Source organism: Equus quagga, chromosome 20 (assembly GCF_021613505.1).
Source record: "Equus quagga isolate Etosha38 chromosome 20, UCLA_HA_Equagga_1.0, whole genome shotgun sequence".
Classification (NCBI taxonomy): domain Eukaryota; kingdom Metazoa; phylum Chordata; class Mammalia; order Perissodactyla; family Equidae; genus Equus; species Equus quagga.
Window position 1 is genome coordinate 21,487,229 of NC_060286.1, and position 288,358 is coordinate 21,775,586.

Sequence of the window (288,358 nt, forward strand, 5' to 3'; positions counted from 1 at the left end):
GAGGACGGAAGGGATGTGGAGAGATGCTAGAGGCATAGGGACCTGGGGAAAAAGAGATGTTGAGATGGGATATTTAGAAGGTTTTGTGATGTGTAACCTCTCCACTCTTCTTTTCACAAAACCTCCAGGAAAATAGACTTTCAGCCTCGGTGCTTCTGGGTCACATCTGTGCTTTCTTTGTAGTACATCGTGGTGTTGAGACTGGCTCCCAGGAGGCCTGGTGACGTCTGAGCTGCGTTTGAATCTCCACCTGACAGCTGTTTGTTCTGAGTCCAGACCCCAATCTGGTTTCCCTGATGAGAGGAGGGGCAGGATGGGTGGGGTATTCAGAGCTTGGGTCTTGGAGGCAGACCGAACTGGGTTTGAATCCTGAGTCCGCCACTTATTTGCTCTCAACATTTCTGAACCCCATTGCCATGTGGGGATAAAACAGAACCCACCACACAGCCTTGTCAAATGAAGATAAAATGCTCAGCCATTACCTAAGTACATAGTATGCACTCAACAAAGAGTAACTGCAATTGTTATTGTTACTACTTATATATTATTATTTTCATTTGTAATCATAAGCCTACAGGGAGAGAACCTGCAGATCAGCAAATACAAGTAGCCAATCAATCCGTTTAAAGCTTTTATCTATTAGAAAACAATTCGACTGCTCTCCTGGTTTTTATGCACCAGTCTCTCATGAGTTTGGCACGTGAATCATCCACCGGAGCATAGTGACTGCTTTAGACACGTCTGGCATTTTACCTTTGGCAGAGGACCTTACCCCTGGTGTCTCCGCCACTCTGCGGAGGAGAGGGGTTATCCTACAGCCTGTGAGCTCCTCTGGATTGGGCACCATGTATTAGCTCCTCAGTCAATGTTGTGGAATGAATGAATGCCTCCTGCCTGCTGAAGCGACTTCTCTCTCCCTCCCTCCCTCCCCCAGCACCATGACTGTCCTCTGCTTAGATCTAAAGGGAAGGGAGAAAATCACCCAAGAGCAGCGTTTCATTCTTATGGGGGGTTAATATCATGCCAATGGGCTTCCTTGGTTTTGGTAATATGAGTACGAAGGAGCCTCCTTTTGAGGAAACAGCACAAGAAGAGGTTCCTATGGCTTAGGAAAGGCCACCTGATCCACAGACCTTTCATGACCAACTGGTATAAGGACCTCAGGAATCTTTTGGGGCCAAAGGTTGCAATATCCCCTATTCTTAGTCCTCCCAAACTGAAGTTAGAGAATTCTGTTGGGGTGAATCTTGGATGCTACAGGACCTTGCAGCAGCATTGTTATTTGAATCTCGGACTGCTGGGATAAAATTACCCTGAGAGAAGTCTTCATCTATGATTCAGATTAAAATGAAACCACACGCACACACTCACACAAATCTGGAATCCTACAAACCAAATTGAAAACAGAGGTCATCTTGTTGTAATGGGGTGGCTGGCAACTTTCACTTTCTACTTTACACATTTGTGTGTTTGCCTTTTTTACAAGACTGTTGCTTTCATAATCAGGAAGGAAAATGAGATCCCGTATTCCCCTTTTGAAGAAGAAAAAGAAGGAACACATGCAGCCTAGTAGCTTGAGCACTGCAGGTAGACAAAAAAGTGTTTATTTAATACTCGTTGCCTAAATTAGAGAAAAGAGAGCACAGCAGGAAGGCAGGAAGGTGGGGAGAGAGGAAGGAGAGAGGCTGGTCCCGCCAGGGGTGTGAGGACAGCAGGCCTGCAGGAGCAGCTGGGTGTGTCAGCACACGCCCCGAGGGGACTGGCTGGTTTGGGTTGAATAACTTAGAGATGTGGGAGTGAAGGATCAGTTGTTTTGGCGACCAGCCCAAAGTTATACCTATTTCTTACTCTTAGGTAATCTTTACATGGCAAGCTGTGCCCACAGCTTCTGCCCTCACGGGTTGAGAGTGCGTCACTGGCTCTGAGTCTGGAACAAGATTTTTAGCCTTAGGAGATTTAGAAGCGGGATTTAGACCCAAAGGCCCTGAGAAAAAGCCCAGGAGGCAGAGCGAACCCTTCCTGTCCACCACGCAGTTCGGAACACAGACTGGGGGCTTTCCAGGCCCCAGTCACAGGGGTCATCATGTTCCGTGCTGGGGTTCAGAGATAAGAGGACAACTTCTCTCTGCAGGAGCTCTCAGGCAGGAAATGAGGATGGCTGTGTAACAGCCACAGGTGAGGAGGCGGCTTGGAGGCCAAGGGAGAGCGCTTGTGGCCACAATGCTCTATCACTTGCTGTCCTTGTGACTGTGGGCACATGGCTTAACCCGTCTGCCCTCAGTTTCCTCATCTGTAGAATGGGGAGGACGATAGCGCCTGGCTGTTAGGGTTATTGTGAAGATTAACTGAGATAATTCCTCCAGAACCCTGGGCATTAGTGCTCCATCAGTGTCAGCCATCGTTCTGGACAAAGTGTGCGGGGGAACCCTGTGAGGGGCTGTGAATTCTCCCACAGAGGGTCAGAGAAAGCCGCAAAGAAGTGTGAAGTGGGTCTTTCTGGAGGAGTAAGAGTTGTTTGATGGACAAAAGTGGGCAGTTTATTGTCCGCAAAAGAGAAGCATGAATCTATATGGTGTGTTGGTGAAGAGCAAGTTCTTGGGTGCGACGTCAGCACAGGTGTGTGTGCTATGTGGGAAGCTGAGGTGGGCAGGAGAGGTGGTGGCTCTGTGTGTGTGTGTGTGAGAGAGAGAGAGAGAGAGAGAGAGAGAGAGAGAGAGATAGAGGCTGGCCCTGAGAGGCCCTGGAAATGTAGGCTGGCTTAAAATTGAGACAGACCTTATAAACCAGGCTGACGGCTTGAGCTTTATCTTTTCCCTGAAGGCATGGGGGGAGCTTGAGAGATTTTGCTCTGTTTCTGAAGTTTCTAAGAAAAGAAACCAGGATCAGATAAGTGCTTGGAAAGTAGGTTCTGGAAGAGGCGTCCATTCGGGAGAGCGGCCAGGAGCCTTTGGCTGTTGTCCCCGGTCTGGTCACTAGAGGGAGGCCTGGGCTCAGAAGTGGCCCCACACTGCCTGTTGTTGAGAGGCTGCTGGTCCCTGGTGGCTGAGCAGGGGCCCCATGGAGGCAGCCAAATCCCACCCCCTTCAGCCCCTCACGGAGGCCGCGGCAGACGTGCTAGATCATAGACAAGGGCACTGGCAAGTTAGGAAGAAAGGAAACGCCCCTGACATGCTGTGGGAGCCTTAGCCCCCGGGCATCTAATGACTGACCCCTTCATCCCCCTCCCAGCTTGTCCTCCTTCTCATCCTGTCCCTGCTTCTGGAACACACCGTGTGTATGGACAGCCCAGCCTGCATAGCCAAGCTTTGTCCACACTCCCACAAATAGCCGCCGTGGGCCCAGGGGCACACACACTGGGGGAAGATGAACCTGAGGATGAGGCCTGCACAGGCCCAGGGAGCAGGCTTGGGTCATTTAGAAAGAGACTTCTGGGGTCCTGGGTACTCAGAGAGCACATTCTAGAAGGGGGTCAAGGGCTCTGGGTAGGCACTTCCTTGGGACTGTGGACAAGTTGCCTTGAGGGGAGGGATATGGTTGAAGAAAGGACTCAAGGATACGTCCTGAGCAAAAGAATCTTGAGTTATTTCTGCCTTTACACGTAATATCCTACATGGAGCCTGGCAGTTAGTGAGTTTTCAACAAAAGCAGTTTGAACGAATGACTTCTCCAACTCTTGACTGGCTTCTTGTGTGAGAAAGGCAAGCCACTTCTCCTTTGTTGAGGGCTCCGTGGTTTTAAGAAAGATCCACAAGTTCTTTGACACTCTCTGGAAGAGACGGAGCCTAATTCCCCTTCTGGGCTGGACTGTCAGTGACCTGCTTTAAAAGAATAAAGCGATGGTGTGCGACTTTCAAAACTAGACCATAAAGGCACTGCGACTTCCTCCCCTTTATCACTTGGACCGCTACTCAGGTGAAGCCAGCTGCTGTGTCAAGAGGACACTCAGGCAGCCCCGTGGAGAGAGTGGAACAGAGGCCTCCCACCAACAGCCATGTTGGAAGCTGATGCTCCAGTCCCAAACAAGCTTCAGACGAGTGCAGCCCTGACCTACAGCCTCCTAACCATCCAGCTAAGTGCCCCTGAGAAACGGTGTGAGATAATACATAGCTATCATTTGAAGTCATTACGTTTAGGGGTAATTTGTTACACAGCAATAGATGACTACTATAGGCTTCAAGGGGATCCCAGTAAGTAGCACTCTTATTTCCTGCTTAGGTTTTGCATAAATCAAGAAATAAACCAAAAGCAAATATGGAAGGTGAAATATCACCTTTATTAGGGGTAAGAGGCCAGTCTTTAGCCAACTAAATCTGCTAAGATCGAACCCTGGAATTTAGGCAGACTTATCTGTAACCCGGTCCCAAGGAACGCCAGGTGGAGACACACCTCTCCTTACAGAGGGTCCTGCCCACTGAGAGTGAAAGCATAAAGAGGGAGAATTTCTACTCCACAGGTGGGCTCACACCCAAGAGAGACAGGTGTGGGTCTGAGTCAAGGATGCCCAGGTATTCTTCTCAAAATTAACAGTAAGTCCTTGCTCACCCCCAAATCCCCACCAGGGCAGGAGGAGCAGTGGGGCAGAGAGAGTTCCAGAAGTACCACTAATTAAGCTTCCTTCACAGGAAGGAAATGTCAGAAGTGAGGAAGTTTCTGCCCTCATGTCCTTCCCTGACATCTGTCTGTGGTCCTGTCCCATGCCCGTGACCTCTTTCTTCCCTATGAGCTTGGCCCCCCAGGTGACTTCTCCATTGCAGGCATCTTTCTAATGGCCTTCTTCTTCCTCTCTTTACTGTGTCCTGGGAGCTCCTTGGTAACGTGCTTTGCACAGTGCTCTGTAGAGTGCCCAGCACGCACCAGGCCCTCCCTCAGGACATATTGGGAATCATGATGCTTCAGACTTGTCATTTTGAGACTGAGGTTTTATTTTCTCTTGAGCTGGCCCTCTTTTTCCTAGCCTTTGGGGGTATTGTTTCGTTAAATCACCAATGCCAACAGACCAAACCATCTTTGCAGGAATATTGTATAAATGTGAAACCATTACTTTTTTTTCACAGAGACCTTATCAGGGAGAATTATTCCATTTTATGAGTGGAAATGTGGTTCTGGAAATTATTTACTGACCAGTGAGTGGTGGCAGAGAGCCGGAAGAGAATGGAAATCCCGTCACCCATTTTGATAGTTCAGTAATAATACGTACATCTATCTCACATGCACAGCTGTTTCAAAGTCTGACTCCATTTATTTCTTATCATTGGGAATCTAGTGAAATAGCTGTATGTTCTCGCTTTGCTGTTTCTCTAAGATTCATGCTTCTCACCCACTGAGTCACTGGTCAATACTGTCACAGCTCTAGCCTTGGCTATTCTCATCTCCATTTCCTCACAGTTGATTTAAAAAAAAGCTTGCCACAATTTAGTATTACAGACTAGTAACCTTGAGGTCATCCTTGACTTTTCTGTCTGAATTCTGTCAACCAAGTCCTCGTCATTCTTTCATCTGCCTCTTCGATTCACCCTTTCATTTATTTTTTTTAAGTTTACCCAAGTAACACATGAACACAAAGTATAGAATCATATAGAGTAAAAAGTAAAAGGTGTGCATGGGTGTTTTAATGCCGACAAGCTCTTCCCATCCTAATACATATGCCCTTTAAAAATAATTAATTAATTAATTAATTAACTTTTAAAATTGGGGTAGCATTGGTTTATAACATTATATACATTTCAGGTGTACATCATTATATTTCGATTTCTGTATAGACTATATCCCGTTCACCACCCAAAGTCTAATTACCGCCCATCATTGTACCCATGTGGCCTCTTACTCCTTTCGCCCTCCATCCTTCCCTCTTCTCCTCTGGCGACCACCAGTCTAATCTCTATATTTACGTGTTCGTTTATACACGCCCTTTTGCACTGTAACTTTGCCATGCATATCATCAAGAGGTGGAGTCTATCAACAACTACAGCAAAGTTGCAGGGTACAAAGTCAATTTTAAAAAATCAGTTGCATTTCTATACACTAGCAATGAACTAGCAGAAAGAGAAATCAAGAATACAATCCCATTTACAATCGCAACAAAAAGAATAAAACATCTAGGAATACACTTAAACAGGTGAAAGAACTGCACACTGAAAACTATAACGCATTATTGAAAGAAACTGAAGACGGCATAAAGAAATGGAAAGACATTCCATGCTCATGAGTCGGAAGAATAAACATAGTTAAAATGTCCATACTACTTAAAGCAGTCTATAGATTCAGTGCAATCCCAATCAGAATCCCAGTGACACTCTTCACAGAAATAGAACAAAGAATCCAAAAATTTATATGGAACAAAAAAAGACTCTGAATAGCTAAAGCAATACTGAGAAAAAAGAACAAAGCTGGAGGTATCACGATCTCTCACTTCAAAACATACTACAAAGCTATATAGTAATCAAAACAGCATGGTACTGGCACAAAACAGACAAACAGATCAACAGATCAGAATTGAAAGCCCAGAAATAAAACCACGCATCTATGGACGGTTAATCTTTGACAAAGGAGCCAAGAACATACAATGGAGAAAGGAAAATCTCTTCAATAAATGATGTTGGGGAAACTGGACGGCCACAGGCAAAAGAATGAAAGTAGACCATTATCTTGCACCATACACAAAAATTAACTCTAAATGGATTAAAGATTTGAATGTAAGACCTGAAACCACAAAACTCTTGGAAGAAAATATAGGCAGTACACTCTGACATCGATCCTAGCCACATCTTTTCCAATAACATGTCTACTCAGGCAGGGGAAGCGAAAGAAAAAGTTAACAAATGGCACTACATCAGACTGAAAAGCTTCTGCAAAGCAAAGGAAACCATGAACAAAATGAAAAGACAACCCACTAACTGGGAGAAAATATTTGCAAATCATTTATCTGACAAGGGCTTGATCTCCAAAATATATAAAGAATTCATACAACTCAACAACAACAAAAACAACTCGATCAAAAAATGGGGAGGAGCCGGCCCCATGGCCGAGTGGTTAAGCTCGTGCACTCTGCTTCAGCGGCCCAGGGTTTCGCCAGTTCGAATCCTGGGCATGGACATGGCACCGCTCATCAAGCCATGCTGAGGCAGCATCCCACACGCCACAACTAGAAGGACCCACAGCTGAAAATACACAACTATGTACCGGGGGACTTTGGGAGAAAAAAGGAAAAATAAAATCTTAAAAAAAAAATGGACAGAGGATATGAACATTTTTCCAAGGAAGATATACAGGTGGCTAACAGCCATACGAAAAGATGTTCAACATCACTAATTATTAGGGGAATGCACATCAAAACTATAATGAGATATCACCTTACACCGGTCAGAATGGCTATAATCACCAAGACAAAAAACAACAAATGTTGGAGAGGATGTGGACAAATGGGAACCCTCATACACTGCTGGTGGGAATGCAAATTGATGCAGCTGCTATGGAAAACAGTATGAGATTTCTCAAAAAATTAAAAATAGAATTACCATATGATCCAGTCATCCCACTACTAGGTACTTATTGAAAGAACTAGAAATCAATGACCCAAAGAGACTTATGCACCCCTGTGTTCATTACAGCACTATTCACAATAGCCAAGATGTGGAAGCAACCCAAGTGCCCATCGACTGATGGTTGGACAAAGAAGATGTGGTATATGTATATACAATGGAATGCCTCTCAGCATAAAAAAAGACAAAATCGGCCCATTTGCAACAACATGGATGGACCTGGAGGGTATGTTAAGCAATAAGCCAGACAGAGAAAGACAAATACTGCATGATTTCTCTCATGTGCGGAAGATAAAGAAATACATGGATAAAGAGAACAGATTAGTGGTTCCCAGAGTGGAAGGGGGTCAGAGGGTGGGCCAAAGGGGTAAAGGGGCACGTCTGTATGATGACAGATAAAAATTAGACTACGGGAGGTGAGCACAATGAAGTGTATTCAGGAATTGATAAACAATAATGTACACCTGAAATTACACAATGCTATAAACCATTAAGATCCCAATAAAATTACTTGGGGAAAAAAAAATGAGGTGGAGTCTATCCTTGACACTGGGCTGAGCTTTGACTTGCTTTGACCTACAGAACGCGGCAGGCCTGATGTCGCTGAGTTCCAGAGACTCCGCCTTCAGAAGTCTTGCTGCTTCTGCTTTAGCCTTGGAATGCTGCCTGGGACGCCACATAAGGAAGCTGCCCTCGCCCACTGGCCTGAGAGGCCACGTAGATGGAGACAGCCTGGCTGGCAGCCATCACCAATTGAATGCGACTTTGTCAGTGAGCTCAGGGAATCTAGCAGGGGAGTTACCTAGAAAACCTAGAGAATCAGCTGTAGAATCAGGAAAAACACTTTTTGTTTTTTTTTCGTGTCTTTTTTTTAAGTAAGCTTTTTTGGTGAGGAAGATTGGCCCTGAGCTAACATCTGTTACCAATCTTCCTCTTCTTTTTTTTTCTCCCCAAAGCCCCAGCACATAGTTGTAGATCCTAGTTGTAAGTCATTCTAGTTCTTCTATGTGGGATGCCACCACAGCATGGCTTGATGAGCGGTGTGTAGGTCTGTGCCCAGGATCTGAACTGGCAAACGCTGGGCTGCCGAAGCGGAGTGCGCCAACTTAATCACTCGGCCACGGGGCCGGGCCCTTTTTTGTTGTTTTAAGTTGCTAGTTTTAGGGTGGTTTGTTATGCAGCAAAGGATAACTCAAACAGTCCCCACCACCCGCCTCTTGACACCACTCTCCTCAGACCTTTCCCTACACATTATAAATATCCATGTGTAAATAACATAAAGTTAAAACACACCGTGGGATCACCCTTTGCACACCGACACATTTTCTGTGAACACACACAGATTCCACAACTCCTTTCAATCTCTACAGAGCACTTCATTGAGCAGATGTTCCATTTCCCTACCTATTGCTTGTTAACAGACATTTAGGCTATTTCCGATTTTTCACTGCCATCATTGGCATTGCGGTGAGCAGCCTTGTGCCTTCCTGCCTCTCTGCCCTCATCCATCCTGTCCACCCCAGCCTGAGGTAAGGGAGGGGCAGAACAGGACAACAGTAGGTGCTTGGGGCTTCTGGGCAAGCACCTGCGGGGTTGTGGCTTAACTCCTATCCTCTCAAGAAAACAGAGAATCATTGGGCACCAGGGCTGCCACAGCTCCTCTCCCCCTCGCCCATCCTCTTGGGCATTACTAAAGGAGCGGAGATGACATGCAAAGATTTATAAGGGAAGATGGAGACACACTGCGTGTTAGGGACGCTGGAAAAGCATATGGACCCCAGCAGGCTTCCGTGTGGGCCTGTCGGAGGGTCTGCCCTCATCCAGCACTCTGAATTCCCTGCTGTGCTCTGTGCTGTCTGGGGGTACTTGTGGTCTGCGCGGTTGGCCGAGGTGTCACAGGAAAGGGTGTGAATGGGGAGGGATTTCTGCCAGAGGTGTATGTGTGTGCGCCACAGGGGCTGCTGACAGGGTGCTATATGTACCTGAGTGTGGATGTGACCGAACTCAGGGAGATGCTGCTGTTAAATGAAGCAAGGCATTGCCATGGCAACACAGCTCTCTGCTCCCAGCCAGATGCCAAGCCCTTAAATTATATTTTTCTGGCTGAAAGAGCCTCAATTGCGTCTGGTCTCCAAAGCAATGGGACTGTGGGGGCACTAGATGCCTCACCCTCATCTCCAACCTTTCAACAGAGCCCGAGAGGTGACAAGCTGGGGAGACATCGCTGGGGCACTGATGAGTTTTGTCTGCAGAAGGGCCTGAGAGCAGCCGCTGGTGAAGGGGGTTGGGGAGAGCCATGCACAGGCCCCACTTCTGTTATCTCCTGGGCAGTGATCTGAAGTTAACCTTCTCCGGGACTTCTTTCCAGAAGGAAAATTCTACAATGAATGTCAATGGAAACGTTAATCATTTCTTCCACGAGTCATTTCTTTTCCTTCCACCTGTTGTCCTTCCTTTAGTCTTGAAGAGGAAGGTATCTCTGCCTCCTGGGGGTGGACAACTGGCCCGAAGAATACCAAGCTGACTGTCCTCCAGCATTTGGATTTGGGTAAATTATCTATATACAACCGACTTAGAAGGTCAGGGACGGAAGGTGTCACCTGGGGGCAGCCCTGTGTGAGTAAAACCAGCAAAGATGGCCAGCAGTCAAAAGGCAGCAGACAGGCAGAGGGAAGCCAAGACTGCAGAGGGAAGATGGCAGTTGCTGTGGTCCGATGTCTTTCCCATGTCTAGGTCACAGGGAGGGTGGGTGCACTTCCTGCCCTCGGTTGCTTTTTGTAATTTGATAGGTTTGTGTCTTGTAGTGGAATGATCCCTGATTAAGGCATGAGGAGGACTCGAAGAGGGGTTGGCTCATGATGCTGGAAGTGCCTTTTCTAGCCACATTCCCACTCAGGATACACAGTGAATCCCTCAGAAAAGGCTGCTTGGGCATATGTATATGCAAAATGATGCTGCTACCTTTCTGCAGCCAATTATTTGCAAAGACTCCCGTGACATACAATGTTGCAATAAGAGCATGAGGAAGAAAATTTTCTTCAATCAGCCAACAATATTTTATTGAGCAGCTACTATGTCCCAAGAAGTATTCTAGGCATCAGAGAAATATCAGTGAACAAGACAGAAAAAAGCCTGCCCTTAGGGAGCTTATTCCTTGAAGGACATAGATAATAGAGTGAACAAAAGACGTAATAGCAGACACTGCTAAGGGCTACAACAAAATAAATGAACCAATGCGAGTCATACAGAATCATAAGCTATTAAGGTTTGAAAAAATCCTCAAAAGTTTCCAGATGCTTTTATTCCCACAAGACCAATGAAACAATATAGATAATAAATGGCCTTTAGCCAACAGGAGGGTAGTGAAGCTAACTCTAGCTCATTCTAGCTTTTATGTCACTGCCTACAGGAACCTTTTCTCTACCAGCTCCGGGTTAAGCGCCCCTCCCACTGCACCTTGTACTTGGCCCTAACAGCAGACTTTATTACCTGCTCATGGAGGTGTTTTCCCCACTCACTGTAGGACCCGAGGGCAGAAACAATGCCGCTACATTCACATAAAATTATGACTCACACTTCATCAATGCTCAATAGTTGCTGGCTGAGTAAATAACAAGGGCTGTTGCCTGCCCAGCAGCATAACACTGATGTTTCTTTCAGCCCTGTAGGCAATGTTTCCACCATGTGAGCCCCCAAAAGCAGGGAGTTGGCTAATGACACAGACATGGCATGACCGTGTTCAGAGATAAGAGGAAAATCTTCCACAGCCAGAAACCCAGGAGAGGTGGCGTGTTCACTCTTTTCCAGCTGTTGAGACTGGAGCCTTTGTGTTGAACACCTATTGAAAATGAAGAAGCAGGGCGGGGCCCTGTGGCATAGTGGTTCAGTTCAGTGTGCTATGCTTCAGTGGCCTGGGTTTGCGGGTTTGGACCAACACCACTCCTCAGCCATGCTGTGGCAGCGACCCACATACAAACTACAAAAAGATTGGCACAGATGTTAGTTAGCTCAGGGCAAATCTTCCTCACCAAAAGAAAAAACAATCCAGTTGGAAGATGATAATGGATTGGGCCAGGGCAATAACAGTGAGGTGAATAGAAGTGGTTAGATCCTGGATACTCTGTAGAGTCAACATTTACTGTAGGATTAGATGTAGGATATGAGTGACAGGAGTGGAGAGTATAATCTCCTTAATTTTGCCAAATGGATGAGTACAAATTTACATCTTATTGCTTTAATTTGCATTTCCCTAACTACTAGTGAGGTTAGCATCTTTTCATGTTTTGGCTATTTGTATAGTTTTCTTGAGAAGTTCCAGTTTTGTTTTCTGTTCCTTTCCTTTGGTTAATGCTTGATTTCCTTACCAAAAATTTTGCCCCTGGGGTAGCTCTGCTAACTATTTATCCAAACTCTGAGATTAATTTCTCATTTTAGAAATATAGCATTGCAGAGCTGGTAGGTTACACAGGATTACTTCCTCATAAATGAGAAAATTGGGGCTCAAAAATGTTAACTGGAGCACAAAAAGGTTAGCTGAAGCTCAGTAGAGTGACTTATTCAAGGTCACCCAGCTAAGTGTTGGAGCTGTTATTAAAATTTAGCTTTCCTGATAACCACTCTATTTCATTTTCCATCTGCTATACCACCTTATTAAGAAAGCTGTTTTATCAATAAAACTAACTGAGAGCCAACACATGCATCCCCACGAGGGCTCAAATTTGGACAGGAGAGTTAATCAAAAGGAATGTCAATACAAATTTACTACCGAGGCTAAGGAGCTAGACTTTCATTGCTTTCTTCCACTGTAACCTTTGAAACAGGAGACAACAGGCAAGGTATCTTCCCCACCCGGCTCCTCCAGCCCCTCAGTCCTGCCAAGATCAATAATACCCCCCCGGGGGGGGGGGGGGTGCTCCTTTCTGGGTCATTACTGTTCTAACTTGCTTTAGTCAATCCACATGGGGTATTAGGGTTTTATATTTTTCTTACTCTAATAAACCAACCTTTTAGCTTAAGGGGCAAGAGAAAAGGGCTAAGACCAGCTTATCTTAGTGAAGAAGCAACTGGGAGAATTAGATCATGGCAAGCCAAGTCTTGCCAAGTGTGTCCTGCACAGCAATACGTCTGTCTCACCCAGGGCCTGGGATCCTTCTCGGAAAAACCCAATGTGGGTCCAGCAAACAGGCAAGAGGTTCTACTGAAATAACAAGCAAAGAGTAGTGAGAGGATCCACCTTGGCCAGTCTATTTTAAAGCAAGAGGAAGATCAGAGAGACGGGAAGGGAAGTGATGAGGGCACATATTTAGAGAGGCTGACTGCTGCTCCTGCTGGGCTCAGTATGCGCCTACCTTCCCCCTTTCAAAAGCATCACAAAGGCCTTCTTCAAAAGAGCAATTTAGGCCGGCTGTGGAAAATTTGGAAGATATAAGAATATTATAACCCTCCAGCCTTTTCTGTGCATGTACATACTGTGCATACAAAAAATATTGGTAAAACGCTATGCATACTGTTTCTAAGCTGTTTTTCTTAGTTAACGTGTTGAGCATTTCTTCCAATTCTTAAATATATCTCTAAAACATGATTGATAGTGCTATACAGTATTTTATTACATGAAATATTTTTGTCAAACAAGCCCCTTTTGTTAACAATGTTGATGTTCCTAGATTTACATTCTAATAAATTTCAGGTAGAGGTAGAATTACCAGATCAAAGACTATTTCTTTAAAAAGAAAAAAAAATTCAAGCATTCGTTCTTTTTTATAATATGACTTAAAAGGATTTTCAATGCAAAAAAATCAGAAATACAGAAAAGCACAAGTAAAATAAACATCAACTATAATCCTATTATTCACATGTTGTACATTTATCTTTCTAGTTTTTAAAAAATATATGTAAACATTTATACAATATTAGTTACCATGCATGGTTTCATGAGATTTTCTCATTAAATACTGTATAAATACAGTATAAGTATCTGCTCATCTGTTTTTCCAAAACATGACTTTCAATGGTAACAGTTTTCCACTGTATGGTTATGTCATACCCACTAGGATGTAAGCACCACAAAGGTGGGCATTGTGCAAAGAACAGTGCCTCTTACATACACCAGTGCTCAATAACCATTTATTGCACAAACATATAATTTGTTTTTTCAGGAAGATTAGCCCTGAGCTATCATCTGGTGCCAATCCTCCTCTTTTTGCTGAGGAAGACTGGCCCTGAGCTAACATCCGTGCCCGTCTTCCTCTACTTTATATGTGGGATGCCTGCCACAGCACGGCTTGATAAGTGATGTGTCGATCTGTGCCCGGGATCCAAACTGGAAAACTCTGGGTCGCTGAAGTGGAGCGTGCGAACTTAACCGCTGCGCCACCAGGCCAGCCCCCGAATACATGAATTTAATCAACCAATTCCTTGTTGCTAACTATTGATATTTCAAACTTTTGCTATTCCAAACATTGTTACAAAAAATCTTGAGGACAGCTCTAATTACTTCTTTAGACTCAACTCCTAGAAGTGAAATTTATTGGGTCAAATGGTATACATTTTAAAACAAAATTAGGATGACCATATAATTTATCACTAACGAGATCACTTCTGAGAGGATAAGGGGACCTAATGCAGGACTGCCCTGGTCAAGCTGGGATGTCATATGATGCCAAACTGTGTTGAAGAGGTTACAGCAATTTACCTTCCCACGAGCAGAGTATTAGAGCGCCAAATTTCCCCAGGCCTAACTTCTGTGACTCTACTCTTGATCCACATACATCCTAGATCACACTGAACATCCACTCTGGCATTTCTGGTATAAAATAATAAAGAAAATCTTCCCCTTGGTCCCTTCTCTTGCTTCCAGGTTTCCTCCTAGGCGTCGGCTAAGTGTGTGTAAAAGGCCAGATCGTATCTTTTAGGCTTTGTAGCCTATATGGTCTCTGTTGCAATTATTCAACTCCGTCATTCTGGCATGACAGCAACCACAGATAATCTGTAAATGAATTAGTGTGGCTGTGTTCCAATAAAACTTCATTTGACACAAATTTGGACTTCATATAATTTTCATGACACAAAATATCCTTCTTTATATATTTTTGCAACCATCTAGAAATGTAAAAACTATTATCAGTCAGTGGGCAGTATAAAAACAGGAGGCAAGTCATAGTTTGCTGACCCCTGACTTAGAAAATGGCTGGTAGACAACTAAAATAAACCCAGGGGGATGATCCTCATGTAAATGTAGAAAAATTGCCCATTTTTCCTTTTTCCTGAATTGCATGATTTTCTGCTTACTGTCAAAGTAGAGCTGCACTATATACATCTTCAAATACATGTGCCTCACACACACAACTATAAATAAAAATGAGAGAGAGAGAATTTAACTGTAAACACTGCTCACCAACCCACTCAATGAGCACATCCCTAAGGAAGCCTGGGCTGGGAGAGGAATCCGCTGTTCTCCTGGCTGGCCTCAGTTTCCACATGCTTCTCACAGGATACAGATCTTGCTTCGTGGTGTGTGAGTTTACAGTTTGAATCTGCATTTTTTCGTACAACACTGCCCCTAAACACAAGCCAACACTTTTATTCGATACTCAACTAAACAAAGAGCAATCTGTTCTAATGCTGAAGGATAAGCTGACTGTTTGATTTCCTAAATAACAGGATGTCGGTTTCCAATGGGTCAAATATAAGGTACATTATGGAATTTTTCCAGTGGTAATTTTAATTATATAAAACTTTCCTATCATGCACTAATTTTACAGCCTAGTTACACATAAGGGATGAATCCATTAATTTGTATTCCTTAAAAAAAAAGCACTTACCAAGGATTATAATATGAACTCAATTTTCAATCCTCATAACAAAAAAAAGGCAGGACAGAAGAGAAATTCAAATTCAGCAAGTTACGTCCCAAGGAGCAGGTATCAAAGTGGCTTCCAGCCAATCATCCACACATAAGCTGGGACGCCTCTAAGAGTACACGTAAGAAAATATTGGCACGTGTTTCTAGAAAGGAGCACTCAATTCTCTTTTATCATTTGAAATATCACTATTCCTCTAGGAAGATGGTAGTAAATATTATCTTCATTTTATGAATGAGGAAACCGAGGTCCAGAGAAATGTAATGTAACTTAGCCCCGGGGATAGTGGGTTGTCAGTGCTTCATGCAATTTCCAAGCTGTCTACCATCAAAGAAGACAGCAGTGACTGGAATATCAAGGAATATTCTCTCCTGGGAGATAGCCACAAATACTTAGGGCAGAGCAGGAGTCTGCAGGGCAGAGACAGCTTAGAGGGCTCCAATAGCATGAACAATACAGCAAGCAAAAATAGGAAAAAAACTAATCTCAGATACACTGACCCTCAGACAGATACAGATCTTTAATTTAAAATCAAGTAAGTTTATTCAGGGAGAAAACAGTTACAAAACACCCTTGGGGCTTTTTTACTCCAACAATTAAAACTGCATTAAAAAGTCAAAGGAAGAGTTTAGAGATCTAAAAAACATCTGGAGAAACTCCTCTTTCCCTTTCCTTGGGTTTTTATATACATTTACCTTTTAGGCAAGAGAGAGAGCTGGATTAATTTCTTTTCTAGGGGATGAGATTTCCAGTTCCATTGTTGTAATACGTATAGGATTCTTCTGTGAAGGCCAGAAAAGATGGAAGAGAAGATCAAGGAATTTGACGTTGACTGGAAGAATTAAGAAGGTGAGGTAAATGGTTGGCTCCTGGAACCACAATTTTACCACAAATCACCAGATGGGGTGGAGGGAAGGGTATTCTGTTTCCCATTAATAAGATCTGAGGTATTTAAAGACTCCATGGACATGAAAACACTTCTGCCTGCCTCAGAGAAAATGGCAGAGGCTGAGAAGGCTGTTGTGGACGGTCACAGCTCCTTGGACTTCTCACATACATTAGTGCCAGGACTGGACCATGTCAAACACTTCTCTGAGCAAGCTGGCTAATCAGTTTATTCTCCAGAATGGGTTCCAAGGCAACAGTGTGATCAATGATGAGTTTTTCCCCGTCTCTGTTTTTGGCTTGTATTGGTGCTAAAGTCTATGGCAATACAAAACAGCAAGGTCATTTACTTACAAGACCCGCTTGAGTCAAAGAATGGGTTCTCCGAGTCTCAGCTGTCAGGGTTTAACCTAGCTCGTTTTACTTGGCTATTCTCGTCATCCAAACGGCAGACACCTTCTGAGGTGATGTCTCTTTTATTCTCCTCCATGGGTTCCAAAGGGAAGTCCTGGTCTGTGGCCAGCACCTGTCGGACAGTCATGTTAACACGAGCGGTTTTCAAGTAGCTGGCGCACACCTGCCAGTCTTCCACAGAACAGGGCTCTACCACTGAATCTCCGGGGAGGTCAGCCGGGAGAGGAGTCTCTAGGCAGCAAGGCAGGCTTTCCCCCGTTGGACTTGGAAGGACCCTCGGGACTGCATGGTTCAACAGGCGGCTGAACCCTGACATTACCATGATGTCACCACTGTGCATAAACAGGGCTGTGGGGGCTTCAGCTCTTTCGAGGCCACCCAGGAGAAAGATGGCAGACTGTCCAAAGCTACAAAAAATAAGTAAAACAATATACAATTGTAAGTTTCTGTTACTAACCATGGTTGGGAAAGTATTGCCAACTGCATTATTTTCTAATTTCAGCTTAACACTCATTGCTCCCAAATCCTCCTTTTAAATTTTATTATTATTTAAAAATTACTATTATTTTCTGAGGAAGACTGTCCCTGAGCTAACATCTATGCCAATCTTCCTCTATTTTGTATGTGGGACACCACCACAGTGTGGCTTGATGAGTGGTGCTAGGTCTGTGCCTGGGATCCGAAGTTGTGAAACCTCGGCTGCTGAAGTGGAATGTGCAAACTCAACCACTATTCCACCGGGCCGGCCCCTCAAATCCTCCTTTTTAAACTATGCTAAGATCTTTCTCTTGTGGCTTGTGTCTATGAGTGACCAACCCACAATCAGCTACTTAAACTTATCAGAGCCCACGGGATTGCTGAAAAATAAAATCTGAAGCAGTTAAAATAAACCAATTAAAAACTCATTTCAACATTACCTATTTAAGTTTTACTGATGCATCTTTAAGACAAAGTCTTCCAATAAAATTATTTGAGTCCTTTACTATATTTATCATTCTTGTTCACTTTAAAGATAAAGCAATTAATAAAAGATTCTGCCACGCGCTTTCTTTGTGAGATACAGGTGCAGTACTTTGCACAAATTTAAAGTTATGGTTAGGGAGGCGAAGACAGTAAACTATTCAGGCTTCTGTGCTGTGTTCTTCTCTATCCCAAAAAGCCTGCTCACTTTGCCTGTGGCCTCCCACTTGTCTCTTCCACAGACACTGACAAGACCTCTCATCACAAAAGGCAGACTCCATGCAATTTAAACAGAAATATTAACTATAATTTGGCCATTACTCTTAAAAGACTTGGATACTTTTACTTACAATACATTGTTAAGATGCCTAGAAGTCCAACATTTTTGAAAGTTTAATGTTTTTACTTTCTCATTTTAGCTTGAAAATGATTTAGAAACAGGAATGAAGCAATAAATAGTAATCCCAAACCCCTAGAACTTACCTGAACGACAGCAGCGGTCTGGAGTGATCCAGTTCAGATCTGTCGACGTGGATCCCCAGCGTGGAGTCTAATCGGTAGTAATTCAGGATCCCTGCTTCGGCTCGGAAACCCTGAAACCCACAGGCAGCAGCCACTTGCTCTGAGAGGAAAGCCAGGTCAGAAGGGAAAGGTGTATAGTGATCTGCTGAGTATTTCTTTGATAAAAGTAGGGAAAATAAGAAAAATAAACAATGATCTCAGGAAAACAGGAAACTGTGGCATAAGATTAATTACCACTTTAAATCATCTAATTTACATGTCATATTAACATAACATGATTTATCCACCCGTTTTCGAGGCATCCAGTAATCTAATCATGAGCCATTCAAAATCCCGGCACCTGTTATACGGCAGCACTGGGCTATGCAGCGATGAATTAGACAGACTCACCCTGCAAAGAGCCTACACCCGAAGCAATTACTACACCTCTCTCCAGTGTACTTTAATCCCAAACAGCATAGTTCTCCTAGGTAAAAAGGCAACTCAAAACTGTCTAAGGAGGACCAGCCCCGTGGCTGAGTGGTTAAGTTCGTGCGCTCTGCTTTGGCGGCCCAGGGTTTCACTGTTTCGGATCCTGGGCGTGGACATGGTACTGCTCATCAGGCCATGCTGAGGCAGCGCCCCACATGCCACAACTAGAAGGACCCACAACTAAAATATACAACTATGTACTGGGGGAATTTGGGGAGAAAAAGCAGAAAAAAAACTGCCTAAGGAAACACGACACCTAAATGTAACGTGGTGCCCTGGAAAAGGACAGTAGTTAAAACCTAAGGAGATCTGAATCAAGTATGGACTACACTCCTACGATAATGTATTACTACCAGTTCACTAATTGAGACAAAGGTACCATACCAATGCAAGATGGTAACAACAGGGAGAACTGGGTGTGGGGTATATGGGAACTCTCTGCACTGTTTTTTAAACTTTTCTGTAAACCTAAAACTATTCTAAAATACAAAGTTTATTTTTTAAAAGAAAGGCAACTCAAATACTATAGCCACTTTGGTTTTCAACCCCTCAGCCTGCAACATGGCCTCGTGCCTATTTCACTGGTCAATCTGATGGGATGACGCTCAAAATATCTGAATTGAAACTTATACCATGGTCAAGGTAGGACCTTAAAATGGAAGTAATTTTCAGCACTTACCTCCCTGAACTGCCTCTATTTTTAGCACCTGAGAATCACAAATCTCCTTTTTCTCTAAACAAACAAACAAAAATGCCCAAAGGCCAGAACACCTACTCTTCAAAATCTATACAATTCCTGAGAAGGACAAGGCGCAGCCTTCTCTGCAGAGGAGTCCGAGGGCTCGCTGGCTGTGGAGGCCTGCAGCACCGGACATCCTCCCCTGTCTGGAGGCTCCTCTCTCACTGCTCCCTTTGCTCAGTCAGCCTCCAATGTGACTGGAAAATCCACTTTTGTCTCCTGTCTCTACTCCTGTCCTGACGTACTCCAGCTGGAGCAACAGCCACAGCTGTGGAGAGAACGTGTTTACTTTGGCTGAAGTGAACTTTCACTTCAGGTGTCTGTGAAAGGAAAAGTGAGAAGTCTTGAAGGCATGGTCAAGCCTTTTCAGTTGGAATCTTTGTTTTATTTTTTTCTTCTCCTTTTCTTGAACTGCAAATAACAAGAGCTTATTTGATTTCTCAAAACTAAGGGTGCAGTTGGAGAACTTTGCAGTTTTCTCTACCATTTTACACTTAGTCTTTCAGAAGATCGACCACTCGGGGCCGCTGTTCCAGCACTAGATGGCCTCGCTGGGATGAATTAATTCCCTTTGCCAGCTTTCGATCCTATTTAAACTGTCCACGCACTACTCTTCTTTCTTAATTCTCTTTCACTTTTCTCTGATTACTCATTCAGAGTTTTTGATAACTCCCACTCCAGGTTTTTCTTAGTAAAAGAGGCTCTAACTTTGAGGTCCTTGAGGAACAATATCAACATTGAAAATAGTATCATAAAAAACGGTAAGCTAACATTTACTGTGTTAGTGTACTTAACTACTTAGGACAGCCAGGTACTGTTGTAATCACTTTGTAGGCATTAATCATTAAAGTGTCACAATCACTTTATGAGGTAGGCACGATCCTTAGTGAAGGAGGATTCAAACCCAGGCTGCCTAACCCAAAGAAAATCACACGGCCATTTCCCCAAATACAGGTATCCAGATTTCCATTAAGTCTGTACTGCTGAAAAGAAGAATCACATCATGACTACTTTTGAGCACTATTTATCATTACTTTGAGCAGTTAATATGTTTGTTAATAGCTGAGTTGACTGAAACGATAGAGCTTTTAAAGATTTTATTGTTTCTCCTTTTTCTCCCCAAGCCCCCGGTACACAGTTGTGTAGTTTTTAGTTGTGGGTCCTTCTAGTTGTGGCATGTGGGACAACGCCTCAGCATGGCTTGATGAGCAATGCCATGTCTGCGCCCAGGATTTGAACCGGTGAAACCCTGGGCCACTGAAGCAGAGCGCACGAACTTAACCGCTCGGCCAAGCGACTGGCCCCGATAGAGCTTTTAGAAAGTAAACTGCTTAGGAGGAGGATGGTCTCTACCAATCTGTTAAATTCCATTTTCTCTTAGGATTAGTCCTTCCGCTTGGCAGCACACACCTCACTGAGACAAGAGGCACTGTGCTGCCAGTGACAAAGGAGGCATTTCCTGAAGCTTAGAGCTCAGGAAAGAAGAAACTGTAGGAAAACATGGAACTTTGTTAACTGTTGGACATTCTTTCCCAGCTCTCTCCTGCTCAGATCTTAGAGAGCAGGCAAAGGGATCTAGATCTTGAAAGTTCTTTTTTGAGTTGATGAAACAGAACATCAGAAGTATACGGAGGTTCTTTTACTCCAGGCAGACGTTAAGTAGAAAACAAATGCTCAACAAACACCAAACAATAATGGAAATAAAGATTATAATTGAGAACTGCTCTCAAATGCAGTTAAGAAAAATCCATATCCCTGAAAGCTACTTGGAGAAAGCACTGATGACTTCCGATGACATACGACCTGGGGGCACACGAAGAACTACTTTTCTCTTGCTAAATTATTCACTCCTCTTGAGAGACTGTATCACGAGGATTTTAGGAGGGAGTAAATGAACGAGAGCCTTCCACAAATGCATAATCTGATACTTTAAGTTTGGCCAGGAAGAAATCCAACTATGTGGGGCCCAAGAAGCATAAAAATGGAAAATAATGGAATTAGCAAGAAAATTTGAATACCTTACTGTCCCAGTTATAGTGGTAGCCTAGGGTCACCCAGCGCAGTTTCTCTAGTAAACTTCGGGGTCTCCGTTTATTCACTTCTTTACACCTGCAAAGATTGGAGACAAAGAGGACTTATTCATCTCAAATAGAAGCCATGGCCTTTTGAAGGACCTTGGCATCTAAATTTGGTATTCCATCGTATAAACTGTTAGCCAAGATCTTGATAAGGGAAATTAGAACAGATAAATGAGTTGACCAAGAATATAATAATACTAAAAAATATTTTAGCATTTCTAATTTCTAGTCCTTGGTTCTAAATCCTTTGCTAAATGTGATCAATTTTATTTATTTATTTATTTTTTTGAGGAAGATTAGCCCTGAGCTAACTGCTGCCAGTCCTCCTTTTTTTTGCTGAGGAAGACTGGCCCTCAGCTAACATCCACGCTCATCTTCCTCTACTTTATACATGGGATGCCTACTGCAGCATGGCGTGCCAAGCGGTGCCATGTCCGCACCCGGGATCCAAACCAGTGAACCCTGGGCTGCTGAAGGGGAATGTGCGCACTCAACCACTGTGCCACCGGGCTGGCCCCTAAATGTGATCAATTTTAAATGGCAAGTTTTCAGTATCTCAATAATGATAAAACAAGAATGACAACAGAAATATCTTAACCCATTCATGGAAAATGGGACCAAGAGCACTATGGGTAATGGAAAATTTGGCTAACAGAACATGTTCGATTTGGTTTCCTAAAAGTAGGGTATCAATCACAGTTATCACTATGTCTATAACGATGGTGGCCTCCCAGAATTACAGGTTGGGGAAAAGTTTGGAAAAATACAGTATACAATCAAAAATAAATGGTTGAACACAACTTTTTTAATCCTGTATAACATAGTTTAGATAAGTGAGGTTTAGCTAACAATTAAGGACCTCTGTAATTGATGTGGTTACTGACATCCCCTTGTTCAAACCATAGGCAGTTTCTGTAAAATAGAGAGGTGCCCTTTCTGCAATTATGTGTTGTCTGAATAAATCTATGGGATTAACTACTCTGTTTCTAAACAGAATGCTTTTTTGATTTACCTCTAAATACCTAGAAATACAAGAATGCTAGGCCTAATCATTTTTTTCCATGTAATTTACATCACTAATCAAATTTTTTTTGGTCCAAGAACCACTGCTGTTTCAAAAAGAAAAGACTAGACTGCTTTAAGGAGTTTACATTCTGAGGGGGGATAAGTATAAGAAGAAATGAGGGGGAAATTCAAGGCAGTAAAATCTAGTACTGAAATGAACAGCACAACACTTTGAGGGCCACCAGAAATAAAAAGGAGAACTCAAAGTCAGCTGTCTAATCAGCGCAGCCTTCATGGTGGAGTTGAGAGTTGAGCATGGCACTGAAGAATGGCCAGCATTTAAACAGAGTGACGCAGTAGGCAGTACAGGAAAACGGCATGAGCAGAAGCAAAGGATTTATTAAAGGCTCACACTGTAAGTGGCACTCATCTTGATGTCTGACTGAGTTTACAGAATAGATGCTTATCTGTCCTCACAGAGTTTACATTCTAAGGATTTCAGGACACAGACATACATCAAGACCTGTAGCTAAAAGGAATGGAACAAACCCTGATTTATTCAGGGCGGCTCTGCAGAAAAGAGGCACAGCAGATCTGACTGCTATCCTTTGAAAGGCCCGCCTACAAGGCTGGCCCTTGGCAGGCAGCTGAAACTTGGATTTGGGGGAGGTTCACCCCACTCCCACACTGTAGCTCACTGTGCCTAAACTGTGCAAACAACATGGTTATGCTGAACACCTGCCTTCCTTCTGGGAGTCTGGGATTTTGGTACATGTCAGGCAGAGACTGCTTATGTGACTAGCCGCTAGTAAAAACCTGGGCATTGAGCTTCCCTGGCAGATAACATTTCTCACATGCTGTCACAACTTGTTGCTGGGAAAATTAAGCACATCTTGTGTGACTTCACTGGGAGAGCACTCTGGAAGCTTGAGCCTGCTTTTCCCTAGGCTTTGTTCCATGCCCTTTCCCTTCGCTGATTTTGCTTTGTATTCTTTCACTGTAGTAACTCTGACCCGTGAGTACAACTCTGTGCTGCACCCTGGGAGTCGTCCTGGTGAATCACTGAACTTGGGTGTGGTCTTAGGCACAAAAGGCCACAGACAACTATCAACAATTTAGGAGAAAAGATATGTAGGAATGGCCAGTGACTGCAAATAGCTGATGTGAACAGTTACTATGTATAATTATCACTCACTATTTAAATTTTCTGTGCGTAAAAACTAAAAAAAAAATGCAATCTAGTTATTAAGATAATCTGAGTTCTACCAACTGTTTCTTCAGCTAAAGGTACAAATAAAAGAACTCCCTGATATTCCTCTGGAGAACATATTCTATTTCAGTAGCCTTCAGACAGAAAAGTAAGTATGACCTCTTATTTCTGGACTCAGATGAATCTTGTGGTTAACAGTAACATAAATGTAGTTCCAGAGTTACAAAACTACCCTACAGAGTGATCCATTCTATTTATTTCTCTTTCTAAGAGAGTATTTGGGACCCAAGTCCTTATTTAAAGACAATCTCAAAGACAGGAGAAAATGTTGCTGAAAAGGATGATAATTTCATGTATAATGGAGCTATGTATTTTCAAGGAGGGAGAAAAGGAAGATGCTGAAGTCAGTAGTGTATAAATGGAATCAAGAACTCAAAACAGATGGTGTCCTGAGTATTTAAGAGAAGGCAAAGAGCCGAGCAGAAAGCTTTTACAGAACCAGTGTACCCCACATAGTTTTTGCCAAGTGGTTTTCAAACATTAATGCTCATCAGAATCACGTAGAGGGCTTGTTAAAACTCACATGGCTGGGCCTAGGCCTATAAATTCTGATCCAGTAAGTCTAGGGTGGGGCCTAAGAACCTGCATTTTGAATAAGTTCCCAAGTGATGCTGATGCTGCTTGTCTGGGGACTACAGTTTGAGAAACACCACTGTAGGCAAAATTTAAAAACAAAACAAAACACCTCCATCTCTTTCTAGTGCAATAAGAGATCAATTTATTGTTGATGAAGAACTCATACTATTATATCAAACCCAGACCAATCTGAACAAATGCAGATAATAACAATGCAGCTCTGAAAATAATTCAGAAGGTGATGGTATTTCAGACACTTGATATGGCATCAACACGGTGCTTTTCAGGGGCTGGCCCTGTGGCTGAGTGGTTAAGTTTGTGCGCTCCGCTTCAGCGGCCCAGGATTTCGCTGGTTTGGATCCTGGGCGTGGACATGGCACTGCTCACTGGGCCATGCTGAGGCGGCATCTCAGATGCCACAACTGGAAGGACCCACAACTAAAAATAGACAACTATGTACCGGGGGCCTTTGGGGAGAACAAGGAAAAATAAAATCTTCAAACAAACAAACAAAACACAAAAAAACCAAGGCGCTTTTCCATCAAAAGATTCAGTCTAATGTTCTTTAAGAACAGGGCATACAGTATTACAAGTAACAGAGGTTTATGGTATTATTAAATAAAATCATCAAAATGACAGTAACAATCAAGCATGAACAGAACCACCCTATAATACACCTTTATTTATTTAAAAAGATTTTTATTTTTCCATCTTCTCTCCAAAGCCCCCCAGTACATAGTTGTATATTTTAGTTGTGGGTTCTTCTAGTTGTGGCATGTGGGATGCTGCCTCAGCATGACCTGATGAGCGGTGCTAGGTCCGCGCCCAGGATCTGAACCTGTAAAACCCTGGGGTGCCAAAGTGGAGTGGGCAAACTTAACCACTCGGCCATGGGGCCGGCCCCCATAATACACCTTTTAAAATTTAGTTCCTTCTTTCGGAATCCGAAAGAACATCTCTTTTCTAGCTTAACTATATCACTGCAAGATAGGCTTTGGGCTTTGCCTTATATTACGGAGGGGGATTGGTCCAAGGATGTAAAAAGCCAGCAGAGTCTTACTTTCAAAAGCAGTAAGCCCAGTCTTAATAACAAAAAGAAAAGAAAAAGGCTTAAGATTTGCTTAGTGAAAGAGTTGTGATCACTGAGTGTTTGTGCCAATTTGAGGAGAATTTTTATATATACATTTGTGTAATGTGTTAGACTCACATAGGTATAAGATCACACCCCTCATTTCATATCCTCTTCTGAGAACTCGATTTCAATTCCTGCCTTTGTATAGAATTTCTGGAAGGAGAGCAGCAACAATTTTTATAACACTTGCCTCAAAATGTGAGAACAGGACTGGCCGACACTAAGACATTTCTTGTCTCAGTACTACTCAGGGACCCTTTTGGTCCCCAAATACCCACAGGCCTCTCGGGTAATAAAAACTCCAAAATATTCACTCTTGAACATTGTGAATACTGCAAGGCCAAAACCAAGTTTAACACTTTCCCAGAACACTTTCAAGCAGAAAATACTGAGGGATTAATGCAGGGGGTAGGCTGTCCTCTTTTTAAACCTGACTTGTGCAAAAAGAAGGCACTGACTAGTGCCAACGGAGCTGCGATATCCACCCTAAGGAATGCAGGGAGTATGCTGGCACCTTACCTAACTTGAAATTTTATCCAATTATCCAAAAGAATGTTTTCAAGCAAGTACGACCCTGATTATTGGTTCTCACTGCACACAGAAACACGCTCTGCTCCCTGCCCCTGCTGCTCCTCCAGGCACTGGCAGGAGGATGACAGATGGGTGTGCTGGCACCTTCTCCCCTGGTAAATGTGCCCACACAGCAGTTTGCTCACTTTCTGTCACAGTAAGTGCTTTATGTGAGTGCCGGCAGTTCTCTCAGCAATCACGTTCTGTAGCACTTTTCAACTGAACCCTAACCAGGTGCAAATGAACTCCTGTCCTGCTTGTCCGCACTCTGTGCAGTGGGTAGTTACAGTGACATAACTAAGCAGGAGTATTTCCTTTTCTTTTTTGCCTTAAGGGACATTGGCAAATTATCGTGAAAGCAAAAATACTCAGGACAGAAAAATTCTGAAGATTGTTTATGATAAAAAAACCTTAAAAATCCTATTGCAGGTATTTGTTTTTTAATCATTTTTAAAGGCTTGGGAATTCTATCTTTCACAACTCTGAATCCTTCCCTCCATGACCACAGCAAGTCCTTCTTCTTTCCCCATCTCTCATTTCCTTTAATGCTAAAGTTCCATCTCCTGACCTCAGAACTCCAATTTTTCAGAGTTTGAGTGATTCCAGGTTTGTCTTCCTTCTCAACCTGAACCCCCAAGTCAATCACTGCAAATGGGCATCCAATTCCACCTTAATCGCTAACATCCTTTTGCTGTCTGCAAGTATTTAAAGCCTTCTCTAATCCTCTACCGCCTGTTCTACACCTTAACCGTTCATCTCAAGTTCTCAGTCCTGCTCTTATTCCCTTCGAGGACAATGAGAATACAGAGGCCTCATCAAATGACCCACAACCATTTCAACTTCCCTCCCCTCCACCTCCTAAACCTTTCAAAATCTTCACCTGATCCTTCCCTCTGGGTTTCAGCAGTGGTCCTACTTCTTTCTACGAGGGCCAATTCTCCACCGATACCGTCTCCCACTTCCCCGACACAGCCTGTGAGGCCTTTCTCCATTGACTATCATTCTTCTCATATTTTCAAGTCTTCCTCTGCACTTGTTTCTTCCTCTTGATCTGCAAAAATGTGTAACACTTCCACATACTTAAGAAAAAACATCTCCCTAAGCTGACCTCTCTCTGAAGTACCCTGTCTATGTCCCGCCTAGATGTGCCCCATGTCTCCCGTCCCTTCACAATTAAACTTTCCTAAAAGGACTCAATATTTGTTGCCTTTACTCTCTCCCCTCACTGCAATCTGACTTTTGCTTACACCACTCTACCAAAACTAGTTTCTTAGTTTCAATTATATCACTTACTTGTCAAATCTTAGGTCTATCGACATGGCTGGCCCTTCTCTTATTCTGCAAACATGTTCCTGTCTTGGTTTCTAACAACGTATTTTTTTTAACCCAGAGCTGATGCTCCCCAGGGCCAATGGCCTTCTTTTCTCTGTATGTATTCTATTAAAAAAAAAAAATCACATCCCTTCCCACTACTTCACTATGGCCTTTATGCGTAACTCCTATATCTCTCTCACTCTGATTTTGCTCCTAAGCTCAGTTCCATATTTCAAAAGGCATACTAAACATTTCCACCTGGATACTCCACAAGCATTTCAAAAACAGTAAGCCCCAAATTACACTTAGGATTGTCTCTGCTCATTCTGATCTTCCTCCAATACTCATTTCCATTAAAAATATCAGTATATAATGTTGCAACGAACATGAAGATGCAGATAACCTTCTGAGATAGTGATTTTGTTTCACTTGGATATGTACCCAAAAGTGGAACTCCTGGATCACATGGTAGTTCTAGTTTTAATTTTTTGAGGAAACATATACTGTTTTGCATAAATAAATATTGTAGCATTATTTACAACAGCCAAGACATGGAAACAACCTAAGTGTCCACTAATGAACGGATAAACAAATGTGGCGTGTATATACACACACATAGTAGAATATTATTGAGCTATAAAAAGGAAATCCTGCCATTTGTGACAACATGGATGAACCTTGAGGGCATTACGCTAGGTGAAATAAGTCAGACAGAGAAAGACAAATACTGTATTGCTCTCACTTATATTTAGAATCCAAAAAATCTGAACTTGTAGAAACAGAATAGACTGGTGGTTGCCAGAGGCAGGTGGGGGTGGGTGAAATAGGTAAATGTGGTCAAATGGTAAAATCTTCCAGTTATAAGATAAATAAGTTTTGGGGATGTAATGTACAGCATGGTGACATGGTTAACAATACTGTACTGTATATTTGAAAGCTGCTAAGAGAGCAGATCTTAAAAGTTCTCATCAAAAGGAGAAAATTTGTAACTATGTGAGGTGCTTGATGCAAACTAAACCTACTGTGATAATCCTTTCGTAATATATGCATGTATCAAATCGCTATGTTGTACACCTTGGACTAATACAATGTTATATGTCAATTACATCTCAATAAAACTGGAAAAAACAACAACAAGACCTCAGTATTACCCTAACTGCCACGTAGAAATCTGGGGATAATTCTAACTTCTTTCTCTCACTTCTCATAATCTCTTCGGGCCGCCAAAGAGAAGCACGCGAACTCAACTCCCGCATCACCGGCTGGCCCTCTCAAACTCACTGCTGGTGGGGAATCTTTTTCCTAGCCTCAGTCTTGAAACCAGGGGCTAACTATACTCAGTCGTCTGTTTGCAAAAGTAGTTAGATAACGCATTACTAAACCCACCCTATAGATAGTATCTCTGACCCCTGGGTTACCATGGTAACAGGTACTTGAGTTTTTCAGGAGCTGAGAGTTGACTCCTTGTCCAGTTCAGGCTGGTTAAGACCACTGACTCATCAGCTGCGCCTGGGTCCAATAGGTGACCTTTTGACATCAAGGACACTCCACCCTCAGATCACAGTAATGCTGCCATTTTGTGAACGTGTCCATGAAGCTTTACTATGCTTGCTGATCATCAATTACTTCACTTATCTTTACCTCCAATCATCTATTCCCACTTCAGACCACCCTGCCTCTTTATCCCATAAATATCTCTAATCTCAGTTTTTGGGGAGGTGGCTTTGAGATTGATTCTCCTGTCTCCTTACTTGGCTGCCTTCTGATTAAACCCTTTCTCTCTGCAAACTCGTCATCTTGGTGATTGGCACATCGTGTGGTGGGCAAAACGGACTTAGTTTGGTAACAACCTCTCCCTCTATTGTGTCCCCATAGCACTTTTCAACTTCCTCTATCCAAAAATAAGGCTTTGGTCTTGTACATGCTTTACGTAACCTGAATTCCTCCTCCAACAGTCCCTTCCTCAAAGGCAGGGACTGAGTTTTAATCTCCATATTTGTCCTAGCATCAAACGTTTCCTAAAATACCAATGTGCATTATTTAATAAACTAATGAAAATAAGACAGAAAGGTACTATATAGTCTTTAATTGATCCTTCTCAAATTTAGCATTATGCTTTAATTGGGCTAATAGAGGGATATCAATTTAATGAAAATAATACTTACTAAGCACCTTTCTCATATATACAAAGAATTGCGCTTGGCATCAAGGCTGTAAAAATTTCAAGATCTGGGGGTGGGGGCAGGGGCATGTCAGGCAGTGGGAGGGAGAAGGGCCAGATGACTGGATTCACTATTATAAGTGCTAAAATAGCATCATAAACAAAGCCTTAAAGTAGAAAGTTGAGGGGATTAATTCTGCTTCCCCACTAAGGATATCAATGGAAAAAACTTTCCACATATACAAAAATGGATACAAAGCATTTCATAAGCTAATTTATGGAATAAATAAAGCTAAGCTCCTTTATTTAAATTTATATTGCCCCTTGTCTTATTCTTTACAAAGTTATTTTTGAATAGATAATACATTCACAAAATTCAAAAGGCAAAAACGAAAGTATCCATTAACTAATTAATTACACAAATATATATTTGGTGACTACCACGCATTGAAGAATAAAAACACAGGGCAAGAAGATAAAGAGTGAGGGGAAACAGGGGACTATTTTTAATTGAAAGATAAGGGAATCATCTTTTATAAGATGATACTAGAATAAAGACCTAAAGGAAGCAAGCCATCATTATCTGAGGGAAGAGATTTCCAGGTAGAAAGAACAGCTCATACAAAGAATCTGAGCATGACTGATGTGTATAAGGAATAGCATGGAGACCAGGACGGCTGGAGAAGAATGAATGAAAAGGAATGGTAGATGAGGCTGGAAAGGCAGCTGGGGGCCAGATCATCTGGGCCATAGTAAAGACTTCTGATTTTATTCTAAGTCTGATGAGGTTGTATAACAAAGAATTTCACTGGCCTTTGTCCCTGGTTCTTGGAAGAGAGCTAAACTCTTGGAATTTCTGGGAGGGATAGGAGTGTCTTTGTTATTCACAGTGGACCTTAGGACCACACCTGAGTTTATGCTAAGCAGATGACTCTGGATGTAGGTTTGTCAAGCTAGAAAGACCAAACATGTGATTAGAGTCTTGAGGCTTTCCGGCAACTGATATTAGCTGGACTTCAGGGGACAGGTGGGGGGGGGCTAGAGATTGAATTCAATTATGTGGCTAATGATTCAATCAATTATGGCTAAGGAGTGAACGCCAATAAAAACTCTAAACACTAAGGCTTGGGAGAGCTTCTCGGGAGGATGACACGTCCTGATTCCATAAGAAGAGGACACGGAAGTTCTGCACTTTGGACCCTCTAAGACACGGCCCTATATGTCTCTTCATTGAATGGTCATGATATGTATCCTTTATAATAAAATTGTAATCATAAGTATAATGCTATCTTGCATTCTGTGAGACATTCTAGTGATTTACTAAGGGGGGTCATGGGAACTCACCTGAATTTGTAACCAGTGGGTCAGAAGTATAGGTAGCCTGGGGATATCCCAAACTTGTGGCTGATGTCTGAAGTGAGGGCAGTTTGTTTGGGGACCATGCCCTTAACTTGTGATGTCTGTGCTAACTCTGGATGGTTTGCATTAGAATTGAATTGCAGTATGCAGATGAAAAACTCTAAGAGAAGTGACATGATTTCTATACTGTATGCAGAAAACAGACTGAATAGGCACAAGAACAGACACAGGAAGACTGGTCAGGAGGCTACTGCAGTAAATGATGGTGGCTTAGACTAAGATGGTTGTGATGGAGTTGCTGAGAAATGATTTTATTTATTTATTTATTACCATATTTGCTAGAGGGGTAGATTTAAGATTTAAGATTGGCCCTGAGCTAATATCTGTTGCCAATCCTCCTCTTTTTGCTTGAGGAAGATTGTCACTGAACTAACACCTGTGCCAGTCCTCCTCCATTTTACGTGGGATGCCGCCTCAGCATGGGTTGACAAATGCCTGGGATCTGAACCTGCAAACCTGAGAGCTGCCGAAGTGGAATGTACAAACTTAAGCACTATACCACAAGGCCGGCCCCAGATTTCAGATTTTATAATGGCAGCATAGTGTCTATATTCTATTGTGGGGTATGTCATGCTTGATTTATCTGAACTCCGGCTGACAGACACTTAGGTTGTTTCTCATTTTTTCCCGTTACAAACAATGCTGCAATGAAGATGCTTGTACCTAACTATCGTACTCTTGTGCAAGAATCTCTAGCTATGCTTTTCACTGACAATAAACTTTGAACACAGCAGAGAATTGAGCTGCCCTAGTTTTGTGAACAGACCTATTTTTGCTTATAAGTATTTTTTCTTCATTTCCTACTTAGAGTTTCTTCTTCCCTGATAATAGAAACCTAGAAAGTTAAAATTGAAAAGATCTCAGAAGCCCTCTAGTTCAGCAGTTCTCAATGTGGAGGTTATGGTAGATAATCAGAATCTCCAGGGAATCTTTTTGAACCACAGACCCTCTCCCTTTCTCTTACACTCTGGGAAAGTGGCAAGAGCTGCGTGTACTGTCCAGGTGGCTCTAACTGACCATGATTCAACCACCTTGAATATCTTATTCAGTCCAATCCCTCTGTTTCCCAGATGAGGGAACTGAAACACTTATTACATAGTGACAGAAGGAGAACTAGGGCCCTAAGACATGTTCAATGTCACCAGCAATGTCTGAGCACATCAGTTTCTTCCAATCCTTGACCATCACATTTTTTATTTTTGCTAATTTATTAGACCAAAAAAAAAATGTATCTCACCATTGTTTACAGGATGATTTATCAAAGAGATCCATCTGAGCTATCTTAGAAGATGACAACTGGGATTTCTGCAGTTATTTGTCAGAAGGAAAAAATTCAATTACTTGAAAATGCAGGCTGCTTTAATAACAAACCCTAAGCTCTCTTTGACTAATTTCACTCAACTATGATCTTCTTTTACTCTGCCCTCAATTCTAAGAAGACACTACAGTCATGTACTGTATAATGAAGTTTCAGTCAACAACGGACTGCATATCCGATGGTGGTCTCATAAGATTAGTAGCATACAGCCTGGGAGGGTGGTAGGCTATACCATCTAGGTTTGTGTGAGTGCACTCTATGATGTTAGCACGGCGACAAAATCGCCTCAGGACACGTTCTCAGAATGTATCCCCATCATTAAGTGGTGCATGACTGCCCCCGCCTATACCATAACCCAAAGACCAAGAAGGCTTTAAAAGAAAAACAAGGAATTTTAGCTTTCCTTTCCCTTTTCAACTTAAGAAAATCTTCTATTTCTCCTGTTAGAATTAGCATGACAGTTTCTGAAAACTGCACCACTGGATCCACTTAAGTCCAAATAGAACACACAAAGCTGGTACAATGCTTTCAACAGGCTGTTCTAAGGATTTCTCACAGAATATCTTGTTTAATCCTCACACTACTAAATGAGGAAAGGACTATTATGAGGCATAGAAAGGTTAAGCAACTTGCTCAAGTTGACAGAGCTGGTAAGAGGCAGGGCTGGGATCCGAATCTAGGCAATCTGACTCTAAACTAGTGCTCTGCATCACCAAACCCTTCACAATCTGGCCCCAAACTACCTTTCCTGCTTCATCTCTGCCAATTCTATCCATGACTTTCAGGAAGCATTTTCCACAATCTACCTCCAATCCAGCCACCTAAGAAATCATTCCCACAGTATCTTATAAACTGTATCCCTCCACTTGCCAAATTGTATTTAATTCTATGTTTATATGTCTCTGTCCTCGACTAATCCACAAATTCCTTGAAGGCAGAAACTGTCTCTTCTCTGCCTTTGACTCTCTAATAGCCAAGCACAGTGGCTGACACATAGCAGAAACTCGAGAGCACACCCTGTGCTCCCATCTCATGCAACAACTTACTGTCTTAAATATCACCTCTCTGCTTTCTCTACTCAAAACAGCCTTCTTACTTTTCTGACCAGCAAATTGCTCATCATTTTTGAAGACCCAGTTCAAATGGACAGAGAAAATAACAGGAAAATGAACCCAATTAAAAAATCATTTTTTCTTCTTTGACACCTCCTTCCTGCCTGGAAGACTTATTTCTTCCTCCGGCCCCTATGGCACTTTTCTAAACACCTATTGTAATACTTTCTGAACTCTACTACAATTATTCCTGTTGATACTGAGTTCCCAACAGACTTTGCACTCCTGAGTACAGGGACAGTGTCCTATTTATCTTTTTTTCTCCAATGCTTAGCATCATGCCTGGTACACAACTGACCCTCAATAAATACTTATGGAATGAATGAATGTTGAAACATTAAGGTACAAACATTAGTTCTTATGATGAAGAACAAGTGACCTACCATAAAACAGCTGGTAGCACTAACTTCATCTAGTAGAGCAGAAGTAAAGAGCTTTCAGTGTTACTTTTTTCCAGAATATCACAAGTCTTTAAAGGAACTCACTTGAAGTAGAAAAAAGGGCTGAAACTGAATGAAAACGGATCATCTGATGATTAATGAGGATGAACTCAACATCTAAGCTACAATAAGCAAATCTTTAAAATGGATCTCAATTTAATGTAACTGTCAAAGCATCTGTCCAAATGTTCCTGGGGGAAAGAACGTAACTGTGCCATATTGATGTGGAAAGGAGGGAAAAATAAACAGGTCAGTCACTCTCACCGCACTGTTACAGAGTGATCTGGGATGGCCTGCACTGAAAACTACCACTTTATTGTGACTGAGAAGACTTACCTCAGAAACTCTTTGCTCTGTTCCCACAGATCTTGGGTCTGTTCTTCAGTCATGTGTTTGTCCAGGTTACAAACGTTGGGTTTCTGGGAATATAACTTAAGGCACTGCTTTACCCAGTGCCACTGGTAACCTGGGAGGAAGGGGTTCGGGATAAAAATAAATCCTATACAAAAGATGGGTGGGGAAAAAAGGAGAGGAGGAAATTCTCCATCAGTTATTCAGATAATTTATTTTTGTTGACACTCTTATGCCCACTACTTTATTATTTACTCCCCATCTCCCTTTGCTCATGCTTCCAGCAGCTTCTTAAAGCAATGTTCACTTAAAAGCAAATGTTCTCATTCCTATCCTCGAATTTTAGAGGAAGAGGAGTATCTTTAAGTCAATGAAAAGCTAAGTTCTGATGATGAATATTAGACATCTATCACTAGGCAAATATCTGGCTTTGTGGGTTATTCCGAAGAGAAATATTCCACAATTATCAATTGTGTTACCCCAAAGCAAACTTTAGGATTGAGAGTACCAAAGTCATCCCTCAAATTTTCACCAGATATCATCCCTTCACGAGGTGGCAGCTGCTTCCTGCAGTAACTACCTTTGTGACATCTCAGTGCTCCCTTTTTGCCTTTTCTGTTTTCTACAATCTGGCTAACAATTCTTTATATTAAGTTATCCCATTAAAATAATTGGTGTGATTTCTGCCTCGTGACTAACAGGGAAGAAAGACGGTCTGTACATCTGTTGAGTATGGCACGAAGTAAATAGCTGCAGCATGTGTGTTGAAAAGATCTTTCTGGTTTGAAAAGTAATCTAACCTGATTTTTCTCCTCTGTAAAAAAAGAATAAGAATATTTAACTGGAACCCTATGCACGGTAAGGATTCATTCATCAAACACTCAAGAAACACACACTATGTCATGTTCTTTTTTTTTTTTTGGTAAGATGGGCCCTGAGCTAACATCTGTGCCAATCTTCCTCTATTTTATGTGGGATGCCACCACAATGTGGCTTGACCAGCAGTGCTAGGAACGTGCCCAGGCCCCAAACCCACAAACCCCAGGCCACCAAAGCAGAGCGTGCAAACTTAATAACTACACCATTGGGCCAGCCCCACTATGTACTTTCTTAAGAATTAGAGAGATGAAAACCTTTGTCCTTGTGAAGTACCTGGAGACAGGACAGTAGAGACAGCTATACAGATAACGCCTTTTAGAAGCCCTGGCTATGGAAGGAAACAAAGGCTGAGGAGTAGTTGCAGAAGAACAAAGAATTACAGAGAGTTTATGGTTTTTAGGGTTTGGAAAGACCTAACCACGCTTATAGATTATGAGAAAAGAGCCAGCAGAAAGGAACTGGCTGAAAACAGGTGAGAGGAAAAAAAGAGAGCATTGCCTGAAAGCTGGAGGAGGTGAAAGACGGTGGGATCAAAAAAGTGAAGGGACTGGCTTTGAACTAAAGGAACTCTTCTCCTCTAAAATTGGAGGACAGGAATGAGAACATTTGCTTATAAGTGTGGAGGCCACTTATGCATTTCATGTATCAGTAAAAGTCTCCAAATAATTTAGGAGAGTGACAGGACTGCCAGTATTATGAAAGAAAAAAAAAGATACAAAGAAACCCCCAACAACTTACCATCTGCTATCATCATTATTTTACAAAATCTTATCAAGATTATAATACCCACCAAATATCAGATTAAAGGAAGAATACCTCTGATCTAGTCCAAGATTGAACAGTAACAGGAAATTTAATACCCTTTTAGGCAGTCCATTCCAGACAACTGTTGTCTTCCTTTTGTTGAGTTAAAAGTTTCCTCCTTTTAATTTTCATGCATTGGTCTTAGGTTCCAACACACAGAGCAACCCCAAATCAGTTCTTAATTCTTCCTGATAAATACCTCCAGCTTTACAGTTAACATTTACTGAGCATTTTCTATGTGCCAGGCTCTGACCTAAGCACTTTACATGTACACTCAGATTTAATCCTCATAACAACCTTATGAAGTCAATACTATTTTTATACGCATCTTACATATGGGGAAACTGAGGCCAAGGGAGATTAAAAAACCTGTCCAAGGTCATATAGTAGTAGATGGTAGAGCCAGGATGTGAACCCAGGTATCCTGGCGTCAGAACCTAGGTCTTAACTAGTATGCACTGTTTCCCATCCCTTCTAGTGTATGACAACATTTCAGATGTTTCATGCTATCACGTTCCCCCTCAACTATACTCTTCCCTAAACTGAATTTCTGGTCTTCAGACCCATCATCTTCCCACTCACTCTCATAAGGACGGGTTGTGGTATACTCAGTTCCTTTAGAATAAACAGGATCCAGAAGTAAACACAATTCGTCTGATCCAGCCAGAGTAAGGTGAGACTGTCATCTCCCATGTTTAGGACATGATGATTCTATTAAATGCAGCTTACAATGGCAGAGAAGACAGAATAAAGTCTCTAAGGACATAATGAGGTACCAACTCAAATGACGTGGCTTAAGTGTGAAATACTAGAAAACCTCAAAATGTACATCAACTTGGACAATAGAAAACCAAAGTGGGGCTGACAACTGTAGTCTGAACAATCTGTTAAGGGAAGAAGGCCTGGCAACAGAGAAACACAGCCTTGAAAACAGGAGCTAGGTCTGAAAGGTAAAGAGCAGCCTTCAAAAACAAAAAGTGCATGAAAGACTGCTGGTGATGCATGCTCCTCATTTACCCAAACTCATGGAGAGCAATGCTTTCATACACAAATTCCACCATTCAACTGTCTCCTTTGTGACTTCAGCCCCAAGATTGAAGTCTCTAGTTCTTCAAAACAGAACTAAAGTTCAAGAGGCCTTTTATAGGAAGTATTAAAGCTGTTACACCTTCCCATGTTATTAACAAATACATCAGTGGTCAAGATGTATTAAAAGCTATAACATAGATCTGGCCCTTTGCACAATGAAAATGAATATTTCTTTTTAGGGAATCCTATGTTTTTTTAATCTATATTTGAAATCACAGTGCAGTGCTAACTTTACATCCTCTAGAAAGAAACAGGATGGCAGATATAAGATTATTTGGCCAAATAAAGCATTTCCGTATTTTCTAAATGGTTGATAATAATTAATCTACAATGACCCCATTATCCTAGAAAAAAGGTTAATAACATTACCCACTTCGCAGTATTATCTAAATTTCTTTATCTGTAAAGTGAGTTATCCAACATCACCAAAGTTCAAAGTTCTAGATTATATAGTTTATTAGGACTTTTGATCATATTAACTGTTCTCTTTTCAAATGTTCAGCCTTGCTGATAGCAACAATTTTTAAGCTATTGTCATGCCATTTGAGAATGCAGGGATTTTGTGAATGGAGTGACCGTTATGAATTATTCTGTCATTCAAAGCGGCTCTCCTGCCAGAATAGGGGTTCAGAGCTGTGGCAGGGAGCCCAGAGTCAATGTCCTAGTTTATTTTTTTCTTAAAGATTGGCACCTGTGCTAACATCTGTTGTAATCTTTCTTTGTTTTGTTTTCCTCCTTCTCCCCAAAGCCCCCAGTACATAGTTGTATCTTCTAGTTGTAGGTCCTTCTGTTGTGCTATGCAGGATGCCACCTCAGTATGGCTTGAAGAGCGGTGCCATGTCCATGCTGGGGATCCAAACCGGCAAAACCCTGGGCCGCCGAAGTGGAGCGTGCAAACTTAACCACTTGGCCATGGGGCCGGCCTCTCAATGTCCTAGTTTTTGATTTGTACTTGGTGTGTCACTTTCTGCAATATAAGGCAGGCACTCCTGACTCCTGCTCTATCCTTTGGGAATGTTAAATAAACGGAAATCTTAGACCCCTTAGGAGGGGTATGGGAGTGGAACATTTCTGTTTAGTTTTCTCCTTTGTCTATTCACTTGCTTACTGCTCCTCCTCTGAAATTAGACAAATGATTTGGTGATTTCACCTTCTGAGGTCAGCTGCACTCACCAGGATAGCCTTCGAGTCCATAGGCTCGCCACTTGCTGACCGGCTGAAGTCCTGCTCTGTGTGCATCATGGTCACTCACTGAGGACAAACTTAGCTGAGATCTGACCACCTGGTAGGAAAGAAACAGAAGTCAGAGGGCTAAAGCTATTTTATAGGTCAACTCTGAGAACCTCAAACCTCTAAAGACATTTCTGGTATGGGGCAAAGTTAGGAGTCCTAAGTGTAGAGTCCTAAACTCAGTTCTATTACTCAGGTGATGTAACACTTACATCTAAGTCACTTAACTTCTTAGAGCCTCAGCCTCCTCATCTACATCCTAACAAACACTAGAGAGCGACAGAAAGTTGAGATAAGAAATAATGAGAAGCAGGCTGATTTTGGCCTTCAAGACTACCTTTTCCTGTGATTCCACATCTTTGTGACTTATCATAGGACTCTGAATCATGAAAGGCGTTTGGTGTACTGAAATACCCTGAGTCACAATGCCGCTTGCTTTGGTTAGGGCTAACAATAACGCTTCTGAGGCACTTGTGTACAGTTAAGTGTTTTAACAGAGGTATGAAGAACACCAGGGTGCGGAGGGTGAGAGTATGGAAAAAGAGTGCTCTGACCAGACAGAAAAAACGTTTCAATAAAACACTGGGAATCCTGTCTGCCAAAAGTACAATATTTGCTTTCTTTTAGATGAAACTTCAAACTAAAACTCAGAACTTTTTGTCTTTGTTGATTACTTAATTTGAAATTAAGTTTTTCAGGGGCTCATTAAGTTTTCTTGGCATCTAAGAGCATCTTATGGATGGTTCATTAAATTGGTTAAGAAACCAATATGCAGTCACTAAAGTAGGGACATTTAGGGGAAAAAAACCTTATTCTTCCATGAATAATAAACTTAGAGTCTGGCTTGCCTGAGAATAAATCAAAAGTTTTCTTCCAAAGGGATATGACCCCTTATTCTGTTAACTTCCCCAATGTGAAGACTTCCAGAAAATACCAAGTGGCTGGTGTATAAATAGTCTCTATCATAAAATGGCTATTTGGAACTCTCTAGAGTCCTGACCAGCTAAGTTTTCTGGGTACGTGGGGGCTGAGAAAATGTTTTTATTTTAAACATTTTGTAATGATTTCTTAAATAGACCATACTTAATACCACACTGTAATTCAGCAACATCCTCAGACCTGAAGTTTATGGACCTATTCTACCATATACTAAGCTGAACAAAACCTGTTTACTTTTGTTTTTTGTGAGGAAGATTGGCTGTGAGCTAACATCTGTTGCCAATCCTCCTCTTTTTTTCCTCCCCAAAGCCCCAGTACCTAGTTGTATATCCTAGTTGTAAGTCCTTCTAGTTCTATGTGGGATGCCACCACAGCATGGCTCGATGAGTGGTCTGTGCCCAGGATCCAAAGTGGCGAACCCCAGACCTCTGAAGCGGAGCGCATGAACTTAACCACTATGCCACTGGCCAGCCCCAATCTCTTGAGTTTTTTTAAAAAAGTTTTTCTGCTTCCTCCTTCACCAGACCATTAGCCATCACTGTCTCCACTGCTTGCATCAGGTGTCTTGTAATAGCAACTTTCTTTCTAATTTGCTACTTTCAATCTGTTTTGAGCAGGGGAACTAAATACTCCAGTTTTTATGTACTCATATTTATTAAGTGCTTACTGTTTTAGGTACTGTGCTAGACACAATATCTCCTCCTCAGGTGGTTTACATTCTAACAGTGTTTAAGTATTAGGATAAAATACAGGCGAAAAGGGCTGAATGAGGGTCTGAGGGGCTGTCCCATGAGTCAAGTATATTATTCTTGGGGTGCAGACTTTCTCTGTTATTTTGACAATTCTAAGACCATTTCTGCTAACGAATGAAGTTTCTAAGAAGCTGAATTCTGGACAAATACAGCATTCCACTTTTATTGAGAGCTGTTACTAAGCTTGGAAAGAATGCCTCAAACAGCCACCTGTGAACAGCACCAAAGGCAAATTAAGGGATCAGGCATCCCGAGTTAAAGCGATTGTAAAAAAAAATATACATTACGCTATACTTGTGATTCTTCCTGTTTTCCCGGTCCCCTCTTATGTTACTTTTCTTAATTTCCATGGGGAAAGCAAGAAATAACGATGCTGGATGGATTCGTTTGCCCTTTACTTTCCACTTGAAGAGATTATCTCAAAACCTTTCAACGCCCTCTGTCGAAAAGGCCGAGAGAAGACAAGCACCGGTTTTTCGGACAAAGGCTTAACAACATCCATCCCCCTCAATTCTGGGATTACTCGGGTGGTTGGTTTTCTCCAGCTGCAGAGCCGCTACCCTGACGTCTACGAATACGGTTTAGGGGTTTTTACACGGTTTGAAGTAGAAATGCAAACAGTTAATTGAAGGAATGAACCCCAATTCCCAGGCATTTTTTGACTGAGGCCGCAGCTGGGAATGGCCGCGTGGAGAAACGGGCAGCGGAATCTTCACCGCCATCGTTGCAGTTCAACGCCAGCCCATGGAGGGGGGGGGATCGCTCAATAACAGTCAGTCTGGAAGCGAAAGAGGTGAAGTTGAATTGAAGCCCCTCCAACAAGCCAGGCGAGGCGACGGGGAGGCGCGCGCCGCTCTTGTCTCCGTACCTTGTGGGCCTCGGGCCCCGGGCCGCGGGCTGCGTGGGCCGCCGAGAAGTCGATAACCCCTCCCAGGTCTGCGGTCCCGGGGCGGCTCTGTCGGTAGAAGCGGAAAAGCTTCCGAAAGGCATCCTCCCCCGGCTCCGCCGCCAGCGTCGCCACTGAACCCACGGCCGCCGACATCCTCCCCATCTCGCCGCCCGGCCTCCTCTGACCCGGAAGCAGATTCCCGTGCTCCGGATCCGATTGGTTCTTCCGGGGTCACGAAACAGGTCACGGACATCCCTCAATCTAAAGATGGCGGCTTCGGCGGTGAGGGGCGCTGTGGCTCTGCGTACGAGTGTTGGCCGGCCCGTTGCTTTTGTGAGGAAAATTCCCTGGACCGCGGCCTCGAGTGAGTGATGGAGATGTAGTAGGGGCGAAATTTTTATGTCCGGGCCGTCCTCACAAGCTCTGCTCTCTGCGGAGCGCTTAAATCAACGTGGCGGCTGTCTTTAGACTGAGTTTGCTCCTGAGCAAGCCGGGCAGCAGAAATTTTGTTCACAGTTGACAATTTAGGGATGCCCTTCGAGCTTTTGGGGCACGTCTTCACGGTCTCCTGCCTTGTGGAATGATTTGGTGGAAAAGTCTATGACTTGGGAACTTTAAGATTTACGATGTAGAAGGAATTATTTTGACTGCCGTGTTGGAGAATGGATTCAAAGGGACCAGATGGGAGACGAGGAGACGAACTAAAAGGCAGTTTCCGTAATTTAGGTCAAAGAGGAGGACCTGAACTAGGGTCATGGTATGAAGAGGGGTCAGGTCGACTTAATGTTAACGACAAAATGGGCCGCATTTCGTGATGGCTTGAATGGGGAAAGAATAAAGAATGAAGGAAGGGGAGGAATGACTTCCAGGTTTTTAGCGTTGGTGAATTTCGTGGTTAGAGAAGCAGGCCGAGAGAATATGAAGAGTAAAGTTTAGATGTGTTGAGTTTGAGAAACCTGTGAGGTCTCCCCAGGCACTTGGACAGAGGAGCTTGTGTGTCGTTGATTGAGAAGTGCGCTCTGAAGCCATACTGCTTGGGTTAGAATTCTGACTCGACCATTCAATCCTTGTGTAACCTGACTAACAGAAGATAATTTTGGAAAAATTCTCACCACTGTGCGTCAGTTTCATCATCTATAAAATGGAGTCAATGATACCTTCGCCGTAGGCTTGTTGATTGGATTGAATGAGTTTATATGTAAATTGCTCAGACTTGTGCTAGATACAGACTAAGTACTCAATAAATGAGATTGTTTTCATGATTACTGAAGTTGAAGCTCGTGGGAGAGGCCTGTGCTGGACATAGAGGGCAGAGAGTAATCAGTACCGAACATTGATTTTTGTCAGCTGCAGGTTTGAGAGAAGGTTTTTACATTTGCTCACCAAAACTTAAAAATCCCCAGTCACCTTTGTAGATATGCATGTATCAGGTCAGCTCCCTTAAACAAAAGCATGGAACAGGGATGACTGTCCTCTTTTTTGTGGCTTCTATGTGAGTAGTAGAATGGGAAATAGATCGGTTTGTGCCCCACCTTCTCGGTACGTGGTGGCTGAAGACCAAGCCCTGTAAAATGTCTTTCTTGGGCTCTGTGAACTTTGTGGAAAAAAAACAAGGTTTTGCCAGCATCTCGCAGATGCAAGTTTCCAGACTATAATGGGCTAGTGTATAACCCTTGAAAAGAGTCTTTATAAGATACAATTTTGAAACAGTCTCTCAGTTCATTCATTCATTCAGCAAATATTTAAGGAGTTATCTATTACGTGGTAGGCAGTTGTTCTTGGTGCTTGCAGCTGTTTTTCCCCAACAATTGTAGGTAATTTGGGAAAAGGGTTACCTTCCAGAGCTAGAATATTTAACACTATGTTATTTATCCTCGAGTAACATGTTCTGTGAGATCCTGATCTTGCTGACTCTTCTGACCAACTATTAGAGCTCTTCAGAAATTTAGTCCCTATGGTTGTTGAAGGATTACCAGACATTTATTCAGTCAGCAACTATTGCCCTACTCTGTATCAATCACTGTGGACTCAACATTCAAGGAGCTTAGAGTGTATTGGTTGGGGTGAGGAGACTTACAACAAACATAGGCAGTTGTTGAACCAATGCGGTTTAGATGAACTAAGATAAATAAGAATATTTATTTGAAATGTAAATCAGCAAAAGTACAAGCACTGTAGTTCAGAAGAAAAAAAGATCATGTAGTTTTTGACCTTTAAGGTTATCCACTATTCATCTTTGAGGCCTCACAGGGCTAGTATGTTGTTTTGTGTTGCAGTAGGAGCCCAGTAAAATAATTTTCAGTGGATGTCTTTGGCCTGGGTCTTGAAGGATAGTTACAACTTAGGCAGGAGGAGACAAGATTACTGACATATCACAGGGAAAGAACGACATGCAAAGATGGGAATCCACAGGACAGACACAAAGCATTTTATTTGCTGTACTAGAGAGAAACCATGAGCCAGCAATGGGAAATACAGCAGGAAGGGTAGGTAGGATCAATTGAACAAATTTTAAGAGTCCCATTTAATCTAGTAATCTTTAAATTATAAAAGCCCAGTAAATTGAGAATTTATTTGGATATCTCTAATATTGCTAGCAACACACTGTACTGTAATTGTTTGTCTTCTATGATCTTCTCACTGGGATTATAATCCATGCACCTAGCACAGTATCTGGTATGATAAAGACACTCAATATTTGCTGGGGGTGAAGATTACAGTCAACTCAGCAATGTATCTCTCCATTCTCCACCCCATCACCTCCCCACATCTGGTACATTACAGCTTTGTAGTCAGTACTGTAGTGCTTCCTAAATCTTAAGGATTTGAGGAAATGCAAAGTAGCTCCTGTTCACCAAAAGTTTGGGGACTCTAGGACCCCTTTTGGTTTCTATCTACAGTCTAGGATGGAGGATATAAAATACATTAATTACTTTTAATATATTTTCTTCTATACAGGTGAGCTGAGAGAACACTTTGCACAATTTGGCCATGTTCGAAAGTGCATCATACCTTTTGTGAGTATTATCTTTTAAAAAAAAAAGTATTAATGTTATCCTCTAGTTCTTGATTTTTTTGTCCAAACATATCGACTCATGAATTTCTAATGGAGTGAAGCTGTTCAGCGTCTTTATTGATAAAATTATGGGTGATACTGATTAAACAGTAAAAAATTTTATCCTAGGTATTTGTGTTAGTTTTTTATTGTTGCATAACAAATTACTGCAAACTTAATAGCTCAGACAATGCACTTATACTATCAGTTTCTGCAAATCAGAAGTCTGGGCACAGCCTTGCTGGGTCCTCTGCTCAGGGTCTCCTGATAGTTGCAATCTAGGTGTCAGCTGAGGCTGTGGTCTCATGAGAGGCTCAGCTGGGAAAGACTCATTTCCCAGCTGCCTCAGGTTGGTGGAGAATTTGTTTTTCAACTGCAGGACTGAGGCATCTGCTTTCTTGGTGGCTTTTAGCTGGAGGCTGCTCCCAGCTCCTAGGAACTGCCTGCAGTTTGTTGTTACCTGGCTTCTCTGTAGGCTCTTTCCCAACGTGGCAGCTTAGTTCTTCAGAATCAGCAAGGAGTTTCGTTCTCCAGCCTGCTAAGACAGTCTTATAACTTGGTCTTGGGAGTGACACCCCATTACCCTTGCCATGTAACGTGATCACAGGAGCAGCATCCCATCACTTTTGTCCCGTTCTTTTGGTTAAAAGCATGTCATAGGTCCCATTCACTCAAGGGGAGGGGATTATACAAGGGGTAACAGGGTGGGACACAAGATCATGGGCCATCTCGTAATTCTAGTGCCTACTACAGTATTATAAGGACTTGACATAGTAGAGGATAATTTTCTCATAAAACTGAGGGGCAGAGAATACTTTAACTTTTATCCTCATTAAATTGAATGCCATTTTTTTTTGTTTTTGTATTTAATACATTCCCTTTGCTTTCTCGTGAAGGTTTAGGCTCAATCTATAAATTTGTTTTGCTTTTTCATGGGGTGTATTTTTCTGTGGGCTTTCTAGAATTACTGGTTTTTTGGGGGTATGAATGTGAGCACATGTAGAGTTTACACATGCTGCACTAAAACCAGCCCTTTGTTCCTCATGGCACTGAAAGGCTGTGGTAAAATAGCAGCTTAAAGCAACTTAAACTCTTAACTCTTGATTTAACATTACTTGCCTTCTAGAAATCAAAGATTACTTCTATCTAGTGCTAGTGAAGGTATAGGGAAACTGGCACTGAAATTGTTGAGTTTAACTGCTGTCTTCATTTGTGAAGGGTAGTTTGGCAAAATCTATCAAAATTAAGAATTTGCATTTGCTTTCATCTAGCAATTCCATTTCTAGGAGTTTATTATACAGAAATGTGTGATCAAGAATGTTCAAAGCAGCATTGCTTAATATAGCTGAGAAGAACCTAAGTATTCATCAGTGGGATTGATTACATATTAACTCATGGTTACAGTGGAATTTGTACAGTTAGTTAAAAGAATGAGGCACATGTGTTACAGACGTGAAAATCTTTCTATAAGCTTAAAAACTACGATTTTACAAGGAGTATGAAATTTGTATTTATTGAAGAGCATTTAAAAATAAAGTTTTCCAAAAGAATGTAAGATATTTCTTGGTTGCTGTTTCCCTCTTAAAAAATATAAACAAAATAATTTAGGACCTGGAGTTAACAGATCTTAGATTCAAACAAAAGGCAGCTTTGATTCTTGGTAAAACTAAATAAAATGTAGCAGGAAAAAATTAGTTTCTTATTAACAAATTGTACTCAAGTTAGAAATGCAGGTTTCTTAGATACATATTATGTAAGTTTAATAAACATAAAATTTTTAAGGCCTTTACTCATGGAAATAGTAGTATTGAGGTAGAGCAGAGTGCTTTAGAAATTGCCCTATTTGAGGTAGGGAGTGAATTTCTGGGACATGACCAGAAACTTCCTGTCTTCTAGGTTAATATTTACAAAGTTACCTGTGAAGTATGGGGGCAATTTCTAGGAATTTGGTTTTTGGGCAGAGCACAACATAACTTTCTAACGAGATTGATGATGTATATTGAGTGACTAGATGTCTTGGTATCTGTCCTTTACATAGGGCTGGTGGGGGAGGGGGCAGAGTGTGTCCAAGCACACTAGAATCATTTTGCTTGTGCACTGATGTAGAGGCTGAGTGATAAGCACTCTGCCTTTTGCACAGGGGAAGTAGCAAAATGGTTTACATTAACCAGAAGTCTGGAACTAGGTAGATAAGGGTAATTTTTCCCTCCTATTTTTCATTAGAAGCTTGATGATAATGGTAGTGGTGGTACTGAGGGTGACTGGGTTCAGAAATCACCAGAAATGCAATTACGTTTTGAGGCTTAATTTTCTAGATTCTAGAAGTGAGGAAGTTAGAAACAGGAAGACACTTCTTTATGTGATCAAAATCTCCTCGACTATTGCTGTTAGTGTGCTTTGTATCATTACCCATGTTTTGCTTGTCCAATGGCAGCAGAAAAGCAGAGAATGTTAACACAGGGATTAAGACTTGGGTAACTAGGAGCGTGAATACGTATTAAAGCAAGGTTTTTGACATTAAGATGCTTGTTATACCATTTTGGCAGATGAAAAAGTTGGTAGTTTGATTTGGAGCTCATGGAAACTTTCTCAAGTTCATGATTAATCTTTTCCTAAATTTTGAATTTTTAGGACAAAGACACCGGCTTTCACAGAGGTATGGGTTGGATTCAGTTTTCTTCAGAAGAAGAACTTCAGAATGCACTACAACAGGAAAATCACGTTATTGATGGAGTAAAGGTAAATTTTTTTCTATATCATATGAGCTTTCTGAATATCAATTAAATAAGTCAGAACTGTGGAATGATAGGGACTTTATGAGATTTGTAACTTAAGCAGCCTTACTGTTTGTTAAAGAACGGTGGGTGGTGGTGGTGGTGGTAGAGTGCCCAGTTCTAAAAGGTCTGGGGAGGGAAGTATAGGAAGACCCTTTGATGGTTAGCAAGGTATGTGCAACATGGAGCAGTGGAAACAGCAGTTCAGTTACAAGTCACGCAGACTGGGGTTGAAATCCTGGCTTTTCTACTTACTATGTGACCTTGGGTCAAACTGATCTACAATTTTTCATTGAAGTTCAGGGAGTCTTAAGAACCGGGAACAAATAACATCCTCTTTACTTACTGACTTATCCTTAATAAAAAGGTAGTCTTAAAGTGGCAATTTTCAGTTTTAATGTTTTTAGAGATATTGTCTTTCCTTATAGTGCTTAATCTTATTTTTTTCAGCTCCATGTTCAAGCTCAAAGACCAAAAGTTTTGCAAGGGGATCAGACATCTGATGAAGAGAAAGATTTTTGAGACTATTACTGCCTATTTAAATAAAGTAAACAAAACTGAAAATTTTGTCTAAATGTTTTTATTTGAAACAAATAGTTGCACCAAGCAAGAGCTTACTTTCCCCACTCCAGATTAAAACAGAGCACAACAGGGGCAAACATCATTTGGCTGAACAGTTCCAGTATGCGACCATCCTTCTACTCACTGTGGCTGGGGTAAGTGTGTTGGGGTAAGTTGTTCTTACACAAAATATTCACCCCAAAGTACTAATGTCACACAAAAGGAAGTGGTCTTAGTTTCATGTGTGGGGCAGTTGTTCTATAAATGCCAAAAGGTGGGAGAAGCACAAACACAGCCCACTCTTTAAAAAAACTAAATAGTTTAAAGTAGAATTTTCCATCCCCCCTTTCTCCCGTAATAAAAAGTAATGCTGGGGTCTGACACCCAGATTTGGTTTTTATCCTGGCCATTTACAAAATGTTCCCCCAAATGACTTGCATCATTAGGGTCACGGATAACAGTCCATTCCCTTGGAAGAGAGGTGTGTCTATTCCTTCCTCCTCTTCTTGCCTTCATGCTCATGTTCCTTGGGGCGGCTGCTATCTGAGGGTCTTTTAGAGCCACCATGCTGTTTGGCTTCTTCCAAAAACTTGTCCAAACCAAAAGGATCTTCCTCAAACTGAACTGGTCCTTCTCGGCCTCTCTGCCTACGGTCTGAACCAGAAAACTCCTTATCGGGAACAAATCTAGAGAAAAAGAGAAAGGACTATGAACTACTTTGTTTTCACTGATGCAAACACTGAAACTGAGCTGTTTGTCTTGGTACCTGTTGGTCTTTATTCTGGCTTCTAGGTCATCACCATACATGTCTTTGTCCAGATTTTTACTGGGCCTGTAAATATTCTGGGCCATATCTTTACCACCTCTCCAGGCTTGATCATAAACATTGTAAATTTCATCTTCTCCACCTGCAAAACCACTGTCCATACCCTATGAAAAAATAGATGACATTAAATAAAAATGTATATTATCATTAAAAATTGAACCTGATTATATTCATGTGAAGAATAAACCACTCATTTATAGCTCACATTTTCAACAATCTGAACTGCAAATTAAAAATCATTAAGAAAAACTCACAAAGCCCATCAACTTGTTCATACCATCTTTTTAGATTAAATAAGGTATTCATTAATAAGTTTTACTACTGTGAAGTATTCATTAAAATTGGTTACTAGTATAAGCAGGCACTCGACAATTTCAATTTGTATAGTGGCAAAAAGATGAAAGAATTGTAAAGGATTTACCTGATGCCATTTAGAGTAATAATGTTATACCTGCTGCCTGAGAACACTTACAGCATGAGATAATAAGGCTCTCAATGAAAACCTAAAGTCAGTAACAAACAAACTTGTTTCATTTATTTGGATGGTTCACTAATACAGGGATGTGCCTTTTTAGAAAAATTTTCACCACAACTTTTAGATGATTTAAACTTAAGCTTGAAAGAGGTGATTGTGTTATAAATATTTACTTAGGTGTAAATTTCATCCCTAACCCCCTTTGCTCAGTGTTTAAGAACACAAGCTTTGGAATCAAGACAGCTTACATCTGAATCTTAGTTCCACCAGTTATTAGCTAAACCTCTGTGTGTCTCAATTTCCCCATTTGTAAACAGAGGTAATAACAGTATGACTTCACAGGGTTTTCATAAGGATTAAGTGAGATAGTACAAGTAAAAGATTTAGAACAATGCCAGGAATATAAAAAGCACCCAATAACTTATTAACTAGAACTTACTCACATGCTACCTTCAAATCTTCCTAAAAAACCTCTAAGTCATAATTAACTTTCCCCCTATATCCCAGTAGGACTTTATACTTCTATATTCTTACCACAGTTTGCCTTGTCTTTATTTATGTACATAATCGTCTTTTCCAGTGAACTTGAGGGCAAAGGGTTGTCTACCTTTGATCCACGGACTTACGCACAGTAAATAATCAATGCTGGGTGAATTAAAACACAAAGGTACTTTCCTCAAGCTTAACATGCTGTAAATAGTTAATGAGAACTGGTACTAGAAATCGGATTTCCTGACAACTAGTCTAGTACTTTAATCAAGTTTTACAGCTTTGTTTTTTAAAAGATCCCAAGTTTATGTGTCCTATGGCATTAAAATTTTTTCAAAGATCAACAAAAAACAGCCCAAGAAATACATTTGTAGGTCAGTAGCTCTATTTTTTTTTTTTTTTTAAAGATTTTATTTTTCCTTTTTCTCTCCAAAGCCCCCCGGTACATAGTTGTATATTCTTCGTTGTGGGTCCTTCTAGTTGTGGCATGTGGGACGCTGCCTCAGCGTGGTTTGATGAGCAGTGCCATGTCCGCGCCCAGGATTCGAACCAACGAAACACTGGGCCGCCTGCAGTGGAGCGTGCGAACTTAACCACTCGGCCACGGGGCCAGCCCCCCAGTAGCTCTATTTTAGAAATAAAAGATTGACATACCAGAACCAAGTTTTAGCACCTAATTTCTTTCATTTTCTACTAGTGTCGCAAATCTTAGCCAACCGTAAGAGGTCAACATCAGAACTGTTTCATCTTGTCTCTAAAGCTACAACACAACTTCCAATTTTTTTCTGTCACTGTGCCAGCATACCTTAGGCTGATCCAAATCTATGATATGTTAATTTTCTTTTCCCTCAGGACTGGTATTCGTATTAACACTTAAGACACACTATTTCCTTGAAACTCTCGCTGTTTGCAGATGACATGATCTTATATATAGAAAACCCCAAAGAATCCATTGGAAAACTGTTAGAAGTAATCAACAACTACAGCAAAGTTGCAGGGTATAAAATCAATTTGCATAAATCAGTAGCATTTCTATACGCCAGTAATGAACCAACAGAAAAAGAACTCAAGAATACAATAGCATTCACAATCGCAACAAAAAGAATAAAATACCTTGGGGTAAATTTAACTAAGGAAGTGAAGGACCTATATAATGAAAATTACAAGGCCTTTCTGAGACAATTGGATGACAACATAAGGAGATGGAAAGACATTCCATGTACATGGATTGGAAGAATAAACATAGTTAAAATGTCCGTTCTACCTAAAGCAATCTACAGATTCAACGCCATCCCAATCAGAATCCCAATGACATTCTTTACAGAATTAGAACAAAGAATCCTAAAATTCATATGGGGCAACGAAAGACCCCGAATTTCTAAAGCAATCCTGAGAAAAAAAGAACAAAACGGGAGGCATCACAATCCCTGACTTCAAAACATACTACAAAGCTACAGTAATCAAAACAGCATGGTACTGGTACAAAAGCAGGTGCACAGATCAATGGAACCGAATTGAAAGCCCAGAAATAAAACCACACATCTATGGATAGCTAATCTTCAACAAAGGAGCTGAGGGCATACAATGGAGAAAAGAAAGTCTCTTCAACAAATGGTGCTGGGAAAACTGGAAAGCCACATGTAAAAGAATGAAAATTGACCATTCTTTTTCACCATTCACCAAAATAAACTCAAAATGGATCAAAGACCTAAAGCTGAGACCTGAAACCATAAGGCTTCTGGAAGAAAACGTAGGCAGTACACTCTTTGACATCAGTATTAAAAGGATCTTTTCGGACACCATGCCTTCTCAGAGAAGGGAAACAATACAAAGAATAAACAAATGGGACTTCATCAGATTAAAGAGCTTCTTCAAGGCAAGGGAAAACAGGATTGAAACAAAAAAACAACTCACTAACTGGGAAAAAATATTTGCAAGTCATATATCTGACAAAGGCTTAATATCCATAATATATAAAGAACTCTCGCAACTCAACAACAAAACATCAAACAACCCAATCAAAAAATGGGCTGGAGACATGAACAGACATTTCTCTAAAGAAGATATACTGATGGCCAATAGGCACATGAAAAGATGCTCATCATCGCTGATCATCAGGGAAATGCAAATCAAAACTACACTAAGATATCACCTTACACCCGTTAGAATGACAAAAATATCTAAAACTAATAGCAACAAATGTTGGAGAGGTTGCGGAGAAAAAGGAACCCTCATACACTGCTGGTGGGAATGCAAACTGGTGCAGCCACTATGGAAAACAGTATGGAGATTCCTCAAAAAGTTAAAAATAGAACTACCATACGATCCAGCCATCCCACTACTGGGTATTTATCCAAAGAGCTTGAAGTCAGCAATCCCAAAAGTCCTATGCACCCCAATGTTTATTGCAGCACTGTTTACAATAGCCAAGACATGGAAGCAACCTAAGTGTCCAGCAACAGACGAATGGATAAAGAAGATGTGGTACATATATACAATGGAATACTACTCAGCTGCAAAACAGAACAAAATAATTCCATTTGCAATAACATGGATGGACCTTGAGAGAATTATGTTAAGTGAAATAAGCCAGCGAGAGAAGGATAATCTGTGTATGACTTCACTCATATGAGGAATTTAAAATTATGGACTAAGAACAGTTTAGTGGATACCAGGGGAAAGGTGGGGTGGGGGGTGGGCACAAAGGGTGAAGTGGTGCACCTACAACATGACTGACAAACATTAATGTACAACTGAAATTTCAGAAGATTGTAACCTATCAATAACTCAACAACAACAACAAAAAAGACACTATTTCTTTACTCCTTGTACCTTGGATTGGTTGAAGAGCCTTTGGTCATACTGAACTTCGTTGGAAGTCCGAGGATTGGGCACACCAAGAGCAATGACTTCACTGATATCCCGATTTTCATTTCTCTGCAGTTTCGACCTGTTTTGAAATACAGCGTTACTAAACTGAACACTCTTTACAGACAACTTGAATTTCAATTTAAATAGAACCAATCTCATGAAGGAAAGGAAATGAATATGTCCTGGTCACATCTTGTGAACATATATTCCCTGATGACGCATAATCGGGTTGGCAGTCCTTACAGCATTTCAGATACATGATTATTAGAAGAGGCAGGGTTTTACAATTAGGCCTTCCTGTTAGCTGAAAAGAACTGCCAAGAGACTTTCGTGTCATTCTTGACACCAAAGTCTTTAATATGAGCAAGCACCTTACAACGCATCCTGAGATATGAAATTGCTATGGTCTATGTTTGCTATTATATGAGGGTTGGAGGGGACTGGATGTAAATTAGATGTGCCACATTAATTATTTTCACTAAGCTAGAATCAGTTCCTTTACTTAACCACATTTAGTAATTTTTTTTTTTTGAGGAAGATTAGCCCTGAGCTAACATCTGCTGCCAATCCTCCTCTTTTTACTGAGGAAGACTGGTCCTGAGCTAACATCCGTGCCCATCTACCCCTACTTTATATGTAGGACGCCTACCACTGCATGGCTTGCTGAGCGGTGCTATGTCCACACCTGGGATCTGAACTGGCGAGCCCCGGGCCACCAAAGTGGAACGTGCGCACTTAACCGCTGCGCCACTGGGCCGGCCCTCACATTTAGTAATTTTATCTTATTAGAATTTTGAGGAAAACATGTCAATGACTGGATTACTCAGAATGATTTTCAATATTCAGATAAACTTAATTCCCCCACTGTTTCTGTACGTATGCAATCTATATTGCAATGAAACCACAGTAACTGTCATCGTTTATTTTGCCAGAAGCTCAGGTATTAAAATGATTTTTATAGACAATCTGATTTTTATCCAATCACAAGTTTACAGCTTTTCTGTTATCAATTCCCAGAGCCACTTTACTGGTTTTAAGGGCCCAATTTACCTACAGAGCCATTTTGATTTTTACAGCTTAGGAATTTCAGACCAAGAGTGTCATTAACTGCACATTTCACACCTCATTCCTCTCTCTTCTACCCTGCATTTACCCACAACTCTAAATTCAGATTTTCTGCTTCTCCATGACTTCACTTACCTAGGGAGATGAAATATGCCATTAAACCACAAAGACCACCACCAGCAGGAAGCTTCTTTTTCATGTTTAAGATATGATTTGAAAAAAAATGGATTGCATCAGCTCATCGGATGATGAGGGCATGGAAAACTGCTCATTTGAAAGAAAATGTTTTATATTTGCATGTAACCCTCACTCAGAATGCCACTTCCATATTATAGCACGTTCTCAACTTTTCAGTAATTTCAGGCCTCAGCCTTTGGTGAACCACAAATTTCACCAATCTCCACTTTATCCCAAGTCCCCACACATGTATCTGGTTTGTCCTATACAAGTCTGTGTGTATTAAGAGTGCTCTGTCAAGTTTCCCAAGTTATTTTATATGATAGCCTTGTCTTTCTGAATTTTAAGTGAAGCTGCGTATGGGAAGAGGCCAATTTTCACTTCTTACAAAACCTGCTCTTCTCCCCCACTGTACTCAGTACAGTACTCGGCATATAAAAGGATCCCTATAAAGGTACAGCAGCTTATTTCCTGTCTAGAGGAATAGGCACATAATAAATTTGTCTCACCGTTTGAAATAGAAAAAGAACAGACCAGAACATTCCTATCCATTGCTTTCTTTTCGCAAACATAATCTTAATTCCCTTTTCTATCTCCCCATCATTCTCAATTCTGGCTGACTCTACTAGATGATGGAAGAAAAGATTACTTCCAGGGATAGTCAATTCTTCTACTAAGACACAGCACATAACTAAGTGTAAGAAAGTAAGTGCTGATTTAAGTTATCAAGCTAAAAAGGAAAGGCAGAGAAGCAAGACTGGTCATAGTGAACTAACCCTCCTCTCTAACAGGTTCACAAAGGCCACTCCTCACGATTCGCATCTCTCTCAAACAGCACCTACCTCTTATCAGGAGCTGCCCTGGAAAGATTCCGGTCATGCTGTCTCTCTTTTCGTCTGTCATGCCGGATTTCATCCCTCTCACGTGCCTCCCCATCCTCTGTGTGGACAGAGTTGAAAATTACTTCATCACTATATTACTCATTACTACTTTGAACAAGAGAATATTCTTTAGCCTTAGACAGAAAATTCCATGAACTTCTTTGTAGTCACATTCAGCGCTTTTAACCTCACTTGCAATGACTTTAGATCCAACGTACTGTGTTAATTTTTGAATGTGAATCCAGAACCATGCATGCAGCTGAAGTGTTTAGGGGTAAAGTGTACTGATGTCTTTAACTTACTTTGAAATGCATCAAAATAGTAAGGTGGATTGACAGATGGATAGAGAGATGGGTAGATATGTGATAAAGCAAATTTAGCAATGTTACTTGTTAAAAAAAAATGTTAGCTGTAGAATCTAGGTGGTGGAGATATAGGTGTTCATTGTACAATTCTTTCAACTTTTCTGTTTTAAAATCATCATAATAAAATGTCAGGAAAAAAGAACTATGCATATGTGTACTCTTAACGTTTTCAAAGACTGACTCTGAATAAAGAACCTTTTGCTTGTGGTCCACAGGGGCTGGCGGCATCTTGATCTCTACCCATTATGCTTATGTCCACCTTCATTTTGTCTACCTTCTCCAGTCTGAAGGGATATACTGTAGTTAAGAGCATGCGCTCTGGACCCAGCCTGTCTAGACTCGAATCCCGTTTCTATGACAGATTAGCAATGTGACCTTGTGAGGGTTACTTCACCACTCTAAGCCTTGGTCTCCTGCTCTGTAAAACAGCGACAATACAAGAACCACTGCAGGGGGCTGCTGTAGGGATTATATGAGGTAGCACATGTAAAGTGCTCAGAGTGGTGCCTGCCATAAGAAACACTCAATAAATCTTAGTTTTTATTAATATCTGGCAACAGATTTTTCAAAATTTTAATTAATTTCTCAAGAACCTTCTGTTGTTTTTTTCCTATCAGTTTAGAGGGTTTACATACAGGGAAGTTTTACTTTTAATTACCTTCAGAGTGTACAACAGGCAGGTTTTTATCTTTTCTCATTAAGTCACTGATATATGATTCGAGGAAGTGGACCATTACTTATGGCCCTGCTTACTTCCCTACAGCTGAACTCCAGACTCCTACAACCAATTGCCTGCTCGACACCTCCATCTTACACTTAACACGTCCACTGATAAATGCCAATCTTTACCTTCTAAACTTGTTCCTCCTGCAGTCTTCCCAATACTGGTAAATGGCAACTAGTCCTTCCCAATTGCTCAGGGCAAAAGTTCTGGAGTCATCCTTGACTCCTGTTCTTTCATACCTCTACCTAACCCATAAGCAAATTCTGACTCCTCATCTACTCCCCAGCTTTTGCACTCTAACTCAGCCATACTGGCCTTCCTGCTTTTTCTTGAACACAACAGGTATACACCCACCTCAGGGCCTTTGTACTTCCTGTTCCCGCTATCTGGGATGCTCTTCTAGACAGCCACACAGCTCTCTTCCTTACTTCCTTCAAGGCTTTGTGCTAATATTACCATCTCAGAAGTGAGGCCTATTCTGACCACCCTGTCCTTCTGGCACTTTTATCTCCCTTTCCTGTTTTATTTTTCTCCATAGTGATTATTACCTTCTAATAGACTACATGATTAACTTTTTTGGGGTCTGTCTATATTCATTAGAATGTTCACTACTATACCCCCCACCTGTCTAGGAGAAAACCTTGTATCTAGAAGAGAACCTGGCATAGTAGGTGCTCAGTGCGAACTGAATGAACAAAGAACTGTGCTAGTCTAGGATTTACAATTGAAACAAAAACCACCCTCACAATTTTCGTGAATGAGAATTAGTCTTCTCACTCTAATTGAATTAATACACCAATGTAAACCACTAAATAAAGCCAGAGGAGAAACACTGGCAGCTCTAATGATGGGAGGCGTAACAGCTTAGAGGAACTCTGGGTTATTTTACCATGTGGGGAGCTGAATTTTTCAGCTGGAGATCTCATTTCTCTTTCTAAGTTTCAAGAAAATTAAAGTAAGAGAAAAGTCTGTCACTTGAGTGATACATAATTTTTAAAAGTACATTGCTCAGAACTTTAAAAATTGCCAGTGTAGTCCCAAACTGAAGACCCACATTTAATATACTCTTTATTTTCTACTATTTCAGCTTAATAAGGCAGAAGTTACTCTTTCATTTCTACATTATTTTTGATATATCTACATTTTCTTTATATGTGTGTACTACTTTTGCATGCAGAAAAAACAACAGAATTTTATTTTCTAAAATAAAATTTATAGTGTCCACAAAGTAAATTCAATTCAGTAATGAGAAAGTCATACCTTTTTCCACATGGGTTTTGATCCCAGCCCTTCTCTCTCGGGCTTTCTGGGCCATTTCTCTAAGTTTCTCTTCATGTTTCTCCTTTTCTTTTTGAGCCATCTTTCTCTCTACTTGAGCACGCATTTCCACAGCTTCACGAGCCTGTTAGTAAAGTCAGATGTTAAATAAGACACTATCAGGAGATAAATAATGACAGCTATCATCTAACTCCTTGACTAAAGTCTGACTTGAAAGAGCAGTTGAATAGCATTCAGATTTGCCACTGCTGAGTAAAACAAAGATTCTTGTCCACTAAAAGACAGCTTGCCTGGAAGACATTACAAACTTAGCCTTTTCACCTGGGAAATGTTTTAGTGGTTGAAACTACAGTGACTCCAATCAATCTTGTAAGTCAGGGTTTCACTAATGCTTTCTCAGAAACAATCTAAAAAATAAAATTAAACAAGATTCCAATAAAACAATTTTCTATATCAATAACGTAACAGGAACTTGTTATATTTTCAAAATCAATCAAGCTGACACAAGATAAAGCCTTAGACTACATCTCCAAGAGATAATTTTTGTGAGGATGCTCACTGTGATACAGGAGATATACTTTTCTATGTTCCAAACACCCATCACGATGTATGTGAACTTCAAAATCACATATTAATATCATAATAGACAGCCAATACTCCAAACGCCACTTTTCTGTAGCATTCAATTCATCAGAATATTTAGTTGTCCTTCCCTGCTACTGACCTTTTGGGAGACATCTACATTTAAAATAGAGGAAAATTATGAAACCTAAAAACAGCAGCTGGCAATCTTCACAAAATGGGATCAGCCTAGTGAACCATTATCCTGGAATGTTGTGAGGAAGGTGGGTCACCAGTGGTGGGGTGTGTGTACGAATCTACAAAGGCTGAGATCAGCTACGGAGCTGCAACTAGCACCTGCCATCGCTGGCACAGACAGCACAGGCAAGAGTCTCCCTAGGTCCTTAGCGCTGTACTAAAATAACAGTATCTGAGGTGACGAGGAATGGATTTACAAACTACCAACAGCATCAGACAATTTGATTATAACAGACCAACCCTCCGATCAGCAATGTAGAGGGCTTCAGCCAATTTGGCAAAATTTTCGTTGATGTGAACTGTCTGCAGGCCTCTTCCATCAGCAGCCAGACGCTTGTCCAATGGAATTGTGTAACCCTAGTGTGAAAGCACACAGACAATACGAGTCATAGAAGAGTGATAACAGATCCTTTAACATTAGATTTAAATATGTCCATTTTGACGACCAGTTAGTTGAAGTTCTTTTTCTTACATCTTTCTTCACAATTATGCAACAGCAGCAGCAGCTAACACTGAGTGTTTTGTGTGGGGCATTGTTTTAAGCACTTTATATCTATGGTCTCATTTAACCTTCACAATAACTCTGTAAGGCTGGTGCATTATTGTTTCCATTTCATGGATGGGGATACTGAGGCAGAGAGCTTAGGTAGTGTCCTCAAGGTCATACAGTTAATAAGTGGACAAGCCAGGATTTAAACTTGGGTAGTACAACTTCAGAGCCGAAGCTCTGGGAAAACAGATTCTCATGTTAATAATTGTGGATTATAATAAAAGGACATCACTAACATGGCTAAATAAATGTTTCTCAAGTAAATATAACAGTCATACAAAGGTGGAACCGATCACCAAAATCCTAATATCTATAGGTAGTTTGATCTGCTGTACTGTTTTCATGACTTGTCAGATTCTTGGAACCCTCTAAGTTTTAGTAAATGGTAAAAAGATAAAGTTGGCTAGACGATTGAGATTCTACGTTCTGAAATTATGCATCCCATTTCAACAACTCAAGGAATATACTTAAACATCCATGTAACTTTCAGGCTTAGCTTTATTTTTCCAGATTTCTGACTAGACTCCCAAATGCTGACCTCTAGTCTACAGTCTTTATTCCTGATACAAGGGAATGTTACAAAATCAGCTCAAGATACCGCAAAGTTACACACACATTAATTAACCCAAATCAGACCACCCAACAATCTTGTTTTAGAATGAATACATGACTCCCTTTAAGGAATAACTTCTATTTACTCCATGGGTGAAAGTGGCCTTCCTCACCCATCAAAAATTGAATCACGAGAAATGATTAAGCAGAAAAGAGGAAACAGTGACTGGGAAATTTAGTCCACGTTATTTTAGATTCTTTAGGACTCTTGGAAGCTTTGGTGATCAGTACAGATAAACAGGATTTAGATAGCTTGTGTATGCATTGTTTCAAACAGAACAAAATAGTTTAAAAATTAAAGCACTGACTATATCCAAACATTGACTCTGTTTTGTCAGAGAAACATTTAAGTTAGTCTAATTTCTTTCAGAAATAATTTTAGATATAAATTTGAGTGAGACGTGAGGTTTCAACCACAGTTACCCAGGTGAAGCTCCTTCCTGTGTGTTTTCCAGTAGGTTCTAACACTAGGAGACTGACTTTATGGTGGCTTAGTTACCTTTGCATTTTTCCAGTTTGAAATACAAGGAGGAATCTTCCACTCTTGCTGTTCCTTCACGGTCATCTGAGTGGAGAAAGAGTGGCAGACGAGACATTTTTAGATTTATAGTCTAGCTAAAAACCCAAGTGCAATCTTTCTCTTCAAAGACAGCACAATATACTCTGACATAAGGACGGATTTAGTCAAAGGCTAAAATTCCACTTGTTTGGCAGCACTATATACTATGTTTCCATATCATGGTTTCTAGCCATAACTTTAATATAAAAAATGGAAAATAATCTATAAATTATTTTTGACAGTTATGAATGCTGGTTAACACTTTTCCATTTTTAAAGTGATGTGACTTCTTTCAGATGTTAACTTACTCTTTTAACTGGGTAATAAAACATACCTAAAAAAAAAAAACCACTCCAATTATCCGACTATCAGTCAAAGACCTAATGATCTCAGGTACTCAGTTCCTTTAACTATGATAACATCCTTCTTATCAAACAGCAGACCCTGTTCATTCCATTAAAAGTAGGGGTTAGGTTAATAATAATAAAATGAACAGCTAACATTTTACATACATTCTCATAAGCACTCTGGAAGCACACATTATAATCTTGGGTAGGTCCCTATTTGATCTTCAAAAATAATTAAAAAAAACAGTAACTGTGGTGAAATGTAGCTGTATAGGCATCTAGACTTTATTCTATGGGAGGTTATTTATAAAATGAGAAATCATGAGCACAAAAAAGGATTTTAGACTATAGCAAAGATTACCTTTCGGCTAGGAGAATGCATAACAGGCGCAGGAGGAGAAGGTGGTCCCCGGGGAATTTTCTTATTAATCCTGAAGGATAAATCAAAGCATGACCAGAGAGTGATAGACATTTTTCTCTTTTAGTTAATATGTCTCAAGTCTCCCCTCCTCATTTTTTATTATGTAAAGCTTCAAACATACACAAAAACAGAGAGTGTATAATGAATGCCCATCTATCATACACCAATCATTCAGCTTCAACCATTATGAAAACACGACCAACCTTGTCATCATCACTACCCATCTCTCCTCCACAGTATCATTATCATTTCATACAGTAATATACTCTTTTCCTTTTTAAAAAAGTTTTATTGAGGTACAACTGACAAAATTAACTATATATTTATAAAGTATACAATTTGATTAAGTTTTGACACAAGCATATACCCAAGAAACCATCGTCACAATCAAGATAGTGAACACAGCCATCACCTCCAAAAGCTTCTGCATGCCCCTTGCCCATCCCTCTTGTTCCTCTCATCTCCTCTCTGTCCTCCCCTCTTTCTCCACAGGCAATTGCTGATTTACTTCCTGTCACCACGGATTAGTTTGCATTTTCTAGTTTTATACAAATGGACTCATACAGTATGTATTTTTTTTTGTTTGGCTTCTTTCACTCAGCATAATCATTTTGAGATTCATCCATGTTATTGTGTATAATAAAAGTTCATTCTTTTTTGTTGCTCAATAGTATTCCATGTATAAATGCCCCACAATCTGTTTATCCATTTACCTACTGATGGACACTTGGGACAGTTTTCTCCTTAGATATTTTTTAAAGAACCATGGTTCATTCTCATGAAGCCACCTACTTACTTGAACCTTGGAGGCTCCATTGGATCTTTCTGCATTTCCACCATCCGAATAACTCTCTGTTTAGCTCCAGAGTTGAAAGCCACTCCTTGTTGAGACGGTGTGTATCTGAAGAAAGCAGATGAAACTAAAGGTGTAACTAGTTCAAGCTTTCAATAGGTATTTTTCTTCTATTATAACTCTAAGTGAGACAATGTTGTCAATTCCTTTCACAAAGTGTTAATAGAAAACTGCAAAATATTTAGGCAGAGCAGATAGCCACGGAGATAAAAGAACTAACAGCAATTATGAGTTACAAGCAAAATGTAAATTTGAGTTGTATTAGTTTGCAAATAATTCATCCCTGTACATTTCCGTCATGGAAGGCATAGTGTTCAATTTCACAGATAAGAGATCTAGAAAATAGTAGTACCTATTCTTTTTTTTTGGAGGAAGACTGACGCTGAGCTAACATCTGTTGCCAATCTTCCTCTTTTTTTTTCCTCCCCAAAGCCCCAGTACATAGTTGTATATCCTAGTTGCAAGTCCTTCTGGTTCTTCTACGTGGGATGCCACCACAGTATGGCTTGATGAGTGGTACGTAGGTCCACACCTGGGATCTGAACCAGTGAACCTTGGGCTGCCAAAGTACAGCGTGTGAACTTAACCACTACACCTCTGGGCCAGCCTCTGTACCTATTTTGTAACTCTGCGTTTGAGGAAAAAAACCACCCCAAAATATTCTCAGCAGGTAACTTATAGTCAGTAGTTTCTGACTAATCATAGGTTGTAAAATAGAGAAAGAATAATGGTAGCAGCCCTACCAGCTCTAATTTTATATCTGAATGTGAGTCATCTGTCCGCACAAAGATGTGGCTGAGTGAAAACCCTCAAAATTTAGTATTATAAGGATGACTATTATTATATAAATAATATCAATATATTATTAATCATTAACATTCTATATTATTATATAATTATTATAGTAGTATACAACATTGCTAATATATTAACTTTATATTATATAAATATATATTACATAATGTCTACTATATATAAATGAAAAACTATAAATAAATAATAAATAATTTAAATAAATAACTGTGGTTTGGATTATATACTATAAGTAATTGCTAATTTCTAAAAAAATACGTATTTTGAAAATAGCATAACAGCTTATACCTTAAAAGTGGATACCTTAAGAAATTCTTCTGCTTTCAATTGTCTGCACAACTGTCAATAGGTTTCAAGTTATTATTCAAAAACTGCATTTACAATTGTGACTAAGTAGGATAGTGAAAGAATACCAGGACCCCCAACCCTAACCAAGTTCGACATGAAGCTAAGACTTCCAGCTATAACTCGTACCGGATATACTGAGCAGGAGCCAGTTTATCAGCTGCTCGAACTGGCATGGCTGCAGCAACCTTCTGCGATACAGATTTCTCTAAGGCTACCCTTGTCTTTTCTGTTATCTGAAATAAGAAACACCACATTGAGTGGTTTGGAAGTTAATAAAGATATATAAAGTCATGTAAAACAATTATTTATATTTCAACGCCCAGTTACCTCTTTAATGGCTTCTTCATCAGGTCTTTGCAGGTCTGGGTCATCTGCATTCATGACTTCCTTGGGAACCAGGTCAGTGTACTTGCTATAAATGACCTAAAATGTTCAAACACAAGCAGGCTTAAGAAAAACAGAGAAGGAAAAGAAGCAACCTCATTAAGTCATTTCAGAAGTCAACATGTCCTCTCAGCACACTTATAAATTTAGGACACAGATTTTGTCTTTTAGATCTTAAAACCAAGGAAGCTTAAAATATATACACAAATCACTGCCCTGGCTATATAAGTTAATAATTTTCCTTTGACCTCATGCATTTAAATTATTTGAGATCTTTTAATCAAGTCGGTATCCAAATAAATTGTGCCAACAAAATCTTATGCATCAGTGACCCCTATTTTTGAGGCTCACTAGGACTTGAAATTAATGATGATATAAATTGCCTATAGCACCATTATCTTGGATTACAAGCTCATCAGAATTTAAGTCAGGTCACCAAACAATTTCCAAATTCACTGGGTCTGGAAAACTTCACTGACCTTACCCTACTTATAATGTTTGTCTTTTCTGGCATCAACTCTACTCATAGACTAAGAAAATGAACATGTGCCATGGTCAAAAACCCAGAACAGTTTCTTCCGTGAAAAAAAAAGAAGAAAAAACAAAATATATTCTACATACACAACTTAATTTTTCCATTCATTATCCAAACTTAGGACTGCTATTTGATGTCTGCTAGGCTCAACACAATTTCTATTAGGCTCACACCAATGTGGTAGGCCCCTGACAAACAGAATATTACTTACTTTAATGTCCATCTATATTTCTCGAATACTTTCATAAAAATTTACATAGCAGATTTTACAGAAAAAAAGAGGTACTAGAGATTTAACAAATAACATTCTAGATTTTGCTGCCTGAGTCAGGAACTCTTTGACACAAATACAAAGAAAGGACAATTTATGAATATGAAAGAAAACCAAATTCTTAGATATTTGAGATTTTCAAGTTTTCTGAGAAGGAAACTATTTGCTACTATAAGCCAAAGTCTTATATCAAGAATTGCATTCTACCACAACATTCCTCAAAATAGCTTAAAGGAAACGCATGCTATTCTTAATTTCTTACTCCGAACAACAGAGCAAAAAACACTTTAAGGCCTGTAAAACTTGACCTGGCTTTGCCTACAGCTTCAGTCTCCCCCTGTACCTCTCGCTCCCTCATTCATTATACTTCAGTCACATGGGCTCTTCTGTTATTTGAACACAATAAGTGTCACGACACTCTGTTTACTGAGTCAAAGGACTCCTCACATTATGAAATTATTTATCTGTTTTACTTACCTGTGTCCTCTAGTAAAGTTACAATAATTATAACAGCTAACATTTATTAAGCACTTATTTTGTGCCACTGTTCTTTTGCTTTATACATATTAACTAGTTTAGCTTCCGATCAACCTTGTGAGGCATGCACAGTGACTGTACCCACATTACTGATGAGGAATCTCTCATTCATTAAAGCGTCTCCAGTGCCTGTAACAATGCCTGGTCCACAGGAGGCATTCAGTCAGAATTTTTTGCACACGTGAGTGAATGTATGAATTTTAGAAATGCTCTGTTCCATGCTAAATATGATTATATTTTAGGCCTGCAGAAGGTGCTACATAAGCTGTTGATTTTCCAGAAAAAACCATCTCATGTCTATAGACTGGAATCTCTAGCATGTTTTTCTTAGAAATGAGAAAAAGGATCAGGTAAGAAAGTGTAGATGATTTACCACAAAACATGTCTTACTGCTACCTGAGCTACCAGTGTCCCTAAGCTCTCAGAGGATTCGTTTTGGAAGGTCCCTAAAACTGACTCTAGTGAAAAGTGAGGCTCTGTGAGTTAAGATCACACAGCTTGTAACAGACCTCTGAAGCCCTTTCAGGATGGAAAAATCCACACCACGAGAATTTAAATTTCTAGAACATTACTCTAGAAAATAATACCAAGACTATGAAGAGTTAATTACTTTCACACAGCAATCATTACAGGAAGGGATTCTAAGTAAATGGCTCCTGGTAGTCATACATGCTCAACATAAAGTCTCAATACTAATTTAGCATACAAGAGCCATTTGCTGTTTCGTATTTGGGTATTCCAAAGTTAATAATCCTTTAAATGAGCATCAATAAGATTCTAGCATCTCACAAAGCTGAGTGAAGGACATCTGAAGAGCAAGATTCCTCCATGGTAATTAACTATAAAACTCCAATTTTTTATTGCCTGAGAACCAAATGTGCTGAAGAAACTCAGTATATCCCAGGAGGCAAAAAGGCTGGGGAGGGTTATCTGAAAAATATAATATACTCTCGAAGGTATCAGGAGCACAAATGAGCTCTGTGAACAAGATAAAGCAATAACTCATCTGTGAAACAGATTTTTTTATTACTAAAAACTGGCAAAGAACTGGACTGACTAAAAGGATAACCTGTCAACATGTTCACCATTTCAGAGGTAGAAAGAAAACACGATCTTCAGGCTTAGCTAGTTTTGGAATCATATGAAAAAGGTGGTAACATTTATACAACTTATCTTGTGGTCAGTTTAAAGCTGTAGGAGTTTTTTGGGTGGGGTGTGTTTGAAGGCATTCTTTTAGGTAATAGTATGTATGTTACATTTCCTATGTAAAGATGTCAGACGGAAAAATGTAAACACCAAGGCTTTTTATTTCAAGATTTATCACTCAAGCGACAATTGAAAAAAAAAAAACCATTTAGTTCTGTTAAGGTTTACTTCAAGAAATTCTTTTCCTCCCAATTTTGTATTACCGCTAAGTCTTGTACACAGTATTTACATGTAGAGAGATCAGTGGCCTTAGATTTATCCTAGAATATTATCCCTTGGAATCTTGCTTTGTCTTCACCTCTTATATCTAGGGCTAGCGCTTTCTATTCCTGCTCTTTTATTACTGATATTTCAGCGAGATCTCCCCACTTTCTGAATACCAGATCCCTCTGATTTAAATCAGAAATCTTTGCACTATAGTGCAAATTCAATAATCCAGTAAACTATTTTCATTCTATGTCAAGGACTCTGCATATCAGCCTCCTGAATGATAATGAATTTTTTAAATCCCATTTTGTACATTTAGTAGCCGATTCCTACTTTTAAAACAGGAAAATCAGTGGTTTTAAAAGAGGGCATGGCTGCCACTTCCAACTCCCCTCCTGGGGCCTTTGTAATATGTGAGGTGTTTTGGGCTAAGACATTGGAGGGGGCACTACTGACACTTAACAGCTAACGCCACTTATGTTAAACACTATACAATGCTCAAAACAGTCCCAAACAATCAAGCAGTGTCCCCCCTTCCAAATGCCAATGCATAGCAGGCACTCAGTTAATGCTGAATTATCCAATGCATTCAAAAACTTCATGCATTAATCCAACCACTTAAAAAAAATTAAAGTGCACATTTATTACATTTGTGTAAGGAATTCAAATGGATATTCCAGGGTATAAAGTCCAGTAAGAAAATATATCCACTAGAAAAAGAAGATGTGGTGTATATATATATAAAATGGAATACTACTCAATCACAAAAAAAGACAAAATTGTCTCATTTGCAACAATGTGGATGGACCCTGAGGAAATTATGTTAAGTGAAATAAGCCAGACAGAGAAAGATCAACACAGCATGATTTCACTCATGTGTGGAAGATAAACTAATAATACATGGATAAAGAGAACAGATTAGTCGTTACCAGAGGGGAAGGGGGTTGAGGGGTGGGCATAAGTGGTAAAGGGGCACATTTATACGGTGACTGACAAATAATATTCTACAACTGAAATTTCATAATGTTATAAACTATTATGACCTCAATAAAATAAAGAAAATAAAGAAAAGAAAATATATCTACTAGGAACAATGTTAGAACAGTTCAAGTAGTCACTCTACCACTATCCTCCTTTTCAATTCAGAGAGTACCCTGTACACTTTTTAAAAATCTTCATTGTGTTTACTTTTGTTTTAAGACTGTGTTTTTAGATGAAGAGGAAGGTAGAGAGATTTCTCACACACCTCCTGTCCCTACACATACATAGCTTCCCCCACTGGGGTTAGGGTTAGTATGAACCTGAGAGCGGTACCTCTGTAAACAACTAGTTGGGTTTATTTCTAGAGGTTACATTATAGATAAACATGTAAGGCTTTTACTGTACAAAAGAACAATACTTTAGAATCTTTATTTGGCCAGAATACTGAAATCTACTTTCAATACAAAATAATCACTAATACACATGGTTATTAGACATACACACACACAAAAATTCAGACATTCACTAGAAATCAGATAAAATTCATTGTTTCTGGGGCTGGCCCCGTGGCCGAGTGGTTAAGTTCGTGCGCTACGCTGCAGGCGGCCCAGTGTTTCGTTGGTTCGAATCCTGGGCACGGACATGGCACTGCTCATCAAACCACGCTGAGGCAGCGTCCCACATACCACAACTAGAAGAATCCACAACGAAGAATATACAACTATGTACCGGGGGGCTTTGGGGAGAAAAAGGAAATAATAAAATCTTTAAAAAAAAAAAAAAAAAAAAATTGTTTCCAATCTTGAAATATAATGTAAAATGGGCTAAAACTGTATTTCATCCAAAATTATAAAACCTGCCAATGCCAAATTATTGTCCTAAAATGTTGCTTTTTCCTCACAAATGAGAGGAGAGGCAGCACATCCCAACAAAGAATTATGATTATTCCAAAGAAGGAGAGAGGCACCAAATCAAAGAGAGCTAGAGCCAAGTGAAGGCCTCCACGGCACGGGAAATTTCAGTATATGTCCTGCATCCACAGGGACCACCTTTCCTTTTGCAGGAGTGGACTATGCTTCCTTGCTGGCTTCATGAGAAGTGGTTTTCTGTTATTCAATGAAAATTGCTATCGTTCCTCCAATAAACGCTGGTGAAAATGGCTGTATGTCATGCTGTCAGGCACTAAGTTAGATGTCAAAGAGGAAAGAAAATACAAAGATCTAATCTCTGTCCTCAAAGAACTTACGGGCAAATGACAGAGATCACTGGGAGAGAATAACTGCAGCAAAGGTGGTGACTGCGACGAGAAAGCAAACAGAGATCACTGGGAGAGAATAACTGCAGCAAAGGTGATGACTGCGACGAGGAAGCAAACAGAGATCACTGGTGAGGGAATAACTGCAGCAAAGGTGGTGACTGCTACGAGGAAGCAAACAGAGGCAACAGGGAGGAGGATGCCCAACCTAGCCAGAAGATCAGGGAGGGCAGCTTAGAACAGCGAAGAGCAAGGTGCGATTTGAAAGCAATAGAACATAGTCAGACAAAGAATAGGGGGAGGGCTTCCCCAGGCATAGGAGGACACCCATGGGAAGTTCCTAAGGTAAGAGAATGTGCTACACTAAGGGACCAGCAAGTAATTCCTCATTGAAGACATATATAGGGAGTGTCTGAAAGTTCTTCTTCTCCAACGACCACCTACAATGGTGATTATTTTGTATTGAAAATAAACAGAATAGCTAAAACTAGACTTTTGTGGATTTCAGTATTCTGGTCATGAGAGCTGAGGCTAAGCTAGAAAGGTAAGCAAGGGGTCAAGTATGCCATAAGGAGCTTGGTTGGTTCTTATCCTAAAAGCCATGATTTTAAATGTGCACACTTGTGCATATATGAGAGGGAAAGAGACAGAAAGATAAACAGACAAACATGATGAATTTGTTTTTTTAGGCAGACAAGACAAACGCCAAGGAGATGTTCAGACGCTGCTATAGTCAATCAAGCAAGAAATGATGCGGTCCTGAACTAAGTATCAGAGAAGGGAATACACTTGAGCAGTGTTAAGTAAGAGATCATGGTGAGCAAACAGATGCAGGGTCTGAGGGAAGCACCAAAGAACGGAAAGACTGCTAAGCAAAGGCTTTGTAGAGAACACGCTGGCAGTACGTGTCACAGCTGAAATCGGAATATCCTTTGACCCAAGAAGTCCACCAAGAATTCATTTTGCACGAATACTGATGTGCAAAAATGTCTGTACATGGATCTTGAATAAAGTACTGTTTACAAAACTAAAAAACTGGAAACCACCAATGCTTAAAAAAAATTAGGGCACAAGCACATCATGGAATTCTGTGTAGATTTTTTTTAAATGAAGTAGACCTGTATGTATTAACAAAAACCTTCAAAACATATTAAGTAAAAAAAGCAAGTCTATGGAAGTTATGAATATTAAAATTTCATTCATGTAAAAAAAAGATGTATACATTTGCACGTGTGTGTGGGGTGTGTTTACTGTATGTAAAGTAGGAATACATATACATAAATACCTAAATCCACAACAAAAGTCTGGAAAGATATATATCAATGTAGCAACAGTACTTACCTCTGGGAAGTAAAGTGGGAGAAGTAGGCAGGACTGCATATACTTTTGTACTGTTGCTATCTTTGACCATATGATTATTAATGCAATTTTTTTAAAGAAATCAATAAAATAAGGGGAAAAAAGGAGGACTCTCAGGCTTTTAGCAGTCAATTAGGAAGATATCATTGCCAATCACTGAGTTAGAGAACAGAAGAGGGAGATTAAGTGGAAAATTATGCGTTTAGGTTTGGATTTGATTGAGCAGTACTTTGGGGAAATCTAGATAGATGTGCCCTTGTAGACAGTAAGATATAAGGAGCTAGAGCCCAGGAGACAAATGGGGCTGGAGACACAAATATGACAGTCATCGGCATATGAGTGGCAGTTTAAGCCAAGGAAATAAATTAGATTAGTCAGAGAGAATGTGTTCTGAGAAAACAGTCTTAGAGACCTTCACCAGAGAGCTACTTCAGCAGACTGGTTGAGGTGAGGCCACCTTACAGTGAAATGAGGGAAAGGGAAGTGAAGAAATAGAGAAAGCAGAAAACAACTCTTGCAAGAAGCCTGCAGGAAAGTGGAGAAAATTAGGTGGAAATCTGGACGTAGCTAGAGGGAGCCTTGAGAGTAGTCAGGGAAAACTTTTAAAAGATGAGAAAAGCACGCATGTTCAAATGCTACCAGAAGAAGCCAACAAAATAGAGGAGGTGAAAGACGCTGTTGAGAAGAATAACAAAAACGTAGGTTATAAAGGAAACAGGAGGGATGAGGTCTGGGATACCCTAGAATACAATGGCAAGAATAGGTGTAGACAGGAGAAGAGATTTCTTATAGAGAAAAAAGGAAAAATCAAGACAAAAAGACAAGCATGGGATAAAGAAAGCCGACAGGGGCTGGCCCGGTGGCGCAGCGGTTAAGTTCACACGTTTTGATTCTCAGGCGGCCTGGGGTTCGCTGGTTCAGATCCCGGGTGCAGACATGGCACCACCTGGTAAAGCCATGCTGTGGTAGGCGTCCCACATATAAAGTAGAGGAAGATGGGGACGGATGTTAGCTCAGGGCGAGTCTTCCTCAGAAAAAAGAGGAGGATTGGCAGCAGTTAGCTCAGGGCTAATCTTCCTCAAAAAAGAAAAGAAAAGAAAAAAAAAGAAAGCGAACAATTTTCTTCCAGTATTCTTTATGCAAATATATGGGGAGTCACCTGTTAGCTGAGAGGGGCCAGAGAGGAGGAGCTAAGGCCTGGAGGAACACCAAAGGAGCCCAATTAAAACCTGAGATAGGAAGTTGCCTGACTGCATAATTGCTTTTCCCAAAACTCTGCAGCCAAGATGTAGGAGCAAGGGACGGGTTACCATTAGTGCTCTTTTAGAAAGTAAAATAAAAATATTTGGGAGAGAGAAGGGCAAAGCACAGGTACTGAAGGCTCACAAGTATTTTTCAATTCTAAAGAGATCTTTTAACTATTTGGAGTATTTATTTATAAGAAAGAAACTAAGTCTTAAAAACAGTTCCTTGGCTCTGAGTGTAGCTGCTCTGAGATGAGATTATTTTAAGTAAATTTTATTTTTGGTTTTGGATTACTTTTAAGCAGGTTTTTGGATTACTTTTAAGATTATCCTAAATTGAGCAAGTGCCAGTTTCGTACTTAATCAAGGCAGAAAGAAGTCTGTGTAATTTGTTATATTTAAATCAACTATTAAGTATATATGTAAGTAGTTTCAAGTACATGGATGAGAGTGAGAAAAGTTTTTATCTATTTTATAGATAAAACTAAATTTTGATTTTTTTAAGGTGCTAGGATTGGAAATTTTTAAAAATCTACTAGCTTTTAAAAAAATGTTAGTACTATAAAAGAACTGTTTTTAAAAGTAAAACAAATAAGTAAAAACCCTAAGTATATATACGCTATCATCAATTTGGAGAATTTTAAAGGAAAAGTTATCGTGGTCATGAAGCCATAACATATTGTTCATATTGTTATGAAGTCACATCTTCATTTAGCCGAAGTATACTTTACTGCTATTTTTAACATAAACTGGCCAGAGATTTATCATTTCCACACAATTACAAAAAACTCTTCACAAAACATTTATCAATGAGAAAAAACAAATCCATGAGAGGATTACCTTGTCTTTTGACTGTCCCTGTCGGGCAATTGCATCATATTTAATTTTTCCTTCAGCATCCACCTGAATGGCCAATGCATTCGACATTTTTTTCTTTCGTCCCATATCCAGTGGATACTGGGCCACATGGATCTCTGGAAAAGCACCTCCATCTCCGAAATCCTATATATTAAAAAGATAAGAAATAAAAAGAACATTTAATAGTAATTTGAGATTCAAGATATATTCATTTATTCAACAAATAATTATGGAGCCCTTATTAGGCCAGATGCTAGAGATAAGGCAGCAAACAAAACAGAGGTCCCTGATCTTGTGCAGAGTATATTCTAGTTGGCAAAGATATAAAAAGCTTAATCTCTGCCTTGTGATAAATGCCTGGAAAGTACTAAAGGGACTGGAAGAGGAGCATTTTTCAATAGTGTGCTTGGGATGGCCTCTGTGAACGGATAACATGTGAGCTAAAGCCCAGATGATGAGAAATCACTCATGGGAAGATCTGAGGGAAGCATTTTCTAGGCAGATCAACCAGCAAGTGTGAAGGCCCTGCTGCAAGAATGAACTTGGCATGTTCCAGGAAACGAGAGTCCAATAGGGCTGCAGCTTATAGAGGAGAGAGAGAATTCACAAAGATCAGAGGATAGCTGAGGGGAAAAAACCGGGAATACATTAGGAGAAGACATGATCTAGTTGGGTGTCTGTCTTCTAGACTCTATAAAGAGTTCTGGCAGGCAGGGGGAATTCTTGTAGGGTGCTAAGCAACAAGTCGCAATCCAATGAGTACTCAGTTCACTAGGATCATCACTTGGAGATACATGAAAAAAGCTAAGGGCACAAGCCCTTCACATTTGTAAAGTAAAAATCATCACCATATAAACAGAATACAACAAAATGACAAAATGAAAATAACTGGGCACAAAAATGAATGGTATAGGCATTTAAAGATTTTTAATAGGGCAGGTACATTCCTTGGGACGTGGAGGAGGAAAATTTGCAGGAGTCAGAATGAATACTGGGAGTAAAAGAAAAAGGCTTGATTAAACAGGAGGAGGTCTTGGGGAGGCAAAATAATTAAGTCTCAAACGTTTGCTTTTCTCCCTGGATAAAAAAGGTGGCCAAGCACGGGAAAGTCTGCCCTAGAATGAGGGAAAGGAATATGTGTTGAACTGATGTATGGAATCCTGAGTAATTAGGAGGATAGGTGCTGCCAAGAAGTTTGTTCTTTGGGAACAAGCCAGAGATTAAAAAAAAAAAAACCCATCATTCCAGATTCTTCCTTCTCCCTCACTGCCTCCAAATCAACCATCAAATTCTGTCTCTTATACCTCTTAAAAATTTATCTAATCTGGGGCTGGCCCCGTGGCTGAGCAGTTAAGTTTGCATGCTCTGCTTCGATAACCCAGGGTTTTGCTGGTTCAGACGCTGGGCACAGACATGGCACTGCTCCTTAAGCCATGCTGAGGCGGCGTCCCATGTAGCACAACCAGAAGGACCTACAACTAGAATATACAACTACGTACTGGGGGACTTTGGGGAGAAAGGAAAAAAAAAAAAAAAGACTGGCAACAGATGTTAGCTCACGTGCCTTCTAAAAAAAAAAATTTACCTAGTCTGTATATTAGACATGCATTAACATTCTCAAACTGAAGACAAGAAAACAGATCAAGAGAGATCAGGATTGGCCCAGGGTCACACAAATAGTAAGTAGCACAGCTATAATGCAAAACCAGTTATATTTTTTTAACTCCTTGTCAGTGCTTTTTCTACTATACCTAATGGGAAAAAAAATCAGGAAAGGAAATGCTGCTGAAGTTTTTCCTAGAGGTTGTCTCTTTAGGTTTATGTGGTACTGTGCATGTAGGGAGGAGGAGGGAAGGAAAGGCACTCAAACGTGAAATCATTCTTTCCTTTTTTCCCTCTTACTTCCCATTATTTTCCATATACTGTAATCCCTGGATTTATAAAGGGTATGTTAGTTTCTTTTGTACTTGTTTAATAGTTTGACATAAGAAGAGGTGTAAACAGGTACAATTCTCCAGTGATCACAAAGCAGTGACAATAAGCAAGAAGGAAAAGATTAATCTTCTAAGGGGAAGTATATGTCTTGAGAGCTCACAATCAGAATTTCTATCATATTGACATTCACGTGCGGATGTTCTAAGGCCTAAATTAATTTCATAAGGGTGCTATCACACATTTCAGCACAATTTAATAAATCCAGACTGAAGGTCCCTATTTACCTCTAGTAACCGGGGTATCCAGCCTTTCCGGTACCCGTACGGGGGAGGTTCTCTTCGGGAGGAGACCAGTGAAGTCTGTCGTGATCTCTGGGATCTTGCCTTTTCTTCAGCCTCAAGCTGGTCCTGAGATAGCTGAGTAGGTGCAGGTAAAAAGCTAAAAGCAAAGACAATAAAAGTCAGAATTTTTTACAATTCTTACATTTAATTTGATTATTGCAATGTGGCCATCAGACACTATTTTCCTATAATACCTTTTCCCTTTAGCAAAAGAGCAAACTTTTCAATGATTTATGGTAGTACTCAATATCAGTCATTTTGTCATGCCTGGAAAGAAATAAGTACCCAGAGACATACAGTAAAAACATTTGACTAGGATGTAGGCAAATGGTGTCCAGAATAAAAAATTAACAGATATTTCACATAATAGACAACAACTGAGTTTTTATGCTTCCACACTTCCTTTCTTGTAACAAGCAAGTAAACATTCTCAATTATCCAGGGACCAAGTGTCCAGCATACGGTTTTCTTACCAACTTTTAAGTATGATAAATGTTGTTATAGACACAGACACTCCAAAGTACCACAAAAGGATTCCAGTAGATGAGTAATAAGTTTAACGGGAAAGTCAGGATTCCTTTGTGATTTCTGGCTCGTAAGCATATTTGAGTAAGCAGTAGAGCTTATTTATTAAAAATATTTATTGATCACTTGGGTGCAGGCGCCGTGCTAGGTAGGCAATGAGACTATAAACTGAGAAAGGCAGCTTACAATCTTGTGAGGCAGAGCAACAATCAAATAATCACACAAACCTATAATTACAAATTATATTAACTGATGAAGGAAAAGAATAGAGTGCTCTGACAGCACACACCAGAGGGATCTGATTAGTCTGGTGGTGGTGGGGGCGGGTCAGGTACTATGATGGCTAAGAGCTCAAAGTTCAAATCCTACCTCTGCCACTTACTAACCTGGGTAAGTTACTTACCTCCCTGAAGCTCAGTTTTCTCATCTGTAATGATGGATCAGAAGATTACCAACCACGTAGGGATGTTATAAATATTAAATGAGAAAATCCATAAGCCACTTGGCACAGTGTCTAAATACCATTCAATATATGTTCCATAAATATTAGAGTATTTGGAGCTGTTCCATGATTCCCCCAGTTTGGGTTAGCTGCCTCTCCTCCATGCTCCCACAAGACCCTCTGTGGACCTCTACTATAACACCTATTTTACTGTATTGCAATCATCTATTCATTTACCTTTCTTTCTGTCCCTAGACTGTGAGCAACCTGATGACAGGAACCCCGCCTTCTGCTGCTTCCATCCCTAACTCTTCAGGCATTATCTAGCTCACAGCAGGGGCTACTTAAATGTTTGTAGGAGAAATAAATTCACTCTACCCTTCGTGCTCACCATCTTTATGTCACTATAGCTTTTTTGTCTTTCCTTAAACAAGCCATCTCAGGATCTTTACATTTACTATTCCCTTTGCCATAAAATATTCTATTTACTCATTAAGAATATTTTTTCCAGGGGCCGGCCCAGTGGTGTAATGGTTAAGTTTGCGCACCCTGCTTTGGCAGCCTGAGGTTCATGGGTTCGGATCCCGAGTGTGGACCTACACACCGCTCATCAAGCCATACTGTGGTGGTGTCTCACGTACAAAACAGAGGAAGACAGGCACAGATGTTAGCGCAGGGACAATCTCCCTCAAGCAAAAAGAGGAAGACTGGCAAGAGATGTTAGCTCAGGGACAATCTTCCTCACCCCCCCCAAAAGAATATTTTTTTCCTTATAGTGCTTTTATAGAAAACTCTTGCCCAGATCTTTTAGTGCTTGCTTCTTAGCATTCATGCCTCTGCTCAATTACATCGCCCTAGAGCAGTTTTCTGACCACCTTGTCCAAAAGAGCACTCTACTGACACTTTCAGTAACTCTCTATCCCTTCCTCTTTATTTTATTCCTCCTACTCACCACCTAAAATTGCATTACTGATTTGTTCACTCATATACAGTCTGTCTCTCCTAGAACATAAGCTCTGTGAGGATAAGGAGTTTGCCTGACTGATTCAATACTGTAAAACCATCACTAGAATAGTGCCAGGCACACGGCAGACCTCCAACCAATATTTGCTAATGGAATGAATGAATGGATGGATGAATGGAGTCAAAAGTTTTGGGCTTCTACCACAGTTGTTTTCAGTAAACCATACATACCCAATACAAAGAAGGGACACAAAGTCAGTTACAAAGAAGCTAAAATATTTACTTATATTTCATTTCTCTTTTCTTTCCTTTACCTTCTGTTGGAAGAACCAGTCACTAAAACGATCAAAAGGCAGGCAGCCTGCCAAAGCAAAGAGTTTGGACAATCCAGTAAATAGGTAACCTGGCCTGGATTAAGGTCAGAACATACTTCAGACTTCCAGAGGGGCATAACTTTGTTGTTGCCTGTAAAGGATGACATTCCCACAAAGAGGCACACTCCTGGGGGTAGGGGGTACGTAAGAGGCAAACGCAAGGGTAAAGTCGACCTCAGAGGTTCTCAACTGGGGGCAAAATATCTACAATGCAGCTATTTGACAAGGTCTGGAGACATTTTGTCAGGACTTGGAGGAAGGGAGGAGAAGGGGAGGTGGTGCCACTGGTATTTAGTGGGAAGAGACCACAGATGCTGCCAACCATCTTACTGTGCACAAGACAGCTCCACACAATGAATTATCCAGTCCAAAATGTTAATAGTGACACGAGGACATCTTAGTCTACCCATTCCCCTTTACTAAAGTCAACATATTAAACACAAGTGATATTATTAGATACATAACCTTAAAAATACTTGAATTTAGAAAATTAAATCCGTATGACTTTAAATCTTTAACAAGAATCACTGGTGACACCAAGACTGTAACACATCAATATGTCAAGTCCCTGCTGTTCAGAATCCCTGATAGATCTTGGAGATAATAATGCTTCACCTGGAAACTTGAGATCAAGTCTAAAAATCAAACTGGCTAGAACTCATGCAACAAAATCAGAAAGCTAGGATGTCACGAAGACTAGCCATTTAAAGATTGCACTCTGGCACAGCAATTTTAAGCACACAGTAACCGCAACATCTCTGGTATTTCTCCTGTGTGTCCTTTTCGAATTCTACCTTTTCCACAAAACCTTTCCTCCTAACTCTACTCATCTTTGTCACTGTGCCTCCCACCTGGAGGGCACTCAAATGTCTGCTGCCTGTAACATTTACTAAAGGAAACTCTCCAGTTCATTCAGCTCACTTCATCTATTTCTTTTTGCACTTAAGTTAGCACTACACAAATAAATGCAAATAAGCACTTTGTACTGGTCTTTGTTCCATATCTGTATGCCTCGTACCACATCTTCCCTGCAGCCAAGGACCGTCAGATTTTCTTTTGTATACACACAACCCGTGGGATAAAGCCAGGCACTCAAAAGTAATTCCCAAAAGAAATGTCTCATTAAAACATTTTTAGGATTCCTAACTATCGTCAACAAGGAAAAGTACACGAGAGGAGAATGAAACGTGTTTAGGGAGCTCAAGCGGATGTCCTAAAATGATCACTTTCTTTACAACCCGCTTCGACGCTCAACTTTTCCTGCCGCGTTCGCGTGGAAAGTTTTTCCACTTAGAGCAGCCGGGTCGCGGACTAGTAGGAGTTACGTAACTCCTTGGAATCTCCCACTTAAGCATCTTTTTCTCAAAGGCGGGGACCACTTTACGTGCAGTTACCAAGGCAACCGCGAACAGCAAAAAACTGACGTGGTTTCATCTACGGAAGAAATTCGAAGGTCCAAAGTTAAAGTGCGGAGCGGCGGCGCGAATTAGTAGACAGCGGCCACTACTGTGGCTACTTTGAAATCTCCGTTCCGCGCCGGGCCCCTTTTTCTCAGGAATCCTTATTTCGGGACAGAGACAGAAGACTTCGGCAGACAAACGGCCGTAAGCCCGCTTTCACTCCGGCCAAATAAGCCACTGCTCTCCCTGCCCCATCGCGCCCACCCGAGCCGCGGACCCGAGAGAGCGCTCTCCACACCCCCAAGATGCTTAAGCCCAAAACACGTGCGACTCCTCGGCATGTGAGGCCAGAGAACTCTTCTGCCACGCCTCTGCTTTCGGTCCCACCGAGGAGCGAACTCAACCCGGGAAGCCGCTCAGGAAAGACCCCAGCTTGGGCGAGGCCTAGTCGCCCCGGCGGCCGGCGGGAGGGCCCAGCCGTGATCTCGGCCCACGCTGCTCTGCGCCCCGGGCGGGGTCACTGCGCGGAGAGTGTGGGCAGAGAAAAGAAAAGGTGGGTACTCCTAGACCCTTCCGTATCGAGGACCCGAATCAACAACCCACCTGGTGAGCGCCATCTTCTTCCGCTTCTTCCAGCGCGAGCGACAGCGCCGCGGGGCGGGTCTTTCCCCGCGACAAGGAGGGGAAAGGAAGGAGCGCGCAACGCGCAGGCGCCCTGGCCGAAGGGCCTTCTGGGATTTGTAGTTCCTTGAACAGGCGTACAATCCGGTTCTGTTCTAACCGGACGGAACGGTTATAACGGGATCAGCGCTTCAGTTAAGAAAAGCAAAGGCGTCGCTTGTACCCTATGACATGATGGGGCATTCTCTGGGCAAAATAAAGAAGTTGAGATGCCTTTTAAGCCGCTTTATTTTATTCCCCACTCAGTTTCATTCTCCTTGTAGGAGTCCCAAACACGAGAGCTTTCCGGGGACGGCAACGTTGTGTGAGAGGGTGATAGGGTTTTAAAACAATAGGAAATCGTGAGACTGGCGAATGGAGAGTTCTTGGACGCTCTGAAAACATTCTCACTCAAAACTTTTCTTTAAGCGCTGTCCCCTACCCTGCTACCCCACTCCCAAAACACTCTCCTGGGGAGATATTGTGTGATCCTTAGCAAGTAACCTTTAGAATGCTCCTTATGTGTATTATGTATGTGCGTTTTTATGTATGTATGTGTTTTAGATAGATTATGCGTTTTACATAGATTATGTGTTAAACATAATCTTTGATGAAGTGATAGGATAAGTTAAATCTGGTTCAAAACATTGGAGAGAAGTGGGTGGAGTATAGGTGAAAGGAGAGTAGCCATCAGTTTTGATCTTTGTTGAAGCTGGATAATGGAAAAATGGATGTTCATTATACTGTCCTCTCTACTTTTGTATGGGTTTGAAATTTTCCGTGATAAAGAGTAGAAACACACTTTTAATTGCAATATAGCACACGTGCAGAAAGGTGCATACACTCTAAGTGTAAAGCTCTTTGAATTTTCCCAAACCAAACACACTAGGTTGAGCAGCAGAAGCACCCCCAACACAGGATAACTCAGTTTCTGGTGTGACAAGATGTTCTAGGTTCATCTAGTACTTTCTCTGCCCCAGACCTGGAGTCAGTCATTTCTTCAAGCAGCCCTCCTTTAAGTGGGAAAGTGATATTTTGAGAAAACAATCTGGATGCTGCAAATGTTCACTGTTACTGGGTTGATTATTGTTTGCCTTTTCGGTGGATAGAGCTAAAAAATTCATATACACATATTTTTTGAGAAAATGCATCATGCATTCATACTAATATTTTCAATGCAAATTTAGGATTACACAGTTTTTCTTAACTTTGATTTAAATGCATATCTCTTCTGAGACTCTTGGTCTAATGGCATTAACATAATTACACATTTGCTTTATCCTATTATGTATAAACTAGTTTCAGAACAACATTACTCGTATGATTACTAAACATATGCTTAATTTTAATAGTTTCTGATTTTTTCAATTCTTTTTGTCCTTGAGTATATCTCTCTAGGCATGTATAGTCAAATTACATTGCTTTAAAGTGACTTAGAATAAGTCCTCTGTGTGATTATGGGGCTAACTTGATACCCTATTAGGCTTACTTATTTGACTCTGTTTTGGATTTTTAGTAGTTGCTTTTTTTAAAAAAATAGATTTGTGAAACAGTTACATGGTTTCCAAGAGAAAATTTAGCAAACAGGTAGTACATTTAGAGAAGTCTAGATTCTTTCCCTGTCCCTTCCATCCTTTTCTCCTCCTCTCCCTATAGATAACCTTTAAAAGGTATTTTTTATGGTTTATCCTTCCATTTAAAAATATAAACAAATACATATATATATATATATCTACATATATTTGTATACTTCTCTTTCTTAGACTAGTGGTGGATACCATACACACTTTTCTCCACCTTGCTTTTTTCTGTTTATAAATATATCTTGGAGATCACTCTTTTGCAGTATACAGAGATTACATTGGAGATTTTGAGCAGAGAAGACACGTGATCTGACTTATGTTTTAAAGAGATCATTATGAGTGCTGTGTTGAAAATGGACTCCAATAAGGAAGGAAGGCAACAGGGAGACCCTTGCGTGGCTTTTAGGGGAGAGATGCCGATGGCTTAGGCAGGGAGTTAGTGCTAGAGATGGTAAGAAGAGGTTGGAATCTGGATCTATTTTGAAGGTATAACCAACCGATTTTGATGATGGAATTGATGTGAGGTATAAAGGCGAGTAATCAAGGATGACTCCAAGCGTTTTTGCCCAAGCAATTAGAAGGATAGAGTTGCCATTTACTGAGATGAGAAAATTGCAAGAAGATCATTTTTTTTTTAAAGATTTTATTTTTTTCCTTTTTCTCCCCAAAGCACCCCAGTACATAGTTGTATATTCTTCGTTGTGGGTCCTTCTAGTTGTGGCATGTGGGATGCTGCCTCAGCGTGGTTTGATGAGCAGTGCCATGTCCGCACCCAGGATTCGAACCAACGAAACACTGGGCCGCCTGCAGTGGAGCACGCAAACTTTAACCACTCTGCCACGGGGCCAGCCCCAAGAAGCTCATTTTTGTGAGGAAAGATCAGCAATTTGGTTTTGAACATGTTACATTTGAAATACCTGTTACATGGCCAAGTAAAAATGCCAAGTAGGCAGTTTATATGCAAATTTGAAGTGTGGGGGAAAGGCTTGGGCTGGAGACCTTTGGTGGCAGATGGTGTGTAAATTCATGATACCAGGTGAGATTACCTAGAGAGTGAGTGTAGGTACACAAGAGAAGTGGTCCAAGGACAGACTTCTGGAGTGAAATCCAGTGTTTGAGGTTGGGAAGATGAGGAGGAACCAGCAAAGGAGACTGAAAGGAATTCCTAGAGGTTTGATCAATAGAACTAGGAGAGAAAGCATCAGTCTTTCTTTTGGATCAGAAGCTGTAAGTTTGTAGGCTTGAGTTACCAGTATCTATCTTTCCTGGCATTATAGCAGGAACCTATAACAGGGAAGAATGAAGCCACTATGCAAAAAGGAGAGACCAGAAGGGTAAAGAGAAGGAGAGTAAGAGACTGATAGATGTTGAGACCTCTGACAACATCATGCAAGTTCCTGGATCCAGCAGTGCCTGAAGACCACACCATCTGAATATTTTTTAATTAATTGAGCCAATAAATGATTTTGGTGGCTTAAGCTGGTTTGAGGTGATTCTTTATGATTTGCAATGAAAAGGAATGTATACAATGTTTGTTTTCTTTGCTTCCATGAGATTTGTTCTTCCCCAAGTCTTAATATTTATCACACTTTATAGGTTTTGATGGTTTACATGACTGCAAGGAAGACTGACTCTCTCTCATCCTTGTATCCATATCATCTGTGCCTGCACAGTTTTGGGCAAGTCCTCAACCCTCACTGGATTTCAGATTCCTCATATGTAAAAGGACAGAGTGGGCCCAGATAATATCAAACATCCCTTCTAGGATCAACATCCTTTGATTCTCGATACTTTCTTCTATTTTTAAACTTCTAAAATTAACTTAATAAACTTAAAAATTTGCTTTTCCACACACTAGTGATACACACAACAACTTAGATGAATCTCAAGGGCATCATGCTGAGTGAAAGAAGCCAGGCTCAAAGGATTACATGTGCTTTCATTTATGACATTCTTTTTTTTTTTTTGAGGAAGGTTAGCTGTGAGCTAAATGCTGCCAATCCTCCTCTTTTTGCTGAGGAAGCCTGGCCCTGAGCTAACATCTGTGCCCATCTTCCTCTACTTTATACGTGAGATGCCTGCCACAGCATGGCTTGACAAGCGGTGCCATGTTCACGGCTGGGATCCGAACTGGCGAACCTCAGGCCGCCAAAGCGCAATATGCAAACTCAACCGCTGCGCCGCTGGGCCGGGCCTATGACGTTCTTGAAAAGATAAAACTAAGGTGACAGAGAACAGATCAGGGGTTGCCAGGGATTGGGATGGGGGAAAGCTATGACTGCCACAAAGAAGTTTTTTGGGGTGATGGAATTGGTCTGTATCCTGATTGTGATGCTGGTTACGTGCAGCTATATATGTGTTAAAATGCATAGAGCTGTACACCAAAAAAGTCGCTTTTACTGTATGGCAATTAAAAAAACAAAATTTAGGGGCCAGCCCGGTCGCACAGCAGTTAAGTTTGCATATTCTGCTTCGGCGGCCCAGGGTTCGCTGGTTTGGATGCCGAATGTGGACCTACACACTGCTTGTCAAGCCATGCTGTGGCAGGCGTCCCACATATAAAGTAGAGGAAGATGGACGTGGATGTTAGCTCAGGGCCAGTCTTCCTCAGCAAAAAGAGGAGGATTGATAGCAGATGTTAGCTCAGGGCTAATCTTCCTCAAAATAAATAAATAAATAAATAAGTAAAATTTACGAAATGCCTGGTCTAGCTCTTATTACGCTGCTGTTGTTAGAGAGGTCTCCTTAGCCTCATTCAGCATCAGCAACGTTTACTCTACACTTGCTGTGATTCAGAGCACTCCTTGGGTTCCTAGAGCCAGAGAAGTGTTTCATAAAATGTGTATTTTTAAGAAGAGTAAGGGAATAGGAGATGTATTCATTTCTATTGCTGTGTAACAAATTATCACAAACTTACTGACTTAAAACAACACTGTTTGTTAGCTCACATTTTTGTAGGTTGGAAGGCTGGCACAGCGTGACTGGGTTCTCTGCTTAGGGTATCAGAAGGCTGAAATTACAGTGTTGGCCAGGCTGAATTCTCTTCAGGCTGACAGTCTGAGAAAAATCCATCTCCAAGCTCATTCTTTTTTATTTATTTATTTTTGCTGAGGAAGATTGGCCCTGAGCTAACATCTGTTGGCAGTCTTCCTCTATTTTCTGTATGTGAGCTGCTGTCACAGCATGGCCACTAATAGACAAATGGTGTAGGACCCCACCTGGGAACTGAACCCTGGCTGCTGAAGTGGAGCGTGCTGAACTTAACCACTAGGTCACTGGGCCTGGCCCGTCCAAGCTCATTCTTGTTGACAGAATTTAGTTCCTTGCAGTAGTAGGATTGAGGTTCCTGTTTTGTTGGATGCTGTCAGTGGGGCCACCCTCACCTCCTAAAGGCCATTCTCAGGTCCTTCCCACATGACTCCTGTAGGTATTTCACACCATGGATGTTTGCCTTCTCCCAGGCCAGCAGAAGCACGTCTCTCTGACTTTCTCTTCTGCCACCAGCCAAGAGAACTCTCTGCTTTTAAAGGGCTTGTTGATTAGGTCAGGCCCACCCAGAGAATCTCCTTATCTTCAACTCAGCCGTGCCATATAACATAACACAATCAGGGGACTGATATCTCAGCACGTTGACAGTCCCACGGATTATGCAGGGCAGGTACCCGGAGTTGGGGAGAGGGGAGGAGGAAATCTTGAGGGAGATCTTAGAATCCTGCCTGACACAGGATGTAAGCCAAAGGAAAAAAAGCTATTTTGGTAAATGCAGGATTATTGATGACATTGTGTAGTGTAACAAGCACGGTCTGGGAGTGTAAAGATATAAATTTGAGCTGGGCTTCCCAACAAGCTATGTTATCATAGTAAGGCACTTAACTTCTTTGGGCCCCAATTTTATTAATTTTAGAATGCTGATCATGTTACCTGCTTTATGTGTATGTATCTTAGAGTGATTGTGAGACTTACTTGAGGTAATGCAGGTGAATATATTTTATTCAACTCTAAGGTACTGTGTAAATATATTGGTTATTAGAGTTAACATTTTGGTTGACAGTGATCTGCTTTCACCTCTGCTTCAGGAAAGTATTATTTCTAAAAAGGGAATAAAAGAGGAGCAAATTAGAGAAGGTCCCAGAAGCCAAGATCAAGGAGCTTAGATTTAATTCACCAGGTGAATGGGAACTGAAGGAGGATTTAAATAGGGGGCCTGGGTCAAAAACTGGCAAGAAAGATGATTCTTAAGGCAGAATGGGTTTCTATGGTGATGAGAGAGAAAGGAGGCCGCCGAGGGCAAGGTTAAAATAATTAACATGGGAAATCAGTAAGATATAGACCAAGACCTGGGGTGAAAGAAAGGGATGGAGAAGAGTCTTTACAATCCTCTCATTTTTCAGAGAGGCATATGCATGTGAAGCATTTCTACCAGTCATGGTCCCTTGCTGTCCTTGGGGTGTATAGAGAATAGCAAGTGACTTTAATAGCAGTCTTAGCAAAACTTAATTAAGAAGGCAAATCTACTGCAAAAGTAATATGCTATTATACCCCAAGGCCAAGTACTTTATTCAGTTTCGTGGGGGAGGGGGTTTGTGTTCAGCTGTGCTGGATCTTCCTTGCAGCATCTATCCCTCATTATCACAGGCAATTAGCAGCTGCCTGCTCATAGCAGAGAGCCCAGTGCGGGCCAGAAGTGATGCTGCTACAGGTTGCAAGGAACAATGGACTCACTCCACTCGTGGTATTCCAGATGGAGGGTGGGATTCATCCTCAGAGAACCTAGGGCCTAACGTGATTCCTAACCTGCGGTGGCTCCAGAGCCACAAGTGACATAACTTGTGAGGTGGTGGGGTGGAGCTGTTGAACACACATTCTGGAGTCAGCTTTCCTGGGTTCCCATGCCAAGCTCCTTTATTTACTAGCTGTGCATCCTGGGCAAGTCACTTACCTTCTCTGTCTCCGTTTTCTTACTGGCCAAAAAAATGAGGAAAGTAAATATAACCTATTTTCATAAAGTTTTCGGGATGAGTAAATGAGTTAACCATGTAAAGAGCTTAGAACTCTGTCCAGCATAGAGTGAGCACTCAAAAAATAGTATTTTTTCTGGCCTTAATGACATTTATTAAGCTTGAACTTCAGATTTTGCACCTGTAAAGTGAGGCAATTGAACTCAATTTTATTTCTAGGGTAGCTTCCGATTAATATTCTATTCTTCTATATGATGAATGTTTTTATTTACTGCAATGCCAGTATTTTATGCTCTGATGCTGTTATACTTTAGTTATCGCTGCTTTATTTATATTCATTCTCTGGTGAAAAGTAACATTACCTCACCTCACTTTCATATGCCTTCCCAATCTTTAAAATTTTTTTTTCTTAAAGATTGGCCCTGAGCTAACATCTGTTGTCAATGTTCCTCTTTTCTTCTTCTTCTTCTTCTTCTCCCCAACCTGCCCCTCAAGTAAATAGTTGTATATTCTAGTTGCAGGTCCTTCTGGTTCTGCTATGTGGGACGCCACCACAGCATGGCTTGATGAGTGGTGCTATGTCTGCACCCAGGATCCGAACTGGCAAAACCCTGGGCCCCAGAAGTGGAGTGCACGAACTTAACCACTCGGCCACAGGGCTGGCCCCTAAAAATTTTTTTAAATCAAAGCATTAGTTTGTATTATAGTTAAAAAGGCGAGACTTATGCGTTATTTAGTACCTGGAAAAGAAAAAGTGTACCTTTATAATGGCGAGATCTGGCCATCATAACTTTAGCATCACTAACAGATGGACAGTCTGACATTAGGTGCTTCCCCAATTGACTGATCAAGTGAGACCTAACTTCCAGTTCATAAAAAATTCAGGAGATAGAGGAACAAGTTAAACAGCATGAGGAAACGACCAGAAAAGCCCAGAATGTGAGACATTCTACAGGACAGCTGGCCTAGACGCCTCAAAATGTCAATGTTATAAAGAAAAAAAGTTATAGAATGGATGAAAAGAGACTAAAGAGACTTACCAAATGCAATGAGTAAAAGCCTCATTGGATTCTGGTTCAGTTGGGGAAAACTATAAAAGATATTCTTGGGACATTTGGACAAATTTGAATACAGACTCATAGTAGACTACATGATGGAATTTTTGCTAATTTTCTTAGCAGTATTAATGATATTGTGGTTAAGTAGGAGAATCTCCTTATTCTTAGGAGATGCATGCCAAAGGATTTGGGGATGAAATGTGTGCAACTTGCTTTCAAACAATTCAACTCAACAACAGCAAAAAGTGTGTGTGTGTGTGTGTGTGCGCGTATGTGTTTACAGTGAAGGAGGTAGAGAGGGAAAGGGAGGGAGAGAGAGAAAAACAAATATAACAAGATGTTAACAATTGGTGTCTAGTGAACCCAGATGGAGGGCTGTATAGGTGTTTATTGAACTATTATTTCAACTTTTCTATACATGTATGAAAATTTATGTAATAAAAATTACGTAAGAAGAGCAAAGTTAGAAGACTAACATTTCCCAACTTCAAAACTTACTACAAAGCTATAGTAATCCGGACAGTGTAGTACTGGCATAGGGATAGACATGTAGATCAATGGAATAAAATGGAGAGTCCAGAAATAAACCTACATGTCTGTGGTCAACTGATTTTGGACAAAGGCGCTGCTATGGTATGAATGTGTCTCCCCCAAATTCATATGTTGAAACCTGACCCCCAGTGTGATGGTATCAGGAGAGGGGGACCTTTGGGAGGTGATTAGGTCATGAGGAAGAAGCCCTAATAAATGGGATTAGTGCCCTTATAAAAGGGACTCTAGAGAGCTCTCTTGTCCCTTCCACCATGTGAGGACACAGCAAGAAGGCACCATCTATGAGCCAAAGGTGGACCCTCACTGGACACCAAATCTGCAGGTGCCTTGATCTTGGACTTCTTGGCCTCCAAAGCTGTGAGAAATAAATTTCTGTTGTTTATAAACTACCTAATTTATGCTATTTTGTTGTAGCACCCTGAATGGACTAAGACAGGTGCCAAGACCACTCAATGGGGAAAGAATAATCCTTTCAAGAAGTGGTGCTGGGAAACAATATCCACTTGCAAAAGAATGAAGTTAGATCCTTACTCTACACCATATATAAAATTAACTAAAAATAGATTAAAGACTAAAATATAAGAGTTAAACTATAAAACTCTTAGAAGAAAACATAGGGGTAAATCTTCATGATCTTGGATTTGGCAAGGGATTCTTAGATATGACACCAAAAGCATGATCCGTTAACCAAAGAAAAAATAGATAAATTGGACTTCACAAAAATTAAAAACTTTTATGCTTCAAAGGACAGTATCAAGAAAATGAAAAGACAATCCACAGAATGGGAGACAATATTTGCAAATCATATATCTTATAAGAAACTTGTAGCCAGAATATATAAAGAACTCTTACAAATCAACAACAAAAAGGTAAATAATCCATTAAAAGAATGGGCAAAGGATTTGACTAGATGTTTCTTCAAAGAAGATATACAATTGGCCAATAATCACACATGAAAAGTTGCTTAACATCATTAGCAATTCAGGAAATGAAAATCAAAATTGTGATGTGATACCAATTCATATTTACTAGGGTGACTAAAATAAAAATTAAGATGACAATAACAAGTATTGATAAGGATGTGGAGAAATTGGAACCCTCATGTATTGCTGGTGGGATTGTAAAATGGTGTAGCCACTTTGGAAAACAGTTTGGCAGCTCCTCAAAAATTAAACATAGCATGACTATATGAGCCAGCAATTCCACACCTAGGTATAAACCTAAGAGAATTGAAAACATATTCCACATAAAAACTTGTACACAAATGTTCGGAGCAGCCTTATTCATAATAACCCAAAAGTAGAAACAACCCAGATGTCCATCACTTGATCAATAGATAAACAAAAATGTGATATATGCATATAAGGGAATATTATTTGGCAATAAAAAGGAGTGTAGTACTTTTATATGCTAAAATATGAATGACCCTTGTATGAGTTTGGGCAACTTTTAAAGTTGGAGGGAGCAGTCCACAAGAGATTATTTTCACTTCTAACACCAATTGCAAGTTTGGGAGTTCCTAAAGCTACTCTTAGGTTTGATAATTCATTAGAAGGACACACAGAACTCCTGAAAGGTATTATACTCGTGATTTATTACAGGAAAAGGATATAGATTAAAATCAGCCAAAGGAAGAAGTGCACAGGGCAGAGTCCAGGAGGATTAGAAACGTAGAGCATCCAGTTGTCCTCTCTCTGTGTAGCCAGGACAGCATCACTCTCCCAGCATCGATGTGTGACAATTCGCAAGGAGTACCGCCAGCCATGGAAGTTCACCTGAGCTGCAGTGTCCAGGGTTTTCACTGGGCCTCCACCACGTGGGCATGACTGATTGCCCATGTGGCTGACCTCAGTCTCCAGCCCCTGCAGACATCCGCTAACTGCGTGACGTGAAGCCCCCACACTAAATCTCATTGCTGGCCTTTCTGGCCAGCCCCCACCCTGAAGCATATTTTCAACCATCTGGTGACCCAAGTCTCCGAGGCAGACAGACACTCCTATTAGACATGACATTTCAAGAGCTTAGAGATTACCTCCCAGAAGCTGAGGCCAAAGGCCAGATCTCTGTTTGGGCAAGGTTAAATTCTTTGCTACAGAAACCTTGAAAACATTATGCTAAGTGAAAGAAGCTAGTCACAAAGGGCCAGATGTTGTATAATTCCATTTATATAAAATTTCCAGTATAGAAAAATCCACAGAGACAAAAAGTAGATTAATATGTACGCGGGGCTAGGTTGGGTGGGGATGGGGGATGGGAAAGATGAGTGACTGCTAATGGGTACCGAATTTCTTTTTGGACTGTTGAAAAATTATATAGTGCTGATGGTGGCACAACTCTGTGAATATACTAAAAAGCACTGATCTGTACACTTCAAAAAGGTGACTTTTATGGAATGTGAAATATATCTCAATAACACAGTGAAAGCAAATTCAAGTAAAGTGCAAAATTAATAAAATGAATAAATAAGTGAATAAAAAGTATGGTGTAATATCCCTTCATTTACTTGTTTTCCAAATGAAATTTAGAATTATTTTGTTGAATTCTTTTAAAGAAGCCTGTAAGGAATATCGATTGCCACTGAGTTGGCCATAAATTAACTTAGAGAGAGCTCATATCTTTCCAATTTAATGTCTCAGGAATACTGTATAGGTTTCGCCTTATTAAAATCTTCTTTTATATCTGCTAATAACATTTTGAAGTCTTCTTTACATAGATTGCACACATCTCTCAGGATATTGATTCTTAGGTATGTCATTTCTTTGTTATCATGAACACAATCTTTGTTTTTATATGATTACTGAATATACAGTAGTCCCCCCATATCCGCAGTTCCGCTTTCCATGGTTTCAGTTACCTGTGGTCAACCTTGGTCCAGAAGCTGATGATCCTTCTCCTGACATGTTGTCGGAAGGTCGATAGTAGCCTAATGCTATGTCAGTCATAATGCCTATGTCATGCACCTCACTTCATCTCATCACGTGGGCATTGTGTCATCTCACATCATCACAAGAAGAAGGATGAATACAGTACAACAAGACATTTTGAGAGAGATCACACTCAAATAACTTTAATTACAGTATATTGTTATAATTGTTCTATTTTATTATTAGTTGTTATTAATGTCTTACTGTGCCTAATTTATAAATTAAACTTTATCATAGATATGTATGTGTACAGGAAAAAACATACTATATATAGAGTTCGGTGCTATCCGCGGTTTCAGGCATCCACTGGGAATCTTGGAACGAATCTCCTGCAGATAAAGGAGGACTATTATAACAATTTTTATTAAATGAGCCAAAAATGTTCTGAAATGTGTCGCTTTATGAGTAGAATCAATATTTTGACTGTAGATGTCTTGAATTTAGGGTCAGCTTGTTTTTGGGGAGAGGTGCGCCTGTGTCTTCTTCCCGGGCCAGCGCAGCTCTTCGGATTGACACCTGGGAAAGCCGCTTTGCTGTCAGCTTCTTCCCTCCTCGAGTCCTGAGACTTCCTGTTTAAAAGCGCTGCAAGACCTGCTGACCCCAATTCTTTCCAGATTTAATTATTCTTTTTGAAAGTTGGCTCTAACCTTAAGGGGATTTGAAACACGAGGCTGCAGTGGGGACGAAGCTGTAGACCCAAGATAACTATTCCTTTTTCTATCGAACAGCCTGGGAAGGGAACAGTTTGCCCCTTGCCCTGAGCACTGTCATTTGTTTTGATCATTTTCATTCCTATCAAGCGTGCTGCCGCCTCAGAAGGCAGCCATCTGATATTTGAAGTGACTCCTTACCTTATTTCCTCATCATTTGTCTAGTAACAAGATAATCCACCAGAAGATGCCTGTTTGTGCATTGAGGAGTTGCAGCGGTGTGTGGCTGCTCTAAGGGGAAAATACTGGGACAATAAGAATAGTTATTGTTTGTTGGTGAGCTCCTCTGTGCCAATCTATCTCATTTAACCCTTACAACAGCCTATGAGTAATTAACTCTTATTATCCCCATTTTACAGATTGGAAAATGGAGGCTTAGAGATGTTTTGTGAATTGCCCAAGACTACAAATGGAAAGTGACTAATCTGGACAGTGACTTAACCCTAAAGAATATCGTCTCACCCACTATTCTGTACTGGCTCCAAGTGGACGATTCTCTCTCTCTAAGAAATCTGGAGTCAGACCTAACTTTGAGTCCTGCCTTCCTTGCTTCCTGGCTCTGTGACCTTCAGCAAGTTTCCCTACCTCATAAGGCTGTGAGGATGACGTGAGATAATGAATGCAAAGAGCTTAAGGGCTTGGCTCACAGTATTAAAGGAATATCAGGTGGTTTTCTTCAGAAATGTATCAAAAATATCTCAAGTGCTCTGTCCATACCAGACCTTTGCTAATTCTGGGGACTCAGAGGTAAATACTGCACAACCCACGTCCTGAAGACCAGGAGGCTGGTAGATCTGGGGCTTGTGGGCTGAAACTGGCCTTCAGAAGTGTTCTGTTTGTCCACACATGCTTTAAAACTTGTGAGTTAGTTGCAGACATTTAAAAATTGGGAGATTTTAATAAAAGTCTGGATTTCCAGCTTCTTTTGAAAACCAGGAGAGCTGGCAGTATTGGGCCTACGTTCTCGCACGACAGCAAGCATCTAGAATGCAGTTTGCCAATGTGGGAATGTGGGCCACAGTCCCCACCACTCCCTGTTGCATCTGAGGGGGTCAGTGGCCATTCGTTGTTGCTGTTGCACTGTTTTCCTTATGATAGAGAGAAGTGAAATGGTTCACGTATGTATGGTGCTCTCAAAAGAAAATAAAAGATAGATCAAGGGAACTGAGTGATTGAAGAAGAATGAACAAAGTGTTTGTTTTTGTTTAAAAGCCAGGATTATTATCTGAGAACTTTTTCTTTCAGTTGAGGGCTTCCATCCAGCAAGGGAACTAACAGGCCTAGCTGTGACTGATGGAAAGGCCAACTGAAAGTGAAGGACTTGAGCCTATCCTCATTCACAGGTGGGAGCCTATTTCTACCAGGGGTCTGAGAGACCTGGCAGAGGCTGGGTGAAAGATGACGATGGAACAGACTTCCCTTGTGGAGTTCAAGGTCAAGTTCAACCTACAGTCAAGAACTCTGCTCTAAATCATATTAAGATACCACTCCATACCACTAACATGGCTGTAATAAAAAAGACAGACAATAACAAATACTGGTGAAGATGTAGAAAAATTGGAACACTCATACATTGTCGGTGGAAATGTAAAATGGTGTAGTCACTTTGGAAAATAGTTTGGCAGTTCCTCTAAATATTAAACATAGAGTTACCATATGACCCAGAAATTCCACTCCTAGGTATATACCCAAGAGAAATGAAAACATACATTCACACAGAAGCTTGTATACAATGTTCATAGCAGCATCATTCATAGTAGGCAAAATGTAGAAGCAACCCCATCAAGTGATAAATAGATAAACAAAATGTGGTACATCCATACAGTAGAATATTATTTGGCAGTAAGAAGAAATGAAGCACCAATATATGTATCAAGATGTATGAAGCTTGAAATATGCTAAGTGAAAGAAGCCAGTCAGAAAAGACCAGATATTATGATTCCATTTATGTGTAGTGTCCAGAATAGGCATATCTATACAGAATGTAGATTAGTGGTTGCCTGGGGCTAGGGCTAGGGTGAGAGGAGAGAAAGGGGGGACTGGGAAAGTGAGGCGACCGCTAATTGGTATGGATTTCTTTCTGGAGTGTTGAAAAAGTTCTAAAATTAGTTGGTGGTGATTGTTGTACAACTCTGTGAATATAATCAAAGCCACTGAGTTGTACACTTTGAAAGGGTGAATTTTATGGTATGTGAATTATATCTCAGTAAAGCTGTTATTAAAAAAAAAAATCTCTGCTCCACGTTTCCTCTGACTCCGAGATAACTGGAAGCCACAATGGACTTTTGCCTGTCGCCCTCCCCAGCCCCATTTAAAAAAAAATTCCTGAGCCTCCCTTTACTTCTGAACTCCTTATCTGATGGTTTTTCTCAAGGTTCAGCCTTAGACCCTTTTCTAGTGGTCGTGTTCCATGAAGGCAGAATCCCAGCTTTCCCACTAACTAGTGTGATCTTGAGCAGGTTAGTTAACTGTTTGACCTCACTTTTCTCATTTGAAAAATGGGGATAATAATTGTACTTTCTTCACAGGTTAAGCGTGAAGATAAAATGACTACATATGAAGCCTGTTTAGAATGGTACCTGGTGCATGGCAGATTCTGATTAGTATTTGTAATGATTATTTATATACTAAAACCCTAAAACAGTATTTAGCACATGGTAAGTGCCCTAAAAGTATTAGCCATTATTATTATTATTAACTTAGTTTTATTAGAGAGAGTAATGGCGAACTTTCTAAGACTTTATCTGTTCTGCCATTGATGACCATTTGATCTGTTTCCAATTTGGGGTTATTAATGAATAATGCAGCTGTGAATAATTGAGCATCAGTTTCTCTGGGGTATACGCTTAGGGATGGATTGCTGAGTTGTAGGCTATGTGGATCTTCCTATCTTCAGATAGGGCCAAACTGTTTCCGAAGTGGTTGATTTAGTTTATATTCCTATCTCCAACACTTGATATGCTGTTCCTGTAAAATTTTACATCTGGTATGTAAGAATGGCATTAATTTTAATTTGCATTTCCCTGACGACTAATAACGTCTTTGATTTTGTCTTTGTGAAGTTCCTGTTCAAGTCTCTCATCCATTTCTTACTGGGTCATATGTCTTTTTCTTGTCAATTTGTGAGAATTCTTCCTATGGTTTGGAAACTAGTCCTTTGTCTATTGCAAGTACCTTCTACTGCTCTGCTTGTCTTTTTGATCCAACAATGCTATCTTTTGATGAACAGAAAATTTTAATTCTTAGCTAAGGCAATTTATGAATCTTTTCTATTATGGTGAGTGCTCTTTGGGTCTTGTTTAAGAATTCTCCCCTGTCTCAAGGTCTTGAACATGCTTTCCTGTATTATCTTTTAAAATTTTATAGTTTTTCCTTTTACGCATAGGTCAATTCCACCTGGAATCGACTACTGTGTATGACGTGGGATAGGAGTGTGATTTCAATTGTTTCCACATGGATACTCGATTTTATCAGGAGCATTTATTAAAGTCTGTTCTTTCCTCACCGATCTGCAGGCCGCATCCGTCATGTGGTAAGTGTCCACATAGATCTGTTTGGGGCTTTTTATTCTGTTCCTCTTACAGCAAGTTCTCTCACCTTGTTCTCCTTAGTCAACAGTGTGTTTCGTCTTGGCCGGTTACCTTGAGAATCGGCTTATTAAGTTCCACCAAAAAAGACAAAAAATGAAAAAAAATTAAATAGTTTTCCAAATCAGTATACATTGAATGGTCCACTTGGAGGGTAGTACGCAGGGACTCTTTCTTTTTCCACCTGGAAGTGAACAAAGAAGCATGTTGCTTTAGTTGCATCTCTTTTAATTAACTGCCTTATTCTGGGGACGTCGGTATGGGGTTGAAAACAATAGTCAGAGAAGGGCAGAGCCAAGGGAATTGCTAAGGAGACAGTCAGACCACGTCTTCTGAAGAGGTGCTGCAGCCTTATCCATCTGACTTGGGGTTTCTTTAGGATGCAACCAAAACCACCCTACCCTCTCCATTTGTTGTTTGTGCCATCCAGTTGATTCTGACTTCTGTTGGCCCCGAGTACAGCACAGCAGAACCCTGCCCCGTCCTTTTGCTCCATCCTCTCACCTTCTGGCACTCTATCAGACAATGCTTCTCTGCTATTCATCGGGTTTTCATGGCCAATTTTTTCAGAAGTGGGTGGCCAGGTCCTTCTTCCTAGTCTGTCTGAAGCTCCACTGAAACCTGTCCACCATGAGGGACCCTGCTGGTATTTGAAATAGTGGTGGCATAGCTTTCAGCGTCACAGCAACATGCAGCCGCCACAGTATGACAACCAACAGACAGGTGGTGTGGTTCCCAGATGGGGAAAGAAGCCCAGACCGTGGCAGTGAGAATGCCAAATCTTAACCACTAGACCATCAAACTTATCCATAAACTCTCTTAAATACAAACTTGAATGCAGAAGCAAGTAAAAAGGCCTCTTCATGAAAAAGAAAACAGCTGTCACAAAAACTATGAATTTTATTCTATAGGAAGGCAATATGTAATAATAATAATGATAATGATGATAGTTACAGCTAACAGTTACCAAGGCAGGCACCGTGCTAAGAAATGTACAGATAATACATTATGTCATTAGGTTTATGATTTTATTTAATGGCCATGACCCGCCAGTGTTATTCTTTTCCCACATCCAGACATGTTGAGTAACTCTCACAAGGTCACAGAGCTAATAGGATTCAAAGATAGACCCATCTGGCTCCCACACTTATCAACTCTTCTTTTGACCTGGAATTCTTTATTAAATAGGGAAAATTAAAAGCTTCCGGAAGAATAACGTTTTCGAAAAAGGGGAATTCTCCTTCCTACTGGCAGGAACACAAATGGATATAACCTTTCTAGGGAGCAGTTTAACAGTATGTATTAAATATCTAAAAATGTTTATATTCTTTCAACTACGAATTCTACTTTTTAAAAATGAGTAGTGCCCCCAAATAAAGATTTTCAAGGATATTCATTGCAGCAAATTTTTTGTTTTTGAGGAAGATTAGCCCTGAGCTAACTACTGCCAATCCTCCTCTTTTGTTTTGCTGAGGAAGACGGGCCCTGAGCTAACATCCATGCCCATCTCCCTCTACTTTATATGTGGGACGCCTACCACAGCATGGCTTTTGCCAAACAGTGCCGTGTCTGCCCCGGGGATCTGAACCAGCGAACCCCCGGCCGCTGAGTAGCGGAACATGCGAACTTAACTGCTGTGCCACCTGACTGGCCCCTGCAGCAAAATTTTTAGTAGCAAAAATAGAGTTTTGATTAAATAAATGTTAGGAACTAAAATACTATTGCAACAATTAAGAACAATGTTTTAGAATTTTTAATGACAAGGAAAATATACTATCTGAAGTGAAAGAAGCAGATTACAAAACAATATTCACAGCAGGATTTCTATTATATATTATTTAAAAGGCTAGAAGGATGTACTGTAAAGTGACAGTAATGATTATCTCTGTAGGGTGGGATTATGGATAATTTAAACTTTCTTCTTTTACTTTTCTGAAATTTTCAAGTTTCAACCGTGAACCTACAGAACATTTTATTTATGAAAATTTCAAACATTTTCAAAAGTAGAGAAAATAGAAAAATGAACCTGATGAATGCACCACTGGCTTTAACAATTTTCAACACAGAGCCAATCTTGTCCATCATAACCTTTCCCACTCCCTCCCCTGGATTATTTTGAAGCAAATCTCAAACATCCTATCTCATTTGTGAAAACTTCAGCATGTTCCTCTAAAAATAGGACTCCTTTTTAAAAACCACAACCACAGTACTGTTATCATACTTAAGTTTAAAAAAATAATTCTTTAATATCATCAAATATGCTGTCAGAGTTGGCATTTCCCTGATTGTCTTAAAATTTTTTGTGTTTTATATGTTTTTAATGTGTTCTTAGTTTTACTTTTTGAATATATATATACAATAGAGAGAGAGAGAGAGTTTGCTCATTTGAATCAAGATCCAAATAAGGTTGATCCATTGTGATTGGTTGATATATCTCGTATCTCTTTTACTTAGAGGTTCCCTTTCCATCTCTTTGCTTTTTTAAATGCAATGTTTTGTTGAAGAAACCAGGTCATTTGCCTGGTAGAGTTTCCTACCGCCTCAACTTTGTGTCTTTGTAAGCTTGTTCCTCCTGTTTCCTAGGAATTCTTCATTAGCTCTAGAGGCTTGATCAGATGCAAGGTTTTGTTTTGCTTGGTTTTTGCAGTGGGGTGGGGGAGGGACAAAGTAACTTCGCAGGTGGTGGTGTTTACTTCTGTCAGGAAGATCCAAGTTCTTGTGGTCTTTCTTGTGATGCTAGGAGCCATTTATGATCATTGCTACACCCATAAATCATTAGGAATTGCAAATTGGTGATGTTCTAATTCCATCATTCCTTTTCCATTTCTCAGCTGCAATAATTCCATAAAAGAGGATTGTCCCTTCATCAGCTATTTGCTTACTCTTTGGAACAGATCACAAAGGAAAGAGGGAATGACTGCCCGAGTCTTTCTCTTCAGAGACCAGTTTTTTTTTTTTTTATTATTTATTTTTTTTAAAGATTTTTATTTTTTCCTTTTTCTCCCCAAAGCCCCCCGGTACATAGTTGTGTATTCTTCGTTGTGGGTTCCTCTAGTTGTGGCATGTGGGACGCTGCCTCAGCGTGGTCTGACGAGCAGTGCCATGTCCGCGCCCAGGATTCGAACCGACGAAACACTGGGCCGCCTGCAGCGGAGCGCGCGAACTTAACCACTCGGCCACGGGGCCAGCCCCTTCAGAGACCAGTTTTAAAAATAACTAGTTTCCTAGCATTCTTCAGAGGTGACAATTTTTTTTTTTTGAGTATCATTATAAACTCTTAGAGGTAAAGATACTTGATGTGCTTCAATCCATTGATGTTTTCAGCTGATTGATGGTCAAATTGTCCCACCTTTAGCAAGTGGGAGAGTCTTCATATAGACTTCTGAGCCCTTTTGACCCAACCCCAGTAGTCTTTGATAACGTCCATGCTTTCTGGTATGATAAGATGTTCCAGGATCATCTTATACATTTCCATCTCCAGATTTGGAATGAGTCATTTCTCTAAGGAGCCCTGGTTTCTTTAAGTGGCACAATCTGTGTACTAGGAGGTGGTAAATAAATGATTTTTTATAACTCTCTTCAGCAAACTTATTTTGTAAGAATGTGTAAAACTTTTTAAAAAGTTATATATGTAGATGAGCCTTAGTTATCTGGAAAATTAATGCAAATAGAATGCTTCATTTACCTTAATAGTGGTTCTCATGCTTATGGTGCAAAAAGGAATCATCTAGGGAGCTTGTCAAAATACAAATTTCTAGGCCCCCTCCGAACTGTGTGAATCCAGGGAGTAGGGCTTGGAACGTGTATTTTATTTGTTTAAAAGATTGGCACCTGAGCTGACAACTGTTGCCAATCTTTTTTTTTTTTTCCTGCTTTTTCTCCCCAAATCCCCCCAGTACATAGTTGCATATTTCAGTTGTGGGTCCTTCTAGTTGTGGCATGTGGGATGCCGCCTCAGCATGGCCGGATGAGTGGTGCCACGTCCGCGCCCAGGATCCAAACTGGTGAAACCCTGGGCCGCCAAAGCAGAGGGCGCAAACTTAACCACTCGGCCACGGGGCCGGCCTCCGGAATGTGCATTTTAATAAAACTTCCAAGTGATTTTGAAGCAGGTAGTCCTAAAAACTACCCTTTGACATAGATACATAGACGGCCAGATAGATACATAGACAGACAGATAAATAGGTAGATAAAGTGCGGAGGTGGGGGGAGGAGATATGCCTTAAAAGAGAGCACCTTGGAGCATACTTCTGAGAATTAAACCACATTAAAAAAATTTACTTATTCTCTTTTTCTGATTTCAAAAGGATCTCATTCTCTGTGGAAAATTTTAAAAATAGAAAAGCAAACAGAAGAAAATAAAAACCACCTGCAATCCTATTACCCAGAGACAATGTCCATTAAGTTGATGTATTCTAAAGGGCATTTCAGTCACTCTTTTTTGCCAGCAGACACCATCGATAACACGCCTGGGGTCTCTCAGCTAATAAGTGGGAGGGTCCATACTGGAAACCAGCTGCTGAATCCTGAACTCCATTATGTTCCACTGCAACAGGAACAGAGGAGCTCTCCCCTCCCCCCAGTATTGCTTTACACACGTCCGTAGAGCACTTTTAAAACTGATTGTAAAATTAAAAAAATAATAATCTGTCTCCCACCAGGCTATGGGCTTCTCAGCAGGGTAAGAACATCATCTTATTTATGTCAGTATCCTCAAAACAAGGTCTGGTGCTTAATAGTGGCTCAGTACCTGGAGCATAGCAGACATTATAGCTGTTCCTTCCAGGCAGGCAGTGGGAGACACCTAGGTCTCTGTGGCCTTCTCACGGAACTGAACTGCAGGTGTTCGAGACTTTCCAAGACTGACCTGAGTTTCTCCCAAAGAAACAGTTTGTAGCAACCCAGCATTTAGGAACAGAATACCTTGGGACCGGCTGGTGGCCCAGTGGTTAAGTGCGCATGTTCTGCTTTGGCGGTCTGGGGTTCGCCGGTTCGGATCCCAGGTGCGGCCATGGCACCACTTAGCAAGCCATGCTGTGGTAGGCGTTCCACATATAAAGTGGAGGAAGATGGGCACAGATGTTAGCTCAGGGCCAGTCTTCCTCAGGAAAAAGAGGAGGATTGGCAGCAGATGTTAGCTCAGGGATAATCTTCCTCCAATAAATAAATAAAACAAACAAAAAAACAAGAACAGAATACCTTCCTGAAAGCATGATATGGGACTGTGTGAGGGTGTAACCTTCCAGACATTTCCTAATGAGGCAGCTCCCTTCAGCTCTGTCGATTTTCCAGAGAATGGGGCAGTTTCGAGCTGTTAGCAGCCAACACTCATGGTAGCAGAGTGATGGGGGTACTGGCCTGGTACGGGGGCCTCAGCAGGACAATAACTTGGTGTACTACATCACCTAAAATTATCCAGTGTACCTTCATGGGCACTTGTACCATAGTTTCAGTGTAGTCTCAGTCTCAGCATAGAGAATGGCATAGTGAATGGAGCGTTTGAGGTGGTGTTTTGAGGAATGTCTTGGAAGCGTAGGCTTCTGGAGGAAGGGGACCAGATGGAAGTCTGCAGAAAAGTCTAGATATGGGATGCGTGGGGAGCTTGACAGTGCTTGTGCGGTAGGAATGGGGAGGAAGGAAAAGATGGGAGTGTATATAGAAGGAAGTATCAATAGGCTGAGTTAGCGATGAGGAACTGAGGAGAATGAAGAGAAAAAGATGACCAGAGTTTGGAAGCTGGGGGCTTGGGAGAAGAGCAGGACCTGGGCAGGCATAGAGATGTGGGGCAAGGAAGCTAGCTTGGTCCTTGTGTCAAGACCAAGAGAGCAATTCTGTAGCACTAAAGTTTGTGGGCATATCCTCTCCTTTGCTTTTGTCCAGAATATCCATTGTTAAAGATAAGAATTTGCTCCTCCTCACATTTTAGCAAAAGGGATGTGATAAGTGGATTTCAAACCCCTGTTCCTCCAGAAATGCCAACCCACCCACCTGCGCCATCAGCCGAGTAGGACCAGGGTGGCAGGAGCTCTGCGGGGAAGCTGTAAGACCCTTTCCTCTTTCAGGATTGAATTAGCCCTCGACATGAGTCACATTTCCAATTGCCTTTCTTTTCTGGTGAGAGGGTCCTCGCTGCCTCCTCTGCTCTTCTTTCTTGGCAACAGAAGGGTGGTGTGAAATTTAATTTCTCAAGAAAACTAAAAAAGACACAAAGATTCCCCAGTCTCCATCTCACATGAGCCAAGATCTTCTCTGGGTGTTGAGGGTCAGTGCAGACAAAGGCGCTCTGATCACTTGCGACAGTTTCTCTCTCTAATTATAGAAAGTATTTAGCTATTGTTCCCTAATTGCTTGCTGCAGTTGGGTTTGAGCATTGTTTTTTCTTTTTTCTTTCTGACAAAAGCCTGGTTTCTGATGAGTTGTTCTTTTCTTTTTTTTCTGCCTTGGTCCATTGTTATACCAGCCGGTGGCTACTCCACTGGAGAACTGAAGGAGGTGGTATGGCATTTCTGGAGAAGCCTCTTTACATCTTCTAACTGTTCTCATAGCTTCTCCTCTCCTCCTGCCAGTTGCCTGATAGAGAAGGGAATTAACATTTACTGAGCATCTATTTAGGATGTGCCAGGCATGTACTAAGCCCTCGCATAGGTTGTCTTATTCAATCCTTACGGCAAGTGTGAGAGGCAGATATTACTATTCCACATTATTATTATTATTTATACATGAGGAATCTGAGGAACTGGAAGGTCTCACAGTCAGTAAGTAGCGGAGCCAGGATTCAAACCCAGGTCTGTCAGACTCCATGTTGCCTCTTTCAGAAGAGGCTGAGAGTTTTTAGAGATTTCGACTAATAGAACGTTGCTGTTGATGCTCCTACCATTAAGGGAAAATTGGAGAATCTGGCTCCCTCCCCTGCAAAGTGTCTATTTCTAGGTCCCCTGCTAGTTGTAGGGCTTGGTGGGGAGGACTGCAGGACTTTGAAAGGAGGTCTGGGATTCCTGTGTTGGTTCATAATACGTGGAGAGATTTCCAATGTCATGGTAGCAGTGACAACGAGGAAAGCCACCTAACCACCAAGGTGGCTGCAGCAGTCAGGGTCCTGCGGGGAACAGATGTCACGTTCAAGGGTTTAAATGCAGAGTGTTGAATGAGTGGACTGTTTAGAGGAGGCGTGGGCAGTTAAGGGAACCAACAAGCAGTGGGGAAGGAGCTGGGCTCTAGCATAGCAGGAAGCCATTACCGCCCCAGGTCTAAAGGGGCCCAGTGTGGGAATGGTGTTCCTGCAGCCCAGTGAGAGCTGGGGCTAGGGAGAAGTGCCCCAACAGCCCGCAAATGTATATGGTGTGTGGACTCGCCTGCAGATCCTCAGGCAAATGCTAAACTGCCCTCTGGGGTAGCTGGACCCTCACCTTCTGGCCCTGGATCTGGATTGATGCCTTCGTCCTGCTGGAATAATCTGTCCTGGGCGAGTGCTAACACAGGCTTCAGCCCTCCAGCTGCTGCTTACTTCTGGGGCTGCTTGTGTGGATGGGATCCCTGCAGGGTGTTGCTCACCTTTAGGATGCTGCTTGGATCCAAATGTGGCTTTCCTGCTTCTACTACTACAGGCCCTAAGGCTTCTTGCTCCTGCACAGAACACAGTCCCCTTATTACTCCCTTTGCAGTGATCTTTTCTCATTGGCTTAAGGAAGAACCTCGAGCTTTGGCTTCTCTTGCTTTTCCTCTGGTTGGCTGCTGTGTGATGATCCCCCCAGATGGTCCACTTATGGCACAAGGCACACAGCATCCGGCATGGAACCGCTTTTTGGACAGCATTTTAAATACTCAACTTATCAACCCCAGGCCTTGCTGCCCCAGAAATGCAAATGGGACACTGGCAGATTCTGAAATAATTTAGTTGCTTCCCTTTGTGGCTTTGGTTGCTCAGTGCCTTTTCTATTTAGCTTCTCCAGTCATATCCCACTTCAATTTAAAACTCTTCAATGGCTTCCTGGTGCACTCGGACTAAAATCTAAACCGCTGAGCCCTCCAACGGCTCAGTCCCGACTAGCTTCTCCTACCTCCTTCCACACCGTTCTCTCTGCCTCACTTACACTGGGTTCCTTTCTATTCCTCAAACACACTAAGTTCTTTCCTACCCCTGGGCTTTGCACTTGCTGTTCCCTCTGCTTGGAACATACTTCCTCATCTTCCCCTTGGCTCACTTCCTCACGCATCAGGTTGCAGCTACCTCAAAGAAACCTTGTCTGATCACTCCATCCAAAGATGATATCTCCTACCTCTATCCAGTTACTCTTTACCACACCCCACTGCTTCTTCCCTTCACAGGGTTCATTACATCATGCAACTCTGCTGTTATTTCTTTGCTTGTCTCTTGCCTCTCTCTTCCCCCCATCCCAGCCAAATGACACTCTGCAAGGCCGGGGACCTCACCTGTTTTGTTCACCATTATATCCCCAGCACCTAATACCCACTGTGTGCCAGGTACTGTGGATCTAAACTCCTGCTCTCACAGAGCTTACATTCTAGTGGAGGAGACAGATTAAAGCCATCTAAACAAGTGAAGGATACAATTTCAAGTATTAAAGAGTATTGTAACAAAGCAGTGTAAGGGAATAGAGGGTGTCTCAGGGAGGTGGTGGTGGTTAGATAAGGGTGACCAGGGGTGGCCTCTTTGGAGGGGTGACATTGGAACAGATTGCCAGGACAGAGCAGACCTTTGAAGTTATGGGAGAACAGCAAGTGTAAGGGCCTTAAAGCAGTGGCCAGCTTGGCAGGTTGAAGAACAGAAAGGAAGCTGGTATGGCTGGAGTGGAGTGAGAGAGGGGTGGGAAATTAGGCTGGAGACAGAAAGAGTGGGAACAGGCCATGGGAAGCTGGGGGGGTTGGGTAAAGAGTTTGGATTTTCTTCTCAGTGTGATGGGACACATCTGTACAGCAATATTCAGTTTCCAAAGCACACGCACCATCTCACTCGATCCTCACAAGGTCCTCTGAGGAATGTAGGACAGATAATAGTTAATACCTTCCATCAAGAAGGAACCTACCATCTTACCAAGAAGGAAATTAAATCTTTGCCAAATTAGAAAACTCACGTTTCTTTTGGCTGAGAAAGATTTCCCTTGAAGCTAACATCTGTTGCCAATCTTCCTCTTTTTGTATATGGGCTGCTGCCATAGCAGGGCCACTGACAGACAGATGGTGTAAGTCCACACCCAGGAACTGAACTCAGGCCGCTGAATTAGAGTGCGCTGAACTTAACCACTAGGCCACGGGGGCTGGCCTGGAAAACTTGCTTTAAGTCACAGAGTTCAAGTGGTGTTTAACCTTGGCTGTGCGTTGAAATCCTCTGGGGAGCTCTAGAAAAATACTTACATCTGGGTCCCGCCCCAGAAAATGGATTGAAGAAGTCCAGGGTGCAGCTGGGGAGGATTGTTAAAGCTCTCCAGGTGATTCTAACGCGGCTGAGAACCGCTGCTCTCAATCCACCCACTTTTCACTACACCAGCTGCCTCCTTGACAGCCTTGCCTCGAAGCTGCCCATGAAAATCACCGGGGGAGCTTTCTAAGAATTATGGCGATCCAGACCCCAGACTAGACTCTAACATCAGAATTTCTGGGGCTGACCTCATTTCCCTGTCTGCTTTGGAGCTTCCCACATTTATTTTTTGATTTCACCTATCTGCCATTTACTTGCTTGTTTTGGGTTTTATGCCTTTTTGATTCCTTTCCTGTCATTTTTGTGGGATTTCAGGAAGGAGTAGATTTAAGTGAGTATACTCAACATACCATATTGAATTGGAAGTCTTGCTAAATTAAAATTCAAAAAATTTTAAAATAATTATATTTTAGTGGGGCCAGCCCTGTGGTGCAGTGGTTAAGTTCGCATGTTCCACTTTGGTGGCCCGGGGTTCACCAGTTCAGATCCCGGGTGGAGACATGGCACCGCTTGTCAGGTCATGCTGTGGTAGGCGTCCCACATATAAAGTAGAGGAAGATGGGTATGGATGTTAGCTCAGGGCCAGTCTTCCTCAGAAAAAAGAGGAGGATTGGCAGCAGTTAGCTCAGGGCTAATCTTCCTCAAAAAAAATTTTTTTTTAAATTATAAAAGTTACACAAGCATTCATTATTAAAAAATTCAAGTATTACAAAAGGGCATAGAATGTAAACTGAAAGTACTTTAGCCCCACCACCCCCATTCCCATTCCCCAGGGTTAACTGCCAGCCTGCTAGTAACAATTTCATAGTCAAACTTGAGGTTCAATTAGAGTAACCATATTAAGTTTTTAATATATTTACTCTCTCTCGTGCTACATTTTCCATTTTTAACTTAAATATCTTTATATGTTTTACTGTATTCCATCGCATCTTTATGCTTTCTTATTTTACTTTTCCTGTGCCCAGGCTGCTCCCCAACACCATTCTCCTGAGGAGCCCCTATTCCACCTTTAATTGCCAGCCTACGAGTCAGTTCTTGGTTTACCGAGCATTTCAAAATCTCCCGGGCAAAACGAATGCTCCCTTCTTTGGGTTCCTATACCTCTTTGTTCATACCTCTAACCTAACACTTCTCACATCACTTGGAAATTATGCATTTTCTTATCTTAACACTTATACGTTGCAAACTTGAGATGGTGGGGGATGCATTATGCAACTCTATACTACTGCTCTCGCTATCCTACAATGGTCTACTCCCAGTTTGTGGCTTGTCTTTTCTCTTTCTTTATGCCTTTGGATGAGATGCTCTTAAATTTAATGTAGTCCAAATTTATCAAAGTTTTGTTCGTGCTTATGTCATTTAATAAACCCTACCCTGAGTTCCTGGGATGCTTTCCTTTATTTTTTTCGAAAGTTCTGATTTTGCTTTTTCCTTTTAATATCTTTAATCTACCTGGAATTAGTTTTTGTGTGTGGAGTGCTTAGGGTTCCAACAGATAACTAGTTGTTCTAACTCATCTACTGAATAATCTGTCTTTCCTGATTGGTCTATAGTGCCAGCTCTGTCATATATCAAGATTGCACTAACACCTGGATCTGTTTCTGGGCTTTCTAGGCTGTTTCATTTTCCCCTTCTGCCTATCCCTATACTAATACCACATGGTCTTAATTTTTATAGCTTTATAATAAATGTCGATATATGGAAGGGCAAGTCCTTGAAACATGTTACTCTTCTTCAAGAGTTTTTGGCTCTGCTTTGTCTTTCGTTTTTGCATATAAATTTTAGATTAGCACGTGAAGGTCCAGAAAAAATCCTGTTGGAAATTTGATTGGAATTGTATTGAATTGTAGATGAATCCCCCACTCCATGTCTCTTCCCCGGGAAGTAGGTCAAGAGTCAAGAGATGTTTGTAGAATGAATGAACGTCTGATGAATGTCTCCGAAGAATATGATATAAACAAACAGTCGATAAACAGAGGTCAATGCATGAGTGAAACGGGGCCAAAGATAACTAAGATTAATCAGCACGTTCTTACCATTCAGCAACTGTCAGTAAATTTCTTCCTTGTCTACTTGTCCTAATACCTTATTTAAAATACACAAACCCGCAACTCCATCCTCCACTGAAAGCCAAATCTATGACCTCTTGGAAAGCCTTTTGAAAACAAGTTTTCAGGAGGATTCTGTGTCCGCAGCCCTGGCCATCTGACAGGTAAAGCGTCTGTGATCCCTCTGTCTCCTGCCAGTGGAGCTGCCCAGGGGGACCGCGGTGGTTCTTTGGCCCGAGTCGTCTCGGCTTAGGGAACCAGGAAGGACTACAAGTCCCGGCAGGCCGCGCGGCGCCTCGGCTCAACTGAGCGCAATCAGAGGGTGGAGGAGAGCCAGGTTCCCTGCGAACCCAGGCCGCCCGGCTGCGGCAGGAAGCCCGGCGCCGCGGCTCTGCTTCCCTCGGGGTGAGTAGGGGCAGCCCCTCGGAGGCCGGCGCAGAGCCCGGGCACCCAGGGCCGCACGGCTTGTGGAGCGCAGGGGAGCCAGTGTAGACACTCTGGGCGCCCGCCTCTGTTCGGGCCGCTAGGAGAGAACCCCCCCGCCAGTGACCTTGTCACCGGGGGCCCAGCGCTCAGTCACGTGGTTCGGGTGACTGGCAGTGCCCCGCCTCCCTGCGGTGACTCTCCAGCCTGGCTTGTGGGCGGAAGCGTGGACTGGCTACTTCGGTGGCGGGGAGCTGGAGGAGGGTTCACCCAGATGTCCTCACCCCCTAGGTGGTCTGTGGGCTCCAGACGCAGGCGGCTGGGGCTGGAGCATGGTCTGGGCAAGAGCAGGGGGCGACACAGATATCCCGGCCCTCCGCCTGGACGTGCGGCGTGCCCCAGAGCGGCCCTTAACTCCAGCGCCTTGTAGGGCCCTTAGTGCTGATGACAGCCCGTGTATGGGGAGCAGCCTTTAGAAGACACCTAGTACACCGCTCTCCCCAGGTTCAGTAGCATTTACTTTCCATTAACTAGGAGGTCATGCAATTCAACAAGTATTTATTGATCACCTCCATGATGCTTGGCGCTTAGTGGGCACTCAAGAAATATTTGAAAGTGAATTAGACTTTGTGTCTTCATACATTTTCTTTAAGCATTCTCTTACTGCGGTAGTTCTCAAACTTTAGCGTGCATCAGAATCATCTGGAGGGCTTGTTACAATACACAATGCTGGACCCCATCACCAAAGTGCCTGACTCAGTAGGTCTGTGGTGCGCAGCAAGAATTTGCATTCCTAGCATGTTCCCAGGAGGTGAGGATGCTACTGGTCTGGGGCCATACTTTTGAGAACTACTGTTTTATAGGAAAAAATCCTGTGAATTAAAGCACCAACTCTTTACTCCTGCTTATGGGCCTTTCTGTCCTTGTTTGCCATTTTAACTTTTGGTGTTATTGTAAACATGTGCATCTTACTTTGTACACTGTTAATTCCCCCCACATTACTTTATATACAGATTTTCATGTCATCTGCACTTGTGTCACTTTTCCTGGATTACATCATATTCTGTCTTATTGTGTCACTATTTGCTTGGCCATCCCTCAGTCCTCACAGATGTAATATTTGACCTCTGCTGGGAGAGTTTACTTTTTATTCCCTTCTGATACACACTGATTTTCTTGTCAGACAAAGGGCCTGTAAGATAAGAACAGTGCTTGGTTCAGACATCCATTCCCTCCTGCTTCCCTCCCCCCCAGCTCACTGAATAAACCTCCTGGGTTTAGATTTCCATGTCAGAGGGACTCTAGTGACCCACCTCAGGGCCCAGCAAGCCTCTTCTCGCCCGCTCTGTGCTCTCTTGGTTGGAGCAGACACACTTGTATTCAAGTTCTGGCTCCATCACTTACTAGCTTCCTGGCCAAGTTTCTTACCTTTTCTGAAACTCGACTTCCTTATCTGTAGAATGAAGCTCTAAGAGTATGCACCTCAGAATGTCGCTGTGCCAGTTACATGAGATGTTTCCGCACTTGGCACTGTACCTCTCCTACTGGAAGCTCACTTACTTTTCTTCTCTTACTGCGGCTCGCTCTTTGCACTTGACTTTCCATGTTCTCCCCGTGTCGCCCTTTCCCAGGACGCTGTGTGGAGAATTTCTCTTCCTTGTCTGAGTGAGATTTATGTTCCCTGTCTACTTTGGGATCTTGGCATCAGTCAACTTCTTTTATTTAATCAATATTGATTCAAGCACCTTCTGTGCATCAAATACTAGGAAAAGGAGTGTGATTACATTTGGACTACATGGTTCTCTGTAGGGCAGGGCAGGCCCTAACTGCTCAGGCCAACTGGGTGGTCCCTAGGTATTGACTCAGCATCTTTCCAGACTTGAGACATGATGGTATCATTCACTGTGTTTGCTTTTTATCCGCATCAGTAGCCGGGTTTCCTTGAACACCTGATCACTGTCTCCAAGGGCATTATTGGATCTTTTCCAGGCTTGGGAGCAGACCAGACGAAATAATGCTCATTTGTCTAATAGTCTCTCTAGGAAATGGGAGGAGGCTGTGGTCACTTTATGAGATTAGTGGAATTAGAGCCCTAAGTTCCTTTTGTAGGGGAGGAAGAAAATTCATCTACCCACTCTAGGTCCTTTTGGCTGGGCTACAAATTAAATTGACATGAGACAGAATAACAGGAGAAAATGAAACAAAGCTTTGTAATGTGTGTACGTGGGAGAAACCCAGGAAAACTGGGTAACTTCTCAGAATGGCCGAGCTGCCAGCTCAAATATCATCTTCAGCTAAAGACAAAGGAGGATGTTGTGGTAGTGGTTTGGGACTTCAAAGGGGAGGAAGGCAATTCACATGGAGATGGAAAAACAAATGTTTGGTGAACAGAACTTTGCTAAGAATGGGCTTAGTGAGGACTGTCACAGTCTACGGATACCCAGAGTTATCTATGGTGATGGCCTGTCCTGGGGACAGACCTTCTATCTTAAATTCTTTTAGGCAGTTAGGAGGAAGGTCAAAGTTTCTTTCAGTCTTTTGTTCTATCAAGGCAAAGAGACACATTTTGGGGTGGCCAATTTTGATCCCCCACACTTTCCTCTGTGGCCATTCTCATCTGTGTGCCTAGCTGGGAGAGCTGCTTCTAGGCTTATTGTCCTGGAATGTGGCATGGGGAGGAGGCTGCCAATGGGTGGTAACTGAGAAGGCGAAATCCCCTGTGAAGGGTACGTGCTTGGTTCCCCATTTAGTTGTATCCAGGGGATGGAACTTTTGTTTTACCATCAACTTCACATTTGTAGAACTTTCCAGACTCTCCTGTTGCCTTGTTTCATGACCTGCTGGGGTGTTTCCTGAGGTCCAGGGAGATGGATTTCAATTGACCTGACAATAGCACAGCTCTCCTGAATGTTTCACAGACTGGAATCGGTTGTTTCTGGTGAGGTGCACTGGTTGATCTTGTGACACGCTGTTGATTTCCAGGACTCCAAGCAGCATCTTCCACATGCCTGGCACTCTTTGAGGTGGAGTGGGGAAAGGGTCAGAAATCTGGTCCCTGCCCACAGTGATTGATCTGGTTACTTGTAAATGGAGGTAAGAATGTTGGTGATCGAAGGTCTTTGAGTCCCTGTCAAGGAGAACGTGTACCGTAAAGAGAAGGGTCCAAGCTCTTATTCTGCCATTTATTATCTGGTCACCTGGGGCAAACCACTCACCCTCTCTGATCCTTGGTTCCTCTTTTATACCTGGGGATGGTAATAATATTTGTTTACTTCTCTGGGTTGTGTGGACCATCTAATGAGATGATGAGTGCAAAGGGCTTTGTAAAGGTTAGTTATTGCTAATATTATTACCTAATTATTAGGTTTTAGGATCTTGGTGGCCTCAGACACTACCCCCCCCCCCCCCCCCCCTGCCAAATGTGCTCTTATGAGAGGTAACTCAGGTGAAAGTCAAAAAGACAAGTAAACAGAACAGGGCAGGTGATTCATTAGCAAAGGATTTAATAACGAAAGGTGTTTTTCATCGACAGACATATTTCACGGCTGGCAGGGTCTTTTAAAATACCTGGAGGGAAGCAACTCATTTGCATGTTAAAGACTCGGTGACACCTTATGGAAAACTCCGGGCTCCAGTCTATTTAGACACAGTTTGGCTCCTATATCAACTATTTGGTGTTTTTCAATTTCCACCTCTTTTATTACTGAGGACATGTGCATGAAAACTGGGTCTTGGGAGTTATGTCCGCTTCGCTGCTGCTTCCCCACTCAGAGGTGGTCTCAAGACTAGTGATGGTGCACCAGGAGGATGGGGTTTAGAGGAGGCAAGGGCTGGGAGGTGGTGCTGGGGGTGACTGGGCAGGATGGCTGTTGAATTGTCAGCCCTGGGTATGTGATTCTCCCCTGGAGACCTGTGCTGTTACTGGCTCTGCACAGGCCTCATGGGGTACAGTTTATCCATTCATTGATTCATTCATTCCATAAATACTTTTGGAGCACCTACTGTGTGCTAAGCCAGGGTTGGGTAAACTATGGCTTGAGGGCCAGACAGGCCAGGCCACACCGAAGACTTTATATCTTGTCTGTGGCTGCTATTTGCTTTGCGCAACAATACAGTTGAGTTGTTGCGACAGAGACGTTTGGCCTTTGAAGCCAAAAATATCTACTGTATGGCCCTTTACAGAAATAGTTTGCTGACCCGTGTTATAAGTAGGGAGAACAGCAAGTGCAAAAGCTAGAGGCTGGACCGTGCCTGGCATGTTTGAGGAATAGCAAGGAGGCCAGTGCCACTGGAGAAAGTGGAAAGGCCTGAGAGCCTGGAGGGAATTGGGAGTCAGATCAGGTAGAGCCCCATAGGCCATGCCAAAGCCTTGGCTCTTCATCTGAGTGAGGTGGGAGCCTGGAGAGTTTAGAGCTGAGGGCTGCGTAGTTGGACTTAAGTTTCCATGTTGAGAATAGACTGGGGAAAATTCACTCATGCATTGATTCAATCATCTATTTATTAGCAGACTTATTTACTCATTTATTTATTAGCAAACTCGACCCTTTGCCTTTAGTGGAAGAGGCAAATGTAGGACCAGATCATTAGAGATAAAGGCAGTGCATAATAAGACCAAAGAGGAAAGAGCAACACATTCTGAGTGATCAGCTTCATAAAAAAATAATAATGGGTTTAGTGTGGAGGAATCTTTTGGGAGATGAGGTTAGACAGGTGGGTTGAGATGAGAATGTGGTGGGCCTTGAATGCCTTGGTGGAGAATTTGGGCTTTTTGATGGGTGGGGGGGAGGTAGGAGTGATGTGAGTGCTCTTGTGGGTTAGGATGATGTTAGCTCCAGTGGCAGAGTGAGGGTTGGATGGGATGTGGAAAAGTGTTTGGAATGGGGAATGGTTGAGTCGTTCAGGCAAGGTATGATGGCCTCCCTCCCCTCCTTTATTAATTGTATAAGGTTATGCTAAATCCTGATCCTCTGGGTGCTAGGAGTTCTTTTCCATAAGCTCTTCAACTTTTCAGAGGAGAAGAAATGATGTTTAAAATAACAATAAAGAAGTCTTGTTTGGTGAGCAGGTTAGGCACTATGTTAAAGCAGCATTTCATTTAGTTCTCACAACGACCCTATGAGGTAGGTACTATCAGGCGCTCCCTTTTGTTGATATTACCCAGAGGCTCCAAGAGGTTGTGACTTGCTCAAGGTTACGCAGCTGGTGAGCAATAGAGCCAGGATTCTTCCTGTCTCCAGAGGCTGAGTTCTTAACCACCAGTCGCTCCGTACTACCTTCTTAACATGGCTTCTCTGCAGGCCCCACAGGAAGGTCCCTGGATCCCCCCTCGTGGACCTTCTTGCACTGATGATCTTGAAGAAGGAAGGTGTGGAATGAGCTGAGGGCGCTCAGCCTCATTTAAGGCCTGCTTCTGGGTCTGATCGGGAACCTATGTCTTGGCAGAAACAAGGTAGAGGGTGAACTGAGCATGCCACCCCTCTCGATAGAAAATACTAAAGGTCGAGGGTGGAGAGAGCAAGGTGAAAGGCGGAGTTAGGGGGCCTGCCAGGATTTTAGAAATGGGGCATGCAGAAGTCCTCTGGGAGCTGACAGGCAGGGGACTAATAAGATCCTTTACCAAAACCTGGCATTGGGTGAAGAAATAATCATAATAAAAACAACAACAGTGTTGGTGATAATAGTAGTTGCTATTGTGTTCTTACTGTGTAGGTGGCACCTTGCTAAACATGTTGCATGATTTCCTCATTCCTTACCACCCCGCCAAGTAGGCACTGCTGTCGTCATCCCCGTTTTATAGGAGAGGTCACAGTCACGAGATTCAGAGAGAGTCAGCAGCTAGCCTGCTTGCCCAGTGTGTAAGTGACTGTGTCGGGACCCAAACCCAGGCCCGTTGGACTCTGGAATGCACGTTCTCAACCACCGTGCTCTCTTGTTGGAAAGGAATGAGGGATAGTGAAAGGAAGGTTTTCATAAAATAAAGAAGATATAAAGACGATAAACAGCATGCTACAAAGCAAGGTTTTAATTTATTCTTTTTATTTACAAACCCCTTTCTGGCAGAGTTAGGAACTAATCCCAGGAGTTGGGCCAGAGCATTTGTGTTTAGGGAAAGAAATGAGTTTCTTAAATTATTTATTTAAAAATAATTGTTTGCAGTCACCCTTGTGGGATGAATGCAGTCACCTGGGGTTGGGGGTGGGTAGGATAAACTTAGAAGGCTTGTTTTTTGGGCATGATTTCACTGATGAATTTGAACACATGAAGCCTCTCCTTATTAAAAAGAAAATATTTAGAAGAGTAGTTGTCAAAGTTCAGCTTGCATAAAAATCACCCAGTATCTTATTAGAATGCGGATTCCTGAGCCCACCCCCAGAGTTGGTGATTCGGTGGGTCAGGGGGTGGACTTCAGAAAACTGCATTTTTGAAATGGCACCCAGGCTGATATTTTTTGCAGGTGTTCCTCTGACCATACTTTAGAAATGCTGGATTAGGAAAAGAAGACCACAAAGAGAAAAACACGAATTATAGAAAGTGTTAAGTCCAGAAAGAGTCAGGAAAGGAGAGAAAAAGAAACAGAACAGGTAGGAAACATAGAAAGCATGGAGGATGGCAAAATTAAATTCAAGTACATACGTTATTATATTAAAGGCAAACAGAAAAAAAACAACTATATGCTGTTTAGAGAAACAGTATAAAATGTAAGTTGAAAGTAAAATAACGGAACAATCTATCTGTGGATACTTAGAAAAATCCGTGGCTATATTATGCAGCATGAGTCAAAATAGACTTTAAAGAAAATGAAGACAAGGCTGTTTGTAGCAATAGTTTCCATACAAAGGGGAAACAGAGGCACAGAAAAGGGAGGTGTTGGCCACAAACTGAGTCCTAGAGCACAAGCCAACGGAGTGATGACCTGAATTTTCCTGCCCTGTCTGTGCAGGGTTTGCACCTGTGGGTGGCCTGGTGGTGCACTTCTCCTGGGTGGGACTTCTCCCCTGGCAGCTGCAGCTGTAGCCAAGGATTTTCGTCGAATACAGAATCTCCAGGAATTGAAGGGGAAGCAGTCCATTAGGTGCAAAGGCCCGAAAGAATGAATGAGCAGCCACCTGGTGGAGGGTGGGGAATGCATTTAGGTATCAGGGAGCCAGGATCCCACTTGATCCCACTGACCAGGGGCATGAGTTTGGCTAAACAGATCAGATCAGCAGGTGAACACTGAATTCCTAACCTTAAAGCCCCCTGCAGGACTGTGAGTGGACAAAGAAGTCAGAGTCTTTGTCACTCTCTCAAGGAGCTCTGCCTAGACAAGGGCAGTCTACTCTAACCGAAATAAATATTTTGAAAACCAGCCAGATATGGAGGGCTTCCCTGGCTGCTTCTGACCAGCTGCCATTTTTGCTGTGGCCTGACCACTTCTGACCTGGGCAGAGAGGCCTAAGGACGCCTGTGTCTGCATCGTGGTGGTATCATAATAGTTTCAAGTAAAGATGGTTTGCATTCTCCTGCTTTTCTAATCTGAAGTAGCATCCTTCGTCGCATATTCCTCATCCTTCCTCTTTCCCTTTTTGATTTTCTTCTCGGCACTTAATAGCAGCTGCCATTCTAATATATTATATGTCCAAGTGCTTATGATCTGTCACCCGCTCTAGAGTGTAAGCACCACATGAGCAAGAACTTTGTCTTGTTCACTCTCCCCAGTGCCTTGAGCAGTGCCCAGCACTGTTGAAGGAAGAAGGGCTTTGAGAGTTGACTTGTGCCAGGTACTATGCTCAGTGTTTTATATACTTGATCTCATGTTATCCCAATAATTTTTGAGGTAGATATCATCCTCTGTTACAGATGAGGAAACTGAGGCACAAGGCGATTAAAGAGATGACCCAAGGTCATACCGTCTCTTAAGTGGCAGAGCCTGGGTTCGGATCCTCGTCTGACTAAGTATGAAACTCAACTGTTCTTCTTTCCCTGCTTTCCTTCCGCAGGGTCCGGGGACATGGCCAGAAGGGCTCTCAGGCTTGCTTCATGGACCAGCATGGCTCTTGCCGCCTCGGGCTTCTACCTCTACAGCAACAAGTACTTGGACCCAAATGACTTTGGTGCTGTCAGGGTGGGCAGAGCAGTCGCTACGGTAGGTTTTTCTCATTTTAGGGATGGCAAAGGAACTACAATATTACTTGCAGGTGTTCATACACGTGGCAGATGGACACGCTGGGCACACATGTGTGAAGGTCCATGTGTACCCTTGCATGTGCAAAGCTCCCTCTCCAGAGTTGCACAGGCATGGGTGTGCACCCTCATGCACCTCTATTTCTGTATGCACAACCTCTGCCATCCTGAAGTTAAATGGAGCAGGATTGCTTGGGGTCTCTGTTCTGAAGCCTTACATTTTAGGTTCCGTATCTTATTTTCATGACAGATTCAGGAGACTGTGCTCCTCAGCAAATGCACGTGGAGGGAGGACATTGCAGGACTTTTCTACCGGAAAACTTGGTCTCTCCCCAGTCGGTGAATAGTTCCTGATACAGGGCTCATACTCAGAGCCTTTAGGTCTCGGAAAACTTTGGGAATCCCCTCTAATCCCCAAACTGGGAGTCTGAGTTGACTCGTGACCATTGGAGGTTTTCTCCAGTGGCTCAGGAACAACCTTCTGGTGTGATCATGTCCTCTTAACTCTGTGAAAGGAGGCTCCCCCAGACGTGCCCATATAGTTGCCACGTTGGTGGGTAGATTGCCCCATGCTGCGTGCTTTCTTTCCTCCTTGGTGTGCTGCAGGATGAGCTCGTCCTTCCCTCCCCTGGATGTAGATATTCTCTGATGCACAGCCTGTTTGAGTGGTTGTCTAACTATTTCCTTAGTAGTCAGCATTGTCAAGTCTTCTCCCTGGCCTGGCTCAGAGGGAGGCCATTGATGTGGTGCCTGTCCCCTGTGGTCAGCTGAGTCATAGCATCAAGACAGACAAATAGGTAACAGGCCATGGAATATGAAATGATTCCCGGGTGTTTACCGAGTGCCTTGCCCAGCATTGTCTTATCTGCTTTTAGGGGTAGAAACAAATTCTTCCATGTAGACTCAGCTTTGAAGGAGCTTTCAGTTGAGAAGTGTACACGTGAATGAGTCAAAAAAACCCTAAAGCCGTGTATGGGTCAAAATGAGTGACTCAGGTGACCACTGCTACGGGACCTCAGACACAGGAGCGAGCCCTGTGGCTTGGGAGTCAGGATGAGTGCCCTACGGGATGCAGAGTTTGAGAACCTTAGAGATTTGAATAGTTGGCAAGGGAGGAGGAAGGTATTAACCAGTGCTTTACAAACCATCCACTAGGCTGTGCTTTCTTTAAAGGTCAAGGGCTCTGGTCTTGATCAGCCTTTGTGCACGGCTCAGTGATGGGCTTGCTGGTGGTTGGGTTCAACAAGTACATGTCAAATGGAATGAAGCTTTGAGGGGTGCAGGCAAAAGAATGGACTCCTCTCCACATCAACCTTCTAAGCCCCTTGACTTCTAGGGGCCTCAGCTGCTCAATTCTAAAAATGAAGGTTTAGGCTGGGTAACCCCCAAGCTCCTCCATGCCTGAGATGTCTGACAGCCTGTAATTTTCTGATTCACTAAGGATGAGGGGCCCTCTCCTGGAGTTTTGGCTGAGGGACCCAGAATGAAAACTTAGTGCTATCAGAGCAAACATAAATATGAAAAGATGTTTATTTGTGATACAGAGAAGTAGGATAAGTTTATCCAACAGCATCCATTCAATGAGTATTTACTGAGCATTTACGTATGTGCCTGGCACTGTAAAAGGTGCAGAGGGTACGATGATGAACAGGAGGGACAAGCCCCTGTGCTTATAGAGCTGACCTTCTAGCAAAGTAGAGACAGTCCATATACAAGGAAACAAATGGGCAGGTAATTTTGGACGGTGGTTTGTTATGATAATAATTCAGTGTTCTTGGTGGGGGGGATCAACTTTAGATTGGGGATCTCTGCAGAGGAGGCTTTTGTGCAGAGCCCTGAATGCCAGGAAGATGCCAGCCTGGCTAAGATCTGGGGGCAGCTCACCTTAGGAGTGGGACTGTCCACTCCCCAAGCCGTACTCACCTGTGTCAGGGGCCTGCAGCTGCAGGGCGTAGGCAGAGGAATAATATTTGATGTCTGGGTGCTAAGCGTTTGTCTTCCTTGGTTAACAGACAGCTGTCATCAGTTATGACTATCTCACCTCCCTGAGGAGTGTCCCCTATGGCTCAGAGGAGTACTTGCAGCTTCGATCCAAGGTAAGGGACCTGTGGGACCCATCTGAGCCGGGCCAGGACTGGATAAGTCCTAAGTGGCTGCAAAGCCAGCAAGCTCCCTGTGTACAGCTGGAGGTGGGCAGGGGGCAATGTGGGGATTGAGGCTGGGGGCTTGGACAGAAGGAAGGGGACCATCTCCTCCTTCAGTTAGGGGTGTTTTAGTGCTGATCAGCTGGGCTGCCAAGCCGACATCAAGCTGGATCCTGTGGTACTGAGGTTATGAATCTACAAGGGGCTGCTGGGGAGGCTAGTGTGTGTTTCTGGGGAGCACGAGTGTCTGGGATGACTCAGGAAGGATGTAGGCTCTGTCCCTGAGATAACTCAGCTGGCTCCCAAACTGCTTTGTCAGGCAAAACCCGACTGAAAGAGGTTCATTGCTGTCCTGTCCTCTGAAGGCTGCATGAGGGCCTCTTGTAGGCCTCCGAGTGGAGCTGTTGACCCCACACGTTCTATCCTCACTTGGAACAGGGCAGTTGATCTTGATGCTATGTCTCGATGTCCCAGAGAATTGGGGGATCAGGCAAGAGGACATTTTTGTGGATGTAAGTTGAGTTTGGGGTCAAATGTAGATACCTTTGGGTCTTCTAGAGAGAAGCTTGTGATAGATCTGTGTGTCTTTGCTCAGCCTGGAATGCCCTTTGCCTCTTAGAAAATTTCTAGTCATCCTTCTGGACTCAGCTCCAACATTTCCCTTCTGTGACACCTTCCTTCTCCATCTTCTAGGTAGATGGAATAATTAATTTTTAAATTTTTATTTAAACTTTTCATTATAGACATTTCAACCATTAAAAAGAGTAGAGAGAATAGTATCATGAACCCCTGTGTAACTATCATCCAGCTTCAGAAATGATGATGTTTTGCCAATCTTGTTTCATCTACTCTCTCCTTTATTTATCTGTTTATTCATTTATTTTTTATTCATTTATTTATTCACTATTTTTTGCTGAAATATTTAAAAGCAGATCTCAGGCATTGTCTTATTTCATCTATAAATACTTTAGTATGTATCTCTCATAGATAAGGACGTTAGCAAAAACTGAACTATGATACCACGATCCAACCTAACAAAATTAAAAATAATTCCTTAATAACCTCTAATAACTAGTCCATATTCAAATTTCCCTTGTTGTCCCCAAAATGTCTTTTTTTTTTGAGGAAGACTAGCCCTGAGCTAACATCTGCCAATCCTCCTCTTTTTGCTGAGGAAGACTGGCCCTGAGCTAACATCCGAGCCCATCTTCCTCTACTTTATATGTGGGATGCCTACCACAGCATGGCTTGCCTTGCGGTGCCATGTCTGCACCTTGGATTCGAACCGGCGAATCCTGGGCTGCCAAAGCGGAACGTGCGCACTTAACCACTGCACCACCGGGCTGGCCCCCCAAATGTCTTTTTAAAGTTAGTTTGTTCAACTCTGGATCCAAACAAGGTGCATGTGTTATGTTTGGTTGACATTTCCTAAATCTTTTAAAATCTCTAATGTTTCCCCTCCCTCCCCTCCTTTTTTTTGGTTTTCTTTTAGCTGTTTGCTTGTTGAAGAAACCGGATCATTTATCCTGTAGAGTTTTCCACATTCAGGATTTGGCTGATTGCATCCTCAAAGTGTCATTTAATGGGAAATAGATTTGCGTGGTATAGAATTCAAAATAGATAACATTTGATTGTACAAAATGATCCTTCTGTCCCTGTTCCTCAGGTACCCCCTTTCCCTGCCTGGAGGCAATCCTTATATCCCATGTATCCTTCCAGAGGTATCTTCCTGTTTGAATTTAATCACTCCATCTTCTCTGTTCTGCCCCTGATGATAGTTGGTTACATGTCTTTCTCTCTCTAGACTATAGATTCCTTTAGATCACGAATTGGGTCTTCTTTGTCATATTTTCTACCTCTAGCGATGATGCCTAGGACTGAGCTGATTTAATGTCTGTTTCAGTGCCAGGCTGCGCCCTGCTAGCTCCTTGCCTTGGGAGAGGCCCCAGAATGAGTGCAGGGTTTGTAGTTAGAAGACCTGAATTTGTGCCTTGATTTTGGGAAGGTCATTTAATCTTTTGGAGCTGCCGTTTTCCTTATCTGTAGACTAGAGACGGTGATACCACCTACTGAGGATGATATAGCTAATATCTGAGTTAGTGCCTTGTGAAATGTAAATGTAAGGCAGGGATCAAAAATAAGTCAGATGTCTGCTAGAAGGTGTGCTCCATGAGGACAGAGACTTGGTCTGTGTTGTATATTTCCATGTCTGCAGCACCTACAGCAGTGCCCAGGACACAGTAGGTCCTGAATAAAGGCTTGTTGAGTGAATGAATGAATGAAATGTTAGTATTTATTGGAAGATCTCAAAGCCTCTGCCTATGAGACTTAATGCCCCCCTGCTTTTCCCTTGTCATACTGTGGCGGCTGTGTGTTGTTGTGATGCTGAAAGCTATGCCACTGGTCTTTCAAGTAGCATCAGGGTCACCCATGGTGGACAGGTTTCAGCAGAGCTTCTATACTAGATAGACTGGGAAGAAGGACATGGCCACCCACTGCTGAAAAATTGGCCCTGAAAACCCTATGAGTAACAGCAGAGCATCGTCTGATAGAGTGCCAGAAGGTGAGAGGATGGTGCAGAAAGACCGGGCAGGGTTCCGCTCTGCTGTCCACAGGGTTGCTAGGAGTTGGAATTGATCGGATGGCATTAACAACAACAACAAAAACTTTTCCCTGCCCCCTTTCTCCGTCTAACTAGTGCTGTGGGCTTTGGAACTCACCACAGTGACATTCTGCAGAGAGGCCCAGGCCAGGGCAGGGGGGCAAGGCCCCTGCAGAGGAGGCAGGGAGATGGGCGTTTTGGAGACAATTGCCCTTCGTATGTAAGTCAGCTGAAAGGCGGTGGTGCAGCGGCTCCTGGAAAAGTCGACAGCTTTGGGGGATGCAGTAAGGAAAGTGCAGCCTGGCATTTGAGAAGAGGGCAGCACGAGGTGGCTGGCACCCGATAACAGGGTGAAGGCTGCTCCCTGGATCATGCTTGGGAAGTGGGAGCCGGCTGGCACTAAAGAGCACGAGTAAATACCGTAGGAGTGTTTTCCTCCATCGGAATGCTTATCCGTTCTCATCCGCGTGACTGATAAAGGAGTGAGTGAAGGGTAAGACATAATTATCTCACTTGTCAAGCCAGTGTCTCCAGGTCCCAGAGTATGCCAGAGCTGGGAGATGAGCTCGGCAGGCAGTGACTTAGAGGAGCACTTTCAAGGTTGGTGCGCAGCTGGCTGGGCTCTTGGTGACTCAGCTCCTCATGAGCGGGTGGGAGCTAACGTGAAGGAGTGTTTTCTAGGGGTCCAGTGGCACTTTGCTAGGCACCTGAGATGCTTTGGAGAATCAGACTCCTGGTGCTCAGGGTGCTTATAAACAGAGACGACAGGTGTGAACTGGTCTGTTCATAAAGCAGAAAGAAGTTGTGGCTGGTACAGACATCCAGGCAGTGGGCTGGGGAGGCTGGACTGAGTTGATTCTGACCAAGGGGTTGGGAAGTAGTGGACATATGTTAATTTTGCAGCTCAGGAGCCATTCTTGTTTTGGGGAGCAACGTCCGAACTTTTCTTTGGGGAACCACCCATATCTCAGGTCCTCACCATGAGGTGTGAGTGGGGCTCACTCCATCCTCAGCTCTATGTGACTTAGGCCATCAGTGGAGTCCATTCCTCTGGCCATAGAGATTGATTCAGGGATGGGCATCTGAGCCAGTGCTGGCCAGTAAGCATGTGGTCCAGGACTTTTTAAGGAATAATAACTCTGTCCTTTCTGCTGGGTTCACTGACAGTATAGGATGTTGGCTTAGAGCTGCTGGCAGCCATCTTGCCACCATGAGAGGAAAGCTCGTCTGTGAATGGAGCTAGTGTTGTGGAGAGATGTATCATTTGAATCCCTAGGTCAAGCTGAGCCGACTACTGGACTTTTTACTTATGTGTGCCAGGAAGTTATCTTTTTGCTTGAGATAGTTTGAGTTCAGTTTTCTGTTACCTGCAACCAAATGAGTCCTGATACCCTGGAGACTCTTGGAGAAGCCTGCTGGATCTTAAAGCATAATTAGTGTTTTGATAGTTCACAGAGGGACCAGTAACTTATGGGTAGAAGTGAAATTCAGAAATTCCAAAGCCTAGAGAGAGTGAGGAGAGGTTGGGTTGGTGCTGGCTAGAATTCCAGCCATTTAGCACCTGGAGCCAGATCCTTTGGCTGCTGGTCCCTCACCAAGGACCTCTGCTTCCCTGTTTGTCAAGTGGTGGCAGTGGGCTTTGCCCCAGAAGAGTTTGTAAGAACAGAGACGAGAAGCTTTACCAAATGAAACATTGGATTATTTAATCCAGCCAGACAGGAGATCCAGAAGCACAGTTTGCCTCGATGGCTCCTAATCGTTTTAATGAACAAGTTAATGATTTTCCGTATTCCTTATTTCTACATTTATTAATTGGAATTCTTCTGTTACAAAGAGCTGTCCCGTCTCCCTCAGTGGTTTAATTATTTTTATCCGTGTGAACTCGTGGGTGTTTATTTTATTCTATGGGTTACAATCCAAAATAATCATTATTTTTATTGCTCAAATTGTTCCAACTTTGCCCATTGAGAGCCCCTTCAGGTTGGCTCCTGTGTTCTTTTGATACGCGACCATCGTTTTTTGAACACTGTCTTAACTTTCTGATACCACAAGATGCCCCAGGCTCATCTTGTGTTGTCCTTGCCCCAGCCCTGGAATCAGCCACTTCTCCAAGGAGTCCTGGTCCTACTATGGGACAGTAATATTTAGAAACCAATCTGTGGATGCTAGAGATGCATAGTGCTACTGGGGTGCCATTGTTTCCAGGTCCCCCCAGGAGACAGACCTAGGAAATATCTTTGTGTACATTTACTCATGCATACACACTTCTATCTATTAAAAAACCATGAGTTCAGACCGATGTCTCCAATTCCAATCTAACATTGCAGAGTTCATTTTAGTCTTCTCCTTTTCCTTACATGAACATATTTCTCTGGCAGTGAGAAATCTGTCTCTTATTATCTACAATATGTTTATTTATTTGTTCAACCCTAGTATACCCCAACGTAGTTTAGACCCCTGAGGCATAGGAGGAACAGAGAGAGTGACCTAAAATGGGTAAGACTAAATGAATTGAGGGTCATTTGAGCTGAGTTTGGAAAGGTAGGTAAGATTGGAACATGTAGCTTTGGGGACAAGCTGATTTTGGCTGAGGTGGATGGTAAAATTTTGGGGATTATCTATAAGAACCAGAGATTAGTTCAGTGTTACTGGAGACTAAGGTATGGGTGAGTGATGGGGCATAAAGGCAAACAGAATTAGAGCTAGGTTACAGAGTGACTGAAGGCCAAGTTTTATACCATAGACAGTAGGGAGCCATGGAAAGTTCTATAGTAAACTTTTATTAAGCCTTCAATGAATGAGAATGCATAAAGTTATCAGTTACTGATTTTTTTGGTGAGGAAGATTAACCCTGAGCTAACATCCATTGCCAATCTTCCTCTTTTTGCTTGAGGAGCATTGTCCCTGAGCTAATACCTGTGTCAGTCTTCCTCTGTTTTGTATGTGGGACGCTGCCACAGTATGGCTTGATGAGCGGCATTTAGGTCTGTGCCCAGGATCTGAACTGGTGAACCCCAGGCTGCCAAAGTGGAGCACATGAACTTAACCACTACACCACCGGGCTGGCCCCTGAATATTTTTTGAGCCTCAGCTTTGTGTCAGACCATGAGAAGAAGTGTGAGTGAGAGAGAGAGTGAGTTAGATTACATACGCCTTTTCCTTCCTTAATCAAAGTGCTAATATAGGGAGGGGACCTTGATTGCTGCTGTGACTGGGCAGCTTTTTGGCTGAGTTCACTTTCCTGTTACTGGGTAGGTCACAGGGCTCCCGTGGGATCAGATGCATCAGGTCGACAGTATGTGAGTGTCATATTAGTTACTATAGTACTTAATATTTGGGCTTGAGGAGGTAGCGATTAATGCTCTTTTCCTCCTTGCCTGAGAAGCAGAACCAAGGTGATGCAGGACTCTGCCAGGTAAAGATCAAAATGTCAGCTTTATTTCTGATAAATGCTGGGCTGGAGCATGTGGCTTGGGTCTGTGAGCAAACGGGCTTGTACTTCACCCTTGAATTTGATAGACTTACCTACCTAGGCACAGATGTGGCTGGACAAGCCTCTCAGATGGGGTCTGCCTCTTAGGGTAGGGAGGAGCCAAGTACCAATGCTCCAGGGGAGGAGAGGGTAGAGGATGAGCTGAGTGTGCTCTGTTTCTTCTTCAAGCCCGCCAATCCCATTGGAGATTCCTCTTCCCGCAGGAAGTGAGGGAGAGGTCAGGAGCATGACATCTCTGATGGGCACCCCTCCAGGTGCTCGCTTGAAACTTAGCGATAGGAGATTCGCCTGCAGTGTTTACCTTCCCAAGCGGAAGTACCTGTAAGTTTGCTGTAAGAACCTTTTGTGCCCATTAAATTCTGCAAACCTTTACACCTGACCTTGTTCAGGGGCTTGGGTATGGGATAACACTTTCAGCATTACTGAAATCTGCATTTAGAGGGAGGGGTCATATGCTGTCACCCTTTAGAACCATGGCATATGGTAGGGTGTTTTCGGGGAAGAGGGACTCCATTTCTGACCAGTGAATATTGGTCAGAGGAGTAAAGGAAGGGGCTAAGGTAGGGTGATGACTCTATTTATAATTATTCCGTTGAACTTGAGAAAGACATCTTTGGCATCAGCAAGCTCAAGTCTCTAATGTTCAGATGTGGAACTGGGGGTCCAGAGGCGTGATGTGATTTCTTCAGCGTCCCCCGCCGGTTTGTGGCAGATCATGGACTTGGTCTTGGTCATCTGGATCTTGCCAATCTCATGTTCTTTGCATTTTATAATCGGTTGTCTCTGTTGATCCACTTCTAGCTTGGGGGAAAGCACCAAGTTGGATGGAAAGTCGAACCCAAGATGCCAACTAGCTCCTCCTGCTGGGCTTGCTTCTCTCACTGGCCCATCCCCGCTGTGTGAGGCTCTCACGCTGCCTAGGTGGGTTTGGGCAACACTGGGGAGGAGGAAGAAGGGCAACAGAGTCTCCTCTCTGGAATTCTTTCACTCATTTATTCAGTTAATTAACAAATATTAATTCAACCAATAATTGGAATCTCCATTCCCCAGTGGAGGGGAGTGTAGACCCTCCAAAGGAATCAGTAGGTGCTAGCTCTTTGCTTTGGGAAAGGGTTTCAACTCTTAAGCTATTGAATAGCTGCCAGTTTGGAGGGTAACCATGGTACCAGCTTAGTGACGGTATGAGAATTCAATAAGCATTTTAAAGATCTTGTTGCTGTGCAAGGGGAACTGTAGCAGTGTCTGGCTCTTTAGGAATATTCTCTGAAACCTGGGACTGTCCTGGCCAAACTGGGGCATGACATCACTATTCTTACATCCATCTCTTATTCTGACCAACATTGACTGAGCTTGCTATGCGCCAGGTCCTCGTGAGGCACAGGCTCAGAGGATATAAAGGGAAATAAGACTTGCCCTCTGTCTTCCAGTTGCTCACAGTCCAGCGGGGGAAGCAGGCGTGAAATCACCAGTTGCAGAAGGATCGATTTGTCATCATTCCAGCTCTGGCCCCTGACAGCAACTAACTCCCAGCTAAGAGGAGCAGGAGACAGGAGCCCTGCACGAGAGGGTCCCCTAACCCAGACTGGGACGTGGGGTGAGGGCGAGGGGTACATGCCCAGGCAGAGTGTCCTCTGGAGTAGTGGTGTTGAATTGTGCCCCAGTTCCTTTGCACGTGCAGTATCTGTCAATCTGGTGTGGAAGCTTTTCAGTGAGTTTTCGTGCACTCTGTCCCTCAGACCCCCTTTTGCTGCTTTTGCTTGTCACCATGGAATATTTGCCTGAGAATGTTCTGCATAGAGGAGGAGGAAAATTGAATCTTGCTGTCTTGGTGACTGGCTTTCTCAGAGTTTGTGATAATTTCTGCAGGAGCATGAGCTGCATTTAATTTGCTCTGGTTGGGTCATCTAAGGACCAGGCCTGTGGAATAGGGAGTCAGAGCCTGTGATTGAACCAGCGCCTCCTTTTTAGCTTTCTTTGTACCCAAACTTTTCTGAGTACCGCATTGCAAGCTTCCACAACTTTCTGCAGTGGCCCTGACCCCAAGGCCTTTCTGATTTGGGAAGAGTTCCATATGAGTGGGCCCTTGGGCCTTGGTGTGGTCTGGGGAGAGACTTCGTGGGGTCCAGTCCCATCATTGGGGACCCTGGGGGAAAATGTGGCATGACTTGAGCTGGTCCCTGGAGAGTGGGCTCCCTGTGGGCTGGCTTCTCTGTAGTGCCCAGGCAGGCCATGCAAAGCCAAGTTACCCTCTTGATTGCTGTAGACTTGTCAGTGACCTGTGGACCAGGGCCAATAACAGGATCCCATCTGGCTATGTCTGCATACCCCTTGTCTGTTTAAAAACATGTGAAATATATAAGACCTAAGAAAAGGTATAAAAAATAATTTAGCAATGACCCTTGTACCCATTGCCACATTTCAGAAATGATACCTCACCTACAGGTGTAGCCCCTGGGATTTCTTCCCTAATTCCAGCCTTCCTCTTGCATAACCAGAAGCAGGCACTATCTCAAATTCATTGTTTATCATTCCCATGCACTTCTTTGTCACCAACTCTTCATGTATTTGTATGATATTTTTCATTCTATTGACTCTTTTTTCCTTTACTTGGTTTTATCCTAAGCAAACATATCTGAAATTACAGGTTTGATAGGCTAGCTATTTCTTTTTTGGGAGAGCTAATGCACATACAAATAAAAAGTGTCGTGGGTACCACCCGAGATTGCCTCCTGTACGACTTTTCTGCACACCATCACTGGTACTGTCACACTTTGAGAAGCACAGGCTGCACCATCTGTGGCAGATGCTGAGCCAAACTCTGGCTTGCAGCCACCATTGCCTCTGTCTTTCCCCTGCTGGGTTTGGCCACTCTCTTTCCAGCTCTCCTCCTAGCTCACTCTGTTTATCTCCTGGGGCTGCTTCGGGCTTGAAGCTGCCTGATGGGATGGTATTTGCTGCTGTTGCTCAGAAGCGGTGATCCTTTTCCAAAGGCCGCAGCTGAAATGAAACAAAACGAGCCCCTGGGTTTCTGGTGATGGGAGGCCATTGCTGTGTGCTGGGCATCTCTCCATCCTGATCAGTGCGATGATCACCATTAGCTAATTCCTCATTTGCGCATGTCTGTGGCTCGCTTGCCTACATGGGCTGCCTGGACACACAGGGCTGGCTTCCTGCTGCTCCAGAGCTGTTCTCCAACTGCCCTGCCCCCTGGTTCTTGTGGGATGTGTGGAGGGCAGAGCGCCCTACTCCCCAGAGATAGTATTGTGTGCAGGTAGTGCATTAACTTGCACCTAATGGGGCAGGAGCTGGAGAGACCCCAGCTTCAGCCTGTCCTTGCCCATTTCAGACTCCATCGCAGACTAACCATGGCTGTGCTTCTCATTGCTGGTTGCTTTTCCCACTGAAGACTGCCCCCAGTTTCATTCCTGCCCTGGACTCGGTGACTCCCTCACATCCAGGCTGTTTCTACCTCTCTTGAGGGTAGTGAAGGGAAGTGAGATGAAGCTGCATGATGAATGATTCAGGGTAGCTATAAGCTAGGACTTCCTCACAGCCAAGGGACTTTAATCCTGGAGTGGGTTACCACAGACAGTTGTGAAATCTGTATCTGGAAGGGTGGCTTTCCAGAAACAGGAGAGATTTTGTGTCTGGCATGGAGGTGGGAACGTGACAGCTCACTGGTGGTTTCCAGCGTGTCAGATGAGCAGAGTCACCTGGGGAGCCTTATAAATGCAGATTCCTAGACCCTTTTCTCCCAAAGATTTGTTTCCAGTGATTCTGGGGAGAGGCCTGGAAAACTGTATTTTTAATGAGTTCCCCAGGTGGACTTTTTTTTTTGCTTTTTCTCCCCAAATCCCCCTGGTACATAGTTGTGTTTTCTAGTTGTAGGTCCTTCTGGTTGTGCTGTGTGGGATGCCACCTCAACATGGCTTGCTGAGCAGTTCCATGTCCATGCCCAGGATTCGAACTGGTGAGACCCTGGGCCGCCAAAGTGGAGTGTGTGTACTTAACCACTCGGCCATGGGCCCGGCCCCACCAGGGGGACTTCTGATGTTAAAAACAAGTGTTTACACTGACGGAACGCTATGGGAGAGGTTCTGTGCTAAGAGCGCTCTATTATCTCCTTTAACTTTACAATGATCCTGTGAGGTAGATACTATTGTTATCATCCCCACTTTACAGATGAAGAAACTGAGGCACAGACAGATTAACTGACTTGTCTAAGGTCCACAGCTAGTAGGCAGATGTTTAAGTTTCCTGTGATTGCCGTAACAAATTACCACAAGTTGGATGGCTAACAACAACCGAAATTTATTCTCTTATGGTTCTGGAGGCCAGAAGTCCGAAATCAAGGTGCTGGCTGGGCCATGCTCCTTCTGGAGGCTCTAGAGAAGAATTCTTCTTTCTGCTTCTAGCTTCTGGCGGCTCCAGGCATTCTGTGTGGCTGCATCACTCCAATCTCTGCCTCCATCTTCTCTTTTCTTTCTTATAAGGACGCTTGTCATTGGACTTAGGGTCTCCCTGGGCAATCCAGGATGATCTCATCTCAAGACTCTTAATTACATCTGCAAAGGCACTTTTTTCCAAATAAGTTCATAGTCACCGGTTCTGGGGGTTCAGACATGGGCGTATCTTTTGGGATGCCTACCATTCAACCTACTACAGGGTCTTGGATTTAAATCCCAAATAGTGTGGTTCCCAAGCCTGTGCCTGGAACCACTCGACTTCCCAGCTCTCTCCTCTGGAGCAGACAAGCTTCCCGGGTTCCTCTAGGCCAGCAGTCGAGGTCTGGATGTCCTTGTTATATTGGGGAGTTTGAGCCTGTGTCAAGCCTTGGCAAACCAGTGTCTTCCTCCACCCCTTTCCCATCCCCTCAGCCCCCTGCCATTGCTCCTGAAACCCTTTGGGCTGTTCATCTCAGACTCTGAAATTCCACCCCTAATGTGCTCAGGAGGTTAGGCCGCAGGGCCCATGAGACCAAATGCGTTCTGGCTTTGGGCGAGATGCACTTCTCTTGCCTCAGTGGCCACGTCTCCAAAGTGGGAGTCGCTGGAGGAGCAGGGGTGGAGGGAAGGCCCTCAGAGAACTAATAAAGTTGATGGAAGGCGCTCTGTAGCTGTGAGGGTGATGGAGACGCTTGTTAACAACGCTAATAATCTAAGAGCCTGCTCTGGATTTCCTGCTTCTCCCTGTCGTGGCCCCCAGCAGCTATTTTCTACCAAATTAAAATCCACTCAGCTCCCTCTCTGTCCCTGAATAAAACTACCCTCAAAGCTCTCGCTTGTTACAGCAAGACTTTTTAATTGACTTCTCCTCGTAGAACTGCGAGACATATGTCCAATTAGCAGAATAACTTCCCTTAAATATACAAATAAACTGTTGACTGATAATAGCGGGACATATGTGAGGCTAATTTAAGGCAACGTGGTTCGGGAACTGGGGTGCTGCCCCCTCCCCCACCCCCGGTCTGTCTCCTTCCCTTCGATTTCTTGCTTATGGGACCGATCTTCATGCCCCACACTCTATAGGATGGAGAGGGATGTGCTGGGTCACAGCACAGAGTACCTAATACCTAAGCCACTCACTATTCATACAGTCAGTTGTGTGGCAAATATTTTTTGAGCACCTACTATGTGCCAGACACTGTGCAAGGTGCTGGGTGTACAATGGTCTGTTCCCGAGGAGATGAGAGATAGTTACCAGTGGATGGAACTTTCAAGAACGTCTGCTCCAGGAGGGCAGGGACTCGGTCTGTTTTGCTTGCTGCTGTATCCTCAGCACTTAGAACAGTGCCTGGCGCACAACGGCTTCAGTAAATACTTTTGCGTGAATCAGTGAGCTAAGTAAACAAGGTAATGTCAGCCCTTGCCGAGTGCCCTAAAAGAGGTAAAACGTGGTCATGGGGTAGAAAGTGACCGACGGGCTCTCAGACATGGGATTTTTCAGTTGAAACTGAAAAGTGATGAAGGAACCAGCAAGTGAAGAGCTGGGAGGACATTACTAGGGGAGGAGGCGGGGCAGGCTACGTAATTTACAGGGCCCAGTGCAAAGGAAAATGCAGGGCTCTGGCTCGGGGCGGGGATGTCTGTCTCCCCTTCCCGTGGCCCTGCACCCTGACGTGAAGTGGATGGGCTGCTCTCAAGAGATTGCAGCCTCCGTGCCGGGAAGTGCTCAGGCTCTGGGTTGCGGGTTGGGGAGAGGTCCCTGTGTTGTCACCTGTTGAACTTGTCGTGGTGATGCTAGTCTGGGATGGGGATGGGTGCTGCAGGACATGTGTATGACCCCAACCCTTCCTGTGCCTGCACCCAGGGCCCCAGCAGGGACGAAGGGCAATGGTGGAATGCAGGCCTCCCCGACCAATGCGACCTGGTTGCCACCCTGGGTGGAGAGCAGCCTTGATTGTCGGGTGGAGGTGAGGAGGCCGGGTGGAGCCAGGGTAGGGGATGCCGGTGAGGAGCGGGTGGCTGGGAACCCAGAGGGGAGGTGGGACTGTGCGTGAGCTGAGTCCCCCAGCACATGCTCCGTTGTCCCATCAGCCTCCTCTTGCAAAACACAAATTCAAAGATAAAATTAAGAATTTCAAGACAGCTACTGTATTAGTTTCCTATCGCTGCTGTAGCAACCTACCACAGACTTAGTGGCTTAAAACAATACGAGTTTATTCTCTCCCAGTTGTGGAGGTCAGAAGTCTGAAATGGTTCTCCCTGGACTAAAATGAGTGTGTCAGCGGGGCCGCATTCCTTCCGGAGGCTGCAGGGGAGAATCCATTGCCTTGTCTTTTCCTGCTTCTGGAGGCCCCCTGCGTTCCTTGGCTCATGGCCCTCTTTCTCCATCTTCAAAGCCAGCAGCATCTGGCCAAGTCCTTCTCATGGGGCCATTTCTTCGGTTCTCTTCCTGTGCCTCCCTCTTCCACTTAAAAGGACCGTTGTGATGACACTGGGCCCACCTGGATAATCTGAGATAATCTGTCTCAGGGTGAGCTGGTCAGCACGCCTAGTTTCTTCTGCAGTCTTAATTCTCCTTTGCCATGTAAGGTAACATGTTCAGGGGTTCCAGGAATTAGCTCGTGGGCATCTTTGTTGTGAGTGGGGGGGGGCATTATTCCGTCTTCCACGTTAAACCACAAGTGTGGGGCCCAGTGTGACCGTACTGCTCACATGCCCATGAAGCTGGCCCTGGGAAGAGGAAACTGCGAGCCTAAAAGCCCTGAGATGGGAACCAGCTGGGTTTGTTCAAGGATCTGAAAGGAGGCCAGCACGACGGACTAGAGTGAATGACAGGGCGTGTGGTACAAGATGCGACGGGAGAGGCTGGCTCAGGTTAAGAACACGGGGCCTCCTAGGCCACAGCGAAGGGTTAGGAACAGCAGACTGGGATATGCCTTTAAATCTTTAAAAAAAAAAATCTCTAATTTTTTAAATGAAATAAAAAATTTCCAATGGAATAAAAAAAGTAGAGAGAATAATATGATGAAGCCCTGTACCTGGCACCTGGATCTAAACTATGTTGCCGTAATTCTTTCATGTGTTTATTTTTTTGCTGAAGAATTTTAAGATATAGAAATCATGACATTTCCTCTGTGGTGTCGGCGGGCATCTCTAACAGCTGACGTTGTTCTAAGTATTCACGTCATTGTCCCACTGAATGAAGTGAATGAGTCTTTTAACTTCATCTGATTCCTGTGTGTTGCTCTGTCCCCGAGTCCCCTGCCTGTTTATCTTCATGTTGCACTTCAACTTTGTCCCTGTTCCCTCTGTCTGGGGTTTTCCCTCTGTCTTTCAGGATCTTGTTTGCTATTCCTTCCCACCAGCCCCCAGGATCTCAAGGCTGGGAGGAAATGAAAAGACTGCTGTCCCACACCCATGGCCTGAACGGGGATGAAGGGGAGCAGGCTGGCTGGATACGTTATTCTGCTTGTGGCCTAATACTCGTTTTTCTTGCCTGTAATTGTCATTCCAGAAATGCCCTCGCTCTTCTAGCCACAGAGCGACTGTTGAGAACAAATTAATTATGCATCTTCTCAGTGTGTGTGATTAAGGGCCAGATGGAGGGAAGGGTTCTCTTCAGTTTTTCTGGCAACGAGGTTCCCAAATGGATGCTTTCCAGACCAAAGAGTGCGTGTCCTGGGCTCCTGTGGGCATCTGGGTTTGTCTGTGTAGTGGCAGGCTTGCTTACGGGCAGGCAGAGTCACAAGTTGCCAGTAATAATATTATTAATCCCTTAAATTTGCAGCATATTCGCTGTTTTCTGAGGGCTCAGATACTCACATCAGCTCATTTGCTGGGATTTCAGGAATGCGGCAACAACTTTTTTTGCTTAATACCTCCCTAAATCATTGCCGATGGTTGTAATTCCACCATTAGAGATTAATTCCTTTGGCCTAAACTCTGTTCCCTATTAAAATGCAAGTATCCTTGGCAGCTGCGTAGCATGTTTTATTCATTCAGCTTTCTCAGCCACTGGCAGCTGCCCTCCCCTTCTGCCCCCTCCTACAACTTTCTTTTATGATGGCCTTCTCTGAAACAGAACCTATATTTGGAACCTAGCCTGTTCCATAGAACTCTGCTCTCAGTTGCTGCGGCTGGAAAAACAGACAGGTAAGGAAACTCCTGCGAGGTGACAATGACAGATAATTTCCTATGTTACCACCTCTAGGGCGTATTTGCGTTTTAACTGGAACTTTCTGGAAACACAGTGCGTAATGCAAAGGAACGTGTACCCCTTCCTCCTACCATGGCAGTGGCTCTGGCCTTAGCTCTCCCCTTTATTGGGCTCCCTGAGAGACACAGAGGAGAGGGGGCCTGGCAGGACCACGCTGAGAGCAGCTCGAGTCTGTGTAACTCAGATTGGGCATTGGCTTGGCGTGTCCTTCATCGCGGCAGGGGAGAGAGTGGAGCTGACCACGTGGGACATAATGTCCATTTCACAGAAGTAAGATTGATGCATAATGACACCAACCTAGTTGGAGAGGGGCTAGAATTGTAATTTTGTCTTTAGAACCCCAGTCACACAGCTGTAGATTGTTAGGCTCAGAAGACACCTGGGAAACCATCTAGCTCTGGGAAAGCAAATGCATTTCATTTGCAAACTCCAGTCGATAAGCAGTGGTTGTCTGAGTGCAGGGTGAAGAATAAGTGGGTCTTCACTGGGGCTCAGTGAGTGCACGTTGTGGTTGATTAGTGATGTCTGATGTGTGCCCTGGGTGTGATAATATAGGGGAGGTGCATATGCCACACCTGCTATTCCTGATTCTGTGCAATCTCTCATTTTATAAATGGGCCAGTTGAGGTCCTGAAAGCTGGGACGATTTGTTCAGGATTACAGAAGTAGGAGCAGTAGTAGGGGCACAGTTGGCTCAGGATCCAGGTCTCTTGAGTCCTGGTTCAAAACCTTTTCTTCTGAAGCATCCAGGTATTCTTTTTTCTTTCTTTCTTACTTTTTTTTTTTTGAGGAAGATTAGCCTTGAGCTAACTGCTGCCAATCCTCCTCTTTTTGCTAAGGAAGACTGGCCCTGAGCTAACATCTGTGCCCGTCTTCCTCCACTTTATATGTGGGACGCCTGCTACAGCATGGCTTGCCAAGCAATGCCATGTCTGCACCCGGGATCTGAACCGGTGAACTCCGGGTCACCGAAGCGGAATGTGCGCACTTAACTACTGCGCCACCCGCCGGCCCCCCAGGTATTCTAAGAAGCATTTCACTGTGGTTAAAGAGTGCTGTGGTCTTGGAGTCAGATTGCTCTGCCACTAGTTAGCTGTGTGCCCTTGGTCAGGTCAACCCTTTTGAGCCATAGCTTCTTCATCTGTAAAATAGAGGATAATGATTGTGCCAGCGGTATAGAGTATAATGGAATTAAATGAGATAATACACATAAAAAGTGTTTACAGTAGAGCCTAACAGATAGTGAGTACTTAATAAATGTTGGTAACTTAATTAAAATGTTACTTTTTATTGCCTTGTCCTTCTAGATTCTTGCTGGGTCTGGACATGAAGCCCTCCCGGGTCACCCCCTCTGCAGTGTCCCTCTGTGTTACCCCGCAGGCATCTGCTTCTTTTCCTTCCCTGTTGAATGCTCTGGGATCTTCTGGGTTTGAAGGGCTCCTGGAATTTGTAATCTGGTGATGAAAAGTCCTGTAGTGCTAATAACCACGTGTGAGACGTGGCTGGATCTGTCACTGCCTGCCATTCCGGGGCAGCTTTGGCTGCTGTACTTCACACTCCATGCAAGTTTGTTCTGGTTTGGGGCATGGGACCCTGGAGGCCTGGTGTGGTTCTCCAAGGACCAGCTGCCAAATGGGCCTCCGTGTACGTTTTGCCTGGTCTCTCCTCTGACTGGAACAATGCTGTAGCATCTCCCGCCAGACCATCCCTGCTCCCCTCAGGCACTGAGACCCCTACCCCGACCTAGTCTGCAGACTTGACATTGATGTCCAGCTGGTGCCAGCCCCCTCCCCTCACACCCGCGTCTCCCGTGGGCTTAGAAAGCAGGGTACCGTCAGAGCCCAGACCTGAAAGCTGTTCTGTGGTCCTCTCCATGTCTTAGTCTAGTCATGTAGGCCGTCAACAGTGGTTCCCTTTGGGTGACCTTGAGGGGGACTTGACAGCCAGGAGGAGTCCTTGACAGTCCCGGGTGTCTGGCCTGGGTGATGGACTTTGAGTTGACTCCTGCTGGATAAGTGGTCTGCCCCCTGCACTATTCGGCTTCGCCTCTTGGTGGCATGCTCATTTCCTCGTGGAAGAAGTGCCCCGTCGCCCCCCCTTGGAGAGCGTAGGAAAAGGGAGCAGCGGTGGTGGGGAGGGCTCTCCGGGTGCCGTGTGGCGATGGGTGTGAGGCTCTTGTTGAGTGAATCATTCGTGATTCCAGTTCTGACTGGTTGTGGGGGAACAGCCTCTGTTCCAGATCCTCAAATAGAGGCCTTCTTGGGGTCTGTCCATCTGTTCCAGAGAAAGGGAGGAGAGGGGGCTGTGGGAAGGAGGCCATCCTCACCGGAGGGCGGTCATGCCATTGTCCCCAACATTTGGAAGCTCTGTTGCTCTGGGCCTCTCACCCAGGGTCATGGCCTAGTTTGGTTGCAACCTGGCTGTGTCTGGGGTTGCTTCCCTGCTTTTCATTGTCTGAGCCCAGAGCAGAGCAGATGTTCAGAGTCGCGGAGCTGCAGCATGGGCAGGAGCCCAGATTTTTCCAGGGGAGGCTCAGACAAGAGGAGGATTGAGAGCCATGCTGGGGATGGAACTTCTGGCTCCGCTGTTGCTTCTGGGATGGTGGGAGGCAGAAGCATCCTTTGTGAGGGGGAGTGGAGGGAGGAGAGGAGATGGGCCAGACTGGGACTAGGAAGAGGTGAGGGGAGGGAGGCCTGGGTCCAGGCTGCAGAAGATTTTGACAGGTGAGAAGGAGAGAGGAGTGGCGAGATTTTGGAGCCACCTATGCAAAGGCTTGGGGCAGGGGATGGCACAGGACTGGTCGCTGTGGTTGGGGGATAGAGAGTGAGGTGGGAGGGTAAGAGACGAGGCCAGAGGGCACCGGGGCTGCATCATGGCGGGCCTGGTAGGCCCGGTTTGGAGTTTGAATTTGATACCGAGGGCAGTGGGGACTTTTGGAGGGTTATCATTGACGGCTGTTCCTCTTTTCCCACCGTGGCCAGTGTCCTGCCCTTTCCTGGACCTGCCTCCTTGGGCTGCATAGTCCCATGGCTTTGTCCAATGTCTGCAGTGAGAAACCTTAAGCCTCCTGGGCCTCTCTCGCTTCCTTCTCCCAATGGCTCCCCGATGTCAGTTTGTTTGGGTGACTGGTGCTTTCCAGGCCCATGTGTTCATGAATTTGTTCCTAATCTTGGTATCATTAGCTGGCTTACTGGAACAACTCCTGGGAGCCCATATGTGGCCAGGCGCCATGGCGGCCGTGTGGCCCAGCTGTGGGAAATAGCTGGGGCTCAGCTGGGGGCAGGAGTGGGGAGTTGTGAGCACGTGGAGAAGGCGACACTGAGGGCCCATAGCAGGCACGGCCACCTGGCTTGTTTCCTTCTAATTCATGAGGCATGTTTAACAGTGTAGTTGGAGAGGCAGCAGAGTCAGGTAGAAAGAGATGGATTTTGGAATCGGAAGACAATGACTCAAACCCTGGATCTACTGCTTACTGGCTGAGTAACCCTGGCAAGACCCCTAAATGTTTTAAGCCTCAATTCTTGCATCTGTGCAATGAGGAGAATGATAGTACCCCTTCAACTCTTACCTGGATAAGGTGAGATAATGTATGTGAAAGGTTTCGTGTACTATAAAGGACCATGCATTTGCTATGAGGACCATGGTTACAGAGTGTGTGATGAACAAGGTTTTGTTTCTCAGCAGCTTATATCGTATGCTGGTCCAGTCAATCAACAATTCAAATAGAAACTAATGATTATGGAGAAGAGAATGTGAAAATTATAAATCAGGGACCTATTTGTACTTGCATTGTGCTGACAAGTCATTTGGAAACTTAAGTTTCATCCTCATTTTAATATGAGATTATTAACTGAGCTTGAGTGTTAGTAAAACATAAGACGATAGCGAAGTCATACATACTTGGGCAGTCGCAATCTTTATCATCTATTAGTGAGTACTGATAAATTGAATGAAGACAGGAGTCTTTTATTTCAAAGACTCCAGGTGGATTATATGTAAAGTGTGACTAAAATAATTGAATTGATTTTGAAAAATAAAACATAATTTGGGGGCCGGCCCCGTGGCCGAGTGGTTAAGTTTGTGTGCTCCGCTGCAGCGGCCCAGGGTTCTGATCCTGGGCACAGACATGGCACTGCTCGTCAGGCCATGTTGAGGCGGCGTCCCACATCCCACAACTAGAAGGACCCACAACTAAGATATACAACTATGTATGGGGGGATTTGGGGAGATGAAGCAGAAAAAAAAAAAAGATTGGCAACATTTGTTAGCTCAGGTGCCAATCCTTAAAAAACAAACAAAAAACACCGCATAATTTGCGTGTTCTAGAATTAGATAGTGATGCGACTAGAGTAAAAACTACTGAATTGTACACTTTAAAATGGTGAATTTTATGGTATGTGAATTGTATCTCAATTAAAAATCAAAAACAATTTATTAAAGCAGTAACTGTATTATAAAAAATTTAGAGATTCAAGAAAAAATTTTAATTTCACCAATTCAAACTCATTATGATTTTGCTATACTTTCTTCTAATGCCTTACTATTATGTCCATAGTGTTCTGTCAATATAATGAATTATTTTTCTCATTATTCTTAGCATTTTTCCATGCTGTTACATAGTCTTCACTTAAAATGGCTATTTAATACTCCATTGTGTGACCGTTCTATAATTTACTTAACTATTTCCTTTCTCTACTTTTAGGATGCATCTACATATATTATTTTCTATTATAATCAACTCTGTGCTGAACATCTTTATACATAGGATTTTTTCCCATGTCTTGGATTATTTCCCTAAGAGAAATTTCTAAAGTTATGTGTATGAATCAAAACATGGCTGAGAGAAATTAAAGACCTAAGAAATGGAGAGAGACATCATGTTCATGGGCTGGAAGACTCAATATTGTTAAGATGTCTGTTCCCCCCAAATAAACCTATGGGTTCATGGCAATCCCAATCAAAATCCCAGCAGGCTTTTTTATATAGATTGACAAGGTGATTTGAAAATTCATGTGGAAATGCAGAGGCCCTGGAAAATAATACTGAAAAGGAACAGCAACTTGGAGGACTAATAGTACCTGATTTCAAGAATTATTATAGAACTATAGTAATCCAGACAGTGTGGTATTAATGTAAAGATAGACAAAGTGATCGATGGAACAGATTAGAGAGTCCAGAAATAGATCCCGACATATATGGACAATTAATTTTTAACAGTGGTGTGAAGGCAAGTCAGTGTGGAAAGGTTTATCTTTTCAACAAACAGTGCTAGAACAATTAGGTATATGCAAAATTGAACTTTGATCCATGCCTCACACGATATATAAAAATTGATTCCAAGTGGATCCCACACCCAAGTGTAAAGCCTAAGACTATAAAACTTCTGGGAGAAAACAGGAGAGAAAGTAGTTATGATTTGGGTTTGGGTTAGGTAAAGATTTCTTAGATATAACACCAAAAGCATGACCCATAAAAGAAAAAGTGGTAAATTTTACTTCATCAAAATCAAAAGCTCCTTCTTTTTGAAAGATGTTGTTAAGAAAGAGGAAAGATAAGCCACAGACTGGGAGAAAATATTTGTGAATCAAATATCTGGTAAAGTACTTGTATATAGAATATGTAAAGAACTCCTGTAACTCAATAATATGAAAACAAACCAGTAAAAATTGACAAAAGATTTGAATGGACATTTCACCAAAGAATATATAGAGATGGTAAGTAAGCACATGAAAAGGTGCTCAACATCATTAGTCTTAGGGCAATGCAAATTTAAACCATAATGAAATACCGTTATACATCTTAGATTGACTAAAACGAAAAAGACTTATACCAAGCACTGGGCGGATGTGGAGGAACTCTCATACGCTGTTGGTGGGAATGTAAAATGGTACAACCACTTTAGAAAACAGTTTAATTTCTTAGAAAGTTCAACATAGCTGCTATACAATTTGACCATTACATTCCTAAGTATTTACTCATGAGAAATGAAAGCATTTGTCCATACAAAGACTTGGACATGCATGTTTATAACAGCTTTATTTGTACTCAAAAACTGGAAACAACCCAAATGTACATCAACAGATGAATGAATGAATGAATTGTGGTATATGCATGTAATGGAATATTACTCAGTAAGAAAAAAGAATAAACTGTAATAATAAAGAATATTGTAAAAAATATATATATATAATAAAAAAGAATAATATACTTGCAACAACACAGATGGATCTCATAAAAATTATGTTGAGTGAAAAGCCAGACCAAAAAAGAATATGGGCTGTATGATTCCATGTATATAAATCTCTAGAAAATTCTAGTTTCTACTGACAGAAAGCAGGTCAATGGTTGTCTGGAGGTGGGAAATACGTGGAGAGATGGGGCTGGAATTAACAAGGAACACAGAACTTTTGGGATGATGGATATGTTTACTATCTTGATGATGGTAATGGTTTCATAGGTGTATAAATATGTCAAAAAGTATCAGATTCTACATTTTAAATATGCATAGTTTATTGTTTGTCAAAATACCTCAATGAGGCTGTTAAAATGAACAAGTAAATTATAGTAACGGATTATGATCCATTACAAAAAGTAGAAATCTTTGAGTCCAAACTCATATAAATAAATGAATAAATTCAAAGTTTGATAAAGAACTGGTTATTGACAAAATTTGGAAGTACCTTCCCACAAAATACTTAACTACAAAGTGAAAACAAGTAACTTTAAGTGAGGAAGCCAGGTGGATAACCATCTTAATGAAGTGATCAAAATTGACCACCAGTAGGAGACAAATCAAAATTTTATACCACTTGATAGGGTGTAATGAGAAGAATGGAGCCTTTTTATAAATTGTTGGATTTGATTTACTAATTTTTTTTTTTTTAGGATTTTTGCATCTATGTTCACGATGAATATTGGTCTGTTGTGTTTTTTTTCATGTATTTTCTGTCTGGTTTTGTTATCAGGGTAATGCTGGTCTTTTAGGACGAGTTAGGAAGTATTTTGTCTTCAACTTTCTGGAAGAGTTTATGTGGAATTGGTATATTTCTTTCTGAAAAGTTTAGTAGAGGGGCTGGCCCCGTGGTCGAGTGGTTAAGTTCGCGCGCTCCGCTGCAGGCGGCCCAGTGTTTCGTTGGTTCGAATCCTGGGCACGGACATGGCACTGCTCATCAAACCACGCTGAGGCAGCGTCCCACATGCCACAGCTAGATGGACCCACAACGAAGAATATACAACTATGTACTGGGGGCTTTGGGGAGAAAAAGGAAAAAAATAAAATCTTAAAAGAAAAAAAAAGTTTAGTAGAATTCACCATCTGGGCCCGGAGTTTTTCTTGTGGGAAGGTTTTTAACTACATATTCAATTCCTTTAATACATAGAGGGCTTTTCACATTATGTATGTCTTGCGTGAAAATTTGACAGTTTGTGTCTTTCATGGAATTGTCCATTTCATCTAAGCTGTCAAATTTATTGGCATAAAGTTGTGGTTAATAGTACCTTGTTGTCCTTTTAATAGTTGTAGTGATGTAACTTCTCTCATTCCTGAAAGTGTTAATTTATGTCTTCTCTTTTTTTTCATGATCAGCTTGGTCAGAGGCTTATCAATTTTGATCTTCTCGTAGAATCAATTCTTGGTTTCATTGATTTCTCTCCCTCTCTTTTTTCTGTTTTCTACTTCATTGATTTCTGTTCTTATCTGTATTATTTCCTTTTTTCCTGCTTACTTTGAGTTTTATTTGCTCTTCTTTTTCTAGTTTCTTAAGGTAGAAGCTGAGGTCATTGATCTGAGACCTTTCTTCTTTTTCTAATATAGGTGTATAATACTATACATTTTCCCCCAAGTACTGCTTTATGCTATCTCACAAATTTTTATATGTTGCATTTTCATTTAAACTCAATTTAAAATACTTTCTGATTTCCTTTTTGACTTCTTCTTTGACCTGTAGGTTATTTAAACTGCGTTATTTAGTTTTCAAATATTTGGGGATTTTCAAGAGTTTTTTTGTTATTGATTTTAATTCAGTTCCCTTATGGTCAGAGAACATATTTTGTGTTCTTTGATCCTTTTAAATTTATTGAGACTTGTTTTATGACCCAGAATATGGTCTCCCTTGGTAAATGTTCCTTTTGCACTTGGAAAGAATGTATATTCTGCTTTTGTTGGGCAGAGTATTCGATAAATGCCAATTAGGTCAAGTTGGTTGATAGTGGTGTTTGGGTCTTCTATATCCTGACTCATTTTCTATGTATTTGTTCTATCACTTATTGAGAGACAGGTATTGAAATTTCTGTCTGTTATTGTGGATTTGTCTATTTCTCATTGCAGTTCCGTTAGTTTTTACTTCCTGTATTTTGAAGCTCTGTTGTTGGGTGCAAATCTTTAGGATTGTTATGTCCTCTTGAGGGATTGACTTCTTTATCTTTATGAAATGATCTTTATCCTGGGTCATATTCTTTTCTCTAAAATCAGTTTTGTCTGATATAAACATAGCAATTCTAGCTTTATTTTGATTAGTGTTGGTATATCTTTTTGTATCCTTTTACATTTAACCTATTTGTGTTTTTATATTTATGTAGATCAGTATTTCCACCTGGTGTCATTTTCCTTCTGCCTGAAGGCTGTCCTTTAACATTTCTTATAGTACAGAGAGATTAATTCTGTCAGCTTTTATATATTTGAAGGACTTTTTGTTTTACTTTTGTTTTTGATGATGTTTTTGCTGGGAATAGAATTCTGGGTTTGCTTTCAGTGCTGTCAAAGGTTTTGCTCCATTAACTTCTGCTTGTATTATTGTCAGTTAGAAATCTGTCATTCTTATCTCTGTTCCTCTGTCCATAGTGTATCGTTTTTCTCTGGATGCTTTTAAGGTTTTCTCTTTATCACTGATTTTGGACAATTTCATTATGTAGTTTTCTTCATGTTTCTTGTGCTTGGGGCTTGTTGAAAGTCTTGCATTTGTTGGTTTATAGTTTTCTTTTTTTAAAGAAATCAAATTTGAAAAATTTTCAGCTATTATTTCTTGAAATATTGTTTTCTCCATTCCTCCCATCTCCTCTCCTTTGGGGACTCCACCTACATATTTACTGGGTTGCTTGGATTTGTCCCACAGCTCACTGATGCTCTTTTCATTTTTAAAAATTATTTTTTCTCTGTGTGTTTCATTTTGAATAGTTTCTATTGCTAGGTCTTCAAGTTCACTAATCTTTTCTTCTACAGTGTTGAATCGACTGTTAATCCCATCCAGTGTATTTTTCATATCACATGTATGGTTTTCATCTCTGGAACTTTTGTTTGGATCTTGCTCACTCTCTCTCTTTTTATTGCCTGCGTCTCTGCTTAACTTTTTGAACATACAAAATACAAGTATAATAACTGATTTTATGTTCTTCTCTACTAATTCTACTATAGGTTTTAGTACTATATTGGTTTTGATTGATTAGTTTTTCTTCTTTTTACCTGTTGTATTTTCCTGCTTCTTTGCACGCTTGATAAGTTTTTAACTAGGTGCCAGATATTGCAGTTTTATCTTTTCGGGTGCTAGATATTTTTGTATTCCTATAAATATTATTGAGCTTTCTTCTGGGACACAGTGAAGTTACTTGGAAACAGTTTGACTTTCTTTCAGGTTTTTCTTTTAATATTTGTTAGATGGGAATGGAGCAGTGTTTAGTTTGGGATATTCCCTATTTCTGAGGCAAGCCCCTTCTGGGTATTATAACAAATGCCCCATGAATTATGAGATTTTCTAGTTTGGCTGGTGGAAATAGGCCCTGTGTGAGCTCTGGGTACTGTGAACCCTAGTCTTTTTGTTTTTTTTTTTTCTCTGGACTCAGGTAGTTTTCTCATGTGCATGTGTTTGACTGGTACTCAGATGAAAATGTGAGATGGACCCTCCTCAGATCTTTGGTGTTCTTTCTTTGTATAGCTCTCGCCTCTCCAGTTCTCTGTCCTGTGAACTCCAGCTGCTTTGGTCTTCCTGGACTCTTAGCTCCTTCTCCTCAATTCAGGGAGTCCTCTGGGCACTGCCCCGATCCCCCCTCCCTGCATGGTGGCCTGGAAACTCTCAGTGCAGCAAACTGGGGCAATCGTAGGGTTCACCTTGTTTCCCATCTCTCAGGAATCACCGTCCTTCATTGCCTGATATCCAGTGCCTTAAAAGCCAGTTTTTTATTTCAGACAGAAAGGTAATTTTAGTCCTTGTTTTGGAAGAGATGTCAGGATGACAGAAGACTGATGGCTCAGCAGCCTGAAGTTTAGAGTTTCAGTGTCCTATAATGAGGAAGACTGTGGGAGGAGCAGGTTTGGTGGTGGTGGGAGTGGTGGGAAAGTCATGATAAATTTGAGGAGCTCATTGGACATTGGAGTGATATCAGAGAGGCAGTTGGATATGTGAGTCTGGAGTCAGGGGAGAGAGTTAGGCAGGGGATGTGCATTTGTGTCTTATTAGTATGTAGATGGTATTTACAACCGTGATACTGGGTGAGATCCCCAAGGGAGTATAGCTAGAGTATTGTATTAATCATGTTTCTTTTTCTTGTACTTTCTGATCCTTTGACATGGTGGGGCCGTGCTGACACTGGAAGAACTGCCCCTCTTAGGGTTAACTAATTCCTGGAGATAGCAAACAACTCTCCTGGGAGCATGCCTTGCATATGCAAACCAACCAATCTAGGGCCTACACCCACTAACCACCTCCTCTGTCGGCTCTTAGACTCTGGACCACTATCTGTCTGCCCTTATCACCCCAGAGCCATGAACCAAACAACTAGGGACAGCCCCTATGCCCCAAAGCCCACTAAAATTATTCAAAATAGCCAATCTTAAGCCTGCTTACCCTGCCTCACCCATTCTTTCCCATGGAATCCACAATAAAAGCTCTCACCCACATTTTCCCCTTGCTCCCTGTGTCTCGTGGCCAACCCTGGTGCTTCTCCGTGTGGCCCTGCATGGCATGCCAAGCCTCCTGCGTCAGGGAACTGTGAGTAAAAACTTCTTCCTTTATGACAGTCATTTCTGTGTCTATGTGTCTTTCCATACCTGATTATACCAAATCCTAGGTGCCCTTGCAACAAGCACAGAAATGCCAGCTCTGTCTAAGTGGAGAACATGCATTACCTCACCTCTTTTAACCTTCACAGCAGCCCCCTGAGGTAGGTACTGTTATTATCTTCCTTTTATAGATGAGAAGACTGAAGTACACAGAGGTTACGTATCTTTGCCAAGGTCACCAGCTTCTGAGTGGTGACGTTGGGACACAGACTCTGCTCTTGACCAGGATCTACCCCACGCGTGGTCAGAGGAGAGACAGAGAACACTCCTAAGGATTGGGATTAAATTTGTTGTCAAACTCCTTCAGAACTTTTATAAAGTGCAACTTGTTTTTTTCCCCAAGACATGATGAATTTTACTTTGTTGCCTAAACGACAAAGCAAAGGGTGACATCTGGAAAAGAGACCCTGGAGACAGTGCTGGTCTCATTTCTTGGGGATGAGGGAAGGGTTACAATTCCATTCTCACGATGAAGAACACACACATGGATCACAGCACCCTGCCAAATTGGGGAAGAGATGCTGGACTCCTCTCTCTGCACCAAAGCTGGTTCAGCCTGCATGGCAGAGTCTTGTACAATGAAAGCTGAAAAAAAAAGTCAGATGCACTTTTCTATTCCCAGAAGATCTTGAAGAAGGATGATTTAAAAAATAAAATTCTCCCTCATTATGGACATATTTTAGTTTTAATAAATTTGAAAAATACAGAAAAACCTCTAAAGAAGAAAAAATACTCTTGTAATCTCACAGCCCAGAGATACCACTGTTAACATTTCAGTGCATTTGAGCTTTTGACTAGAAGAATTAATCAAAGGTCTTTCTCTCTTTTGGGGTCTGTCACCTCTTTCACTGTCTCTTTCTTTTTTCCTGAGTTGTGTGGGGTATGTATGTGTGTCTGTCTAACTGCCTCTTTCCTTCTGTCCTACACACACCCCTAAACTCCACTGGAGATATTGCCCAGTTCTGATGGGGAGCCCCATTGATTCTGTCTGACTTTGGCACCTTTCTGCCAAGTTTGGGGGCCGAGGACACTGCTCTTGGGGGTTAGACAAGAGTAAAGAATTGCCCTCCTTGGGCTTTTGCTCCATCCCTCCCAATCAATAATTAATCAGCACTGAGTTGTTCTTATTAGCTATTCACTGTCCCTCTCCCAAACCCCAAACCAAGCTGGCTAATGACAATGCTCTTAATTAATATGAGGCAGATTAAAACTCATTACAGCAAGGTTATTGGTAATGAGATAATCATAAGGCAAGTTATTGAGCTGGGAGTGAAAACGAAGTTGGAGGAGGGGCAGGGAGACTGCGCCAGCTGTTTCTGCCACATTTTGGCGGGGATGGAAGTGGGAGTGTGGGGGCTCTGCAGTGAGGACATGCTGCAGGGACATATCTACCCAGCCAGTGAAACCAGGTGCCGGGTAAAGACAGGACTCGAGTCTAGTGAGCAAATGGGTGGTCAGTGTTGAGGTGGTAGCAAAAGTAGGAAGAGAACCTAAAGTTGGTGCATTTAGAATAATGCTCTATAGCTATTTGCATTTCTTATGCACGGATGCTTTGCAATTTAGATGGCAAGAGCATGAAATTAGCTATTGTTTCTGTTCGATTGTGGTCCAGACTTCTTGGACTGAACAAAGTACAGGGAGTGTCTGGGTCTGGAGTGTTTTATTTTTTTTTCCTAAATTTCATTTTTCTAGGAAGATTGATTTTTTCCCCCTCTCTGTCTCTTACCATCATTTATTGAGCACTGATTATATGCTGGGCCCTGTGCTAAGCTCTTTTTTATGCATTGCTTTGTTTAATCATTACAGTGACAGTTATTTTTATCCTCCTTTTACTGATGAAGAAACTGAGGCTCCAAAGTTAATTCACTTGCCCAAGGTTATAGGACAAGGAAGTGGCAAAGTAGGATTTGAACCCAGGTCTTTTTGATTTCAAAGCCAGTGCTATTAACCATTATGTTATATGATCCCTTCTTATTATATTCAAGACCAACTACAGCTTGCATTGGCCTTTTCAACTGTATATACTTGATTCAACTTCCATGGCCACCCTGGGGTCCAGGCTAGTGGGCGTGACCTCTCCAGCACATGTCATAGCTGGGAGTGACAGGGCACCTACCTTTGTTGCCTGCCACTTGAGCTTCTCGTTTCATGGATGCATGTCCACCTATAGGTCTATACTGTGAGCTCCTTGCCCGTGAGGACCGTGGCTGTACTTCCTTGCATCCCCACAATGCCTTGGACATAGAGCAATTCAGTTGATGCCTGCTTCCTAGTACATGGTTGAACACCAAAGTTTCACTGTTTTCTGGCTCCGGGACCTTAGGAATGTCACGGAACCTCTTTGAGATTATTTCTTCATCTTAAAAGCCCCATAGGAAGATCTATTTTACAGAGATATTGGACAGATTTAAAAACAATAACTACTCCCGCCACCATATTTGAGTGTTCACTGTAGGCCAGGAATAGTACTTAGAATTAATTTATTATGGTTGTTACTAACTTATAAACCTGAGCTGTCCCATATGGTAGCCACTAGCTATAAGGGGTGATTTAAATGTAAATTATTTGAAATGAAATAAAATGAATAATTCAGTTCCTCAGCCACATTCGCCACATTTCAAGTGCTCAGTAGCTACGTGTAGCCATGTAGCCAGTGGCCACATATTGGACAGTGCAGAACATTTCCATCACTGCAGGAAGTTCTACTGGACAGCACTGTTGTGACTGACTCTCACTTACCTGTGTATCCCTTCTGCTGCTTATGACTATGTAGGTGCTCAAAGATGTGTGTAGTATGGAGGAGTAGATTCAAGAGAATGCAAAGGGTCAGGAGATTCTGGAAGCTTTGCCTTTTCATTGAGCACACTTGCCTGAACAGGGGTAGGAGAGAATTGTGAGATTCCTGTATAGGTTCCTTGCTGCCAGCAGGCTTAGCTCCTTACGGCACCAAATTAAGTGATGCCAGAAGAGGGAGTTCGCACTAAGCCAGCAGTTTCTTGAAATTTTGAGTGGGACCTGCCTTCTGATCCCAAGTGGAGCTGTCAGAGCTGGAGCTGGAAGGGGATCCCGGAGATCAGAGTGCCTGCTCTGTTATTCAGCATTTGTATCTTTTGGCCTTAAAGGAACATTTAAATTTTTTGGTGAGTGGCAATGTCTCTCACCTCCATATGACAGAGAGAAAGAGAGAGAGAGTGTGTGTGTGCATTTATTTGGAAGCTGGTTGAAGGTGACCTTGGGGCTTCTTTAGTTGAAATGTGGGTGCCATTTACAGTAGATGCTGACTCAGTTTCACGGAGAATGGTTTGGTGAGAGTATGACCCGTAGTCGTCATCAATCTACATTTCTGGCTCATGCGCAGCTTGCCCTGAGGTACACAGAGCATACAGACACACATGGTGTCTGTCCCCGCTGGCTGATGTGCCAAGGAACCAGTGAGTGGGAGGTAGACCTGCCTTACTCGGCTTGTGTGACTGGAGAAGGCTCCTTGCATTGCCCAGACAGTATCCTGAAGGAGACCAGCACTTTGTGCCTAGAGACACCCTACTTGGGACTGGCTCAAGCCACAGGTGAGGGCCAGCAGAGCTCTGATCCCTAGTGAGAGGGCTTGGCAGGGTGAGGCTGCTCCTTTTTGAGGGCTGCCAGCGACAGAGACAAATGCAGATGTGAATCCAGACCAAAGGAAATGGTGGGGCAGGTTTTCAGCAACACACGTGTACACGTGCATGTTGTTATGTTGTTCTCTCGACCTGAAATGTCCTCCCTTTTAATCCCAATCTTTTCAGATTTAATTTCAGGGGCTAATCCTGTGTATCAGCCAGGGGCCAGTCATACCAGTAATTTGATGGGGGAAACTTTAATATAAAGACCTATTAACTAGTAAAAGGTAGTTAACTCCTACAAGGAGTAAAAGAAGATTCTGAGGGTACAGAAGTAATACATGCATATAGCAACTCTCTCTCCAGGGCTGAGGGGTAGTGAACAAGGACAGAACTAAGGGCTCAGCTGAGGGCCTCCCACCCACAAGGCTGAGAGTCAGGGCTGTCCTGGTGGGGCTTACCAGGTAGTGAAGAAATTCAGTGAGTGTCCACTGGTCTGTGAGGGCCACTGACTGCAAGCCACTGACCCTCTGGCTGCTGAGCTGAAAACGGCACATGGGCACCAGTAAGGGAGACTTCTTGCTCCTGCTGTGGCCTCACAGTGTCCCTCCAGAGCCGCCTGTTGACAAAGCCTATTAGCAAGCCATCTGACAAAGAAGAAGTAACACAGGGTCCAGCTGCCACATCATAAAGCAGGGCAAAGAAGGGTGCATTTGTATGTGAGAGGCCATAAATTCACGAGTGGCCCACACCCTGCTGCCCCTCCCGGGAGTCAAGCCTCTCTATCCAGCCCTCTTGTTTCTTCCATCTGTAAGATCCTGCAGGACTCAGTGTGATCCTGCTGCTGTGTGTCATTCTCTGTGCACGAGTGGCTCTTTCGCTTCTCCCCGTGTGATAGACTCAGTAAGTCCCACATAAATACCTGGTGGTTGATGTCTTTGCTGGGAGGGGAGGAGAAGTGGGGTGTGTCTTCACTCTGTCTTCTAGTCCTCACTTCCATTTGGCATTGACCCCAGAACAGCTTTGATGTGGGGTTGATTGAGTCTTCTTGGGGGAGCAGGCTGCTGGGTGCCAGGGCAGCCTGCACTGGGAGCATCTGGCTTGATTTGGGCTCTGGTCCCACCGTACCTTAGGGCTAAAGGATTGTGGATGCCTTTCTGGCTGCCTCTTATTCTGGTGACTGTGATCTCTCAGCTGAGTTGGAATTGAGGGACAATTATTTGTGCTGCAAAAAGTCGTTTGTTCATAGCAGCCTGGACCCTGGTACCATGAGGAAATGCCTGGTACCATGTTTGACCATGTTTGCCTTCTTTCTCACATCCTCAGAACTAGGGCTTGAGTGTGGCCTTGGCCAGCCACAGCACTGACCTTCCACCATCTGATACTGGCCAGCTCCATCCCCAGTTCCAAATTCTTAAGAAAGAAGATCCACTCCTTCCCCCAACATCCTTTGATTCATCTAGGGGCTTGCTCTCTCTCTTAATTCTTAGAATTAACTTTCTTCTCCCTATACCCTCCTTTCAGGCAAAAAAGACTCTTCTCGGCCCAGCTTGGACCAGGTATTCACATCAAGGCTGGAGGGCTGTGCCTAGGGGGATGGAGTCATGTGTACATAGGGTTCCCCAAGAGTGTGTTGGGGTGGGATGCAGAGGTATCCAGCAGAGCCGGAAGTGGGCAGGGCCTCGAGGGCCTAAGGATAGCCTGCTGGTGTCTGGAATCTGGGCGTCCTCTCTGCTGTGGTGGGAGGGGGCAGATGGGCTCCCTGGCTGCTGGGACAAGGGTGCTCAGGGCTATAGTGTTCTCTTAATTTCTAAAGTAACAGTTTCTGTATGGTTCACTTGGCAACTAATTATGTGGGATCTTTGAACGTTTCCTCCATCTTTGTTCCCAACTGTTATTTAACTCTTCACATGATTGCCTCCAATATGTGCGTAATTACGTCAGCATCTTTCACAGCACTTACGAGAGGGTGAGTCCGCTAGAGATGTTCACCTTCTCTCGGTTGACTCCACGGGTCAAAGAGGGTACCAGGTTTCCACAGGGCACTGGGCTCCCTTGTCTTGTGTGTGTGTCCATGGCCCCATCCTGCCTGAGATGTTGTTGCTCGGTAGTTCCAAGATCCTCAGCTGAGCTGGGGTGATGCCTGGGGTAATATCTCCCAGCTCTGGAAGGACAGACAGGCATTGGGCTGCAAGTTAAGGCTGCCCTGTCTTAGGCAGCCTGCCCAGCTGCCTACCCCATGTGCCTGATACCACCCAGTTAATAGGAGACTCCTGCTAAAGTTTGCTGAGTTAAAAGAGCCCTCTGTTTGGAGTATTTTCTAGACTTTCCCTTGACATTGATTAGCTATTTCTTTATAAGCAAAACATCTGAGTTTCTTATCTTTAGTGATGCCGATACCTGCCTCCCTGAGCTGCTGTAAGGATGAAAAGAAATAATATGTATGACCATGTTTTATAAATTGTAGACCTCCAAGCAAACAGTCTGAGAGTTGAGTGGCAAATACATTAACTCAACGTACACTTGAATGAATCATGAGTAGGTTAGATTTGGTTAAAAGCTTTGAATGAATGCTCTTTTCTGAGAGAATGGGACCCGGATCAGGTAAGTTTTGATGGAAAGGAGATCAGAAGCTTTGTGCCGTGTGAGAAGGCCGGCCTCAGTGTGAGGTTGGAATTGACTGCTCTGGGTACCGAGACTGAAGGAGAACATTGAGGGAGAAGGTGAATGAAGGGGTGTGTGTGTGTGTGTGTGTGTGTGTACGCAGGGGAGTAAATCAGGGTTTTCAAGCAGAGGGGACGGGAAAAGGGAACAAGGTTCAGTGGACAGTGTGCACTCACACCTTTCGGGCCCCGGCCTCTCTCCCTGCAGGTGCACCTCCGTTCTGCCAGGCGTCTCTGTGAGCTCTGCTGTGCCAACCGGGGCACCTTCATCAAGGTGGGCCAGCACCTGGGGGCCCTGGACTACCTGCTGCCCGAGGAGTACACCAGCACGCTGAAGGTGCTTCACAGCCAGGCCCCGCAGAGCAGCATGCAGGACGTCCGCCAGGTCATCCGCGAGGACCTGGGCAAAGAGGTACCTGCCTCTGCCAGGCGGGAGGGGCCCCAGGCCATGTGCTTTGAAAAAGCCCAGGCAGAGCTCTGGCTGCCGGGTGCTGGGATCCACCGTTGGCGCAGAACCACACTTCACGGCAATGTTCCGTGCTGAAATCAGAGGTGGGAAGGAACGTCAGTGGCCCTCAGTGAACCACATGAAATAGTTGATACTCAACTGTTTTTGACATGCAACCTAATAGGATTTGTATGGTTCAACCTAATAGTATCTATCAACTATTGAGGGTTTACTGCGTGCCGACGGCTGTGCTGTGTTCTGTGCAGTCTCTCACTTAATCCTCGTGCAGACATGAGGTAGGTTCTATCATTAACCCCATTTTGTACGTGAGGGATGGAGGCTTAGCTGGTAAGGTAAAATGTCCAAGAGCTCTTCTGTAAGTGATTCCAGCACACTGCTCTATGATGCCATTAGTAAGCTGCCCAAACCATTCAGTGCATTGGCTTTTCTGGAACGTCTCTGGCAGGCAGTCATCCAGCCACTGCTTGATTACCTCTAGTGACAGGAAGCTTGTTCTGTCATCTGCTGCCCAACATGGTCCCTTGTTTGGTCAGTTGTATCTAATTGTAAAAGTGTTTCCTCCTGAGGGCTAAGCCCTGCCTCCTCAAACCTTACTTTTCCAGTCTTCATTTTGCCCCCGGAGCAACAGAGAAAGGGGCTATGGGCCCTTCTGTACACAGCCCTGGTCACACTCCTTTGGACTCGTGTCAGTGTCTGGAGGACGTGTGGAACCCACACTGGGCCCAGTGGTGTGGACCCTCGCTGGCCTCTTCTGGTCATCTTGCTTCTGGGGATAGCGAGGGGATTGAGCAGCCGTCGGCGGGTTGCTGAGCTGCGGGGTCAGGCCCAGCCCTAGAAGTTGTGTGCTGTAATTTGAGGAGACCTCAGAGATCTCTACTAAACAAACTTCCTCTCCCCACTCACCTATTACTGTATTTGAAATTCTCCTCTTTGAGAGAGAATCCTTTGGGTCTTCTAGACTTTTTCTGAGCAAAATAATCTTAAAGTCAAGCCTTGATCAGCTGATGCCTTTCCTGAGATTAGTTTAGAACCTTTGATGCCTCCTAATTGCCCTGAAATGAAATCCTTAGCAGGGCTTTCCAGGTGCCCCTCCATCCGCCTTCCACCTGCCTGTCTGTTTCATGTCCATAACCTGGCGGGGCAGAGTGGCATCAGAATTTGGGCTCTGGAGCCAGGAGCTTGGACCTTGCACACATTATTTATCCTCTTGGATCCTCACTTTCTGTATCTGTAAAATGGGGCAGAGTTGTGAAGATTAGAAGAGATAATGAATATAATAAAGCTCTTAGGGCAATACCTGACCTGGAGCAAGTGCTCAACAAATCTTAGCTACTACTGTTATTGTGATTACTTCCCTGTGCCCTGGTCACACTGCACTGCTTATCGCAGGTTCACTGTGTCCCCTTAGCCCTCAGTGCCTATGCCGTGCTCCTCTGTCTGTCTGGAGCATCTTTACTCCATTCTCTCCCTGTTAAGTAATTCTTTGTGTTTCTAGGCCATTTGTCCATCTACCCATCCATCCAGCAAAGGCCAGGAACTGTGCTGGGAGCGAGGTGTCCTGGCCAAATCCCAGCTCTTCTGTGAAGTCTACTCTGATCCTCTGCACAGCTTTGCTCCCGCCGCTTGTGCATCTTGTGTCTTGGTTAGTTGTGTCTAGGTGGTTCCACTGCAAGTAATAAAGTCTTTGGGAATGAAGACTGTGATGGTCCTTTTACCCTATAGCTACAGCACCAGCACGGTAGCTGGTATACACTGGGTGCCAGTGTTTGTTTAATGAACCAATGGATGAACAAGTGGCAGCTTCCTTGGGCTACTCAGGGCAGGGCAGAGAGTAGGGGCAGAGGTTTCATAAAGATCAGTTGTTCTGTTTTTGCTGATCTGCAAGGAGCTGGCCCTGGCCGTTGGTCCCTTAGTGCAGAGCCGGTGTCAGGTGCCCAGCATCCAGCCAAAGATGTCCCTCTCCTCAGTGGTAGCCTGGCCTGGAGGGGGCCTTATTAAGTGACTCTCTGAGGGTCCTGAATCACATAGAAGGTGAGCATAGACACCTAAGTGGACTCTCTTCCCACTGAGGAGCATTTTCAAAGTGGGGGAGATTGAGTGAAGGGTAAACCTGATTTCAGGCTGGAGTCAGGAGCAGACCACAGGCTGGGTGGGAGGAGCAGGGTTAGGATGCACAGACCCCAGGCAGAGGGGACAGGATTGGCACATGCGTGGCTTTGCCTCTTGCCAAGATTATTGGCCTCCTGCTTCCTACAGCACGAGATTCACCCCCAAATTAAAACTAAATAAATCACTGTAATAACAGTGTGAAGTGCATCATTGCTGGCATGTGGCAGCTCAGCGGGGGTGGATGCAGGGGAGGGAAGGCAGCAGATTAACCCTTGGAGGCCGATTTGTTTGAGGAGAGCTGGAGGGGGAGGCAAGAGCCGCTCGGTGGCTTCCTCCAAGCCAGTGAAGCAAGATGGGAAGTTCAGGGTGTCAGCAGTCATGGTGGGCCCACTCAGCTGGCCAAAGCATGTTTGAGGTTGGAAGATCTTGTCTGCGTCTTCAAGGCCTCGTCTCTAGGCACCCCTGGCCAAGTAGCCCTGAGCATGGTGGCCTGTCGCTCCTGCCCCTCAGGTTGTCCCGAGCCCTCTGAGAAAGGGAGGCTAATGTCAAGGTCACAGTTCTGAGGGGGCGTCCCTCACAGCTGAGAGGCTCAGAAAGCTCTAGTTTCTTACCAAGGCCCCCGCAGGCACAGGATCAAAGTCTCCCTTCCCCCTTTCTTCCTCCTCCTCCTCCCTCCCGCGAAGATGGCGTTTGTTCCCTGTGACACGCTTTCTCAGGCTGTGGGTGGAGGGAGGGGAACGGGGCTGTGTGGGAAGCAGGGTAGGTGGGTGTGGGGGTGGGAGGGCGGGGCACAGTCACTCACTTTGCACTTCCCTCCTCCTCCAGCCCCTCCCATGATGCTTCTCAGGGAGCAACCCTTCTCCCAGGAAGATGTTTGAGCAGGCCCGCTAGTCCTGTTCTCCACACCTGCCCTGAGACCCTCAGTGGAAAGTTCTGTTTCATTCCTGGTTTCAGGAGTGTGGTTAAAGGAAGCTGAGTCTGTCACGCATCCCCATCTTCTTTCCAGGTCCAAGTCCTTGGGCGGGCTGTGAAGCTACCCGGAGCTCCAAGTCTGCACAGCTGCCCTCAGTCTCAAACTGAAGAGAGCGGAGCGGTGGCTGGGGAGGAGCTCGAGGCTGGTGTGTTCCAGCCCCTGCTGGTTGGTTCCATCTAGGCCTCTTGGGGACCCTGCCCATCAGTAGAAGCCTTGGAAGGTCACTAGTGTCCTCAGACCAATCCTGGTCCCATGTCTAGGGCTGGCCCTGAGGGGCGTCCCCAGCACAGAGGTGGGGCTGAGAGTGAGGTTGTAGCTCCTCTGGATCCCATGACTTACATTTGATTCTGCGTTAGTCCAGATCCCTGGGCAGCAGCCAGTGCCATCAGTGTGGAGGTGAGGGCAAGGGAAGGGGCACCATCCTGGCGTAGGAGTTGGCTTAGGCAGGGTGTATGTGGCCTGGGGGTTGGGGGGCCACATAGCTGAGGGAGGGGCATGGGAGCGAGAGGACGAGACCTCACACCTTCTGATTCCAAGGCCTGTGCTTTGTCCCCCATGGAATAGAGCTTCTGTTGCGAAGAAATTCTTTAGGTAATCACTTTTCTATGTGTCTGTGTCTTGAAGTTTTCTCAGCTAGTATTACCAGAAAGAAACGTACTTTTCCCTTTTATTTTGAATGTTAGGCTTAAGTCCTGAAGAACAGATTCTGAGAAGCAATTAGAAGCCTGAGCTCTAGGAGATAGGGTCATTTCTGCTGCCCCGAATGTGACCAGTGTCTGGAGTGGGTTAGGGATGGTCTCAGCTTTGGTCTCCTGACTGCCCTTGGGGCTGTGGGTCCAGGTGCAGTGCTGACCTTGGCCAGCAGATGGCGCTTGAGCCTGAGAGTCAGGGAGGGGTGTTGAAGATCTCCGTCCCTTCCCTTCCGGCAGAGGAGAGCCTCACAGGTGGATGAGACTCGGGTCCTGTCTACACCTGGGCATGGTCCATGCTGTGGGAGGAGCCCGGGCTGACACTTCTGGACCCTTACTGGGGCAGACACAGGCCTCAGCCATGAGGCTACTGACTACCCTGGTCCCCAGGAGCTCTTGGCTCCGTGCTGGAGGAGCTGGCAGGGTTCTTCCCACTGACCACCTGCCCATCCTTACAGCTTCCTCATCTAGCTTAGGAGTCCTCAGAGGCCCCCTGCAGGCTCCAACGGCCTGCAGTTCTGTGGTTTAACACCTTTTCCTTCATGCTTCCATTCCTTCTCTCTTTTGCTTGTCCAAGCAGCTGGTATTTAGTGAAAAAAGGCACAGTGCTGGAAGTTGTGGGTGCAGCCAACAATGGTCAAGACCTCATTCTGGCCCCTGTAGTCTGGGGTCATTGGGAGGTCCCCTTATCACCATAATACCTGGCCACGTAAATGTCTTGGGGTTTGCAAGAGAGAAAATGGAGAGAGAGGGGGAGAGAGGTTACATTTGGGTGCATGGAGGCTTTGTGAAGCAGCTGACATCTGACCCAGGCTTTCAAAGATGCGTGAGGCTGGAGGGGGCGGAGGTTGGAGGGGAGGATGTAACTGATGAATGAGATGGGTGTGGCAAAGGTGCAGGCCCTGGAAAGCACAAAAGTATGGAGAGTACTTGGTGAACAGTCTTGTTGATTAGAATATGGGGTTCAGGTCAGTGAATAGTGGAGCTGAGGTGGCAAAGTTGGGGCTGAGGTCACATTATGAAGGGCCTTGGATGTTCTTTCCATAACGTGAGCCTGAGGGAGAGGACAACTGGAGAGGGACCTGAGCAAGGAAGAATGGAATGGGCTGGGGTTGGTGGTGGAGGGGGCAGTTGAAAGAACTCACCTAAGAGTTCCGTTTATAGGAATGTGGGAGATGAAGTCCTCTTTTACAGGTGGGGGAAGGTGGAGGAGGGAGTTTTGAGATGCGTGGAGAGCTTGGGGATAGGAGTTACAGTGGGACTTAGGAAGAGATGATGGAGATGTCAGCTGCACCAGCAGAGTTGTCTTTGGTCATGGACACACACACATCTCACCCCCCGCCCCAACACATACAGACAAGTCAGATCTTATTACAATTTATTTCAAGAAATGATCCAGCTTTGTTTCTTGTTATGGAATATAGTTGTATCAGATAGGTCCTTTCTAGCCCTGAAATTCTGAGAAACACTGAAGGAAGTGAGGTCTGTTGGAATAGAGCACAGAAACACCTTTGTTAGGGACAATGCACATACTGGTGTTGGGGTGTTGGGGTTTGGCTTGTGTACTCTGAAACATGTTTCTTCAGTCTTTTACCCCTCAGCTCCCACAGTGGGGTGAGGCTCTAGACTTGACCTTATTTTGTAACTTCCCATAGTCCCCGGGGATGGGTGCTGTGTGTCACAGGTGCTCAGTGTTCTTGATGGACCATCTGACTGGAGTGGCTGTGAGAACGCGGAAGAGAACCATTATGTATCAGGTGGGAGAATGCGCATCCATTGTTTCATATGAACCTACAGGTACAGGTGGAGGGCGACGTTTTTGTCTCGGTTCCCTCAAGGTGTAAGCAAGAGTTCAGAAAAGAGGTAAAGAAGCTCTTCTGCCAAGCACATCAGTCGTGTATCCAGCTCGGCTGGGGTGGCAGAGAGAAGGCACTCTAAGCGCAAGGACCAGCAGGAGCAGAAGCAGCAGGTGGAGGAGAGACAGGAGACCTGGCCTGTGTGAGGGCTTCCTGGTGATGGGAGCACCGAGTAGATGCAGTGCAGAGACTGGAGGGGGAGCTTTTGTGGAGGCCTTGGGGCCCTGGGGAGGGGGCGGTGGGCATGGATAGTGACGGCCGACTCTGGGATGACCCTTATCATTTCTGTATGGCTGCACATAGGACCTCTGCTGGCATGTGGAGAACTTTGTGAGAACTAGGAAAAGGTACCCTCTCAGGGTATCCCTTCTTCCAGGTGGTGGCAGCTCTACTAGGGCTGGATTTAATTATTTTAGGGTTCTCCAGAGAAGTAGAACCAATAGGATGTGTGTATATATATAAAATAAATAAAGATGGATTGATTGATTTTAAGGAATTGGTTTGTGTGATTATGGAGGCTGAGACATCCAAAAGCTTCAGGGTAGGCCATCAGGCCAGAGACCCAGGAAGAGCTGATCTTGCAGTTCAGATCTGAAGGCCGTCCGCTGGCAGAATTCCCTTTTGATGAGGAGGTCAGTCTTGTTCCATTCAGGCCTTCAACTGATTGGATGAGGCCCACCCATGTTATGGAGGGCAATCTGCTTTATTCAAAGTCTGCTGATTTAAATGTAAATCTCATCCCAAAGCATCCTTACAGAAACATAGAATAATGTTTGACAAAATATCTGGGCACTGTGACCTCGCCAAGTTGATACATAAAATTAACCCTCATGGTTCCCCACATGGCCCGTGGTGGGGTCTGCACATTTGTACCCTCAGTCCTACTTTGACATGACACTTGAGCCTCATATCAAGCCTCTGAGGTGGGCCAGAGCCAAACTGCCTGTGGTTTATTAGCTTTGTGACCTTGGGCATGTGACTTACCTTCTCTGTCCCTCAGTTTCCTCATCTGTAAAACTGGGACAGTAACAGTACCAGCTGCATTGGCTTGCTGCGTGTGTTAAACGAATTCACGAATGTGGAGCATGTAGAGCATGCCTGGCACAGAGCAAGTGGCCAGTAAACATTAGCGCTTATTTCTGTGTTTGCCAGATGTTTTATATTGCGAGGAACTAAGGTTCTGAGAGACTCGAAATAGTCGAGTTGGGTCTTCCACCAGGTTTTCTGATACCTGGTACAGTTCTCTGTCCCAGAGGCTATTTTGCTGGAAGAATCCTCCTTTCTCTTCCCCTCCCTGACCAGTACCCCGCATTCCATCTAGTGGCCGGCCCCTTCCTTCCCACCGTTAGACTCTCCCACACGCTGCCTTGGGAGCCTGTCCCCTGGGCTTCTTGAGCACCCCTCCCTCCATGACCCCCATCTTGGGGGGCTGCTGGTAGCTCAGCTGGGCATGTTTACTGCTGCAGTGCCCTGAGGACCATCAGCAGCGCCTGCTTTGTGCTCTTGGTCCCCAGGGCTGACTCTGTGGATGAGGGGGTGGAGGTGGAGCCAGGTGCCCAGGGTCACGAGTTGGTGGCTGTGTCCACCCAGCCCTCCTCACTTGCAGGATGGTAGCCGGACTCAGCTTACCTTGTCCTGGAGGAGCTGGATGCAGGGCGTATGCAGGACAGACACACCCTGGGCTGGGGAATTGTTAGGGCAGAGGAGCTGCTCCGGCCCCCAGGGCCAGCTCTACCTGGAGGTCCCCGGCTGGCAGAAAGCTTTCCCTCCCCTGGTGTCACATGCCTCCATGCTCTTGCATCCCTTACTGCCTTCTCTCCAGGGCTGATCCAGCTTCTCCTGTCCTTCTCTTATTAACTCTTAAATATTTATTGACACTCCTCTGCACCGGGTACTGTGCCAGCCCCTGCCCTCTGGAGCTCTTGTCCCTGTTCTCGCACACTGGCAGGGGCCTGGCTGAGGTCTGACGGCTTCCCCTCTACCACCCCCCAGGCTGCTCCACCGGTGTGGAGCCGAGGACCACCTTGAGGGCTTCCCTTGTCTTTAGATTTGCTTCTCTTGGTCCTGAGTACCACCGTGGTTTGTGCTGGCGTCTGGTTTCTTTGTCTCTCAGACAGTCCCCGAGAAGGCTACTGTGTGAGTGTTCTGGGGAGGGAACCGAAGGAGCTGGTGACCATGAAGCCGTGTGCACGGAAGACTGGGGAGCAAGGGAGAGCAATGACTCCCCCTCCTGACATGGCCTCATCCAGCCTTCCCAGCAGCTCTCAATAAAAAATACATTTATATTAAAAACATAATGAAGAATAAAAAAACATTTTCCTCCCAATAATGCCGAACATCAAAAGGAGATTTTTATCAATTATGAGAGATTTGGGCCATAAAATGGTAATTTAACAAGCGGGAGATGGATGGCGGGAAGCATTAACATCAGCTGGGATGGATGGTGTGCCATTGGTCACTGGGGGACAGACTGGGCGGCCGCGGTGGTGCTGGCCGTGGTGCTGGCTCTTCTTCCCCGGCCCGCCTGGCCTGGCCTGCGCCCCTCTCCCGGCCTGCGAGGCCTGCTCCTTGGGGGCTCCTGCTCCAGCCTCTGAGGCCCCTTCAGTCCCATTATTCTGTAGCTTCCAGATGAGTCTTCCATAGCTTGGGCCGCGTCCCTCTCAGGCCTGGGGAATGGAGACCCCCGGAGAGCTCCTCAGGAGCAGCTGCTCGATTTCAGTGCAGCCTCATCGCCTTCTCCACTCTTCCACAGCGCTGTCCTGGCAGCACAGGGGTTCACTCCATTAACCTGTGGTTGCACCCCAGGCCTGTCCTCCCTTCACGATGCTCTCTCATTTCCTTTCTTTACTTCTGGGGCTCTTTCTCATCGTTTAAGCTCCAGGTCTAACAACAACAACAACGACAACCAGACACATTCACATGCTCACTCTGAATGCTTGCCAGGTGTCAGGCCTTGATTTAAAGGCTTCCCATGGATCAACTCACTTCTCATTAAAACCCTCAGAGGTGGGTACTGTTACTACTTTTTTTACGGATGGGAAACTGAGGTACAGTTCTGGTGGAATCGTATCCCTCCAGCTCCTCTTGCACCCCCGATCAGGATTAATGGCTCTCTTGCATTCCCCCCCCCCCCCCCCCCGTACTTCCTGTCCCCTGTTTCAGCTCTTACGCAGCTATTTGTTATGTTAAGGTTGGTTGCTTCCCCATCTTGAATCCCCCACGGGGCCTAATGTGTGCTTTGCAGGTAGTAGGTGTTAGCAAATGTGGTTGAGTGGAATCACAGAATTACTTTGAATGCTCCTGTCCCCTGCAAGCCATCGCTGACCTCCCTGGCCAGGTTGGACTGACCCCCTGCTGTGAATGTGGAGCACTTGGTTTTGACCTGTAGGTGGTCCTCTTGCTTCAGCCTGGTCATCTGGTCAACTCAGTGCTGGGTTTATGTTCTCGGGATGGCAGGTCTCCTCCCACTCACCTTGGGGTTCCCTCAGTGCACTGCCCAGTGCCTGGCACATAAAAGGGGCTCAGTGATGGATTGTCACTTGCGCCGAGATACTCTGTTTGACACAGGACATCGTGGCCTGGTGTTATGGGGCCTGGAGTCCTCAGGTGGCCCGCTCTGCCCCTGCCTCCATCTTATTTCCATTGTCCGCTGGGACATTCCCATAGGAGCCTGTGGAGGGCTGCGCGACAGTGTGTCTGGGGCTATATAAACTGCAGGCTGAGGGCAAGGGTAGGGTCTGGCTTCTAGAAGTAGCAAAAGGATCACTTCTGAGGCAGTGTGGTATAAAGAGTAATAAAACAGCCTTTGGAGTCAGAGAGCCTTGCATGAAGCCCAAATGCCACCATATCCTAACTGTGTCATTGGTTCTTTCTGAGCCTTAGCTTCCTCGTCTGTAAGCAGGGATGATAACAAGCCATCGCATTAATAGGGCCCTGATGCGGACTGAATGATATAACCCATCTAAAGTGCAGAGCCTGGCGTTCAGTAAATCCCAGGAACCGTTAGCCATGGTCGTCATGGGCAGAGTTGTGAGGATGAAATGAAGCATAAGTCCAGGACCCTCAGACTATATCCGGCACCTGGCCTGGTGCCTGCATCTTCCTGGGGCTTGACAAGCACTGGCTCTTCTTGTTCAGCTGTTGCTGTTCAGTGGCAAGTGCTTTAGACAAAGCTATCCAAGAGAATCACTGACTGATGTGTTGTAAGGGTTTAGAAATCATCTTGTCCAACCCCTGTGTTTCTAGGTGAGGAAACTGAGGCTCAGATAGGGAAGTAGCTCGCCAGGAGTGGCACAGCTGCATGGCGGTAGAAGCAGGACTAGAACCCGGCTTTCCCTGACTCTCGACCCAGCACTCATCCTCCTGGACCCTTCCGTTCAGGGGTGGAAGCTTAGTGCCTGGAATGAGAGGGTCAGCACTCGAGAATGAGGCTGGTCTTGCTGTCAAAGAAACCCAGGGAGCCTCAAGTAGCTTCCACTCCACCTAGAACCTTGTAGTTTCCTGTGGATTTTGAGGAAGCTGTATTTTCATAGGTTTATCCCTCATGGTGATAGGATTCTGGGGTGTCCTTTGTATCGTTCTGCCAGCCCTCCCACTTGCCAGTGGTCTGGGGCGATTATACCCATGTGCTGACCAGTTCACCTTCCACAGACCATGCTTGGGGTACGCCCCCTCTTTGGGGTCTAACCTGAGCATGGTACCTAAACCCTCTGCTCGGCTGCTGGGTCTGGGCTGTTCCGTGGAGAAATGGCCTTGGCTCATGGTGGCCCCATTCCCTGACTTGGGAAGACTGGCCCACCACTTGCTTTCTTTGCTCACTCAGAAAATACAGATTTGTTGAGCAGCTGATATGTTGTTGCCTCTGTGCCAATGCTGTGGGGGATCTAGAAAATGTCAAGGCGGCGTCCCTCCCTCCCTCCCAAAGCCAGGCAGACAGAACAATACATAGAGGGAGTAATTAGAGAACAATTAAGGCTCAGCTGTGGGGCTGATGCAGGGACGTTCAGGGGAAGTGCAGAAGAGGGTTCTTGGAGGAGGTGGGTCTTGAGCTGGCCCTCGAAGGATGAGTAAGATTTAAGGAGCGAACATTTGAGGGCACACGAATCTGGGCTGTGTGGTGGCGAGTGCTGAACACAGCTCGTTCAGTGCCCGAGAGCAGACTGGGATGGAGGGAGCCTTCCTGGGGGTGTCTCCGTTTGCTAGGGTTCTTGTAACGAAGTACCACCAACCGGGGGCTTTATACAACAGAAGTTTCTTGTCTCACAGTTCTGATCGCTGGAAGTCCCAGATCCAGGCGTCAGCAGGGTGGGTTCATCAGAGGGCTGTGAGGGAGAATCAGTTCCAGCATCTCCCGAGCTCCTGCTGGTTTGCTGGCAGTCCTTGGCATTCCTTGGCTTCTAGAAGCATCACCTGATCTCTCACTTTGTGCTCACCTGGCGTTCTCCCTGTTTTGATGTCTCTGTATCCAAATTTCTTTTTTTCATAAGGGTGTAGTCATATCGGATTAGGGGTCCACCCTATGCCAGTATGACCTCGTCATAACTAATTATATCTGCAGTGACCCTACTTCCAAATAAGGTCACATTCTGAAGGACTGGGGGTCAGGACTTCCACATACGAATATTTGGAGGACACAGTTCAAGCTGTAACAGGTGGGTGCCTTAGGTGTTTTGTGGTTGTGAGGATCAGAACCCCAAGTTGAACGAGCTGAGGCAGAAAGGATGTACTGTGTCATGTAACCACAGTTTAGGAAGCGCTGGAGTAGAATTGGGCTTTTGGGGGCCTCTTCCAGGATTCCTGTCTTTCAGCTTCTCCCTGCAGGTCAGCCTCAGTCACGGTTGGCTCCCTCCATGACCAGCTGCCATCGGCATCTCTCAGCCTCGTCTCTTCCCAGCTTTGCCCCCAGGAGGCCACCCCGACACCGGTTTCATTTTATAAAATTCCAGGTCACGACTCTGACCGACTTAACCTAAGTCAGACGTTGTACTGGGTTGAACAGTGTCCCCCGTGCTCCTCCACCATGTTCAGGTCTGCCTGGAACCTGAGAACATGAAGTAAGGTTTTTGTGGATAACGAGATAACTTAAGATGAGTTTGTACTGGATTGGGGTGGGCCCTAAATCCAATGGCTGGTGTCCTTAGAACAAGGCCATGCGACGATAGAAGCAAGAGATCGGAGTGACGCAGCTACAAACAAGGCACTACGAAGATGGTCGGCAGGCATCAGGAATGAGAAGAGGCAGGGAAGGAGGCCCCCAGAGCCTTCAGAGGGACTGCAGGCCTGCCAGCACCTTGATTCCAGACTTCTGGTCCCTAGAGCTGTAAATTTCTGTTCCAAGCCACTCAGTTCTTCCAGCAGCCCTGGGAAACAGACAGATGTCCATTCTCAGACCAATCACTGTGGTCAGAGGAGCGGGCGGTGGGGTCTGTAAGATGTCACCCCTCTCATGGAAACCCCAAGGTTAGGGTTGGGTGGGGTGGAACAGAAGAAGGCATAAAGATGGGTAAGGCAGACCAAACTGTAGATCATCTCGGTGGCTAATAATGTTGCAGTTCCTGTTTATTTGGTGCTTGTTACGTAGCATGCGTTGGCTGGGCGTTTTACAGATATTGCTTCTAACCCTTGCCATAATTCTGCAGGCTGGCTAGATTTTGCCATTCCCAGTTTTCCATCTGAGGAAGCAGAGGCCCTGAGAGGTTAAGTCACGGCCGTAGTCACAGAGCTAAAAGAAGCGGAACCGGCTCTGAGCTCTGTTCCTAAGTCCCCACCCCTCCCGCTGTGCCGCTGCTGGCCCTGAGGAGGGGCTGGTTTCCTGAGGGCAGGAGAGTGGGCACAGGCGTTGTGTCTTCGTGTGCAGGCTTCAGGGAGTTGCTGCAGGCCCCTGGTCTTAGAAGAAATGTTAGGTCACGACAGCTATTAGTGTGTGTGCATGTGTGTGCAAGCCCCCACAACTGATGAAAAGAGACATTTCGGGCAGAGTCAGCCAGCAGTGCAGGATGGAGCAGGGGCCCGAGGCAGGAGCTCTTTCCATCATCCGCATCTGGCAAAGGTGAGCTCTCCCTATGGGGTCTTTTTCAGTTGTCTCCCAGAGTTGGGGCAGGGCCAGTTTTTCTCCCCTCGCCATCCCCCTGGGGCTCAGAGTGCCTGCCCCAGGCCGGGCAGTGAGTCAGGAGGCCACAAGCCAGCGGATGAATGCCACAGCCACTGCTCTTGAAGGAACTGCCCCGACAGCTGACCCCTTGCCCTCTGAGACTGCCAGAGGGGCTGCAGGGTCCGTCTCGTCTCCTTGAAAGGAACTCATGGCCTTCCTTCCCATCCTCAGGGACAGGGAGTGGGTCTCCTCTTGCAGGCTGCTCAGGCTAGGGTAGGCATCGTGGGCAGGATGGGTGTGATTGCTGTGGTTCCTGATGCCATTTCCCTGTCTCTGCGTGAGCCAGAGGGTGGTGTTTACTGGTGATGGCTGGAGTAGAGGTGATGATTTGGAGGAGTCCCAGGTCATGCCCTGTCTTACAGTGAACGTAACTGCCAACCTTGACTGAGTGCCCACTGTGTGAGAGGTGCTCATTCTAGTTGGGTGTTCCCAGAAGATGACTCCAAGACAAGGATCCAGTGAGGGTTTTGTGGGAAGCTCAGGTGCTGCCAGTAGGGGTGTGGGGCCGTGGTTCAGGGAAGAGCAGGCAGTGGTGACTGTGTCTCTCAAACCAGCTGCCACAGTGCCAAACTCTCACCTTAGAATCATCCCACCCAAGGGCCAAGGCGGGAGGCAGGGTGTTTATACAGCAACATCGTAACTTCAGGAGTAATGGCCGAGCCCTTGGGCACAGAGGCAAACACTGAAAATTGGGAGCAGGAGGAAAGATCTGAAGGAGGTGCTTTGTGGGCATCGTGTCCTGTAATCCTCACAGCTGCCTTATGAGGGGAAATGCTATTATTCCCATTTTACAGAGGTGCAAACCAAGACCAGAGAGGTTGGGTCACATGCCTGAGGTCACTCAGAGAGTCCGAGGCTGAGTCAGGGGCGAAAGCCAGGGCTGACTCCGGGCCCCAAGCTCCTAACCCCTGCATTTCGTTGCTCTCTGCCAGGAGCCCTGTGCTTTTCCCAAAGTTTCACATCCTCACAGTTTATGGCTTCTCCCAGCATTCCAGAGTGGGAGGCGGGACAGGCCGATGGGGAACCCTAGCAGGACAAGACTCTGCATATTTATTACGTATTTTCTCCTTCCCCAGCATATGTTAGATGTTTTGAAACATGAGGTCTCATTTTAGTCCTCACAGCAGCTCAGCGAGGTAGGCATCCCCTTTCCCGTTTTTTTCCAGAGGTGGAAACTGAGGTTCAGAGATGCTAAGTAACTTACTCAGGATCCCACAGCAGGATAGAAGCTCCGCTGGGAGCTGAACCTGGGTGTTGTCTGACTCTAGAGTCAATTGCACAGGCTGCTTCACCAGGGGGAGGGCCTTCCTCTTTCCTCTGATGTGGCACCAGTCCGCCATCTTGCCTTCAGCCCTGGGCTGGCCCTGTGTTGCCTCAGGAGCCAGTCAGACAATGGCTGAGGTGCTGCTCTAAGAAGCTGCCATGAGGTTTTAGGCTCCTCTCCTCCATCTCACGTGGAAAAGGTGCTGTTCCTCTGTGCTCGCAGGCCAGGGCCGGTGACAGCGGTGAGGCGTGATCTGCGCTCCGTCCCTTCCTGGCGCTGGGCCCTTCTCCAGGTAAGAGGCGTCCTCCTTCCGCTGCCCCGGTCGCCTCTCCCCGCTGCTGTCCACCTGATGCTGCTCCTTGGCAGCAGAGGGAGGCAAGTACCCTCCACGTCTGGCCGATTTATGTTCATCATTGAAACAATAATGTTTAATCTGGAAAGGGCTAATCAATTTTTTATGCTGATTATGGATAGGCCAGCTGTGCCTGCTGCTTAATTCATAAAAGCTTCAGGAACAAGCCCATGTCCCAGGCCAGGCTCCCTTGGTGATCTCTGCCTTGGGGGGCCCTGTTTCGAGGAGAGCCCCTCCGTGGCCTTGCCTGTGCCACTTTGGAGTGATTCCTGGTGTGTGTGCACCTGTGTGCATGTGTGTGTGCCTGTGTTTGTCACCAGGGAGGGTAAGGTGACTCCAGGTGGAGAAGCAGATTTGAGTGTGGATGTGTGCACATGTGTGTGTATAGGGGGCTGGTATGGGGCTGGGGCACAGTTAGGGGAGTGGAAGAGGGAAGGTAGAATTAGAGGATCCCAGAATTAGGAAGGCCATCAAGGGTCGTGTACTCCAACACCCTCTTTTCACAGGTGAGGACCCAGAAAAGATGAAGCAACCTCCCTAAGGTCGCATGGCTGGTTGTTGGCAGAGGTGGGACTAGACCTCCAGTCCCCTTACTCAGAGGACAGAACTCTTTCCCCAGTGGTATGAATGGGGTGAGAGAGTCAGGGAAGGTGCGTGTGGGTGGCTCTGCTTCAGTTACTGACTCATCCCACGCCTCTGGCATCTCTGAGGAGCTTAGGTTTTAGGTACAGAGTGAACTGGGGACATAACTTAATAAGAGGTCAAGACCAATGAGAGAAAGTCATCCGAGGTTCGGGCTACAGCTTTCAGGTGTTCTTGGAATCCACAAATGGGGTCACAGAGAGGGGTGAATTAGGGCTTCCTGGAGGAGGTGGAACCTGAGCAGGGCTTGAGTGCTGTAAAAAGGAGAAGGAGCAGAAAGGCCTGGAGAGGGCGTTTTGGGCAGGTGGAGCAGCCGGAGCTGGCGAGTGGAGGCAGGGCTGAGGATGTCGTGTCTGGTGGGCATCACCTCAGGGAGGTGTCTGAACCTTGAGCCAGACCAGGGGGCCCTGTACCGCCTGGGCCGGTGGGGCAGCTGCTTGGCCTGGATGGCTTGGATGGCACAGCCCTCTGTTGGGCTTTCTCCCTTCTGGGTCCTCACCAATCATTTGTTTATTCATTTCTTGACTCAGCAGGTGTTTATTGAGCTTCTGTGGTACAGGCCCCAGGGGTTCTGTGGGTGACCCACCTGCTGGGAATGGCAGATGTTGAACCAGTGATGAGAAAAATAAGAGTTGAATGACACTTGTGATAAATGCCATGAGGGAAAAGTGTAGGGTGCTCTGCGTTTGGGGGATCCCGGTGACCTTTCTGAGGAAGTGATTGAGCTGAGGCCAGAGGATGGTTAGAGGAAGAGAGGGCAGGACTGGGAGAACAGAGAGTGCAGAGGCCTTGGGTGGGAAAGAGCATGGATCTGTCTGGGGCAGACTGGGGTGATGGTGGCAGGGCAGAGAGACACTCTGAAAGGCGAGGCTGGAGGGATGTGCTGGGCATGTTCAGGGGATCTGAGGCTGTAGCACCTGACGGGCTCCATGCAGAGAACGGTGCAGTTCAGTCTGCAGGGCTTGTTCGGGGCATGGGGTGGAGCTGGGAGACCAGTTACGAGGCTATTGTGGTCATCCTGGCAAGAGGTGGTGGTAGCTTGGACAAGTTGTGGATGGATGTATCTTGGACACTGAATCAACAGGCCTCAAGGATGAATTAAATGGGGAGGGGCTGAGGGAGGGAGGTACCAACGATCGAGTCCCAGGCTTCTGGCATGAACAGTGGGGGACCAGCTCAGAACTGACCACAGCACTGGAGGGGCCGTGGGCAGGAGTGTGTTAGCAGGTCATCCTGCCCGCAGGTTGCAGAAGGAGTTTTCTACAGGGCTGGGATTTGCACAGTGGCCCCCTCTCTCCTTAGAGTTGGTGGTCAGAGAGGGCTGGAGGGTCCACGTGGGACTGATCAACTTGGGGTTCAGCCTGGAGAGGCTGGGACCCAGCACTGGGCTTCTGGTTTCCAGATATTAAAAAAAATCATCAGCACCCTGATCTAATGAGAGGTCTGGGGCTGTGTGTGTGTGTGCATTTGTGCATGCATATGTGTGTGCATGTGTGTGTGTATGTGTGTGCATGTGTGTGTGTGTGTTTCCCTTTAACTGGGTTTATAGAAGGAGAGACTGTTACTTCAACTGCTGGAGCTGCTCCTGCAAATCACCTATGTCGTTGTAACTGTCATGAGAAGTCTCTCACGGGCCCGCATTGCTCTTCCCATCTTTGATGTGTGAGCTGATGGCTGGTGCCTCCGTGTGAGGTTTAGCTAGGGGAGCAGAGGACCCCTTGCCTAGGAGGGGAAACAGGACTGGTTCTAGATGTCGTCATCAGGCACTGTGGAACCGGAAGCCGTGATGTGCCCTTCCTGATGCCACATCTTGGGGTTCACACTTGTCCTGTGCTCCTCACACTGCCACTGTAGCCCCTTGTCTCATTTCCCAGCTTTCCAGCCCCACCATTACTCTGGGAAGTAGATCAAAGAATAAAAACCAACATATTCTGAGAGCGTTACGTGAATGCTCTCCATGACAGGTCAGCAACCTTTTTCTGTGAAGGGCCTGTATGAGGTTCCTATTGCTACTGTAATAAATTACTACAAATTTAGTGCCTTGAAACAATACACATTTATTATCTTATTGTTCTGCGAGTCTGAAGCTCTAAAATTCAGGTGTTGGCCTGGCTGCGTTCCTTCTGGAGGCTCTAGGGAGAATGTCTTTCCTTGTCTTTTCTGGCTGCTAGAAGCTGCTTGCATTCCTTGGCTTGTGGCCTCTTCCTCCATCTTTAAAGCCAGCATAGTAGCATCTTTAAATCTCTCTCTCTCATCCTTTCATCTCTGCTTCTTTTGTAGTATCTCTGCTCTGACTCTGAACCTCCTGCCTCCCTTTTACAAGGACCGTTGTGATTACGTTGGGCCCACGTGGTAATTCAGGATTCTCTCCGCATCTCAAGAGTCCTAACTGAATCCCACCTTTGAGGACTGGGACAGGGACTTCTTTGAGGGGCCATTTTTCTGCCTACCACAGGGCCAGATAGTAAATATTTTAGGTTTTGCAGGCCACACACTCTGTTGCAACTGCTTAACTCTGCCGTTGCAAGATGAGAGCAGCCATGGATGATATGTAATGAACGGGCATGCTGGGTCCCAATAAAACATCATTCATGGGCATGGAAATGGAATTTCATATAATTTTCACATGACGCAAAATATTATTCTTTTGATTTTTTTTCAAATACTTAAAAATGTAAAAAAGCATTCTTGTCATGAAAAGATGTTCAACATCACTAATTATTAGGGAAGTTAAATCAAAACTATAGTGAGATATCCCCTTACACCCATCAGAATGGCAATAGTTAACAAGAGAAGAAATAACAGGTGTTGGAGAGGATATGGAGAACAGGGAACCCTCATACACTGCTGGTGGGAACGCAAGCTGGTGCAGCCACTATGGAAAACAGTATGGGGATTTCTCAAAAAATTAAAAATAGAAATACTATCTAATCCACCTATTCCACTGCTAGGTATTTATCCAAAGAACTTGAATTCAACAATTCAAAGAGACTTATGCACCCCTATGTTCACTGCAGCATTATTCACAATAGCCAAGATGTGGAAGCAACCCAGGTGCATATCAATGGATGAATGGATAAGGAAGATGTGGTATATATACACAGTGGAATACTACTCAGCCATAAAAAAGACAAAATTGTGCCATTTGCAACCACATAGATGGACCTTGAGGGTATTATGCTAAGCGAAATAAGCCAGATTGAGAAAGACAAATACTGTATGATTTTACTCATATGTGGAAGATAAACAAACACAGGAATAAGGAGAACAGATTAGTGGTTACCAGAGAGGAAGGGGCTTGCAGAAGGGCTAAAGGGGTAAAGGGGCATAATATGTATGATGACGGATAAAAATTAGACTATTGGTGGTGAACACGATGCAGTCTATACGGAAACTAATATATAATAATGTACACCTGAAATTACGCAATGTTATAAGCCAGTATGATCTCAATAAAATAATTAACAACAACAAAAAAGCATTCTTAGCAAGTGGGCTGTACAAAAACAGGCAGTGGCCTGGATTTGGCCCACAGGCTATAGATTGCCCCACCGACCCCACTCTAGATGCATAATATCCTTTAACATTTAGAATTCCCCTACCAAGTGGGTGTTGTTATTATCATGCCCCTTTTGCAGAATGTTGGTGAAGCTGAGCAGTTTGCCCAAGGCCACCCGGCTGCACCTTGGCAGATAAGGCAGCTGACGCCAGAGCCGGTGTTCTTAAACACTGCTCCACTTTGCTGGGGTTGGCCAGGAGTGTGTGTGGTTTCTCCCAAATGTAGGCTTTGTCTTCTCTATAGGTCCAGAAAGTCTGGGTTTACCTCCCTTTAAAATCCCTGGGCACTGCTGCCATCACGTGCAGAGTGAATCTGGAAAACTTCTTACTGGGTGAAATGTGCTCAGGTGTTCTAGAAAGATCACACGGGCATTGGTACCTGAACTCTCTTGTTTGGGCCTCTGAGGCATGGGGACATAGCTTAGGCTCATTTGCTGGGTGGCGTTGTGCCACTTCCCAGAGGCTAAGTGACAGCAAACTGGAGTCTGTTGTGACAGCAAATGGTGCTGCCGTAAGCAAAGGATGCAGCTGCTTTATTTTTTTCCTGCCTGTATTTTTGGGTGTAGAAACATCTGAAGGCTGTTGGAAAAGGCCTTTAGGGTCTTGTGAGGGTGAGCCCATCAGGTTGTAGAATCGCTGGGCCTCACCAGAAATGAATATGAGGCACTGTGGCCAGGCTTTCTCCCCCATGGGCATGAGCTGTGGGTGAGGACTCTCCCCAGGGGGAGACCTGGGGAGCCCAAGTCAGCCTTGGTTCCGGGTTGGGAGTTGCTGACCATCTTCCTTCCGGCTCTCTCCTGTCGCCATAACTTATTCCTCTTATTTATCATTCACACAAGCTGTTCTCTCTGCCTGGAAGGCTCCTCTTTTCTTTCTTCAGCCAGTTTACTAGTTAACTGGTTCCTTATCCTTCAGCTATCAATTCTTTGTCACCTCCTCCAGTAAGTTCTCCCTGACCAGATTTAATCCTCTGAACACAGGCTTTTATGGTACTAGCTACCTCTCCCTTCATGACACTTATTAGAGCTGGCCGTTTACCGCTACTGTATTTGTGATTACTTGATTAATGCCTGTCTCCCCACTGGACTTCAGGTTCTAGTAGTGACTGAAGGGTGGTGGCTGTACCCAGTTTGGACTTGCTCCCCACTGAGTCCCCAGTGACTAGCACAGTGCCCTGCATATATTAGTCACTCAATAAACATTTGTTGGATGAATAAATGAATGACCTTTAGTGAAATATTCCTCTCTATAAAATGGGGGCAGTTATATCCCTTCTTCCTAACCTCAGAGAAGGTTGAGACTTACCTAAGAGCACTTTGAGAGCAACAACCATTTGCAAATATACGGAAGTACCATGGTTGAGCATTCACTCCCTGCAGAGCCAAGATACCCTGACATCTCTCACACCAATGCTCAAGTTCAAGGACGAGGTGGTCGGTCCTGATGTGGGCAGACTTGCTGTGGAGGGTGCAGAGCTCAACCTCCCCAATTCTTGGGTCTGAGCTCCTGGTACCACCTGTCTGTTGGCCCTGTGATGGGGTGTGAGCCCTTGGCCCCCAGGCATCCTGCAGCTCCAAGGACGGCTCATCACCTCTGTACTCTGATCACCCCAGGGGTGGGGGTACCTGCCCAGGCGGGTCCTGGTCTGGGGTCCTTGGCTTCATACTGTACTATCTAGGATCTCTAGTTTCCTCTACCTCAGAGATCTCTGTCCCAGGCAGAGATGTAGACATGTCACCCTGTGAGGCTGTAGAAGTTATTAAGATGGGGAACATTGAAAGATTAGATTTATGACAGCCAACGGTGGATTATGAAGAATAATTTATCAAATGTCGGCGCCTGCAGCCTACAATTTGCAGAAGGTTTGTTTAAGCTGAGGAGATCTGATCGGACTGCGCCCTCCCCGACCTCTAATGAATGACAGATCTAATGGATGGCTTCCCAGGCTGGCCAGCCACATGGGGTGTTTATCTACTTTTTATTAATCATTATTATCACAACATTTCCATAATGTCCCTCCATCCATGGCTCTCGAAGTATCCAGCACCAAGGAGGCCCCTTTGGCCACTTGAAGGAACTGTAACCACTTCTGGGAGGTGTTTTAGCTACCTGGAACAGCCTGGGGGCCCAGAGTCCCCTCACCAAGAAGAGGATAGGGAACCTCACCTCCATTCTTTCATTAGGAAATACTTACTGAGCACCAATTATGGGATGCAATGCTGAGCAAAACCAGAAGTCTATTGTCTAGAAGGGAAGAGAGAGATTAAGTGGATATAAATTGAGGCCAAAGTTCAGCCATGTTGTTGATCTTAAGGAGGGTGCGTGAACTCTGAGAACGTGCATAGGGAGGCTTCCCTGAGGAGGTGACAGTTGAGCTGTGATTTGAAGGATGAGTAGGAGTCCCCTTGATGAGGAGTGGGAAGGGGAGCCTTCCAGGCCAAGGGGATGGCATGTGCAAAGGCCCTGCAGTGGGCAGGGAAGGAGTGTGCTGGTGGTTGAAAGAGGCCATCTGGTTGAGGTAGAGAGAACTGAGGGGCAGAGGGAGGGGATGGGGCAGGAGAGGTAGGCAGGGTCAGACCCTGTGGGTCATGTTAAGGATTTTGACTCTGGGAAGCTGGTGTGGTGGTTTAAGCAGAGAGAAGTGACATGATCAGCTTATATTTGGAAAACTCCCCTTAGCTGTGTGCAGAAGTTGGCTTGGTGGAGAAGGGAATGCGAGTGGGTGGGCTGGTTAGGAGGCCATTACAGTCTTTGGGTGAAAAGGATGGTGGCTTTTACTCACTGACAGAACAGAACCGAGAACCTAGAATTGCTGACTCTTTGTCCAGTGCTCTTTTCATCATCACCTGCCCCGTCCTCTTCATGGAGGCATTAGATGGGGCACCCACTACTCCGGCTACAACTATTGGGGGTCTTCTATAGGCTCCATTCTCAACCCTTTATGTATGTTGTTTCATACAAGAACTCTGTGAAGTAGGTACCAAAATTCCTATTTTACAGATGAGGAAACTGAGGTACGGGGGGTTATGTAACTGCCCAAGCTGGTGCACCACGGAGCCAGAATTGGAGCCTGGCAGTAGGACCTAGAGCTTCATCAGAAACACTATGCCTTATTGCTCTCGGGTCCAACTGTCCTGGCCAGCTGGTGGGCATTCCCAGGAAGCACACCCATGGCCGTCCTAGCGTGTGGCTGCTCCTGGCTTCTCGCTTCTCTTTCTGTCAGCTGCTAGTCGCCACCCTGCAGGAGGAAAGAAGCTTGGTGTGACCTGTGATGCCCTTGGCAGAGCCAGGTGTACGATTATCCGGTGCCTGGAGGCTCTTCAGCAAATTGGTAAGAATTGAGCGTTGCGTCAGCCTCCTTGCAGAAATTTAGGCAGAAGCACCGTTTTGTGGTTTCTGGGGTTGACCCTTGTCAAGAAGGGCCTCCAGCTCTGCCACTGGCCCTTGGTTTTTTCTTCTGTGCTTGACAGTAATGATAGCGAATGGCTCTGCGGAACCGACAGTCTGATCTTTCTGAACCCCAGAAAGAACACAGATCCCACGGAAGATAGGATCTATGCGTCCTCGAGCTGCTATTATGGTTATTATTTTTATTATAATAAATTGCTCTCAGTGGGAAGCTGGAGGTGAGGGTCCTCCCACCCTGAGGCTGAGCAGTATTGACAGAGGAGAGGGAGAAACACTTGGATGTCTCTTCCTGTCCCCTGACCATCACCCCTAGGGGCCATGTGGTGATATGGGAGGTCTCCTCTTCTTACCTTGCCAGAAAGTCCCTTCAGTGGGTGAAGCAGCACTGGGCGGGGGCACTGTCTCCAGCTGGCCCTGCTAAAATGCAAGTGTGTTTTTCAGAGGCTGGGCCTTCCTCCCTTAGGACATTCTGCTGGACTAAGGTCTCCTCCTGGCTAAAGCCTGTGTCTGTGTTGTTGGCCCATGTGCTTAGCATGGCTTCTGTCATGTGATGGGCCTACAGTAAATGTTTGTTGACTGATTGGCTTAGACTAAGGAATGGCAGATTGGTTTCATTTCATATGTTAACTCTAGTCGATTGGTAGTGACTTCTTGGAGCACTAGGTTGAGAGAGATTCTGAGGCATTATCTGGGCCCAGCAGGAATGAATGCTGTGATTGATTAGTGATGTCTGACAGGGTGTGCTTGGGGTACATCAGTTAGCTATTGCCGTGTAACAAATTACTCCAAAACTCAGTGCCTTAAAACAATGAATATTTGATCTCTTACAGCGTCCATGGGTTGGGAACTTGGGAGTGGTTACAGGGTGGTTCTGGCTCAGAGTCTCCCATGAGGTTGTAGCCAAGCTGTCAGCTGGGGCTGCAGTCACCTGAAGGCCTGAATGGGAAGGGGGATCTGCTTCCAAGATGGCTCACTGTTGGCAAGAGGCCTCGGTTCCTACCACGTGGACCTCTCCACAGGTGGCTTGAGAGTCCTCCTTTCATCATAGCTTGCCTCCCCTGGAGCAGGCAATCCAAGAGAGAAAGCAAGGAGGACATCATGGTGACATCTTGGAAATCAAACACTGTCACTTCCTCCATGTGCTGTTTGTTAGGAATGGGTCATTAAGTCCAGCTCCCACTCAAGAGGTGGGGAATAGGTTCCACTTTTCAAAGGGAGGAATATTTAAAACTTGTGAGCATATTTTAAAACCACCCCAGGGGAACGAGAGTACACATGCCACCTATTTGCTGTCACTGTCAGGTGTCACCGTGGAAAGCACAGGAATGACCCTGAAGAGGTGGGATATAAACCAGGCATGTTTAAGAGGGAGAAGCAGGAATTGCAGCAAAGTGCGGTATCAGCTGGTAGGGCGGCTGAGATGTAGGGGTCCCTGGGAAAAGGTGTCGAGAGGAGGGGATGGCTTTTAGGTAGAGGCATAGAAGAGGTGATGGTGGGTTTTGTGCCTAAGGCAGACATCACTGTTTTGTGGGGTCCTAGCTGGCTAGCGCTGTCTTGTCTGCGTCAGGCTGGGGGTGGGGCAGCTTCAGTCCAGCCACTGTATTAGCACAGACTTTGTCCCTTTCCCCATCAGCCTGCAGTGGATGGCAGCTGGCACCCAGCCAGGCATGGGGTGGGCCATCTTGAGACCTTGAGAGCCATTGCCAGATGCTGTTTGCTGTCGATGCCATGGTAACCTGCCCCAGGTGCCCCGGGCAGTCTTCCCAGCTCCCAAGTGGGAACTGCGTGGACTTGGCCTCAAGGCTGGACTTGCCTGCTTTGAAGCAGGCTCCTGCCTTCATCTGGAGCTGGCCAGTTCATGGTTGGTTCGGTCTGTTAGTGTTATCTTATGGGGATGTAGTTTCTGAACCCAGAATAGGTCTGATGTGAGTGAGCATGAGGACAACAGGATGGAATATTTGCAACTGGGCCTTCTTGGAAAATCTGGGGCATTTCCCATCCTGTGACTGGTGAGCCACTCCCCGCGAGGGGCCTGAGGCTGGCTGGGCTGCAGGCTCTGATGGGGCTGGCTAAGAGACTCGAGTGAAACTCCCCCAGGAGTCATAGCATGGCTTCTCCAGAAGATCCTGACTTCCTGTCACCTTATTTTGGGCTGAATGAGAACCCTGGCCAGGGCAAGTGAGTGGCTGCTCAATGTGGCATTTTGGAAACATTGACCAGTAACCTGGCTGGCTTTGTGGGGATCCTCATGGCTGACTTCCTGGAGCATCTCTCACTCTGCCCTGTGCTGGGGTATAATGTCACGTGGTCTCCAGATTCCAGCTGAAGCCAGCCTGCCGAAGTCTTTTTTCTCCAGTTTTATTGAGATCTAATTGACATACATCACTGTATACGTTTAAGGTGTACAGCATCATGATTTGACTTCCATGCATTGTGAAATGATTACCAGAATAAGTATAGTTAGCATCCATCATCCCACGTAGACCTGCTGAAGTCTTCCCTGAGCCCCTGGTCTGCCAAGCCCCTCCGGGAAGACACATTTCTTCTTGCCCTTCTTGTGTTTTTCTGCTCATGAAAAGCAAACACGCCCCCTCCTCTTTATACACATACACACCCCCCTAAGAAAACCAGACCACGCAAAGCTAGAGAAACTTTTTTCCTGATTATTTTTCCCTTTCAGACAGGGACATCGATAGATTTGAATCATGGGCCTACAGTAATTAAAAAGCACATAACTAGTCATTTTAAATTGCCATTGTTTTACTTAATTGATTTTGCCGCCAGACCCAGAGAAAAAAGAGGAACGGAGGAACGAAAGCCTTCGAAGGGGAGAAGGTTTCTGTGAGCGACTGGAGGCGGCGGAGGGCTCTGCTTGAATCTAATTGCTGCAAATGCTCCAGTTTGTTTCTGCTAATGGTTTTCTGCTGAAAGGCTGGGGAATGAGGCCTGACTGGGGGGTTGGGGGTGGGGCGGGTAGGCATTTGTTTCAGCTGCGTGGGGGGGTGTAATTCTGCTTTTGGGACAGGGTCTATTTTTCCTTACTATCTATCAGCATAAAGTACTTGCACTGAACACTTTGAATCAAGGTTCCATTTAGAGATACTTTATTCATATTTAATTACAGGCCGCAGCACTAATCTTTAATTACCTTTTTTATAATCCAGCTAGGAACATTCACTAGCAATCAATTATTGTGTGTGTGCATGTGTGTGTAAGGAGGGTGTGGGCGTTTGACTTGCTGCCTCATAGAGATGGAAAGGATGCTGCGGAGGCACTGGGTCGGGGGTGGGCCCGCAGGGGTGGGGTGGGGGTGTATCTGCTGGACAGGTTCCTTGTGCGGAGTGAGTGGTGCGTCCTCATTTCCCATGCCTCTCTTTGCTTCCAAATTGGGGATTTGGGCAAATCCTTGCAGCTGGGCCTTGTTCAGGGTGTGAGTTGGCAGCTGGGCTTGGGTGGTATCTCGGGACCTCCTCCATGCCCTGGTGGGAGCAGGGAATCATGGGAAGCCCCCTTCCCATCCCCTGGTGATATGGCGGACCAGGCTTCCTCTTACCCCGCAGATTGGAATATTGTCGCCTCAGGTCCTTTCCTTCCTCCACCTCCCCCTGGAGCACTCCTGGCAGCTGTTCTCACCACACAGCCCTAACGATGCCACATCACTCCTTGGTTGCAGTGAGTCTGCAACGTCCCTGCAATGACACTGACTTGAAGACGGGTTGTCCTTCTCAGAGAATGAGCAAATGTTCCCAGGGAGCCAGGCGGAGGCTTGGGGTGTGGAGTCAGGTCAGCTGACTTCCCAGTCCCTTTGTGGGGGGCACTGGGCCATTCTAGCTTACTGGGAGGTGAGGGTTCACAGCTCTGCTCCAGATGACATTCTTCTTGCTGCTCCTTCAGGAACTACCAGAGGGTTTCCAAAGGAAGTTGGTGTTGATCTCGTTATGTGAAGGCTGGAATTGTTGCTGAAGCTCTACTTCCCTTCTATTCCTGGATCCCTGTCTCAGCAAGAGGTGGGGAGGGGATGGAACTCATACTTACTGAGTCTCTTGTGGGTGCCGGCACCATGCCCATGTTTCTTTTATCTGTTCTAGCTGGGGCCTGAGAACACAAGTGTGTTAGTCAGAGCCCCTTCAGTTGTGTGTGAAAGAAAACAACTCAAACTTCACTTAAGCAAAAAAAGGAATTAATAGGGTGGGCATTCAGGCATGGCTAGATCAAGGGGCTCAACCATTGTGACCAGGAATGACTCTGTCTCTTGGCTCTGCTTTCTTCTTTGTTGTTACTGTGTGAACCCTGGTAGCTCCACCCTTCAAGTTCAATTTTTAGCTTCAAGTTCAGTAGAAAGAAAGAATTCCTTCTCCTACAGTTCAAACAAAAGTGACACAGTTGAGTCAGATTGGGCCTGTTGGGTCCCGTGTCCATCTCTGAACCAGTCAGTGTGGCCTGGGGTATTCAGGGTTCTGATTGGCCAGGCTGGGGTCTCACACCCATCCTGGAGTTACAAGTGGAGTCCACCTAGGTAAGTCCCACACGTGACATGTGCTCTTACATTTGCGGTCTTTGGATTATTAAGTGTGTGAGAGCAGGAAGGTCCAGCTGTTCAAAGGGAAGAGAGAGTTGACTCAATTCTCTGATGGGGAGAATAGTGGATTCAATCCTTCAATAAATATTTGTTTGGCACTGACTAGCTTCAGTCCTGTTCTACATACAGGGAATTCGGCGAACAAAACAGACAGAAATCCCTGCCCACTTGGAGCTGAGGTCTGATGGGGTTTATAGGGTTGGTGGTCCTTGTGTTCTAATCCAAGCCCAGGTCCAGGACAAAGGGTTCTGTGCAGAGGGACCCAGGGTGATTCGGGGTAGATATCTTGGGAAGAATCTGGCCCTTAGGGAGCCTAGAACTCACGAAGGTGGGAAGAAAGACAAGTGTGTGGTTGGGGAAGAAGGGGAGAAGTGGGCACTGGGAGGGGTACAAGTAAAAACCCAGTGAGGAGGGAGGGGGACAGGGAAGCCAATCTGTACCCATGTCCCGTGACAGAGAAGTGTAGGCCCCCCCATGTTGCCTGGACCTTTGGCCTCCGCAGGATGTTGATAAATGGGATGGAGTTTAGTGAAAGCTACAAAAATGATGACAGGGCTGGAGGGAGTGATTTATGAGAAGAGATTAGCAAAGCGATGGTGCAGCCTAACAAACCGGGGGATGGGATGGTGGCCGTGGGTCAGGTGACTTCTGAAGTCCAAGGAGAGGACAGGGGCTGGGGGGCAGGGCAGAGTGGCTACTGCAGAAGTGGGGACAGAGGGAGGCAGGGGGCACAGACTGAATAGGCCTCGGACTGAGGGTCTGGGGGGATGTGAGAAGCGGGGAGGCATCTGACTATACATCTACAGATTTGTGCATACGTGGATGTCTGGACTTTGCAGAATTGTGAGGCTATATAGGGACTCAGGAAATAGGGGGCGGGGGAATGAGAATTTCATCCTTGGACAATCTTGCAGAAGACTTTTGGGGGCCTTCTTCCCGTCTGGTAGAATATTCACATCTGGACCATGTAGGTGTGACCACTCAAGTCAGAAAGACTTTTTCCTTCAGGAAAATTGGTGTAACCTTTCAAGGAGGGAAGGAGGGAAGGAAGAAGGGAAGAGAAGATGGAAGAGTAAGCACTATACATCCCTTTTCCTAGAGCGAGAAGGTGAGGCACAGAAAGGGCAGGGATCTGTCCAAGGCTACCTTTGCATGGCATTGCAGGTGAGGACCAAAAGCATGGCTGGGCTTGCAGCCCTGGGATCTCTGCCAGGTGGCCAGGCTGAGAGTGGGCTCAGGGACCCATGTTGAGGCTGCTGCTCGGGCAGGAACAAAAGGTGCCTATTGCGTTTGGAGCCCCCAGCCTGGGGTTCCTTGAGCTCTCCAGGTTGGTGGGATTGGAATGTCTTCCATCTGATCCATGTCTTTGGCTGCCCTGGGCCCAGCTTCTCTTAACTTTTTTTTTTTTTTTTGCTGGGGAAGATTGGCCCTAAGTTAACATCTGTTATCAAGCTTCCTCTTTTTGCTTGAGGAAGATTGTCCCTGAGCTAACATCTGTGCCAGTCTTCCTCTATTTTGTATATGGGTCACTGCCACAGCATGGCCACTGATGAGTGGTGTATGTCCACACCAGGGAACTGAACCCTGGGCTGCTGAAGCAGAGCATGCCGAACTTAACCACTAGACCACAGGGCTGGCTCTGTCAAGTTTTGATTATCTCCATATATGAGAGCCTCAGAGGCGTAGTGTAGATAATTAAATAGTGGATAATGCACAGTTCTGAACGTTCTAGACAGCACTTCTTTGGCCTTAAGTGGAAGTGCTGAGGGCACAAGCACACGTATGAGGACACACCCTCCACAGGTGTTTTCTGTCTCACTCTCTCCATATGCCTGGCGTGAATCTCCATGGCGGCAAAGGACCCAGGCAAGATGCTGGGTTGGCCTACGACTGATGGAGCAGAAAAATCTGTCGTGGGGGCATCGGGCAGCACTGCTCTGGCCCATCCTCCTGGGTCCTCTCACTGGACTGAATCCTCTTCACTGCTCTGTCCTCTCTCCACTCTTGACAGATCCATGATTTGTTTGTGAGCTTCGACGACACCCCCCTGGGGGCTGCCTCCCTGGCCCAGGTCCACAAGGCAGTGCTGCGTGATGGGCGGACGGTGGCCGTGAAGGTGCAGCACCCAAAGGTGCAGGCTCAGAGCTCGAAGGACATTCTCCTGATGGAGGTGAGAGCCGTCCCCTTTCTCCTTCCTTCTTGCTCACTCTATATTTCCCCGGATCCAGGCAGCCCCAGTGACACTGGTGTGAGCCTGGTGGGTGGAGGGTGGCCCTTTGAGCAGCAGAGGCGAGGAGAGCTTGAGACCATGACAAAGGAGGCGTCATGACAACGCTGTGACCCTGGCACCCGTGGCTGGGTGGGTCAGTTCTTCTTGATGGTTCTTCGGGACCATCTGTGGGTGGTCCTAGAACCTGCTGAGCGGCTGCTGGGGCCGAGGAGGCCTCAGGGGCACGTTGTAGAAATGAGAGGAACCAAATGTGTTTTCCTTAGGGTAGAAAAAGTTGCATCTTAATTTGTTAAATTACAACAAAAGGGAGCATGTGGTCGACCAAGGGATGTAAAAATGACAGCAGAGCACATAGAAATATTTATGCAGCTTGCTGGTTTACTTATCTGATGTTTGTTTTGAAGGAACAAACTTACACGCTTAGAAATGGCCCTGGGAAAGCTCTGGTGGAGACGGTGCTCTGTACCTGGAAAGAGGGAGAAAGGGTGAGCTGGCCACTGCTCGGGGGGTAGCCAGCACCCTCTGTGGGAGGTCAGCAGTCCATTTACCCTGCCAGATGTCCCTTCCTCCCCTTTCCTTGCTCTGGACTCATTCTTTCAACCCACTTTGACTAAACTTAACACGCACATTGAGGGTCTCTTCTGCACCATGTGCTGGGCGGGCCCTGGGGACACAAGAGTGAGTGAGCTCCATGCTCATCCTCAGGAGCTCCCTGTTTAGTGGAGCAGATAGGTCTCTGCACAGATAGCCACAGTGTGGGCACGTGAGTTCTGTCAAAGGGGTGTTTGCAAAGTGCCGTGGAGCACTGTGCCTGGACTGATGGGGGCATCGCAGGGGCTTCACCGAGGAGCCCATGAGACGGCCGGGCAGGGCAAGGCCAGGCCAGGCTGTGTGAAGGCCCTGAGTCTTAGAGGACCGGGGTGTGCGTGGAGGACTTCCACTGGTTCGGATGGTATGAGCTGGGAGTGGTTGCAGATGAGGCTGGGAAGGTAGGCAGGCCCGAACACGGAGGGCCTTGTAGTCCAGGCTAAGGCACAGAATGGTCTACACGGGAAATACGTATTTACTATGGAGCTGAGCAGATCTGACTTTCTCTTGTAGACAGTGGGGAACCATTTAAGAATTTTAATCAGGGGAATGTCATGATCAGGTGTGCATTAGAAATAAAAATCTGCTGGCGGTCTGGAGGATGTATTGGAAGGCAGAAAGACTGTAGCCGGGGAGACTAATTGAGAGGCTGCTGCCCGGGTCTGAGAGAGAAGTAATGATGTGAACCAGGGCAGTATAATGGGCTGGAGGAGAGGGGAGGGTTCCAGGGCTGGAATCATCAGGATTCTGTGACCAGCTTTACATGGGGTGGGGGCCAATACTGGTATGAATGAGAAGGAGGATTCTAAAACAAATCACAGGTTTCTGGCATAAATGATTAAGTTTGGGTACCTTTCACCCTGTGTATCGGTCAGGGTCCGGGTGGGGAAAAAGAAATTGCTCTAGATATTTCATGCAGAGGGAATTTAAAACAGCAAATGGGGCTCAAAGGGGATGGAGTTGAGAAGTCAAATGGGATGGCGAGACAGTTCCCAGCAGCAGGAAGCCACTGCTGCCCTCGGGGTGGAGGGTCAAAGAGAAGGGGTGGTTCTCTGGAGCCCAGAAGCTGGGGCCACCTGGTGGAAGCTGGGACCTTGGTGACCTGGCCCGATGGGAGGCACATCACAGATGCGGGGCCTGTCACCTGGGCGTTGGAGCCATGGATGCTATTGAGGCAGTGGGTTTTCACCTCATCCTGTTCCCCAGTATTCCACCAAAACTAGCTGGAAGTCAGTTAGCAAAGAACCCTGGGAAATGTAGTTTCTTATGAGAGAAAGGGGGTTGGGATGGATCTCAGAGCAAGTGAAATGGGTGATGGAACCACCAAGTGGGCTAAGATATTGCTCTGAGGAGTTTTGATGGCATCTCTCTGTTGGTGTGGAGTTCAGGCTGGACAGACAGCTTCAGGATTTCTCAGCGAGGACACTCACAGGAGCTGAGTCTGGGAGAGTTCCTGACATCAGTTAGAAAAACTATGTAGAATAAAAAAAAAACGAGGGGGTGGAAAGAACTGTGAGGAACATCCTGATTTGAGCAGAGGAGTGTGTCAGGAGGATACATTCCTGAGAAGAACTGAGAAGGCGTGGTCAGAGGGATTGGAGGGGAGCAATGCTGCCACATCCCATGAAGAAAATTTCAAGAAGTGAGCACTGTCACTTACCCAGCACTGCATAACGAGCTACCTCAAAATGGAGTGGCTTAAACCGGCAGTCATGTGTTTTGCTCATGAATCTGCAGTCAGGGCAGGGCTTGGCAGAGAGACGCATCTCTGATTTATGCGGTGCCAGCTGGGGTGGCCTGACTGGAGCTGGAGGACCCACTTCAGGATGGCTCACTCGCATGGCTGGCACGTTGGTGCAGGCTGTTGGCTGGGAGCTCAACCAGGATGGTGGGCCAGGGCCTTAGATCCTCTCCATGGCCCTTTGGGCTTCCTCACAGCATGGCGGCCGGGTCCCAAGCACGAGTGTCCCAAGAGGATAAGGCTGAAAATACATCACAGTTTTATGTCCTGGCCTTGGCAAGCGTATGGCATGACTGCTTTCTCACTCTATTGGTGAGAGCAAGAGTCATGAAGGCCCCCTAATTTAAGTTGGGGTTTGGGGGGGGAATAGACCACCTCTTGATGGGAGGTGGCACAGTTCTAGAAGAGTATTAGAACGGGAGACGTTGGAGCCATTTTAGAAACTATAGTCTGCCAGAATTACTCGACTTTGCCAATGGGATATAAAATCAATAAAGCTCTGAAGAGAGGATTTTGGATATGGCGATTGAAGTTTCTTGGGAAGAGCAGGGAGAGTGGGGTGAAAGAGAATGGAGGCCCCGGGGAGCAGAGACAGTTCAGGTGGAATACTCTTTTCATGTTTACCATGGATGGTTGGGGAGAGGGAGGGTAGTGGTTAGAGCAGAGCGCAGGATGGACGGCGGGGACTCGACAGGCTGTAGGTGGTGGGGAGGGTGGCAGCAGAGTGGGGGCGTTGGAGATTCAGGAGAGAGAGGTAGCTGATAGATGCAGGCCATGGGGAGACTGGAGGGACTGCGCTCCGGGATTGTAGGGGGAAAAGTTAGCCTTTGGTCAGCCTTTGCTTTGAGGCGAGAGGAAGGTGGTAAGTCTGGGTGCAGATGAGTGTGTGGGGCAGAGAAGGGAGGCGGAGGGAAAGTGGGCAGCTGAGTCGTACCAGCCTGATAGCCTCTATTTTTTCTCTGCAGTAGGAGGCAGAACCATCTGCTGAGAATGAGGGGGTAGGAGGTGGCATTGGAGGCTTGAAGGGGTGAAGGTTTGGAACAGTGGCTGGGTGCAGTGGAAAAGGGACTAGGGAGCAGGGGTGCCGAGTGGCAGTGGCCGTGCACCTGAGTTTTCTGGAGCACCCGTCAATGGCTATAGAATAGCCACTCAACAGAGAGAACTGGGAGTCTCAGAGGATCCCTGGGTGTTCTGAGCCCCGGCAGCCACTCCTGCATCAGGCGGGCACCTGCCTCTTCCCATCACCTGGTGCCATCAGGAGCCACTCGGGCTGCGAGGACAGCTGATACCTTGTCTCTGCTCAGAGGCTTCCTGCTCCCTAAATAACAGTGGCTGTGAGGTCAGTAGCAATAATAACAGTAATAACGATTTGGCATCTTCCTCCCTGAGATGAGCATCAGATGCTTTTTCTGGGAAGTACAGCCTAGTGGCTGTGTGCAGAGTACAAGGTGGCTCCTCACCAGTGGCTGAGGAAGTGCTGGGGTGGCCAGGCAGCCCCGAGACCTTCACTCACAGCCTCAGGAGAGACGCTAGATGGAGGCCCGAGGTCCCAGCCCCACGGATCATCAGCATGAGCGGCAGCACAGAGTGGCACTGCCTGCTCGCTGGGCTTGGTCTCTGGTGGGAAGAAGTTTCACATGGTCACTCTTCTCTGCTATAAAACTAAGAAGTGCCCAACTGGAAAGCTCGTTTGATTTTATATGTGAAATAGTATTATTTTTTTCTAAGTCCAGACCCAATGGTGCCTTGATTTTAGGAATGACAGCCCTAAAAAGGTGCTCAGGCATACTTGGCAGGAGAAGAATGATTTCTAGGAGGACTTAGGGCTACCGAATCCATCAGAAACCTGGAGATAGAGGGGAGACAAAGATACTTTTCTGCATAGCCTTCTGGCACTTTCTTTCATGCCAGTTCCAGGTATTATGAGCCCTCATGCTTCTCTCTCACTGCCCACTGTTATCCCTCTCTCCTCCCCAACCTTGTGATTGATCCCAACCTGGTCTTGAGAGGAAGACAATCTGGTTAAAGTAATTCATACTAAGGAGAGAGTGACTAATAGGCTTAAACTTTAATATTTGCAGTTTAAGAGGTGAGCTTGTAAATCCGAACACTTAATGACTGTACGGATAGAGGTATGTAGGAGTAAGACTTTTGAGAGTGAGGACGTGGGGACTACTGGTTGTATCAGTTAGGATGCTTTTGGTTGCAGTATCAGAAAATTCAACTAAAAGTGGTATAAATAATAGTAACCTGTATTATCTCACATTTCAGATATCTGGAAGTAGGTCGGCTGTTCCAAAGTTGACTAATCTAGCATTTATTGTTAAGGTTTTTAAACGCCTGGGTTCTTTTTGTCTTCCATTCTGCCATCTCAGCTTTCTGGCATGTCCTAAGGTAATGTCCCTCATGGCCCCAAAACAGCTGCAGCAGTTCCTGCTGTTATAAGTAGATGACATCCAGATGCCAGAGAAGGCCTGTTTCTTCTCTCATATTCTTTATCAAAAAGGAGGCCCCCAGCAGAGTCCCCTTCATTTCTTATTGGCCAGAAGTAGGCCACAGGCCCAAAGCCGAAATCACTGTTGGCAAGAGAAACGAGACCACTTTGATTGGCTTAGACCAGTCATGATTTGCCTTCTCAGGCTAGGGCCTTCCTTCCTTGAAGGACATGAAGGATGCGCAGCATTGAGGTTCTGTTAGCCAGGAAGGTGAGAGAAATGGCTTTTGGATTGGTACCCAATAGCACGTACCACGCTAGTGTTCTGTATCTCCTGTGAAGCTGGGACTCCTCTTGGGGAAGGGGACAGTCTCTGGGATAGACTGTTGAATGGTGGCAGAGAAATGGAGAATGGCTCTCAGCAAATGGTATTGGATGAACCTGATGATGTTGTGACTTTGCACAAAAGAGAAAGGCACAGCCAAGGGTGCTTTCCAGCTTTGTCATTATCACCTGATATGGTCCCTCTAATAGTTGGGGCAACTCTACTTCTAGATGCAAGGCCAGCGACTCTTATTGATTTGAGTGGCTGTCCAGAGCCAGACTAATTGGGCCCAGAGATTGGAACAATGATTCAGCAAGAAGGGGTGAACTGACAAGGCAGAGTCCGTCTGTCTGCTGGTGGCCTGACTTTGCAGCAGCTCTTTTCTACCCATAGTAGCAGGGAGCTCAGGGGGCCGGATCTCACTGCCCTTCTCACTGTTTGAGAGGAGGCAGAACCCAGGTGACCTGTGACCCCAGGTCCCAATAGCACCACCCTGTATCACCCCCTGTTATCTCTCGAGCCTCTGAAGTTGATGATGAACACCCCCTTGCTCTATCACCCCCCTTAAAGAGTCTAACTCGTGGCCAGGTACCCTGCCCTCCACGTCCCACCTGTCTCCAGGGTGCTCTGCAACACTGGGGTGGGAGTCTGGCCTAAGCCCCAGAATCTGATCTGCTGTTTGATGTCATCCGGCCCATCCCCAGGGTCTCTAAAAATAAAGCCCCGAGACAGCCATGTTTTTGACTTTTTTTGAACAGCAGTTTCAGTGTGTGCTGTCTGTCATCCTGTTTCCTTTCTGAATGTGTTGATTGAACAGTGGGTGGCTAGGTAATGTTTGTGTTGGCACAGAATCCAACAGCTGATTTTATTTTTTAAAATATATTAAAAAAAAAAAACCCGGAGATGTAGACTATCCCATGGAAACTTCTCTCCACCCTATAATTTTGTTTTCTAAAAAGTGTGCACTTTAATAACTTAGCAGAACAAAGATAAACCCCATGAATGGCAAGCTGTTGACGTCACTCTGAATTGATTTTCGATCCTTGTCAAACATCCATTTTACCAGTTCGGATCTGTGCAGGCGTTCTATTTAGTGTGCTGTTTTCCCGTAGAACATTATTTCTTTTATAATATATAATACCTTGATAACAGTAACTTGCATTTCAGTTGCATTTTACAGTTTACAAAGCTCTTTTTATGCCTTATCTCAAGCTTCCTGTTGTATTGTCCTGTATTGTATTGCATGAGGCAAGGCTGCATGGAGGGAGAAGCAAAAAACCCTGGGTCCAAGTCCTGCATTTGAAATTACAAGCTATGTGACCTTGAGAAGTGCTATGACCTCCTGGAACCCATCTCCTCTGTAAAATGGGCAAGAAGAGGATTAAATGAGAGCATGTATGTGAAGTGCCTTGTAGCACAGTGCCTGACATGTAATAGGTACTAAATAATGATAATTCCCATTTTTTTGGTTATGATAAATAGCCATCACTAATTTTCAAACTTTTATGTGACTCTCAATTTTTCCATTATATTTCTGTGTGGCCCACAATTGACTTTTCCTCCTATGTTCCAATGACGCTATAGAAAAATAATTTCATTATTCTACCTTGAAGGAAGTATTAATTGTTGAGTATGCCTTGATTGAATCATCAAGTTCCAAATCAAGTAGAAAATTCCCAGGCATTCCAAAACTGTGGTTCCCGAAAATTCAGAGGTAATCCCTTTTCCCACCAAAACCTCAAAAACAGAAAAACTTAATCCATTTGGATAACATGCAGATGAACATATAATTATCTCTGGGGAGAAGACAAACCCTCTGAAATGTGCATCTCTTCATTCATTTATTCGTTCACTCACTCATTCGTGTGTGTATTCAATAAACATCTGCTGAGTGTTGAGTATGTGCTAGGCACTGGTGAAAACATTGGCTGTTGGAAGAATTTTATGGAGAAGATACATTTTGGGAGAAAAATCAAAAAGTCAAATTGATAACAACATCTGTTTTATTTTAGTCAATTGCATCTGTTGTCAAAAAAGAAAAACTTAAATGAATCTACTTAGGGCAGGCTCTTAAGAAGGGAATTGAACGAAAACAGAGTTTTCTTTTATTTTCCTGAGCCAAGAAAAATCTCAAGTGGCAGCAGCCCAAACTGTTTTAGACTTGGACCAGACGACTCTGGCCCCTCTCCCCACGCCCTTTGAAGTTCAAGGGGTTGGTAAACTCCCTGAATGATGTACAAAATGATGGGAGTATGTGCATTCTCTGGGCTTCTTAGCTGGCATTGAATTTTCAAGTTGGTGACCTCCTATAAACCAAAGAATCACTGGGCACCATTCAAACAGACTTTCTCATTTTAAAGTAACTACGGGAATGCGTGACCCACTACACACAGAATGCTTCAGAAACCAGTTTTATGGGTTCTGTAAAGTTTTTTGGGTCATGAATTAGAATTTACTAATTACTTATTAGCAATTAATATCAGTCAATAAAATCTATGACTGCTTTTATGATTAATGATATTAGATATTAATAATAACCAATAGAACTAGTAATGACTAATTATATAATTGATTAGTAACAGAAAAATCTTTAAAGTGCCTTTCAGTGCTCTTTGGATATTAATAATAATTAAAAATTTCACATATAACAGTGACCATGCAATAAATGATGAGGATTTATTGTTTGGCCAGAAGCCTCATCTCTAGGTATAGACCCCACTCGGCTATGGGTAGCTCCCTGTGTATATCCACTACTCCCTGGGGTCATTACCTAGGAGGTAATCAGTAAATCTTGGTTGAACAAATGAGTGAGCCCCATTGTGACTCCTTCCCTTGTCTCTCCTCGGTGAGAACCTCTGGGGTTTAGGCTGGAGCGAAACACCCAAGAGATTTCTTGCCTGAATTCGGGGCCCAGAGAATGGAAATCAGGTGTCTTAGATGATGGGTGTGCCCTCAGCGTGGGCCCAGGCAGATGCTTCTGTGTCCTGGGCACCAGCTCTGCCTCCCCTTTGGTGGCAGCTGAGAGCCGTCTGAGGTCACGGTGTTGAGATGTGGTGCCTGGAGGCTGCAGTACCCACGTGTCTGGGCCTCGCTGTTGCCACCTCTCCCTTCTAGTTTCGTGTGACACAAACAGAAACGAAACATAAACTAAATTGATTATCATAAGGTCACACGTCTAGCCCATGAAAGACTAGACGAGACTTAAAAGAAATTAGACTGCAGCCGAATGTAATTAAAAAGGGTTTTGAGAGAAATTGAATATAATAACCCTGTGTGATGATTCTCTTACAGTAGTGTCTGGTACATCACCCAGGACATGGGGTTTAAAAACAAAGCCGTAAATGCCTTGTCGTTAATGGCCCTGCTTTAGATTTATTTCTTTTATATCACATGTGCCTGACACAGTGTTGGGCATGATGTCATAGACCAGGGCAAAAAGAAGCATAAGACAAGGCTCATAGCTGGGCTCAGTCAGTCCTTCTGGATAGACTGGAGGGTGTCTCAGTCTGCTTGGGCTGCTAGAGCAGAATACCACAGATGGGGTGGCCTAAACAGTAGACATTTATTTCTCACAGTTCTGGAGGCTGGAAGTCCGAGATCAAGGTGCTGACTGGTTTGGTTCCTGGTGAGGACTCTCTTCCTGGCTTGTAGACAGCTGCCTTCTCCCGGTGTCCTCACATGGTGGAGGAGGGTGAGCTTTGTCTCTATTTCTCTTCTTATAAGGACACTAATCCCATCGTAGGGGCCCCACCTTCGTGACCTCATCTAAACCTAATTATCTCCCAAAGGCCTCACCTCCAAACAGTGTCATATTGGGGATTAGGGCTTCAGCACAGGAATTTGGGAGGCATTTAAACTTTCAGTTATAACAGATGGGAAGGTCTTTTGGTACCAGTAGGCCCATGATTCTTTAGTTCTTGTGCACTGATGTTTGCTATAGCCAGGGACGAGCTGGGTGTTCTCAGAGAACTTGGACTGTAATCTATACCAAGAATTTCTGGGAGGATCAGTCACTTTGAACACTGACTGGAGGGCTTATGGGAGATTGGCCTTCTCTGTGTCCCTCCTGGAATGCTGGAACATCTCCCACTTCCCTGGCATCACCCTTGCTCACCCATTACAGAGCCATTGTCTGTGAGCTTGTGTGACTGTCTCAAATTCAGAGCCCCCGTGATGGGGTGGCCTCAGAACTGAGTCCCTGCCCACAGAGGGATCTTGGCACGCTCTGCAGATGTCACTGGGCTCTTGTCCTCTGCCAGTGACATTTAATTTCACATCATTAAGCAGACAGCTGAAAGGCCAGATAAGTCCTATAAAAACCCCCTTTTCATCATGTCATCACTCGAGAATCCACAATGGGGCCAAATCGCCAAAAATCCAAGCTTTTCATCCAAGTGGTCAAATCCCTGTCTCTTGCTCCTCTTGTCTTGTTTTCTCATTCTGATTTAATTTTTTTTATCATGAAATAGTTTAGACATACGAAAAGCATACAAAATAATATTATAAACACTCAGGTATCAACCACTCAGCTTAAGAAATAAACAAAATGAGTTACTGTTGCAGCACCCTCCGAGCTCTTTGTAAACAGGACCATGAAGAACAAATGTGGGAGCGGCAGAGACAGCAGTTCAGTGACAAGCTTGTAAGCAAGGGGTTTGGGGCTGGGTAGGCCCGAGAGAAATTCCAGCTCAGTGCTTCCTTCCTGGGCAAATTCGGGAAAATTGTATAATCTCTCAAAGCCTCAACTTCCTCATCTGTGAAATGGGTAGGATAAGAACGGGTACCATGTACCACCCAGAGTCGTCGTGAAGACTAAATGGAGTAATAATGTAAGTAAAGGGCTTAGTCCGGTGCTGGGCACATGGGAAGTGTTCAGCAGATGGTCGTTGTTACTGTTGGCCACTGTTGGGCTTTTATCATCTTGGATTTGGACCCAACAGAATAGTTTCCCACCCTCCCTTACTCCAGGGGAGGCCCAGGAGTTGTCAATGCCCAGACCAAGGCAGGTGGGCAGGGAACATGCTCCCCTTGATGGGCACCGTGGGCTGACTGATGGGTGCTTGGTGATTTCAGGTGCTCGTCCTGGCCGTGAAGCAGCTGTTTCCAGAGTTTGAGTTCATGTGGCTGGTGGATGAAGCCAAGAAGAACCTGCCTTTGGAGCTGGATTTCCTCAATGAAGGGAGGAACGCCGAGAAAGTGGCCCAGATGCTCAAGCACTTTGACTTCTTAAAGGTAGGAGGGGCAGGACAATGGAGGCATGGTGGTCTGGCAGAAGAGCACAGGGGAGGATTGGTCCCGGCCCTGAGCGTCCCCCTTGCAGGGCATGAGTTGGGACATCTCCATCTCGAGTCTTCTTTCTGAGGATGAATGATTTGTCCCTGGTGATGCATGTTGAAGTCCTTGAAGGCAGCGTTACAAAGAAATACCAAGTGTGACTGTTGGCCTGTCAATCAAACAGATGTTTATTGAGTGACCTACAATTGCAAGACACTGAGCGCTGCCCAGGGGCCTGTAAGCCGTGGTCTCTGCTTCCATGAGGCATGGGACAATGACTTGGATGAAGATGATGATGATGATAAACGCTACTGTCCTCTGACACTGTTCCTGACGCTTTATGTATAGTATATTAGCTCGTTTAATACATAGTCAGTTCTGCTGTAACACAACATATGTGTTCCTACAAATCTCCCCACTGTGCAAAATTGCACAACAGAAACCACAGGGCTTATGGGGAAAATGGGGTTAAGCTTACAACACTCCAATAGGGCACCAGTGACGCGGAAAATAAAGAGGATAGGAACCTAATAAAATGGTAGTATAGCCTTACACATATTAAATGGCTAAGAAACACACAAGACCACAGTGCACTTGGCTCTTGATCTTGCCGTCTGCTTGCAGAAGTGGGCGTCAGAAGGGTTGCCACTTGTGAGTTATTGTGAGGTGGTGGAAGGGGGTCACCTGAAATTGGACAGAAAGTTGTAATGAGTTGTAGGTGGGAGGGACCCATAACACACATGGTGATGTGTGTGGGGTGTACGTTTTGTGTATTCCCATGTGGTGTGGTTCAGCTGAATGCGGTTTTCTGCCTTCACGTGATGTATCTTGGAGGTGATAATGCACGTAAGCGAATGCAAAATTTGGGTTGTGATCAAACTGTTCCATGACATATCAATCACATTGGAACAGATTTGTGTTTTCAAGTATTATAGCAGAACTACCTGTGTGATGGAAGACATTCACTGTGGGAAACGATATCAAATGGTAGAGTCACAGCTTTGTGGGACCTGCTGGTCCGTACTCTAAGGATTCAGAAGAAGGCACTGCATGGTGGATGGGGGCAGGGAAGCCTCTGCTGAGGAGTTGGCCCTGGAGCTGACCTTTGAGGACTGTCCTGATGGTCCCTGTGGGGCACATGGAGGTTGGAGTGAGAGAGATGCGTGCCAACACCGCTGTTCTTCCACCACATTTTCTCCTTAGCGGGGTTTGGACCCATCTACCCAGGGGAACCTCTTCATGGTGCAGGGGTTGGGCCCCTCTGGTAGTCTACACAGAGAGCTTGGCTTTCACCTCTCAGAAGAGATCAGCCCTTCTCTCTTCACTCAGGACTGGAGAATGCGGGAGCGGGAGTCACAGAGCTCGGGCACTAGTTGCAGAGCAAACAGTCATGTAGCATCCTTGGAGAGAGCGTCTCAGTGCATTGAATGGGCAGGTCTCTTGCTCTGGACTAAAGTGTTCATGTGGCTTCTGAAGACATAGTCAGAAACAGGGGTAGTGTTTGTACTTCTGCTATCTGGATTCCTTAACAGAGATGGGGGCACTGAAGTGTGTCTACACTAGCTACCTGAGAATCATGGGAGAAAAAGCCACAACTGTGGTGATCAGCGTGTTGTCCTGATACACTGATTTTGGTAGCCATTGGTGAAGTTTAGCTCTTTGAGTGAGTTGGGAGTCAGGTCTGTCAAGATGCCCCTAGGGGGCTTGACTGGCTTTTCCTCGGCAGCCATTGTAGACGTGGATATATAGACCCTCTTGTGTGGGTAAATCCACATGTGCGGACTAGATCTGGTAACACTGCCCCAGCCCCAGCTCAAACCACCAATTCAATGACAACTTGGCTCTCTCAGGCAAATAATAATATTAACTAATTAGCATAATGCTGTGGAGTCTAAACTATGCTTCCATTTACGTATCCCATTTCCTTCATTCCTTTATTCCACATTTATTGAACCTTTCCTGGAGCCTCTTGCTGTGCTGGGGGCTGGGGAGTGCCTGGGTAAGTAAGAGATAGTTGGCTCCTGCCCAGGAAGACTTCCCATCTCGTGGGCGACACACACACGTGTTGTGACAGTAGAGGATGGTCATGCTGTGACCGGGACTCACGTGTGTTTCTGTGGGTGCCCGAGAGGAGGTACTTAATTCCACCCAGGATTTGGAGCTCAGAGGGGACTTCCAAGAAGTATTGATTGTGCAAAGGGATAGCCAATATTTACTGGATGTTTCTTCTGCTGCACTGAGCGCTATGCAGATACTGTGACATTGAATCCTTCTAACAGTCATCATCCCATTTTGCAGATGGCGTCAGAGGGTAGAGGAGCTAGGGCTATGAGCCAGATTCTCTGACTTCAACTCTGGTGCTTGTCTAAGGACGTTCTGCTGCCCCTTACCTGGCAGAGGTGCTCCTCAGAGCTAGAACTGTGAGCCAGACGTATAGAACCATCTCCTCTGCCGTTCCCATGGAAACAGCAAATCCTCCCCTGGCTGGGGCCAACTAGCATCTGCCAGACCAAGACATGTAATAATAATAATAACACAAATTTTTCAAACGAGGATGCCAAATGGGTAAATAATTAATGTAACGATTTGACCTGCTGCTTCTAAAACCCGCACACCATTCCTAAGACAATGGTGGAATTAAGGCTCCTGAGTAATTAATTTTGCCTAAACACATAACAAATGGAAAGCGAATTTTGCGCGGCGAACCCAGTTCAGCTCTTAAAACTGGAGATGGATTGCTTTTGCATACTGGCACCCCATCACAACATCTGTGCGTAATTAAGCCTCAGCAAAGAGTTTACCTCTCAGAGTGTGAGGCATCTTCCAGTGGGTTTAATAACCTCAGCCCTATGCTATGAATCTCTGAGCCTCAGACAAGGCCTGCATGCAAATGAGGTGTTGGGGAGGCTGGGAGAGGGAGAGGGTGCAGCCAGGCCGAACGGTCAAGATCAGGGCATTGGTGGACTTGGCATCAGAGAGCGTGTGTGCTGGGGGGAGGGGACAGGATAAGCAGTGAGGTTGTGACTGACCTGGGGGACAACTGGGACAAGGTAGGAGCGAGAAGCCTTATAACCACAGAGTTTGGGACTGGAAGGATGCGAGTTTATCTCTATATGTGGAGGTGGGGATGGGTGGGGGGTCATCTCTTGAGTAAGGCCACTCCAGGGTTTCTTAGTGCGAGGTAAGGAGGCTGGGACCCTCCAGAAATTGTGGGCAAACCTGAAGGGATGTGGATGCTTTTGGAGAAGTGCCATAGCTTCCTAAGAACCTCAAAGATGAAGAACCACTGATGTATAATAATTAATATTAGTTAACATTTTTTGCATGCTTAGGCTGTTAGACACTTTTTAAAGGGCATTAAAGGGCATTAAATTTACTCTTTAATTCTTATAACAGCCCCACAAAGGAGAGGCCATTATTAGCCGCCTGTCACCAGTGGGGAAGTGGGACCCCAGAGGGATGAAGCATTTGCCCAAGGTCACAGCTTCCCAGGAAGGGGCAGAGGCAGGCTCTGGATGAGGTCGTCTGGCTCCGGAGCCTACATGTTAAACCACGGTGCTAGTCTGCCTCTGTAATAATTGGTGGGGAAGATCTGAACTGCGCTGGGCTGCATGTAGCACTAGCTCTCAGCCCTGGTTGCGTATCCGAGCCACCTGTGACACTCGACATGATTGTCACATGGCAGCTGATGTTGGTCCAGCAGGCACTGAATGTGTGCTCTTGTGTCGAGCACCAGGACTCCACACATGCTGATAGGAGGTGAGGAGTGTTGTTTCCATTTTAATAGTCATCACCGTCTTACAGGTGGGGAAATTGGCACTCAGAGAAGTTATAAAACTCACCCATAGTCACAGGAGGTGGAGGCGGCAGAGCCAGGACTCCAGCCCAACAGTCTGACTCTGGGTCTCTGCTCGGCTCCGCTGGGCTCAGGTGATGGGAGGCATGTGGCCCTGGGTGATGGGCACTAGCCCGTACAAGCCAAGGCTTGCTTCACAGGTGCGTTGACCAAAGCACAGGTGCAAGGCAGAAGCACAAGGTCAGGGCCGGACTGTGAGGCTGAGGCCCAGAGTCTTGGGTTGGAACTTTCCCTAACCTGTGCCCTCCTTCTTGGGGTCAGGATTGGTCCCAGTGTAGGGGGCAGGAGGAGCCCACAGGAGGGGGCGCCCCTGCTCTGTGGCAAGAAGGTAGACCCTGGACTCAGAGGTCTTGATGGCCAGGATGTGACCCTGCCTCTGGGGTCAGTGGGCGCCCTGGCCATGAGCCTCCCAGGGTTTAGTTTTGTTTGGGGGTGGGGTGGTTCTTCTTATGGCCTCTTTGAAATGTTTCTCTTCCGTCTTTCCCTTCCTTGATGGAAGAAGCAGGGCAAGCAACGGTGGTGAAACGTGGGTGTTGGGGTGAGGTGCGTTTCAGCTTATACCCCCAGACCCTCCTGCCCACATGGTGATTAGGGGCGAGTCGCTTGACCTCGTGTCCCCCTGTCAAGCCAAGTTTCTCCTAACCGGGCAGGGAGCAGTTTTGCATTTGGCAGTCATTTCTTTGTCGTGGCCGTGGTCCTCCCTGAGCTCCTGTGACAGACTCTCTGTCCCCTGGTTTGATGCCTGTCATTTCAGATCTGCGCAGTTGGAGCAAAGGCACATTCTGTTGTCACACTGGGCTGGCTGTGTGTGGAGGGAGACTGGGGGGAGAGCTGGAGGAGGGGCAAACTCAGCTCACCCGCGATGCTGACGAGCAAGCCCGGAGACTCTCCAGCTTTTGGGTTTTCTCTCTCCCTCTCTGCCTCCTTCATGGCTGTTTTCCACGTTGCCCCAGACTGGTCCAGATGAGGGTCTCACCGCCCTAGGGGCCCACAGCTACGCTTTGGTTTCCAAACAAACACAAGGGAAGAACTTAACCCCCAAACATGTCCCTTTCGTTTGGAAGCTACAGACAACAGCGGCAGACTTGCACTCATATTTTTAAAGATGCTTTTTGAAAAATGCCAAGCAAGACTGAATTTTAAGTTCAAAGTAACAGAGAGTCACAGGTTTCTCTATTGTCCCAGATTTTCAAATGGCAAAAACCGCAGGAAAGTCGCAAACCGAAATAGCACCTTGATTTCCGCTGGAACCTTTGTTTCCAGGAGCCCAGTGTTTCACCTGGAGGCGTGGCCCCGTTTATCCTCAGAGCTCCTCACTGAGATGGGCAGGAGCCACCTCCTTTCCAATGAGGGAACTGAGGCGTAAGGAGTTGAGTGGCTTGGTTAAGACACAGCAGTTATGAGCAGAACTAGGAACAGGAAATGGGTTCCTTGACTTGAGGGCACTGTCTTACTGTTAGATGAGTTTTGGGGGTTGGGATAAAGGGAAGTCCTTATTCCTTAAACTCTGGAATTAGCTGCCCTCATTTCTTTATTCATCAGTGGAGCTAAACCCATTAAGTTGTTGGGGAAACGTGGCATGCTGCCATGCGATAACTCCTCCTTCCTGGCTGTGCTGGGACTGGTGGCCATCCTCACTCACCTTGGTGCAGTCCAGTCTCTTGTCTTCTCCTGGAGAAATCTGTTCTCTTTTTGGCTCTTGAGTGTTCTCAGAGTCAGAGGGGTTTAGAGACGACGTCAGTTAGGAATCCCTTTGACTGCAGGTAACTGAAAGTCCAATTTAGAGTGTCTTAAACAAAAGGGATTTGTTTTCCTCACATAGCACAAGGGCTTACAGCAGTTGCCTGCTGATATTGTCTTAAGGGTTTGACAATATCAGGGCTGGCATCTCTGCGATTTTCTTGGACTTTTCCTCATAGTTGCAAGATAGCTGCTGCAGCTCCAGGTATCACATTCACTTTCAAGGCAGGAAGAGAAGGGTAAGAAGAGTGGCTCCATCTGTAAACGTCCCTGTTTATCAAGAAAATAAAAACCTTCTGAGATCCCTTAGCAGACCACTTATGTCTCATAAGCCAGAACTGTGTCATATGGCCATACCTACTGCAAGGCAGGCAGGGAAAGTCTTTAGTTTTTCCTGTGTCTGGGGAAGAGGAGGATTGGGGATAGTGTTGGGTTAGGCTTCAGCATTGTCTGCCACAGGAGACTTGCAGAAAACGGACGTGAGAAAACTAATGATTTCCCAATGGAAAAACTTAGTGTCCAGTAAAAATTCATTCATTCAATCATTCATGCATACATACATACATACATACATACAATACACCCATTGCTCAGGTGTAGAAAGTGAGGCAGAGAGTTTAGAGTCACATGAGGAGCCTGAAATAAGCCTGATGAGAGAGAAAAATAGCTTTTAATGCCAACTCTGTCTCAGGTATGAGGGGTTCCACACATTTTCCCCTCGGTCCCAATTTTAGTTTGGGCTCTTCATTGTGTCTGAAGGCACTGAGGAGGGTGGGGAAGCCGTTCTCTGGTCCCCAAGCCGAGGGGCCACTGAAGGAGGGGCCGGGGGCCTAGCTGGTGGAGGCGGGCAGCCCGCCTTTCTCTCTTGGCCTGCCTCCTGCCTCCTTACTGTCACTGCCCAGCTTCCTCTCGGGCCTTCTCTCTTGTTCCTGGGAGGAGCATCTGCTGATGTCTGGCTCACCGTGCCTCTCTGTGGTCCTCACCCCAGCTCCCAGCCCCCCGGGCCCTTCTGACCTGTCCTTTCCTATTCCAGGTCCCTCGAATCTACTGGGATCTGTCCACCAAGCGGGTCCTTCTGATGGAGTTTGTGGATGGTGGGCAAGTCAATGACAGAGACTACATGGAGAGGAACAAGATCGATGTCAATGAGGTGAGGTCGGGAGTGCATGGCTGCCTGTGAGGGACACGGACTTATTGGGGCTGCCCGGCCAGGGAGATGTGTCCAGATGAGGTCTCGCCACCTTGAAATGGGGCCTGTTGTCTGAAGAATTATAAAGTCTCTGACCACAAAGCATCCTTCCAGGTCATCCAGTGCAGCCTCTGCCCTGCTTCCTGAAGCTGGGGGTGGAAGCACGCAGTGATGCAGGCATGGGCGAGGCCCTCCCTGCGGCTCCTGCCTGGACATGCAATTTCCATCTGTCTTCTGTACCATGGGAGCCCCACAGAGCTGAGTGGCCGCAGAAGACAATGGTGCAAAATCCACAGAACGTAATCCTTCTGCCCAGTGGGGCCTGGATACAACTTCCTTCCTCTCCCGGCTCCTCCCCACATCTCAAGGGATCAGGCCAAAAGGGGACAGCAGTCGCCAACTGTATCTGCTTCACAGACCTAGGAAAAAAGGGGAGGCTTCTGTCTCCCACCTCCCACCCCACTGGTGTCAGGGAGAATGGGCCAGTGGTTAGGGGCTGTACCCCATTTTCTTCTTCTTGGTCGCCACAGGTCCCCCAGGTAAGAGTGGAGTTGTACTTTTGCAACAACATTCATCATTTTTATAGTCCCTACTCTGTACTGAGTGTGGGGATTTAGAGGGGAGCCAGACCCAATTCCCGTCTTTGGGGAGTTCACAGCCAAGCGTTGGAGTTAGACACACAACTACATCCTTGTAACCATCTCTTAGGCAGCAGGTGGTATGAGCCAGACCCCAGGGAGCCACAAGGAAGAAGCGTTCACCTCTGCCACAGGTGGCTTCCCAAGCAGGATGAGGAGGAATTTGCCAGGGGTGTGTGTGTGTGTGTGTGTTGGGTAGAGGATTTGGGGGGTGGAGATGGCGCTGCAAGGAAAGGGAAAGGAGTAGTGAGGTTTGGCAGGGCTAGGGGCAAATTTCTAGGTCAGTGTGGAAAACTAGGGTGGGAGCCAGATGGTGAAGGCCTTGGGTGTGACCCTGGAGGACAGGGAGTCACTGAAGGGTGATGAGGAGTACAGTGACGTGATCCACCACTCTGGCTGGGTGGGAAGAAGGAATGGAAGGGACCAGACCCAATGGAGGTCAATGCTCTTTCCTATGCCTCCCAGACAACACATGAAGATGAGTATGTGGTCCCAGTGGTGGGATGGCCCAGAGGAGAAAGCCGTACCTTGGCTCAGCAGATGAGCCAGGTGGAAGGCAGGAGAGTGTGCAGATCAGGAGCCCAGGCCTCTGGGTGCCTGTGTGGCCTTTGTTAGTGGGGACAATGGTAGCACCTACTTCCGAGAGGGTTGTAAGGACCACACGAGTTAGTGTTCAAACAGTGCTTAGCACAGTGCCTGGGGATGCTTAGCTCTCCAAAATGGTAGCCAAATGATTATTGCTGTTGTTTTCATTATTATCATCATCGTTGGGCCCTGTCCTTTCCTCCTTTACCTCCTCTTACCGTTAAGGTTAACCGACTGCCCAACTCCCCGTGCCAGGCCATTTCTGCGATATAAACTCAGGAGAGAGGTCTTATCGTCTCCATTTTGCAGATGAAGAATGAGAGACTCAGAGAGGGAAGGTAACTTCTGTAAGGTCCCATGTCTTAATGGTACTCCCAGTGAGTTTTCATATGGCTGTAGTGTGTAGTCACCAGCCAGGTAAAGAAATCATTTCTAGCACTCTTGCAGCTTCCTCACACCCCCTCCCAGTCGATACCCCACCCCCACCAGAGCTACTGCTATTCTGACTTCTGTCACCATAGATCACTTTGGCTTATTATGGAACTTCATATAAATGGAATCATACTGTAGAATCTTTTGGGTCTGACATCTTTGTCATCAGTTGGCTGTGGGTCTTTTCTGGAAGGTCTGTTTTCTTCCACTGGTCTATCCTTGCAGTAATGCCACACTGTCTTAATTACTTAAGCCCTTAATCCCGGTCCCTGGCTTCTAGGGTTTGCATGACCGGAAGCTCTTTGGTATTCTGAGATGATGTCATTAAATACTTCCACAGGAGCCTGAGGCTGGGCCGTGGGCGGTGGGCCGTGTGCTCTCCTGTGCTGTCACCAACCATGGGTGATGTTGGGAGTAGATCACCCACTAGGCCACTAAGGGTGGGCCCTCCTTTACAGAAATTAATCTATTATGCCTCTTACCAACCAGCACCAAAGCCACAGGCCTCGTGGAAGACTAGTGGTGAGTGTGTGTGCACGTGCACGTGTGTGCCTGTGTGGAGTATGAAAGACACCACATTGCTGAACGTTCCTAACAGACTTCTGAGGTTCTAAAGTCTCCCGAGGACTGTGGGCCTCAGTGGCCCGTCCCTGGAGCGGCTCTCCCTCCTCAGGACAGCCTGAATCTGAGTGTTCCCTGGGGAGGGAACTACAAGAGACAGACGGAAGTGACAAGGAGCTAAGATCTCACCCCAAATCCCGGGGGCAGGGTGGTTAGTGGCATCTTGGCTGCAACAAGCTGGCGACCCAGCTGGAAGGTGGGGCTCAGCAGGAAGTGGCTCTAGCAGGAATCACTCCTGAGGTGGGTGGGGATGGCTCCAGACCCCTCCAACCACTTGTTGAGTCATCCCCACTCCACTTTGAAGAGGGCCCCTCACCCTGTAGCATCCCAGCCCAGCTGGGCCTAGCATGTGAGGACTTGAAGACCAGTTTAAGTGGCCAATTCCCAACAGACTTGGGTAGGGAAATACCAGGGTAAAAGGCAAGAGCCCTGGGTTCAAGCTCAAGCTCTGCCAATGACTTGCTGTGTGACCTTGGACTAATCACTCCCCCTCTCTGGGCCTCAGTTTTCTTATTGAAGGCATTGGACTGGCTGGACTCTAAGGGTCTGCCCTGCTTGGATATTTTACAGAACCGTGATTCTCAGCTTGCAGGGAGCTAAGACTTGAACCATCTATTTCAGAATCACTGGAGGAGCTTATTTAACAATGCAAATTCCTGGCCCCCAACCCAAATTTACTAATCAGAATCTAGGGTGGGAAGGGTTGCTGGGTGGCGGGGGAGGGGGAGGCGGTTTGCAAGAATCTGCATTTTAACAAACTCTCCAGGTGGTTCAGACATTCATGAAAGGTCAGGAACCACCTGCCACAAGGCTGCACGGCCTGGGCACCTCTGCTGTTGCGCACATCCAGGCACGAGGCAGCCCTGCCCAGGTGCCTCAGGGAGCCAGCAGCCTGCAGGGGCCCTCGTTTGTTTGCCTCTGATCTCAGAAGCAGCATATTACCGAGGGCCTGACCCGGTGATCATATTTGCCAGTCACTTTAAGAGCTGGCGACAGTGACTGTCACTGATTTCATTAAAAGTAAAGGTCGCGTGGGAGCACACCTCCCCGAGCTGGATGGAGCCTCCTGAAGCCACAGGACAATTATTGATTGCAGAACCTTATCGGAGGTTAATTGGATTTCAGTGAGTGTGTGTTTAAGACCCTGCCTGGGCTGAGGCCCAATTGAATTTGTGTGAAATTAGCCGAGAGAAAAGTGACAAAGCTGGGAGTTTGGGGTTGGTGGTGACGGGGACTGGAGGCCTGGTGGGCAGACATCGGCTGTCTGTGAAGAATGGGGGTGGGTGCAGGGATGGGGGGCTTGCAAGGGACACCAGCCTGTCCATCCCAGAGGCCTGGGAGCCCCTGAGGAAAGAGGGCTGGGGTCTCCCAGGGGTCATCATGAGGACTTTGGTTCAGTCCTCTGTCCTTGAGATGGCCCTCCTGGTATGTGTTGTGGCCTTCAGAGCCTTTTTACCTCCCCAGAGAGTAAATCTCGTCTCTTGTCAGGGTCAGGAGGGCATCTGGGGGTTCAGCTCTTGCTTTGAAAGTCTTTCCTTTGCTCCTCCTTTTTCAAGACCCCGACTCCTGTTTTCCGAGGTGCTGGAGCCCTCAGAGGCTGAGCCTCTTTGGGCTCAGAGGTCAAGGTCCCCCACTGCCGGCTTAGGGTTCCCTATTGTCTAGCCTGTTAAGTCATTTCTCAGTGGCTCTATGCCTGGACACCCCCCCCCCCCCCCCCCCCCGCCATGGAATCTTGCTAATCTCTTTTTGTCACTGTGGCTGTCGTGGGCCCTTCTCCTCCCTTGTTGGGGTGGGGTCTTTGTCTTTTTGTTTCTATTAGAATGATTTTAGTGGGGGTGCGGAGGGAGTGGAATCAACACCTGGGTTCAGTTGGCCACATTCGGCAAGAACCACTTGCCATGCTTCTTTCCATTCGTTTTAAAATCCATTCCGTGTGGCTGTAGGAGCCATGGAAGGGTCTCAAAAGCATCTTTCAGCAGATGTCTGTCGGGCACCCACGATGTACTGCGCTGCATGCAAAGCGCTACAAGAGAGGTGTGCACAGATGTGGGAAGTGGGGCTGGGGGAGGCTTCCCCGAGGCTGGCACTGTGCCGGGCGGGGCAGAGGGCTTCAGAGCTGGGACCTCTGGGGTTGTGTATGGCTCTGCCATATATTGGCCAAGTGCCTTGGGTATGTTACTTAAACTCAGAGTCTGAGTTTCCTCATCTGTACAGGAAATAACAACACTTCGCAGGGTCATGGTGCAGACTTTGCAGGCTGTGAAGTTCTGTAAAAAAAAAGTCATTTATAATTCACGAGGTGATTATTCACAGAGGCATGTCTTCCTCTACAGATCTCTGAGAATCTTCTTTGCTCCCCTCCTGTCCACCTACCTCTGTTGTCCGTGAATGTCTAGACTGGAGGGCAAGCAGTGGTCATCGGCTGAGCATATGGGGACTCCCCTTCGGCCTCTCTAAAAGCCATGCTGCAGTTAGGCCAAGTTTCCTGTGTCCCCCGACACCACCTTGGGTTGAATAGGATGTTTACTTTCTGCTCTGCATCCTCTCCCACTTACTGGGGCTCTCTGGCTTGGTGGGAGAAGGCGCTCAGAAGACCAGGGAAGAGAAGCTGGAGAGCCATACAGACGCTAGCTAGTGAAGTCACTAGAAAGAAAACCTCCTTTTACCGTCCACCCTCCATGGCTTCTCAGGCCGAGTCTTGAGAAGCTCGCGATGTTAGAGAGGTCCCATCACAGGATGGGTTCCTGGATATTTGTTTCCCCAACAGCTAGGGTGTCAGGAGTGGGGAACAGTGTTGCTCTAGGATCAGCCTTCCTGCGTTCTGCTGCTGGCTGTGCTACTTACAAGCCATGCTACCTTGGCTTTGTCACCTTTGGAAGCCCAACTTCCTATTGTAAAGTGGGGTAGTAGCCCTAGGATTGTTTGATGGTTGAAACATGAAGTGTTTGGCACAGTGCCCACGGTATAATCTCAACACAGTACATGCTCAACGTTGGAATTCCAACCCTTGGCCCTCTCTGTGGTGCTAGCAGCAAAATATTTGTCAGAAGAAGGGGAAACATGTAGGGAAGAAACCCTTTCCCCATTTTTTATATTGACCCAGGTAAGATGGAAGGATGTGGAAATATTTCTTTGGAGTCAGTTCTTGCCTGAGGCAAGGGATGTCAGATGTCAACAGCTCTCCCTCCCTTTGCTATGTCTTCCAATGGCCATGGCCCTAGGACCCCATCCCTCTGGTAGCCATGACCCTCTGAGTCTGTCTGGCCAGGAGACCTGCGGAGTCCTGTTGGCCTTGTGGATGCCCCATGCCCTGGCTCTCAGGTGATGTCCCAGTTCAAGCCTAACCTAGAGAAGCTTTCTCCAAGCTGCCCAGAAGCTCCAAAATTAGAGTAACTCCCCCAGTTTCCTGTAATTAACCCAGCACCTCTTCTTTCTTCCTCGCCACCTCTCCTGGCACCATGTGTGGCTGAAGAGGTTCTCTGTGTCTTCGTGTTCAGGGATTTCATCTCAGCGTTTCTGGTCCAAGATTGACCCACTCACCCCGTGAATAGATTTGGCCCTTTGCTGGGCAGTGTAAGTAATCTCAGGTTTATATATCCCAGGGGTGGGGTGGGGTGGAGGGTAAATGCTCTGGGCAGTGGTCTGGTCTAGTCTTTCTGCGTCTTGTTCTGCCTCAAGAAGCCTGGGCAGAAAGTGGGGGAAGACCAAAGAGAGTTTGAATTATTAACCTATTTATACTTAATATTGGGCTACTTATGTGATTGCTAACATCCTGCAACACCCACCCTCTGTTTTCTTTCAGAGCTCTTGGCCTTGCTTCCATGACAGCCCCCAAGAACATAAGTAGACTTTCCCTTGGGGGTGGGAATAAGTTAATCCATGCAATTATAGAATAATTAAAGTACTTTCAGCCAATTCAAGATTTGAGAAAAATACAAAAATAACTCCTTGATTTCAATATTACTTACTAAGTTAATTCTTTACTTAGCCTTTTTATAGATTCCTGTTTCTTCCCCCCTCCCTACGGTTAGAGAATAAAGGCATTGCATAATTATTGAAATCACTTACATGAGTGGCGCATTCTTTTTATATGGCGGGAGTAAAGGACTCATCACTGACTTTTTTCCTGAAAAGAGCTATACTATGGCTTTAGTTCACAGAGAGTTTTTGGTTAGACAGACAGTCCTCGGTTTCCCACTGACTTTTCTCCACATGGCATGCCTTCTTGGATGCCATGGGGACCTTCAGAGAGTTTTGCTGCAGGCCCTGCCTCCAGCGGGGAGCTTCCCTGTGAGTGGAGAGGCAGGATGGCCTGGCGATGAGAGGTTGTCCCCTGGACCCAGGCCACCTGGGTTCGGAGCTGGTGTCCCCAACTGCTGGCCAGGTGACCAAGCTTCTTCCCCTTCTTGTGTCTCGCGTCCTTCACCTGTCTACTGCAGAGGATGGCTGGGAGTCCATGTAAAGTGCAGGAATGGTGCCTGGCACAGAGTGTTAACTGTTACCTTTCTAAAAGGGTGGTGCTCCTTTGTCTTTATGTGGATGCCACCATTGACAGGGCAAGGGACAGCCTGAGAGGAACTCAACTCATTTTTCCAAAGAAGTCATACAAATGGCCAACAGGTACATGAAAAGGTGTTCAGCATCACTAAACATCAGGGAAATGCAAATGAAACGCACAATGAGAGATTACCTACCCGACACCTGGCAGACTGGCTATCATCAGGAAGACAAGAGATAACCGTGCTGGTGAGGATGTGGAGAAAAGGAGCCCTTGTGCACTGTGGGTGGGAATGTAAACTGGTACAGCCACTATGGAAAATAGCATGGAGGTTCCTCGACAAATTAAAAATAGAACTACCATATGATCCAGCAATTCCCCTTCTGGGTATATATCTGAAGGAAATAAAATCATTTCTCTGGAAGAGGTATCTGCCTTCATGTTCATTGCAGCGTTATTTACAATTGTTTGTTCTTAATCACAGGACATAGCTAAAGTAATATGGAACGGGAGGGAGAGAGGGTTGTGGGCCCAATGATGCCTTTAGGTTTCTCCTGGGACCCTTGCTGCATCTTTAAGTAGGAGGGGCTGGCCTCTTTTCTCTGGGCAGATTGGTTCCCAGGACTATTTAGTGCAACTCTGGTAGATGTTAAGAAAAATTACCCAAAATTCCGCAATAAGGCCAAGAATACGCAGTGTGTCCTTTCAAAGTCATTTTTGAGTATTGTTCAACCAGCCCACCCGAGGATTTTTAATATCTAGGGGAATGTACTTTTGTTTGACTTTGCTATTGACAATTAATTAAGGGCTCAGACTGAAGTCATATGTCAGCCTGTAGATCTTATCCAGTAGAGATGCAAATAATTTCTATGCAGTAGGAAAGATAACCCCAAAGGTTATGATTTCCTTATTGCCCTGTAGCACAATAACCAGTTTTGTATCTAATCCAGGAATCTTGGGTCTCTTGTTCCTGTTTAAATGCCCATAAATACCCCGTCCTTTAAAATTCTCTTTGAACCAGCTCTACCATCTCCCTTGCTCCTTTATTGATGAGTTAAACAATCTTTGACGCGTGTTCATTCCATTTCTGTATGAGAGTAGTGTTTTTAACTTTTAGAAAATTACACTTTGACGGTGATAATGGGTATATTTTTTTTCCAAGTGTAAAATAATAAGTTACCACATTACAAAAACCCTCACATTTGTGTGTCTTATGGTGTAGGTATAAAGTGCTTTCCCATATGCATTTTGATCACATTTTGACCTTGAGTCTTGAGGTTGCTCTGTGAGGAAGTAGAGCAGATGGGGTTAGTCCCACTTAACAACTAAGGGAGCTTGGACCCAGACTGAGAAGGGAGGTAACTTGGCCCCCAGGCCACCCACTCCCTAAGTGGCGGTACCAGGAAGCTCCAGTGGGAAGCCAGTGGCATAGGCTGGTTCCCCCTTCTGTCTCTGCCTTGCACAGCTGCCTATCCTGGTTAAATCTGGTTAAAACGAGCATCAGGAAGAGCCCCCACATGGGAAGACACCCAGGGAGGGGCGGCCAGCTGTGGTGCTGAAATGGGGGGCCACTCTGGTGGCTCCGTTCATGGGTATCTGAGCTGCAGTTGGCAGTGCCACCATGTCCTTCCCCCTCCTCTGGCAGCAGCAGTTCACTCCTCGTGGGCATCGGCTCCCCCATCCCGAGTCCCCAGACCCCTGGGGGCCATCTTTCAATGTAGTAATAGGGAGCCCAGAACGATTAGCAATATTTCAGAAGGCGTAAGGGAGATCATACATCTCCCTATGACAGCTTTGCCCAGACTAAATGAAATGTCATTTCTCCGCTTTTGGCTGGAATTCCATCAGCTCAGTCTGGCTGCACAGCTTATCTTGGGCCGATCAGGAGCCCTGATTGGACCTTTTATGCGTCCTTGACAAATAAAAATGAATTATTACTTAATAAATGCAATTGGTTTGGCAGATACCGCCTTTCAGAGCGTGGCTCCTTGGAGCTCCAAAGAGCCTGACAAAAGGGGTTCTCAGTGGCCCAGCATGGGGACCTGGCCCACCCAGGACCAGCTCTGGCTGGGGCCCCTCTCTGAGGAAACAGAGAATGGTGGCTCTGGGACACTTGACGTCTCAGCCTGAGTCTGAAAACTTGACCCAGGGCAAAGTCTTGCTCCGAATGCTGACATTCATCTTCCCCCCGGGGAAAACCCAGTCAGGATCTGAGAGCTGGTGTCATGGCAGGGCACAGTGTGACATCGGAGAAGTCTCAGGACTTTAGATGCCTCTTTAACCCTGGTTTCATCTCTTAAAAAGGTACAATGAAACCTACTCTGCCGCCCTCGCAGGAACATTAAGTGGAATCAGTAAGAACAGGGGCACCTATGAGAGGCCACTAGGCTCCAAGCCCTGTGATATTCTCATTTACCTGCAGTGGCCCTTGAGAGTGGCACTATGACGATTTCCTTTTTGCTGAAACTGTGGGTATAAGCAACTTGTTTAAGGTCACCAGGTTCACTTGAGAAGTGCCGCAGTCGGTGTGAGCCAGTGTAACATCATAGTTACTAGAAGGCGGAGGGGCAGGGGGGCTTGTCACACCTAGTTTGAATCCTGTCTCTACCTCTTTATTGTCATGTAGCTCCAGGTAAGTTAAATATTGACAGGTTTCAGTCCCTCCTCTGCAAAATGGGGATCATAATTATACCAACTTTTAGGGCTGTTAATAAGGATGTCAGTTATTGTTGCTAACATAGGGTTATTCTTGATGATGCATTTTGGGGCCAATTATAATCAATTGGGATTCAGAGGAGATTAATGGGGCTAGGATGAGCGTCAGAGGTAGGAACCATGACATCTCAGAAGAACGCGGAGAGACAAGGTCTCATGTTGAAGGCAGAGTCCTTTGTTCACACGTTTGGCCTGTTACAGGCGAGTGAATGCATAATAGAGCCATTTTATGGTATGTAAATTACACCTCAATAAAGCTGTTTAATAAAATAGAGCCAATCCCTGCCATCTTGGGAGCCTATGATTGCGGGCTAGATGGCCATTAATCAAATAATGACACAGATAGAGTACTAGGGCCATGAAAGGAAAGTACCGTGTACTATGAGAGTTTATGGCAGGAGAACCTCATCTGGTCTTGGAGGTCAGGGAAGTCTTCCCCAGGGAGGTGATGCTGAACTGGGGTGGGAAGGAAGAGAGGAGTGAGTGAACCAGGTGAAGGGGAGAGGGGAGGAATGCTCTTAGCAGAGGGAATATCATGTGCAAAGGCCCTGGGGTAGGAAGGCACAGGGATCATTGGAGGAGAGAGAGCAGATTTGGCTGGAATGTCATTGTGGTACAAGATGAGACCAGGGAGGGAGGCTGGGCCTGGTCGTGCAGGACTTTGTAGGCCAAGGAAAGGAGTTGAATCTTTATCCTAATACCCCACCCTGTGTTCCCCACCCCAGCTCCTCTCCTCTGGCTGGGATATGTTTGTTAGTGACCATGGGATGCAGCTGAGGCTAAGAAGAATGCCAAGGGCAGTGTGTATCCCGGGGTGTCATCTTTCTGGGTTGAACATCTCTTTGTCCTGTGGAAACCCATCAGCAGACCATCTGTGGGCCCAGGTCTGGCTCTTTTCAGCAGCTGTTCCCTAGCTGGGAAGCGGCTTTTAGCTCTAATAAAAAGGGAGTAGAGATAAGAAGACCGCCTCGGCAGAGAGAGCAGCAGTGACAGGATGATTTAAACGGCCTCTCCAGTGTCATTTCTTCTGGGCAGACATCATAAATCAGATTAACATTGGGCTCTGGCGGGGAGGGGAGGAGGGAAAGGGGTCTGCAGGGCAAGGGGAGAAGGGCTTGTGACTCCCGTTTGCCTGGGACTGGCCTGGAGCTGGGGGGAGGGGAGGGGAGCAGCCCCAGAGGGCGGTGGGCTCACCTGTTCCTAGTGCTCAGTCCCCTAGTCTTCCTCTTTGGGGAAGGGGCACGTGGAGCGACTGCTCCCTGCCTCCCCGTCCCAGCTCTCCATTCGGCTTTGGGGGAAAAATGAAGAGGGTCTCGTAAGAGACTAGAGGAGAGAAAAGTGGGGCAAGAGTGGAGGGGCGGGTGTGCGAGGTGGGAGTTACAGCCATTGGAAAAACCAGAAGCAGAGGGTCTTCTACCTTGCTATGCATTAACAGCATGTGGGAACTTTAAAGAAAAATACTGATGCCTGGGTACCACCCCCAACATTTCTGAGCTCCAGGTGATCCTAATGCGCGCCTAAAGTTAAGAACTGGGTTGGAGCTTAGCTTCTACCTTAAACTCAAGAACGCAGACTCTCTAGCCATCACTTCCACCACGACTGCTCAGGCCCCCTTGGTCCCTCTGGCCTTCCTTTTGAGAGTGACCAGGTTGAAGGGCCTGAGTAGAAGTCTCTGAGACGGGTATTAATGCGACACAACTCCCACCCGCCTCCCTTCTCTTTCAGATCTCGCGCAACCTGGGCAAGATGTACAGCGAGATGATCTTTGTCAATGGCTTTGTGCACTGCGACCCCCACCCGGGCAACGTGCTGGTGCGGAAGCGCCCGGGCACGGGAGAGGCAGAGATTATCCTGTTGGACCACGGGCTCTACCAGGTAGGAGAGGCCTTTCCCACCCAGCCAGCCCCAGGGCCTGCTCTTTTCTGGGCTCAGAGCCCGCTGAGCTCCTCTATCGACTACAGAAACGGGAGGCAGATAGACAAGGTGGTCGGAGAGGGCCCTGCCATACCCTTGGAGATGGCATTCCGTGCAAGTCACAGTCCTAGAGTCCAGCCTCAGCTTCCTCCCCAGTAAAATGGGTTGATGATGCCTCCTTTACAGGCGCTGTGAGGAGGGCATGGGAATGTGCCTGGATGTGTGAAAATGCTTTACAGCTATAAAAAGCCCTGCTTCCCAGGGAAGCCCAGGCTAGCCCAGATCCCGGGAAGGGAGCCGCCTGGAGGTGAGCTGGCACTTCAGGGGAAGGGGAAACTCAGCCCCGGTGAGGATGTCAAATGTAGCGGCAAAGGGAGCCGGGAACTGAGAGGGGCTGGATGGCCCCACACTCTGTCCTCTGGAACTTGGGGTGCAGAGCTTGTTCCGGTGAGCCACGAGTTCCTGCCTGGAAGTTGGGAAGTTCACTGCCAATCCTGGTACCCGGGGCCTGGCTTGATTCCATGAGGCAGACGGTCCCAGGGAGTTTTCCTGGATGGTCTCCTGCTCCTCCCCTCAGGGCCCTGATCCCATACCCTACAATCTTGGCCTCTTTTGAAAGGCTCAGGGATTGTTAGTGGAAGGTCGGCTAGCTACTGTCACACACAGCCCCCAAGCGAACCATGGCCCGGACACAACAGACGTCTAATTGCTTGCTCACAGACCAGTGCTGGGTGTGTGGAGGAGTCTGAAGGCAGGGGCTGACCGAGGCCCTGCCTCCCAGCCTCCCTGGGGCTGGTCCCACCATCTGCCAGGAGCAGGGGTGAGGGTTCGGAGAGCATGCATGGGAAAGTTTCCATGGGCCGGGCCTGAAAGTGGAGCTTCTGCCACATTCCATCAGTCCAAGCTGAGGCAGGGCCACATCTAACTAGGAGGGAGGCGGGAATGTGGTTTTGGTGGGTGGTTGGCAGTCTCTGCCACTCAGGACCAAGGCAGGCCAAATAGTAAATTTGAACTTGGACCTTCGGGGGGCTGCACTTTGGGGGAGAAGCAGGCATTGTTCAGGAGCTGCCATCTTCATCCTCCCCCCTTCACAGTGGCCACACCAGCCAGGGACTAGGTCTCTCCTGGGGTGAGGAGGCTCAGGTCCTGCCACGGCTGCCCCCACTGTAGGTGCTCACGGAAGAGTTCCGCCTGGACTACTGCCACCTCTGGCAGTCGCTGATCTGGACGGACATGAAGAGGGTGAAGAAATACAGCCAGCGCCTGGGAGCCGGCGATCTCTACCCCTTGTTCGCCTGCATGCTGACCGCCCGGTCGTGGGACGCCGTCAACAGGGGCATCGGCCAAGCTCCAGTGACTGCCACTGAGGTAATGGTCCCCTCCTGGCCCTACCCTCTCCTGAATTTAAGGGGTAGGGTCGGAGATGGCCTTTGGACCCCTTCCAACCCAGAGTCTAAGGTTCTAGACTGGTGGGCTGTGGAGATGTGTGGTGGGCGGAATTGGAGTTATACTGGATGAGAAACAGCGAGAAACAGTGTCCCTGGATGGAAGGAGGGAAAGGGAACCTTATCCCACTGTATCCCTCCTGGCCTTATCAACCTGGGGTATAAAAAGGTCATGTTAACCATATAATCCAGACTTCTGTGGTTTTTGCTCCAACCTGCTCCCATAAGATTTCAGGCTTCCTCCAAGTTCGCACCCAGTACTTCTGGGAGTCCCCGGGGACTGTCTCATAAATAAGTCTGGCACCACTTCCGCCGTCTCCTGGTGGGCATTGTCTCCCCCCTTGTGGTCCCTCTAGGGCACCCTGCTTGGGGGAGAGCTTCAATTCCTCATGTCGTCCTCAAGCAGTGCTGCTTGTCCCGTTGTCCTGTGGGGTTTTTAGTGAAATAGCTTTTTTGGTCTTTCTTTGTGGCTCATTTTTCCACTGGATCCAGACAAGAGTCCCATGGAGGCTGAGCTGAGACTGGTCCTAGCGGCACCTCCTCCTTGTACTCATCCTAACCTCTGCCCCCACAACAGGGATTTATGGGGTATCTCATTCTTCCTGGCTCCGCGTGAGCTCCCTCCCGGGCTTCTCAATCCCTCGTGGACTTGACTTCTGTCTTCCCAGTCTGTCAGGTTGCAAGACCCATGCAGACTTACCTGTATCCACGTGGGGACGGGCTCGGGCTCAGCCGAGGTCCCTGCTCACCACAAGGGACGTGGTCCTGCTTGTGCAGTCAGAAAGCCCTGGGTTCTAGTTCCAGCACCTGGTCTTCCTGGTGGCATGACCTTGGATAGTTCTTGTCACCTCTTTGAGCTTCGGGGTCCTCCCCTGTAGGCTGCCTTATGATAGGGGGCTTGAGGAATGACTGGATCCAGAATCTCAAATGATGTCACCAAAGGGACCACCTCTCGCCATCTCTTGGCTCTGCTTTCCTCCAAGTTGATGTCATTCCCCAGCAAGGTTGGGGGCAAAGATGACCAGCAGTTGCTCCAGGCTTACAGTTTAAAGCCTGTCGTCTCAGAAGAAGAGTGACAATCTCCTTCCTTTATTGAATGGAGGTGATAATTTCGGCTTTATTGATAATGCATGTGAAGTGCCTCCCTATCGTTCCTGAAGTTTGTTCATTGAGCATACATTTGTTTTTGCTGGACCCTGGGCTAGGTGCTGAAGATCCAATGATGAACAGACAGACAGGCCTTCCATGTAATTTGCACTGTGGTTGAGGGAGACAGACAGTAAGCAAGTGAACAAGCAGGTAGATGGAATAATTGCAGGTTGTAGGTACCAGGAGGAAACAAGCAGGGTGCCGTGGTGGTGAGTAATGGGGGGTGCTGTAGATTAGATGCTCTGAGAGCATCTCGCTGAGGAGTTGACATTTAAGCTGAGGCCCGAAGGACAAGAAAGGCACCAGACACAGGAAGAGCTTGGAGAAAGCATTCCAGGCAGAGGGTACACGATGTGCTAAGGCCAGGGACAGAAAGAGTTTAGTACAGTCTGGAATGTGGAGAGGTGGATGGTGGAATGAGAAGAATTTGGAGTGCTGGGCAGGGAAAGCATCCTTCATAAGTCATGGGAAGAAGTTCCGATTAATTCTCAGTACAAAGCGAAGGCTTTCAGTGGGAGAAGGACGTGCTCAGCCTTGCTGTTTTAAGTATCTCTCTGGAATGGGGCAAGATGAGCAGGAGGGCAATTAGGAGGCTGGGGCAGGACTCCGGGTGGAGAGATGATGGAGGCTCAGACTATGCTCGTGGCAATGGAGCTGCAGAGAAGCAGATGGAGCTGAGGCGGATTTTGGATATGAGATTGAGAGGCCTTTCGGTTGGCTTGGGTGTGCAGAGGAGTCAAAGTTCCATCATAGCTTTTGGGGGTGAGTTATAGGGTGGGCGTGGTGCCACTTCCTGACATAGGGAAGATTGTGGGAAGGACATATTTTGGGTGGGGGTCGTCAGTAGTTCTCTTGAGCATTCAGGTAGAGGTGTCAGGGCAGTTAAGCCTGGAACTCAAAGTAAGAGATCCAGGCTCGAGATATCAATTTGGGGATCCTCAGCGTATAGATGGTAGTAAAGCCACAAGATGGAGAAGATCACGTGGCACACAATAGGGACTGAGTAAATGCTATTCGTTTTTATTGTTAGGATTTTGTATTTGCATTCTTATTCATTCATAAAGACTCAGCATAAATCCTACTGTATTAGTTTGCTTGGGTTGCCATGTAGAATACCATCGAGTGGGTGGCTTAAACAGCGGAAACCTATTTTCTCACAGTTCTAGGGGCTGGAAGTCCAAGATCACGGTATCAGCAGGGTTGGTTTCTGGTGAAGCCTCTCTTCCTGCTTGCAGACGGCCGCCTTCTCCCCGTGTCCTCACGCGGCCTTTCCTCTGTGTGTGCATACTCCTGGCGTCTCTTCCTCTTCTTCTAAGGACGTCAGTCCTGTTGGATTAGCACCCCCTACCCCATGAATGCACTTATCTTTCATTACCTCTTTAACGACCCTGTCTCCAAATACTGTCACACTGGGGTTAGGACTTCAATACAGGGATTTGTAGGGGACACAATTCAGTCCATAAATGAGTCCGGGAAGCGTCTCCTCATCGCCTTTGCCAAAAGTGATCCCTTAATACTTGCATCACTCATGTGCGGGCCCCTCACTCTCCCTTGCACGGTAGTTATTTGTATGCTTATGTGAGCTCTCTAACTAGTTGCTGAGTTCCTGGAGGGCATCAGTCCTGTCTTGTCCATCTTTTTATAATGTCCCTGCAGCCCTGGGACCAGATCCACTAGAGAGAGGCATTTGTGTAGGTTCTGGGGACATGGACCCCATTTCCTCACTTTGTACAAAAACCCAGACAGAGAATGAACTTAGCCACTCCAGGCCATCCTCCAAGCTGTGAGGCCTCAGTTTTTCTGAGTCCTAGTCTTATTAAAAATTAGGGGAACCTCCAACATTGTATCAGAGGGGATGTTTTCCCAACTAAGTGGGGCTTAAACAATTAGGGATTTGTTCTCTCTGTTACAAGACACCTGGAGGTGGGTGTGTCCAGGTTGGTTAATTGAGCAGCTCGAGATCTCAGGGCTCTGGGCTGACCCCTCCGTGATTCTCTTGGCGTTCCTCTCGTGAGTTCAAGATGACTGTGGCAGCTCCAAGCCGTACATCTTTATTCCGTGCTGTCCTGAGGTGGGAATAAGGGGCTGTTTCTTCTCATGTATCGTTTCTTAAGAGCAAGAAAACTTTTCCCAGAAGTCCTCCAACAGACTCCGCCTAATGTCCTGTTGGCCAGAATCGTGTCACATGTCTATGCTGAAACTGATCGCTCGGCGGAGTTGTTGAACTCAGAGCCGACGTTGGCTGAGATCATCGGGACTCCCCCATGGGGCTCGGGAGAGGCTCCGGCTCCCTGGAGAGCACAGCCCCAAGGGCTCAAGTGAACCAACATGGGGTCCATTTAACAAAGGAGACTGGGGGGATGGCTGTTGGGTAGCCACCCAGTGGGGTATACTGCAGACACCTGCCATCAGGAGACGTCCAAGCTTGAAGGCGGTGCCGCTCTCACAGATGCCCCTGTGAGGCAGCCTGGCTGGGCACAGGTGCTTTATATTTGGGCTGAGAGGGGCTGTCAACAGGCCAGTCCTGACCTTGCTAGAGGGGGGTCCCTGTGGTGAGCAGGGCCTTGATCTGGCCTTTACCCTCGGGCAGGGTGACCTGCAGCTGTGGCGGGAGGCAGCAGAGAGCCAGACAGCCTCTTGGTGTCTGGCTCCGTGTTGAGATGTTCCAGTCTGATAGCTCCTGCCTGAGGGACTTTCAAGTTGCACAGCGACGCAGTTATCAGCCGTGCACAGGTGTGCCTGACAGGGCTGAGAGGAGGTGGCTGGTGGGGAAGCCTTTGGCAGCACCGCTGGGCCCCTCACTGTGACTTCAGTTGGCGGCTTGCACCTCCCCATACTTTATTTCTGATGACCCTCCCTGTACCACTAGGTGGTGGGCACAGAGGGCATTAGCCTTCCTGTTTTTAGGTGAGGACACTGGGTCGGAAAAGATGGAAGGACTTACCCAGGGTCACACCATCCACTGTGAGGTGAGAGGCAGTATACTCTGGTGGTGAGGGCGCAGGCTTGGGAGCTGGACTGCCTGCGTTTGAACCCTGACTCACCACTTAGTAGCTGTGCCCCTTGGGCAGGTTATTTAACTTCTCAGTGCCTCAGTTTCCCCCTCTCATATAGGGGTAGTACACTCACCTGATAGGGTTGTTGTGAAGATTAAATGAGTTAATCCGTGCAAACATTGTACTCCGTGAATGCTCGGTATGTGTGGGCTATTGTTGTTGTTGTCATCATCATTGTCTCTCTGGAGACTGAGAAGGAATTGGAGCCTCAGTGTCATACTCAGGACTCTGGCTAGGGGCACTTATCTGCCCAGAGCCATGCAGAGCTCAGGGATGGGGAAGGGTGGGAAGGCAGACCCCAAACTTACACACCAGGATGGCGCGAAGGCTAGCCCTGGATCCCGCTCCAGGGTATGAGGACCTTGGGCACTGGGTGGGCTGAGACAGTGATGGGCGGTGGTTGTGTGGGCAGCAGGGGCTCTGGGTGGGTCTGGTGGGGCAGGGGCTCGGGCAGGGTCTGGGGCAGGACTCTGAGCTGGGTTGGGGTCAGGAGCTCAGACCTATGAACTGCACCAGCCTGGGCTTGGCTGAGGGGGTGGGGGACAAGACAGCCAGTAACAGCTTCCAGGGCTCTTTCCAGGCCTGGTCTGAAATTGGCGGTCTGGGAAGAAGCCTTGGAGAGTAAGGCCAGGGTGGACCCGTGGGCTGAGAGGCTGGTTACTTCCAGCCTCATCCAATGGGTGATGGGGAGGTAGACTTCCTGCCTCAGTCACTCCTGGCTTGGGGGCTTGGGCAATGGGTACTGGTGACTGTGGCTGTGGGGAGCCAGGGATGGCAGAGGCGGCAGAAATGCGGCCCAGCCCCTGTCGATGTTCTCCTGTACTGTGTCCTGTGATTGGCCAGAAGTTGGGGTGAGACATCCCATCTAGGTTTTTCAGGCTACAAAGCCCCCTGTGCTAAGCTGCCCTTTGGCGAGGGCTCCTAGTGGTGCCGAGGCAGCCCTCCTGAAGCTCCCTCCTGGAGCTTCCTTGCATCCCCTCAGGGCACAGGCTGCCTGGACACCTGCCACCCTGGGCCTCACTTGCCACACCCACCATCCATTTCTGTCTCCCTGTTGCTGCTTCAGGACTCAGAGATCCGCAACAATGCGGCCAACTACCTGCCCCAGATCAGCCAGCTCCTCAGTCACGTGCCACGCCAGATGCTGCTCATCTTCAAGACCAACGACCTGCTGCGCGGCATTGAGGCCGCTCTGGGCACCCGTGCCAGCGCCAGCTCCTTCCTCAACATGTCACGTTGCTGCATCAGAGCGCTGGCCGCGTGAGTGTGGGCTCCAGCTTCTCCTCTCCTTCTGGCTCCCTGGCCTGTCCCAGAGGTCCCACTTACCTCCACTTCCTCCCGCAGTCCCCAGGGCCCTGCCTGAGCTTCCCAATCTCCCCATCTCCCTACAGGGAGTTAGTGAACTGAGTGATGCTTTTGGATGCTCCAGAGAGCCACCTGTACTTGTTAAAATAATGGATTCTAGGATCCCACCCTACCTGTCAAGCTTTACCCTTAGTAAAGTTTGAAATGTTTTCTGAGAGTTTCAGTCCCATCCGAGTGTCCCCTGGGCTTGAATTCAGGATGCCCTGATGCACATCCCACCTCTAACAGGTCCTGGGACCCGTCTCCCCAGGATTGGCCAGGCAGCAAGGCCAGTATCCTTTTCCCTGTCAGTGTGACTGTGACTCCAGGAAAGTGTCACCAGCAGGCTTTCTCGGGATCTCAGATCTTTTTGGATGCCTCATCACCCTTGGGGTGTTGATGAGGAAGGGAATGGTGCTTCCTCAGGAAGGTAGTGGCAGAGGAATAAGGGTTCTAGGCCTTTCCACCTGAGGGTGGTGAATACATGGGAAGGCCCATGCTGTGGCTGCATGCTCTCACCCAAGAGGGGAGGCCTGGACTGTGGTCAACTCCGAGCCCATCCATCCTAGGCGAGGAATGGGTCATTCTGGGAAACTGGTGAAGGAGAGTGGACCACATATATCATGTACCCACTATCAAGTATGGAATTAGATTACAGCAAAATAGACGGTATGAGGAAAGGGCGGAACGTGATTTATTCTTCCTCTGAGGGTTCGGGAAGCAAAGTCCTGAATAGGTTATCACCGTAACACCAATCTCATAGTGGCCTTTTGTTGGTGCAGAAGGGCTTGAGCTGGGCTGAGTCTCAGGACCAGCCTCCCAGGACCACCTGACCAAGTTTCCAGGTGACTCTTACCCATAGAAAGTTTGAGAAAGCTTTTATATTTGAGTCTGGGGGCTTCTGGATTGGCATATATTCACTATACTTTTGGAAGAAGAGAAACATTGGATTGTTCTACTCAGTGGATCCACTAGGCCCTTGATACCCTGTGAAACTACAGCATTTGCTTACCTGGCTTATCTGGAAAACGCCTTTGGTACAGTTGCGTTCCGCTGGTCCCTGATTGGACGGTGGTATGATCACGTAACCAGGAGTCGTCCACTGGGACAGGGAGCTGGCGAGTTGGCAAAGCACCATCTTCCATTTTTCTAAAGGATACTGAGTGTTTCTTGCCTCTTTTTCTCTTGTTGTCTTCTTCCTCCTGTAGGCACAAGAAGAGGAATACCTGTTCGTTCTTCAGAAGGACCCAGATCTCTTTCAGCGAGACCCTCAGCTTATGGCAGATCAACCTTCATGAACTCGTTCTGCGTGTGAAGGGGCTCAGGCTGGCCAGCTGGGTCTTGGCCCTGCTTTGCTGGCTGTTGCCTGCTCCACACTGAGTGGACTTACTGCCCTCTTCCCCTTTACAGTGTGACCCTATGGTGGGCAAGAGGTCTTCCTCACTCCTCTCTTTCGTCATGTCTCAGTTGCGCCGTTTCTGCCACATGGTGGCCTGGAGCCCCACGGTCACTGTCCGTGGCCCCGTATATTCCACCTCTGGAATTCCTCTCCCCCACTGTAGCCCTTGTCTCTGGGCCCACATGCTGTACCATGCAATAGGTTTCTCTGCTTATCCAGGGAGAAGGAACCTCTGTCTACTCTCCCACTCCTGGTATGTGCCATTGGGTTGGATGCCCCCCACTTCCGTTAACCGTTCCTATTGTCAGGAGGGACCATGATTCCCACTGAGAGCATATTTAACTTGTAGGAAGTTTGACTTTGTTGGAGGGGTGCATGGTCTCTGAGCTCGCTAGAGAACAGGTTCCCTCTCCTTGCCCTTCACTCCCCGTAGGGATCACCCCTTCGCAAGGTGCTTGGCACTTGAGGCAGGCTCTGTTGAGTTGTGGTGACCCCTTTGGTGTTTTGTGTGCTGAGTTTCAATAAAACCCCTTCAGGTTGCAGGGCAGGGCTTGGTCAGTGGGATTTTTATTCTAGGTTGTGAGTGAATCCTCTGTGGCCATTAGGTAAGAGTTGACCTGGACGCCACATGCCATTGTGGTCTGCTTGGCTTCTTGCCCCTGTATCCTTCAGCCTTCCACTGTGGGGCCACTTCCTGCTCCTTGTAGGTTCTGTCCCTTTCCGGGACTGAGCACTTGGTCGGAAGAGTTGAGGAGACCGAGGCCAGGAACTCAGAGGCTCAGCTGAAACCATGGACTTTGGTTCCCGTGGGTTCTCACCTCATTCTCTGTGACCTGGGCACCCGTCTTGTTCTACTAATTGCTTCCTGACTTGACCCTTTGGTTCGTCATTCAAAGCCCCCAGTCCTGAAGACTACAGTGTAAACCCGTCACTGTGACTCAGTCACTCTGAAACCTGCTTGTCCCCTGCCTGGACTCTGTTCTCCCACCTTATTGCCTGCGGCCAGCCTGCCCCTTGCCCAGCTCAATCATCTGCTTCTGTTCCTGGGAGCCCCAGACTCCTGCTCTAACTCCTGATCTGTGGTCTCAGGTCCCCAAGACCTCAGATTTGGCTGGTCCTCGCTCCCACTGAGCACCCATGCTCACAGACAGTAATTGTATTTGAGTCTCTCTGACCTTACTTCACCCCATTCGTGGGACACAAAAACCTCGAATTTGAGTCTCATTTTCTGTTCTCTTTATTCATGATACAACAAGCAGATTTTCCGCTGACCAGAGATGATTGCAATCCCTTTATTTCCTGAAAGAATTAATTGTTCTTAGTGACCAGTTGGATGCACCCAGGGACCTGAGAGAATAATTTGCAAGATCTGTTGTTAATCACGGGGATGCATGCTGCATATTATATTTTATGGTGTCTTTTATAGGCACTGAAGTAAATATAAATGTCCTTTTTGTTCAAGGTAATTGTTACTTGCTTTTCGCTTTTGGTTTAATGGTTGGCTTCCTGCTGGCCTGGGATCTAAAACATCAGCATGTTGCCAGTGGGCCCAGCACCCAGAACAGATATCCAGGGAGAACAGAGAGGCTGGGAGAGTTTGGTACAGGGCAGTTTGAAAATAGGAAGAGAGTAGGCTGATGATTATTGAGTGCCTTCCACGTGGAAGAGAACACACTACGCTCTTTGTAAGTAAGGTATATCATTGAATTGTCCCATTAGCTCTATGAGGGGGAGGGTCATTAGCCTTACCTTACAGAGATGGGACCCAAGGCTCAGAGGGGTTTAGCAATTTGCCTGAAGTCACACAGCTGCTAAGTAGTGGTCCACGCTTTGTTTTTTATTCCATAGTGCTGTAGATATAGATTATACTTGCTCTTTGGGCTGTCATATGTGCCTTAATTTGGGTCCCAAACATCCTGATTTCAGAGGAAATTGGATTTTCACTGGAGGTGGAGGAGTGGATGGGTAAAGGAGACAAAAAGTCCTGGAAAATTCAGACAGTCCAGCATTTTCTCCGGGGCCCAAGACAGGATGGACCTGGACCACTATGATCTGTAATGCAGTTCTGACACTGACCACCCAGAGTTAGTGCAGACTCCACAGGCTTAAGGGCATCGTTCCCCGTAAGACTGCCCTCACTTCAGACACAAGCTGCAGGTTTGGGGGTCCCAAGAACACTTGCAATTCTGAGAAACTGACTACAAATTCAGAGGTTCCCCTAACCCCTTCAGGTTCAATAATTTGTGAGAATGACTCACAGAACCCAGGAAATCACTATATTTGTGATTACAGTTTTATTATAAAGGATACAAATAAGGACCAGCCAAATGAAGAGACACATAAGGTGAGGTCCAGGAGGGTCTTGGATGCAGAGCTTCCATGTCCTCTCCCACAGAATCAGGACACAGCACCCTCTCGGCGTATCAGTGTGTTCACTGAGCTTCAGTGTTCAGAGTTTTTATCAGGGTTTCATGACAGAGACACTGTTGAGTGAACCATTGACCACATGCTTGAACTCAATCTCCAGCCCCTCGCCTCTCCCCAGAGAGATGGGGCTGCTATCACCTCCATCCTGAGTCACCTAGTGTAAACTCAGGTGTGATCCAAGGGGCATACCATAGATATCAGAGATGCTCCTATCACTGAGAAAGTCCAAAGAATTAGAGGTTCTTTCCCAGGAACCAGGCACCAAGACAAATTATTATGTAACAGTCACTCTTGTGTCTTCTCATCCTGTGCACTCGGCCTGATCTGCATCTTTATCCACTGACCCCTGGCCTGTGCCTTCTGCTCAGCCTGGGTGGAGCTATCTCTGGAGCCTAGAGCCATAGCAGGAGGTTCTCTCCTGGTGTCTATTCTGTGCTTCAGAGATAGCTCGCATGAGCTTCCATGTGGGACCTTCGCCCTGCTCCCTTCTTTGTCCTGGGGAACTTGCCGTGAACTCATTTGGGTGTGGTGCTTCCCAATAAAATCCTGCAACTTTTGCTCCTGCAGTGACAATGTGTCAGGAAGGCACCACCAGCTTACTTTGAAGAGTGTTTTCTCTTTTAACACAGGATACTTAGTCATTTCAGGGGTTGGCTTCTTTGATTTGGGGAACGTGGCTATTTTTCCTCCCTTCATCTTCCTCTTCTCAGGTGGAGGAGAGAGGAATTCTAACTCTACATTCCATTTGGTCGGGAGACTCTCAGATATATGCCCAGCTCATGGTAGGAGCAAATGTCCTGGCTTATAGTCAAAACTCAATAAACAAGCAAATATTTAGAATCTCAGAATACTTTGTTATTTTCAGGGATGTTGACATCTGTGTATTTAAAAAGCTGCACATGCCGCTCAGCCTCCGTGAGGGATGCTGCCTTGTTTGATGGTCAGGTTAATTTCTGCACAGCTCTGAGCCCACTCCCAGGCTCAGAGATGTCACTTTCAGCATCACAGGCTGCCCAGTGCTCTCCTGCCGCAGCTGCAGGGCTCTGAAGATGCGAGCATCTAATGACATCTCAGAAAACCAAAGTGGCTCCAAGAGGCACCCAAGCAAGTCCTCAGGGGCAGGACTTGTTGGGAAGTTTAGAATTACCCTCAGTGTAAGCACATGTGAGAAGAGTTCAATGGAGCCACTCAGGGTGATGCTTGGGGCTTCAGTGGTCTCAAGGTGTAGCCATGAGGAGCTGGGGTCTCAGCTGGGAACTGGTGATTGGGCAGTTCTTTTTTTTTTTTTTTTTGAGGAAGATTAGCCCTGAGCTAACTGCTGCCAATCTCCTGTTTTTGCTGAGGAAGGCTGACCCTGAGCTTACATCCATGCCCGTCTTTCTCTACTTTACATGTGGGATGCCTACTACGGCATGGCTGGACAAGTGGTGCCATGTCCTCACCTGGGATCCGAATCGGCGAACCCAGGGCCACTGAAGCGGAATGTGTGCACTTAACTGCTGCACCACCGGGCTGGCCCCTGGGCAGTTCTTAATGGACAGGACTGATAAAGCCACAGAGTGTGGTGTGTTCCTTGCAGCCTGGGCTGTTGGAGCGATGATGTTTGTCGGGCTGGATTGGGAGGGCTTTTGCTTAACGAGAGGCCTCGAATGTCAAGTGACCTGCTGCCACTGCTACTGGTAACTGGCCAAGGGGGACTGTGGGAGGCCCAGCCTTAAGTCTGCAAACATTTTGGTAAAAGCCCATTTGTTCAAAAAGGCTCTGCTCTCACCTCCTTTCCTCCCTGCTTCCTTTCCGTGAAGTAATGCCTATTATGAAGCTGCACAGACTGGCTGGACTCTCTCCTTTTCTAAAGGAAGGATGAGGTCAGCCCTCAGCAGAGTAAATATGAAACCTTGGGTGGTAGCTGCAATGTCCATCTTCCTGTGGTGAGTGCCTCCTGGCCTGGTTTCTCTGGAGGCTGCCTTAACCCCCACCAGCAGCTAGCTCCCCTCCCAGCCAGGTCACTGTGCCCCTGAACAGCACGCCCGGGGCAGAAAACGCTCTTTCTGCTTGGTTTTGCCTTTCGTTTATTAGTTGCATAGTTCCTCTGATGTTTCTTTCTATTTTTCCCTTTCCCATGTGTGAGAGGGCAGGCTGGGCTGGTGAAGTGATGGATGTCAAGCCCCTGACCCCTGCCAGGTTGGCTCCATTTCCTCGTCCCTTCTGCCTGCACTTTGTTCTAGAGCAGTGCTTCTCAAACTTTCATGTATAAGCGAATAACCTGGGCTCTTGTTAAAGCACAGATTCTGATTCAGTGGGTCTGGGTGGGACCGGAGACTCTGCATTTCTGACAAGTTCCCAGGGGATGCTGCTGCTGCTGGTCTGTGGACCACACTTTGAGCTGCAAGGATCTAGATCGGTGGTTCTGAGGGTGTGGTCCTGGGACCGGCAGCCTCAGCATAAGCTGGGAGCTTGTTAGAAAAGCAAAGTCTCGGACCCAGCTCCACACCTGCTGAATCAGAAACTCTGGGTGCGGCCTAGCAATCTGTTTTAATAAGCCCTCCGGGGAATTCTGATGTATATGCTCACAGTTGAAATCTCTGCTGGGTGGTTCTGGGCCCTACGTGCACATTGGGATCACCAGGAGAACTTTGAAAGGCATGATTCTGATTTAATTGGTTTGAGTGTGGGCCAGGCATTTAAAAAATTTTTCTTGTTTTATTTTGAACTTTTTATTTTGAAGCAACCTTAGATTTACAGTAGAATTGCAAAGATTGCAATTGCATATACCTGTCACCTAGCTTTCCCTTGTGTTAACATCTTATATAACCGTGGTACCTTTATTAATACTAAGGAGTTAACGTTAGTACAATACTATTTAGATTTCACCAGTTTCCCCACCACTGTCCTCTCTGTGTTCCAGCATCCAATCCAGGACACCACATTGCACCCAGTTGTCCTGTCTCCTTCGTCTCCTCTGCTCTGTGACAGGTCCTCAGACTTCCCTTGTTTTTTATGACCTTGACACTTCGGAAGAGTACTGGTCAGGTGTTTTGTAGAATGCCTCTCAGTTTTTGGTGGTCTAGTGGTTCAGACTCAGTGCTCTCACCCTTGCGGTCCAGGTTCATTTTCTTGTCAGGGAACCACACTATCTGTCTGTCAGTTGTCGTACTGTGGTGGCTGCGTGTTGCTTTGATGCTGAAAGCTGTGCTGTCGGTATTACAAATACCCGCAGGGTCACCCACAGTGGACAGGTTTCAGCGGAGCTTCTAGACTGAGACAGACTAGGAAGAAGGACCTGACCACCCACTTCTGAAAAAACTGGCCATGAAAACCCTATAAACAGCAGCAGAGCACTGTCTGCTAGAGACTGGAAGGTGAGCGGATGGCGCAGAAAGACCGGGCAGGGTTCCGCTCTGCTGTCCATGGGGTCACTAGGGGTCAGAACCACTTTGATGGCACTAATGAGAACAACTCTCAGTTTGGTTTTCTTGTGATTCGACGGGGGTTATGGGTTTGCGGAAGTCTACCACAGAGGTGAAGTGCCCCTCTCATCCCATCGTATCCGGGGAAACCTGATGTCAACATGACTGACTTGTTTTTGTCCTTTCAAGTTCCCCAGGCAGGGTTGGGATCCCTGCTTTAGGCTCACACAGCTTCCCAGTGTCTTGTGGAGACGGAAGAAGTGCAGCTGAGGGACTCTTCCGCATGTGGGCATGAGGCACAGCCTCTTTGAGCTTAAGGAGGCCTGGCTGTTTCTAAATTAAAAGGCTCCCAGGAAACTAAAAAATGCAGATATTCCCACACAAGGTAATAAAGGTGGTAGTGTAGTGTAGTTTTAATGTTTACATTTAACACAAATTAACTTTTTAAGTGTACACACAAATGTCATGACAAATGGATGTAACTTCAGAAGCATGGACATTAAGCTCCATCCTCCAAGACGGGCCTGGCACTAGGGATTGTGTTTTCCAGCTGTATCTGAAACTCTAGAAACAGACATCATCCTTGGAGGGTTGGCAGGGAGCCCTCTGGTCAGTCACCCCTGAGTGGTGGACCTGGTGCCCTCTGCACCAGCCTGACCGGGCAGCCGCTTCTCAGGGCCCGGAGGGGTGAAGTCAGAGTCTCGCTTAGGCTGGTGGTTGACCGTTTCAAACGTGACCCCTAGCCCTGAGTGATGGAAGTGGGGGGTGGCCTTTTCTCTAGGTGGGTAATAACGGAGAGGGCGGATTGAAGGATGGAGTGTCAGCAGCACGGACTTTCCTCTTTCCGAGGCTGATGCTGGTGGGAACATGAAGTCCTTCCAGGCTGGTGAATTAGGGACAAAGGTCAAGGGCTCTGGCTGTTCCCTGTCCTCTTGGAGCTGCCAGGGCTGTGTGTAGTTGGTGTGTGTGTGGGGGTCTCCTTCCCTGGCCCCTTTTTGGGCCCAGTGTAAGCCTGTGTGCATCAGAGTATCCACAAATGTCCATGGACAGTGGCTGCCCCCATTGCTGAGGCAGGCCATGCAGGGGAGTATTTAAGGGCCTGGCCTTGAGAGTTGGCCTGAGTTCAAATCCTGTTGCCCTCAGGGTTCTGTGTGATCTTGGACAAGTAATGCAATCTCTCTGGGCCTCAATTCCTCAGTTTGACAAGTGGGGATAATAGTACCTAGCTCATAGGGTCATTGAGAAGATCAAATTAGATAATATACGCAGTGTACTGATAGAAGTGCTTGGAGAAGAGAAACCACAGTAAGTGTTCAATAAATGGTGTTTATTTTTATTATTAGCCCCCATGGCAGACTCTTCCCAACCCCCTTAGCTCTTGCCTGCCCTCTACTTGAAAGGCTGAAAAAGTGAGGTCTTGCTTTCCCAGCCTTCCTTGCAGCTAGAAGTGGCACATGACATGAAAGGGGAAGGGGAAGCTTATGGAGGGATTCTGGCAAGTTTTTCTTCTTTTCTTTTCTTTTTTTTTTGAGGAAGATCAGCCCTGAGCTAACATCTGCTGCCAATCCTTCTCTTTTTGCTGAAGAAGACTGGCCCTAAGCTAACATCCGTGCCCATCTTCCTCTACTTTTTATATGTGGGACGCCTGCCACAGCATCGCTTGCTGAGTGGTGCTATGTCCCCACCCAGGATCCGAACTGGTGAACCCCGGGCCGCCAAAGTGGAACGTGTGCACTAAACCGCTGCGTCACCGGGCCGGCCCCTGGCAAGTTTTTCTTTGGAAATTGATAAGAGTATAGGTTGTTAGTGTTGCCTTTCCTTCTTCCTTCTTGCAGGGGGTGCTGGCATGTGGTTTTGGATGTCTGGAACTATAGCAGTCTGTTTGTGACTTTGAGGCAATAAGTACAACATGATGTTTTATTTGGGCATGTAGCATCCCCTTCTGGATCCTGGGTAGCCCCCCTCCTAGGCATTTATGGGTGTTGGAATGAATGACACACTGGCAGCAATGACTGTGAAATAAAGTTTATTGCCTACATAGTAACTAGCAAAAGGATTCCCCGAGGAGAAGGGCTCAGGTTTGGTCTGAAGTGAAACACGAACAAGGCATTGTGGGGTGGCTCTGGTTTTTATTGCTGTTAGGGGGTAGGGACAAAGATGAGGGCTCCCCTGTGGGGGCCAGGGTTTGCATGGTTTGAACTTCTCTGCCAGCACCAAGGGAGGGAGCCCTTGGGCTTTCTTGTAAGCTTGCCCAGACTAGGGGCAAAAGGGAAAGGGGAGGGGCGGGGCTTTAAAACCGTCTGCGGTCAACATCAAAAATGCAGTCAGACTCTCTATCACCCATGAAAATCTAAGAGGCTGGGGATAGCTCACCAGAAAGATGGAAGGAGCCTGTGTCTCAGCCGAGCCCCCTGCTGAGTGGTGAGTATAGCCATGGGCTATTTGCAAAACTAGACATATGATAAACATGTGTTGAAGAAATGACTGCGGACAGGGTGCCTTTAGAGCATGCCGAGGCTGTCTCTGAGTGCTCTTTAATCAAATGCTCCCTGTGCCCATGGCCCGAAGCCCCATGTCGGGTCACAACACAAATTTGCTATTTTAGGTCAGAAGTCCAAATGTCAAGGTATCAGGCAGGCTGCGTTCTTTCTGGAAGCCCTAGAGGAGGATCATTGTCCAGGTTCTAGAGGCTGCCTACCTTCCTCGGCTCGTGGTTCTGTCACTTCTACCTCCACTTCCTTCATCGCAGCTCGTTCTCTGACTCTGACCCTCCTGCCCACCTCTTCTGAGCGCCTGCGATTACTTTGGGCCTGCCTGGATAATCCTCATCTCAAGAGCCTGAACTTATCCCTCCTACAAATCTTCTGACCACCATGTAAGGGAACCTGTGCGGGTCCCAGGGAGTAGGAAGAGGCCATCTTTGGGGGGGGGGGGGGCACTAGTCTATCTACCACACCGCTGAATCCTGTGGTAGCCTTGGAAATGCTGAGCTAGGCTTTGTTCTAGGGAGAAGAATTAGCTGTCAATAAATGATAAAACAATAGCAAAAAGAAGAACAGCTAATACTTACTGAGCACTGACCAAGTGCTAACTTCTTTGCATGGACTCAATTTCACTTAATTCACGTGACAACCTTATGAGGTCTAGGGGCCACTATGATCCCCTTTGTATGGGTGGGTAAACTGAGGCACAGAGGGCTTAGGTTGCTTGCTGGAGGCAGAGAGGGAGTAAATGGTGGAGCCAGGCTTTGCACCAAAGTGGTCTGCAGCTAGAGCTTGGGCTCTCAACCCCTGACTTCTTATTTCCCTCTGAGAATGGACTGCTGCCACCCTGCCCTCTGGAGGTTGCACCCTCCCTGCCTCCCTGTGGCCTCCTCAGCCTGGAGCTGGTGGGCTTCTGCAGTGGTGGCTTCTGTGCCTCCTACAGTGCGTGCAGCTGGGCAGGGGCACCCATGAACAGTCATTTCTCTGCAGAGAGTGGGCCTGTATGGCCAGAGCTCACCCGGCCAGTGGGGCCTCGGACATCCAGCCCCTTGGGGCATTGAGGATGCTGGGGTACATATCCTTCTAGGGAAATCCTTGTAGTGGAGTTAACATTGGCAGAGACTCCATTTTGCCCCTTAGTAAATAGGACTATACAAGAGGTTCTGCCTTTTTTCCTTCTCTCTTTCCCAAGGATGCAGGGAGAAATGACAAGACTGTGAGGAGATTGAGCAGAGAAACCGCAAACACTCAGGACATTTTAAGGAGCTGATGAGAAGTGAGTTCTGACTTGTAGCAGTTTATGTCCATAGTAATCTGATGGCAGGATGTGTCCGGAGTAGGCTCTGAGCTTTTTCCTACCTTTGGCCTGGACCGGGTTCTCCCACCAGGGGCCAGTGCCACTCACACTGGGCCAGGCAGCTGGAGGTCAGGCCCGTTGCTGTAGTTCTGCTGTCCCTGGGCAAGTTGCTTTAGCCTCTGAGCCTCCGCTTCCCCTGCTGTGAAACGGGGTGGTTGTCCATGGGTTGCTCTACTCAGAGGGCTGTGGTGAATGTGAGTAGATAGTGCCAGGGAAGGTGACAGGGAAAGGCAGCGCTAAGAACTGACAGATACACAGTGTGCGAGTGGACAGTTTATCTACCCAGCATCCCTTGCAGCTTTAACAGAATTGCCTTTTCCTGCAGGGATGCCCGTTCTTGGAAGTGTGCAGATTCAGCATCTCCTGCAGGCTTTGGGAGTAGACAGAAGGCCGTCTCTCTGGTCACAGAGCCTTGTTCTGGTATGGGCTCATGACCCAAGGACCTTCCTGTGACTTTCAGCTAGAGCTATGGAGAATGATGGCCTTTCCACTAGTTGCTAAGCTCCAGTGGCTATCTTGCCTGCCTCATCCTTTGAACCCCTGGATTCAAAGTCACTCTGCAGTCATTCCTGCAGGCCAGATCCATCTTTCATTTTTCAGCATGAGCCAGTTAATCTGCCTCCCCGTTTTCTGTGTAAGTTACTTTAAATCGAGTATCTGATTTTTAATCAGGAGAGTCATTATCATTGCAGCTATTAACTTTAAGACCCTGGACCCATGTTTGGAGGATGTGCAGGGCCTAGAGGAAATCTAGAGGAGAATGATAGAGATGTCTACAGGGATGGAAAATAAAGAGACAAGTATAGACTGGACACTCTCCAGAGAGCTGAACGAGAGCAAGCAGGGCTAAATTATAATAAGTTCTTACTGTTATTGCTATTGTTGAGACAAGGAGAGTAAAGGCTATTGGGTTGGCTACATTATATGCCATTTTCTGGTCAAAATCAACACAAAGGCACGTGCCATCTGGCTGGATGCCAGTTGTATGGATATGCTTTTATTTTTTTGAGGAAGATTAGTCCTGAGCTAACATCTGCCACCAATTCTCCTTTTTTAGCTGAGGAAGATTGGCCCTGAGCTAACATCTGTGCTCATCTTCCTCTGCTTTACATGTGGGACGCCTGACACAGCATGGCTTGATAAGCAGTGTGTAGGTCCACGCCTGGGATCCGAACTGGCGAACCCTGGGACACTGAAGTGGAGTGTGCCAACTTAATCACTATGCCTCTGGGCCGGCCCCTGGATGTGCTTTTTGTAACAGTCAAGCCTGTTTTCTAATGACCCATGGGGTTCTTAGAAACTGGCTGTTTGCCTGAAATAGGCTTAATTTGTCTTATCGATTCTGCCAGTTGCTATCCACACAGGTCACCCCCAGAGAGCTGGCAGGAGCTCGCTCTTTAATCACCATCTTAGTTTGATAGAGACATCCCTGGGAGCATCTAAGGTAGAGACAGGCTCACACAGGAGTTCCCCAAGAGCCTGAGAGCTGGGCTGGCAGTTCACAGAACCCATGTTTGACCAAGGACAAGTTTGGGGACCGGACTGTGCATGCGGAAGCTTCTCTCTCGCCTCTGCTCTCCTCGATTTCACATGTCTGGTTGAGTGAGATGAGAGCTCCTCTGAGGGTTGTCACCTCTCTCCCTGTCTGGGTTGTGAGACTCCTAGACGGGCTGATCTTGACGTTTTACAGACACCAGGCTCACCTGTCTCCATGGCCGTCTCTCCCGCTTCGCTGTGCCTCTCTCTGCTTTTCCTTACATCCAAGCCCTCTGCTCTGTACATGCGTGACAGCTCTAAGTCCTGCCTTCTGTACGGAGCCTTCCAAGACCACTGCCCTCGTTGATCTGCCTCCTCCTCCTTCAGTTCTCCTGACCCTTCTCTCCACTCCCGCCGTCCACACTCAATTGTCTACCTGCCCTGCGCAGTCCTTGGAAGGCAAGGAACACTTATTTGTCTCTTGCATGCTCTTGACACCAGGACAGTGGAGGCCATAGTAGGCCTTTCAGCGGTCATCATGAGGCCACTTACACATGCATCGATTCATACACGTAGCATACATTCCTTCAATGCCCATTTATTGGGGAGGGGAGTGGAGAGACAAGATGAATCAGACATGATACCTACCTTTAAGGACCTGTAGTCTCTCTGACAAAAGGAGCTGGCTTTGGGTAAGGAGGGAGACTGCCGCTGGTGGGAGCAGTGGTGATCTGAGAGTCTGTGGTGTCGGAGGAGGAAAACAGATTTAAACAACTCCTGGGGACCAGTGATGCCAGTCAGCAGCTCCACCTGGAAGCGACATTTCATGAGACCATCTCTATGTGTCTCTTTTGGGCCAGTGTCTCCCTAAATTTCATTTTGACCAAGGGACTTGCATTCATTGTCTCAGTGAATGGCACCACCAGCAGTCACCCAGGTCCAAAAGCTGGGAGTCAGTCTTTACCCATCCTTGACCTTCATAGCAGCCCCCCATGGACACTACCTCCTTGTGTGTCTTATATCCACCAATTCTCCTCTACCCTTCTACCACCGCCATCCTGGGTCACATCTGGTCCCTCACTGGTCTCCCTGCCGCCCACCTTGTCTCACCATACTGCCTCTTGTTCGGTTCACCTAAAGCCCACTTGCCCACAGTCACATTGCCAAAAACCTGTTTGCCTGAGGATCAATTCTCCCAAAGACCAGTTGACCTCAAATTAAGTATTCTGGAATGTTTTCAGATCCATTTGACCTTCCTAATATTTCTTGCCTTTTTTTCATCTTAAAGATTTTTACAACCAATGCATGCAAGAGCATTTGACTTAATTTTGTATTTCTAATAAGTACTTATTAAACAGGCAGCTTTTTTGAATGATTATTTTATATTCTTATAAATGTCTTTTTCTAGATTACCTACTTTCATTAACTTTAAAGATAACCAATATTTAGCCATTTTGTCTGAAGATAAAATATTGTCCTAGCAAGAAATATTCGAGGCATTAATTACAATCAATTCTTATGCACTGTGTCATCTTGATCCCTTAACTAAGGGTACATCAATTTCAGATGGAAAGTGGTGGGTTTTAATGTTGAGTTTTGTGTGATGCATATTATTTTATAAATTAGGGACCTTGAAAAAGGATGATTATTATATGTGATGCGACAGGGTTGCTAAATCTCCCTGCTGCCAGTGACTGGTATATAGCACGTGCTCGGCTCATGTGTACTCAGCGAATGGGTGAGATTCTGAAATGAGGTCCTAGGACTAAAACTTGTAGCAAAGCAATTTATCTCACTATTGAACTGTGTCAACCAACAGGAAGGAGACATTTGCCTCAAATTTTAAACAAAGAATCCATTGGAATGAAATAGGCTGTCCTTGGCAAAACTAATGAGCTTTTAACCTAGGAAAGTGGATTGGATTTGTCTGGGGTTCCACAACAGATATGGCAAATACCTGACATGGTGCTGCCACGTTCTACTGTGGACGAAAGCAACTCTACAAACCCATCACTGCATCTTTTTGGGTTGAGCTGGGATATGACTCCAGAATCCTCCCTAACATAGCACACCAGTCAACTGCTATTGATGGAGCAGTGTTGGCATGTGATGCCCAGTTGCTGTTTTTGCTCTCAAAATAGGATCCTTTCTTTACCTGGAATAGTTTCTGGACTCATAAATGAAGGGAGGAGGATGAGTAAGCTAACTTCTCCACAATGACAGAGCATTCCTAGCTTTCTGCTGATGGGGAGGAGACATCTTGGGCTCATTTGGGCAGGTTAAAGGCCTTGAGATGTCATTCCCTAGCTTAGAGGACTTCATGGATACTGTAGGACCGTGTTTCCTTTTGCAGGGAGCTTGATCTTCTGGGGCGTGGGGAGCCATCCTGAGTCTGTGCATTGGAACCCAAAGGAGTTCTGAGTAAGAGCCACTCTCCTCCCCCGTGTTCAGCGGGGGAAGCTGCAGCATGGAGCTGGGAGGGGTCCTTGATGGGAGTCCAGAGACCTGCGTGTGCTGATAAGCTGGTCACCTAGGACAAATCTCCTCCTCCCCTACTCTATGATTTCTTGCAAATTAAGGAGATTGGGTTCCATCAGTGGTTCTCTAAGTCAGTAGTGCTACTATGTCCAGGTGCTTTCTAGAAATGTATGGGGACATTTTGGTTAAAGTGACTGGGGGATGGCTACGGGCATCGAGTGGGTAAGGGGTCAGTGACGCCAGCTGCCTTCCTATGGGCAGGACAGCTTCACTCAAAGAATTTTCCTGTGGCCTGTGTGATTTCCAGGTGTCCCACAGGATATTTGTCTGGTGAAAATCCTGTTTATTATGAACCAAATCTACAACCTATCTGTTTTACAGGTCAAGGCAAAGCATTTTTCTGTATGGTTTTAATACCTGTTGAATTTTCCAGGAATGCAATTACCGTGAAAGTTGAGGGTTGGTTTGTTTCTTTAGAAATTATCGTTCCATTGTGGAAAAGCACATAAACACTGGCATTGCAGAGCCTGTGCAAACCACCTGTATCAATGTGACTTTTAAAAATGATGTAGGTAGATTATATATATATAACATAAAATGATATATATAATATAAAATTATATAAATTTATATATATAAAATTATGCAGGTAGTTTATAGTTTATATGGATTTCATTTCAGGACAGTAAGGGGGCAACACAAAACATTTGTTGTAAAAAATGTGTTAGGTCTCAAAGGGCTAAAACCCAGGGGTCTAAATATCCCCAAAGATCCTTTTTTTAGCCCTAACATCCTCTGAGTCTATGAGAGTCTAGACGACACTCATGTGGCATGAAGAATGGAAAACATACAGCAATGGAAGCAAATGAAAGCAAATGAAAGTCAACAAATTGAGTAGACTTCACTGCTGAGAGTGCCACTGCTGCAGAGCCCCTGTACCATAGGGAAGTCCTTGATTTTGGGGTCTATGTCCAAATGAGATTCAGGATCAGAACCTCCTAAGTTATGTAGCTGAGTGAATCTTTGATCGTTGGCAAGGGATCCAACTCAGTGTGTGCCTACTAGCTATGGAAGCTTTACTCACAGCTCTTTTCCTTCTATCTGTAATCCTTCCTCATGCCCTGTTTTCAAGATGTAATTTTAGGAGAATTAAACTTGAACAGCCCAAAATTATATAATTAATTACATTCAGCTTCAATTACCATCCCTAATTGATCCAAGCTTGCTAACACAACACTTTCATTATTTGGCACACAATTATTGAGCGCCTACTTTGTACTGGGAATAAAGTAGGAAATGTCAATTTCTCCTGAGGAGGGAGGAGAGAGGAGAGTGAGGGTGGTTAGGAAAGGCCTCTTGGGGACAAGGGGTAGTAGTCAAGGCTTTGGTGGGGAAGTAGCAGGCAGGTAAGTCCCGCTGGCCTTCTAGTTCACCCAGGAACATATGTCCGCTAAAAATCTCATGTGGGCCACACTCTGGGATCAGGCAGGCTGGTTTTGGCACCAGATGTCACACGTTGTACTCTAGGTCTCTCTGGTTTTCTCTTTCTTTGACTGTCAAATAATAATTAGTTAAGAAATTAATAGGTACAATGAACAGCTGCTACCCAAGATACTCTTTTTTTTTTTTTTTAAAGATTTTATTTTTTCCTTTTTCTCCCCAAAGCCCCCCAGTACATAGTTGTGTATTCTTCGTTGTGGGTCCTTCTAGTTGTGGCATGTGGGACGCTGCCTCAGCGTGGTCTGATGAGCAGTGCCATGTCCGCGCCCAGGATTCGAACCAACGAAACACTGGGCCGCCTGCAGCGGAGCGCGCGAACTTAACCACTCGGCCACGGGGCCAGCCCCCCAAGATACTCTTAATCACCTCGCCGGTCTTCCCTCCTAACCCTCTCTTGGCGTCCTTCCCTTTCTCTCTGTAATCGAAGGCCTTCCTACCAAAACCTGAATATGCATTCTTGTTGAATGCTGACTCTGATTCAGCAGGGCTGGGTGGGGTCTGAGATTCTGCATCTCCAACAAGACCCCAGGTGACGCTGATGCTGCTGGTCCAGGGACCATACTTTGAGTAGCAAGGCACGAAGGCCATTAGATTACTCTTCGTTCAGGTGCTGTCATTCGTCGAGGGAGAAGCCAAAGCAAAGTGATTAAACAGCTGCTTCAGGAGAGTGGGCAGTCACGGTTCTCCTACAGTGGGACAATTACTGCCGAATTGCAGTGGGGGAGGTTACTTCCTCTCTATCCTCTGTGTTCTTTTTGTGGAACAGGGCCCATTTTTTTTACTTCTGCTGGAAGTGATTGTATTAAGTAGCCCACCACGTGAGTTCAGATGTGGTAACAAAGGTGACATGGCCCAGAGGTTGGTTCCACGGCGTTTGTTAAGTGATTTATGCATGGAAGACTTCCTCTCCACCTAGAAGCACTGGGTCCCACCAAAGAAGGCGAGACAAAGGAAAACAAAGATATGCCTGGAGTGGGAAAGGCAGGCATGCAAAGTTATGGTACTACCATGTGGTCAGCACCCTGTGTGGAGCCACCAGCAGGGCCCTGGCGCCATGGTGGTTGTACGTCCACTCTACCAGGGATGCAGGCAGGCTGCTCCACTTGGGAGTGTGAGTCGGAGGGCGCTCTGGAACCACCCTCTGTTTTCCTTCTTGTCCACTGCCCTCCTCAGCTTCCAGCAACACCAAGGACTATAGCTGCTGGGCAATCGAAAAGGAAAGGGGTGTAGGCAATTGGGCTGTTTCTCAAAGAGGAAAGAGGAAGACCTGTCTACTGTCATCGCAGGAGGTCTGATGCGGCTCATCAGGCTGGGCATCCCGGAGCTGGGGGACCCCTTCTCCTCCCTGCAGCTCCCTTCCTGCTCAGACTCTGCAGCACAACCGGAAGTGCTTTGCCCTAGAAGTGCATCTCAGCCTCCGCCTGCCCCTCCCTGCCTGGTCCCCTCCCTGCCTGGTCCCCTCCCTGCCTGGGCTCCCTAAACTGTTATCCAGAGCCATGTTCTGACTCTCACATGGAGGCTGCGGTCAGCGGGGCCATTGGCTCTCCCCACTTCAGACTCGAGCCCATTCAGCCATGAGGGAGTGGTTGCATCATAGTCCCTTCTCCCCTGAGGGGCTTCTCAGGGTTTCCGTGGGGCCAAGGTATTCAGAGGGGCCATCTTGCCCTTGATGTTGTCTGGCCACGCAGGCATCCACTGGGCTGGGCTGGTCCTGATCAGTCTGAGCCACTGCGTACTTTCCGGATCTTGCAAACTTCTAACATTGTGTTTCCCTGGGTGATGACCCTCCTTCCTCCCTGCTTCACCCCGTCAGTGAGGGCAGCTCTGTCATGACTGCTGTGCGCAGCAGTCACAGAAGTGCTGTTCCTAAATCACACTGGGGCATGAGGAAGCTCTGAGATTGTAAACCTAGAGATGTCATGTGACCATTTCTTTTCTGGAGTCTTGCCTCCAGTCCAGAGGCAATGCTCCCTGGAAAATGGTCACAGGCGTACTCTGACCTTGCACCCCTCTGGACTCCTGAGACTTAAAATAGGAGCCAGGAGGAGGGTGTAGGGTTCCTTCGCTAGGACCTATGATGGCTAAGCTTTTGTAGTTTCCCCCTGACTGTCCCCTCTTCTACCAGCCTGGAAAATTTTTTTTTTTAGTTGCGGCTGGGTTGGGGGAAGTGGCGGAGGGCACAGGGGACGGAGGCAATCTTGCTCTTACTCCTAATGTTTCCTCCCAAATCCTTTGCTTAAGTTTTGAGTCTATTCCATTTCCTGAAAGAAGATCCAAAGAGCCAGCTTTTTGAAATCAAAAGCCAATGAGGGACTCCCCCATGGCCCCTTCTGCAGTCTCATCTCTTCCCAGGCAAGGAGCAGAGAGAAGCCTGCTTGCTGCTGGATGGTGGGGTGGTGGAGAGGGAGTTGAGCAGGGGATAGGGGGGTGGGCATCTCATCCCTGAAGAGCACAAAAATCTTCATCTGCTGCAAATACACCGAATCTTCCATTTGCTAACGAATCGATAATGGGTTACTTCTGATTTTTTAGTTTTCTTTTGGCTGGCAGGACCACCCAGCTGCCAAAGGGGAACTCTCCCTTCCTTTTGGCCCTTTTTCTCCCCGAGAAGACATGCCTGCAGGCTGACCTCGCTAGCAGCAGAGCCTTGTGGTGGTCAGGCAGGAATGTGCACGATCGCTCGCTGGGAATTTTGTTTTCTTTTTGTACTTACAGGGATTTTGAAGTTTAGGCATTCTCTGTCTTCCAGTTATGCTGAGGGTGTGGTTTTTACGTGGCTTTAATTTTTCTTGTTCGCTATTGTTTCTGGAGGAAATCTGGGGAGACGCAGGCCTGGGCAGCCACCACTGGCTCAGTAAAACAGAAGGGAGAGGCGTCCTCTGGAGGTGGGGGATGAAGGGGCTAAGAAGCAAAAGGGACCATTTACGACCCCACGAGGTAGCAGGTGTTCACCAGAAATTTATCTGCATGGAATTTGCCAGACAGAGCTGGATTAAAATTCTGGCTGTGCCTTCTACCACCTGTGAGTCCTTGGGCGAGTCATTTACCTTTTTATTCCTCTGTCTCTTCCTCTATAACATAAAAGTAATAAAGATATCGACTGCCTACCTCTTAGTGTTGTTGTGAGGGTTGAATGGAAGAGGCACAGGGAGAGCTTAGCACATTGCCTGGTACAAACTAAGCCCTTAATAACATTAGCTGTTATTATTGTTATCATTACTATTATTATTGTTAGCCATTCACTATCTCAGAGAAACTCCTATCATTGACAAGCATAAGCTCTGATAAGAACGGTTTAAGGAGACCTTAGATTTTGACATTAAACGTTTCCCCTTTAAGTCTCTTAGGTAGTAGCTGTAACAAGTTTCCAGTTTTGGATTCTGATCCTGATTAAATTCCTAGTCTGTTGCCTTGCATACAGTAAGTAGGTGCTCAGTAAATACTTGTTGGATGAATGATAGTCCATATTTTCAATTACAATCCAAAAATAATGGGGCCATGTTTTAAATCATTCTCTCTCTCTCTCTCTCTCTCACACACACACACACGCACACAAACACACACTCAGGCACACTCCATTTTTAAACAGAATTCAACAAGGCTTTAAGCAGACATAGGATGTATTTTGGTTTTCTATTGCTGTGTAACAAATGGCTGCAAACTTAGTGACTCAAAATGGCACACATTCACCTCACACTTCCTGTGGGTCAGGAGTCTCACAGCTTAGCTGGGTCCTCGGCTTGGGTCTCACAAGGCTGCAGTCAAGGCTGAACATGGTGTCAGCCTGGCTGTGTTCTTTTCTGAGGCTCAGAATCCTCTCCCAAGTTCATTCAGGTTCTTGGCAGAATTCAGTTCCTTGCGGTGGTAGGACTGAGGCCCTCAGCTCCCAAGGCTGTCTGTCTCCACAGGCAGTTCGTGATATGGCTGTCTGCTTCTTCTAGGCCAGCAAGAGAGTGTCTCTCTGACCCCAGAAAGGACCCAGTCCCTCTTTTAAGGGCTTTCACCTGATTAAGCCAGGCCCACCCAGGAAAACTCCATTTTGGGTAACTCCAATGGTGCTGGAAAATCCTTCCACCTTTGCTGAGTAACGTAACCAAAGCATGGAGTGACATCCCATCATATTCTCAGTCTCAGCCACATTTAAAGGGAGGAGATTATATAAGGTATGTTGAGTTGTATGTGGGGGGCGAGGGGGTGAGAATCTTGGGGGCCATCTTAGAATTCAGTCTATCACAGAATGTGTTTTCCACGTGTCTATGTCAACCCAGAAGATATTTTTACAAATAGAAACTCCACAATGTGTTTCTATATCTGAGTTGGTATAAACTCCAAGAAGGTGGGGACCAGGTGAGGGCAGTCCCAGATTACAGCACCGTCAAGTCAGTGACAATCATAGTTTCGACCTGCCAGGCGCTGCTCAGTCCTTTAACATCCATTAGGTTACCTAATTCTCACAGCCACGGCCTTTTACAGAGGAGGAAACTGAGGCACAGAGAGGATGAGCGCCTTGCTGGCCGAGTTGACAAAGCTGGGATATGACCTGTGCAGACAGACTCTGAGACCTGCTCTCTTAGCCCCTGTGTCCTGAATAGAATTGAGGACAATATTATGCACCAGACAAACAAATGCATGATAAACGATTGAAAATGACGATCCGATGGTAAATTTTATGCCCACACTTGATTTCTTTGTCTCCTGCTCTCTGATATTAAACGCTTGGTTACTCAAGGCCATAGTTACAGGATGTTAAGTCAACAGTCCCCTCTCCCTCTTTGATTTCAAGATGAGAAAATGGAACAGAACAGCAGGGAAGGACTTCGCGGCGTCTCGGAGCGGCTGGCCGGCGGAGGCGGTGGCTGCGCGGATGCTGGGGTGGCCTCCCCGCCACCCCACGCCGTCACCTCCTGCCGCCCAGGCTGCTTTTGCCCAGGGGACGCTGCCGGCTGCTCTGACGGCAGCGGCTCAGAGTCCGCCCCAAACTCCTCCCTGGGCGTCAGGATGTCCCCGCCCCAGTGCGTGTCCAGAATAGGCGTCCGAACAACGCCAATCCTGGGGTCTCTCCCTGGTCCCAGCAGAAACGGACTCTGGGGCGCAAAGGACCGGGAGGTCAGCCAGACAGGGCTCGTCACTGCCTCCCTCCTCTTTCATGCCACTGTCTGCCCTCAAACCAAAGCTCAGCTTCTCCTCTCCGCAGCCTCTCGAGACCCCACCGGAACGGGCTTTCCCGCTTTCCCCTTTGCGGAGACTTCCCCCTTTCTAGCGCTGTGCCTGCTCACCAGGGGTCGCGAAGTCCCCGCGCGCCTCCGGGGTAGGGGGGCACCATTTCTGAGTCCAGCCGCGGGGAGAATTTACACGCATACACACAGTGCTTGCATATAAAGCCAGTAGAAATGTATTTTTTTTTGCTTCCGCAAAGAAATATGAGCTCTGCTGTTTCTTTTTCTAGAAACATGCAGCTCTGTCTTTTATTTCTCTGAGTATACTTAAAAAACAGGCAGTCCTTTTCCACTCAGAAACTCATTCCACGTGGTTTGGATAGAGCTAACCCTTATTTCCTCCCGGTGCCTCTGAGCACGACTCAGGCCTCACCAGTCAGATCACTCATTCCTCTGGCCACAGCCATTAGCTAAGGGATGGTTGTGTGAGCTGTGCTGTACCAATCAGAGTGCTCCCTGAGACTTTCCTCCCAATTTTGGGAAAGAGGAGCTCTTCCTTGCGTGGGCTAAGCTGGGGTCTGGCTGCTGGCAGCTCTTCTTATGCTTGCGAAAGTTTGTATGAGAAATAGAAATACAGGCAGAGCCCTACCCATATCTGTTGAGCTCCTGGATCCCACCAGGCCTGAAACCTACTACTGCTGCACTTTGGGGTTGTATATACCAATAAATCCCCTCCCCTGTTTTTTTGCTTAAGTGGGGATCAGCTGGGATTCTGTCACTTGTGACTTAAAAGTCCTTATACAAGAACCAACATTCTGGAAAGTTCTACCATGTATCAGCCACTGTGCTATGCACTTTAAATTCATGATCTGTTTTAGTCTTTTGTTTAAGGACCTTGCATGGTAGGCATGATTCCTTCAGTCTTACCAACTGGGAAAGAGACTCAGAGCAGTTAGTAAATTTCTCAGGAGCACACAGCAAGTGGCAGAGCAGAAATCCTGCACTTTCTGCCCTGAACTCCTATAACACATACCATACCCAGCTGATAGCATTATTTCATTTCTCCATGAACTTGTATCTGACTAACCATCTAAACTGTAAGGTCCTCGATGGCAGCGATCGTGACCACCACACAGGCCCCCAGCACCTCGCATCGGGTGAGGCACATCATAAATCCTGAACAGACCCTTGCCGAACTCATGACATGCCCATGGCCCTTCACAACAGGCTCGTCATAACCCGAGTCATGGAAGAAAGACGTGGGGAAGAGGGCACAGCTGCACCTGCTGAGCTGAACATGCTCTTTGCGATTACGACAACCAGTTCTCCCCGGGAGCTGACCCCAAGCATCATCCATCCATTCACTACCCATCCATTCTTAGAGTCAACAAACACTCTCTGAACATTTATCATATACCGAACATACTGTAAGCCTCAGGATACTAAGTGAACAAGACTTGGCTCCTGTCCTCAAGGATCTTATTTGTAATTGCCTTTTAATCACCCTGAAGCAAATTTCCCAAAGCATGGGCAAGTTGCTGTTAGAGTTCTTGAGCACCTTTCTGGATGGTTCATCATTGCAGCTCAAGTATTGTCTAGGAGGTGGACATCAGCCCATACTTCACTTCCTGAGCCAAACTGGCCCCACTTCAACCAACAGGGCTGCCACAGTGCACAACTCCAGGAGGCATCATTCACACAGACTAATGACATTCTCAGAAGTTGAGCAGTGTGCAATCTGTACAGCTGTACGTGGCACCCTTATAACCCAAACAGGACCCATTAATGATACCCTTTCCATTCACAGTCACGTCTGTGGAGCACTTTACCGTTTACAGGGAATTTCACCTACGTTACATCAGTTCAACTGAGAAATTCTATTTTGCTTCTCGTAATGCAGTCTCTCTCTTCTGCTCTTCACCCTGTGGGGTTCTCTGTTGGCTCCATGAGCTCCCTGTAGCCCCCTCTCAGATGATGACAGCCCAGCTGAACTGGTGACAATTACCAAGCACCAAGTCCCATTACCAGCCCCAGGCTTTCTCCCCACGTACAACACTTACCTGGAATTAGCAGTGGTCGCAGCTCGGCGGAGGGCACGGTGCTGGTGATTACGAACACGCTTCTTGTTCGTCTTTTCAGCCCCGAAATCCTGTCAGTGAGCAGAAGCGATAATAACATGTTATTAAGTTCTTTCTGGGTAATGTAATTCAGGAGTCAGGAGGCAGTGTGGTCATTTGTGTCTTTGAAAAACTTAGAATAATTTTCAGTGTCATTATCCCCCATTGTAAAGAGCCAGGCTCCAATGTATAAATATATATCTGGCCACTCCTGTGGGTATCTAGACTCACACATGTACTCTTAGATGTGCACGTGTGAACGGATATACAGGCATGTACACATAAGCACAGGGTGTGGGCAGGCGCGTGTAGAAATCGACACAAGCTTTAACATATTTATAGCTCTATGCGCAGGAATAAAAACTCCTTTTTTAAAGGATTGTGGCTTCTACAATCCAGGTTTTCAGGAGTTAAATTTGACTCCTGGCCTCTCCCTCGACATGGAGAGGAGTCTCCCTTGTTGCTCGCCATTGTAATACTCAAGGGAAGAACACTGCTCGTACTACACCTCCATGGCGTGCAGAGCCAGCCTACAAGGAGGGCGTCTCAGTGGCCCAGTCCTCTCTGTAGCTCCCCTTTTCCAAGTCCCTAGTTCCTAATAACTTTCTCAGACCTTTGATTTCATCCGAAGAAGTCTATCTGGCAGGCACCAATTATTCGCCAATTTTTCCCTAACGCCTTGGACCTGTGTTACAGGAAAGGTGCGTCTATGGTATGTGCTAATCTCCCTCGTTAATGGAGTTGGTGCCTTGACTGTAGACTGGAATTTCCAAGCCGGGAGAAAGTCGTGAGATTCTGTGAGCTGGCTCCCTCTTTGCACAATGGGGAAGGGGATGGTCAGAGTGGGCAGTAACTAGTCCGAGGCTCCTGAGTGTTAGTGGCAAAGCCAGGACGCGAACCTGTGCCTCCTGGTCCTCCACCCAGAGCTCTTTCTGGTAACGTGGTTCAGCCTCCACAGAAGGCCACTTCGCCTCACTCCAAGTATGCTCTGCCTGTATATCTCGGTGAGCACAGAGATGGGGATTGGGGATGAGATCCTCTATAACCTTGCTCCAGGCCTGACCAGCTCTTGTCAAAGCAGTTATAGGGCAGAGGTGAAAACATGAAGATGAAAGCCCAGCTTCTGACCCCAGCTTTGCCAAATAGCCCTGGACAAGTTCTTAAGCCCTCTGTACTCATGTAGTTGTCTGTAAATTAGGAATAGTAATAGTGTTGAGCTTATAGGGTTGCAGTAATTAATACATATAAGGTGCCTGATGTATCTGATGTGTTGACTATTACCGTTAACCCTCATCTGCCCTACAGCATTTTCATCTTGTCCCCACTAAACTCTTCATCTCCATTTTAGACATTGAACTCTTTTTTTTTTTCGCCGAGGAAGATTGGCCCTGAGCTAGCATCTGTACCCATCTTCCTCCATTTTCTATGTGGGATGTCACCACAGCATGGCTTGACAAGTGGTGTACAGGTTGGTGCCCAGGATCCGAACCCACGAACCCTGGGCCGACAAAGCAGAGCACGCAAATTTAATCACTATGCCACCAGGCCGGCCGCTAGACACTGAACTCTTAATATGGCTTGTGACTTAATATTTCCCATCTATAGCTTTACCTCCTCCCTTCAAGGTAATTTCATTCACTCCCATGGCTCCCCAAATTTACAGCTCCTTACCCCATTTACGTGAATTTACATTCAGTCATTTATTCATATAGTGCCTATCATGGCATTATATGAGTGCCTATTATGAGTACACTCAATATGAGTGTCTATTATGTGCCAAGCTCTGTTCTAGGTGCTGGGATTTAGCAATGACTACAACTGCCTCAAATCCTTGTCCACACAGAGCTTACAATCCTAGTGGGGTTGGGGGTGGACAGAATCTCAAACTGTGATCAGTGCTGTGACAAGAAAGCAGGAAAAGGGCATAGGGAGTTCTGGAGGGAAGGTAGAAGTTACTATTTTAAGTAAGAAATGCCTCCTTGATAGGATGGCATTTGAACACCAAGAAGAGGAGGGAGCCAGCAGCTTGGCTATCTAGGAAATCATTCCAGGCAGAGACAACAGCAATGAAAAGCCTAAGGCTGGGATGTGCTTCGTATGTTTGAGGCCCAAGGAGGCCTCTCTGGCTGGAGTAGAGTGTGTGAAAGGGAAAATAGTAGAGATGAGGTCGGAGAAGTGTTGGCCAGGAGGGCAGATCAAGAAGGGCTTTGTAGACTATTGTAAGGGCTGGGTATTACTTAGAGTAATATGGGAACCCAATGGAGCGTTTTGATTAGAGTGACTTGATATGACTTATGTTTTAATGGAATCTTTCTGGCAGGCATGCTACGAGGAGATTGTAGGGAGCAAGAGTGGACACAGGGAGACCATTTGGAGGCCACTACAATAAGCCAGGACCATGATGGGACTGTGGACATCATGTTCTGGATGAATTTTTTTTTTCTGCTTTTTTTCCCCATATCCCCCCAGTATACAGTTGTTTATATATATATTTTTTAGTTGTGTGTCCTTCTAGTTGTGGCATGTGGGATGCTGCCTCAACATAGCCTGATGATTGGTGCCATGTCCTCACCCAGGATCTGAACCGGTGAAACCCTGGGCTGCTGAAGCAGAGCACGTGAACTTAACCACTCAGCCATGGGGCCAGCCCCTTGATGAAGTTTTAAAGTAGAGCTGATAGGTTGCTGAGGATAGGATGAGGGGATGTTGAGATAGAGAGAGGAGTCAAGGACGACTGCCGGGTTGTGGCCTGGGCAACTGGAAAGACGGTGTTGTGTTATTAACCAAGGTAGAGAAGATGCGGGAGGAGAAGGTTTCATTTTTTTGGAAGGGAGGAGTCGAGTTTGATTTGGACATGGTTAGTTTGAGATGACTTTTAAACATCCAAGTGGGGATTTTGAGTAGGGGAGAGGTTGAACCTGGAGATATCATTTTGGGATGCTCAGTGTAGAAATGCTTGAAAGCCATGAGACTGGACAAGATCTTGTGTGAATGAGTGTCAATAGAGAAGGGCTGAGGACTGATTGCCTGAGGCCCGATGCTGTAGAGTTGGGGAGATGAGATGGAACATACGTAAGGAACGGTGAGCTAGGAAGAAAACTAGATCCTGGAAGCCAAGTACAACAAGCATCTCAAAGAAGAGGCATGACCATCTTTGTTAAACGTTGCTAATAGTATAAATAAAAGAAAGATTGATCATTGGATTCGGCAATGTAGAGGTCTTTGGTGACCTAGCCTGATTAGGGGCCTGGGGTTGAAGCCTTGTGGTTGCAGCTGTGTGACATAGCAAACTAGTGGCACAAGGCACAGAAAAAGAAATCCACATGACTTCTAAACATATGAAAAGATGTTTGCCCTCACTGATAAAGGATGAAATGCAAACTAAAACGACACTAAGATACTTTTACACCTATCAGGTTAGTCAAAAGACAAAAAATTTAATACTACACTGTGTTGCTTGGGGCATGAGGGAAACAGGCACTTTCCAACTTTGCCAATGGGAATGCAAATTGGTACAAACTCTGTGGAAGAGTGTATCAGAGTTAAATTCAGGGAATCAGAAACCATCTTAGGTATTTCAAGCAGAAAGGGATTTAATGTGGGGACTTAGGTGATGGTAAAAAGCACTGGCAGGACGGGAAGAGTTAAAGTTAGGATTATAGGGTTATACCGCTATTTTTTTTTCTTTTTTGATCACACTGCCCCAAGCTTTGATCAAGAGGTCTGGAAAGCTGTTGCTGCTGCCCAGAGACTAGGAAATCACAGCTGAAGTCACAGCTGCCTTGCAGCTCGGACGTCAGTGATTAGCTGGCTACTGGAAAAACTCACAGTGGCCAAAGTCTGGGTGTCAGCTGCCATCAGAACCAGACTAAGAATGGCTTCTACCCACTTCAGTCTTTTGCATCCCATGTTGGCAGAAACTAACTGTATTCATATCCCAGTTGGGAAGGAAGCCTGGGAAATGTAGCTCCCAAGCTTCTAGCCCGCATGATTCATATCATCTCCCTGTGGGAGAGTATAGAAAGGGACTAACGGCAGTGCTGAGTGCCAGTATATAGCACCTAATTCTGTCCAGCCCTTGGGCTTCTCAGCATCCATACATCCCCCTTGTCCATATTTAAATTTCCAGCAGCTACAATAAGAACAACAACATGCTTCCATCTAAAAAAGCATGGTTACATAAAATAAAGCAGATGAGAAGGTAGCCACTCTCTCCCTGAAAGGGAGGGACCCAAAGTCTGATTGGTCATTGCATCCATCTCTGGCTGATGTTCTTTTCCCTTCTAGTTCAGTCATAATTCCATTTAATATTCTGAAGACTAAATTATAAGATTAGCTGCCACTAACACTCTTTGTATAAAATAATACAAGAAAGATAGAGGAATAAAATACCTAACAAAGCAAGGAAGAATATATGCATATATACTACATTTTTGCAACCAGCCTTTGTCGGCTATTAAACTTCCTTCTTCTGCATTATCCCTCATTCCTTGCCCTCCGCCGGGGTTCAGCTGTTCAGGGTTCTCTCTCTGGTGGAATGACCCAATCCTTCCTTCCTGAAGGATGTGCTCTTGGTGGTCCTGCCTGTGCTGGGTTACTGTTGTCTTCCATTAACACTTACTAATGGACATAGAGGCACTAGTGGGCATCTGAATGAACCCTCTGGGTTCCAGACATATTCCTCTCAGGTCACCACGGACTAGCATCTGTCTTATTCTCCCTTGACAATCAAGATCAGTCAGAACTGAATTCTGCCAAGAACTTTAACGAGGTTGAAGAGGATCTCGGGATCCAGATGAGAATGTAGGCTGCCGACGCCTTGACTTTCGCCTCGTGATATCCTGACCAGAGAACCTAGCAACGCCATGCCAGACTTCAGGCCTACACAACGGTGAGCTAATTAGTAGATGTTGCTTTAAGCCCCCAAGTTTGCAGTAATTTGTTGCACAGCAAAAGAAAACTAATGCACATTCAGAGATCAGAAAGCTATATGAACCCAATGTTCAAAATTGGTATTATTAATAGTGGGACAACTAGACGTCATGTGCCTGTGGCTGTGATAGAAGTGCAACAGGAAGTTCACAGTGTCACTCTAAACTAGTTTGACCAATCGTGTTAAATTGGAATCAAACCATCTTTTAGATTACATGACTGCTTGCATTTGTCAAAACGCATAGAACTGTCAAGTAAAAAGTTTGATGTTCTCTATATACAAATTATACCTCAGTAAACCTGGCTTAAAAAAAATAAGCCTTTGGATATATCTCCTTTTCCGGGAAATACTAGGAATAATTGAATGACAGCATAAGGAAATCGATATATTTAAAATATGGGACATTCTACATGACAGCTGGCCTGATCTCTTCAGAGTCAATGTCATGAAGGGAGATTGTCCTAGATAAGAAAAGATTTAAGAGGCATAATAAACAAATGCATTGCATGAAACTTATTGGATCCTGCTTTCAGAGAAACAGCTATAAAATATGTTTTTAGGACAATTTAGAAATTTGAATATGAAGTGAGTTTTAGGTGATATTAAGGAATTTTTGCTATTTTTGGTAGGTATAATATTGGTATTATTGTTAATTGGAAAAATGTCCCTCCTCTTTGGAGATACATGCTGAAATATTTGGGGGTGAAGTGTCATGCTGTATTTAATTTAATATGAAATGATTCAGTCATGAGGCAAAAAATGGCAAAATATTAATGATGGTTGAAACTAGATGGATGATACATGGGTGTTCATTGTATTCTTTTGTTTCCTGCATGTTTGAGATTGGAATTGAAATTGTATTGAAACAAACAAACAAACACCAGGAGAAAGCTGTTAGTGGACCCACATAGCTGCCCTATACAGCCTGGAGACCCAAAGTGGGTGATGGGCTGAAGAATATGGAGCCTAATGGCCACTGCAGAAACTCATGTCTGCAGGAAATGCCGCCTCAGCAACTGTCACTGGCAGAGGAAGAAGGGCTTCTCCCTCCCTTCCACCTTCTAAATCATGTGTGTGTGATTGACCAGCCGAATCCCGAACCCTGCTGGCCAGGGCATTTGATCATGCAGGTAATGGAGCTTAAGCTTCAGAGCCTCTCACGTGCACACCCATCTTCCAAGGCCCTGGGAGGGCCCCAGCAATGTGTCCACGTGGTCAAAGTAAGACATTTCAACTACAGATAGTTAAAACTACCCATCTATTTCTACTCTGATTTTCCTTGTGTCACACTTTCCCTTGTATTAGATGGTATTGTAATGGCCATGGGAATTTTTGGGATCCAGCTTAGAAGTTGAGCTGAGGATGCATTTAGTTGGTGTCTAGAGGGATATGCTTCTGTGGCTTGCAGTCCTTTGCTAGTTTTCCTGTTGTAGGAATGGCTTCCGTGAATACCCCTCCTGCTCACTGGGCCAGCTGCCCCCGCTTTATGAGACCAAGGGGCAGGGACAGAGGTCATATCACGATGTGAACATATCATGATGTGAACGTGTCCTGTGCCCAGCGTCAGACGTACGTTGGTAGTGGAATAGAAGAAAGGTTAAAATGCACAAACCCAGAAGCTAGTCTGTGTAATATTCTTCCATTTATTTTTGAGATGTATAAAATTCTAAGTAGAGGATTTGGTACTCACTGATGCCTCGTAAAATGGAAGCTCTCTCCTATCAGGAACATGCTCAATAATGTAGCTTCTACACTTATAAACACAGCAAATATTTTTTTGATGGGCATTATGAATCATAGAGTTTTATCAGAATTCTCATATTTGTAGGGCAAACCTGTAGTAGTACTACAAATAGCATGTCTCATATGTTTTATGCATATCAACTATCAACAATAAAAATAAATTTTAACAAGCCATGCTGAAGGAAAAATTCAATTATCTTTTTATTTGTTCTCCAAAAGATATCACAAAATTTTGTCCTATGGAAAAGTGATCAGAGATCATACAGCCAAAAAAAGGTAGGGAAAACAACCTATTATAAAGATGTGTTGGCTGTTGAATAATTCTAATATTATTTTCCAGGATGTTGTGATGTTTATACTATGTCAGCCTTTAAAAATTTACATTATATTATGATTTTTTTCTTATTCTAAATAGGTATTTGTAATTTTGTATTCTTTTACTGAAAGAAGGTCTTCACAATTGTATAAGCTTTAGACAGAGGATGGCAGAGCAGAAAGAATCTTGATCCCTCATGACACTTGGAAGCCCAGGGCAGCTCTGGATGGCCCACCTCCAGACTCCTTTTATTTGAGGGAGAAATAAATCTCTATCTTGTTTAAGTGACTGTTATTTTGGCTTTTCTGTTATGAGCAGCCAAACAGAATCTTAACTCATATGCCCTTTGACTCAGCAGTTCCACTTCCAGGAATTTGTCCTAGAGATATACCAGCACATACACAAAATGATGTATGGTTAGGGTCACTCATTGCAGCAAAAGATGGGAAACAATCTATATGATTATCAGTGGAGACTGGTTAAGTAAATTACGTACATCCACACAGGGGACTAGTAAGCATTGTACGTTAGGAGGAAGCTTGCCATATTGATATGGAGTTATCTCTAAGGTATATTGTTAAGAGAAAAAAATAAGTGCAGAACAGTGTGAATATTGTGTTATTCTTTGTGTAAATGATCTATCTATCTATCTATTATCTATCTATCTATCTATCTATCTATCTATCTATCTATCTACATGCCATTGGTTGCCTCTGGGGGCAACTAAGTGGCCGAGGACAGGAGTGGGAGGGAAACCTTTCACTGTGTCCCTTTCGAATAATCACGTGAACTTTTAATCTGTTTTAAAATATATAAAATTAAAGTGAAAATTAGAAAACATTCTTACATTTAATACTTGTATAACAAAACGTATTATTTGTTTTTTTTTTAAACTCCTTTCAGATTAAAATAAAACCTCTTAAGTCACCCGTAAGTAGACATGCTCTATGCCTGGCTCGCCCAGGACCGCCTCAGTTTATGCCTTGTGTTCTGGTGTAATTATCAATATCGTGTCACTTCACTCTCAACAGTGTCTTGGTTTGGATGACATATGTCATGACTCAACTCTGTAGAACTTACCACGTTGTATTTGCAATCTGCCTCTAAGTCCTGAGCTGTGAGCTCTTTGAAGGCAGGGACTATGTCTGATTTTTCCCGGTGTCTTGGCACACAGTCAAACTCACTAAATGTTTATTGCATGAATGAATGAACTCTGTGGAGACCTACGCTGGCATCTGCTACTCTCTTCTCCACGGATTCTGGTTATCATATCTTGAAGAGTGTAATCTTTATGAAGGTAGGAACAAGACTTAATTGAATCAACACTGGAACTCCAACACAGCACATTGGGATGTAGTTAGCGTTAGTAAGTTTATCAGTATATGCCTGGAATATAGTGAGTACTAACAAATATCAGTTTGATGAATATAGGAATGAATGAATGAATGATTCAGTTTTTGTCTCAACCACCTGAGGACCAATCTCTTATACTGATCGTTCCCACCACTGGTGTTATGTACTGAATGTCTGTGTCCCTCCCAAATTCATATATTGTAGCCCTAGTCCCCAGTGTGATGGTCCTTGGAGATGGAGCCTTTAGGAGGTAATTAGGGTTAGATTAGGTCATGAGGGTAGGCCCCTCATGATGGGATTGGTGGCCTTATAAGAAGAGGAAGAGAGATTCTCTCACTCTCTCTCTACTTGCTCACACCAAGGGAAGGCCATGTGAGGGCATAGCAAGAAGGTGGCCATCTGCAAGCCAGGTAGAGAGTCCTCACTAGGGACCCAATCTGCTGACACCTTGATCTTGGACTTCTCAGCCTCTAGAACTGTGAGAAATAAATTTCTGTTGTTTAAGCCATGCGGTCTATGGTATTTTGTATGGCAGCCAAGCTGACTAAGACAGGTGGTCTACCTGGCCCTAGCATAGGACGGGAGAGTTATCTCACACTGGTTCAGGGAGGAGGGGGGTTTGGAGACCTTGAATGAAGACCTTCTTGAATGAAGCTGTCAGAGCTCCCTGTGTGTCTTGGTAACGCGCTTTTCTGTGCCTGCAGTTTCTTTAGAGCATCTCATCCCGGCTGTTGCATTTGTGATGGATCACGTTCCCACACCGGGGAACACACTCCCCTGGGGATACTCAGGTTTTGATAAAGTCTGAAAAAACTGGGAGAAAGTAAAGTGCTATAATAATTCCTAAATGCCACAATTACTAACCCTACACCAGTCCTAATTATGCTCTTGGATTGTGCCATGTTCACAATGGGTTGTGAGTTACGTAGTTACTAGTGAACTAGCTGTCATGCCATCCTCTCTCTTCCACTCAAGAATGCATATCAAATTCAAGTGACTGGTGTTGTTTTAGGGAAGACCTTGAATTTACCCTAGTTTTCCAAAAAGCAGCTAATTCACAAATTTTAGTGTTGATAGTAACCAGTGATCTTATAACTCATTGAGACACTCTAAGGTAGAGAACCAACTACTCCTTTGTTTTGGTGTTGCCTCCTTCAACATCCACTTTAAAACTGTAGATACTCTTAAAGAATAACATATCACAAACTCCCTAGCCACTTCTTTACATAACGATGGAGTGGCGCCAGTTGTGATGTAGAGTTCCTTGTGTGTGTATGTGTGTGTGTGTGTGTGTGTGAGAGAGAGAGAGGGATGTGGGGTAGGGCTTCTAGAAAAGGGATGGGGCATAGAAGTGGGGCTGAGTGCTCTATAGCTTTACAATTTTGCTTTGGGCCCCGGGACAAGACTCGGAGCAGGCATGGGGTCATCTGTGATGGGGTGATTCTGTGTTGTATGTGGCAGTGGTCACCATTTCTCCTTACCTGTGTATCATCAGGCCATATTGTCCTTTGATGACTGATTGGCACTGGGGCACCATCTTCTGAAGAAACATTGATGCCTGATGTACACTTGGCCTCCTTTTTGGTGTCCAGGTCCTGGTTGATCTCTAAGAAAGAGTGACTGGTTTGGTGGTGGGAGGCAGCTGAGAGCTTGGGCACCTGGGCTTGACTTCTAGTTTTAACACTTACTAGCTGCATGGCCTTGGGCAAGTCACTTGACCTCACTAAGCCTCAGTTTCTTCATAAGTAAATGGGGTTGACAATAAAAGTTTCTATCTCATAGGATTGTGGTGTTAAAACCAATATAGTGTTTCGCATACGTCTTGGCACATAATAAGCCTTCAATAAATATGAACTATTATTTTTTCTATATGTTTGCTCATTCTTCTGAAACACTGAAGACCAGGTATAAAAATACATTGCTTGGGACACCACCCAGTCATCATTGATAGTCTGCCATTCAGTTTGGGATGAAGTTTATTGCTGGGACCAAACCCAAAATGAGTGAGTGTAGCCCAGCACAGTGTCAACTGGGGGAGCTTGCCTTTATTGTCTGAGTCACATCTGGATGCACAGAGCATCCTGGGGGCACTAAGCCTCTTTGAGGAATCCTGAACATGCAGGAATAAGGCAAGAGTTGAACTCTGAGAAGGGTTGTTGGAATCCAAAGCCTGAATTCTAGAAAGTGGGAGTCTGGGTGGTCTCCCCAGGGCAGTCCTTCTGGGGGGGGGGGGGGGGGGAATTAACGTGGGAAGGTCAGGCTACAAGGAGAGGGGTATAACCATCCTACAAATCACTGATTGCTGATACAGAGCCTGGAAGCCATGTCTTCTAGAACAATAAGCTGTGAACGGTTGAGGGCAGTGGTGTGGGAAGCTGTGCCTGCAGCCTGGAACGGGCCAGCCTGAGGCTTGGGTTGTAACAAGCAATGAGCAAAGAGCTCAGTGTTTGGAAGCTTGTCACTATTCCTAGGACCTTCACTAGACCAAGGTGCCTCTCTGGGTCTTGCTTTTCTCACCTGTGAAATAGAAGAATTAGATGGTCTCTTAGATACCTTCCATCACTGACATTCTGTGGCTGGGAGATGGTGGAGGAAGAAATAGTTTGCTTTTGGTGGCCTGCCCTTTCTGCATCTCACTGTTTCTCCCCCTTTCCACTCTCTCCGGGCCCCAGGGACATCCTTGCTGCTACCGGATAGTCTAGGACTCCAAGATGTGTGGTTGTCTCAGCCACTAGTACTGTGAATTTTTTTTTCCTTATCTGCCTCTCCCTGTCCATCCACAAGGATGAGCTTCTCATTTCTCCTTTTAATTTTCACTCATGACGATAGTGCCCTTAGGTCATTCATTCATTCCTGTATTCATTCGTTCACTTGGTGCCAGGCGCAGGGATAAGGGCAGAGGATACAGTGAGAGTGAAACACACATAGTCTTGTCCTTGTGGAGTGAGCATGATGGTGGAGGAGACCAATCTCGTGACAGGTGTAACGAGAAAGCAACCAGCTCTGTGGGGTCAGTTACTTGAGGGGGGGGTAACCCTAACCCTAACCTCCTAACCCTAACGAGTCTTCTGGACGTCAGGTACTGTTGTAGGGGCGGGGACTACAGCAGTGAATGGGACGAGGTGAGGGAGAGACAACATCGAACAAATCTATAACATCAAGGGAGGAGCGCAGAGCAGACAAGCCAACGGGGTTAGCTGAGTGATGTCTGGACCGCGAGGACGAAGGTGGGGATGGAGGGAAGGGAAACTTGAAAGACGAAAGGAGCCTGACCCGGACAGTTTGTGGGCGGCGAGGCAGCCTCTCCCTGCGCTGGTACCGCGCCCTCCTCCCCTCCGCGCCCGCCCCCGGGAGCTTCGAACTACCGCTTTTCTTGGCCACGATTCCTGGCCTCTTTGCGGGGGTAAGAGCAGCCCCCCTCCCGTGAGAAATCTGCCTTGGAACTCTCTGCTTTCTTGTTGGCGGCAGCCTGGGGTTTTAGGAGTTGGGGAATGGCGCGAGGGGAGGAAGCTGGAGGTTGGCACGTCTTCCCGCTGGCGCTGCCACCTTCCATCCGCAACAGCTGGCAAAGCCTCGGGCCTGATCATGAACCCAGGGAGGGGCCTGGATTGGAAGAATGGGCTGCTGGGCCCAAGCCAGCGCCGACACTGTATGTGTGTGTGTGTGTGTCCGCACTCACGCGCTCCTGCCACCCCATTCCTCCGTCGGTCTCACCCTGGGCAGGTGCCTGCAGGGGCCCGATCGCGCCGTCCCCTGTAGGGGGCCAGGGATCGGGGAGGCCTCCTCAGCCAGGACCAGGCTCCACCTGCCCTCCCCCAACCCAAGCCCTTGTGTTAACAAAGGAGGGTCGAGTATCCCAGCCGCGGGGGGAGTCGGGCCACCGCCGGTGTGTGCGCGATCACGGATCATTACAGCCGGCAGGGCGGCCGCAGCCGGGGCCTGGCCAGGGCCGAGGGCCGAGGGCCGGGGGTCGGGGGCGAGGGGTGCAGCCCAGAGCGCCCGCAGTGCTCGGCGCAGCGCCCCCACGCGGTCTCCCTGCTCCCGGCAGCTGGGGGCAACGTCCGGCGGTGGGGGGGGGGGGGGGGGGGGGGGGGGGGGGGGGGGCGTTCCGGATCCTCGGCTTGAGGCTCGGATTTATCATCGAAAACAACAACAGTGAATCAATTGACACCAGTCTCTCTGTTTGTGACATGTCGGGCCGGCTTCCTGATGACTGCAGAAATGAAGCGGCAGCAGGGTGGATGTAGACCTCTGGAGGCACCGGCACTTGGACAATAAGTGAAAAAAAGACAAAGAAAGTTCTAACTGGTGGTGGTGGCGGTGGTGGTGGTAGTGGTGGTGTGGCTGCTTTGCGGCTGCCCAAGTCAGATTCCCAAACAGCCCTGGGGTGGGTGGGTCCCTCCTCCTCTCTATCCCTCTCTGGCTTCCTTGGGGCTGGGCTGGCAGGGGCCCCTGGACTTTTTAGTGTTGTTGCATTTTCCAAATAAAAGTATAGGACACCCAGTTAAATTTGAATTTCAGATAAGTGACCGATTTTTCAGTATAAATATGTCTCATGCATTATTTGAAAATTCATTATCTGAAATTCAATGAAATTTTTAAGTATAAGTATGTCCCAAATAATATATGGGGCATACTTATATTAAAAAGTCGGTCATTTATCTGAAATTTACCTGAAAGTCCTATTTAACTGGCATCCTGGATTTTATCTGGCACCCCTACCTGACAGTTACCTCTCCTGGGGTCCATCATGTCCAGGGAGCCAGCAAGGGAGGACAGAGCCCTCAGGCCTTTTGTATCCTAACCCACCCCACTTCCAACATCCTAAGTGCTCCTTGAGCCGCTTCTGAGTTCAGGCTCTTGCTCAGAGGTGGTGGTGGGTGTCTAATTAGGAACCGGAAGACCTGAGCTCTGAGTCCCTGCCCTTCTGACACGGAGTTAGGCACAGTTAGCCTCTCTGAGATCAGTTTCCTCATCTTGAAATGGGCGTGAAAGCAGGTGGAAAACCCGCCAGGCGAACGTATGGCTGGCACATCATCCATCCTAGTACGTTCAGTCTGTGCATTTTAGAAAGCAGAGAGTGGGATTCTCAAACTCAGATGCCTATGGATGCTGGTGGAGGGTGGGGGCGGGGGAGAATGAGAGCAGTCCACCAAAGGGCATAATCTGTGGAGGGAGGTAGGGGTCAGCTGTGATCTGGTTCCAGCTGATTATTGCCACATGGTAAAGTGAGGTCAAATCTTTCAATTTTCCAAAACAATCTAGATATCTGGGTTTTCACGCAAACATATGATTAAAATATATTGCCAACTAATTCATCTTTTTCTTTAAACAACATTTTAAACACTGTGTAGCCCTAATGAACAAATAAAGGAAGCTAATAGTCACACGGTGCTTACCACGTGGCAGGTGTTATTCTAAGAGCTTCGTGAGGTAGATGTTGTTATGAATCCCGTCTTACAGAGGAAGGAATGGGGGCACAGAGAGGCCAAGAACAGATGCCATATTTGGCCTGAAGGCGGTCAGTTTGTCATCTTTGAAGACTGTTCCTTTCTGAGCTTGTCTGGCACTGGTGATACTGAGGGCAGCACAGCGGCTAAAATCACAAGCGCAGGAGTGAGAGAGTCGTGGGTTGAAGGCCCAGCCTCTTCATGCTCTTGCTAGCTGTGAGGTGGTGTGCTGGAAGCCTGGGGCCTCTGCTGGACTGGTTCTGATCTCAGAGGAGGCAACATAAATATCATGACAAATGGCTGGACTGGGGTCAGAAAATCTGAATTTGGGGTCTTTGCCTGAGCGCTCTTAGACAAGTACTCAGCCACTCTGAGCCTCAGTGTTCTCATCCGTAAAATGGAGGAATTCAATATGATCTCAGAATGCTTCTTCCATCTCTAAAGTACTGTCTGTTCTTTGGTCCTCTTCCTCTCCTGGTCCTGGAGGTCAGAAGAGATAGAGGAAGCTGGAGTTGTACAGATCTCCTTTTTGGTTTCTGCCCACCTAGGATGTTAGCAGCTGACGAGATCGAATCTATCAGGGACATGTTGCTGAGCGATAGGGAGGGCCTTCGCCCATTTCTGAGGAGCAGAGAAGAGGAATGGTAGGTGAGAGCTCATGGCAAGAGAAGGGGAGGTGGGAGAGGAAGTGTGATGAACTTCGGGCACATAGCTGAGGTGCTCATGAGGGACATCAGCTCCTTGTGGTTTGCTCTGCTTCCTTTCCTTTGGGAAACTGTCCTCCAACACCTGTGTTTCAGGTGAGGCTGTTATCCATGGAGCTCTGCCTGTCCCTGCCCAGCAGTGGGGATATGACCCAAGCTGGGGATTATAAGTCATTTTCAGGGACCAGGATGGGTGGTGAGGGAGAGAGGGGCAGGCTCCTTTCTCTGGCTTCGCTGGCTGTGTGAGGGAGGTAAGCCTGGAACTGCTTGCATCATCTTTGTTGCCACGTGGAGAGAGCCTGTCTGAAAATGGAGCAAACTGGAGGGGAAGCAAATAGAAACAGAAGGTCATAGTGACAGAATGTGAGCTCTTAGATGCAGCCATACCTAAAGCTAGCCCCATCCTTGGATTTCCCATTTATTTGTACCCACAAATTCCTTCTTTTGATTTTTCCAATTTGAGTTGGATTTCTATTGATTGCAGTTGACAGAGTCTTGGCAAATGTGGTGTCCAATAAATGTAGAAGCACTTCAGGATGGTATGTTAGATCCCTTCTACTCAAATTGGTCCAAGGATCAGCATGGGCATCCCCTGGGAGCTTGTTAGAAATGCAGACTCTCAGGCCCCTCCCAGACCTGTGGAATCAGAACCTGCATTTTAATGAGATCCCAGCGTGTTCACGTACACACTGAAGTTTGAGAAGTATTACTCGAGACCAGTGATTCTCAGCTCTAGCTACACACTTAAGGTCCCAATACCCAAGCCATGCTCCAGAGCAATTAAATCAGAATCTCTGGAGGTGGGCCCTGGCATTTACAGTTTTCAAAGATCCTCAGGTGATAACAATGTATAGTCGAGGCTGAGAACAACTGCTCTCATGTGATTTTCTTGGTGGGAGCTGAAAAGTCTAATGCTTTGATTTAGCTCAGAGTAGAAGCCTGCTATGTGGAGGGCAGAGCAAAAGAAATCCTTGGTCATGGTGGGGATCCCTTGGGAATGCAATGGGAGCTGCCCCTGCTGGGCAGAGGAGCCAGACTGGGCTGTATCCCACAGGCCCCCCAAGAGGTGTTTTACCAATTCCTGGAATAATTTATTTTCCTACCACAGCAAAATATCTTCTTTTCCCCTGAATTCATAACCCAGGGCTATGTGAAAATCTCTTAAGCTTTTAAAAATTCAAGTCCATCTGACACAGGAACTTGAACATAAGCACAACCTGAATCCCAAACTGAACTCAAATATTATTTTTTTTATTGAACCATGAACTACCCCCAAAATATGTCATGGGTTTTCATTTTCCTTCTAAAAATCATTGTTGTGGTGAATCAATTCACTCTGGAACTAATCCAGATGCTTTCTAAAACCAGTCAACTGGAAGAAAATGAGGATATCGAAATATTCTCTGAATTGAACCTGAGCAAAATTCTTTGCATTGGAGACTTTGCTCCGACTCGTTGCGGTGGGAATCTGGCCTGTGGTCTCATGTTTCCAGTGGCTGGTCAGATGCTGTGTTCTCCCACCTTTCTATCTCTCTCTGCCTGAGGACGTTGCCAGGACTCATGGGGCACCTGTGACCAATTATGGATAGGTCCAGGTGGCATCATTAGGATGTTAGCAGGTGGCAGCGGTTGATGTGCATGGAGAAATGAATAAGACCGAGGCATCCTTCTAGGGAGAGGGAGAAGAGAGACAGGCAGGGGCTGCTTCGTGTTGTTCTTTATGGTTTTAACTGCTGGCAAAGAATGCTCTCCTGCCTGGAGCTCTGCTTGGGAGCAGGAAGAGGTGTGAGAAGGGCTGGGGAGAGAGCTGGAAGCTGCCCTTCCCCTGCTCACCATAGTCAGCAGCTCATTAGGGATTCTAATCAGGCAGAAATATTTTCCCTTCAGCTCATTACAAACTCTAACAAGGTCCCAGCTCCAGGTCGTGGCTGCTTTTCTCCTGCTGGGGATAACGACGAGCAGCTTGTTGGAGCCTTTGGTAACTCATTTGTTACAACCCGAGTTGCACAGCAGCAGGAGGGCTCCGGGGTGGAGGAGGCCGAGGAGAGAGCCCGGCATGAGATGGAGGGGGAGTCCCCTTTGCAGAGGACAGGAAGGTAAAAATGCCCCATGCTTTGGGGAAGTCAAGCCCACACCCTAATACGCATGGACCTAGAACCTTCTGGGAATCTGGGCCCAGCTGTGTGTGAGATGCAGACCAGCTCCAGTTCTGTATGGGAACAGGTGCCATCATGACCACTTGCTGGCTGGGGACAAGGGCACGTTTTTAATCCTGTGGGTATAGTCCTCAGGACCTCTGCTTTGCATGTTTTCATGGCCCCAGAGGCCAGTGCTTGAACTTACTCAGCAACCTAAAAAATATTTTCATGCCATAATTTTCGAGCTCGAAACGTATCAATGGTTGCCTAATTCCCCTTGTCTTACATCTAAACTTCTTTACTTTTCTATCAAGGCTCTCCGCAAATTCTACTTAAACTAGCTGTATTTCAAATATTTCCTCCCTCCAAATGCTCTATTTGAGACTCTTGAGGGCCTGGTCTCTTTGGTATCTCATAAAAATTGTTAATTCTACCTTCTTGATTGTTCTTCCTTGATATTCAAGTTGTATCCATTCATCAAATCTTAACCAAAGCACTATGTTTCTTCTGTAAATCCTTTCATGATTATGCTAACTTTCCCTGGATGCCTACAGCATGGCTTAAAACACGGACCAGCCAACTGCAGCTTGTGGACCAAATCTGGCCCACCACCTATGTTTATAAATAAAGCTTCATGGGAACACAGCCATGCTCAATGTCTATTTATTTTCTGCGGCTGCTTTTACACTGCAACTGAAGAGTTGAGTAGTTGCAACAAAGACCATATGACCCTCACAGCCTAAAATATTTACTATCTGCCCCTCTGCAGAAAAGGTTTGCCTACCTCAGCTTAAGCTATAAAATTTATAACAAATTTATATGATGCCTCTTTAAATTCTTCCTAAAAAGCCTTCTCAGTTTCTTCTTTTTTCCTCCTCTCCCTATCTGCTCTGCACCCTTCCCATCTTTTCCTGCTTTGAACTTCCATCACGTTTTACCTGTTTGTTTCTTGTGATGCTTTTCTCTTTCTAAAATTTTCCATAGTTATTTATTTAAGTGCCTGTTTTGTGCAGTCCTCTAGTCTGTAACCCCTTTGAGGGCAGAATCTCTTCAGATCCATCTCTGCGTCCCTTCAGCTCTTAGCACAAGGGTTCAGTAAGTGGGGAAAGAACCTTGTTGGTTGCAAAGTCTGCCATGGCTCCTAAATGGCTCCCTGGAATTGCCACGAGGGGCGTTACCATCTTCTGGATGTTCTGTGCAGGGGTATGACATCACGAAGAGCTGTGTTCCCTGGACTAAGGCTTTCTGATCCTGCCCTTGAATTGGGAGACAGATCCTCCTTCCTTAGCAGCGAGACCACCATTTCATGGAGGGAGGGAAGCCCTGCAACTTTGTGGATGAGTTATGGGACGCTATTGATCCTGGTTCATTTCCATCCCTCCCTTCTTCTTTAACAGGAGCCCATTTTATAGAATTCTGGATGAGGCCCATCAATTCTATGGAGATATCCAAGGAAAAGAAAAACTTCTTGTCTTTCAATCCTTGTTATACAAAATCACAATGAAATTGTGGTAGGCAGAATAATGGCTCCCAAAGATGTCAATGTCCTAATTCCCGAAAACTGTGACTACATTGCTTTAAAATGCAAATGGGAGTTTGAAGATATGATTAAGGTTAAGGACTTTGAGATGGGGAGATTATTTTGGATCTGATTGGATCCAATTTAATCACCTGAGTCCTTAAAAGTAGAATAGGGAGGCAGGAGAGTAGGTCAGAGAGATGTGACACGAGAAGGACTCAATCCCTTGTTGCTGGCTTTGAAGATGGAGGGTGGGGCCATGAGCCAAGGAGTAAGGGAAGCCTCCAGCAGCTGGAAGGGCAAGGAGCGGATTCTCCCCTCTAGCTTCCAGAAAGGAAGGCAGCCCTGACAGCACTTCATTTTTAACTCAGCGAGACCTATGTCAGACTTCTTCTCAGACTTCTTCTCTAGAGCAGTCAGATAATAAATTTGTGTTGTTTCAGACACTAAGTCTGTGCTAATTTGTTAAAGCGGCAGTAGAGAACTAGTACACATACCCTCCTTTTTTGAAAATCCTGGAATGGCTGACCCCTGCCACTGCCACCAAATGGTTCAGTGACTCAGAGAGCAGAGTGGGGATGTGGAGGCCAGATGGGCATTTGCCCATCCATTCCAGAAAAAAAGCAGTGTTGTCCAGAGTCCTGCAGGTAAAGCTGGGCTGGTTGTCTTGGAAATCATGACCTTTGCCCCTAAGAACAAGTTAAATTGGGCAAATGTGAATGTCCTTTTGCTGGCAGTCTGTTTGGGGAAGGGATGGACTGGCCTTGTGTTTTTTTCTGTTGCTTTTGTATAAACTCCAGGGTTTTAGCACCAGCTGGTAGAACTCTGGTCCTCAGAGAATTAGGAAGCCCAAAGTTCAGGGCCTGGGGTGATTTCCCCTGGGCATTGCTTTGCTTACTAAAACAATTGGATGAACCCTGTATCAATTATCTATTGACATAATAATGCTACATAAAAAACCACCCTCTAAACCTCACTGACTTAAAACAATAACTATTTATCATTGCTCACAGGTTTATGGATCGGCTGGCCAGCTCTGCTGATCCAGGCTGGGCTCAGCGAGGCTCAGCGGGGCTTGCTTATGCATCTGTGGTTAGGTGGCTGGTTGGCTGGAGGCTGATTGGTCTAGGATGACCTCAGCTGGGAAGACTTGGCCCTTCTCCACCTGCTCTCTCATCTTCCAGAAGGCTAGCTGATCTTGTTCTCGTGATGGAGGTGGAGAGAGAGAGAGAGAGGAGGAGGTGGGCACGGCCTCTTGAGGCCTCGGCTTGGAACCCATATGCTGTCACTCCTGCTGCTACAGTCTATTGGTTGAAGTAAGTTACAAGGCAGCCTAGATTCAAAGAACAGGGAAATAGATAAATAGACTCAACCCCTTGATGAGAAGAATTATCAAGTCACATTGCAAATGATATGTGCAGGGTGCAGAATTAGCGCCATTTTTGCCGTCAATCTGCCACAAACTTTCTGAGAAGGGAAAAATGCCCTTGATCCCAAATAGCCCCTGAAGGCTGAAGCGATCAAGGCCACTGCCCACAACTGGGTCTTCTCCGTCTGTGGGAGCCATCAGAGCCTCCAGATCCTTTCTCCTCTTTACTACCTGCCCCCTCACTCCCCATAAGAAAGCTGTAATTCTCCATATGAGTTACCAGCCGCCAGCTCCTCCCTCCTCTTTCTCTCTGCTCTGAGCCTGAGGGATGTCGTGGGCGACCAGCCGACTTGATGAACGCCGCTTCTGTAAACCTTCCCCTGGCCTCTGTCGCAGCATCAGCGTGAAATGAACTTCCTAATACTCCAAGAGCCACAAACCTTTTCCTCTTCCCCAACATGACGCATCGAATCGATCTGGCTGGGTGAGCCACGACAAACCCCACAGAAAAAAGCATCAGCAAATTTAAAGCCTCGTTCGAGGTCTTGATTCACCACAAACCAAGTCGCAGGTAGCAGGCATTGACACTTCTTCCACTGCAGTTGATACTGGGATTTATCGACGTGCCGGAAGATGTTGATATTGACCAAGACTGAGTTCTAAATGAAAAGGCCCATGGCAGTATATCTTTATTGCTCAAGTAATCCGAGGACTTGCTAATCCTTCCTTGTCCCGCTAATAATGTTGCAGAAATTCTTTTAGAGCGGAGAGACCATCAATTAGACACAATAAGATGCTCTTTCTCCACAAGCCTCCTGAAATGGGAATGGAGGTACAAGCAGTGTGTTGAGAACACGACCAAAGTGTTGTAAAATCTACTCATGCTCAAACCTGACACTCTAATACCTTTAACTTTGTAGAGATCCAGCTCTCTCCTCTTGGAAAAGCCCAGAAAAAACACAATAGGACTTTGCATGGCATCTGCTCACGAACAGTGTCTACTTCCCTTTCCCCTCTGTCCTCAGCCTTGGCTACCTCCAACACAGGCTAATGAATCCCAGTCCCAGGGGACACTATGATGTCACCCGTTAGAGCTGGCCCTTGACAGTGAAATTAATGTGACATTTGGTTCTTGTTAATTTCAAGGCCCACTAGGAACACAGAGAAAGAAGGGAAAATTTATTACCTGCTAATTTATTTTCTCATTGAAATACAGTCTATAGCCCTCATTTTAGGGGAGGATGTGTTTGCAGTAGAGTGTGTATGATGACTTTTGAGTTATTTTTGGTGTCAGGGTCCCTGAGAAAACCAGCAAGGAGAAGATGAGCAGGCAGAACAGGGCCAAGGAAGTGGCCTGGAGTGGCTGGGTCAGGGAGTGAGCCAGAGGGGCAGAATTTCCAGCCCAGATTTCTTACTCAGCTCTGTTCCACTTGATAGTCTCTAACGGTCTGTTCAATGTGGAAAACTGAGGTCAGTGGGGAAAGGCCATGGAAGACAGAACAACAGGAAGATGGAGCTTTCACAGACGTGCTCTCTCCCCTGCCTTTAGGTAAGCAGGTGCAGGTGACCCAGAGGCTGATCCACAGTGGCACTCTTGCTCTGTTCTTTCTTCTAAGACTTGGGTTGTCATTAGCTGTGCCATCCCTGCTAGCCCTCCTGGCCTGTCACTCCAGGGAGGGAAGGAATTGATCACAACAACAAACACATCCCAAAGAGGCGCTAACACAGAGATTCAGAGCCCAGGCTTGGCAGTCACACAGCTTTGGGTTTGAAACTTGGCTTCAGCCCTTTCCAGCTGGGTGAGCTTGGGCCAGTCTTTTATTTTTTCTAAGTCACAGTTTTCTCATCTGTGAAAAGGAGGAAATAATAACAGTGCCATGGCAGACACTGTTTATTGCCTCCCTTTCTTCCTTGCCAACAGAACGTCAATTTTTCTCTGGTATCACTTCCCATGGTCTTTGGGGAGGTGGGCCCAGTTTTTGAAACAGGCGTGAACATGTGCTCAGTCTGGTCAATGAGATGAAAAGGGAAATTTTCTAGGGTGGTTCTGGGAAAGATTTTCCTCCCCAGTAAGAGAAGTCAGACAAAGAGCATCTCTCTGCTCTGTTTGACACCCGCTTCCTTCTTGATATGAAGTTGGTGGATGGGAAGAACCTTCCTGCCTATACTGCCCCCTGCTTCCTATGATGGAAATTTGTTCAGTAATGATATAGCTTTGGCACCCATTTTATTGCCGAGAGACCAAGAGAATGTGGAGACACCTATCCAGGGTCCTGCCATCATGCGGCAGAGAAACAAAACCATTAACTGCCCATGTGGCATGTGAGAAAAACGGACCCTTGTTTGTTAGTGCTGCTGTGAATAGTTATTCTGTTCCTTGCAGCCAAAATCATTCCTAAATGATACTAGTACCTATTTCATGATTCGATGAGAGAATTAAATGAGATACTCAGGGGTCTTCTAGATAGAGACGTGAAAGTTTTTCCAGTCTCTGCAAAGTCTTGACAGTAGATTTGTGAGATTTACTCCTTAGGAATAGTGATGAAAGAGAGAGGCTGGGAAAAGGAGTGAGGGTGGGGTGGTGGTCACTCCACTTTTTCTGTTTTGAGAAGGCAGTTCAGGTCTTAGCGGGGTGATTCTCTATCCACTGGGCATGTGCTTTCTGCTGGGTCAGGCACCCATCGAATACATCTTGCAGCCAATGGCTAGATTTTAAAATTTATGTATATCTCAAATATTGGTAAATTTCAACCGATTTTCTCATTGCTTTACCTACTAAGTTTAGAACTCTGTGAATCATTTTAGTTTGAGTTCAGGAAGCAGTGGTTCCATTGTTTGGGTTTTTTATTTCTTTGCTGTTAGGTCTGCAATGTGTACAGACTCAAGGGGACTAGATACTTCCCTTTGCAAAGGAACCTTTAGTTAAGCGAAGAATCATTTTCTAATGCTGAGAATCATCTTTCAATTGACTTATTTGCTAAGATTTTTGGGAACCCAATAGTTGAGTTCTCAGATAGGGAGATTTCTGCCCCACAATGGCTTCTGAACTCCGAGACTCGACGTGTCAGGCTGCTCACAACCTGAGGGAAACTTGCAGGCTGTTTTCGAGGACAAAGGCAGGGGCTGCGAGGTGATGCATTCATGGCTTTGAGTTGATATAGCTTGTCTGTCTCATAGGTTAATATTCCTTTTGTAAATTTTATTTTTAAAATTATTATATAGTGAAATTGATGTTTTGCATGTGTACAGTTCTATTAATTTTACACTTATATGGATTTATGTAACCACCACGATCAGAGCAGTGCTCCCTCGGGCCAGCATCTTCTAGTCACATTCTTCCCCCACCTGTAAACCCACTCTTCACTTATCTGTTTTCCACCACTATAGTTTTGTGTTTTCAAGAGTTTCATATAAATGGAATCATATAGTATGTGACCTCACACAAAAACATAACACAAACATTTATGGTGGCTTTATTCATAATTGCCAAAAACTGGAAATAACGTAAATGTCTTTCAACAAGTGAATGGGTAAACAAACCGTGGTACAGCCACATGGTGGAATACCGATCACTCAGTGATGATAATGCACAGATTTTAATACACACAGCTACTTGAATGAATCTCAAAGTCATTATGCAAAGTAAAAAAACATAAAGAACATAAAAATACTCTCCCAGCAAGGTGGGAGAGTTCTATTTACTCCACATTTTCATCAGCACTTGGTATTTTTGATGTTTTTAAATTTTGTTTTAGCCATTTCATAGGTTCATAGTGGTATTTCACTGTGATTTTAATTTGCATTTTCCTAATGTAGTTTTTTTTGACATCCATGTATCCTCTCTGGTGAATTGTTTATTTTAGTCCTTTGCCCATTTTTAAATTGTGGTGTTTGTTTTCTTATTGTTGAGTTCTGAGAAATTCTTTATATATTCTGGATACAAGTCCTTTCTTGGAGATGTGATTTGAAGATATCTTCTTCCACTTTGTAGTGAGTCTTTTCATTCTCTTAACAGCAAATTTTGCAGACCCAAAGTTTTGAAGAAGTCCAATTTTCAAGTTTTTCTTTTACGGCTTATACTTTTGGCATCACAGCTAAGAAGTCTTGCCTAACTTCAGATCTCAAAGATGTTGCTTATGTCTTCTACAAGTTTTGTAGTTTTATATTTTATATATAGATTTATGATCCAGGTATTTTTTGTATATGGTATCAAATTTAAGTTGAAGTTCATTTTATTTTTTTTTTTAGGTTCAGTTATTTCCACATCTTTTGCTGAAAGACTATCCTTTCTCCATTGAATAGCTTTTGCACCTTTGTAAAAAGTCAATTGGTCAAATTGTGTGGATCCGTTTCTGGACTCTATCCTGTCTATTTCTTTGCTCATTCCGTGTCTTGACTGCTCCAGCTTTGTGGTGAGTGCTAAAATCAGGTAGTGTGATTTCTCCAATCTTATTCTTCATTTTCCAAAATTGGTTTAGCTATTTGTCTTCAACAGTTTGGGCTGCTGTAACAGAACACCATAGACTGTGGGCTTAAACAACAAACATTTATTTCTCAGTTCTGGAGGCCAGAAGTTAGAGATCAGGGAGTCAGCACAGCTGGGTTCCGACGAGGGCCCCCATCTTGGTTCATAGTTGGCTGCCTTCTTGCTGTATCTTCCCACGGAAGAAAGAGACAGGAAGCAAACTCTCTCCTGTTTCTTCTCACAAGGGCAGTCATCCCATCGTGAGGGCTCCACTCTCATGATCTAATTACCTCCCGGAGGCCTCATTCCCAAATATCGTCACATTGAGGATTAGGGTTTCAACATATGAATTTAGGGGAACACAAACATTCAGTCCATAGCACTGTTCTAGTTTCTTTGCTTTTCCATATTAATGTTACAGTTAGCTTGCCCAAATCTATTTAAAAAAATGCTGCTCAGACTTAGATTGAAATTATATTGAATCTATAGATGAATCTGGGAAAAACAGGTATCTTTACTCTGTTTAATTTTCCAGTCCATGATCATGGTATGTCCCACCATTTCTTTAGGCCAAATCATTAGCGTTTGGTTATTTTTTGCATACAGATCCTATGCATATTTTATTAGGTTTATACCTAAGTATTTCATTTTTTTTGAGCTCTTGTAAATAGCATGTAATTTTGCTAGTATCTAAAACTATGATTGATTTTTGTGTGTTGACCTGGTAGCTTGTGACCTTGCTAAACTCGCTCATTGTTTCTAGGAGTTTTGTTGTTGTTGTTGTTGATTCCTCAGAATTTTTTTTTTTAAGATTGGCACCTGAGCTAACAACTGTTGCCAATCTTTTTTCTTTTTCTATCTTTTTTTTTTTCCTGCTTTTTGTCCCCAAATCCTCCAAGTACATAGTTGCATATTCTAGTTGTGGGTCCTTCTAGTTGTGGTATGTGGGATGCCGTCTCAGCATGGCCTAATGAGTGGTGCCATGTCTGATCCAGGATCCGAACTGGGGGAACCCTGGGCCGCCGAGGCGGAGCTCGCGAACTTAACCACTCGGCCGTGGGGACAGCCCTGCCTCAGGATTTTTTATACTGCTTGTGAATAAAGATTTATTTCTTCTTTTCTAATCTGTATGTATTTTATTTCTTTTTCTTGCCTTGTCACGCTCACTGTGGTTTCCAGTATAATGTTGAATTGGACTGGTGAGAGTAGGTCTTCTTCCTAATCTTAGGGGAGAAGAATTCAATCTCTCACCATTAAGTATGATGTGAGCTGTAGGGTTTTTGTCCATGTCCTTTATCAGGCTGAGGGAGTCCCCTTGTATTTCCAGTTTGCTGGGGTTAAAAAAATATGTGATTAGATGTTGAATTTTGTCAAATGCTTTTCTGCATCGATTGATCTGATCATCAGATTTTTCTTGTTTAGATTGTTGATATCGTGGATTGCATGGATTGATTTTCGAATATTGAATCATCCTTGCATTTCCAGAAAAAACTTCACTTGTATGTGATATATTATTTCTTTTTATTTGCCTGGATTTAATTTGCTAATGTGTTTTGAAGATTTTGTATCTATGTTCACGAGAGATATTGGTCTCTAGTTTTCTTTTCTCCTTTCCTTCATTTTTTTATGAGGCGAGTACCAGCTTTGGTTTTTGGTATCAAGCTAATGCTAGCTTCATAAATTGAGACAAAATGCTCCCTCTTCTATTTTCTGGAAGAGATTGTCTATAATTATATTATTTCTTCTTTAAATGTTTGCTAGAATTTGCCAATAAAATCATCTAGTCCTGTGGATTACTTTTTGGGGGAAGATTTTAAACTATAAATTCAACTTCTTTAATAGTTATAGCACTATTTGGGTTATCTATTTCATCTTGGGAGAGTTTGGGTAGTTTGTGGTTTTTGAAGAATTGGTCCATTTTGCCTAAGTTGTTGAATTTATGTGTGCAGAATTGTTCATACTATTCCTTTACTGTCTTTTTAATGTCTGTGGGGTTTATACTGATGGCTCCTAGTTCAATCCTGATATTAATAATTTGTATCTCTTCTTTTTTTTCTTTGTCTTTCTAGAAGTTTTTCAATTTTATAGATCTTTTCATATAGCCAGCTTTTGGTTTTATTGATTTCCTTTTTTTTTTCTGTTTTCAGTTTCATTGATTTCTGCTATCATTATTTCCTTCCTTTTGCCTGTTCTCTGTTTATTTTGTTTTTCTTTCTTACTGTGACAACTTAGATTATTGACTTGAGACTTTGCTTGTATTCTAATATAATCATTTAATGCTATAAATTTTTAGTGTTAGAAAACCTTCTGTATATGGATTCAATTCTTTTAAACTTCTTAAAGTTTATTTTATGACCCGCAACATAGTCTATCTTCGTGAATGTTCCAAGAATGTGTATTCTTCTGTTCTTGAGTGGAATGCTCCATTGAGAAGAGTGTGTGTTCTTCTGTCGTTGGGTGAAGTGCTCTATAAATGTCAATTAAATCCAGTTGGTGGATGATGCTGTTTAGTTTTATGTTCTTGCTGATTTTCTGTTTATTAGTTCTATTTATCATTAAGAGTGTTGAAGTCTCCAGCTATAATTATAGATTTTCAGTTCTTATCAGTTTTTGCTTCATGTGTTTTGAAGCTCTGTTGTTAGATACACAGTTAGAATTGCTGTTTCTTCTTGGTGAATTGACCTCGGTAATTTTCTCATTTCTGAAATCTGTTTTGTCTGATTTTAATATAGCCACTCTGACCTCCTATTGTTTAGTGTTTTCATGGTTTACCTTTTCCCCTCTTTTTATTTTTTAAGCTATCTATATCATTATATTTGAAGCAAATTTCTTATACACAGCATATAGTTGGGTCATGGGTTTTAAAAATTCTATTCTGACAATGTTTGTCTTTTAATTGGCATGTTTAGACCATTTTCACTTAATGTTATTATTGATGAGTTTTGATTTAGGTCTATCATTTTATTATTTATTTTCTGTTTGTACCCTCTTTTTTCTTCCTCTGATTCCTCATTTTGCCTTTATTTAGACTATATAAACAATTTTTAGGGTTTTATTATAATTTATTTTTTGAGTATTTAACTCTTTGTACATTTTTTTTAGTGGCTGCTCTGGGGATTACAATATACATCTTAACTTTTCACAAACTACTGACAGTCAATATTCTACCACTTCAAGTGGAATGTAGAAATCTTGCCACATCAGTCTTTCTGTTCTCCCTGTTTTAGGCTATAGTTGTCTTACACAGTACATCTATGTACATTGAAAACTTCACCAGATGATCTTATAATTCTGTTTTTGATCATCAAACATATTTTAAAGAACTTATTAGATGAAGAAAAGTTCATTATACTTAACCAGACTTTTGCCTTTGTCTTCCTTTATTCTGATGTTCCAAATTTTCTTCTGGTATTATTTCCCTTCTGTCTGAAGAACTTTGTTTAGCAGTTCTTTTAGAGTAGGTCTGCTGGCAATCTTAGTTTTCTTTCATCTTTATTTATAGAGATATTCATTTATATAGGCCTTTTTAAGAAGGTCTTTATTTCGCCTTAATTTCTGAAGGATATTTTTGACGAGTATGGAATTCTAATTGACGGTTCTTTATTTCCAGCACCTTAAAAATGGTGTTGCACTTTCTCCTGATCTCCATGGTTTCTTACGACAAATCCGCCGTCACTTGAACCATCCTCCTCCTATAGATAATGTGTTGCTTTTCTCTGGTTGCTTTCAAAACTTCTGTTTGTATTTAGTTTTCAGCAGTTTGATTATGATGCATTTGGGCATGTGTTTCTTTGGGTTTATCCTGTTTCGGGTGTGCTGAGCTTCTTGAATTTGTAGGTTTATTTCTTTTTCCAGGCTTGCAAAATTTTCAGCCATTATTTATTCAAAAAATTTTCAGCAGCATATTATTTCTCCTCTTTGTTTGGGCCTCTAATAACACAAATATTAGGACTTCAGTTATGTCCCACAGGTTCCTAAGGCTCTGTTCACATTTTTTTTTCATTTTATTTATCTTTGTTGTTCATTTTGGATAATTTTATTCATCTGTCTTCCAGCCGGTTAACTCCTTCCTCTGTCGTCTCTATTCTGCTATTGAGCCCACACCCTATACTATATTTTTTTAGTTCTAAAGTTTCCATTTGGTTCTTCTTAATGTTTCATTTCTCTGCTCGGATTTTCTATTTTTACATTAATTTTCAGAGTGTTAGTGATTATTCGTTGGGGCATTTTTATAACAGCTGCTTTAAAATTTTTATCAGATAACTCCAACATTTGTGTCATCTAGGTGTCGACATCTGTTGATCGTCTTTTCTCTAATGAGTTGAAAATTTTCTGATTCTTCACATGTCAAGTAAATTTGGATTATATCCTGACTGTTTTTAATATTTTGTTATGAGACTCTGGGTCTTCTTTAAGTTTTATGGAGAATGTTGGTATTTTTGTTTTCGCGGGCAATTGATCTGGTCAGGTTCAGGCTGCAAGTTCTAACTTGATTTCTGTGAGGTGTTGTTCCATGCCAATTTGATTTTTAAATCCTTTGTGTGCTTGAATCTCTGCCAAGTGTGTGCCACTCGGTGGCTAGTCTGGGACCTGGGTGGTTGTCTATATGTTAGTTCAGCACTCAAAGTCTTTGCTATGCTGGTTGAGATCAGATCCGTGCATGCACAGCTTGGAGGCAAGCCCAGGAGTGCCTAATAAGTTTTATGAGGTCACTTTCCTAAGCTTCTCCCTCTCCATGATCTTCTTGTTATTTTCTGGGTCTCTGGGACCTTTCTGTCCTCCAGTCAGAAATCTAGGGCTTTATTTACCCTATTTTGCCACCTGCTTTTACAAGTGTGCCCATGTCTGGGGCCAAGGACTGGAAAGACAGGGAGAAAAAAAGCAATGGAGGTTCACTTCATTCTTTTGGGACCATAACTCCACCAATCATAGAGGAAGGTCCCCTCTGTCTGAGTTTTGGTTCCTGTGGGATTCTGTTGCTACCAGACAATTGTTTGGGAGCTGGAGTGTGAGAGAACGGGGAAAAAAAGAAAAAATCTGGGGGATTTCTGTGCTCTCTCTGAGCATTAGAAGTTTCCTTTCTTGATCCCCAAGTCAGAGCTAGAGGTTTGTCCTGGAGCTCAGTCTCGGTGCCTCAGTGCCCTCTCTGGGTTTTGGGTTGCGTTGAGTTCAGACTCAGGGACACCAGATGGAAAAAAGTGGTATGCACACAATTTATGTTTGAGAGTACTCAAACAGCTGCTCCCTGCCTTCTGTCCAAAATTTAGAGTTGCATTCACTGGGAGAAAGAGGGTAAATTGTGCTTACTCCATCTTACCTGTAACTGGAACCCTTGTATTCTCTTTCAGATTTAATAATAACTACCATTTCTGCATACCACGCTAAACACTTTACATGAATTATCCTGTGTTTTCACAAGACTGACTAATATAGGGCTTCCTTTTAAAGGAAAAGTGCTCTTTCATGGACCCCTAGAGTTGATTTAAGTTATTTTTATCATTTTGTTTCTTAAATATGTATTGACACACAGCTAGGTCTCAGCTTCTTGTGCTTACAGTGTTTAAACAACTATAAAACAAAATGCAATTTGTAAATTAAATGCAAACAAAAGTACAACACAAAACAATTCAAATCAGCGTCGTTTACTTAATGTGACAGATGATGATGTCTGCTGAAACGAAATAGCTGTTCATACTGTGAACTGTAGTGGATGGCTGTGGTGCGTGTTCTTTTGTCTCATCGCTGCTCCCTCGTGCTGAGTGATGACTCAATTCTTCCCCTAATTTCTCTATTTAACCACTGCACCACCCTGACGTTTCCATTTGTACAGTGTGATGTGACATCATTGGGCCTATCTTTAACTCAAAGCAGCATTTACATATTAGGTCTGTCTCTCTCTCTCTCTCTCTTTTTCTTTACCAGCCTAAGGTCATTAAAATAGCAGTCATTGGTGCCCACACTTGTGCAGTGGCATCAAGAACTTTGATATTGAAATTTCCCAGCAGGGCTTAGTTATGAGGTAGTCAACCAGATGATCTGGAATATGTTACTATTAGAATTTGAAGCCTGCTATCCAACTGAAGACTCTTACATTAAAAAATGTAGTTTTAGAAAATTCTTAAGACTCAGAAAATATATTTGTGGATCCCCATTTGATAAACATTGCAATGTTATTTAATTTAATCCTTTCAACAAAAATTATCTCCACTTTACAATGAGGAAACTGAGGCTTAGAGAGGTAAGTAAGTTGGCCCAGTTCTCATGGCTGATAAATGGCAGGATTGGGGTACACAGAGAACAGCTAAGCCTGTCTGTCTCCAGAGCCTCCACTCATAACTGTGACTCAGTCAAGGCTTCTGTTTTCTTCATAAAAGCTCATGCCTTGATCTTTCTTCAAAGTTGGCAGAGGCTACATGGAACTCCCCAAACTTCCTCACACAGTCTCCCTTCACTCCTTGGTCTAAGTTCTTTATATTCCCCTAAATTAAAGAAAGATCTGTTTTACTATGCCCTCAAGACAAGAAAGAATATGAGGAACAGAGAACTGTATTCATTTTATTACCCTGATTTCCCTTTATATCCTTGTCACTGCACAGAAATGCATCTTTCCATAGGTGTGATCAGTGCACACATTCATATCCCCTCTGAGAAGCTTCTCTGTCTTCCCAGACACAATTTATCACTCCCTTTTCTCTTCAGCATATAGCACTCTGCTCACAGGCCAAATGTGGCTCTTTATACATTGTATCATGTTGGCCTTTCCTCCCCCAAACTGTGAGCGCCTTAGGGACAAGAAGCTCCTGTTCTTCATCTTTGTAGCATTGGAGGAGCACTGACACAGTTCAGCATGCATTTACTGAGTTGAATTATGTCATGATCTCATATGTTAATTGGCGATGTGTTAAAATAAAACTAGTCTCTTGATTTTCTCCCTGAACATTTTCCTCCTTTAGTCTTCTCCATCACAGAAAAGGGCATCGTATCCACCCCACTTTAATCTACCATCATTTCTTGCCTGAATGACAGCAACTGCCTCTAACTGGTCTCCCCACATCTGATCCAATCGATGGGGAACTCTGACAACCAAGTTTCCCTCTGTCTTTCATTTTTCCTTCTCTATGTGTATCTGCTTCATTCTCTCTCTTTTCAACCTGGCTTTCCTTTCTCCTTCCCTGCAGACAATTTATGAGTTATCTGTTGCCGTGTAACAAATTACTCCAAAACTTAACGACTTAAAACATCATTTATTATATTACAGTTTCTGTAGTTCAGGCATCCAGGTACAGCTTAGCTGGGCCTTCTGCTTCTCATAGGCTGCAATCAAAGGCATTAGCTGGAATTGTACTCATCCCGACTCAACATGGGAAGGATCTGTTTCCAAGCTCAGCACGTGATTGTTGGCAAAATTCAGTTCCTGGACATTTGTTGGATTGAGACCTGAAACTCCTATTGGCTGGAAGCCATCCTCAGTTCCTGCCCATGTGTGTGCTGTGCCATAGGGCAGCTCACAATATGGCAGCTTGCTTCATCAGAGCAGGCAAGTGCGAAGAGCCGGAGAGAGAGAGGGAGGAAGATAGAAATCAAAAAAGTGACATCACTTTTTCTATATTGTATTTGTTAGGAGCAAGTCACTAGGTCCAGCTTACACTCAAGGGGAGGGGATTATACATGGGTGTGAATACCAGGAGGTGTAGATCACTAAGAACCATTTTAGGAGCAGCTGACCACAGAGCACAGCATAGGCCAGAAAACGTGGCTGTTCCTCAGCTCTCACATTTCTACTACATGTGCAGCTTCATGGAGATTCAGTTCTTTCTCAAGGTCGCAATTCTAGATTTCTCAGGGAGAGAGGTCTCTGATTGGCTACCTTAAATCATGTGCTCACTCTTGGTCCAATCAACTGCGGCAAATGTATCTAAGTTGAACAAAAATGGTGACTAGAATCCAATGCTGTCATGTGGACTGATTGTGGAGGAGAAAGGAGTTTGGTGGTTTGTCAGCTGTGGACAACCAGCAGGTACCCACTGTAGATGTCCTGGCCCTATTATAGGGTCTATAATCACTCTTCTTGCTTTTCCCGACTCCCTAGCTTAAACAGCATCTAAAGAGGAAAAGACATTGACTTATATTGGACTCCCAGGGACATAGATAATTCTGGAAGCTTCCCAGAAAGAGAAGTCAAGACTGTTACCTTTAAGTTGCAGTATAAGCTCCCGGTTTTGGAGAAGTTAGCATGTCCCCACTGGGCTGGAGTCTCTCAGGTCAGAGTAGAGAAGAAAGGAAAGCAGAGGCAGATTCAGAGAAGTGCATCCTTCTGAAACGTCTTGGGTGGAGTCTCTTCTCCCTTCTGGTGTGCCAGGCCCCTAGGCATGTGTCTTGTCCCAGGAGCATGATTTTTCACAAGCTAAGTGACAGCTGCCTTGATTGGAAGACCGTTGAGCAGAGTCTGTACTAATCTGGGGCAGTTAGAGTGCTTTGTCTCTGGCCCTGTTCTTCTTGCGCCTAATGTTTCCACTCAGCCATGGTGATCATATCCCAGAAAGCAGTCCTTGAAAATGCCCTTCTGGTGGCCGGCCCTGTGGCCGAATGGTTAAGTTCGTGTGCTCTGCTTCAGTGGCCCAGGGTTTCGCTGGTTCGGGTCCTGGGCGCGGACACGGCACCTCTTGTCAGGCCACGTTGAGGCGGTGTCCCACATGCTACAACTAGAAGGACCCACAAGTAAAATATACAACTATGTACTAGGGGATTCGGGGAGAAAAAGCAGAGAAAAAAAAAGAAAGATTGGCAACAGTTGTTAGCTCAGGTGCCAATCTTTAAAAAAAAAAGAAAATGCCCTTCTGGGGGTCCCTGGACCTCTCTCTTGGGCATAGTCAGACTGTGGGCTAGCAAACTTCAGGCTTTGCCCTGTCTCTCCTGCCCCAGTGCTGAGTTGTGTTGTCTCTCGCCCCAGACACTGTGTTGGGTGCTTAGAGGCTGCGATGGGGCTGAGTGTGGGCTCCCTGTACTCGACAGCTCACCACAGAGTGGACAGGCTCCTCAGGGTAGATGTGGGGATCCTTTCTTTCTTTCTTTTATTTATTTATTTATTTTTAAAGATTTTTATTTTTTTCCTTTTTCTCCCCAAAGCCCCCCTGTACATAGTTGTCTATTCTTCGTTGTGGGTCCTTCTAGTTGTGGCATGTGGGACGCCGCCTCAGCGTGGTTTGATGAGCAGTGCCGTGTCCGCGCCCAGGATTCGAACCAACAAAACACTGGGCCGCCTGTAGCGGAGCACGCGAACTTAACCACTCGGCCACGGGGCCAGCCCCTCTTTCTTTTATTTTTTAAAAATTGAGGTGAAATTCATATAACATACAATTAACCATTTTAAAGTGTACAGTATAGTGGCATGTACACATTCACAATGGTGTGCAACGCCCATCTCTCTAGTTTCAAAACTTCTTCATCACCCCAGAAGAACATCCTGTACCCTTTAAAGTAAGCAGTCTCCATTCCCCACCCCCACCTCCAGCCTCTGGCAACCACTAATCTGCTTTCTGCCTCTGTAGATTTGCCTATTCTGGACATTTCACATAAAAGGAATCATACACTACGTGCCCTTTTGTGTCTGGCTTCTTTCACTTAGCAAGTTTTTGAGGTCCATCCCCTTGTAGCATGTAACGGTACTTCATCCTTTTCACGGCTGATTTCTTTTAAAATGAGGTATCTGTACTTGTGTTTGACACATTGTAATATACCTCTCTCACATTTCTCCTCTTCTTTCTTTAACCTTTCCTTCTTCTTGAGGGGGCTATGGGGAGATCCTTTTAACTTAGAGAGGAACAGGAAAGATTTTATGGTTGGCCTTGATCAAGATTTGTTTTTAATCAAGATCATATAGCAAGATATGGTCAACAGTGGTTTTGAAGTCCCTTCACTAGTGACTGTGGAGGGCAAAGGTCCTCATTGATCATGCAATGACATTTACTGAGCTCTCACTATGTGCTGCTAGAGGTAGGAGACCATGTTGGTTGGATCACAGAGTGAAATAAGACAATAGCCCGTCCTCACAGAGCTTGCCTTTCAGAGGAATGACAGGGACGTCAGCCTACCATGACAGTGCAGTGCAATAAACGGTTCTGTTGGGTGTCTGCTCAGGGTGCTGTGGAAGCACACAGCCAGGGTGTTGTAATTGGTAAGGCTTCCAGGAGAGACTGATGTTCGAGCTAAATCCTGAAGCCAAGAAATGATTGTCCAGAAGGAGCCGGCCAGGAAGGGAACAGCTTATGGTAAGGTCCTGTCATCATGGTGAGCCCTATAGACCCATGAACACACGTAATGAAACGTACAATAAAAAGCAAGAAAAGGGGTTGGCCCAGTGGTGCAACAGTTAAGTTTCTATGTTCCACTTCGGCGGTCCAGGGTTCGCCTGTTCGGATCCTGGGTATGGACCTACTCACTGCTTGTCAAGCCATGCTGTGGCAGGTGTCCCACATATGAAGTAGGGGAAGATGGGCACGGATGTTAGCTCAGGGCCAGTCTTCCTCAGCAAAAAGAGGAGGATTGGTGGCAGATGTTAGCTCAGGGCTAATCTTCCTCAAAAAAAAAAAAAAATAACAAGAAAAATGCCAACTAGCCCTGACTTCTTTGCAGCAAGACAACATAGGGAGGCCCATTCATTGGCTGGTGAGCTTGTTCCCACCAAACAGGTCCATGGGATAGGCACATGGGATGTATAGCAACATGACTCTGAAAACACAAGCTGTTTGTATATTCTATCAGAGGTAGTGGAGTGTGGGGATTAAGAGCTGGACTCTGGAGCCAGATGGCCTGAGCTTGAACTCTGATCCTGTCACTTATTTGCTGTGTGACATTGAGCGAAATATTTAATGTCACAGTGCCTTGGTTTTGTCATCTATAAGATGGGAATCATAATAGTACCTGCTCCTTAAGATTGTGATGAGGATTGCACGAGTTAACACCGTGGATGTAAAGCACTTGAACAGTGTGTGGCATGGACCAGTGCCGTCATTAACCTAATAACTCAGTAAGTCTCAGCTTTTATTGTTCCTCAGGGATGAGAGCCACGATGGCTACTATGTGCCAGGTACTGTGTGATCTATATGTCGTCTTATTTACCCCTCCTGACCACCTGGTGAGGGAGGTTAAAAAGAGGGCCGTAACAGGTGAGTAATCAAGCTTGGAGAGATCCTCTCCCAAGACCCACGGTCAATAAGGGATGGAGTCAGCATTTGGACCTGGGTTTGCCTGGTTCCAGAGGGCTGCTCTTAACCACTCCTCCATACTGCCTCTCGTAGGTGGGGCTTCTAGAACGCCAGTGGTACACATGCCTTGAGATTGGGTTGTGTGTTGGAGGGGCAGGATGACTTCTGAGGTCACTGGGCATTTCAACACGTGTTTGGGACATTTGGGGATTTATCCTCTTCCTTTACTACTCAAACTAAAATCCTCCAGTTTGAGTGTGACCCTCCCTGATCCATGACCCGCTCTCTGTGTGTATCAGGTTAATTTCATGTTTGTCCCATAAGCCAAAATGCAAGGGAGTCTCTTTGTTGGGACAAAATCTCACTGGGCAGAGGGGCCATGCTTTGATTCTGGGGAAGGTGGTAGGGCATGCCAAGTAGATTCAAATGTACCCTTGGGATCTAATCACATTCGCCCTAGGAGGGGTAGCTTTAGACAAGACACCAGCGGCAGTCACCTAACTGGAGGGTGCACAGCTCTCCTGTGAGGGTTGTAGGAACATCCTCTGGGGTGCAGACATGGGCACCTTTAGGGACCCTGGGGCTTTCCAGCTATTAGAGGTCTGGGTCAGGGTCTGAGGGCTCCCAAGAGTTAACGCTGCAGGCCATGTGCTGCAGGAGTTGGCATTCATTTGTGCCAGCTGTTTCTGCCTTCATCAGGATGAAGAAGTAATTTTTGCTAAGAGCTCTTGGAGTGCCCGAGCCAGTAATCGGCTGGAAAGAGTGGGCATCATCACGCTTCCTGCTTCTATCAGGCCCTTGGATGCTGCAAGACACCAAAGCATCATGCTGGAGGCCTTCTCAAGTGGGAGCTCTCAGGAAAGGCCCAGAAACACAGCTATGGGGGCTTTGTCCATCCTCCTTTGTGGTCTGCAGGGTCTGGGCTGAGGAGGTAAAGTTCTTTAGAAACTTGGAGGTTGAATACTGTCTATTTGCCACTGTTGATTTGGGGATTGGAGGAGGCAGAGAAATGGGAGATCCACGAAGTGAGTTTATATCTGCTTAGAGACTGTCCACCCTGGGGAGGTATGAGCTGGGTGAGCAGTGGTTCCTTGAGATGCCTGGTGTGAGCAGTGAGGGATAGAAGGCTCTGGGCCCTCTGAGGACAGAGGCGTTATCTTGCGAATCTCTCTGCAATTAGAAGAAGGGAGGAAGGGAGGTGCTGCTTTTACCTTCTTTCTTCTCTCCCTCCCTTCCTTCTTTATTTTTTCTTCAAGAATTTATTGAGCACTTACCATGTGCTGGAGTTGGGTGATATACTTGTGGAGAAAACACACCAAGGAGTTCTCCACTTAGCAGGGGAGGCAGCAGACAGTTACAACGCAGAGTGAAGATAAGGTCTGTGCAAGGAGCCAGAGGAGTAGAGGAGGAAGCTTAGAATGGGAGGTGGGGGCCAAGGATGAGAGGATACAGGAGGGTCAGGGAGGGGTTCATAAAGGAGCTGGCATTTGAGATGAAAATTGGAGAATTTTGCCAGGTGGTGAAGTGTTTCCCAGGAAAAGGAAACAATGCAAGGAAAAATTTGGAGATAGAAAGAGAGTTGGATAGGTGTTCAGGAAATGGGGTATGCAGTGTTCCACTAAAATGTGTGCACTGGCAGCACAAAGTAAATCCTGCTCTGTTGTAGATCATTGTCAGTAATATACTAGTCTTGGTTTTGGGCATTTGACTGTGACTTCAAGGAAACCAAAATCGGTATTAGTTAAGACAAAATATGTGTTAATAAATCATCAATGTATTTTATTAGCTAAGCATGGGTTTTGGTGTATCTGGAAGATCACAGGTCAGAGGCCGAGAGAAAGAAGAATGAAATGAAGATGCATGGAGCCAACTTGATGCTTGACTTGCCACATGTGTTAAGGTTTTTTCTTTACTTTTTTTTTTCTTTGACTTTTTATAATAGAAAAATCTCGAACACATATAAAAGTTAGAGAGACTAGTATAATAAAGCCTTACACACCCAGCTTTAATGACCATCAACTTTCTTCCATTTTTGTTTCACTGATTCCCTCTACTTTCTTTTTTAATTGCTGGGGTATCTTGAAGCAAATTCAGCACCTATAGAATCTCCAGGATAATTTCTTTTTTCGAAAAATATAACCACAACCATATACCAGATAATATCTTTTTAAAACTATAACTACATCATTTGCACACTCAACAAAATAAACAAAAACTCATTAATATCATCTCAAATCCAGTCCATCTTCAATTTTCCCTGATTGTCTGAAAAATGTATTTTTACAGTTGTTTTTTAAGTCGGAATCCAAACATAGTCCACATACCGCACATGGATGATTCATCTCTTAAGCCTCTTTTAATCTCTATTAGTTCTCTACCCACCTGCTCCTTGACTTAAAACATTTTTTTTTAATTAAAAATGTTTGTTCGAAAGCTGGGTTGTTTGTCCTGTAGAACTCCCAAAGTTTTGGTTTGGCTGATTGTGCCCTCTTGGTGCTCTTTAATGAGCTCCTGCAACCCCCACATTTCCTATCAACTGGCTGTTAGAGCTGGAGGCTGGGTCAGATTCAAGTGCTCTTTCTTTTGTCGGGAAGACTTCATAGGTGGTGGTGTGTTCTTCCTGTTGAATCGTTAGTTGTTCCGTGGTAAGTGCGGCTAACTTTAGTCACTGGGTTCAGGTGATGTCAGACTAATCCATTCATTCTAGAGTTTGTATTACAGCTTTTAAGCAGGAGTGGCAAAAACAGGTTTGTTTTACAAAGATCTACCTGGTGACCAAATGGAACATGAGCGAAGGAAGTGATCTTGGAGGGAGTGAGACCAGTTGAAAGCAATCGCAGTGGTCTAGGTGAAAGATGAAGATTCTTTACTAAGATAACGGTAGTAGGGAGGACGGGAGGGTCCACATTTGAGAGATACTAAGTAGGAAGTGGGTGTCTACTGAATGCAGGAGTAAAGGAGGAGAACACAAGTAATCACTTAGCCTATTTGTCTTCCTTTCTTTAGATACATCATACCTTAGGTCATCTCATCCATTCCTATGGTTTTAAATACTTTTATATGCTGATAACTCCAAGGTTGTATCCCTGGCCTTAAACTTTCATGCTGAAACTCACACTCATATCCAATTGCTGCTGAACATCACCACTTGGATCTTATATGTCCATGTCCAAAATTGTACCCTTGTCCCCACTAACCTGCTTCTCCCCTAGTCTTCCCCATCCTAATAATGGCACTCCTACTTGTTCAAACAAAAAGCTAAGAGTCTTCTTGTTGCTTAGCTTTCCCTCATACTTCCACCATGTTCTGTCAGCTCTACTTTCAAAACATATCTGAACCTGAACAATTCTCAGCGACTTTGGTGAAAGTCATCTTTCAGCTCATCCTAAGATGTCACCGTTTCCACTCTTGCCGTAGTGCAGGTAAGAGGTGCAGACCTGGAGATTTAAGGCTCAGAGGATGGTGCCTTTTATTATTCCTCTTCAATTCTTGGCAAAGACAAACAGTGCTCATTCTTCTTTGCTTTATTTATACTTTCCCTTTAGTCTCAGGGCATGAAACACAATCTTTACACAATTGTGATGTGGTAGATAACAAAATGGCCCCAAGTCTTCACCCCTCCCTGGATCTATGACTTTTGCCATGTGACTTTGCATTGCCTTCCCACTGACTCTGGGCTTAGCCATGTGACTCGCCTTGACTAATGGAATGTCAGCAAAGTACGATGCAAGCAGAGGCTTGAAAAATGCTTGGGCACGTGGGCTTGGTCTTCCTTTCTTGCACTGCTCCTGCTACTATGAGCATATCTTTGGGTTAGTCTGACAGAGGATAGGAGATATGTGAAGCAGAGAGCTAAGGCTGGCCTGGATAAAAGGACAGCCAGCTGACTCCCAGACATATGAGTGAGTCAAGTCAGAAAGCCACTTAGCCAGCCACCACAGATGCAAGAGCAATTGGGATGTCGTGGTTGTGTGTGTTTTTTTTTTATAAAGATTTTATTTTTTTCCTTTTTTCTCCCCAAAGCCCCCTGGTACATAGTTGTATATTTTAGTTGTGGGTCCTTCTAGTTGTGACATGTGGGACGCTGCCTCAGCATGGTTTGATGAGCAGTGCCATGTCCGCGCCCAGGATTCGAACCGACTTAACACTGGGCCATCTGCAGCGGAGCGCGCAAATTTAACCACTTGGCCACCGGGCCAGCCCCTCGTGGTTGTTTTTTTTGTTATGCAGCATTGTGGTAACAGATAACTGGTGAATTGCTCATGGATGTTTCCTCTTAACTTCAGATTGTATATCACACTATCCGTCAGACAACTCTATCGGATATATAACTGACAGTTCCAACAAAACATGAACAAAGCCTTTGACAAGGCAGCTCCATCCATAATTGTTCCCATCTCTTGATGACACTATCATTCATCTAGTAGCTCAGGTCAAAAAAGTAGGAATCATTCTTTATTCCTTAATTTTCTTGGTATGTCTCATCCAAGTTATCAGGTTGTTTCTATTTTATCTTCAAAATATATCTAAATCTGTCCTTTCTTCTCCATTCCCACTACCAACCACTTTAGTCCACGCCCCCATAAACTCTGTTCTGTATCATTATAGGCACCTCCTACCTGGTATCTCTGTTTTAATCTTTGACTTATTATAGTCAAGTCTCAGATGGCAGTCAGAATGATTTTTTAAAAATATTCCTCAGCTATAACACCAGAAGTACAGACAATAAAAGAAAAATAGATAAATTGAACTATATTGAAATTGAAAACTTTTGTGCATCAAAGGGCACTATCAACAGAGTAAAAAGGCAACTTATAGAACAGAAGAAAATATTAACAAATCATGTATCTGATACGGGGTTGATATCCAGAATATATAAAGAACTCCTAAAACTCAACAACAATAAGCCCAAACAGCCCAATTAAAAAATGGGTGAAGAAACTTGCATAGATATTTCTCCAAAGAAGATATACAAATGGCCAATGAGCACATGAAAAGATGTTCAACATCGCTAATCGCTATGGTAATGCTAATCAAATCCACAAGGAGATATCACCTCATACCCGTTAGGATGGCTACTATCAAAAACCCAGAAAATAACAAGCAGTGGCAAGGATATAGAGAAATTAGAACCCCTGTGCCCTGTTGGTAGGAATGTAAAATGGTGCAGCTGCTATAAAAAACAGTATGGTAGTTTCTCGAAAAAATTAAAAATAGAATTACCATATGATCCAGCAATTCCACTTCTGGGTATATACCCAAAATAATTGAAAGGAACTTGAACAGGTATTTGTACGCCCATATTCATAGCAGCATTTTTCACAATAGCCAAAAGGTGGAAGCAACCCAAGTGTCTATCGATGGATAAATGGATAAACAAAATGTGGTATATCCACACAATGGAATATTATTCATCCTTAAAAAGGAGGGAAATTCTGACACATGCTCCAACATGGATGAACCTTGAAGACATTAAGCCAAATGAAATAAGATAGTCACAAAAGATCAAATACCATATGATCCCACTTATGTGAGGTACCTAGAGCCATTAAATTCATAGAGACAGAAAGTAGAATGTTGGTTGCCAGGGGCTGGTAGAGGGGAGAATGGGGAGTTGTTGTTTAATGAGTACAGAGTTTCAGTTTTGGAAGATAAAAAAAGCTCTGGAGATGGATGGTTGTGATGGTTGCACAACAATGTAAATATACTTAATGCCACTGAATTACACACTAAAAAATAGTTAAGATGGCGTATTCTCTATTATGTATATTCAGCCCTGATTCTTAAAAATGGCATGGAAAAAACATTTCTAAGACATTTAAAATATATTTTAATATTATCTTCCTTTGACCAAATTGACAACATACCAAAAACAAAAAAAAAAAAAAAAAAGAAAAAAAGGAAAACAAATTTAGGTGTAGTGAAATAAATTATTGGCATTTTTAGGGCTTACTATAAGGAAGTATACCTTTTTTCAGACTCTCTTATTCTATATCCAGACTATATTCTATATTCAGGATACACTACAGCTCTCTAGCTCCCATCTTACATCTAAATTATTTTCTGACAACACAATGTGCTTCATGCCTAATTATTTATCCCATTTTGTATATTTTAAACACAATCAAACTTAGAGTAAAATTTTAAAATTATTTAATATTTGACATGTACAGTAAAATATATGCATTACACATACAACATATGAATATTTATAATGGATGATTATATATGTAAGTTATATAAGAATACACACTATATTTTAAAATATAAATGTCATATAATTTCACTCCCTGATCAAAAAGGCTTCAAAGACTTCCCATATTAGTCCTCTTCCCACGGCCTCAGGCTCCACAGGACCCTACTTGGTCTATCTTTCCACGCTCGTCTTTTACTCCCTTTCTCCTAGCTCATTTCGCCCTGGTGATGTTGGTCTTCTTGCTTGGACTCAAATTCCCAAGTTTGGTACCGCCTTACTGCCTCTGTATTTGCCATTCCCTCTGCCTGGGATACTTTCCTTACAGATATCCGCAAGTCTCATGTCCTCACTTCAGTATGATCTGGACTCAAACGTCAGTTTCTCAGAGAGGCCTAGCCTACTGTCTAAAACAGACCCCTCCCTCCACTTCATGGCTCCTCACTCGCTACCTCCTTGTTAGCTCTCTTATTAGTGCTCATTACTGCATAAGGTTACATTACGTTCTTATTCCTTGAATATCTCTGTGTTTTGTCTACTTGTTAACCACAGCATTCCCAGCTCCAAGAAGAGTGCCTGACACGTTGATGACGCTCAATCGATGTTTGCTCAATGCATCGAACATTTGCTCAAGGCAAATGTTTATTGAGTCCCTACTATGTGCCAGACACTGTGGGTTTGCTTTTGGCATCTATGTAGAAGATTATTGACTGATCCAAAGTGCTGAGAGAGGGAGGCCTGGGGACAGTTAGGTTGTTTAGATGGGTTGGGTTTGCGACTCCTTGGGACTAACAGGAGATATAGATGGAGAAATGCACTTGTAGCCCTAGTATGGAATTCAAGGCCTCTGAGCGATTGCCAGGAATGCTTCATAGAACATACAGAATTCTACTCTGCAACTGACTACCAGTCTGTCCAACCTGGGAGTCTATCTCTGATGGGGACAAAGAGGGTGTTGACGGATGAATGGTCATGATGGTCTGTAATGTCAACAGTTAGGTCCATCCTAAACAGAGCCTTAAGTGATGTGGCTTCAGGAACCATGAGGATATGTCTGCCCCAGAACCACAGGCTTCCCTGACAGCTCCCTAATGTTGGAAATTCCCTTAGATGGGAAAATTGTTCACTTGGTCGCTAGAGAGAAGCCAGAAAGGCAAGCACTCCCATAAGAAGGCCCCGTACACTGCAAGTTACAGAGACATAGAGATGACTCATACTGGAACTTTCCAGAAGCTAGATTTTGGAGGTTGGTTGGAGAGAGAATCTGAGATCTGGGGCAAAAAGCAAGGAAAGTAGGAAGATGGGCCCAGAAATTTCACATACTGAATTGTCTTAACTTCTTACTTATAACTTGTTGTCCACCAATTTCCCGGGTAAAAACTGCCTTTACATTTGTATAGCACTTCATAGTTTATAAAATATTGCATTGAAAAGTCAGGTGCTCCTAAATTTGAATTCCACTGACGACCTGTGGGACCTTTGGAAAATCTGCTTAACCTCTCTAAACGTCCTCCTCTTTAAACTGCAGGGAATAATGTATTCCTCACGGGATTGAATAAGACAAGGCATGTGATGAGCTTAGCCCGCTGCCAGCACATACACATTGAATAAGTCTTAGTTTTCTGTCCTATTTCTTTAACTTTATCTCCTCTGAGCCTTACACCAACTCCGGGAGGTAGGTTTGGCAGGTATTGTTATCACCCCATTTTGCAGATGAAAAATTGAGACCAGAGAGATTTATCCCAACTTTCCTAGAGCGATAGGGCTTTCAAATGGGAGAGCTGGGATTTGAATTCAGGCCTTTGGTCCCCATGTTGTCTCCTCACTCCTTGCTGCTTCTAGCTCCTTTCTGATCATGTTGTATTGATGGTGTCACCTGGTGCCAACACTGGAGGAACAGAGGCTAAACATTTACCACGTGGCCTGTACTGGGCCAAGAGGTTGCTGCCACCTTTGCTTTTGTCATAATACACTTTTGAAAACACATAGAAGCAGAATGTCTAAAAGCTGAACGATAGACTTACATGTTATCAACGGTATTCTGATCAAATTATATAACCCCTAATTACATCTTGTCTTTTAGACATAACCTTTGTTACTCTATTTCTAGCACCTCAGAATGTCTTTCATTTCACTTTTTTCCTCCACAGTTGAAGACAAAATTGGCTGGCTGGAGGACGCTGGGTGGCCAGTCAAGGCTAATGATTCAACTTTGCCTCCATTGTCCTAAGTTTATGAGAATTCTACCTTCTCACTAGTATCAACACTTTCCCTGTCCTTAAAAAAAATGCAAATTCAACACAACATTTAGACAGTTGTCCAGCTACCTGTGGCCATACAGACAAGGGTGGTGATCTTGCTGACCCTAAATGTTGAGTGGTGTCAGGGTCATTTTACCATGGCCCAACAGAGTCTGCTAATTTCCAAAGCCTAGAAGGGTGGCTGTAGTGTAAGGCACTGAAGATTGTGCTGCAGTTTGGAAGGTGTGACTTGGGTCATCAACTACCTGTATTGGTCCTAAACTCATGTCTAGCCAGGAGGTGGCGCCCTTTCTCTGCCCAGTTGGTGGTGGTTGGTCATTACTGTGGGGAGGGAAAAGGCTGAGCTTGCGTAGCTTGGACTGCCACTTCAGGGGCTCCAAGACTCAGTGGCTGTGCTTCCCTCTTCTAAAAAGACATGCAATTCCCTGATGAAGGAAACCGCGTGGGGCTTCACTTCTGCAGCTGCCAGAGCCACTTCTCTGCCCGGGGATTGGCCTGCTTCCTTAGTCCCTCTAGAGGTGACCCCACCGCCTCTGTTTCTTTGGGGTTCTCTTCCCTTAGAATGAGCAGCTGGTTCCGGGAGCACGTTCAGAACAGAGGATTGGAATGAGGATGGAATGGAAGTGGAAAAGAGGACAGGATGGTGGAGGGGCCGCCTTTGCAGTGGCTGCTTCTCTCTCTTGTGCTCTTATTCCTGGAGTAACAAAGGTGCCCTGTCTTCCTGCACACAGAACTCAACCCCAGGCAGGCTTGTCACCTGGGCTGGCATTTGCCCTGAGCCCTTTCTTTTGTTTAAATGGATGGTGGGGAATCTAAGGTCTGAACTGGGAAGAAAGAAGAAAAGGATAGGAGAAATGAAAATCAGAGAAAACAGGGGGAAAGAGGCAGCCAAACAGACATCAGAGAGAAAGACACAGAGAGAAACACACACAGAGAAAGACAGAAAGGTACATTGAGAGACAGTGACCGTACACAAGGCGGGGGAGGGCGGGCATTGATTTGGAGGCAGAAGAATGGATTTGCACCCCAACGCATCTACTTGGAGCTCTGCGAAGTTGGGAAAGTCATCTGACTGCTTTGAGCCTCAGTCTTCCTGTCTGAAAATGGGAATAATTACACTTCATCTACACCAAGTGAGGTGCCAAAGGAAAGGCAGGGAGGAGTCCATTTGTCGGTGGAAAAGCTCTAGTTAAAATGGATGTTACCTGATGTCAGTGAGGCCTAGGAGAGAGGATGTGGTGGCCATGCTGCACCCTAGGGGTGGGGCATCGTGCTCTCAGCAGCCCAGGGAGGAAACTGAGTCCCCTGCACCCCAATCCCATTTTCTCAGGGGATCTCCTAAGAGGGGAAGTGTGCTTGCCTCCAGCTCCTGGGCAGAGAAGCCCTGCTGCCCGGGGTGGCACTGGGGTGTGTGGAGGCACTTCTAGATTACTCCCTCCCAGAAGTAATACTCATCACCAACACGTTATTGGGTTTACGAGGTGCCAGGGGCTTCTCTAAGGGCAGTACATGGATGAACACTTCATCCTCATGACCGTCTTCTGAAGTCGGCACTACTCTTAGCTTCATTCTACAGGTGTGGAAACTGCAGCACAGAGAGAGTAAAGGAAACTGTTTGAAGTCACACAGGAAGTGGCAGAGGAGATGAAAACCCAGGCCATCTGGTGCCTGGGTCCTCGTCCTAACCACTGTGCTACACTGCCTCTGCAGTAAGGTCCGTGTCCCTCACTCTCTCATCTGGCAGGAAGCAGGAGATGGCCTCAGAGGGGAATTTAACTGGCATTGCATCTCATCTAGGGGCAACTCTGGGGGCCTGTGCCTGGACTTGGGGTGTGGGGGGTTGCCCCAGCCTCCACTGCCTCTCTATTGGGGCCAGACATGCTGTAATTTTTCTTGCAGTGAGGTGGCAATTTCAGCACTTCAAGAGACAGATGGGGAAAGGCCTTCGCATGCCCTTTGTTTCCGATCAAACGCAGCACCCAGACAGTGTCTAGACACTGCCAGCCACCCTGCTTCCAGCCTTGCTTCTGGAGTTGTCTGAAAGGCCCTGGACTCCAGTGCTGGGCTGGGATATGCAGCAGCTGGGAGCAGACAGTAGGGTTTACAGGACAATTGTTCTCACAAAAGAAGGGGACACCATGATTTCAGTAATTTTCCTTAAGGCAGAAATTGTGCGCCCAGAGTGAAATCCAATGGCAGCTTCACTTTGCTTTGTTTCATATCAGAAAGTGACCAGGTGAGCAAGATCCTAGACAAAGAGGCATCAAGGAAGGACTGTGCAGGTGGCCTCAGTTTGCTGCCACACAGATGCACTTGGCTCCCATGGCCTGAAAACAAGGCTCAGGTCCATTGGTTGAATTTCTCCCCCAGAGAAGGGAAATCTCCACGTGGGCTCCTGGGACCCCATTTAGGGGATATTCCTGAGGGTTTCTTCTAACACACTCACTGCCCTGGTCTTCTCTCCTTGTTTCGTTGAGTAGTTTTAAAAAGAAGGTGCTACAGTGCTCTATTCCCTGTGTTCTGTCATGTTTGGGAACATCTGACTGTGACTTTACATTTGAACAGCAATCGGTTCCAATTTGTAGTTATGTCAAATTTGCTTTCCCTCACTCCCCTGTAGACATCTTCTTACTGTCTTCAGGTATTGAATGTTGCTGTGAGAAGTCTGAAGCCAGCCTGACATTTTCCCACTGGCTTATTCTGTTTACTCTTTCTTTATCTCTGAAGTCCAGTACTTTAACTAGGATGTGTCTTCTTGATGTCTGTCATGACTTATTTATTTTGATTATTCTTTTTCTTTGATGTTCAATAACTAGGCTATATCTCGATGTCTATTATTCTGGAATAATTATTCTTGGTATATATGATGTACCATTTTGAATTGCTGATTCTTCCTTCATTTCAGTAGAAGTTTCCTATATTATATTTCAGAATATTTCTTGATTCTTTTATTTTCTTTTTTGCTGAGAAAGATTTGCCCTGAGCTGACATCTATTACCAATCTTCTTCTTTTTGTATGTGAGCTGCCACCACATCATGGCTGCCAAGTGGTATGGGTCCATGCCTGGGAACTGAACCCAGGCTGCCAAAATGGAGTGCACTGAATTTAACCACTAGGCCACTGGGGCTGGACCTTGATTCTAGTTTTTAAAACCTTAGTGGCACCAATTATCCTTACGTTTGACAATCTTTGTCCTCTACATCTATCATTCCCTGTCTTATTGCTCTAATCTCTTTCTCTTATTTTCTCCTCATTCACTGTGATTATGTCAGGTTTTCCTCCAATCCTATTAATTCTATTTTTCAGCTGGGTCTGTTCCATTTCATTCAGCAGTTTCTAATTTATTTAGTAGATTTGTAATAAGTTTATTTTGGGTCACAGTTTGTTTCCTTAGCTCCGTGAAATTCCTTATAATTTCATTTTATTATTCTATCATCTCCTATTTATTGAGCTAATATTTTTATTAAGTTCATCTATAGAATTAAACTCTCATGGGGAAACTAGTTCTGTTCCTTGGGTTATTCCCCCTCTCCCCAACTGTCAGATTGGGTTTGTAATCTTTCTTTTTCCTGTTCTCCCTCTCCCTGGAAAGATAGGAAACCCTGGTGGCCCTTCCTGCCTCTGCTGAGGCCCCATGGTGGGATGGACGGGCTTCCACTCACCGGAGTTTTCCTGTGGATTTTCGTAGATCTGCCTACTTACTCTCTCAGGCCATGCCTCCTCAATTGCAGGGTATTTGTGAGAATGCTCCGCAGTCTTTGCACTCAGTTACTTTCCTACATTCTACTTTTGTTAAGAGGGGTGTATGGAGGTATTCTGATCACAACAGAATATTCCATTTCTTTTCTTGGCTACCATTTCGGAATTCTGTGGTATAAGGTTCTATCCGTTTCCTTCTTTGGTTGCTGCTCATGACTTTTCGCTGGTTTGTCTCACTCTTTCTGCTTTATTTCATTGAGAACTTGAAGAGAGGGATTCTGTGTTCTTACTCTACTCAGTGATTCCACCCAGAAGTCTGCTTTATTTTTATATTCAGAAAAAATGCTAGAAGGCTACTAAAATAAGACAAAAAGATCTTGGTTACCTCTGGTTTCTCAACCAACTGTTCAAGAATGCTTTTTGAGTACATTAAAATCGGCCTGTATGAATAAGTTTAATAAGACCACCCTTTGTAGCATGGCTGCTTATTTGAAAACAGATTGGGACAATTATGTAGCGGGCAAGGTTGGACCACATTTTCTCTCCTTCCATGAGCTTCCTCTTCCCAGACAGCTCTGAAACTGGCTTCACAAAGGGCTTCGAGCAATGTGTAGATTTGCTAATTTGATTTTGCTTTTCATCATATTGGTCCCAGCTAACATTTCTCTTCTTTTGGTGCAGAAACTTTGGAGATTTTCTGTCAGTTTGCTTTTTGTTTCTGAATGTTGCTGTGAGATAGAAGCCTACAGGCAATCATTGCTCAGGGTTTTCTCACACAGGTAACATCGATGTTTAGGCCCATTTGTGTTTCCGCAACAGTAAGACCCATATGATGGACCCATTTAATGAATCCATATGATAAACCTAAGTACATCTTTACACTTTTGAGACTGCCTGCTGGTTATAACTCACTGCCAAAGTCATCAATGGCAGCCTAAAGGATAATACCAAGTCTGTCACCACATTGGACGAGTTTTAGAATGTTTTGAATATCTACTTTTCAAGTTAATGTTTCAAACTTTCGGATTTTGTCTATCCAAGTTCTGAGTTTCAAATAAAATTTCATAATATTAAACTTTGAAAATACACATACAAAATTCCAGAAATTTTGGAACTTCAAATTATTGAGGAATTTACTCCAACAGAATGTGGGGGCTAACTTTGGCTTACTTTGGTAAACAAAAATAGTTGGGGTGGCTCATTGAGAGGGGAAGTTGAAATGATTTGGAAGAGCTGAACTTTTTCTGAGTGATCAGAAGTAAACAACAACAACAATACACAACTGGATCATAAGTGATGAACATCTTATTGTGAATCTTTTTTTTTTAAAGGCATGCTTTTTTAATTTGGTGAAGAAGAATGGCCCTGAGCTAAGATCTGTTGCCAATCTTCCTCTTTATGCTTGAGGAAGATATTTGCTGAGCTAACACCTGTGCCAATCTTCCTCTATTTTATGTGGGACACCACCACGGTGTGGCTTGATGAGTGGTGCTAGGTTCGCACCTGGAATCCGAACCTGTGAATCCTGGGCCTGGCTGCAGAATCAGAGTGCATGAACTGAACCATGACACCACTGGGCTGGCCCTTATTGTGAATCTGAAGCACATCTTTATTTTCCTTTGAAGAAATTTAATTTCCATTTTCAGCCCCTATCCCTAACCCCAATCCTTTTAGCATTCTCCTATTTTCCAGTGCTATGTCAAGGTCTTCACGAATCCCATCCACATGGCCCCTTCAGGTCTCATGCTTCTGGGCTGGGGATGGCGTGTGTGAATCCTTGCTTGGTCCTGTTGGCCTAGAAGAATCATGTAGCCACACCCACCCTGTGGGCTTGCCATCTCCCCTGGGCCCTCGGAAGCCAGGTACTAGTGCCCTTTTCTCTGAAGCCCCACAGACATCTCTAATCATGGTAATTTGTTTTCCTTCTCCCAGCCCCAGAGCATCTCTTTATGGTTTATGAAAAATCCCCCCTCCTTGTGTTGGCTAATACCCTTTGTCTCTGTATGAAGATTTCCTTCCAATTCCCTCCTCCACAATGCTACATGCGCCAGAGGCTCACACTTTGGGAACAGACTAGCCAGGCACGTCTGTGTGCTGCTTCCTGCCCGTTTGAATGGCGTATCAGTCAGGGTTCTACCAGAGAATCAGAACCATAGGATATATATATGTATATAGCTATCTCTCCGGCCATCACTGTTCCCTGCTGCCTGCCACCCTGCACACACGCATGCGCACACACATCCAAGGAGCTGGCTTCTGTGATTGCAGGCAAGTCCAGCACGCCGAGCAGGCTGACAGACTGGAAAACTCTGGGGCAGGAGCTGCCACTGCCATCTACGAACCGAATTTCTTCTTCCTCAGGGAAGCTTCAGTTTTGCTTTCAAGGCTTTTCAACTGATTGGGTGAGCCTCCCTCACATTTTTGAGGATCCTCTCCTTCACTAAAAGTCGCCTGATTGAAGATGTTAGCCACATCTACAAAACACCTTCGGCACGCCTAGATGAGCGTTGAATTGGATGACTGGGTACCACAGCCTAGTAAAACTAAGCATCACCAATGAGGAGGGCGGAGTGCGAAAGAGAAAGGGCAAAATAGCAGAGGGGTCGATTTGGCACATAGCTCCCTCCCTCCAGAATTTGATGGGTTAAAAACACGTTCCGGCTCCTCCGCTCTGGCTGACATGACCATCAGTGAGAACAGTCACGTGGACATAACTCAGCAAATGAGTTCCTTGGGAACGCTCCACCATGAAACCACCCTTGCGAAGGCATTCTGTGGGCAACTCGGCATGCCATACCTCTCTGTTGGAGATTCATAATGCGCATCGCTATATTGAAAACCCTTAGAAATTCCACAGCAAAGAAACTTGCTTATCTTTTTTAAAATCCAGCTTTTCCCAAACTCATTTGATCAGGCAGCTTTTTTTTTTTCTTTTCCCCGTATGACATCAATCACCAGAGCATGCTCAGGGACAGGCTGGCTGAATCCCCTCTCCCTAAAGTAATTGCCCAGTTCACCTGGATACCACTGAGGTTTCCCAGATAACACAAAAAGAACAACTTTTTCAATGACTTGCTTCTCATAGACATTTACTGCTTTGCCGGTGTTTACAAAAAGTGCAAGATTGGCTGACACAGGAAAGTGGAATATTGCCGCTTCTGTCTTGTGCATATGACAAAACCTTTTAAGAGATAAACAATTTAAAACCCTTTTTACCAAATCTTTGGGCAAAATGGTCTCTAGGAAAGTGCTGCTTTGCATATCACTTGACTCACCACGAGGAACGAGGTACGTCAGGGGCATCGGAACCCTGTGGGGAAGCTTGATCTTGCCCTCTTGGGAGCTGGTACGCCAGGAGCAGGGAGCAGTGATGCCAGGAAGGTGCACTTGAGCTCATCCAACAACAGACTCCTCAACTAGTTCTTGAGTGTGTACTGGGGGTAGGCCATGGTGCGTGTGTGCATGTGCACGTGTGTATGTTGTGTGGGGGGGGGAGGGGGTGGGTATGCACACGGCAATAAAGAGCTAAGAGTTTAAGTTAATGCATTTTTTTGGGTAGGATTTAATCTAGTAATAGACACCCTTCAAATAATAATGCCTTAAACAAGACTAGGGCTTACTTGCTAGGCAGACCAGAGCTGGAATGAGGTTCTAAGGGGCCAGGGACCCAGTTTCTGCCATTTCTAAGGTGTTTCTCTCGTCTGCATCATCCCAAATAGCTCAATGCCACGTCCTCATTCCACCTAGGGAGGAGGCAGAAATGGTGCCAGCAGGGCACACTGCCTCCCTTTAAGGACACAACACAGAAGTTTCATACATCACCTCAATACATCTCATCGGTCACACAGCCACACAGCGCTTCAGGGAGGGGGAGGCTGAGAAACATAATCCTTATTCCAGGTGGCCATGAAACCCAGCCAAAAATAAAGGGTCCTGTTATCCTGGGGAACGGGAGAGTGAGGTTTTGGGGACAACTAACATCTGTTTCCACAGTTATGCAAAATGTGAAAAGATGTTTATTAAGCCCTTGACCTTCTCTGAGCAAGTGTGCACCACAGGCCTTTTATTCCAAGGACTGGACTAAGGGATCTGCATTCCTAGAGCTGAGAGCCGCGAGGTGAGTAACATTTATTCCTCCGAGTGGACAGGAACCATCCCAGGAGATGAAACATTTGAGACTGACACTCCTGACTTTTCCCAAAGTACTCCCAAAGTACTTTTATTTTTAATAGCAACTTAACCTATTGCATTATAATTACTTTGGCATGTGGCTGTGTCTGCCTCCTTCTACTGTCCTGTTCTAGGGCAGGGACTCTGTTCTGTGTCTGACCCATGGTAAGTACTTAGTAAACTTGGCTGAATCCAGTGTGGGGAGTTGACGTCCACTCCCATTCCCACTTCTGCCTCCAAAATGACCTGGACTCTGACCTTCTCTTGTGAATTAATTGGAAGTACTGGGGTGAATCCAAATACTAGCTGAGGACTTAGATTCACGGCATCAACTTTATTCTTGAGATCCCCGGCTGTGGGTTATGGGGAATATCTACTCCAGCTTCTGGGTACCACCTGTTCTGGCTATCCACTGCCATGTGTCAAACTACCCCAAAACTTAGTAGCATGAAATAACCGTTTGTTATGCTCACACACTGGGTGGGTCAGTAATTTGTACAGGGCACTTTGGGGATGGTGTTTCTGTTCCACAATGTCAGGGCCTCAGCTAGAAGACTCAGAGGCTGGGGGTGACTCAACATCTAGGGGCTGGAATTATCCGAAGGTTTCCTCGCCCTCGTGTCTGATGATTGATGCTGGCTGTCGGCTAGGACCTCGCTGGGGCTATTGCTGAACAGCTACATGTGGTCTCTCCTTGTAGCTTGGGCTTCCTCACAGCATGGTGGCTGGGTTCCAATGGCGAGCTTCCCCAAAGAGAGAGCCAGGTGGAAGCTGTATTGCCTTAGTTCTAACTTAACTTGGGAAGTCACGCAGCATCACTTCCACCATAGTTTGCTCTTTGTGGAAATCACAAAGGCCCTTACAGTATTGAGAGGAGTAGAAATAAATTGTACCTCCTGATGGAGTGGCGGTGGTGGTGGCGCCAAGGTCCTGGGAAGTGCACACGGGATTGGAAATATAGTTGCAGCCCTTTTGGAAAACACACTCCACGCATCAGGCTCATCTAGACGACTGAGGAGCGAGGATGCCTAGATTCACGGAGGACTTCTGGCAGGATGATGCCATCAGCCACATTCCCCTCATTGCAGAGGGGCCCAAAAAGAACGAGGAGCTTTGGCAACATCCCTGGCATCCCCCTGGCACCCTGACAAGTGGCATGGAGTCGTGGAAATCTCCCTCGACTGGGAGTCAAGAGGCCTGTGATCTGATTGTCCTGCGATACAGGACGGGCTACTTGATGCACCTGAGCTTGTTTCCCCTGACTGACAGATGAGAAGTGTGCACTAGATCAGTTATTTTCTAATCCTTTAGAGCAGAGGATTCTTCTCCTTTTTAATTTGTATTATTTTCAAACAAAAGTTTAGGTGGAACCCAACACATGAACTGGATGAAGGTCACTGATAGGGGTTTTGGGGGATACACACACCCACTTGTCCTTTCCCACTCCCTGGTGATTCTCCATGGAACCTCAGCATTCCTCAGAGCACGTTGGGGAAATCCTCGGACCAGG

At 45.1% G+C, this 288,358-nt stretch overlaps 4 protein-coding genes across 7 annotated transcripts; 2 read left to right on the top strand and 2 right to left on the bottom strand.

Annotated features, from left to right (window-relative positions):
* Nucleotides 1-13,851: 13,851 nt before the first annotated feature.
* ALKBH1 (alkB homolog 1, histone H2A dioxygenase) lies at nt 13,852-40,881 on the bottom strand. 3 transcript variants are annotated; one of them, XR_006886396.1, is made up of 7 exons: nt 40,696-40,881; nt 38,080-38,188; nt 34,120-34,282; nt 21,407-21,497; nt 18,140-18,333; nt 16,093-17,103; nt 13,852-15,096 (listed from the first exon to the last, which is right to left on the bottom strand). XR_006886396.1 is itself a non-coding variant. In XM_046647905.1 (6 exons), the coding sequence occupies exons 1-6, from the start codon at nt 40,876-40,878 to the stop codon at nt 16,674-16,676; spliced, it is 1,170 nt and encodes a 389-aa protein (XP_046503861.1). In that variant the 5' UTR covers nt 40,879-40,881; the 3' UTR covers nt 15,519-16,673. The 3 variants fall into 3 exon arrangements, 1 of the variants encoding a protein (XP_046503861.1); XR_006886397.1 differs by lacking the exon at nt 13,852-15,096 and adding an exon at nt 15,103-15,506; XM_046647905.1 differs by lacking the exon at nt 13,852-15,096 and having other exon boundaries at nt 15,519-17,103.
* An 85-nt stretch (nt 40,882-40,966) lies between these two features.
* SLIRP (SRA stem-loop interacting RNA binding protein) lies at nt 40,967-47,109 on the top strand. Its single transcript, XM_046647589.1, has 4 exons — nt 40,967-41,080; nt 43,675-43,733; nt 46,403-46,510; nt 46,996-47,109. The coding sequence occupies exons 1-4, from the start codon at nt 40,984-40,986 to the stop codon at nt 47,065-47,067; spliced, it is 336 nt and encodes a 111-aa protein (XP_046503545.1). The 5' UTR covers nt 40,967-40,983; the 3' UTR covers nt 47,068-47,109.
* A 5-nt stretch (nt 47,110-47,114) lies between these two features.
* SNW1 (SNW domain containing 1) lies at nt 47,115-77,080 on the bottom strand. The gene is made up of 14 exons (XM_046647588.1): nt 77,000-77,080; nt 72,636-72,789; nt 70,399-70,560; nt 61,907-62,002; nt 61,706-61,812; nt 60,362-60,466; nt 59,506-59,575; nt 58,738-58,803; nt 57,317-57,433; nt 56,240-56,381; nt 53,852-53,948; nt 51,729-51,846; nt 47,873-48,036; nt 47,115-47,792 (listed from the first exon to the last, which is right to left on the bottom strand). The coding sequence occupies exons 1-14, from the start codon at nt 77,011-77,013 to the stop codon at nt 47,594-47,596; spliced, it is 1,611 nt and encodes a 536-aa protein (XP_046503544.1). The 5' UTR covers nt 77,014-77,080; the 3' UTR covers nt 47,115-47,593.
* A 27,133-nt stretch (nt 77,081-104,213) lies between these two features.
* Nucleotides 104,214-216,196, top strand: ADCK1 (aarF domain containing kinase 1). Of its 2 annotated transcripts, XM_046647699.1 has the most exons (11): nt 104,214-104,317; nt 112,315-112,460; nt 114,511-114,594; nt 146,916-147,119; nt 175,768-175,926; nt 186,148-186,306; nt 192,978-193,094; nt 204,348-204,497; nt 205,707-205,904; nt 211,253-211,446; nt 212,739-216,196. In XM_046647699.1, the coding sequence occupies exons 2-11, from the start codon at nt 112,326-112,328 to the stop codon at nt 212,908-212,910; spliced, it is 1,572 nt and encodes a 523-aa protein (XP_046503655.1). In that variant the 5' UTR covers nt 104,214-104,317; nt 112,315-112,325; the 3' UTR covers nt 212,911-216,196. The 2 variants fall into 2 exon arrangements, with proteins under 2 accessions (XP_046503655.1, XP_046503656.1); XM_046647700.1 differs by lacking the exon at nt 114,511-114,594.
* Nucleotides 216,197-288,358: the final 72,162 nt, after the last annotated feature.

What these genes read in the sequence shown, in the direction of transcription:
- ALKBH1 (XM_046647905.1), bottom strand. Translation starts at nt 40,878, where the DNA reads ATGGGGAGGATGTCGGCGGCCGTGGGTTCAGTGGCGACGCTGGCGGCG. An exon ending in TGGACTCGAAGGCTATCCTG is followed by an intron (nt 34,283 to 38,079) that starts GTGAGTGCAGCT and finishes TCTTTTGTATAG; the next exon opens with GATTTATTTTTATCCCGAAC. An exon ending in CAGAGCAAAGAGTTTCTGAG is followed by an intron (nt 21,498 to 34,119) that starts GTAAGTCTTCTC and finishes CAATCTTTGCAG; the next exon opens with GTGTAAAGAAGTGAATAAAC.
- SLIRP (XM_046647589.1), top strand. Translation starts at nt 40,984, where the DNA reads ATGGCGGCTTCGGCGGTGAGGGGCGCTGTGGCTCTGCGTACGAGTGTT. An exon ending in GAAAGTGCATCATACCTTTT is followed by an intron (nt 43,734 to 46,402) that starts GTGAGTATTATC and finishes TTGAATTTTTAG; the next exon opens with GACAAAGACACCGGCTTTCA. An exon ending in ACGTTATTGATGGAGTAAAG is followed by an intron (nt 46,511 to 46,995) that starts GTAAATTTTTTT and finishes TATTTTTTTCAG; the next exon opens with CTCCATGTTCAAGCTCAAAG.
- SNW1 (XM_046647588.1), bottom strand. An exon ending in GCTCCTGCTCAGTATATCCG is followed by an intron (nt 60,467 to 61,705) that starts GTACGAGTTATA and finishes TGCTTTCTTCAG; the next exon opens with ATACACACCGTCTCAACAAG. An exon ending in GGCTCTTCAACCAATCCAAG is followed by an intron (nt 48,037 to 51,728) that starts GTACAAGGAGTA and finishes ATTTTTTCATAG; the next exon opens with GGTATGGACAGTGGTTTTGC.
- ADCK1 (XM_046647699.1), top strand. Translation starts at nt 112,326, where the DNA reads ATGGCCAGAAGGGCTCTCAGGCTTGCTTCATGGACCAGCATGGCTCTT. An exon ending in ACAAGATCGATGTCAATGAG is followed by an intron (nt 193,095 to 204,347) that starts GTGAGGTCGGGA and finishes CTTCTCTTTCAG; the next exon opens with ATCTCGCGCAACCTGGGCAA. An exon ending in CTCCAGTGACTGCCACTGAG is followed by an intron (nt 205,905 to 211,252) that starts GTAATGGTCCCC and finishes TTGCTGCTTCAG; the next exon opens with GACTCAGAGATCCGCAACAA.